We start from the raw sequence: 288358 nt of genomic DNA on the forward strand, positions 1-288358 counted from the left end.
TAATCATGTTTATCTGTATCTTGACTGGAAAATAATTTGGGCTTTGTAGCAGTGTGCAGCACTGATCCTATTAGGCCATCTATACTAAAGCTTCACCAGATTTAAAATTAAAAATAATTTTTAGCTGCATCTAGCCCGGAAAATAATTTTGGGGCTCCGAGATGCGCAAGACACATAAGTGCCTTCTTGCTGCACTACCTGCAGCATGACCCTCATATTGTCAGAATTCGAAGTAATCATGACTACTGGGTTGCCACACTCTTAGATCCCCCAAACTTTTCGATCAACCTTTTCATTTTAATAAAGACCAAAAAAATGGTCATTTTTGAAATTATAAGCATTAGCAGGTTGTTAGAAACTGAAATCAAACAGTTTTCAACTCAAAACTTTATTCTAGGTGATGTTACATTTTCACATAGGATCCCTTGTTCGAAAGGAGCTTCTGAACTCTCTCGTCCATTGAATTTGTCAGGTTTTGGATGGTTTCTGCTTCAATTGTTTTGCATGAGGACAGAATACCCTCCCAGAGCTGTTGCTTAGATGTGAACTGCCTCCCGCCATCATAGACACTCCTTTTAATGATGCTCCAAAGGTTCTGAATGGGGTAGAGGTCAGGGGAACATGGGGGTCACACCATAAGTTTGTCCCCTTTTATGCCCATATCAGCCAGAGATGCAGATGTTTTATGTGCAGCATGAGATGGTGCATTATCATGCAGAAAAATGATCTTGCTGTGAAATACACGGTTCTTCTTCTTGAACCATGGCAGGAAGTGCTGTTTGAGAAAATCCACATACATTATGGAGTTCATCTTTAGCGCCTTCAGGGATCCTAAAGGGGCCGACAATCTCTCTCCCCATGATTCCAGCCCAAAACATTACTCCACCTCCTCCTTGTTGGCGCTGTAGCCATGTTTGCGTGGGGTGTCCATCAACCAGCCATCCTCCACTCCATCCATCTGGACCATCGAGCGCTGCACGGCACTCATCCGTGAACAAAACTGTTTTGAAATAAGTCTTCATGTAATGTTTGGCCCACTGGAGCCGTTTCTGCTTGTGTGAAGTGGATAGAGGAGGTCGACAGGATGGCGTATGCACAGCTGCAAACCTCTGAAGGACCCTGCATCTTGTTGTTCGGGGGACGTTGGAGGCACAAGCAGCTTCAAAAACTTGTCTGCTGCTATGACAAGGCTTTTTTGCCGCTGCTCTTTCAACCTGACGTAATTGCCTGTAGGAAAGAGTCCTCAATTTGCCCTTATCAGCACGCATACGTGTGTACTGTGAATCAGTTACATACTTCTTGATTGCCAAGAAACTTCATCCTGATCATCGCACAATGTTGATTGTAGTCATGCCTTGACCTAAACACTCCACAATTTGTTGCTTCTCAGCAGCCGACACATCCTTTTTCTTTCCCATTTTGGCAGAAAATGTAGGCTGCTTAATAATGTGAGAGAGCCTTCTTAAGTAGTCTTGCCTTTCATTGGACACACCTGCCAAACTAATTAGCACAGGTGTCTGCAATTGCTTACAGTGATATAAAGAGCCCTGACACACATCACCATCAATGAGTTTAACTGACAAACAAACAAATTCTTCCCTTATCACTCCTAAACACTTTTTGCATAATAATTTGGAACGCAGTGTACATGTGCTTTTCCACAAAACACCAGCGGTTCACGTAGTGAATCTTACAGTTCTAACTTGCCAACCGTGGTCTGTATGGAGTTGTTCAATAAAGGGCCCAAAATTAAGATAACATAGATGGGAGAGGTCTCTATGAATAGAAATTCCTAAGTATTTGATACCCTGTGAGGGACAGGCAAAGGGAAAGTTGGACTGGATGGAATCCTATATGGATTTGGGGAGGGAGACATCGAGGGCCTCAGACTTCGCTGCATTGATTTTAAAATTTGACCATGTAACAAAGTGATCTATTTCAGCCATAACAGCATGGATGGATATATGTGATTGAGTGATATATACTAGGACATCATCAGCAAATAGAGAGCACTTGTACTCGGTGCCTCCCACCTCAATCCACCTAATATTGGGGTTATGGCGAATTGATGAGAGCAGGTGCTCCGTCACTAGGATGTATAAGAGTGGGGACAGAGGACATCCCTGCCTTGTCCCATTGGTGATTGTGAAAGGTGATGAAAATGTTCTGACGCACCCCCTGGGCCTTGGGACACCCGGAGCCGGACCCTTTTTGGTGGATGCTGGTGGTTGTAGTCTTCGTGGCGGCGACCCAGTTCCGTGGCTCAGGGCAGTCAAACCAGTGGCGGAGCTATTTATGTGGTTTTGATGTTTAAATGTACGACTACGCCACCCGTGGATTGCGGTCAGAGTGAACCGCCGCTACAGGGCAGACCGCTGAGGCTGGTGTTGTGGGTGCAGCAGAGCGTAGCATAACTCCCCACGGGAGGAGTATAGCCTCAGGGCAGTGTATGCGGAGGATGGGGGTGATGGTGCAGGGCAGCAGCAGTAACGACACGGAGTCAGTGATGCAGTTCAGGGCCTTTACTCACAGTTCTTATTATCTAGACCACGTCTGCAGGTAACGGCTGCCCACGTCGTACTGTGCTCACCAGGTGAGGGGCTCAGACAACTCCCAGATAACTTTGGAGCACTTCACAGGACCCCCTTTGTGTGTCCTTTGTCTGGCCTTTCTTACCAACACTTCTGTCCGGCTGCCTCGGGCCTCCTCTTGGTAAACTTGGCGCCAGTTTCCCTGACCCTATGTGGTGCCTTCCTAGCGGGTGTAGCGAGGGGCTGCGCCACATAAAATGTCAGAGCCTCCGGTTTCTAGCTGAGGGTCGTTTCCTGCCTCCACTAGTTCGGGGACCGGTCTCCCCCTTTGGCCTGACCCCTCCACGCAGGTGGATTCGGGCGTGCGGTGGCGACTCGCCCGTCCGCACCCCTGGGATCCCTTCATTCCTCGTTCCTGGAGCCTTCTCCGCTCCTCTTCCTTCCTTCTCCCTCTTCCAGGCCTGGGCCTCTGTTACTAGGCCCGCCTCCGGAGCAGAGCTCATGCAGAGCCCCTGCTCCCTGCCACTTCTGCTCAGACTTCTCTGCACTGAACTAAGATGGTGCCCACCTTTTATACTCCCTTCTCAATGCACCCAGGAACTGCTTCCTCCCTGCTCCTGCACTACCGGGTTCCCCTTCCTCAGTGTTCCCTCCCCCCACTCCAGCCAGGGACAGGTACTGTCGTGCCCATCTCAGGGGCATATTGGTCGCCCTGCCCCACGGCAATGTGGTGTAATGCATGCAGGTGTCGGGTCCTGATCCACACTCCATCCTTACCTGAGAGTGAGATATCACACCTCTGGGTGAGGTGCAATACGTCTGTAGCAACCGAGCCCTCAGGGTGCTACAGTTCCATTTATCTTCAGCCTAGGTGACGTATTGTGATACAGGGCCGTGATTTTGGCTATAAAAGGGTCCCCTAGACCCCTACCCCAAGCTTTTTAAGAGAATCATATATGGCGTGCCAGGAGACTCTATGGAATGCTTTCTCAGCATCCAACGAGAGTATCTAATTACAAATTTTTAACTGCATCTAGCCCAGGAAATGCTTTGTGCCTAGTAGCAGTGTCTGCTAGTCAGCGGATTATCCCGGCTGTTAAGCAAGCTACACCACCTGTAGTTTGGACACTTAATTTTTTCAAAGGAAATGCTTCGGGACCACGGGATACTCAGTGAAGAGCATCAGGAGGCACCCCAAGGCATAGGGGCTGGGACTGGCAGTAGGATGCCTTGCGGTGGACAGCCGAGCTCGATCCTTATAAAAGCTTTTTAACTGCAGCAGCTTTAGTGGACGCTACTGGAGCTGGAATTACGCGGCTGCTGGCATGAGACTTGCCCTCCAATAGATCCTTGTAAATGGATTTAAAGTGTATTCATTCAAATTAGAGAGACAATTTAAATTAAAAAGCTTAGAGCTGCCTCCACCACAGGGGGGCTCGCTCGACCCACCAGCGGACAGGCACCAGTATTGGGAGAGGGGGGCTAGCCGTCAGGGTTCACCGCGGCTCTGGCACAAACCCGGCGACACGGAGGTGGCACGGACAGGAGCGGACTGAACGTGTCGGCTTCTCACTTTTTGGATTTTAGAAGGGCATGACATGCCTATATCTGTGTCTCCCCCTCCTTTTACTCCTCCACCTCTTTTCTTTTCGCATGACTATATGTACTTGTCACTTTTCCATGTGTTAGTTGTGTCTTCTGAGCAGTTTGTCAGCTTTTGGACACCTTTGAAGGTGTTTTATATGTGTTTCTATGTGTTTTTGTTTGCCTGCCATTGGTTTTAACGGTGTTCGAAGGTGTTCGACGAACAGTTCGACGAACAGTTCGGTAAACACACGGGTGTTCGACGAACCGAACCGAACTCGAACACTACGGGGGTGGCTCAACACTACTCTTGAAGCTCATCAAGAGAATGCCAAGAGTGTGCAAAGCAGTCATCAAAGCAAGTGTGAGGTCTTATTTTGCAGGATGAGCTGTACTTATAAATGACACCATTCATTTACCACATAGTACTAGAAAACGGGAAAAAAATTCCAAGTGCAGTAAAAGTACGAAAAACAAAAGCCTGACATTGTTTTTCTGGGAACGGTTTTAATGGCGTACATTGTGTGGTAAAAACGACCTGGTAATAGGATCCTACTCCGCAGTGTGATTACAGCAAGACCAAACTTCTCCATTAGTTTTGGCAAAAGAAAAAAACTTTTTTTGATTGTGTCACCATTTTTCCTGAGACCCATAACATATTCATTTTTCAGGTTGATGGAGCTGTGTGGGGGCTTATTTTTTGAAGGGCAAGAGGACTTTATTGATAACATTTTGGGACTATTAGAAAATAGTTACTTATCTGGTGGGGACCACCTATGTGAATATTGTCCAGTTCTAATCGGACTCTATTTAACTTAACATTTTGAGACACATATGACATGGTCATCGCTTCTTACAGGATTTTCTGCAGTATTGTGGCGAACGAAAAAATGCAATTTTGGCTTTTTGAATTTTTCCCTGTCTTTACTGATCAGGTTTTTTTTTTTTAATTGTATTCCTCTGGAATAGATCATACCACAAATGTGTATATTTTTATTATCTTTATTTTTAGTGGGAGGTGAGTTGAACGTGTGGGGTTTTAATATATATATATATATATAGGTTCTTCAAAGTAGCCACCTTTTGCTTTGATGACTGCTTTGCACACTCTTGGCATTCTCTTGATGAGCTTCAAGAGGTAGTCACCGGAAATGGTTTTCACTTCACAGGTGTGCCCTGTCAGGTTTAATAAGTGGGATTTCTTGCCTTATAAATGGGGTTGGGACCATCAGTTGTGTTGTGCAGAAGTCTGGTGGATACACAGCTGATAATCCTACTGAATAGACTGTTAGAATTTGTATTATGGCAAGAAAAAATCAGCTAAGTAAAGAAAAACGAGTGGCCATCATTACTCTAAGAACTGAAGGTCAGTCAGTCCGAAAAATTGGGAAAACTTTGAAAGTGTCCCCAAGTCCAGTTGCAAAAACCATCAAGCGCTACAAAGAAACTGGCTCATATGAGGACCGCCCCAGGAAAAGGAAGACCAAGAGTCACCTCTGCTTCTGAGGATGAGTTATCCGAGTCACCAGCCTCAGAAATCGCAGGTTAACAGCAGCTCAGATTAGAGACCAGGTCAATGCCACAGCAGACACATCTCTACAACAACTGTTGAGAGGAGACTTTGTGCAGCAGGCCTTCATGGTAAAATAGCTGCTAGGAAACCACTGCTAAGGACAGGCAACAAGCAGAAGAGACTTGTTTGGGCTAAAGAACACAAGGAATGGACATTAGACCAGTGGAAATCTGTGCTTTGGTCTGATGAGTCCAAATTTGAGATCTTTGGTTCCAACCACCGTGTCTTTGTGCGACGCAGAAAAGGTGAACGGATGGACTCTACATGCCTGGTTCCCACCGTGAAGCATGGAGGAGGAGGTGTGATGGTGTGGGGGTGCTTTGCTGGTGACACTGTTCGGGATTTATTCAAAATTGAAGGCATACTGAACCAGCATGGCTACCACAGCATCTTGCAGCGGCATGCTATTCCATCCGGTTTGCGTTTAGTTGGACCATCATTTATTTTTCAACAGGACAATGACCCCAAACACACCTCCAGGCTGTGTAAGGGCTATTTGACCAAGAAAGAGAGTGATGGGGTGCTACGCCAGATGACCTTGCCTCAACAGTCACCAGACCTGAACCCAATCGAGATGGTTTGGGGTGAGCTGGACCGCAGAGTGAAGGCAAAAGGGCCAACAAGTGCTAAGCATCTCTGGGAACTCCTTCAAGATTGTTGGAAGACCATTTCCGGTAACTTCCTCTTGAAGCTCATCAAGAGAATGCCAAGAGTGTGCAAACCAGTCATCAAAGCAAAAGGTGGCTACTTTGAAGAACCTAGAATATAAGACACTAGATGGTGGCCCGATTCTAAAGCTTCGGGTATTCTAGAATATGTATGCGGCCGACCGGGCGTAATTAGCAGAGCGGTGTTTAAATTTGGCGCAATAATCGCTGATTGGTCGCAGCCGGCAACCGCGACCAATCAGCAAAGCGGTGTTTAAATTTGGCGGCAATATCGGTGATTGGTCGCGGGCGGCGGCCGGGACCAATCTGCGAACCGTGTTAGTGAGGACTGGAGAGCGTGTTTAAATTTGGCGCCAAAATCGCTGATTAGTCGCGACCGCGACCAGTCAGCAGAGCGGTGTTTAAATTTGGCGCCAATCTCGCTGATTGGTCGCGGTCGCCCGGTGGCCGCGACCAATCAGCAGAGCGGCGTTTAAATTTTCCTTCCATATCGCTGATTGGTCGCGGGCGTTGACCGTGACCAATCAGCATCATATTAGTGAGGACCGGGGAGCGGCGCTGCTTGTGCGGCTACTTCCGCTGCGAGAAGCCGGGAGATGAGCGACTGCTCGCAGCAGAAGCATCCCAACCGGCGGTGCCGCTCCCCGGTCCTCCGTTCAGCTAGCGGCCGGGAGATGAGCGCCTCGCGCCAGTCATCTCCCTGCTGCATCGCCGCTGACCTCCGTGCGGCAGATGAGCCGCTAACGGCCGCCATCTTTTTCTCAAATCTCGCGTCGCTGATTGGCAGCGGCCGGACCAATCAGCGACGCGGGATTTCCTGGACAGACAGACAGACAGAAGGGATAAGACGATTATATATATATAGATATAGATATTTTTAGTTGTTTCACATTTTTTTGTTACGTATATAAATCTACATGTGTTAATTCATAGTTTTGATGCCTTCAGTGTGAATGTACAATTTTCATAGTTATGAAAATACAGAAAAATCTTTAAATGAGAAGGTGTGTCCAAACTTTTGGTCTGTACTGTGTGTGTGTATATATATATATACACAAACACACAGTACAGACCAAAAGTTTGCACACACCTTCTCATTTAAAGATTTTTCTGTATTTTCATGACTATGAAAATTGGAAATTCACACTGAAGGCATCAAAACTATGAATTAACACATGTGGAATTATATACTTGACAAAAGTGTGAAACAGCTGAAAATATGTCTTATATTCTAGGTTCTTCAAAATAGCCACCTTTTGCTTTAATGACTGCTTTGCACACTCTTGGCATTCTCTTGATGAGCTTCAAGAGATAGTCTTCCAACAATCTTGAAGGAGTTCCCAGAGATGCTTAGCACTTGTTGGCCCTTTTGCCTTCACTCTGCGGTCCAGCTCACCCCAAACCATCTCGATTGGGTTCAGGTTTGGTGACTGTGGAGGCCAGGTCATCTGGCGTAGCACCCCATAGCCCTTACACAGCCTGGAGGTGTGTTTGGGGTCATTGTCCTGTTGAAAAATAAATGATGGTCCAAGTAAACACAAACAGGATGGAATAGCATGCCGCTGCAAGATGCTGTGGTAGCCATGCTGGCTTAGTATGCCTTCAATTTTGAAAAAATCCCCAACAGTGTCACCAGCAAAGCATGCCCACACCATCACACCTCCTCCTCCATGCTTCACATTGGGAACCAGGCATGTAGAGTCCATCCGTTCACCTTTTCTGCGTCGCACAAAGACACGGTGGTTGGAACCAAAGATCTCAAATTTGGACTCATCAGACCAAAGTACAGATTTCCACTGGTCTAATGTCCATTCCTTGTGTTCTTTAACCCAAACAAGTCTCTTCTGCTTGTTGCCTGTCCTTAGCAGTGGTTTCCTAGCAGCTATTACACCATGAAGGCCTGCTGCACAAAGTCTCCTCTTAACAGTTGTTGTAGAGATGTGTCTGCTGTGGCATTGACCTGGTCTCTAATCTGAGCTGCTGTTAACCAGCGATTTCTGAGGCTGGTGACTCGGATAAACTTATCCTCAGAAGCAGAGGTGACTCTTGGTCTTCCTTTCCTGGGGCGGTCCTCATGTTAGCCAGTTTCTTTGTAGCGCTTGATGGTTTTTGCAACTGCACTTGGGGACACTTTGAAAGTTTTCCCAATTTTTCGCACTGACTGACCTTCATTTCTTAAAGTAATGATGGCCACTCATTTTTCTTTACTTAGAATTTGTATTATGGTAAGAAAAAAGCAGCTAACAGTCTATTCAGTAGGACTATCAGCTGTGTATCCACCAGACTTCTGCACAACACAACTGATGGTCACAACCCCATTTATAAGGCAAGAAATCCCACTTATTAAACCTGACAGGGCACACCTGTGAAGTGAAAACCATTTCCGGTGACTACCTCTTGAAGCTCATCAAGAGAATGCCAAGAGTGTGCAAAGCAGTCATCAAAGCAAAAGGTGGCTACGTTGAAGATATATTGATGATATTTTCAGTTGTTTCACACTTTTTTGTTAAGTATATAATTCCACATGTGTTAATTCATAGTTTTGATGCCTTCAGTGTGAATGTACAATTTTCATAGTCATGAAAATACAGAAAAATCGTTAAATGAGAAGGTGTGTTCAAACTTTTGGTCTGTACTGCATATATATATATATATATATATATATATATATATATATATATATATATATATAAAAATATATTCCTGCTCAAATAACACATCCTAGATCGGAAAAACACACTACAGGCTGATCCAACTTTGATGTAATGTCCTTTAAACAATTCAAAATGAGGCTCAGTATTGTGTGTGGCCTCCACGTGCCTGTATGACCTCCCTACAAAGCCTGGGCATGCTCCTGATGAGATTGCGGATGGTCTCCTGTGGGATCTCCTCCCAGACCTTGACTAAAGCATCCGCCAACTCCTGGACAGTCTGTGGTGCAATGTGACGTTGGTGGATGGAGCGAGACATGATGTCCCAGATGTGCTCAATCGGATTCAGCTCTGGGGAACAGGCGGGCCAGTCCATAGCTTCAATGCCTTCATCGTGCAGGAACTGCTGACACACTCCAGCAAGAAATGCCACCCCACACCATTACTGACCCACTGCCAAATCTGTGAAGAGCACAGGGAGCCAGTGGCGACTTTGCCAATCCTGGTGTTCTGTGGCAAATGCCAAGCATCCTGCATGATGTTGGGCTGTGAGCACAACCCCCATCTGTGGATGTCGGGCCCTCATACCACCCTCATGGAGTCGGTTTCTAACCGTTTGTGCAGACACATGCACATTTGTGGCTGGCTGGAGGTCATTTTGCAGGGCTCTGGCAGTGCTCCTCCTGTTCCTCCTTACACAAAGGCGGAGGTAGCGGTCCTGCTGCTGGGTTGTTGCCCTCCTACGACCCCCTCCACATCGCCTGGTAGCGTCTCCAGCCTCTGGACACTACACTGACAGAGACAGCAAACCTTCTTGCCACAGCTCTCATTGATGTGCCATCCTGGATGAGCTGCACTACCTGAGCATCTTCTGTGGGTTGTAGAGTCCGTCTCATGCTACTACGAGTGTGAAAGCACAACCAACATTCAAAAGTGACAAAAACATCAGCCAGAAAGCACTGGTACTGAGATATGGTCTGTGGTCCCCACCTGCAGAACCACTCCTTTATTGAGGGTGTCTTGATAATTGCCAATAATTGCCATCTATTGTCTATTCCATTTGCATAACAGCATGTGAAATTGATTGTCAATCAGTGTCGCTTCCTAAGTGGACAGTTTGATTTCACAGAAGTTTGATTTACTTGGAGTTTTATTCTGTTGTCTAAGTGTTCCCTTTATTTTTTTGAGCAGTATATATCTATTTATTCTAAAAAAATTACTGCAGCGTTCATGCTATTTATTACGACTCAGTTAACTTTGTGACTAACTATACAGCATCAAAAATACCAAAAAGCTTAAATCTCCAATGGAAACCGATAGCATCAGTGAGAACACGGCCTAAGCGTAATCTATAGGGAGAGGAGGTCATTATTCACTCCAGTTTCCTGTGGCCCCTCTGGCGTAGAGGTTGCTGCACGGTAGACTGCATTATGTGTTAAAGAGGAAAAACACTTTTACTTAGCGGGATGGGGGTCAATAGTGGCACTCTGTCAGTTGAGGATTGCTCCCAATATCTGGTTGTGTTTCCTGAGAAGAGGCCAGAAGAGGCCAGAAGAGGACAGAAGAGGACTTACTGCACCTTAAGATCCCTAGGGGGAAAGGGATGGCCAAAGGCCAGAAAAGACAACAATTGACCCTACAGCAAAAAGGAAGAAGCAGAACCAGACCAACATCCGCCATTACATCAACTGTTATTTGAGAGGAAAGAGGAACATCATGGGGACCTCTCTGCCAATAACATCATACGGCAATACCGGCTGGTAAGTATAAATCCACCAAAGTAATAATAGCAGGAAAGTAGTAATACTGTAGGTATAGGGCAGTATTAATAGTGATAGGAAAGAGGAATAATACTGTAATAAGATAGCACAATGTTAATAACCATATCAAATAGTTAGATTTATAAAAACAAATTAAAATAACTCCAGTAGTACAATAATTAGTGTAATATTATATAACTTGTAATAACATTATTAGGTTTGATCTGGGGTCCTAGGACTGATCGCCTTTTCCTGGGGTCAAGAAGGAATTTTTCCACTGTGACACAAATTGGCTGAAGGTGTCCTGGGGTTTTTGCCTTCTTCTGGATCAACAGCTTAGGCATAGGGATTTTAGTAATACCATTATCAGAATCACAAGAATAATAAAAAAAAAATTGAATTTAAATTTCTTTAATTAGTTTTATAAGTTACAATTAATTGCACTAATGCAATAATAATAAATAGTAAAAATGGTGGTAATAATAATAATACAAAAAACTATTCCCAGTTACTAAGTTAGTGTAGTGTTAGTGTAGGGACCCATCTGAAGAGGTCGCCTTGATGTTGGCAGATGGGCTCGCACAATTTGCTCAAAATGTGCGCTAAGAACCTCATATTTCTATTTACAGGAGATCTAGCAATAATACCATTCAGGAGATAGATATCTGTGTACATACATTTTGTTATATACTTTTGTGCAGCACACCGTGCAGGTATACAGGTACAAGGCGATAGTGTTACAGTGATAATATAACTCAGTCTTAAGGATAAAATGCTGATAACTACAGATCCTGGAAACACATTCGAAACTAGACCTTGTAAGTAACTGGTTCCCAGCTAGTGGTGAATATGTATAGGGCAGTCCGGTACCAAGACCTGCTCTATAGGACACATTATCATCAGGCAGGTCGTGTCAGGGCTCTTCCAAGATCTTAGTAACAAAGAACTCAGATACATAATGTCTGGAAACACATCAACACCCATAAGCGAGAGTGTGCCACAACAGCAGCATAACTCCAAAATACATGTGAAACAGGAGACAAATGGAGCTTTTTAAATGCAAATAGAAAAATTCTTTATTAAATACATATTTGTATTTTAATGTACTTTACATGACTTTTTACAATCAAGTGTGGTTAGAGGAGAACAGACACTCTGATGAGTAACCAGCCAAGGGTAGTGAGGGTATAGATATATTAAAGTGCAAAATTGTATAAAAGTTCATAAACGCACAAGTCCACATATAGAGCAAACTGGCACAGGAAGAACCTTTTAAATATATGTAACCTGTAGAGAGGGGCAGACAATGCTGCTAAATGCCTCACGAATGGCCAGAGCCAAGCAGCAAAAACTAGTAACCCTCATAAGGTAGAGTGCCAAGGATGTCACTGAAATTGGACTTATGGTAAGTCACTTACCCAGAGGCTGGAGACCCCCCCCAATGGGATGGAAAATGTGCCGTTGCAGCTTCCCAATGCGCGTTTCGTGTTGACCGTGCGTTGCTTTTTCAAGGGAAGGTACTAGAATTGCCCCTCTAGGACCTTCAAGTAACCGTAACAACCGGTCACATCGAATGTCATGTGACCGGCTGCAGTCCAATGGCACTGCTTAGAAAGGCGCATGTGCGTCCGGCAGGCCATGACCCCCCGCCGCACTCCCAGCGGTCAAGCCCGCAATGTGCGCACACCGCAGACAGTCAGCCGAGCCAGCTGCCGCAGTGCGCGCGCGGGCATAGAGACACCGAGAGGTGGCAGGGGGACGCGACCCCAGGAGGCGCATGCGCTCCACAGCGCCACCAATGGTAAGCAAACAAGAAAATTATCCATGTAGTGTAGTTATACTGACAGTGCATAACCAACCTGAACCCCATAAATATTAAAGGTGGAACGAATAAACAAAAACAAATAAGAAGAACATCAATTTTTAATTTGTTCCACAAAAGGGGGAGGAGACAGGTGTCAATCTTGAACATTTATCCAAGAAGAATGGTTTATGTCCCGCCTCAGAAACGATCATCCCAGAGGTGATGTGCATTGTAGAATATGATACTAAGATGCTTGCAAAGGCCAATAATCGGAGACAAATAAGGATCCTAAATAAAATACATATTACAAAAATTAATATAAACCCTCATAAAGAACCAATATATAAAATGGGGCAGTAACACAGACAAAGCAAACACCAAATCCACAAATGACAAAAAATGAGAATTGAGAAAAAGAAAAAAAGGGGGATAAAATAAAACCCTAAAAGAAAATATGGGGTAGGAGGGGTTAAAGAAAGGGGAAACAGAACTGAAGCAGAAAAAAAGGGAAAAGCAGGGGAAATAACATAATAACAAAATTGGACAATTCTTTAATCCTTAAGAAAACAAAGAGGTCATCTAGAGGAAAGAGGCAAAACTAAGACTCATTGAGGCCCTTGGGGGCCATGGTGTCAAGCGTAACGATCCATCGTGCAAGAAGTTTTTTTTTTATTGCCACCTCTTATCCCAAGGTGTATCAAATCGATACCCCTAATCATGAGGGATCGAGGGTCGCAGTTGTGGAATTCTTTAAAATGACGGGGAATCGTTTTAAGTTTCGAGGCATCGGTCACATGCCTCGCCGCATTAATGTCCCTAACGTGTTCGCGGACCCTGACTGAGTTCTCTGGAGGTGAGTCCCACATAGATGAAGCATAATAGATCACATTGCTGCTACTACACAAGATCCAATGTAGGCTCTTAAATTGTCGGTCACCTCCAGCAGAGTCAAAGGTCTTGCAGCGAAGTACATTCGTGCAGGCCAGGCAGTGGCCACAGGGGTAGCACCCCAGTGTGGTTTTGAAGGATGACAAAAACATACTGTTAGGAGGAACATAATGGCTCCTGACTATAAGATCGCTTAAATTGCGAGACCTTCTGGGTGTCAGACGGCTGCTCACCCAAGTGGTGAGCCAGACATGGTTCCGCACTCAGGATAGGCCAGTGTTTCATTAAAATTGCCCGCATATTATTCCACTCGCTATTAAATGTGGAAATAAAACGAATTTTGTCTTTCCCCGTGTCCTTTCTTCTACGTTGGTATAATAATTGGGATCTTGGGGTTGTTTTAGCCCTGGCATATCCTCTCTTGATAAAATGACGGCTATAGCCACGTTGTATAAATCGGGTCTGGAGGTCCTTTGCCTGTGCCTCAAACAGTTGGTTGGAGTAACATATCGGCTTCACCCGGAGGAACTGTCCAACCTGGATGGACCTTATGGTGGCGGGATCATGGGCAGACGAAGCATGAATAAGAGCATTGACTGCTGTTGTTTTTCTAAAGAGGTCAGTCTGGACAGACGACAGAGAGTCGACTCCAAGGCTGACGTCCAAGAAATCAATTTTCGTTGAGTGGTATTTATATGTTAAACGAATGTTTAAATTGTTTTGATTTAGTCTGTTCATGAAAGTCCAAAGCTGCTGCGCCGTACCTTTCCACAAAAACAAAATATCGTCAATATACAGGTGCCAGCACAGCACATGGTCAGTGACCCACACCCCCTCGCCACCAAAGATGTGTCTCTCCCATGAACTCAAGAAGAGATTGGCATACGAGGGGGCGCAGGCCGCACCCATGGCCGTACCGCGCCTCTGCAGGTAAAACAGGTTTTAAAAGTAAAAAAAATTGTGGTAAGTATAAAGCGCAGCAGCTCAAGGATAAACCCGCACAAAGGGCCGTCCAGGTCGGAGGCACCCCGGAAAAGGCGGACAGCCTACAAAACCAACATCATGTTCAATGCAAGTATATAGTGTCTCCACATCAGCAGTGACAAAAAGAGTATTATCATCCACAAAGATGCCGTCAAACCTAGTAAGGACGTCCGTCGTGTCATTGATAAATGAGGGCAAGGTCTCAACCAGAAGCAGCAAGATCTGCGGCAGAAGTGTGGCTGAATAACAGTCCTGCTCCTGCCTCAGCCGCCGACAGAGGAGCCAACCCTGATCCTGGCAGCTTAATCCATTGTATGACACAGTAGGGGGCTTCCACAGCATTTAGGCACTTTAGACAGGAGAGATCATGGTGTCGATGAGTTTTTATGGCAGCCGAGATCTAACAATGGACCCCATGACGGACATCTTACTGCTCCTATTAGACCCCGGCTGTGAAAAGGTCTATGAGGACACCGGTCAGACTTATGTCGCCTGCTCTGCACATATTAGAAATACCTAGGGCTGATTAGTTTGCCATTTGTAAATCTGATCCAGCAGCGCTGGGCTACCACTGACGTGATCAGGGCTATTGAGCTCCTAGATTGGGCAGAGGAGTTCAGTCTTCAGAAGGAGCTGGCCGAGGAGAGCGGAGCAACTTGCATGGGGCTGCTGCACAAGAAGCAACTCACAAAGTGGAAATTTACCCGGAGACGCGGTGCCCGGGCTGTGATCTGTCGTGCAGGCTGCATAGTCGCTGCCTCCTAGGACCAGAACTTCACCCCTAACAGGCACAGCAGAGCTCGGGCAGCTGCAAGAGAACAGAGAGCAGCTGGTTAGTAACTGCTGCGTCTCCTGCAGCTCAGATAAGAGCCGTACAGAGCGGGGGTTCAGTAATTATGAATACGGGAAGTGTCTGCCCCTCACATGCCCTATATGGGGCCTCCAGAGGTAAAGTCTCCCCTGTAACCAGCGCTTCCTCCCACCTTCTCTGCTGGCATGCTCCATTGCTTAAAGGGGATGTCTGAAGAAAACAAGTTATCACTTACCCACAGGCTTGGTGATTACTTACTGATCGTGCGGTCTGACCGCTGCGAACCATCATCTGATCGGGAAGGAGTGGAAAGTCAGGGATCAACTGCAGCTCCATTCATTCTCTATGGGGCTCCGGAAAAGCCGAGCTCAGCGCTTGGACGCCACATAGGGAATGAATGGAGTGGATCCTGGAGTAATAACATGTCCTCCTCTCCTCAGCTTTCTGTCTGTGTAAGTGGCTCAGCCCTTGTCTCCCCTTCTGCACTGGCTTCTGTGCTGCTCCCTTTGGACTTTCTCCTATGAGGAAGAGGAAACCCCTCTGCCCTTCTGCTCTCAGAAATGCTCCGGAAATGCTCCGGACTTTTTCCTGAGCGTTTCTGCATCTCCCTGGCAGAAAAAACGCATGCGGATTTTACATGCGTTTTTCCTGCCAGGGACAAGCGCAAGTGAACCGTTTTTCACATGCATTTCCGCATGTGGGTTGTCAAGCGCTTTCCAAGCGATTTTAGCATCACTTGGAAAGTGCTTGAAAACTTGGTCACACTATATAAATCCATGCAACCGGCATGGATTTATATAGTGTGACCAAGTTAATAGTTGAAAACAAATATTATAAATGGTAAAAAAAAAAAAAAAACAACATTATACTTACCTTCTTATGGCCCCCAGTCTTTTCTCCACTGCGTCCGGTCTCTTGTACGTCTCGCGGTGGTGTGAAAGGACCTTCCATGACGTCATTTAGTCATGTGACAGGTCACGCAACCACCGACGTCAGCGGTCGCGTGACCCGTCACATGACTAAATGACATCATGTCAGGTCCTTTGAGACCATCGTGAGCCGTACAAGAGACCGGACGCAGCAGAGAAAAGACCGGGGGCCATCAGAAAGTAAGTATAATGTATTTTTTTATTTTAAAATTATTATTATTTTTTTTTTTCTACAGGCACCATGGTACCTGGGGCTGGAGGAGAGTCTCCTCTTCTCCAGACCCGGGTACCATCCGCACATTGAATCGCTTAATGTCCGCATGTGCACATGTAGTCATCGGATATTAAGCGATTCAATGCAAGTCAATGGTGCCGAAAACGCCGCGATTACGCAAAATAATAGGTAGTGCTGCGGATTTTTCTGCACTGATAATCCACAGCGGAAATCTCTGCAGCATGTGCGCAGCACATGCGGTTTATCATTGGGGAACATTGCAGACCTTCTACCAAGCGTTTTTTTAAGCGTTTCTGCAGCAGAATTGCCGCTGCGGAAATGCTTAAAAACAGCATAGTGGGCACACAGCCTACCACAGGATTGTGCAGCGTAAACCAAGGTAGTCCAAGGACCACAGGAGAGGGCAAGCCCTCTAGCACATAACAGTCAATAAATTTTGAGTGCAAGGCCCCTACCTGTAGATGTAGCACACGAACGACAAGAGTAAAATAGCCCTAGCTCAAGGGTGCAGAGTCAATGGCGATTATGGGTGTTGATCTAGAAAATTGATGAGGTTTGATGTCCTGATTGAACTTAGAATCGATCAAACTAATCCCCGCCCCACTGTCAAAAAAGTCAGAAATTACCACCATACTTTTGCCAAGATGGATCTTGAACGGTAAAAAAAATTATGACCTACCCAGAGAGGAAATAAGTACACCCCCGAGTTACCAATTCCCCCCGCAACTCGGGCACCTTAGTTTTCTGGTGGGTGTTTAGGAAAAGCACACACACACGCACACACACACACACACATACATACATACACACACACACACACACACACACACACTCACTCACCATCCCCGACTCCATTCCTCCTGCCTGCTCTGACTTCTCCATTGCAGCACTGCAGGCCGGGCGCGCACTGCGTGACGTCAGAGCTAGGAGACACGGCTGCACACAGGGCCGTGTCTCATAGCAGTGACGAGGCCGGGCCAGCACAGGGAAGTTAACTGCTGCAGTGCTGGCCCGGCCGATAAAGAAGTAGCGGCGGCAGCTGCTGGGGGAGTGGTCCAGGGCCCCCCCTCCCGCCACTGCTACCGGTATGTGCCGCGGCAGCCCGCACATATAATGAGGGCAATCCGGCATTAGACACCCCGCCCGGAGCCGCGGGCCCACTGCAGGCTCGGGGCCCCGGGCGGTAGCCCGGATTGCCCTCATTATAATCCGCCTATGCTCATGACACTCCACAAACAAATCTCTCCTAAAGGTTCTAGGCACAAACAACCTCCCATGGGGAGTGTTAGATGGGGCATCATCTTGAGCTTTCAGAATCCCATCTTTCAAAACGAAGTCCAATGCCGCCACCACAACTCCTTTCTGTAAAATGCTCTACTCCTCCTCGGCACCAACCGTAGGAGAAAAGCTGCGAGATAAAGCATCGGCTTTAACATTCTTAGTACCAGGGATATAAGTAACAGAAAAATGAAACCGAGAAAAAAAAAGTGCCCACCTAGCTTGACAGGCATTCAAGCGCTTGACAGCATCCAGATAGATCAAATTCTTATGATCTGTGAAAACCTGAATAGGAAATCTAGCACCTTCCAAAAAATTACGCCAATGTTCAAACGCGAGCTTAATAGCCAGCAACTCCTGATTTCCAACATCATAATTCAGTTCGGTTTCCGAAATTTTTTTCGAAAAAAATGCACAAGGATGTACTCCATCCCTGTTCTCCTGAGACAAAACTGCACCGACCCCCACCGATGAAGCATCGACCTCGACCAAAAAAGACTTGGTCTCATCAGGCTGCATAAGGATAGGGGCGGAACTGAACCTCTCCTTGAGATACACAAATGCTTCAATGGCCTCAGTAGTCCACTGGACCGTATTCGCACCTTTCCTGGTGAGTTCGGTCAGAGGCTTAACAATTACAGAAAAATTCTTAATGAATTTCCTGTAATAATTGGCGAAACCCAAAAATCTCTGTATAGATTTCAAACCAATAGGACTAGGCCATTCATGCACAGCCTGAACCTTCACCGGGTCCATCTCAAAGCCCTCGCTGGAGACAATGTAGCCCTAAAAACTCTTGGCATTCTCTTGATGAGCTTCAAGAGGTAGTCACCGGAAATGGTCTTCCAACAATCTTGAAGGAGTTCCCAGAGATGCTTAGCACTTGTTGGCCCTTTTGCCTTTACTCTGCGGTCCAGCTCACCCCAAACCGTCTCGATTGGGTTCAGGTCTGGTGACTGTGGAGGCCAGGTCATCAGGCGTAGCACCCCATCACTCTCCTTCTTGGTCAAATAGCCCTTACACAGCCTGGAGGTGTGTTTGGGGTCATTGTCCTGTTGAAAAATAAATGATGGTCCAACTAAATGCAAACCGGATGGAATAGCATGCCACTGTAAGATGCTGTAGTAGCCATGCTGGTTCAGTATGCCTTCAATTTTGAATAAATCCCCAACAGTGTCACCACCAAAGCACCCCCACACCATCACACCTCCTCCTCCATGTTTCATGGTGGGAACCAGACATGTAGAGTCCATCCGTTCACCTTTTCTGCGTCGCACAAAGACACGGTGGTTGGAAACGAAGAACTCAAATTTGGACTCATCAGACCAAAGCACAGATTTCCACTGGTCTAATGTCCATTCCTTGTGTTCTTTAGCCCAAACAAGTCTCTTCTGCTTGTTGCCCGTCCTTAGCAGTGGTTTCCTAGCAGCTATTTTACCATGAAGGCCTGCTGCACAAAGTCTCCTCGTAACAGTTGTAGAGATTTGTCTGCTGCTAGAACTATGTGTGGCATTGACCTGGTCTCTAATCTGAGCTGCTGTTAACCTGCGATTTCTGAGGCTGGTGACTCGGATAAACTTAACCTTAGAAGCAGAGGTGACTCTTAGTCTTCATTTCCTGGGGCGGTCCTCATGTGAGCCAGTTTCTTTTTAGCGCTTGATGGTTTTTGCAACTGCACTTGGGGACACTTTCAAAGTTTGCCCAATTTTTCACACTGACTGACCTTCATTTCTTAAAGTAATGATGGCCACTTGTTTTTCTTTACTTAGCTGCTTTTTTCTTGCCATAATACAAATTCAAACAGTTTATTCAGTAGGACTATCAGCTGTGTATTCACCTGACTTCTGCACAACACAACTGATGGTCGCAACCCCTTTTATAAGGCAAGAAATCCCACTTATTAAACCTGACAGGGCACACCTGTGAAGTGAAAACCATTTCCGGTGACTACCTCTTGAAGCTCATCAAGAGAATGACAAGAGTGTGCAAAGCATTCATCAAAGCAAAAGGTGGCTACTTTGAAGAACCTAGAATATAAGACATATTTTTAGTTGTTTCACACTTTTTTGTTAAGTATGTAATTCCACATGTGTTAATTCATAGTTTTGATGCCTTCAATGTGAATGTACAATCTTCATAGTCATGAAAATACAGAAAAATCTTTAAATGAGGTATGTCCACACTTTTGGTCTGTACTGTAATATATATATATATATATATATATATATATATATATATATATATATATATATTGTAATGCAGCGGCTTGCGGCATTACTGTAGTGGTCCAGGGAGTGTGTTTTGACTGACCATGTACCTCCCCCTCAGGTGACTGATCACATGACTGTGACTGACATCATCACAGGTCCTGTGTGCACAGAAGGATATATAAATCCTGCTGGTTTGAAACAGAGCAGAATGTGAGGCCTAGTGTGGCCTGAAGAGAGAGCCAGGCCTGGTGAAGCCTGGTGAAGCCTCATGTAGTCCTGGAGGGCGAAGGCTGGATCCCTGGGTGTGTGTGGGATGCCAGTAGCCTTGGACGGAGTGAGGCCTGGTGAGGCAAGAAGACTCGTCCTTGTGTATGGGACTCTACTAGCCTGAAGGCAAAGGCTGGATCCCTGGGTTTGAGGATACCAGGAGCCTTGGAAGGCAAGAAGCAGCTGACACCAGACAAAGGTAAAGCGGTGTGTTATATGGACATTTGTGGCGCCCTGCTACGCATTGGTGCCACAGATCCCAGAGGGGTGCATGGACAGATTTCTCCACAAGAGGTCCTTACAGCATACACACACCTCCATACTACCACCTCAGACCACCAGAGGGAACCCAGATAGGGATATAAATACGGAGGGTGGAGTTAGGCAGCTCAGAACAGAGTTCCTGCTCAGAGTCAGAGAGAGACAGTTCTCAGTCAGTTTCTAGCTCAGACTCAGTGAACTCAGAAAGCTCAGAATAGTGAGCCTAAGGCGTGCCGACGCCACAAGAGCGGTGAAGAAGCAGCCAGCCAGCTGCTAGTGTGTAGCCTAGTGAGGGCCCCGAGTAGGCTGAAGGCTAGTAGAGTGGGTAGCATTGGGGGCAGAGGAGCTTTACCAGCTCACCCCAGAAAACATATACCAGACACCGGGTCCGCGTCTACAGGGCCATATATTCCCCTGTAGAGACAACCGGAATCCCCTGGAAGACTTCAGGTCCCAGGATCACCCAAGAGCTGATACGTACCAGAGCCAGGAGACACGAAGGCCCCTCAAGTAGGGAGTGTGGACTCCAAGAGAAGGCCCTACAACAAGGTCAGCCGGTGCAGGACAGAGAACAAGTTAGGCCTAGCTCCAGGCAGGTCAGAAACTTACCAAGCAAAGGCAAGAAACAGATGGCCCTTCACCAGCTCACTGGGGAGAGTCCTGATATGCACCCCTCACCCTACAGTGCTCCGGATTGTGCCTTGAATACCACCAGTAAAAGGTACTGAAGTGACTATCGTGTGTGTCCCTGTTCTTACTCTGACCTGGCTGGGTCCCCTCTGTCCTGCAACCCTTGCTTCCACTCTGCCCTGAGGCCCTGCTCCACCTGTGGGGGAGCCATACCATCTTAGCTGCCAGAACACTGGCCTCAGAGGACTGCTGCAGCGCTGGTGGTCCTCACCAGAAACCACAGGTGGTGTCACGAACTTTCATTATCCCCTTTTTTAGAAGAGACCCCAGGGTACGGGCCCGGGAGCTGACTACCGCGACATCCCCTAACACCAGGCATCAAGGCCCGGGCGCCGAGTCGTCCCCATCCCCTGGGTGCTACATGCTCTTGAAACTGGCGTGACGAACAGGATTGCGTGCCCGCGGCAACGGAGGAAGTTGTGCCCGTTGCCACCGGGTACTGTGCACCTTTAACAATAAACTGTATATTGACTGTGGCGAAGATTGCCGCCATTGTTACGTCACCACGCAAGAAGAAGGGCGTAACCGCGGAAAACTTGGAGGCATACGTGGAGAAGCGCGCGAAGCCCGAGACACGCCCCACGCACTGACGCAGCGTCAGGTCCTGGCAGGAAGCCCCAGCGAGCGCTCTGACGGAGGACATAAAGTGACGCAAGGTCCTAGCGAAAGACCGTCACCTGTGGAGCTGCGGCCTACAGAAAAGAAGGTAGGCCACGGTTCGCTAGGGGGACGCCAGGATGTCGCAGCAGCAGCCAGACTCCGGGGCCCAGGCTGACAGCCCCGATAACCCACCCGCGGGCACCGCCGCGCAAGACGGAGCAGCCGCTACATCACCAGGGCCTGTAGCCCCTATCGTACCCATGACCCTACCGTACATACCTTGAGCGAAGTGGCTCCCCCAGTGTAGCGGCAAACCAGACACCCTGTCTGGATTCAAGCGGAAATATGCAGCACACTGGACATGTACTCTATAACGGGCAAACAAAGAGCCTCTGTTGTTTTGGGACAATTGACGGGTGCTGCGGAGAGGGAAGTAGAGACTTGGTCGACCGCATACCAGGAGTCAGTGTCCGCCATCTTTAAAAAGCTACAGACTGTCTTTGAGGACCGCACTGAGACAGACCTCCGGATGAGGTTCTACAACTGCTCTCAGAAACCGGAGGACAGTGTTCGGGACTATGCCTGCCGTTTACAAGGGGCCCTGCGAGCTCTGAAACAGGTTAGTCCAACCAGCATAACTGATGAAAGTAAAATGCTAAAAGAACAGTTTATCCGGGGGCTGAGGTCCCAAGAGGAGAGCAGGACTGTGCGTTGGTGGTCCTTGGATCATCCAGATGCTACCTTTGACACCCTTAAGAACATGGCTATAAAGGGACTGCAACCCCTGGAAACAGCAGATACTGCTATCCAACGTTACCAGGGTAGGGCCACTCCAACGCCCGTAGCATCCACCTTTTCCCTGCTGGCCACTGAAGCCAAAGTGCAAGCAGCACCCCCTAGTGAGCTGGACAGTCTGCGCTCAGAAGTGTGCCAGCTGACTAAAAACCTGGCCACTGTGATGAGTGCCCTGCAGCTACGGATGGAGCCTGAGACGGAGGGAAGGATCCTGCTAGCCGACTGCCCTGAGGATGTCCCCTGGATGAGAGGGAGGAGGAGGATGCCGCCGCCCCGGAGGAGGACAACGCCGCCCCGGAGGAGGACAATGCCACCCCGTGGAAGGACCAACAACCAGCGCCACCCTCAACGAGAGTTTGTCTGCCACCGCTGCCAGAAGGCAGGCCACACAGTGCGCAATTGTCCTTTAAACAAGCAAACCCTGGGTCCGAGGGCCAACACCCAGGAATAGACTCAGCAGGCCCCTCAGACTGGCACAGCAGGTTCGTGGGAGGAAGACCTTTCCTGTCCACAATCCTGGACAGCATTGCGATACCTGCCCTGCTGGACACTGGATCTCAGGTAACCATAATGCTTGATGCCCTTTACAAGAGATTCTGGTCCATGGACAATCTCCAACCTCCAGATCCAGATCTCTCCGTTTATGCCTCCAACGGCCTCCCTCTTAACCAAGTTGGGGTTAAGGATGTGGCGGAAAAGGTGGGGAGAGTGGAGCTGAAGGACCAGGGACTCATTGTAGTAGAGACTATCTCTGATGAGAATGGACTGTATATGGTACTAGGCACTAACATTGTTGGTAACTGTTTGGAGGAAGTGTTGTTTTTGCTCCAACAGCTCGCTAACGCTGCCAGACCCGGGCTTGAGGAGAGTGATCCAGAAAGAGATCCGAGCCCTGATGTACCAGCAGCAAGTAAAGCTATCCGGTGGTGAGATTGGTAAGGTGCGGGTAACAGACCCGATACCCATTGTGATTCCCCCAATGAGTGAAATGCTTATTTGGTGTAGAGCAGCATTAGGTCTCAAAGGAGAGAGCTACCAGGCGGTAGTAGAATCCCTTAGCTCAAAGCACAGACCTACACTCTTAACTGCCAGAGGGGTAGTGGATGTACGCAATGGGAGGGTGCCCATCCGTCTTCTCAACTATGGGGAAGACGAGGTCAGATTACCACGTTATGCCACTGTTGCCAAGTTACACGCTGTAAATAACAACTCCATTCACATGGTGGAGTCCTTAACCTCCCCAGACCAAGTGGAGGATAATGACCCGGCAACCCAGGTGGAGGATTGGTGTCAACAGATCCATGTTGGGACAGACACCACGCCTGTGTCATGGTACATAGTTTTCCCTGTCCTGCATTTCTGTATAAAATGTCATGATGTGATGTAAGTACCCATGGCCTTTCCCAGATCTTTGTTCCTCAACCATAATTTAACTTGGGCTTGTGTCAACACCGCTAGAGGACTCCCCATTGTTCTCTTAAGCAGGGGGAGAACTCACAGTACACATCTTTATAGACACATCGGAGCCATGCCATGGACTAAACCATCGACTAGGAGGGGGGAAACCTCTCCTCCCCAACCCTTGGGCTGTTCCCGGTAGCCCAAGACAATGGACTTATGCGTGACCAGTGTTGTGCTGGGAGATCTCTGGAGGAAGAAGAGTGGGGGCTCTTAGCTGCGGCAAGACCTCATGCCCATTGGTGATTGTGGACTTATTATGGACCTTAGGAATAACATGGATTTTTGATTTGGTATGCTGCCCGCCTTAATAAACCCCGTTGGATCGTTCTTAGTCCGGTGGTCTCTTCTTGCTCTGCCGCATACCCCGTCACAGCCTGCCCACGAGAAACAGGGGGTACACCGGGTGGTACAGGAATACGCACAGGTATTCTGCAAGCACCCACCCATCAAAGAAAGTTACAGGCCTATACCTCCAGCACACTACCAGAAAGCCAAGGAGATGTTGCATGACATGAAGAAGGCAGGGGTAGTAAGGGATAGTTGTAGTCCCTGCCCAGCTCCCCTAGTGCTAGTCAGGAAGAAGGACGGAAGCATGTAAATGTGTGTAGATTACAGACAAGTAAATCGCGTTACACATAAGGATGCATACCCTTTACCACGTATAGAGGAATCCCTGGCTGCCTTGTAGTCTGCAAATTATTTTTCCACCCTTGACCTCACTAGTGGGTACAGGCAAGTAGCTGTGTCTGAGGAGGATCGGAAGAAGACAGCCTTCACCACCCCGATGGGAATCTGCGAATTCAACAGTATGCCGTTTGGACTCTGCAATGCCCCCGGAACATTCCAGAGATTGATGGAGTGCTGCCTGGGACACCGCAACTTCGAGACAGTGTTACTATACCTGGATGACGTGATAGTGTACTCCAAGACGTATGAGGACCACTTGAAGCACCTGGCCTTAGGTATTTGAGTTGCTGTCCCGGTATGGGATGAAGCTGAAGCCCTCAAAATGCCACCTGCTCAAGAGAAAGGTACAGTACCTGGGGCACATTGTCAGTCCAGAAGGAGTAGCACCAGACCCGGAGAAGGTCACTGCCATCCAGAAATGGCCGGAGCCGAAGAACCTCAAGGAGGTGCGTCAGTTCCTGGGACTAGTAGGATACTACCGGAGGTTTGTGAAAGATTACATCAAGAAAGCAGCGCCTCTGCAAGACCTCCTGGTAGTACAGTCCCCCAAAGGCAGAAATCCCCCGTTCCACTGGGGTAAAGAGCAAGCTGAATTATTCAAAGAGATGAAGGAGATTCTGACTGGCGAAGAGATCCTAGCCTACCCTGACTACAGCCAACCGTTCCTGCTGTATACTGATGCCAGCAATGAAGGATTAGGAGCTGTCCTAAGTCAGAAGCAGAATGGGCAAGAGAAAGTGATCGCATACGCAAGTAGGAAGCTCCGTCCGACTGAGAGGAACCCAGAGAACTATAGCAGCTTCATGTTAGAGTTCCTGGCCCTGGTCTGGGCCATCACTGAACGGTTCAAGCACTACTTAGCCTCCAGCAAGTTCACTGCCTACACTGACAATAACCCCTTGACCCATCTTGAAACAGCCAAGCTAGGAGTCATGGAGCAACGGTGGATGGCTCGGCTGTCAAACTACCAATTCACAATAAAGTACCGGGCGGGCCGCAAGAATTCCAACGCCGATGCCCTGTCTAGGATGCCTCACCAGTCAGACACTGAAGAAGAAGTCGATGACCAGGAAGAGATTGAACTACCTGCCTTTCACCGGAATGGGATGATCCACGAGCAACGAGCCTCCATGTGGCAGCATGGAAGACGTTAAACCCTTTGCCTCACCACAGCTGGAAAGAGACCCAGGACAGCGACCCGGTTGTCAGCCGTATTAAGGAGCTGATAACCCAAGAAGGTTCCTCCCTGGAGTAGGATGCATCTCTTCAAGCAAAACAGCTCTGGATCGGGAGAAGCTGTGCCGGATGTATGTCAACCCAAAGACCCATGAGATGGTATGACAGATAGTGGTCCCCAAGACAGACATCTGTGACGCCCTCCCTGAGCGAAGGGTTTACTCGGTACCAGGCCAATGTATGTTGGTGGTGGGATGTCGTCGTGGCCGTGACCCGATCCGTGCCCAGGGCTGTCACATGAACAATGGGCTTATTTGAGTAGTAAAGTTTGACTACGACACCTGTGGTGTCTGGTGAAGGCCACCAGCACTGCAGCAGTCCTCTGAGGCCGGAGTTATGGCAGCGGTGTTGGTATAGCTCCCCACAGGTGGAGCTAGGCTTCAGGGCAGAGTTTGTGGAACAGTGTGGAGGGAATGGTGGGTGCGGTGCCGCTCAATAAAGACAGATGGAGGCAGTAGATGAAGTCATCCCGGTCTTTTACTCACGTTAATGAATGGGGCAGCTGCAAAGCTTCACTCTGCCTCTTGCGGCGCGCTGTGGCCACCAGGTAGGGGTTCGGCATTCTACGGGTAGATCAGGAGCACCTATCAAGACCCCGCTCCAGAATGTTCCTTTTTGGTAGTAAGTTCTCCCACTGAGTCCTTTCCTGACAGTATGTGATGTGAACGTGGTGTAAGGCTGGGTCCCACTGGATAAACGCAGGTGGTGAGTTACAGGTGGCGACTCCGCTCCGTCTGTATCCCCATGGGAAACCTCTCAGCCTCCAGACTTCTCCAACAGTGACATAAAGTACAAAGTCAGATATCGGGGGCCGGTCACCCCTTTTGCGGCAGGAGTCCCTCTGACTAGGCCAGAGTGAAGAATACAGGTGGCGGCTCTGCTCCGTCCGTATCCCTCTGGGATCCTTTTGCTTGTGGAGCCTCTCTCCTCTGCTCCCCTCCAAGGCCTTCTTAGTTCAGGACCCTGACCAGGGTAGAGTGCTCTAGTTACCTCCACCCTGCCCCTCGTCTCAAGGCCAGAGAGCGAGGGCCGTGACTCTTCAGCCAGCTACAGACACTTGCTGAGCCCCAACTGAAGAACTCACAATCAAAGACCTTGAACTTAAGATAGCTGGCTATTTTATATGCTCCTATTAAGTGCTTCAGTAAGTGTGTCCTCCACCCTCACCAACTACATGGTTCCCCCTCACTTTGGTTCTCCCTATCTCCACTATCCTGGCCCGGGGCAGCACCCTGGTGCTATATGGCCCCGTACAGAACTGGAGTGGTGTAGTGTTGAATGCGAAGGTGGGGTCCTGTGTGATGCTCCATCCTTACCTGTAGGAGGAGATACCACACCTCTTTATGAGGTGCAGTACCTCTGTGGCAACCGAACCCTCAGGGGCGCCACACATCCAGATGGTGTTGGAGGCCTACCGCGATCAGGCGGGACACTTTGGCTGGAAAAAGCTAGAGACCCTGCTGAATTGTCGATTCTACTGGGTGGGAATGCGCAGCTCCATTGAGAGGTGGTGCCGAAACTGTGGACCCTGTAGCCTCAGAACAAAAGACTACAGCAGTCAGAAGGCTCCCCTGCACCCCATCAAGACGACTCGGCCCTTAGAGATTGTGGCCCTGGACCATGTCAAGCTGGCACCCAGCAGGTCAGGGTACTCCTATGCCCTGACCATGGTGGATCACTACTCACGTTTCCTGGTGGTCGCCCCCGTCAAAGACCTGACGGCAGAGACAGCAGCAAAGACGTTCCAAGCGTATTTCTGCAGACCCCATGAATACCCTGAGCAGGTGCTGACGGACCAAGGCCCGGCCTTTGAGGCCGAGCTGTTCAAAGAGTTCTGCCATCTGTATGGGTGTAAAAAGATAAGAACTACACCGTACCACCCCCAAGCCTATGGTCTCTGTGAAAAGATGAACAACATCGTCATCGACCTGCTGAAGACCTTACCACTTGAGGAGAGAAATCAGTGGCCAGACCTACTACCTGACCTGGTAGATCTGTACAATCACATACCTGTAAGTTCCACCAATTGCACTCCAGCCTATCTCATGCGAGCAAGACCAGGAAAGTTGCCTATGAACCTGGAGCTTGGTGTTGTAGAACCAGAAGCAGATGTAACCACTGAGGACTGGGACACGTCCAGACAGGAGCAGTACAGAAGAGTGTCGAATACAGTCTCACTCGGGTGAGAGACAAGCAGGAAGCCCAATACAATAGAGGTGCACCAGCAGAACCCTTCACACCTGGAGAGGTAGTGTTAAAAAGAAAGAGAAGAAACCACAAACTTGATGACCAGTGGGAGAGAGAACCCTACACTGTGTTGAATTCAAGATTTGATTATAAAAAGACTTGTCTGATTAGCAAAGATGGGGGAAGAACAACTGCAATGATATCTAGAGACCACCTGAAGTTGTGTCCAGACCTGCTAAAGCCCCAAGAAGAAGTGCCGCTTATCATACCGGAGGAGCCTAAAGAAGCAGTAATACGCACTGAATTAGGAGATTTCCCGGCAGATTGGCCTCAACTAGAAGGAGCATTGATAATACCTGTGCTCCACTTCTTCCAACAGCCAGAAGGTCTGTGACGCCTCGCTTCCTGGCCCTACCCTGAGAGATGGGGGTACTCGGAACCGGGCCTCCTGGTGTACGGTGGATGCAGTCATGGCCTAGGCCCGGTCCGTGCCCAGGGTCGTCACAGTAAAAATAAGGGCCAGGAGGGACGGTGGTAATCGAGTGGATGTAATGACTACGCCACCTGTGGGGCCTGGTGATTCGCCACCAGCGCTGCGGCAGTCTTCTGAGGCGCGATGTCGTGGCAGCAGAAGATGGTACTACTCCCCACAGGCGGAGCAGGGCCTCAGGGCAGAGAAGACGGATCAGGGGGGTCGTAGTGGGTAGTGCGGTGTGGTGTGGCGCTGAAATGAGGAACCGGAGGCAATGGATGCAGTCTTCCAAACTTTACTCTCGTTGTTAGGTGTCAGCTGCAAGGCTTCTCCTTGCTCCTCACGGCACGCTGCGGCCACCAGGAAGGGGTTCAGCACACTCCGGGTAGTTCGGGTGCATCAATCAGGACCCCCTGCACCAGAGTGTTCCTAGACCTTCCCACTAGGTCCTCTCCTGTCCGTATGTGGTGCGTGTTACAAGGCTGGGTCTCCCTCTGGCTATACACAGAACAAGGGTATGTGTGGCGACTCCGCTCCGTCCGTTACCCGGCGGGATCCTCTAAGCCTCCGGGCTTTTCTGACTAGGACATGAAGTAGCAAAGCCAGATATCGGGGGCCGGTACCCCTTTTGCTGCAGGAGTCCCTCTGACTTGGCCAGAATAGTGAGGACAGGTGGCATATGCCGCTCCGTATGCATCCCCCTGGGATCCTTTTGCCTGTGGAGCTTGTCTCCTCTGCTCCCCTCCAGGCCTTCTTAGGTAGGGACCTTGACCGGGTAGAGACAGCCTTTAACTCTAGCCCGCTCCTCGCCTCAAGGCCAGAGAACGAGGACCATGTATCTTCAATCAGCTGCAGGTTCCACCGGAAAGCCACGTTCAGTGATGAAGACCACAATCAAAGGACCATGAACCTAAGATGGTCGATGATTAAATATGATTGAATGAGTTCAACCGGGCGCCACATTCCCCCCTGGTGAAACACAGCACGTCCGCGGGCTGAAAAGAGAGCAAAGCATTGGTATAGACTTTTTAAATTTTTGCTTAACAGTAAAACCATCTTCCCTTTATGGGAGGCTCAATTCTTCAACGTTGCAATAATATATATACAATATAAATATAGAAAAATATTAAGTGACAGTTCTGTAGAAAACATTGTAGAATAGAGTCAGTTCAGCAGCATGAGGGACCTGTCCCAAACCCTAAACGTAGGCCCTGGGGTGGCTGCAGGGCATGGAGATGCTGGGTTGGACCTCCAGGAGAGCCACTGCAGACAGGTTTTGCTTCCGAGGTCTGAGGTAGTAGTAGAGCGGTCTTGCATAAAACCAATAGGGAGCACCTAAAGAGATGCAGAGCTATTTACAAAGTGAGTCTGTCTACTGCTTAGTGTCCGCAGGGACAAATGCCTCTTTAAACCAGGAGGAAAAACAAAATAACAACTTAAAACAGTAACTTAGTCAACAGGGAAGTACATCCTCCGGGGCTGCTCAGAAACGGTATCCCCACTTAGGAAAAGGCTCATTCTTGCCACCTGAGCCTGACCGGTCCTCTGTGGGCAGGGGAGCGGGGGCATCCCCTTTGAACACCCTGTGGACGTCCAGGGCGTACTACCCACGCTCCCTGTGGTGGCGGGTGTAGGACACCAAGTCGCCCGGGTAGAGGTTCCGGTCAGGGTGGCCTTGCTCCAGTTGTGGCTCGACGTCCCGCCGATTCACGAAAATGTCCCGGTGGAACTGGGAGCTGCGAATGAAGCCCCATCCGGCCTCCTGGTGGAATCTGACTATCAGGCCTTCCTCCCGGGGGCTTGGACGGGTGGCCTCTGCCTGGCGGGCCTGTGACTTTGAGGCCTTGGTCCGCACCTCCAGGCGCTCACAGCGGACCTCTGTTTGGCGTCGCTCTTTATCAAATTGGAGGAGCTGCCTTCTGCACATCTCCTCCCTCCTCCGCGCTGCAGCCCGGGTCTCCTGGGGAAGCCCATCAGGTCCCCCCCCCTGGTTGTCCCAGGCCATCTTTTCTGCCGCCGGGCAGGTGACCAGGGGCGCGGGTAGCGGCGTCAGCAGGGGTTGCTGCTGGTCCTCGACCAGTACGGACCAGTCCGGGTTGGAGCTGGGAGTCTCCTCAGTAAGGGCAGGAGGTTGGCCGGGAGTCGGGAGACACAGCAGGCCTCCGGTGGTGGCGGTAACTTGGGCCTCCAGCTCCGGAGCTAGAAGCTGCTCCCACTGGATGGCGCCCGGGGACAAGGGTGCCGGCAGGATACTCAGGAGAGGTACAGTACGCCCTGCGCCTGGGACAGGGATTTCTTGCTTACCCGCTCCTGGGCTGCACGAGGCCTCCTGGGTTTCCTCTGTCTGGGCTACGGTTCCGCTGGACAGGCTTGCAGAGCTCTGGTGGCGGGCCCAAATCATGCGGAGCACCTCCTCTCGCCACTCTCCAGAGACCAATCGTTGCGCCTCTACGATCCTCCTGGTGAGGTCCTGCGCTTCCTCGCGGAGGAACTCGGCTTCCTCCGGGGTCAAGTGGATTCCTCCCATGCCACGGAAGGTAGCAGCTTGTGGGCCAGCGCTGGAGGTTTCGGGAGAAATCTCCTCGGCGGCGTCCATCACTGCTGCAGGGTGCGGCGAGTCTCGGATTGTTGCGGCCACACCTCGTTGTTGCCTTCGTCTCCTCCTCTTTTCGGGGCGGCTGGCTGACAGGCACTCCCAGGGACATCCCATCTGCTTTGATGGACATTACCTTGCGGAGTGTCTCCACTGTAGGGGGCGGTCTGCACTTCAGAGTCCCTCTGACTAGGCCAGAATAGTGAGGATAGATGGCGTATGCCGCTCCGTCTGCATCCCCCTGGGATCCTTTTGCCTGTGGAGCTTGTCTCCTCTGCTCCCCTCCAGGCCTTCTTATGTAGGGACCTTGACCGGGTAGAGACAGCCTTTAACTCTAGCCCACTTCTCGCCTCAAGGCCAGAGAACGAGGACCGTATATCTTCAATCAGCTGCAGGTTCCACCGGAAAGCCACGTTCAGTGATGAAGACCACAATCAAAGGACCATGAACCTAAGATGGCCGTTGATTAAATATGATTGAATGAGTGTAACCTAAAGTGCGTCCTCCACCCTCACCCACTACATGGTCCCCCCTATCTTTTGGTTCCCCCCATCTCCTCTCTCCCGGCTGGGGCAGCACTATGGTGCCTTAAAACCCCCCTCAGGACAGGAGTGGTGTAGTGTTGAATGGATGGCTGAGTCCTGAGAGGTGCTCCACCCTTACCTCAGAGAGGAGATACCACACCTCAGTCTGAGGTGCAGTACCCCTGTGGCGACTGAACCCTCAGGGGCACCACAGACCCTCCACAGCAAGTTGAACCTTTAAGTGCTGCAGAAGAGCCAGCTCCAGAAGAATCCCCGGGTGAAGGATCCCCGGCAGGAGAAGAGCAAGAAGGCCCAGCCAATGCTACACTTGCCAGGCCCAGAGAGAGGTTAAGGCAGATTTACTATTCCATCACATGTAGAGCAAACCGGGTAGCTGAAAATACAGATACCACACAGGCCACTGCACTACGCAGATAAACACGTAACACGAGAGGTCAACCCCCTATCAAATATACTGAATAGTTAAACTTCTGACAAGTGTAGATAGTTACCTCTGGGGTATTGTATAATATTGTATTATATTATATTGTGTGTCATATTGTGTCTTTTCCTATGTATGCATATTAACTTATATTTTTCCCTAATGGACAATTCAAGTGATATGGACACTTACCCCATTTACTTCCCATTACCCGTATGGGTACTTAAGAACTCTGTGGCTGAGGACTTTGTGCAGCCCAAAGACTTTTGCCTGTAAATATTTGCACTCCCTGGAGTGCCCCTTTGAGCAACCTCTCCGGAAGAGACTTGGACTTTCAAGGTTGCTTATTGCCCTGTATATATCTATTTATTACTTACCTATGTTTATATGCAATGTTTAAGAACTGAGCCTCCCATAAAGGGAAGAATTGTTATGGTTATTGTTATTGTTTATAAAATTTACTTCAGCCCGGGAGTGCTGAGCTTTGCTAGGGGAAAATGTGGCGCCCTGCTACGCATTGGTGCCACAGATCCCAGAGGGGTGCATGGACGGATTTCTCCACAAGAGGCCCTTACAGCATACACACACCTCCACCCTACCACCTCAGACCACCAGAGGGAGCCCGGATAGGGATATATATACGGAGGGTGGAGTTAGGCAGCTCAGAACAGAGTCCCTGCTCAGAGTCAGAGAGGGACAGTTCTCAGTCAGTTTCTAGTTCAGACTCAGTGAACTCAGAAAGCTCAGAATAGTGAGCCTAAGGTGTGCCGACGCCGTAAGAGCAGTGAAGAAGCAGCCAGCTAGCTGCTAGTGTGTAGCCTAGTGAGGGCCCCAAGTAGGCCAAAGGCTAGTGGAGTGAGTAGCATTGGGGGCAGAGGAGCTTTACCAGCTCACCCCAGAAAACATATACCGGACACCGGGTCCGCATCTACAGGGCCATATATTCCCCTGTAGAGACAACCCGGAATCCCCTGGAAGACTTCAGGTCCCAGGATCACCCAAGAGCTGATACGTACCAGAGCTAGGAGACACGAAGGCCCCGCATGCAGGGAGTGTGGACTCCAAGAGAAGGCCCTACAACAAAGTCAGCCGGTGCAGGACAGAGAACAAGTTAGGCCTAGCTCCAGGCAGGTCAGAAACTTACCAAGCAAAGGCAAGAGACAGGAGGCCCTACACCCGCTCACTGGGGAGAGTCCTGATATGCACCCCTCACCCTACAGTGCTCTGGATTGTGCCTTTAATACCACCAGTAAAAGGTACTGAAGTGACTATCGTGTGTGTCCCTGTTCTTACTCTGACCCGGCTGGGTCCCCTCTGTCCTGCAACCCCTGCTTCCACGCTGCCCTGAGGCCATGCTCCACCTGTGGGGAGCCATACCATCTTAGCTGCCAGAACACCTGCCTCAGAGGACTGCTGCAGCGCTGGTGGTCCTCACCAGAAACCACAGGTGGCGTCACGAACTTTCATTATCCCCTTTTTTAGAAGAGACCCCAGGGTACGGGCCCAGGAGCCGACTACCGCGACATCCCCTAACACCAGGCATCAAGGACCGGGCGCCGAGTCGTCCCCATCCCCTGGGTGCTACGTGCTCTTCAAACTGATATAGTTACTTTGCTGAAGGCTGTAACTTGAGCCAAGTGGGCATGTCTGCCACTGGAAAGGTCTCCTGGATGTTATGTGTATAACCATGCCGGTGAGCCACTGAGATGGACTATGTTATGTGCAGTTATGAAGTGTAATAAACTTCTGGATGTCGTGTTACTGGAAAACGTGGCATGTATGCTTTAATTGACCCGGTGAAGCGAGTGTCCCCCAGCGTGATGAATAGCGCTACTGTGACACCCCAGGGGTCTGGTTGCCACAGTGATAGAGATATTACGTCTGAGAGCAGGTGGGAGGTCTCTTGGTCAGGGATCCTATGCATGCCACACCTCCTGCCCAGTCCTGGGAGGGGAAGAACTTCCCCTATATAAACCTAGGGCTGAGGCAGGGTGAGTGAGTAGAGAAGAAGTAGAGACAGAGAAGAGAAGCAGATCTAGGAAAAGAACATCAGGAGCTCTGTGGGAGCAGTGCTATAAGGAGTCAGGGGCTGGCAGCTGCAGAGCTCGCCCTGACTTTGAAGCTATCACCGGACCCGGAGTCCGAGGCTGTGGGGACTAATCTTTACCCAGCAGCAGAAACCGCCCGGCAGGGGATTTCAGGTCCTCTGGCCAAGAAACCCGAAGGCACGGTCACACGCGTGGGACCAGCACCGCCGTCGTGGAGCGGACGCCACTAGAAGGCCCCGAGTCACCGGCCATACGGGTGAGCACCACACGGTACACTCAGGGACGTGGGCTACTTATACCCGCCTCTAGCAAGGTAGCAAGAAGAGTACAGTCAGTTTGGGAGGCCTACAACTCCGCCTGGCCAGGGGAGATCCCATCTGCTCAAGGACTGACCAGGCCCCGTTCGCTAGCCAGTACTCCGGGGGGGTCTATCTTTATCACCAGTAAAGACCCTGAACTACACCGCATCGTCTCTGAGTGATTCCTGCTCCCCCATCATCCACGTCGGCTGCCCTGAGGCCATACCCCTCCCGTTGGGGGTGATACTATCACGCTGCACAATCCTACCACCGGCCTCAGCGGTCTGCCCTGCAGCGGCAGCTCCTTCGCTGCATTCAACGGGTGGCGTAGTCGTCCAACACCTACCGCTAATACAACGCTACTTAGTCTGACTCCCTGGGTACGGACCGGGTCACCGCCACGAGACTACAACCCTCAACAGATCCGGCTCCGGGTAAGCTCCTGCATGCGCAACGCTGTGCGACACAGGCCCAGGGGTGCGTCAACTTTTGGCGTAGTCGGCAGGATCTCGTGCCCGCAACCACCGGGTACTGCGTGCCTGAAAATGACTGTTCAAACTTACCAGTGGTGAAGATTCCCGCCATCCGTGGAGGTTTCCCGCCATCCGGCGCCATCTTCTACCTTCTTCCCGCCATCCGCGAAGTTTTCCCGCCATCCGGCGCCATCTTCTGCCTTCTTCCCGCCATCCGTGGAGTTTTCCCGCCGTTGGACGCCATCTTGAAGACGCCGCGCGGGAAGAAGAGGGGCGTGGACTCCGAAAGCGCGCGAGAGCTGAAGCCCCGCCTCACGTCCGGACGTTGCGTAAGGTCCTGGAAGGAGCCCAGCAGACGCCGACGTCACAGGAGCGCGACGGAAGGTCCTCAACCCTGACGATCCACTGCGGAGCCGCGGCCTACGGAAGAGGATCATCGCAAGGTAGGCCACGGTCCACTAGGGGGGAGGAAGATGTCGGATACGGAGGAGAGCTTCACTGCCTCAACCCCCGCCAGCGCCACCGCTGCTGCAGTCATGCCTTTCACCATGCCCTATATCCCGGGAGCGGCCTGGCTACCCCAGTACTCAGGGGAGTCACATACCCTGCATGACTTTAGAGAAAAGCTGGATAGCCTCTTCCAGGTGTATCCCCTCACAGAAGAGCAAAAAGTGAGCATCCTGGTGGCCCAATTAACCGGGGCAGCCCAAAGGGAGGTAAAGTCCTGGCCACCTGGGGGGAGGACTGTTGCAGGGATACTAACCCGGCTGAGGGACACCTTTGATACCCGCACCTCAGCCGAGATCAAGCTTAGATTCTACGGGTGCAAGCAGCGAGCACACGAGAGTATAAGGGACTATGCCCTGAACCTGCAAGAGGCCCTGAGAGCCATTAAGCAGACCAACCCTGACGGCGTGGGAGACGAGGACAGGCTGTTGACTGAACAATTTATAGAGGGTTTATATTGCAATGCCCACCGAACCCAGTTGCGGGCAATGGCCTTACAGGACCCTCATCTGGGATTTGCACAGTTCAAGGACAGAGCCAATCGGGTGCTCCGAGAACCGGCACCAGGTGGCGTTGTGACCCACAGACGCCCCACTACCACTTATCACCAGGAGGCGGCACCCTTGTCGGCAGGGCCTGTGGGAGCTGATGCGCAGGCTTTGAACAATGACCCGGCTCCAGACCTGCACCATCAGGTCCAAGAGCTAGCTAAAAGCGTTGCCGCGCTAACCCGAACTGTGCAGTCTTTACAGGTTTCCACTCCAGGGAAGATCCAGCTGGCATCCGGACCGGAGGACATCCCGTGGCGTCGACCAAGGAGGACCCCACCGGCCAGAGGAAGACCCAGCGACCGATACAACGAGGACGGACAACCCATCTGCCGCCGCTGGAATCAACCCGGACATATGGCAAGGTACTGTCCTTTAAACTGGCACAACCTGGGGTAGAGGGCCAAACCCCAGGAAAAAGATCATCAGGCCCATCGAACTGGCGCGACAAATATGTGGGAGGACGTCCAGTCTTGCCTGTGGTACTGGATGGCATCCCCATGAGTGCCCTACTGGACACCGGGTCACAGGTTACCACTATCCCGTACGTGCTCTTCAAGCAGTACTGGAATGACTCGGATATCACCCGCTACCCTGACGACGACTTGAGTATCATCGCCAGCAATGGTCAGCCCGTGCCACAGATTGGATTTAAAGAGGTGACCATTAAAATCGGTAGAGTCGAATTGGCGGCACAGGGACTGATCATTGTAGACATTGACAAGCACGAGAGTCACCCAAAGATAACTCTAGGAACTAATGTAATTGAAAATTGTCTTGCAGAGGTGATTTTCCTTTTACAGCAGGTTGCCAAGAACGCCAGCTCCGGCCAGCAGCGAGTGCTCCAGAAAGAGATCCGTGCACTGATGCGACGGCAACAGATAGAACTCTACGGTGGTGAGATTGGTAGCGTAAGAATGTGTGACCCTTTCCCTATTGCCATGCCCCCAAAAAGTGAAATGATGATTTGGTGCCGGGCAGCTATTGGTCTGAGAGGTAGAGATTACCAGGCAATGGTAGAACCAGTTTACTCAGACAGTAGGCCCACCATTTTGACAGCACGGGGGGTGGTCAATGTACGCCATGGGAGGGTGCCCGTTCGCATAATAAATATCGGGAAGAGGGAAGTGTACCTGCCCCGGTATGCCACGCTAGCCAAATTGTATACCATCAATCAAAATTCCATACAGTCCGTAGAACCCTTGCCTCCATCTTCCCCGGAGGAAAGTAACGGCTCTAAGGAAACAATGGAGGACTGGTGTCAGCAACTACATTTGGGTACTGACTCCACTCCCTCACACCAGAGACAGGGAGTCTATCGGGTGGTTCGAGAGTACGAGAGAGTGTTTAGTAAACACCCGTTAGACTTCTGGCGAGTCAAGGGGGTAGAACACCACATCCCCACGGGAGACCATCTTCCCATAAAAGAGAGGTATCGACCCGTACCCCCTGCACACTACCAACACGCCAAGGGGATGCTTAGGGACATGAAGGAGGCTGGGGTGATCAGGGATAGCTGTAGCCCCTGGGCAGCTCCACTAGTCTTAGTCAAAAAGAAAGACAACACCATGAGGATGTGTGTAGATTACCGGAAAATCAACCGTATCACACACAAGGATGCGTACCCCTTACCAAGGATAGAGGAGTCTTTGGCTGCTTTAAGATCTGCTAACTTCTTCTCTACCTTGGATCTCACTAGCGGGTACTGGCAGGTTCCTGTAGCAGAGGCGGACCGGGAGAAGACCGCATTCACCACCCCGATGGGACTTAGCGAGTTTACCTGCATGCCGTTCGGACTCTGTAACGCACCAGGAACCTTTCAACGATTAATGGAGTGCTGTCTGGGCCACAGAAACTTCGAGACGGTCCTGTTGTACCTGGACGATGTCATCGTATATTCCAAGACTTATGAGGACCACCTGAAACACCTGGCGGAAGTGTTCGAAGCTCTGGCAAACTACGGCCTAAAGGTAAAACCCTCCAAGTGTCACCTCCTAAAACCAAAGGTGCAGTACCTGGGACACGTGGTGAGCGCCGACGGAGTGGCTCCCGACCCTGATAAGATCACCGCAATTAAGGAATGGCCAAGTCCCTCCAGTGTAAAGGAAGTGCGGCAGTTCCTCGGGTTGGTAGGCTATTACCGCAGATTCATCCCCGGTTTCACCAAAAAGGCAGCTCCTATGCAGGACCTCCTGATAGGCCAGTCCCGGAAGGCCAAGAACCAGAAGCCGCCCTTCAAATGGGAGAAGTTAGAAGAAGAGTCCTTCCGCCAGCTGAAGATGGCCCTCACGGGGGATGAAATCCTGGCGTACCCTGATTACAGCCAGCCCTTTATCCTCTACACCGACGCAAGTAACATCGGGCTAGGAGCCGTACTGTCCCAGATCCAGCAGGGGAAAGAACGAGTAATCGCTTACGCCAGTCGAAAACTGCGACCCACCGAAAGAAACCCTGAGAATTACAGCTCATTTAAGCTAGAGTTCCTGGCAGTGGTGTGGGCAGTCACCGAACGCTTTAAGCACTACCTCGCTTCTTCCCGGTTCACCGTGTACACGGATAACAACCCGTTGACACACCTGGACACGGCAAGACTCGGTGCCCTAGAGCAGAGATGGATGGCCCGTCTGTCCAACTACGAGTTCACAATCAAATACCGGGCAGGACGCTCCAATACCAACGCGGACGCCCTGTCCAGGATGTCAAACCTACTGGACGTAGGAGAAGATCTAGAGGGACTGGAAGAAGTCGAACTCCCTGCGTTCCACCGTCATGGGACTATCCAGTATTCCCATCGGGTAAGGAGTAACCAAGCCGCTACGTTTAACCCCTTGCCTCACTACAACTGGGAGGAAACGCAAGACAGTGACCCTGCCGTCCGACTGGTGAAGGAGATGCTGACTCGGCCAGAGGCTCGCCTTGACCCGGACGCTCCGGAGGAAGCCAAACAACTGTGGGCTGAGAAGAGTCGACTGTTCCTTTACAAGGGGAAGTTGTGCCGCAGAATGGTTAACTCCCGGACGCATGAACTAATCTGGCAAGTAGTGGTGCCACGAAGAGACGCAGCCATGGTAATGGAGGCATACCACGACGGGGCTGGACACTTCGGATGGAAGAAGCTGGAGTTCCTGCTGCGCGGGCGGTTCCACTGGGTAGGCATGAGGGGAACCATCGAGAGGTGGTGCAGAGACTGTGGCCCGTGCAACCTGAGAAGGAAGGACCGCGCCAGCCAGAAGACCCCCCTTCAGTCCATCGTCACCAAGCAGCCGTTGGAACTGGTAGCCTTGGATCATGTAAAACTGACCCCAAGCAGAAGTGGCTACGTCTGCGCGTTAACCATTGTGGATCATTACTCCCGGTTCTTGGTTGTCGTCCCCGTTAAGGACTTAACAGCTCAAACAGCAGCTAGAGCCTTCCAGCAGCACTTCTGCCGTCCACACGGGTACCCGGACCAAGTGCTGACGGACCAGGGACCTGCCTTTGAAGCGGAGGTCTTCCAGGAATTCTGTAATCTGTATGGCTGCCGGAAGATAAGGACGACACCCTATCATCCACAAACTAATGGACTTTGTGAGAAAATGAACCAGGTGGTAATGGATCTTCTGAAAACGTTGCCCCTGGAAGAACGCAGTCTGTGGCCTGAGAAGCTGCCCGACCTGGTGGACCTATACAACTACATCCCTGTAGGTTCCACCAACTGTACCCCGGCTTACCTAATGAGGGCAAGGCCTGGTAAGCTACCTGTTGACCTGGAGATGGGAGTCCTGACACCCGAGGACACTTCACCGGAAGCAGACTGGGACACAGAGAGGCAGCAGCAGTACCGGAAAGTACAGGAGAGCGTGGAGCGAAGTCTCTGTCAAGCTAGGGAAAGACAAGAGAAAACTTACAACCAGTATGCTCCCGCTGTTCCCCTGGTACCCGGAGAGCAGGTCTTGAAGAGGAAGAGACGGCTCCACAAGTTGGACGACCAGTGGGAGAAGGACCCGTACACCGTACTGCCCTCAAGCCACGACAACCCAAAGGTCTGTACCATCAGTAAAGACGGAGGGGAAACCACAGCCATTGTATCCCGGGATCACCTAAAGAAGTGTCCCGAGCAGCTACGGAACCCAGAAGGAGAGCAAGAAGACCCTCGACCCGTAGAGGAAAGGGAAGATATGGTTAGTACTGTGCTCGGAGACTTCCCTCGGTCCTGGACTCATGTCAATGGTGCAGTTGTGGTACCCGTCCTCACGTTCCTCCAACCAGCATCCCAAGTGCCTACGGAGCAACAGGTGGAGCTGGAAGAGCAGCCGGTCCAGGAGGCAGCAGACTCCACACAAGCAGAACAGGAGGATCAACCCTCTGCTCATAGTGAGCCTGCCGTACCCCTAGTGAGCCAAAGAGCCTGTAGACAGCTGCCCAGTTTACCCTTGACAGCTCCTACACCCTGTAGTTCAGGGCCAGATAGTCAGCTCCGTAGGTTCACTAGGGCCACTAGAGGCCAGTTACCCGCACGTTGGAGGATTTGAAGTGTTTAAATTGTTTTATTTGTGGTCACCTGTCTGTTACTTGTAAATAATTATGTGCTTCTAGTTATTTTTAGGAGTCCTTGGTGGATTTACTGGGAATCCTTGTACAATTAGTTGGAGCGTAACCCAGGATGGACTAAAACACTGTTAAGGACTCGGGGCAGGACAGACCCCTACCTGGTTACGTCTCCCTGTTTTGGTGAAATGGACACCTTTGTTTTCTTCAAAGACTGCACCCGGTTGCGGACATGCCGTGACCATCCTAATGTCTTTCTTTATTGTACTGTTTTTGTTTATACCTTGTTATGTTTTTCTAAAAATATGTTTAGTCCCGGAGTACTAAATTTCACTAGGGGGGAATGTGACACCCCAGGGGTCTGGTTGCCACAGTGATAGAGATATTACGTCTGAGAGCAGGTGGGAGGTCTCTTGGTCAGGGATCCTATGCATGCCACACCTCCTGCCCAGTCCTGGGAGGGGAAGAACTTCCCCTATATAAACCTAGGGCTGAGGCAGGGTGAGTGAGTAGAGAAGAAGTAGAGACAGAGAAGAGAAGCAGATCTAGGAAAAGAACATCAGGAGCTCTGTGGGAGCAGTGCTATAAGGAGTCAGGGGCTGGCAGCTGCAGAGCTCGCCCTGACTGGGAAGCTATCACCGGACCCGGAGTCCGAGGCTGTGGGGACTAATCTTTACCCAGCAGCAGAAACCGCCCGGCAGGGGATTTCAGGTCCTCTGGCCAAGAAACCCGAAGGCACGGTCACACGCGTGGGACCAGCACCGCCGTCGTGGAGCGGACGCCACTAGAAGGCCCCGAGTCACCGGCCATACGGGTGAGCACCACACGGTACACTCAGGGACGTGGGCTACTTATACCCGCCTCTAGCAAGGTAGCCAGAAGAGTACAGTCAGTTTGGGAGGCCTACAACTCCGCCTGGCCAGGGGAGATCCCATCTGCTCAAGGACTGACCAGGCCCCATTCGCTAGCCAGTACTCCGGGGGGGTCTATCTTTATCACCAGTAAAGACCCTGAACTACACCGCATCGTCTCTGAGTGATTCCTGCTCCCCCATCATCCACGTCGGCTGCCCTGAGGCCATACCCCTCCCGTTGGGGGTGATACTATCACGCTGCACAATCCTACCACCGGCCTCAGCGGTCTGCCCTGAAGCAGCAGCTCCTTCGCTGCATTCAACGGGTGGCGTAGTCGTCCAACACCTACCGCTAATACAACGCTACTTAGTCTGACTCCCTGGGTACGGACCGGGTCACCGCCACGAGACTACAACCCTCAACAGATCCGGCTCCGGGTAAGCTCCTGCATTCGCAACGCTGTGCGACACAGGCCCAGGGGTGCGTCACTACCTTACATGAGATTATATATATAATCTCATGTAAGGTAGCGCTATTCATCCCCCAGTAGCGTTGGACGGAGTGAGGCCTGGTGAGGCAAGAAGCCTCGTCCCTGTGTATGGGACTCTACTAGCCTGAAGGCGAAGGCTGGATCCCTTATATACATACAAATGTACCATACACATGAAAAAAATAATAAGACATACTCATCATATCGTTATATGCATACTCATACTCACTTAGCGCTTGTCAAAAAACACTCCTAAAGTGAGCTTTCACTCAATAAAAAAGACTAAAGTTTGTAGTGCATTTAATATTTAACTTTTGTCTTTTAGGTTACAGATGAAAAAATGCAGAAAAAAATGTTAAATAAGAAAACTTGCTGGTTGCTGTCCACTATGCTGATAGCGCATTGTCACAGCATGGGTTGCAAGTGACGCGCCCCCTGGGCCACGTTGTTAGGGATACCCGGAGCCGGATCAGATGGGGGTTGTAGTCTCCGAGTGGCTGTGACCCGGTCCGTGCCCAGGGTGTCAAACTCAGTGTGCGGCAGTCCTGGTAGTTGTTGTTTCTGTGTCGACTACGCCACCCGTTGATTTGCGGTCAAAAGGCCGCCGCTGCAGGATGGTCCGCTGAGGCTGGTGGTGTGTGTGCAGCTGTGGTAGCCTCAGGGGGTCAGACGTGGAGGATGGTGGTTGTGAAGGTGCAGCAAGGAGACTCAGAGGCATAAAATGCAGTTCCAGGGTTTTACTTACTGGTGTTGCTCGGGTCACTGTGTACAGCAATGACCACCCAAGCCGTGCTGCGTCCACCAGGTGCGGGACTCGGTCAACTCCCGGGCAATTCCGGAGCGTGGTCCTGAGCTCCTTTCTGACTCTCCCTTCCTCTGGCCGTTCCCACCAGGGATCCACTTTTGGCCGGCTCCCTCGGGTCTCTTGGTGGTCAAGCCTCCTCTGGGCTCCCTGACCCTATGCTTGGTATGCCTTTCTAGTGGATTTGGTGAGGGTCGTGGCAGATCCTGCCCACGACCTCCGGTTCCTGGCTAAGGTGTGCTGTAGCCTCCGCCAGCTTGGGATCCGGTACCCTTTTGCCGACCCTTCACCCTTTTGTCCTTATTCTGGGATCTTGGGGTCCCCTCTCGTCCTGCGCCTCTGGGTCTCTCTTCCTTCTCCTCTGCTCTGCTTCTCAGGCTCTCAGACAGACTGTCTGACTGACTCACAGGCTGACTGACTGACTGACGCTGATCTAAGATGGTGCCCACCTTATATACTCCCTCTATGTGTGAGCTCAGGTGACCAGCACCCAATGAGCTCCTAGCTTTACCCAGGCTGCTCCCCCTATCTGCCCCTACACTACTGGGATGTTCCACCCCCCTCCCACTCCAGCCAGGGACAGACGCTGTCGTACCTGCACATATACTGGTGGGAGTACCGTTGTTCTGTCCCCCGGAAATGGGATGTATGTAGTGCATGCAGCCTACTAGCTCAGTTCCACACTCCATCCTTACCCGGGAGTGGAATACCACACCTCTGGGTTGATGTGCAATACCCCTGTAGCAGCCGAATCCTCAGGGTGCTACATTCCCCCCTGGTAAATCACAGCACGTCCTCGGGCTGTAAAAGAATAAACATCCAAAAACATACAATTTTTTTTTTTTCAAAACATAAACATATAAAACATTATATATATCATAAAACTTTTCATATTAAACATTCTTGTTCCTCCGGCCACGGTGCAAATTGTGACCGGGTAAGTGCCACAGTCTCTTCTGGAAGAAAAACAGTTTCCTATAAAACCAGTAGGGGGCGCTTTAAGAAGCCCAACTATGTACAAAAAGGGGAAGGTATGGCCGCTCTCAGTCCTCGGCCAATGGGGATGAGGAATGGCTGTTCACAGTCCTCAGCCTGTTGGGGGATAGGGACACACGGGTACAGTTCACTGGTCCCAACGGGGACTATATTTTAAACTATTAACTGTTATTGTACCCTGATGGGTAACTATTTTACAGTTTCACGATACCGTACTCTAATGACGGCGTCCTCCTGTTCCTTCTCGCGGGCAAACTTCAGACCCGTCCGGGTCCTCTTGCTCCTCCTCACACCGCAGCTCCTCCTCCGTCAGCCGGTGTACATGAAGGGCGTACGGTCCTTTGGCACATTTGTGCCGGGAGAATGTGACCTCGTCCCCTACATATAGGTCACGTCCTCTGTGTCCCTCCGGCAGATGACTTTCAACGTCTCTGCAGGTAACAAAGACGTCGCCGGGGGTCTGATGATCCCTGATGAAACCCCAACCGTGCTGCAGTTGGAATTTAATCACAGTCCCGGTGGCACGGGGACAATGAGCTGCACGGGGGTTCCTCCGGGTCCGGCTCTTCTGTTCAGCGCTCTGTATTTGCAGCCGCTGCTCACGGACCCGCCTCTCTCTCCTTTCCCTGTCAAAGACCTCCAGCTGCTGCCGGCAGCACTCTGCACGCTCAGCTGCGGCCGCCCGTGTTTCTTGGGTGAACCCCATGAGGTCTCCTCCAGTGGGGTCCCACTCAAACTGCGCCTCCTCCAACGAGAGGGGGGTGATCTTGGCGGGCGCCGGAGCCGGGATCAGGGGCTCATCCAGGGGTCTTTCTTTCCGGAGTCGGGGATGGTGGTACTCCGGTGGCCACACAAGGGGCTGCCCATCCGGGCAAGTGTGCTGGGCAAACAAGTCTTCACCCAGGTGTGGCGCTGTGGATGTTGAGGGCGCGGAGGTGGTAGCGGCGCCCAGGTTTACCAGGCCTTGCGACCAGGCTTGGGGCACCCTGAAGGTGAAGGGCACCGTGAAGACGGCGGCGCCCGGGTGTTCCTGGCCTTGCGACCAGGCCGGTGGCTCGGCAGAGGTAGAGGGCGCTGTTGGTACTGCGGCGCCCGGGGGCACTCGGCCTTGCGACCAGGCCGGTGGCGTCTCCTGCTTGGCCGCGCTCTGGATTGAGGCGCGTGACGTAGCAGGGGGCGTGGCCGCGGCTCCGGCCGCTTGAGGCCTAGCTTGGAGCGATGACGCAGCGGATACGGGAACGGTGAGTGGGGCTTCGGGCTCTGCGACGGGGAGCTGGGGCAGGTTTGCGGCTTCTGGGCACGGGATGCTGTCGTCCCCATTACCTGCCTTCATCTCTTCGGCTCCCTCCGCGGCGTCGTCTCCGGCCGTTGTCCCTCCTTCGCCGTCCTCAGAGGTGGATTTGCTCCTCGCTGCGGGTGGCATGCTTCGCTGGCGGGCTCCAGCCTGCTGGGCCATCTCTCTGCTCCACTCCGCCAGTGTTTCCTGCTGCACCCGGGCCATCCTCCGTGCGAGGCCCTCCAGCGCGGTCTGTGCACGCTCCCGATCTCCGGGGAGCTGCGCCAGGATCTCCAGCAGGCCTTCCGGAGTGGCGACCTGCAACAGGCTCCTGACCACTGGGTCGGTGCTGCCTGACTCTCCCTCCATCTCCGGGTGTGTTCTCTCTGGACTCCCCTCCAGACTCCTCCAAGCTGCTCCCATCTTCTCTCTTTTGTTCTGTCTACGCCCATACCGAGGGCGGTCCTGGGGCAACTTTATGATTGCCAGTTCCAGGGGCAGTTCTCTCACGCTGATGGACATATCAATCATCACAGTCTCTGCTGGTGGGGGCGGTTTCCACTTTTGGCGCCATTTTCGGTCCTGGCCCACGATGGGAGGTGGCCTCTTGCCATCCTTTGGCACGCCCATAATGGCGTCCGCTCTGCCAAGGCGGGAAATCTTTTCTGATGGCGGGAATCGCTTCCCAGTGGCGGGAAACTCTGTGGATGGCGGGAAAAGACTGCAGATGACGGGCAAATGGCGGGAACTGATCCGAGATGGCGTCCGATGGCGGGGACCCTCTGGAATTGGCGGGAGACTTCTTTTTGAGGTAAATGCGAACTTTTCTTCAGTCACGCAGTACCCGGTGGTTGCGGGCACGTGATCCTGCCGACTACGCCAAAGTTGACGCGCCCCCTGGCCCATGTTGTTAGGGATACCCGGAGCCGGATCAGATGGGGGTTGTAGTCTCCGAGTGGCTGTGACCCGGTCCGTGCCCAGGGTGTCAAACTCAGTGTGCGGCAGTCCTGGTAGTTGTTGTTTCTGTGTCGACTACGCCACCCGTTGATTTGCGGTCAAAAGGCCGCCGCTGCAGGATGGTCCGCTGAGGCTGGTGGTGTGTGTGCAGCTGTGGTAGTATAACCCCCAACGGGAGGGGTATAGCCTCTGGGGGTCAGACGTGGAGGATGGTGGTTGTGAAGGTGCAGCAAGGAGACTCAGAGGCATAAAATGCAGTTCCAGGGTTTTACTTACTGGTGTTGCTCGGGTCACTGTGTACAGCAGTGACCACCCAAGCCATGCTGCGTCCACCAGGTGCGGGACTCGGTCAACTCCCGGGCAATTCCGGAGCGTGGTCCTGAGCTCCTTTCTGACTCTCCCTTTCTCTGGCCGTTCCCACCAGGGATCCACTTTTGGCCGGCTCCCTCGGGTCTCTTGGTGGTCAAGCCTCCTCTGGGCTCCCTGACCCTATGCTTGGTATGCCTTTCTAGTGGATTTGGTGAGGGTCGTGGCAGATCCTGCCCACGACCTCCGGTTCCTGGCTAAGGTGTGCTGTAGCCTCCGCCAGCTTGGGATCCGGTACCCTTTTGCCGACCCTTCACCCTTTTGTCCTTATTCTGGGATCTTGGGGTCCCCTCTCGTCCTGCGCCTCTGGGTCTCTCTTCCTTCTCCTCTGCTCTGCTTCTCAGGCTCTCAGACAGACTGTCTGACTGACTCACAGGCTGACTGACTGACTGACGCTGATCTAAGATGGTGCCCACCTTATATACTCCCTCTATGTGTGAGCTCAGGTGACCAGCACCCAATGAGCTCCTAGCTTTACCCAGGCTGCTCCCCCTATCTGCCCCTACACTACTGGGATGTTCCACCCCCCTCCCACTCCAGCCAGGGACAGACGCTGTCGTACCTGCACATATACTGGTGGGAGTACCGTTGTTCTGTCCCCCGGAAATGGGATGTATGTAGTGCATGCAGCCTACTAGCTCAGTTCCACACTCCATCCTTACCCGGGAGTGGAATACCACACCTCTGGGTTGAGGTGCAATACCCCTGTAGCAGCCGAATCCTCAGGGTGCTACACAAGCACCAGGACAAGACAAGTATGTCCCCCCCTAACTATGAACCATCAGCACTCCTTGAGTCCTTTCCAAAAGCCCAGTATTGCACATGTATTGCAATTAAAGGAAAATACTGATGTAATTATACTTTGCATTTTTATCTCTTAATTTTTTTCTACTTTTTGCTGAAATCAGATCTCAAATTTTAAAAATATAAAACTTTATACATTATTTTATTTGATTGCTTTTTATTTTCTTATTATATTTTTTATGTAACAATTTTATTACATTAGCCTTATTCCTAACCCTAACCATAATCCTAATCCTATCCTTAACCCTATTCCTAACTTGATCCCTAACCCCAGCATTAAGCCTAGCTCAAGCCCTAACCATAAGCCTAATCCTAAACCAGTCCCTTGCCTTACTTGTAACACAAGTTCGGGTGAGAAAAAATGTAAAACTATAAACGCAGCTCTAAGTAATAAATGAAGACAGTATTGAGCGGCAAAGCGAATGCCCAACCAACACTACTTATGCAGAGCACAGAAGAAGAGATGAGTTTGCCATGAGCGGCTGCTGCTCTCTACATAAGCAAAGATGGAAATTACAATGCTTATTATAATGAAATGAGCTTTATCATACAAGTTTCTGCCTATGCAGAGCACAACAGCCTATGGCAAACTCATCTCGAGTGCTTCACTCTACATAGGCAGAGACTGAGACAACAGAAACTCAGTAGCGAATGAATGAACATTGGTTATATGCACTGCACATGATTATAGCTGTCTCCAATAATTAGCTGCTCATTTCCTTTCATCTTGATCACTGCTTATACATAGCACTGAAGTCGAAATGAGTTTATCATAGACTTTTGCGCTCTGCATAGGCAGCAATCAAAACAAACATTATTGCACTTAGCTTTATCATTTCAGCCGCTGCTTATGTTGAGTACAGGAGTGGATTAGAAACTCATTTTGCTTGCTTTGTTCGCAGCCACTTGATGCAAATAAAGTAGAGCTCTCAACTCTTTCTCAATAAATACAATGGTCAGATATTTAGTTCATTGATTTTCATGTGGATAAATAATACAGCATATTGTTAAAATGGGCCCTAAAATCCTAAAATTATCTGTGAGATAATACTGAAGTGATGGAAAATAGAAAAAATAAAGTTTAAATCAACTAATTAAAAACAGTAGAACAGCAGAAACAGATTTAATTTTATTACAACCCTTGTATCAAACTGATACAGTCCAATACTTATACTGTAGCATACACCTTGGAATCTTATTGGTCAGTTACTGATCACATGACCAGTGCCATCCAGGTGCCCGTGCGCTCAGTTGACAGTTGAGGAAAGTGACAGTTGAGGAGTTGACTGGTGATAGTGAAGAAGCTGTCTAGGATTGTGAGCAAAACGTTAATATGGAGAAAGAGGAGGTTGAAGGGAGGAAGAGAGTGAGGAAAAGAAGACATTTGGACTCATCGGCTGATGAGGAGTCTTCAATCAAAAAACCCCAAATGAAGGGAAATAAGAGGAAGAAACCAGACTCAGGACGGAAGATGTTTCCCACCCCAGAAATGGAGCGAGTGGATGAAGACGTCATTGCCCAGAGTGAAGAACTGAAGAAGAGAAGACATTTGGACTCATCGGCTGATGAGAAGTCTTCAATCAAGAAGCCCAAAGTGAAGGGAAAAAAGAGGAAGAAACCAGACTCAGGACGGAAGATGTCTCCCACCCCAGAGATGGAGCGAGTGGATGAAGACGTCATTGCCCAGAGTAAAGGACCGAAGAACAGAAGAATCAGCCTGGACTGTTCAGAGGAAGGAAAGACACCATCAATCCAGGCTAATAGCCAGAAGAAAGAAGACGTGGGAGGCTCAGGTAAGTAGAGAAATGTAACTAATAATTATAAGGAACATTATTGTACATGTTTATACCTCCACATGTAATCCAGGGATAAAGTCAGCAAAATGATTCCAAATCTACCTTTATAATGAAAAATTATCAAAAACAGTTTTATATTAGAGCAGATGATTACAGGGGTTGTAGGCAGTTTACCAATACAAAGTGGTCAGAGTTATCTGTTCCCAAATCATGGTGAAATGTTCTTATCATTGTGTAATGTTCAGGTTCAGTGCTGATGAGATTTACCACAATACATGGAAACTGCTGACACCTTTTTAAAGGGAATCTGTCAGAAGTTTTTTTTACCCTATCTGAGAGCAGCATGAAATAGGGACAGAGACTACTCATTGGGCTACATGGTATAATTTTGATAAAATCACAGTTTTATCTGCTACCGATTTACCAGTTCTCTGAATGCTGAGCTCTGCATAACCCTGCTAACAACACTACGCGGAAGCTTTCTGCATGTGTACCCCATGCATAGGCAGAAAGCTCCCGATCAGTGGTGGGGGGCGGGTTATACATAACTCATGAATATGGATGACTACCTGGCAGCAGTCCTCTAGAGATAATCTCCTGCTGATAAAGCTGTGATTTTATCAAAGCTTCAGTAAGCAGCCCAATAAGTGACACATTTATCTCTATATATTATATATCTATACAGTATATCTCTATATACTGTATATTATAGCTTAGATTACTTGTCAAAACCTTGGAGACATAGTCCCTTTAAATGCCGCAGTGCCTGAAATAAAATAAAAACACATACCTCCTGGACAGTTATGCCAAATTACTTTTTATTTTTTCTGGACAGCTTATCAAACAATCATGGACGGACAATATTTTGACAGACACATTGGAAAACCATAATAAATCATTACGATTATAAGCGACACATGTCTACAGCCCATAATTCTGATAATAACATCAGCTGCTTTATCTGTACACTGTAGAATAATGACAATTACAGTCAAAATAATCTGTATAAGTTTCTTCAAAAAAATCATGGGCACCTTACTTTTTTTTACGAACAGGTCTAAAAAAGTGTCCTATTTTTTAAGGACTGTCCTGGAATTTCTGGACGGTTGGCAACTCTGCTCCTGCAATGGCGCTATTCCAACGTTGTTGGCGCTGAGGAAAATATGAAGTGTTTTTACTTTATTTGTTGCACTCTAGCATTTCAGAGGAGGTTGACCAGTAGAGGAAAACCCCTTAAGTGACTTTCTCTGCAGAAAACTGTCCCAAAAGTTGCCAAATTTGTGCAAATGTTAGAATATTGCAATCTCCTTCTCTACTCCCCTCTTATCTCCTCTTCCCACAATCGCATACAAGATTTCTCCCGTGCATCCCCCCTACTCTGGAACGCTCTACCCCAACATATCAGACTGTCGCCTACCGGGAAACCTTCAAAGGAACCTGAAGACCCTCCTCTACTGACAAGCCTACAACCTGCAGTAACCCTCGCTCCACCATACTGCTGCACGACCAGCTCTACCCTCACCTACTGTATCCTCACCCACCCCTTGTAGACTGTGAGCCCTCGCGGGCAGGGTCCTCTCTCCTCCTGGACCAGTCGCCGACTTGTATTATTCAAGATTATTGTACTTGTCTTTACTATGTATACACCATCTCACATGTAAAGTGCCATGGATTCAATGGCGCTATAATAATAAATAATAATAATAATCCTAGTGATAATTGTAGAGGATTGTCCATCTCTTACGAGGTTTATTTCATGAGCATTGCAGTTTCTCCTCAGCACCATACGCCGTACATTTAGAAATTCTTGTGTACCTGCTGTAGCGGATGTGCCATGCCTGCGTTATCCGCCATATTGAGGTCTTCTCCTATATGGTTCCTGTAATGCAGACCACATCATCCATATTGCTAGATTCTCATCAATTGTCCTTGATGCCATCTCCTGACAGCAGTGGTGGATCAGTGACTTAGAGCTGCAGTCCCCTGATGTATAATGCAGAGTCTCAGAGCCTCATTTATCAAACGGTTCATTACATTGTCTTTGTTGTCCATAGCAACCAACCAGAGCTCAGCTTTCATTTCTCAACCTGCTTTGGTAAAAGGAAAGCTGAACTCTGATTGGTTGTTATGGGCAAAATACTCACTCCTACTGTAAGGCTGTGTGCACACGTTGTGTTTTTGCTGCGTTTCTTTTCAGTGCAGATTTGTCACAAAATCTGAAGAGTTTCCTGATGCCAGCAAAATGAATGAGAATCCTGAAGTCTCATGCACACGTTGCTTTTTTGTGACGTAACCCCTTCACGTCGCAGATAATTTCCGTTTTTGTGCTTCCATTTTTCCTCCCTTTCTTCCCAGAGCCATAACTATTTTTCTGTCCACACTTGCGTATAAGGGCTTGTTTTTTGTGGTACTAGTTTTACTTCTGAATGAGACCATTCATTTTACCACTAGTGTACTCGAAAATGGGAAACAATTCCAAATGCAGTGAAATTGTGGAAAAAACGCAATTTGGACATTGCTTTTTGGGAATTGTTTTCATGGTGTACCTTTTGTAGTAAAAATTTCCTTGCAGTATTATTCTCCTCATCAATGCAATTACAGCGATACCCAACACATCCAATTTTTTTAGGGGTGAAAAAAAATAAAAATTATGGGTTGTCGTCATTTTCCGAGACCACTAACATTTTGATTTTTCAGTCGATGGAGCTGTCTGATGACTTTTTTTGCGATGTAAGAAGACATTGTTATTAATACCATTTTGTGATCAATGTCACTTTTTGATCGCTTGTTACAGCATTTTTTGTGGAATTGCAGAGACTAAAAAAATGAAACCACATATGTGTATTTTTTATTTTAATCTCTTTACTTTCAATGGGGGAAAGAGGTGATTTGAATTTTTATTTTATTTTTTTTTATTTGACCAACTAATAGCATATCAAACAAAGGGTGAATAAATATTATTTGCATATAAAACCCTTAAAATGTAACCTTAATTAAAGATAATTACAATTATCCATAGAAACAAATATTCCGAAGATCAAAGTGAAAAATAATAAATGTGCAAAACTAGTGATATAAAAATACAAAAGTATATGGATGATACACAATATACTGTATCAATGGGAACTAGTCTGCTCCTTTTGTCACCTATGATGACCCTTCCTGACTGCAAGGCTTGGCACCCTAAAATATAGTACGACAATGACGCCCCACTCACAAGTCGTCTATCCCTCAAAGTACCTATAAGTGTAATCAACAGTGAGCAATAGATAAGGGCACCTTGGCGTCAGAGGATTACAGCGGGGGACACTTAGGACAGGTGAGTACATGGATTTTATTATTTTATTCTTATTTTTACACAGGGACACTGCGGAAGCCGACTACTACTACCCTCATCATTGTCCCTGCCGGTGCTGATCACAGCGCCGGCAGGGAACCAGGATGAGGGCAGCTTTCAGAACCTGGCGCTTGGGAACAGCGCTAACTGTACCGCTGATTCACAGGCGCCGGTCCATGTAATCCTGATGCGGCACATGGGTGCCACACGTGTGACACACAAGGGACACGGATATATCCGGTGCCGGTAATATACGGACATGTGAAACCAGCCTAATAGTGAGCAATATATTAGGGCTAATATGATAATATAAACCTAGAAAACTATATCCATAAATTAGGCAACAGGAGTAAATTGTAAAATATGTATCTCTTTATTAAATCAATTAAAAACACAAAACATAAATGAATGTAATAAAAAATAATGAGGAGAGGAAAGAACGAGGTGAAAAGGAATAAAATGGTGTTATAGGAGGAGGGGGATGAGTATGCACTCCATGCTACATACAGGGAATACCAATTACAAAATGTCCATATATGATAAATTGCATAAAATAATATTATACATTATATGATTAAATTTAAAATGCATATACGAAATCTTAATGTCATAGCTTCATTGACCCCACTGAATAATATCAATATAATTTTATTTTTAATAAATATAGACCAAAAAAAAGGATATATTGCACAAACAAGTATTATATTAAGTCTAACGATTTAATGCTTAGATTATATATACCTATGTGCAAAAAAACTATTGTTCATCCAATGGATATAACCCAAGAAATATGCATAATGCATGTTATATATAAGTCTGCATGTCCAAACGTAATTCCACTGTTAATGCACAAAAATCTGCTATTTATAAAATGGATTTTATCCAAAAAATGCATTGTGCATGTTATATATATGCATGTGCATATCCATATATATTTAAATTATTTACGCAAAAATACAAATGTATGTATGTAAGGAACTATACATATCCAAACCACATGGTGAACAGTAAAAGTGATCACCATGTAATATCAAATGTCATAATGCAAAAAATAATCAAAGAGCAATAAGATCATAGTAAGTTTCATTTGTGCATATGAATAGGTACTGACCAGAGGCACATCATCACCCCCTCCACCTGCTCCAACGCACGTTTCGCTACCGCTTCATCAGGTAGTGAGGTGGAGGAGGAAGGGGCGATGTTTTATAGGGGGATTACGGCTGTGGTTACTTACAAATCAAGGGTGCCATGTTACCAGGCTCCATTACTGTCCCTCGCGTCCGGATAGCTGTCCTGTCTGCGACCGGATGTGCATCACCGAAGCGCGACCAAAGGTCGCAGTTCAATGACCAGACCCCAGTATCGGGCGCGAGAGCACACCGGAGCATGCGCAGTGTGGTGCACAGCAACCCTGCAGCCATAGTAGAAAAGGCCAAAAGTGTGGGTCAACATCAAAGCCGAAATATAATGAGAATAGCAAAATAGAACTGTATGAAATACAGAAAAAGATCTCTATATAATATAGTTAATGTGCGCACACACAATATTATGCCATATATAATGTGTATATGTCAAAGTGAATAAACACACTATAAACTCTCACCATGTATATGATACAGGTGAATAATTTGCTTAAATACTCTGTGCAGCACATGCTTAATATAACACACAGCGCCAGCGCAGCCAGGGTAAATCAGAGCAAAGATGGAGACAAAAAACCATAATAAAGTATGACTGTATGTATTAAAATGTTGATTCTTGTACGAACCCACAAAAATATGACATCTACAAATGAATATATCTAATTACCTTGTGTATGTATAGAGGTAAATGAATATACTAGCAGCTATTTATATGTGATAAATTAATATCCTTAATTCAATGTATAAGTGTATGTAAGTGATAGTTATATATGTGTATATACGAAAATTAAAAAAGCATAAAATATAATAAGAATATATATATGAAAAAGAGACGTGATCATGATAGAGAGGATAATACAAAAAATATATATCCAATGTTATACTTAGTGACGGAATTCATGTGAAACTGTGTGGCTGTTTGGGCGATGATGATGATACAAAGAGTCCTCCAGTCTGAAAGAGATAATAAAAATTAGTATCCACATATATCCCATAAAAATACCTCCACAAACTCATAAACTACCATTTATATATACAATAAAACTAATAATACATGTATATATTATATTATTCAATCAAATCCACTATGACTATATAAATTATATGATTCGATTGATAATAAGGACAAGACACTGAAGATGAGAATATACCAAAAAATCCAAGTGTATATGTAGCACCCTGAGGATTCGGCTGCTACAGGGGTATTGCACCTCAACCCAGAGGTGTGATATTCCACTCCCGGGTAAGGATGGAGTGTGGAACTGAGCTCAGTTAGCTGCATACACTACATACAACCCATTTCCGAGGGACAGACCGATGGTACTCCCACTAGGTATATGTGCAGGTACGACAGTGTCTGTCCCTGGCTGGAGTGGGAGGGGGGTGGAACATCCCAGTAGTGTAGGGGCAGATAGGGGGAGCAGTCTGGGTAAGGCTAGGAGCTCATTGGGTGCTGGTCACCTGAGCTCACACATAGAGGGAGTATATAAGGTGGGAACCATCTTAGATCAGGGTCAGTCAGTCAGTCAGTCAGTTCAGCCTGAGGAGAAGCCGAGCAGAGGAGCTCAGCCAGGAGGGCTGACAGGGAGCTGTGGCTCCTGCTGGGCCCAGCTCCAGGGCCAGGCTTGTAGTGGAGGAGGAAGAAGAAAGGCCCAGAGACGCAGAGCCAGAGGGAACCCTGAGATCCCAGAATTAAGCCAAAAGGGTGAAGGGTTGGCAGAAGAGGGCACCGGATCCCAAGCTGGCGGAGGCAAAAGTAACCCTTAGCCAGGAACCGGAGGTCGTGGTCAAGCTTTGCCACGACCCTCACCACATCCACCAGGAAGGTACACCAAGAGTAGGGTCAGGAAAGCCAGAGAAGGTTTTGCCACCAGGAGGCCCAAGGGAACCGGACAAAGGTGGATCCCTGGTGGGGACGGCCAGCAGAGAGAGAAAGAGAAGGGAGCTCAGGACCACGCTCCGGAACTGCCTGGGGGTTAGCCGAGTCCCACACCTGGTGAATGCAGCATGGCTCGGGTGGTCACTCAAGGCCAGAGTGACTGAAGGAACACCAGTGAGTAAAAACCCTGAAACTGCATCTCACGTCTCTGACTCTCCTTTCTGCACTATCACTACCCCCATCATCCGCACCAGCTGCCCTGAGGCCATACCCCTCCCGTTGGGGGTTATACCACCATCGCTGCACCCATACTACCGGCCTCAGCGGACTGTTCTGCAGCGGCGGCCTTGTGACCGCAAATCAACGGGTGGCGTAGTCGACACTTAACAACATCTACAAAGACTGCCACACACTTAGTTTGACACCCTGGGCACGGACCGGGTCACCGCCACGAGGACTACTACCCCTGTCAGATCCGGCTCCGGGTATCCCCTGAACATGGCCCAGGGGGCGCGTCATATACTTAAAGAAAACTCGAAAAACCCCACTGTTCGTTTAAACCTCTGAGGGTCATACTTCTTCGAGTGGTGATCCATTTACATTCAATCTGGGCCAGTTTTTTGGCTAGATTTTCCCTCCTATTCCCAGGATACAGATGGTCAATCCCTTTGACACGTAAGAGATGCCATTGATGAGGGTGGCAATCCCGAAAGTGTCTCGCCAAAGGTTTAAGTTTAGAAATAGCACCCACCTCATCTTGAGAAATTTTCTCGCTGCTCTAATATGTTTGATGTGTTACAAAGTACGTACCCTCAGCTCCTGAGTTAACATATCAATATACAAGAGTCCACAGGAACATGTGGCTTGGTAGATGACCATAGATGTTCTACAATTGATGAAATGCAGGATCTTGTAAATCTGCTCACCCATCGAATCCTGAAAGGTATCTGTTTTTTCAATATATCTGCCCACTTTGCAGTTGCCACACTTCCATGTGCCCCATTTGGGGCCCTTTGAGGCAAAGATATATGAAGACGTATCATGTACATGATGATTATGAACCAATATATCACGTAGTGTCTTATTACGTTTAGCCGTAATAAATGGACGATTTGATAGAAAAGGAATTATTGTCTGATCCTGTTGGAGAATTGGCCAAAATTTGGAGATGATATTGGTCATCTCCTTCCACCTTGAATGATAATTCTTGATTGATCGAACATGCCCATAAGATTCCTTTTTCCTTTTAGTAATGAGAAGAGATTGTCTATTGGTGTGTTTGGCCCGATAGTAGGCCTGTTGAATATTTTACATTTTGTTCCCACGATGTAATATCACATGCCTGCTCTTCAAAAGCTTTGTCTTGGTCACAAATACGATGTGCCCTAATAAATTGCCGGTCGGTATTGCCCGTATTACATGTGCCAGATGTGATTTGGCATGCAAGAAAGCATTGACACTAGTTTTCTTGCAATAAATATTTGTATGCAACTGTCCATGGTCATCAACACGAATATCCAAATCCAGAAAATCACTTTTCTTTAGCTCAATGTGATGGGTTAGTTTAATATTCCATGCATTTGTCATTGAGATGTTTTAAGAATTTTTCAAGTTCCTCACAGGAGCCCTGCCAACTAAACAACACATCGTCTATGAATCTCATCCAAGATATCACTGATGCCAATGACTTATGTTCAATGTTTTGGATGTATTCACGCTCCCAAAATCTCAAGAAGAGATTGACGTAAGACAGAGGCATATCTAGGTGGGGCGCAGTCGGTTCGATGTGTCTTCTTTGCCGGCGGCTGCGTTCTGCCACCCCCCGGACTGGGAGTCGGCAGTTCTCTGAGCAGAGACCGCGCTCAGAGTAGCTGCATTGTGCCGGCTCCCAGCGCTGAAGCTCTGACCTCAGGTCATGTGATCACGCTGCTGATGTCGCTCGCCGGTGGGCAGCTGCAGAGGCGGCCATTGGTGAAAACTGCTCTGTGCTTCAGAGCTGAAGACACCGAAGATGGAATGGAAGTGAAGATTCATTGTGGGGGGTGATTTATAGTATGGCTGACGGCTGATTTGCTGTGGGGGGTGATTTATGCTAAGGCTGGGGGGGTGATTTACTATAGGGGGTGATTTATGCTAAGGCTGGGGGGTGATTTACTATAGGGGGTGATTTATGGTATGGCTGGGGGGTGATTTATGGTATGGTTAGGGGGTGGTTTACTATTGGGGGTGATTTATACTATGGCTAGGGAGTGACATACTATGGGGGTTGATTTATGGTGTTGCTAGGCTGTGATTTACTATGGAGGTGACAAAGGGTATGCTGGAGGGTGATTTATGACATGGCTGGGGCAAGATTTACTATGGGGGGAGATTTATTGTATGGCTGGGGGAAAATTTATTGTATGGGTGGGGGGATTTACAATGGGGGGTGATTTATGGTATGGCTTGGGGGTGACTTACTATGGAGGGTGATTTATAGAATGACTAGGGGTGATGGGCGGCACGGTGGCGCAGTGGTTAGCACTGCAGCCTTGCAGTGCTGGGGTCCTGGGTTCCAATCCCACCAAGGACAACATCTGCAAGGAGTTTGTATGTTCTCCCCTTGTTTGCGTGGGTTTCCTCCGGGTTCTCTGGTTTCCTCCCACACTCCAAAGACATACCGATAGGGAATTTAGATTGTGAGCCCCGATGGGGACAGTGACAATAATGTACGGTATGTAAAACGCTGGGGAATATGTTAGTGCTATATAAAAATAAAAAGATTTTAAAAAAAGAAGATTATTTACTATGAGGGGGGGGGTGATTTACTATAGGGGGTGATTTTTGGTATGGTTAGGGTGTAATTTACTATTGGGGGTGATTTATTGTATGGCTGTAGGGTGATTTACTATGGGGGGTGATTTACCATGGGGGTAATTTACTATACAGGGTGATTTATGGTATGGCTGAGGGGTGATTTACTATAGGGGGTGATTTATGGTATGGATTGGGGGTGATTTACTTTGGGGATAATTTATGGTATGGCTTGTGGTGATTTACAATGGGGGGTGATTTACTATAGGGGGTAATATATGGTATGGCTAGGGGAAGATCTGTGGCATGGCTAGGGGTGATTTACTATGGGGATGATTTATGGTACGGCTGGGGGATGATTTACTATAGGCAGTGATTTATGGTATGGCTGAGAGTGATTTACTATGAGGGGTGATTTATGGTATGGCTGAGAGTGATTTACTATGAGGGGTGATTTATGGTATGGGTGAGGGGTGATTTACTATTATGGGGGTGATTTATGGTATGGCTGGGGGTGATTTACTATGGGGGGTGATTTATAGTATGGCTGGGGGGTGATTTACTATGGGGGTGATTTATGCTATTGCTGTGTGTGTAACTTACTATAGGAGTGATTTATGGTATGACTTGTGGTGATTTACAATGGGGGGGTGATATATGCTGTTGCTGGGGGGTTGATTTTGCTATAGGGGGTAATTTGTGGTATGGTTGGGGGAAGATCTGTGGTATGGCTAGGGGGTGATTTACTATGTGGATGATTTATGGTATGGCTGGGGGATGATTTACTTTAGGCAGTGATTTATGGTATAGCTGGGGGTGATTTACTATTAGGGGTGATTTATGGTATGGATAGGGGGTGATTTACTATGAGTGTGATTTATGGTATGGCAGGGGGGGTTATTTACTATGGGAGGTGATTTATGGTATGGCTGGGGGTTGATTTATGGTATGACTGGGGGGTGATTTACTATGAGGGGTGATTTATGGCATGGGTGGGGAATGATTTACAAAGAGGGGTGATTTACTATAGAGGGTGATTTATGGTATGACTAGGGGGTGATTTACTATGGGAGGTGATTTATAGTATGACTGGGGGGTGATTTACTATGGGGGGTGATTTATGGTATGGCTGGGGGGTGATTTACTATGGGGGTGATTTATGGTATGGCTGTTGGGTGATTTACTATGTGGGTGATTTATGCTATGGCTGTTGGGTGATTTACTATGGGGGGTGATTTATGGTATGGCTGGGGGGTGATTTATGCTATGGCTAAGGGTGATTTACTATGAGGGGTGATTTACTACAGAGGGTGATTTTTGGTATGGCTAGGGGTGACTTAATATGGGAGGTGATTTATGGTATGGCTGTGGGGTGATTTACTATGGGGGTGATTTACCATGGGGGAGTGATTTATGGTATGGCAGGGGGTGATTTACTATAGGGAGTAATTTATAGTATGGCTTGGGGGTGATTTATAATATGACTGGGGGTGATTTACTATAGAGGGTGATTTTTGGTATGGCTAGGGGTGACTTAATATGGGAGGTGATTTATAGTATGGCTGTGGGGTGATTTACTATGGGGGTGATTTACTATGGGGGGTGATTTATGGTATGGCAGGGGGTGATTTACTATAGGGGCTAATTTATAGTATGGCTTGCGGGTGATTTATAATATGACTGGGGGTGATTTACTATAGGGGGAGATTTATTGTATTTATGGGGGAGATTTATTGTTTGGCTGGGGGCAATATACTATGATGGGTGATTTATGGTATGGCTGGGGGGTGATTTACTATGGGGGTTTTTTTTATGGTATGGCTGAGTTGTGCTTTACTATAGGGAATGATTTATGCTATGGCTGGAGGTCATTTATGGTATGACTAGTGGTTGATTTACTAAGGGGATGATTTATGTTATGTCTTGGGGGTGACTTATTAGGGGGGGTGGTTTATGGAATGGCTAGGGGTGATTTAATATGGGAGGTAATTTATGCTATGGTTGGGGGGATGATTTACTATAGTGGTTGATTTATGGTATGGCTAGGAGGTGATTTATTATGGGGGGTGATTTATGGCATGGCTGGGGAGTAATTTACTATGGGGGGTGATTTATGGTATGGCTAGGGGGTGATTTACTATAGGGGGTGATTTATGGTATGGCTGGGGGGGGAGATTTATTATGGGGGGTGATTTGTGGTATGGCTAAGGGGTGATTTACTATAGGCGATGATTTATTGTATGGCTGGGGGATGATTTACTATGGGGCGTGATTTATGGTATGCTTGGAGGTAATTTACTATGGGGGTGATTTATGGCATGCTTGGAGGTAATTTACTATGGGGGTGATTTATAATATGGCTGGGGGTGATTTACTCTAGGGGATGATTTATGCTATGGCTGGGGGGGTGATTTACTATAGAAGTGATTTATGGTATTGGCTGGAGGGTGATTTACTATGGGGGGGATTTATGGTATGGCTGGGGGGTTATTTACAATAGAGGGTGATTTATGTATGGCTCGGGGGTGATTTACAATAGGGGTGAATTATGCTATGGCTGGGGGGTGGTTTACAATAGAGGGTGATTTATGGTATGACTAGGGGGTGATTTACTATGGGGGTGGTGATTTATGCTATGGAGGGGGAGGTGATTTAATATAGGAGGTGATTTATGTTATGGCTAGGGGGCGATTTACTATGGGTGGTGATTTATGGTATGGCTAGGCGGTGATTTACTATGGGTGATGATTTATGTTATGACTGAGGATTGATTTATGGTATGACTGAGGAGTGATTGATGGTATGGCTGGGGGGTGATTTATGGTATGACTGTGGGGTGATTTATGGTATGGCTGGGGGGTGATTTACTATGGGGGTAATTTACTATTTAAGGTCATTTATGGTATGACTGGGGGTTGATTTACTATGGTGGGTGATTTATGGTATGGCTGGAGGGTGATTTACTATGAGGGGTGATATATGGTATGGCTGGGGAGGTGATTTACTATAGAGGGTGATTTATGCTATGGCTGGGGGGTGATTTACTATAGGGGGGTTATTTATGGTATGACTGGGGCTGATTTATGGTGTGTCAGGGGAGCAGGGCCGGCTCCAGGTTTTTCTGGGCCCCGGGCGAAAGAGTCTCAGTGGGCCCCTTTAACACATACCATGATTCATGATGCAGAGATACGGCGGAGAAATATATATATATAGTACAATGCAAAGATTTCACTTCTTACATTACATGAGTGATATCTATTGTAAATTCCACAATAGCTCAGAAACCGGTGAATCGCTCCACACAGAATACTGTCCCCCATATAACGCTCCATACAGAATACTGGCCCCCATATAAGGCCCCATACGGAATACTGGCCCCCATATAAGGCCCCATACGGAATACTGGCCCCCATATAAGGCCCCATATGGAATACTGGCCCCCATATAAGGCCCCATACAGGATACTGGCCCCCATATAACGCTCCATACAGGATACCGGTCCCCATATAACGCTCCATACAGGATACTGATCCCCTTATAAAACTCCATACAGGATACTGGCCCCCATATAACGCTCCATACAGGATACCGGTCCCCTTATAACGCTCCATACAGGATACCGGTCCCCTTTTAACGCTCCATACAGGATACTGGTCCCCATATAATGCTGCATGCAGGCTGTTACCCCCCACATAATGCCCCATACAGGCTGTCCCCCCCTTATAATGCTCCATGCAGGCTGTTACCCCCCCCTTATAATGCACTATGCAGGCTGTTCCCCACCTTATAATGCCCCATACAGGCTGTCCCCCCCTCTTTATAATGCCCCATGCAGGATGTCACCCCCCCTCTTTATAATGCCTCATGCAGGATGTCACCCCCCCTCTTTATAATGCCTCATGCAGGATGTCACCCCCCCTCTTTATAATGCCTCATGCAGGATGCCCCCCCCCTTTCTTTATAATGCTCCATGGAGGATGCCACCCCCTCCCCCCCTTTCTCTTTATACTGCCCCATGCCTCCATACATTAAAAAAAAAAAAATCAAATACTCACCTCCCTTCTCCTCACCTGCTACCTGCTGCCCGCTGCCCGCTGCTCGGGTCCGAACTCCAGCGTTGTCAGCGTCTTCCCGCTCAGCACTCCCTGTGATGGCTCAGGGGAGGGCGCGGTGTAAAGACGTCACCGCGTCCTCTGACCTTAGACGTCACAGGGAGCCCAGAGCAGGAAGACAGCTGATCTGTGGAGGCACGGGGAGAGGTAAGTATCCAGCTGCCGGGGCCCTGAGCAAGCGGCGGAGAAGGGCGGGCGCTGACACCGCTCTCCTCCGCCCATAGCCCAGCGGGGTGCGCGACCGCCAGTGGGCCCCTCTGCCTGCTCAGGGCCCCGGCATATGCCCGGGTGCGCCGGGTGCTGACGCCGGCACTGCAGGGGAGGATTTACTATGGGGGTGATTTATGGAATGGCTGGGGGGTGATTTATGGTATTGCTGGCGGGTGTTTTACTATAGGGGCGTGATTTATGGTATGGCTGGGGGGTGATTTATGGTATAGCTTGGGGGTGATTTACTATGGTGGGTGATTTATGGTTTGGCTGAGGGGTGATTTATAATATGACTGGGGTGCTTTACTATAGGGGATTATTTATGATATGGCTAGGGTGTAATTTACTATTAGGGGGTGATTTATAGTATTGCTGGGCAGTGATTTATGGAATGGCTAGGGGTGATTTACTAAGGGGGTGATTTATGATATGGCTGGGGGGTGATTTACTATGGGGGTGATTTATGGTATGGCTGGGGGGTGATTTACTATAGTGGGTGATTTATAGTATGGCTTGGGGTGACAATATGGGGGGTGACTTATGGTATGACTGATGGGTGATTTATCGTGTGGTTGGGGGTGACTTACTATTGGGGTGATTTATGGAATGGCTATGGGTGATTTACTATGGGAGATGATTTATGCTATGGCTGGGGAGGTGATTTACTATAGGGGGTGATTGGTGCTATGGCTGGGGGGGTGATTAACTATAGGGGGGTGATTTATGGTATGACTAAGGGGTGATTTATGGTATGGCTGAGTGGTGATTTACTATGGGGGTGATTTATGGTTTGGCTGGGGGTGATTTACTATAGGAGATGATTTATGGTATGGCTGGGGGGTGATTTACTATGGGGGGTGATTTACTATGGGGGGTGAATTACTATGGGGGAGTGATTTATGGTATGGCTGGGGAGTGATTTACAATGGGGGTGATTTATGGTATGGCTGGGGGTGATTTATGGTATGGCTGGGGGGTGATTTACTATAGGGGGTGATTTATAGTATTCCTGGGGGGTGATTTACTATGGGGGTGATGTATAATATGACTGAGGGTGATTTACTATAGGGGATGATTTTTGGTATGGCTAGGACGTAATTTACTATTGGGGGGGAGATTTATTGTATGGCTTGGGGGTGACTTTCTATGGGGGTTGACTTATGCTATGGCTGGGGGGGGTGATTTACTATGGGGGGTGATTTATAGTATTCCTGGGGGGTGATTTACTATGGGGGTTATTTATAATATGACTGAGGGTGATTTACTATAGGGGATGGTTTTTGGTATGGCTAGGACATAATTTACTATTGGGGGGGTGATTTATTGTATGGCTGGGGGGTGATTTACTATGGAGGATGATTTATAGTATGGCTGGGGGGTGATATACTATGGGGTGATTTATGCTATTGCTGGGGGGTGGATTTACTATAGGGGGGTGTTTTATGGTATGGATGGGGTCATTTATGGTATGACTAGGAGGTGATTTACTATGGGCATGATTTATGGTATGGCTTGGGGGTGACTTTCTATGGGGGTTGACTTATGCTGTGGCTGGGGGGGTGATTTACTATGGGGGCTGATTTATGGTATGGCTGGGAGGTGATTTACTATGGGGGATGACTTATGTTATGGCTGGGGGGTGATTTACTATGGGAGGTGATTTATTGTATGGCTGGGGGGTGATTTACTATGGGGGGTGATTTATGCTATAGCTAGCGGGTGATATACTATTGGGGGTGATTTATGGTATGACAGGGGGTGATTTACTACAGGAGGGTTATTTATGCTTTGGCTAGTGGGTTATTTACTATGGGGGCTGATTTATGGTATGGCTAGGGGGTCATTTATGGTATGACTAGAGGGTGATTTACTGTGGGGGTGATTTATGGTATGACTGGGGGGTGAATTACTATAGAGGGTGATTTATGGTATGGCTCAGTATTAATTTATGGTATGGCTGGGGGGTGATTTACTATGGGAGTTTATTTATGGTATGGCTGGGGGTGATTTACTATTGGGGTGATTTATGATATGGCTGGGGGGTGATTTACTATAGGGGGTGATTTAAGGTATGGCTGGGGGGTAATTTATGGTATGGCTGGGGTGTGATTGATGGTATGTCTGGGGTGATTTACTATGGGGGTGATTTATACTATGGCTGGGGGGTGATTTACTATAGGGGGTTATTTATGGTATGGCTGGGGGTTGATTTACTATGGGGGTAATTTATGGTATGGCTGGGGGGTCATTTATGGTATGACTAGAGGGTGATTTACTATGGGGGTGATTTATGGTATGGCTGGGCGTTGAATTACTATAGAGGGTGATTTATGGTATGGCTAGGGGTGATTTACTATGGGGGTGATTTACTCTGGGGGTGATTTATGGTATGCCTAGGGGTGATTTACTATGAGGGTGATTTATGGTATGGCTGGGGCGTGATTTATGGTATGTCAGGGGGGATTTACTATGGGGTGATTTTTGGTATTGCTAGGGGGTGATTTACTATGGGGGTAATTTATGGTATGGCTGGGGGGTGATTTACTATGGGGGTGATTTATAATATGACTGGGGGTCATTTACTATGGGAGGTGATTTATATTATGGCTGGGGGTGATTTATAGTATTGCTGGGAGGTGATTTACTATGAGGGGTGATTTATGGTATGGCTGGGGGGTAATTTATAATATAGCTGGGATGTGATTTACTATGGGGGGTGATTTATGGTATGGCTGGGGGGTGATTTACTATGGGAGGTGATTTATAGTAGGGCTGGGGGGTGATTTACTATGGGGGGTGATTTATGGTATGGCTGAGTTGTGATTTATTATAGGGGATGATTTATGGTATGATTGGGGGGTGATATACTATGGGGGTGATTTATGCTATGGCTTGGGGGGTGATTTATGCTATGGCTAAGGCTGATTTACTATGGGGGTGATTTATAATATGACTGGGGGTGATTTACTATAGGGGATGATTTATTGTATAGCTAGGGAGTAATTTAGTATTGGGGGTGATTTATTGTATGGCTGGGGGGTGATTTACTATGGGGAGTGATTTATGGTGTGGCTGGGGGGTGATTTACTATAGGGGGTGATTTATGATATGGCTGGGGGGTGATTTACTAGGGGGGTGATTTATGGTTTTGGCTGGCGAGTGATTTACTATGGGGGGTGATTTATGCTATGGCTGGGGGGTGATTTACTATGGAGGGTGATTTACTCTAGGGGGTGATTCATGATATGGCTGGGGTGATTTACTATAGGGGGAGATTTATTATATTTAAGAGGGAGATTTATTGTTTGGTTGGGGGCGATATACTATGATGGGTGATTTATGGCATGGCTGGGGGGTGATTTATGATATGGCTGGGGGAAGATTTACTATGGGGGGAGATTTATTGTATGGCTGGGGGAAGATTTAGTGTGGGGGATGATTTATTGTATGGGTGGGGGGGATTTACAATGGGGGTGATTTATGGAATGACTAGGGGTGACTTACTATGGGGGGGTGATTTATGCTATGGCTGGGGAGGTGATTTACTATAGGAGGTGATTTCTAGTATGGCTAGGGGGTGATTTACTATGGGAGGTGATTGATGGTATGACTGAGGGGTGATTTATGGTATGGCTGGGGGATGATTTACTATGAGGGGTGATTTATGGTATGGCTGGGGGATGATTTACTATGAGGGGTGATTTATGGTATGGCTGGGGAATGATTTACTATGAAGGGTGATTTACTATAGGGGGTGATTTATGCTATGACTAAGGGGTGATTAACTATGGGGATGATTTATTGTATGGCGGGGGGATGATTTACTATGGGGGTGTTTTATGCTATGGCTGCGGGGTGATTTACTATGGGGGTTATTTATCGTATGGCTGGGGGTGATTTATGGTATGGCTAGGGGTGATTTCCTATGAGCGGTGATTTATTGTATGGCGGGGGGATGATTTACTATGGGGGTGATTTATGTCATGGCTGCGGGGTGATTTAATATGGGGGTTATTTATGGTATGGCTGGGGGTGATTTATGGTATGGCTAGGGGTGATTTCCTATGAGGGGTTATTTATTGTATGGCTGGGGGATAATTTACTATGAGGAGTGATTTACTATAGAGGGTGATTTATTTTATGGCTAGTGAGTGACTTACTATGGGGGGGTGATTAATGGAATGGCTAGCGGTGATTTACTATGGGGGGTGATTTATGGTCTGGCTGGGGGGTGATTTACTATGGGGGTGATTTATGGTATGGCTGGGGGTTGATTTACTATGGGAGGTGATTTATGGTATGGCTGGGGGATGATTTACTATGGGGAGTAATTTACTATGAGGTAGTGATTTATGGTATGGCTGGGGGGTGATTTACTATGGGGGTGATTTATGGTATGGCTGGAGGGTGATTTACTATAGGGGTGATTTATAGTATGGCTGGGGGGTGATTTACTATGGGGGTGATTTATGCTATGGCTGCGGGGTGATTTACTATGGGGGTTATTTATGGTATGGCTAGGGGTGATTTCCTATGAGGGGTAATTTATTGTATGGCTGGGGGATGATTTACTATGAGGGGTGGTTTACTATAGAGGGTGATTTATTTTATGGCTAGTGAGTGACTTACTATGGGGGGTGATTTATGGTCTGGCTGGGGGGTGATTTACTATAGGAGGTGATTTATGGTATGGCTGGGGAGTGATTTATGGTATGGCTGGGGAGTGATTTATGGTATGGCTGGGGGGTGATTTACTATGGAGGTAATTTACTATAGAAGTTGATTCATGTTATGGCTGGGGAGTGATTTATGTTATGGCTTGGGAGTGATTTATTGTATGGCTGGGGGGTGATTTACTATAAGGGGTGATGTACTATGAGGGGTGATTTACTATAGAGGGTGATTTATGGTATGGCTGGGTGCTAATTTATGGTAAGGCTGGGGGGTGATTTACTACAGGGGATGATTTATGGAATCGCTGAGGGGTGATTTACTATGGGGGGTCATTTATAATATGGCTGGGTGTGATTTACTCTGGGAGGTGATTTATGGTATGGCTGGGGGCAGATTTATGATATGGCTGCGGGGTGATTTAGCATAGGAGATGATTTATGGAATGGCTGAGGGGTGATTTACTATGGGGGGTCATTTATAATATGGCTGGGGGTGATTTACTCTGGGAGGTGATTTTTGGTATGGCTGGGGGCAGATTTATGATATGGCTGGGGGGTGATTTAGCATAGGAGATGATTTATGGAATGGCTGAGGGGTGATTTACTATGGGGGGTGATTTATAATATGGCTGGGGGTGATTTACTATAGGGGGTAATTTATGGTATGGCTGGGGGAGATCTATGGTATGGCTAGGGGATGATTTACTATGGGGGTTGATTTATAGTATGGCTGGGGGTGATTTACTATGGGATTGATTTATGGTATGGCTGGGGCGAAATTTACTATGGGGAGTGATTTATAATATGGCTGGGGGTGATTTACTATAGAGGATGATTTATGGTATGGCTGGGGCGAAATTTACTATGGGGAGTGATTTATAATATGGCTGGGGGTGATTTACTATAGAGGATGATTTATGGTATGGCTAGGGCGTAATTTACTATGGGGGGTGCTTTATAGTATGGCTGGGGGGTGATTTACTATGGGGGTTGATTTATAGTATGGCTGAGGGGTGATTTACTATGGGAGTGATTTATGGTATGGCTGGGGGGTAATTTACTATGGGGGGTGATTTATAATATGGCTGGGGGTGATTTACTATAGAGGATGATTTATGGTATGGCTAGGGCGTAATTTACTATGGGGGGTGATTTATGGTATGGCTGGGGGGTGATTTACTATGAGGCGTGATTCATGGTATGGCTGGAGGGTCATTTATGGTATGACTAGAAGGTGATTTACTATGGGGGATTTAAGGTATGGCTGGGGGTTGATTTACAATCGGGGGTGATTTATGGTATGGCTTGGGGATGACTTACTATGGGTGGTTATTTATGGAATGGTTAGGGGTGATTTACTATGGGGGGTGATTTATGCTATGGCTGGGGAGGTGATTTACTATGGGTGGTGATAGATGGTATGACTGAGGGGTGATTTATGGTATGGCTGTGGGATGATTTACTATAAAGGGTGATTTACTATAGGGGGTGATTTATGCTATGATTAAGGGTTGATTAACTATGGTGGTGATTTATTGCTTGGAGGGGGGGTTGATTTACTATGGGGGTGATTTATGGTATGGTTGGGGGTGATTTATGGTATGGCTGGGGAGTGATCTATGTTATGGCTGGGGAGTGATTTATGGTATGGCTGGGGGGTGATTTACTATAAGGGGTGATGTACTATGAGGGGTGATTTACTATAGAGGGTGATTTATGGTAGGGCTGGGGAGTGATTTACTCTGGGAGGTGATTTACAGTATGGCTGTGGGGTGATTTACTATGAGGGGTGATTTATGGTCTGGCTGGGGGGTGATTTAGTATAGGAGGTGATTTATGGTATGGCTGGGGGTGATTTACTATGGGGGTAATTTACTATAGAAGGTGATTCATGGTATGGCTGGGGAGTGATTTATGGTATGGCTGGGGGTGATTTACTATAAGGGGTGATGTACTATGAGGGGTGATTTACTATAGAGGGTGATTTATGGTGTGGCTGGGGGGTGATTTACTCTGGGAAGTGATTTATGGTTTGGCTGGGGGCTGATTTATGGTATGGCTGGGGGGTGATTTACTTATAGGGGATGATTTATGGAATGGCTGAGCGGTGATTTACTATGGGGGGTGATTTATAATATGGCTGGGGGCGATTTACTATAGGGGTGATTCATGGTATGGCTAGGGGGTTATTTATGCTCTGGCTGGGGGGTGATTTACTATAGGGGGGCGATTTATGTTATGGCTGGGGGGAGATCTATGGTATGGCTAGGGGGTGATTTACTATGGGGGGTGATTTATAGTATGGCTGGGGGGTTATTTACTATGGGAGTGATTTATGGTATGGCTGGGGGGTAATTTACTAGAGGGGGTGATTTATAATATGGCTGGGGGTGATTTACTACAGAGGATGATTTGTGGTATGGCTAGGGTGTAATTTACTATGGGGGGTGATTTATAGTATGGCTGGGGGGTGATTTACTATGGGAGCGATTTATGGTATGGCTGGGGGGTGATTTACTATGAGGGGTAATTTATGGTATGTCTAGAGGGTGATTTACTATGGGGGTGATTTATGGTATGGCTGGGGGGTGAATTACTATAGAGGGTGATTTATGGTATGGCTAGGGGTGATTTACTATGGGGGTGATTTATGGTATGTCTAGAGGGTGATTTACTATGGGGGTGATTTATGGTATGGCTGGGGGGTGAATTACTATAGAGGGTGATTTATGGTATGGCTAGGGGTGATTTACTATGGGGGTCATTTATGGTATGTCTAGAGGGTGATTTACTATGGGGGTGATTTATGGTATGGCTGGGGGGTGAATTACTATAGAGGTTGATTTATGGTATGGCTAGGGGTGATTTACTATGGGGGTGATTTATGGTATGTCTAGGGGTGATTTACTATGGGGGTGATTTATGGTATGGCTGGGGCGTGATTTATGGTATGTCAGGGGGGATTTACTATGGGGTGATTTTTGGTATTGCTAGGGGGTGATTTACTATGGGGGTAATTTATGGTATGGCTGGGGGGTGATTTACTATGGGGGGTGATTTATAATATGACTGGGGGTCATTTACTATGGGAGGTGATTTATATTATGGCTGGGGGTGATTTATAGTATGGCTGGGAGGTGATTTACTATGAGGGGTGATTTATGGTATGGCTGGGGGGTGATTTATAGTATAGCTGGGATGTGATTTACTATGAGGGGTGATTTATGGTATGGCTGGGGGGTGATTTACTATGGGAGGTGATTTATAGTAGGGCTGGGGGGTGATTTACTATGGGGGGTGATTTATGGTATAGCTGAGTTGTGATTTACTATAAGGGATGATTTATGGTATGATTGGGGGGTGATATACTATGGGGGGTGATTTATGCTATGGCTTGGGGGGTGATTTATGCTATGGCTGGGGCTGATTTACTATGGGGGTGATTTATAATATGACTGGGGGTGATTTACTATAGGGGATGATTTATTGTATGGCTAGGGAGTAATTTAGTATTGGGGGTGATTTATTGCATGGCTGGGGGGTGATTTACTATAGGGAGTGATTTATGGTATGGCTGGGGGGTGATTTACTATAGGGGGTGATTTATGATATGGCTGGGGGTGATTTACTAGGGGGGTGATTTATGGTTTTGGCTGGCGAGTGATTTACTATGGGGGGTGATTTATGCTATGGCTGGGGGGTGATTTACTATGGAGGGTGATTTATTTTAGTGGGTGATTCATGATATGGCTGGGGTGATTTACTATAGGGGGAGATTTATTATATTTAAGGGGGAGATTTATTGTTTGGTTGGGGGCGATATACTATGATGGGTGATTTATGGCATGGCTGGGGGGTGATTTATGATATGGCTGGGGGAAGAATTACTATGGGGGGGAGATTTATTGTATGGCTGGGGGAAGATTTAGTGTGGGGAATGATTTATTGTATGGGTGGGGGGATTTACAATGGGGGGTGATTTATGGAATGACTAGGGGTGACTTACTATGGGGGGGTGATTTATGCAATGGCTGGGGAGGTGATTTACTATAGGAGGTGATTTATATTATGGCTAGGGGGTGACTTACTATGGGAGGTGATTGATGGTATGACTGAGGGGTGATTTATGGTATAGCTGGGGGATGCTTTACTATGAAGGGTGATTTACTATAGGGGGTGATTTATGCTATAACTAAGGGCTGATTAACTATGGGGATGATTTAATGTATGGCGGGGGAATGATTTACTATGGGGGTGTTTTATGCTATGGCTGCGGGGTGATTTACTATGGGGGTTATTTATCGTATGGCTGGGGGTGATTTATGGTATGGCTAGGGGTGATTTCCTATCAGGGGTGATTTATTGTGTGGCGGGGGGATGATTTACTATGGGGGTGATTTATGGCATGGCTGCGGGGTGATTTAATATGGGGGTTATTTATGGTATGGTTTGGGGTGATTTATGGTATGGCTGGGGGATAATTTACTATGAGGGGTGATTTACTATAGAGGGTGATTTATGGCTAGTGAGTGACTTACTATGGGTGGGTGATTAAGGGAATGGCTAGCGGTGATTTACTATGGGGGGTGATTTATGGTCTGGCTAGGGGGTTGATTTACTATGGGAGGTGATTTATGGTATGGCTGGGGGATGATTAACTATGGGGAGTAATTTACTATGGGGGAGTGATTTATGGTATGGCTGGGGGGTGATTTACTATGGGGGGTGATTTATGGTATGGCTGGGGGGTGATTTACTATGGGGGGTGATTTATGGTATGGCTGGGGGGTGATTTACTATGGGAGGTGATTTATAGTAGGGCTGGGGGGTGATTTAGTATGGGGGGTGATTTATGGTATGGCTGAGTTGTGATTTACTATAGGGGATGATTTATGGTATGATTGGGGGGTGATATACTATGGGGGGTGATTTATGCTATGGCTGGGGCTGATTTACTATGGGGGTGATTTATAATATGACTGGGGGTGATTTACTATAGGGGATGATTTATTGTATGGCTAGGGAGTAAGTTAGTATTGGGGGTGATTTATTGTATGGCTGGGGGGTGATTTACTATGGGGAGTGATTTATGGTATGGCTGGGGGGTGATTTACTATAGAGGGTGATTTATGATATGGCTGGGGGGTGATTTACTAGGGGGGTGATTTATGGTTTTGGCTGGCGAGTGATTTACTATGGGGGGTGATTTATGCTATGGCTGGGGGGTGATTTACTATGGAGGGTGATTTACTATAGGGGGTGATTCATGATATGGCTGGGGTGATTTACTATAGGGGGAGATTTATTATATTTAAGGGGTAGATTTATTGTTTGGTTGGGGGCGATATACTATGATGGGTGATTTATGGCATGGCTAGGGGATGATTTATGATATGGCTGGGGGAAGATTTACTATGGGGGGGAGATTTATTGTATGGCTGGGGGAAGATTTAGTGTGGGGGATGATTTATTGTATGGGTGGGGGGGATTTACAATGGGGGGTGATTTATGCAATGACTAGGGGTGACTTACTATGGGGGGGTGATTTATGCTATGGCTGGGGAGGTGATTTACTATAGGAGGTGATTTCTAGTATGGCTAGGGGGTGATTTACTATGGGAGGTGATTGATGGTATGACTGAGGGGTGATTTATGGTATGGCTGGGGGATGATTTACTATGAGTGGTGATTTATGGTATGGCTGGGGGATGATTTACTATGAGGGGTGATTTATGGTATGGCTGGGGGATGATTTACTATGAAGGGTGATTTACTATAGGGGGTGATTTATGCTATAACTAAGGGCTGATTAACTATGGGGATGATTTAATGTATGGCAGGGGAATGATTTACTATGGGGGTGTTTTATGCTATGGCTGCGAGGTGATTTACTATGGGGGTTATTTATGGTATGGCTACGGGTGATTTCCTATGAAGGGTGATTTATGGTAAGGCGGGGGGATGATTTACTATGGGGGTGATTTATGGTATGGCTGGGGGTGATTTCCTATGAGGGGTGATTTATTGTATGGCTGGGCGATGATTTACTATGAGGGGTGATTTACTATAGAGGGTGATTTATTTCATGGCTAGTGAGTGACTTACTATGGGGGGTGATTTATGGTCTGGCTGGGGAGTGATTTATGGTATGGCTGGGGGCTGATTTATGGTAAGGCTGGGGGGTGATTTACTATAGGGGATGATTTATGGAATCGCTGAGGGTTGATTTACTATGGGGGGTTATTTATAATATGGCTGAGGGGTGATTTACTCTGGGAGGTGATTTATGGTATGGCTGGGGGGTGATTTAGTATAGGAGATGATTTATGGAATGGCTGAGGGGTGATTTACTATGGGGGGTGATTTATAGTATGGCTGAGGGGTGATTTACTATGGGAGTGATTTATGGTATGGCTGGGGGGTAATTTACTATGGGGGTGATTTATAATATGGCTGGGGGTGATTTACTACAGAGGATGATTTATGGTATGGCTAGGGCGTAATTTACTATGGGGGGTGATTTATGGTATGGCTGGGGGGTGATTTACTATGAGGCGTGATTCATGGTATGGCTGGAGGGTCATTTATGGTATGACTAGATGGTGATTTACTATGGGGGGGATTTAAGGTATGGCTGGGGGTTGATTTACAATGGGGGGTGATTTATGGTATGGCTTGGGGATGACTTACTATGGGTGGTTATTTATGGAATGGTTAGGGGTGATTTACTATGGGGGGGTGATTTATGCTATGGCTGGGGAGGTGATTTACTATGGGTGGTGATAGATGGTATGACTGAGGGGTGATTTATGGTATGGCTGGGGGATGATTTACTATGAGGGGTGATTTATGGGATGGCTGGGGGATGATTTACTATGAAGGGTGATTTACTATAGGGGGTGATTTATGCTATGATTAAGGGTTGATTAACTATGGTGATGATTCATTGTATGGTGGGGGGGTGATTTACTATGGGGGTGATTTATGGTATGGTTGGGGGTGATTTATGGTATGGCTGGGGAGTGATTTATGTTATGGCTGGGGAGTGATTTAAGGTATGGCTGGGGGGTGATTTACTATAAGGGGTGATGTACTATGAGGGGTGATTTACTATAGAGGGTGATTTATGGTATGGCTGGGGGCTAATTTATGGTAAGGCTGGGGGGTGATTTACTATAGGGGATGATTTATGGAATCGCTGAGGGTTGATTTACTATGGGGGGTTATTTATAATATGGCTGGGGGTGATTTACTCTGGGAGGTGATTTTTGGTATGGCTGGGGGCAGATTTATGATATGGCTGGGGGGTGATTTAGTATAGGAGATGATTTATGGAATGGCTGAGGGGTGATTTACTATGGGGGGTGATTTATAATATAGCTGGGGGTGATTTACTATAGGGGGGTAATTTATGGTATGGCTGGGGGAGATCTATGGTATGGCTAGGGGGTGATTTACTATGGGGGTTGATTTATAGTATGGCTGGGGGGTGATTTACTATCGGAGTGATTTATGGTATGGCTGGGGCGAAATTTACTATGGGGAGTGATTTATAATATGGCTGGGGGTGATTTACTATAGAGGATGATTTATGGTATGGCTAGGGCGTAATTTACTATGGAGGGTGCTTTATAGTATGGCTGGGGGGTGATTTACTATGAGGGTTGATTTATAGTATGGCTGAGAGGTGATTTACTATGGGAGTGATTTATGGTAGGGCTGGGGGGTAATTTACTATGGGGGGTGATTTATAATATGGCTGGGGGTGATTTACTATAGAGGATGATTTATGGTATGGCTAGGGCGTAATTTACTATGGGGGGTGATTTATGGTATGGCTGGGGGGTGATTTACTATGAGGCGTGATTCATGGCATGGCTGGAGGGTCATTTATGGTATGACTAGATGGTGATTTACTATGGGGGGGATTTAAGGTATGGCTGGGGGTTGATTTACAATGGGGGGTGATTTATGGTATGGCTTGGGGATGACTTACTATGGGTGGTTATTTATGGAATGGTTAGGGGTGATTTACTCTGGGGGGGTGATTTATGCTATGGTTGGGGAGGTGATTTACTATGGGTGGTGATAGATGGTATGACTGAGGGGTGATTTATGGTATGGCTGGGGGATGATTTACTATGAGGGGTGATTTATGGTATGGCTGGGGGATGATTTACTATAGGGGGTGATTTATGCTATGATTAAGGGTTGATTAACTATGGTGGTGATTTATTGTATGGTGGGGGTGATTTACTATGGGGGTGATTTATGGTATGGTTGGGGTGATTTATGGTTTGGCTGGGGAGTGATTTATGTTATGGCTGGGGAGTGATTTATGGTATGGCTGGGGGGTGATTTACTATAAGGGGTGATGTACTATGAGGGGTGATTTACTACAGAGGGTGATTTATGGTATGGCTGGGGAGTGATTTACTCTGGGAGGTGATTTATAATATGACTGGGGGTGATTTACTATAGAGTATGATTTATGGTATGGCTAGGGCTTAATTTAGTATTGGGGGTGATTTATTGTATGGCTGAGGGGTGATTTACTATGAGGGGTGATTTATGGTCTGGCTGGGGGGTGATTTACTATTGGGGGTGATTTATAATATAACTGGGGGTGATTTACTATAGAGTATGATTTATGGTATGGCTAGGGCTTAATTTAGTATTGGGGGTGATTTATTGTATGGCTGAGGGGTGATTTACTATGGGGACTGATTTTTGGTATTGATAGGGGGGATTTACTCTAGGCAGTGATTTATGATATGCCTGGAGGTGACTTACTATGGGGGTTGATTTATGGTATGGGTGAAGGGTGATTTATGGTATGGCTGGGGGGTGATTTACTATGAGGGGTGATTTATGGTATGGCTGGGGGATGATTTACTATGAGGGGTGATTTATGGTATGGCTGAGGGGTGATTTATGGTATGGCTGGGGGGTGATTTACTATGGGGGGTGATTTATGGTATGGCTGGGGGATGATTTACTATGAGGGGTGATTTATGGTATGGCTGGGGGGTGATTTACTATGGGGGGTGATTTATGGTATGGCTTGGGGGTGATTTACAATGGGGAGTGATTTATGGTATGACTGGGGATGATTTATGGTATGGTTGGGGGGTGATATACTATATGGGGGTGATTTATGGTATGGCTGGGGGGTGATTTATGGTATGGCTGGGGGTGATTTATGGTATGGCTGGGGGTTGATTTACTATGGGCGGTGATTTATGGTATGGCTTGGGGATGACTTACTATGGGTGGTTATTTATGGAATGGTTAGGGGTGATTTACTCTGGGGGGGTGATTTATGCTATGGCTGGGGAGGTGATTTACTATGGGTGGTGATAGATGGTATGACTGAGGGGTGATTTATGGTATGGCTGGGGGATGATTTACTATGAGGGGTGATTTATGGTATGGCTGGGGGATGATTTACTATAGGGGGTGATTTATGCTATGATTAAGGGTTGATTAACTATGGTGGTGATTTATTGTATGGTGGGGGTGATTTACTATGGGGGTGATTTATGGTATGGTTGGGGTGATTTATGGTTTGGCTGGGGAGTGATTTATGTTATGGCTGGGGAGTGATTTATGGTATGGCTGGGGGGTGATTTACTATAAGGGGTGATGTACTATGAGGGGTGATTTACTATAGAGGGTGATTTATGGTATGGCTGGGAAGTGATTTACTCTGGGAGGTGATTTACAGTATGGCTGGGGGGTGATTTACTATGAGGGGTGATTTATGGTCTGGCTGGGGGGTGATTTACTATGGGGGGTGATTTATAATATGACTGGGGTGATTTACTATAGAGTATGATTTATGGTATGGCTAGGGCTTAATTTAGTATTGGGGGTGATTTATTGTATGGCTGAGGGGTGATTTACTATGGGGACTGATTTTTGGTATTGATAGGGGGGATTTACTCTAGGCAGTGATTTATGATATGTCTGGAGGTGACTTACTATGGGGGTTGATTTATGGTATGGGTGAAGGGTGATTTATGGTATGGCTGGGGGGTGATTTACTATGAGGGGTGATTTATGGTATGGCTGGGGGATGATTTACTATGAGGGGTGATTTATGGTATGACTGAGGGGTGATTTATGGTATGGCTGGGGGGTGATTTACTATGGGGGGTGATTTATGGTATGGCTGGGGGATGATTTACTATGAGGGGTGATTTATGGTATGGCTGGGGGGTGATTTACTATGGGGGGTGATTTATGGTATGGCTTGGGGGTGATTTACAATGAGGAGTGATTTATGGTATGACTGGGGATGATTTATGGTATGGTTGGGGGGTGATATACTATATGGGGGTGATTTATGGTATGGCTGGGGGTGATTTACTATGGGGGGTGATTTATGGTATGGCTTGGGGGTGATTTACAATGGGGAGTGATTTATGGTATGGCTGGGGGGTGATTTACTATGGGGGGTGATTTATGGTATGGCTGGGGGATGATTTACTATGAGGGGTGATTTATGGTATGGCTGGGGGGTGATTTACTATGGGGGGTGATTTATGGTATGGCTTGGGGGTGATTTACAATGGGGAGTGATTTATGGTATGACTGGGGATGATTTATGGTATGGTTGGGGGGTGATATACTATATGGGGGTGATTTATGGTATGGCTGGGGGTGATTTATGGTATGGTTGGGGGTTGATTTACTATGGGCGGTGATTTATGGTAGGGCTGGGGGGTGATTTATGGTATGTCTGGGGGGTGATTTACTATAGGGGATGATTTATGGTATGGCTAGGGCATAATTTTGTATTGGGAAGATTTATTGTATGGATGGGGTTTGATATAATATGGGGAGGTGATTTATGGTATGTCTTTGGGGTGATTTACTATGGGAGATGATTTATGGTATGGCTGGGGGTGATTTACCATGAGGGGTGATTTATGGTATGGCTGGGGGGTGATTTACTGGGGGGGGGTGATTTATGGTATGGCTTGGGGGTGATTTACAATGGGGAGTGATTTATGGTATGACTGGGGATGATTTATGGTATGGTTGGGGGGTGATATACTATATGGGGGTGATTTATGGTATGGCTGGGGGGTGATTTATGGTATGGCTGGGGGTGATTTATGGTATGGCTGGGGGTTGATTTACTATGGGCGGTGATTTATGGTATGGCTTGGGGATGACTTACTATGGGTGGTTATTTATGGAATGGTTAGGGGTGATTTACTCTGGGGGGGTGATTTATGCTATGGCTGGGGAGGTGATTTACTATGGGTGGTGATAGATGGTATGACTGAGGGGTGATTTATGGTATGGCTGGGGGATGATTTACTATGAGGGGTGATTTATGGTATGGCTGGGGGATGATTTACTATGAAGGGTGATTTACTATAGGGGGTGATTTATGCTATGATTAAGGGTTGATTAACTATGGTGGTGATTTATTGTATGGTGGGGGTGATTTACTATGGGGGTGATTTATGGTATGGTTGGGGTGATTTATGGTTTGGCTGGGGAGTGATTTATGTTATGGCTGGGGAGTGATTTATGGTATGGCTGGGGGATGATTTACTATGAGGGGTGATTTATGGTATGGCTGGGGGGTGATTTACTATGGGGGGTGATTTATGGTATGGCTTGGGGGTGATTTACAATGAGGAGTGATTTATGGTATGACTGGGGATGATTTATGGTATGGTTGGGTGGTGATATACTATATGGGGATGATTTATGGTATGGCTGGGGGTGATTTATGGTATGGCTGGGGGTTGATTTACTATGGGCGGTGATTTATGGTAGGGCTGGGGGGTGATTTATGGTATGTCTGGGGGGTGATTTACTATAGGGGATGATTTATGGTATGGCTAGGGCATAATTTTGTATTGGGAAGATTTATTGTATGGATGGGGTTTGATATAATATGGGGAGGTGATTTATGGTATGTCTTTGGGGTGATTTACTATGGGAGATGATTTATGGTATGGCTGGGGGTGATTTACCATGGGGGTAATTTACTATACAGGGTGATTTATGTTATGACTAGGGGTTGATTTACTATGGAGGTGATTAATGGTATGGCTGTGGGGTGATTTACTATAGGGGGTGATTTATGATATGGCTGGGTGTGTGATTTACTAGGAGGGTGATTTATGGTATGGCTGGGGGGTGATTTACTTTGGGGGTGATTTATAGTATGACTGGGGGGTGATTTACTACAGGGGTTGATTTATGATATGGCTGGGGGGTGATTTACTATAGGGGGAGATTTATTGTATTTATGGGGGGAGATTTATTGTTTGGCAGGGGGCGATATACCATGATGGGTGATTTATGATATGGCTGGGGGAAGATTTACTATGGGGGTAGATTTATAGTATGACTGGGGGGAGATTTATTATATGGCTGGGGAAGATTTACTATGTGGGGAGATTTATTGTATGGCTGGGGGGAGATTTATTGTATGGCTGGGGAAGATTTAGTGTGGGGTAAGATTTATTGTGTGGGTGGGGGGGATTTAGTGTGGGGGGAGGGTGGGGAAGATTTTGTGTGTGGGTGATTGGTGCGGACACAGAATGGGGAGAATGGGTGCGTACGCAATATGGGGAGCGAAAGAGGTGAATGTATACGGACACATCATGGGGAGCGAGGGTGATGTGTGCAGACACAGTATGGGGAATTGGGGGTGTGTGTGAGGGTAAATATATGAGGTGACAGTATGGTTAGCAGTGGGATGTGAGAGAAGACAGTATGAGGAGGAGGGGGAAATAATGGGTGGAGAAAAGTGAGAGTGGACACAGAATAGAGACTGAGTAGTGTTGGGGGTATAGTATGGGGGGACAGTGTAAGGGCACAGCCAGGAAGGGACAGAAAGTCAAGGAGGGGGAGTGTGATGAGGGGGCACAGTATAGACACTGGGTCCTATAGGGGGGACACCGTGTGAGAGGGCAGTGTGAAGCGGAGGCCCAGTATGGTAAGGGGAGGGCAATGTGGAGGACATGTAGCATAAGAGGGGCACTGTGGGGGTGATATTTTGTGCAGGGAATATAGTGAGGGGCAATTATTTATTCAGGGGTTCAGCGTAGGGCAGATATTTTTATTCAGGAGCATCTGCTATCTTTAAGGGCATTGTGTGGGGATGTGCTGCAGAAGACCGGAGAAGATGAAAGTCTACAGAGACCAGCTGTGGATGAGAAAACTCATCATGGCGTTTGGTCAAGATGAAGAAGAAAGAACGATTCCAGAGACAACGTCATCTATCAGGTACCTGGATGTAAATGTTTTTTGTGATACTGACTAATTCTCATATTTTTATTTGTTAGAAGCATTAAAGGGGTTATTTAAGTTTGTGATGAGTCTGCAGTCATTCTATGTTACTGCAGACTTCTGACTTCTCACAGTGCGCACTGCACATTATCAGGATTCTCTCGTGCCGGCGATTTGTATACTTGCGGTCAGATGCCGACTAAACATGCGTGGCCTCACTCAATGACAACGAATTGAGCGATGCCGGACACGTCTAATCGGAATGTGGCCAGACATGTACAAATCACATACTTGTTCAAGGCAGAATCCTAAAAGTGTGCAGTGCATGTGCTGTGAGAATTCAGAAGCATGCAGTCACATAGAGTGACTGCAGACTTTAATCTCAAACCTGGACAAGCCCTTTAATTATACAATGAAGACTTGTAGCCAATCCTAACTGTGTGTAATATACTCGCTGTCAGGATTCAGCTCTGCTTGCAGCTGCCAGCAGCCATCACATGGATACCTCACTCATATGCGATTTTCATACTTACAGTCATGTGACAACTCGCTTCTCTTTCTGGTTCTCTCAGTTTTTCACTGAACATTGAGAGAATTAGGCAGAACAGCTCATCAGCACGTGACTAAGTGTGCAAATCGCATATGTGCTTGGGGGGAGGGGGGCGCCAAACTGAACTGTTACCCCGGGTGCCAGAAAGCCTAGATACACCTCTGTGGAAGATGAGGCCCAAGCGCCCATTGCCACTTCTCTCTTCTGTAGGTAATAGTGACCTTTGAATACAAAATAATTATGTAACAAAACATATTCCAAAAGAATCATGAGAAAATCCACAAGAGATTCATCCAAACGCAGTCTGATAGCAAAAACCTAGTAGAGGATAATCCATATTCATGTGAAATTCAAGTATATAATGATTCTACATCACGTGATGAGAAACATATCCAAATCAATATGAATATTATCCAATCTCTGTTAAACTTCTGTACTGTCTTTGATGAAAGATGGAAGTTCCATAGCAATAGGTTTTAGATAGTAATCCAAGAATCTAGAAATTGGTTCAGATAGACTCCCATTGCCGGAGACAATGGGGCGTCCCGGAGGGTCTTGAAGACTCTTATGGACCTTGGAGAGCAAGTGTAGGGTGGGAACAGAAGGTTCGTCCACCCGTAATATGATAACAGCGGGATTGAATAAATATCATAACATATCAATGATACTAGTCATCTCCTATTGTCCTCTAGGATGACCCTTCCTGACCACAGGGGTTGGCACCTTAGAATTTGTACAACAATCAGGCCTGGCGCCAGCACCCTGTGTACCCGGGCAAGTTCCGAGCCCTGAGCAGGCGGGGGGGGGCCCACTCGACTTCGGGGCACCCTGCTGCACTATGGGACCCGTGAGCGGAGGAGAGTGCTTACTCAGGGCCCCGGCAGCCGGCACAATACTTACCCCTTTCCGTGCCTCCGCAGCAGCTCCAGTCTCTTCCGCGTACTCTGACTGTGATGTCTCAGGACAGAGGGCGTGGACACACAGTGACATCTTTCCACCGTGCCTTCTCCTGAACCGTCACAGCGGGAAGATGCCGGCAACGCTGGAGTCCAGAGCTGAGCAGTGGCAGCAGGTGAGAAATGAGGTGTGTACTTGGGGCATTATAAGGGGGGGTGACATAATGCATGGGGCATTATAAGTGGGGGGTGACTTAATGCATGGGGCATTATATGGGGGGAACAGCATGCATGCGGCATTATAAGGGGGAACAGCCTGCGTGGGGCATTATGTGGGGGGGACAGCCTGCATGAGGCATTATATAGGGGGAACAACCTGCATGGAGCTTTATGTGGGGGCACAGCCAGCATGGAGCGTTATATGAGGGCCAGTATTCTGTATGGAGCATTATATGTGGACCAGTATCCTGTATGGAGCATTATAAGGGGGCCAGTATCCGTATGGAATGTTATATTGGGGCCAGTATTCTGTATGGAGCATTTTATGGGGGCCAATATTGTATGGAGCGATACACCGGTTTCTGAGCTATTGTGGAATTTACTATAGATATCGCTCATGTAATGTAAGTGAATTATTTGGCCTTGTACTATATATACAGTATATATTTCTCTGCGGTATCTGTGCATCATGAATCGTGGCATGTGTTAAAGGGGCCCACTGAGACTCTTTCGCCCAGGGCCGACAAAAACTTGGAGCCCGCCCTGACGACAATGAAGCCTCCACTCACAAGTCGTCTATCCCTAAAAGTTCCTGAACACCAATAGAGAGGGATAGCACAGGGCTAGTATGATAGTAACAGGATTATAAATATATATATATATATATATATATATATATATATATATATATATATATAATCATCCACTGTAACCACATAGAAACAATGTCTGCAGGGTATGAAAACAATATATAATATAAGACTAAGAGACAATCTCGAGTCCAAAATATGCAGAAAGGTCAGCAAGGCAGCAATATAATATTGAATATGCTTCAATGTCGATATACAGTGGGTACGGAAAGTATTCAGACCCCTTTATATTTTTCACTCTTTGTTTCATTGCAGCTATTTGGTAAATTCTAAAAAGTTCATTTTTTTATCATTAAAGTACACTCTGCACCCCATCTTGACTGAAAAAAAACAGAAATGTAGAAATTTTTGCAAATGTATTAAGAAAGAAAAACTGAAATATCACGTGGTCATGAGTATTCAGACCCTTTGCTCAGACACTCATATTTAAGTCACATGCTGTCCATTTCCTTGTGATCCTCCTTGAGATGGTTCTACTCCTTCATTGGAGTCCAGCTGTGTTTAATTAAACTGTTAGGACTTGATTTGGAAAGGCACACACCTGTCTATATAAGACCTCACAGCTCACAGTGCATGTCAGACCAAATGAGAATCATGAGCTCAAAGCAACTGCCCAAGGAAGTCAGAGACAGGATTGTGGCAAGACACAGATCTGGCCAAGGTTACAAAAGAATTTCTGCATTACTCAAGGTTCTTAAGAGCACAGTGGCCTCCATAATCCTTAAATGGAATACGTTTGGGACCACCAGAAGTCTTCCTAGACCTGGCCGTCCAGCCAAACTGAGCAATCGTGGGAGAAGAGTCTTGGTGAGAGAGGTAAGGAAGAACTCCAAGAACACTGGGGCTGAGCTCCAGAGATGTAATAGGGAGATGGGAGAAAGTTCCAAAAAGTCAACTATCACTGCAGCCCTCCACCAGTTGGCCCTTTATGGCACAGTGGTCCGACGGAAGCCTCTCCTCAGTGCAAGACATATGAAAGCTCGCATAGAGTTTGCTCAAAATCACATGAGGGGCTCCCTGACTATGAGAAATAAGATTCTCTGGTCTGATGAGATGAAGATAGAACTTTTTGGTGATAATTCTGAGCAGTATGTGTGGAGAAAAACAGGCACTGCTCATCACCTGCCCAATACAATCCCAACAGTGAAACATGGTGGTGGCAGCATCATGCTATGGGGTGTTTTTCAGCTGCAGGGACAGGACGACTGGTTGCAATTGAAGGAAACATGAATGCAGTCAAGTACAGAGATATCCTCTTCCAGAGTGCTCTGGACCTCAGACTTGGCCGAAGTCCAACAAGATAATGACCCTAAGCACACAGCTAAAATAACAAAGGAGTGGCTTCAGAACAACTCTGTGACCATTCTTGACTGGCCCAGCCAGAGCCCTGACCTAAACCCAATTGAGCATCTCTGGAGAGACCTGAAAATGGCTGTCCACCAATGTTCATCATCCAACCTGACAGAACTGGAGAGGATCTGCAAGGAAGAATGGCAGAGGATCCCTAAATCCAGGTGTGAAAAACTTGTTGCATCATTCCCAAGAAGACTCATGGCTGTACTAGCTCAAAAGGGTGCTTTTACTTAATACTGAGCAAAGGGTCTGAATACTTATGACCATGTGATATTTCAGTTTTTCTTTTTAATAAATTTGCAAAAATTTCTACATTTCTGTTTTTTTCAGACATGATGGGGTGCAGAGTGTACTTTAATAAGTAAAAAAAATGAACTTTTTAGAATTTACCAAATGGCTGCAATGAAACAAAGAGTGAAAAATTTAAAGAGGTCTGAATACTTTCTGTACCCACTGTATATACAAGATATTACATCTCACAAATATGCCCATTGATTCATATGTAAATTCTTAGCCCTTGACCTCAAACGAGAAGTTATCCTGAACTCAGATAGAAGTCACAGACATCTGTTGTCTTCTGCTATGCGCTGCGCACATACGGTGCATAGCAGTGACGTTCAAAGGCCGCCGGCCAATCAAAGCCGCACGCGTCAGCGTTCGGCCACTGATAGGCCGGCGGACATTGAACGTCACTGCTACGCGCCGGGCGCTGATGTCAGTGCGCAGCGCATTGCAGTGATCTGAAGAGGCCTCTGGCCGGCGGGCTGCAGCCAGCGAGCAGCCTCTGATCGGTCGGCGGCCCTGTAGAAGACCACACCGACATGAAGCTGCAGAGGACGTGGGGAGCACAGGAAGGTATTTTTATTTTAATGAATGGGCAGGGTAGTGAGTGAATTGGGGGGGGGGGTGATTCTATGTAGGGGCACATGATGGGGAGAGAGATGCTATATAGGGGCACATGATGGGGAGGGAGATGCTATATAGGGGCACATGATGGGGAGGGAGATGCTATATAGGGGCACATGATGGGGAGGGAGATGCTATATAGGGGCACATGATGGGGAGGGAGATGCTATATAGGGCACATGATGGGGAGGGAGATGCTATATAGGGGCACATGATGGGGAGGGAGATGCTATATAGGGCACATGATGAGGAGGGAGATGCTATATAGGGGCACATGATGGGGAGAGAGATGCTATATAGGGGCACATGATGGGGAGGGAGATGCTATATAGGGCACATGATGGGGAGGGAGATGCTATATAGGGGCACATGATGGGGAGGGAGATGCTATATAGGGGCACATGATGGGGAGGGAGATGCTATATAGGGGCACATGATGGGGAGGGAGATGCTATATAGGGCACATGATGGGGAGGGAGATGCTATATAGGGGCACATGATGGGAAGGGAGGTGCTATATAGGGGCACATGATGGGGAGGGAGATGCTATATAGGGGCACATGATGGGGTGGGAGATGCTATATAGGGGCACATGAGGGAGATGATGCTATATAGGGGCACATGAGGGAGATGATGCTATATAGGGGCACATGAAGGAGATGATGCTATATAGGGGCACATGAGGGAGAGGATGCTATATAGGGGCACATGATGGAGATGATGCTATATAGAGGCACATGAGGGAGAGGATGCTACATAGGGGCACATGAGGGAGTGGATGCTATATAGGGGCACATGAACGTCACTGCTACGCGCCGGGCGCTGATGTCAGTGCGCAGCGCATTGCAGTGATCTGAAGAGGCCTCTGGCCGGCGGGCTGCAGCCAGCGAGCAGCCTCTGATCGGTCGGCGGCCCTGTAGAAGACCACACCGACATGAAGCTGCAGAGGACGTGGGGAGCACAGGAAGGTATTTTTATTTTAATGAATGGGCAGGGTAGTGAGTGAATTGGGGGGGGGGTGATTCTATGTAGGGGCACATGATGGGGAGAGAGATGCTATATAGGGGCACATGATGGGGAGGGAGATGCTATATAGGGGCACATGATGGGGAGGGAGATGCTATATAGGGGCACATGATGGGGAGGGAGATGCTATATAGGGGCACATGATGGGGAGGGAGATGCTATATAGGGCACATGATGAGGAGGGAGATGCTATATAGGGGCACATGATGGGGAGAGAGATGCTATATAGGGGCACATGATGGGGAGGGAGATGCTATATAGGGCACATGATGGGGAGGGAGATGCTATATAGGGGCACATGATGGGGAGGGAGATGCTATATAGGGGCACATGATGGGGAGGGAGATGCTATATAGGGGCACATGATGGGGAGGGAGATGCTATATAGGGCACATGATGGGGAGGGAGATGCTATATAGGGGCACATGATGGGAAGGGAGGTGCTATATAGGGGCACATGATGGGGAGGGAGATGCTATATAGGGGCACATGATGGGGTGGGAGATGCTATATAGGGGCACATGAGGGAGATGATGCTATATAGGGGCACATGAGGGAGATGATGCTATATAGGGGCACATGAAGGAGATGATGCTATATAGGGGCACATGAGGGAGAGGATGCTATATAGGGGCACATGATGGAGATGATGCTATATAGAGGCACATGAGGGAGAGGATGCTACATAGGGGCACATGAGGGAGTGGATGCTATATAGGGGCACATGAAGGAGATGATGCTATATAAGGGCACATGAGGGAGATGACGCTACATAGGGGCACATGAAGGAGATGATGCTATATAGGGGCACATGAGGGAGATGATGCTATATAGGGGCACATGAGGGAGATGATGCTACATAGGGGCACATGAGGGAGTGGATGCTATATAGGGGCACATGAGGGAGACGATGATATATAGGGGCACATGATGGGGAGGGAGGTACTATATAGGGGCACATGATGGGGAGGGAGGTACTATATAGGGGCACATGAGGGAGATGATGCTATATAACGGCACATGAGGGAGATGATGCTACATAGGGGCACATGATGGGGAGGGAGATGATGCTACATAGGGGCACATGAGGGAGACGATGCTATATAGGGGCACATGTTGGGATGGGAGGTGCTATATAGGGGCACATGAGGGAGATGATGCTATATAAGTGCACATGAGGGAGATGATGCTACATAGGGGCACATGAAGGAGATGATGCTATATAGGGGCACATGATGGGGAGGGAGGTGCTATATAGGGGCACATGAGGGAGATGATGCTATATAGGGGCACATGAGGGAGAGGATGCTATATAGGGGCACATGAGGGAGATGATGCTATATAGGGGCACATGAGGGAGAGGATGCTATATGGGGCACATGAGGGAGAGGATGTTATATAGGGGCACATGAGGGAGATGATGCTATATAGGGGCACATGAGGGAGATGATGCTATATAGCGGCACATGAGGGAGATGATGCTATATAGGGGCACATGAGGGAGAGGATGCTATATGGGGCACATGAGGGAGAGGATGCTATATAGGGGCACATGAGGGAGATGATGCTATATAGGGGCACATGAGGGAGTGGATGCTATATAGGGGCAAATGACGGAGATGATGCTATATAGGGGCACATGAGGGAGATGATGCTATATAGGGGCACATGAGGGAGATGATGCTACATAGGGGCACATGCGGGAGTGGATGCTATATAGGGGCACATGAGGGAGACGATGCTATATAGGGGCATATGATGGGGAGGGAGGTGCTATATAGGGGCACATGAGGGAGATGAAGCTATATAAGGGCACATGATTGAGATGATGCTACATAGGGGCACATGAAGGAGAGGATGCTATATAGAGGCACATGAGGGAGATGATGCTATATAGGGGCACATGAGGGAGATGATGCTATAAAGGGGCACATGAGGGAGTGGATGCTATATAGGGGCACATGAGGGAGACGATACTATATGGGGCACATGAGGGAGAGGATGCTATATAGAGACACATGAGGGAGATGATGCTATATAGGGGCACATGAGGGAGATGACGCTACATAGGGGCACATGAGGGAGATGATGCTATATAGGGGCACATGAGGGAGAGGATGCTATATAGGGGCACATGAGGGAGAGGATGCTATATAGGGGCACATGTTGGGATGGGAGGTGCTATATAGGGGCACATGAGGGAGATGATGCTACATAGGGGCACATGAAGGAGAGGATGCTATATAGGGGCACATGAGGGAGAGGATGCTATATAGGGGCACATGAGGGAAATGATGCTATATAGGGGCACATGAGGGAGAGGATGTTATATTGGGGCACATGAGGGAGAGGAGGCTATATGGGGCACATGAGGGAGAGGATGCTATATAGGGGCACATGAGGGAGATGATGCTATATAGGGGCACATGAGGGAGATGACGCTACATAGGGGCACATGAGGGAGAGGATACTATATAGGGGCACATGAGGGAGAGTATGCTATATAGGGGCACATGAGGGAGAGGATGGTATATAGGGGCACATGAGGGAGTTGATGCTATATAGGGGCACATGAGGGAGAGGATGCTATATAGGGGCACATGAGGGAGAGGATGCTATATGGGGCACATGAGGGAGAGGATGCTATATAGAGGCACATGAGGGAGATGATGCTATATAGGGGCACATGAGGGAGATGACGCTACATAGGGGCACATGAGGGAGAGGATACTATATAGGGGCAAATGAGGGAGATGATGCTATATAGGGGCACATGAGGGAGATGACGCTACATAGGGGCACATGAGGGAGAGGATACTATATAGGGGCACATGAGGGAGATGATGCTATATAGGGGCACATGAGGGAGAGGATGCTATATAGGGGCACATGAGGGAGAGGATGGTATATAGGGGCACATGAGGGAGTTGATGCTATATAGGGGCACATGAGGGAGAGGATGCTATATAGGGGCACATGAGGGAGAGGATGCTATATGGGGCACATGAGGGAGAGGATGCTATATAGAGGCACATGAGGGAGAGGATGCTATATAGGGGCACATTTTGGGATGGGAGGTGCTATATAGGGGCACATGAGGGAGATGATGCTATATAAGGGCTCATGAGGGAGATGATGCTACATAGGGGCACATGAAGGAGAGGAAGCTATATAGGGGCACATGAGGGAGAGGATGCTATATAGGGGCACATGAGGGAGAGGATGCTATATAGGGGCACATGAGGGAGAGGATGCTATATAGGGGCACATGTTGGGATGGGAGGTGCTATATAGGGGCACATGAGGGAGATGATGCTATATAAGGGCTCATGAGGGAGATGATGCTACATAGGGGCACATGAAGGAGAGGATGCTATATAGGGGCACATGAGGGAGAGGATGCTATATAGGGGCACATGAGGGAAATGATGCTATATAGGGGCACATGAGGGAGAGGATGCTATATAGGGGCACATGAGGGAGAGGAGGCTATATGGGGCACATGAGGGAGAGGATGCTATATAGGGGCACATGAGGGAGATGATGCTATATAGGGGCACATGAGGGAGATGACGCTACATAGGGGCACATGAGGGAGAGGATACTATATAGGGGCACATGAGGGAGATGATGCTATATAGGGGCACATGAGGGAGAGAATGCTATATAGGGGTACATGAGGGAGAGGATGGTATATAGGGGCACATGAGGGAGTTGATGCTATATAGGGGCACATGAGGGAGAGGATGCTATATAGGGGCACATGAGGGAGAGGATGCTATATGGGGCACATGAGGGAGAGGATACTATATAGGGGCACATGAGGGAGATGATGCTATATAGGGGCACATGAGGGAGATGATGCTATATAGAGGCACATGAGGGAGATGATGCTATATAGGGGCACATGAGAGAGAGGATGCTATATGGGGCACATGAGGGAGATGATGCTATATAGGGGCACATGAGGGAGATGATGCTATATAGGGGCACATGAGAGAGAGGATGCTATATGGGGCACATGAGGGAGATGATGCTATATAGAGGCACATGAGGGAGATGATGCTATATAGGAGCACATGAGGGAGATGACGCTACATAGGGGCACATGAGGGAGAGGATACTATATAGGGGCACATGAGGGAGATGATGCTATATAGGGGCACATGAGGGAGATGACGCTACATAGGGGCACATGAGGGAGAGGATACTATATAGGGGCACATGAGGGAGATGATGCTATATAGGGGCACATGAGGGAGAGGATGCTATATAGGGGCACATGAGGGAGAGGATGGTATATAGGGGCACATGAGGGAGTTGATGCTATATAGGGGCACATGAGGGAGAGGATGCTATATAGGGGCACATGAGGGAGAGGATGCTATATGGGGCACATGAGGGAGAGGATGCTATATAGGGGCACATGAGGGAGATGATGCTATATAGGGGCACATGAGGGAGATGACGCTACATAGGGGCACATGAGGGAGAGGATACTATATAGGGGCACATGAGGGAGAGGATGCTATATAGGGGCAAATGAGGGAGAGGATGCTATATAGGGGCACATGAGGGAGATGATGCTATATAGGGGCACATGAGGGAGATGATGCTATATAGGGGCACATGAGGGAGATGATGCTATATAGGGGCACATGAGGGAGAAGATGCTATATATGGGCACATGAGGGAGAGGATACTATATAGGGGCACATGAGGGAGATGATGCTATATAGGGGCACATGAGGGAGAGAATGCTATATAGGGGCACATGAGGGAGAGAATGCTATATAGGGGCACATGAGGGAGAGGATGCTATATAGGGGCACATGAGGGAGTTGATGCTATATAGGGGCACATGAGGGAGAGGATGCTATATAGGGGCACATGAGGGAGAGGATGCTATATGGGGCACATGAGGGAGAGGATGCTATATAGAGGCACATGAGGGCGATGATGCTATATAGGGGCACATGAGGGAGATGACGCTACATAGGGGCACATGAGGGAGAGGATACTATATAGGGGCACATGAGGGAGATGATGCTATATAGGGGCAAATGAGGGAGAGGATGCTATATAGGGGCACATGAGGGAGATGATGCTATATAGGGGCACATGAGGGAGATGATGCTATATAGGGGCACATGAGGGAGATGATGCTATATAGGGGCACATGAGGGAGAAGATGCTATATATGGGCACATGAGGGAGAGGATGCTACATAGGGGCACATGAGGGAGAGGATGCTATATAGGGGCACATGAGGGAGAGGTTGCTACATAGGGGCACATGAGGGAGAGGATACTATATAGGGGCACATGAGGGAGATGATGCTATATAGGGGCACATGAGGGAGAGGATGCTATATAGGGGCACATGATTGGGAGGGACAGGATGCTACGTAGGAGTCCATGATGAGGGGGGAGAAGATGGTAATATGTGGTCTGATCATAGTGTGACGGTATTTGTCCCCTTCTATGTGGTATTATTGGTCTTGGTATAGGAGTTTACGTTGTGTTTGGAGGATTCACTTGTTCTCTCTCATATCAATAAGTATAAGATCCTTTATTTTCAATAGAGATTAATTACATTGACATTTAACCCCTCCCTGTCCTGTGTCTATTACACAATAGCAAATATGCACTTAGAGAGGTTCTCCAGTGGAAACACATAATCGCTTATCCTAAGGCCACATTCACACGTTCAGTATTTTTTCAGGATTTTACATCAATATTTGTCAGCCAAAACCATGAGTGGGTGATAAATACAGACGTGGTGACGTGATTCTATTATACTTTTCCTCTGATTGTTCCTATCCTGGTTTTGGCTTACAAATAAGTGATGAAAAAATTCTGTGAACGTGACCTAAAAGTTATTGATTGGTGGGGGTCTGACTGCTGGGACCTGCACCTATCTGCAGAATGTAAAGTTTTTCTCCCCATTAGACTGGAGCTCATGGGCAACTCGACCACCGATCCATTCATTCCCTCAGTGGCTGCGAGCTCTGCTCTTGTTTTTTTCTGGAAGCCCCAAAGAGAATAAATGGAGCTGCGGTCAGATATCCCACATGCAGCTCCATTTTAAAATGGACATAAAAGTGTCCTGTCAGGGATAAAAGTTCCCCATTCTTCTGATCGGTGCGGTTTCCAATGGTCGGATTCCACCGATCAATAAGATATCTCCTACCTAACCTGTGAATTGGTGATAACTTGTTTTCATCAAAGAACCCCTGTAATATAAACTACCAGAATTGTACATCCCAGTTATAATGGTGCACAGTAGATGTGCAGGAGCTGCCTGTGTTTTACAGGCGACGCTCCACTATAACAGGGGTAACGGATAACAGGTATTTGCATATAGCTGTAGGGTGGGTCCTTAGAGTCAATTTTCCCTGTGGGCCCCAGACACCCCAGTCCGACCGTGCGCATGTTTCACCCCCACCCTATCAAATGCCCTCGCACTGGTCGACTGCAGGTGTCTTGTTCTAGTGATCATGAGGGTCCCAGAAAAGGTGATAAGTAGAGAATGGATAATTTATTCAAGTGAAGTTGAATTTTACAAAAATCAGTATTCTTTTCCATATTTTTGTAGCTTGTAGGAATTCAGCAAAATGGTGGCCACCATCTTGTTGAACTGTACAGGGGCGACAAAAGGTTAAAAAACGAATGTCTCTGCTACTCATTCTCTCCCGTACGGTCCTCAACACCTCTACTTACCATCAACGTGCACTGACGCCTCTTCACACTAGGTTGGGAGTAGACCCTGGATGTCCCTGTGTCTGAAAGTCCTGGTCTAGAGCGCTCATCGTAAGATCGTGGCGCATGTCTTAACATCATGACTTGCTTCGTGACTCTAGACCAGAACTTCCAGCTGCGAGTAGGCCCGGGAAATTCCTTCGCACATGCAAGGACATCCCAGGCCTAGTCACGGCCAGAAGTCCTGTCTTAGTGTGAAGATGACCGGATTCCATCAGTGCACTCTGGTGGTAAGGAGCAGCGACAAGGACCTTGCGGGGGACAGAGAGCAGGAAAGGTGAGAAGTGAGGTGAGTATTAGTTTTTTGGGTTCTTTTTTTCTACATCTTACCTTTACTATGCTTTGGGAGTCTTTCCACACCCCAGTACTCCAGAGCTTAATAAAGGAAATTGAATTTGAGGAGTATAAATTCACTGTAAATCGAATGTCCTGGTAAAATCTATGCGATTTGTCGCTAGTGATAAGTGTCATTATGGAAAAACCCTTTAAATGTTCATATTGTTCAACCTAATCACAACCAAGTGTATAATGGAAATGGAATTATTTTATGACTTCTCCTCTTTAACAGACAAAACTATGTCAGATTGATTACATGAATACTAAGTTTCTTACTAATAAAATCCATTAAGACAATTTATAAAATGAAGTACAAGCTTTACTTAGAACAGAAGATTTCCTCAGTCTAAATAATGTCCTGTAAATGTTAGATTTATTGTAATATTTCCTATTTTTCTCCCCTGATAGGATGCAGCGGTGTTCGGCCATCCAGCTCCAGCACAATCTCTCATTCCATCAAAGAGAGATTATTATTCCACCATGTGCTCGGCATCGGAAGCTTTGGAAAGGTCCTGATGGCGGAAGATACTTTAACCCGCCAAGAATTTGCTATTAAGATCATCAGCAAAAGAGCCCTGCTAGCCGGAGGTGATAGGCTGGATGTCATGGTGGAGAGGCGAGCTCTTCAGCTGGCATCTGGAAGCCCCTTCCTCGTCCACGCGGACTTTGGATTCCAGACCAAGGTAGAATTGTGACTACTTAGTGGCCACTTCTCTTATGTTGATGACCTATTTGCCTAAATAGGAGCTATCCTGCTGTACCAGGAGCGACCACTAAACCTTGTTTGCTCTGTACACTGTTTACATCCGGCTTTTGGCAGAGATGGTAGCAGCTGATCGGACCCCCACAAAACTGATATTAATGACCTATTCTAAGGATAGGTACATCATAAGAGTGGAAAACCCCTTTAACAAATGTCACTGCATGCACTACAAGCTTCACTGCTCAATGGACAATACCTCTGCCAGGGACAAACTCTACAGAGGTGATGTACGGGGTATTAATGTTCAGAGCAAAATGGTTCTGTATAATCTTGAATGTGGCTAAGCTGAAATACCAGGCGCAGCTCATTGGCAGAAATACTTTTTTTCTGGAAGAAAAGCAAGTCTTTTTCCTAACCTGAACAACCCCTTTATCCCCATAAAGAAGGAGCAGAGGCTGTAAGAGAGCAGCAATTTTCATTTTTTTTTTCATCTCTGCAGTCTTAGGCTGCGTTCCCACTATGCGTTTTTCAAGCATTTTTGCCGCAGAATTTCCACAGCGAAAACGCTTAAACGCTTGGTTATACGTGCCCCATGGTCCCCAATAATAATCCGCATGTGCTGTGCATGTCCATTAATTTTGCGGACACGCAGCGTAATTGCCGCCATTGACTTGCATTGAATCGCTTAATATCCGTGTCAGCACATTTGCACACACGGATATTAAGCGCCCTTCAGGACCCAGCAGCAGAAGGTGGAGGTCGCTGCTGGGTCCTGAAGGGCGAAGGATATAACTATACTGCAGAGATGAGAGGATTAAGAAGGTGTCTGCAATGCCAAGCGCAGTGACCTTCTACAGCTGGATCCAGAGCGACTGTCTGTCACACCTGACACATCCGTGACACTATGTCTATAATTAAATGAAAAATAATTATTACCAAACATTGGTTGAAACAAGAATTTCTAAATTTATTAATATATTCTATATCATTGTTTAGAATTTTATGGGTCGCACCAGTTAAACCACCTTTTTATTGAGTGACTACATATCTTTGCAATATACTTTAACTTTCTTGGATGGAAACCCCCTTAAAGTACTGAATTGTGTATTTGCCTTTACTGTATAATAAATGAGAATGTTCCATGTTACAGATGAATGTTTTTCTTGGTATGGAATTCATGAGCTGCGGGGACTTTTACCAACTTCTACACAGGAAGGGGCCGCTTGACATCACCAGTGCCAGGTAATGTGTTAAAGGAGTTGTCCGGTCTCAGAAGAAAAGTCAGCAATCACTCTACATGATGGCAGACTGCCAAATCGTGTAAGTGTGCAATGCCCATACATAGAGTGACTGCAGACTTTTCTTCTGAGACCAGATAACCTCTTAAAAAAACCCTCTAAGTTACGTTGTATATAAAAGGGCAGTTAGATACTGTAGGTCACAGTGTTACTTCCACTCCTGACATGTCAGGTCCTGACTCCTGAGATTTTCTCTACTTCTGAATGTGGAAATACTTTATAACAGTCAAGAGCTCAGATTCATTCTCATTGTTGTGTAAAGTATCTGAAATGAAAATGCTTAGAATAATGAAAGAAAATTGTCCAATGACAGAATAATATAGAATGATGCTCCTATTGACTAATATCAATTCCTAAGTTTACTATTTATGGGATCTGATACTTATTAATTTTCTCCTTGTCAGATTTTATGCCGCCGAACTAGTGTGTGGGATCCAGTTCCTCCATTCTAAGGGCGTCATCCACAGGTAATGTAGTCAGTGTGAGGGTATGTGCACACGATGCAGAAATGAAGCAGAAAATTTCTGCATCATTTCTGCATCTCCCTGGCAGAAAAAACGCATGCAGATTGTGCATGCGTTTTTCCTGCAGAATACATGCGGATCCACATGCAGATTCACATGCGTTTCCGCATGCAGATTGACAAGCGCTTTCCAGGCGATTTTAGCATCACCTGGAAAGTGCTTGACAACTAGGTCACACTATATAAATCCATGCAAACAGCATGGATTTATATAGTGTGACCCGAGAGAGTGTATATACTTACCTCCGATGGCCCGCGCTGTCCTGCTTTACAAAGTTCCCGGCTGCCGGCAACTTTGAATTGAAAGACCTGCCGACATCAGCGTCACGTGACCCGTCACATGACTCTGACGTCCGCGCAGGTCCTACAACTCACTGCAAGTGCCGGGAACCAAGCGGGAGCGCTGTGCAGACCGACAGAAGGTAAGAATACATTTATTTTTTATTTTATTCTTTTTTTACAGCTTTTTTAATGGTACCTGGGTGTGGATGAGACTCTCCTCTCCTCCACACTCGGGTACCATCCGCATATTAGAACGCGCCAATAGCGCAAGTACAGATGCTGTCTTGCGGAATTGGCGCGTTCTAATGTAAGTCAATGGCGGCGAAATCGCCGCGTTTCCGCAAAATTAATTGACATGCTGCGGATTTTTGACCGCAGCGTTCACGCTGCGGAAAAATCCGCATCATGGGCACAGCACATGCGGATTTCCATTGGGGAACATTGCTTCCCTTCTACCATGCGTTTTTCATGCGTTTCTGCGGCGTTTACGCAACTGCAAAAACGCCGCGGAAACGCATGAAATACGCATCGTGTGAACTCAGCCTGAGGCTGGGTCACACCAGCGTATATTCTCTCCAAATCGGGCATGCTGCGATCGGTCCGAGGAGAAAATCGGACATGTACACGGGCCCATAGAATAATATTGGTCAAAGTGCTATCCGATGTTTTGTCAGATCACACTCTTTCCAAAAATACGGTCATGTGTACAAGCCCTTAAAGCTTGGCTGCACTCAGCTCCTCAACCCTGGTGATCCGCAGACTGATGTCCTGTAACTGGGGTCTAGTAGTCCTATCTGGTATCACTGTCAGGAAGCTGCAGCTGAGCGGCCGTCACATATAATACAGTGATCCCTACAGTGATACAGTTAGGGCATACTGTAAAGGAGTTCTCAAATGAGGAAAGTGCTGCAGTAAGAGAAAATATGTTTATTCACGAATGTCATCATATGACCACCGATATAAGGACACTTACTTTATACTCAGGTTACTTTTATTTTTTCTTTCAGAGACCTAAAGCCCGAGAACATCCTGGTGGCTGATACGGGCCACATTAAGATCACGGATTACGGTCTCGCACTTGAAAACATGCATGGAGACCGAACAGCCACCGGTTTCGCTGGGACCATGGGTTACATGGCTCCTGAGGTGAGAATAGAATGTTTTTATTTTTTGTGTTTAGAAGGTCTTTGGATACTTTCACATTGATGAGCTTTATTTAGGCTAGTTCATCAATATAAAATCATTGGGGGACCGATCACACTGATTAGCTGTTCTTATCTCTGACTACAACCTGATGTAATCAGAGCAGAACATCGCACCTCTGTACTGTATATTGGTCAGGACCGAGATCTGTAGATCAGTCCGTGTTCATTTCAGTAGGGGCTAATATGTAATACCAGCAGCTGCCACTAACCAGTAAACGGAGCTGTGACCTCTGTTTATTCGTTATTTTCAACCACCGGCGGAGGAGATAACAGCTAATCAGTGGGACTGCCGGGTGTTCCACCAATCTTATATTGATGACCTGTTCTGATCAACAATATAAAAGTAACCCCTTCATGACATATGGCATACATGTTGGTCATATGTCATGTCCCTGCCTTTGATGCGGGTTCGCACGCCGAGCCCGCATCTTTTCCGGCTGATGATGGCTGATTTAATTGGAGATTGTGATTTTAACTATACATAGCAGTGCATCAGCAATCAGACAGTCGCAGCTTTAATTCCCCTAAAGGGACTAATAAATACAGTAAAAAGTAAAAAATGTTTTTACAAATATGAGGAAACTAAAAAACACAGAAAAGTTCAAATCACCCACCCATTTGCCCCATTAAAAATAAAAAAAACATTAAAAAAGTAAAAATACACATATCTGGTATTGCTGTGTTGGTAAAAGTCCGATCACTCTGCAACATTTTAATAAAATGCAATAAGAGGTGATCAAAACATTGTATCTACCTCAAAATGGTATCAATAAAAATTTAATCACGTTTAGTATCTGCGTAATTGTACTGACCTCGATAATCATTTTGCCAGATCAGATTTATAGTGAACATGCTAAATAAAATAAAATGTAAAAAAAAATATTGAAATTGAACTTTTTTTGCAATTTTAATACATTTGATTTTTTTTTTACCACTTTCAAGTGCATCACATGATAAAATCAATGGTGTCCTTCAAAAGTACAACTCGTCCCGCAATAAACAAGCCCTCATATGGTTATGTAGATAAAAAATAAAGCTATTGTAAGAAGGGGGCGAAAAAATGAAAAATCACCCAGGGTGAAGAGGTAAAAGTCTGAGCCAGTAATACACTGAGCTGAGTGTTGTGTGTGCCATCACAATCATACATATTACATTCATTCTGATTTTTAATAACCTTTATTAATTTAATTTATGGCGCATAATTATGAGAGATACTTTTTGTCTCTTGATTAAGTAATAAGACTTCCTGTCATTTACTGTAGAATCACGTAATAATATGAGTGACATATAAGTACGGTGACATACAAGAGGTAGCACTACTAATAATGCTTCTCTATGGCAGATCCTGGACATGGAGGAGTATAACGCCGGAGTAGACTGGTATTCGTTTGGAGTCATCTTAAACGAAATGCTGACCAGTGAGTGTAATTACCATCCAACACTCTTTGATGAATCTTCCTCCGGCGCCAAGGACATCATTGAACAGCTCCTCCAGGAAGATCCTGTCCAGCGATTAGGAGTCAATAGTAACATCCGAGAACACCCCTTCTTCCAGCGAATCGATTGGGTCTCAGTGGAAGCCCTTAGGATGGCCCCACCATACATCCCTGTAGTAAGTGAATGTACAGAATTGTTACATGGATCTGAATAAGATACTCTCCCACAAGCTTCCACGCTTTGGGCTCTGTGATACATTATGTTTAAGGTCAGGGTTGGAAAATGATTTAGACAGCGCTAATCTTTACATTACTATTATAGACGACTGGGCTGGTTGGACTATTTAATTTATTAGTGTGCATATCTAGTCTATAGTATTGTACTTCTTTCAGACTCTTGCAGGTTATATGCAAATAAATAACTAGTCATATGTTCTGTCAGGTGCAAGCCATTTAATCTGGCAAAGCATTGCAAAGGGATCTGCAGCTGTAGCTAAAGAAGAAGATTCTTGGCTAAAAATAAATTTAAATGAGCTCTCCATAAGGACCAGTTCACAAAATTTTGATAACTTTTCGGGCAAACCTGGAAGTGCATCTAAAGAAGATTAGTTTACATTTTTCAATAATAATTCTCCTTTTTATAGTCTCCACTGGTGATTTTGACTAGAAGAAAAAATAAAACAAAAAATATGAACACATTTTTTAAAAACAAATGACTGATGGAGCTAGACCAATTTGGAAAGAGTCTGTTAACAGGTCAAAGTGTTCAGAGTTGAAGTAATAAGTACAGATTGTACTTATTTAGAAACTTCTCGTACTACCTGCACATAATTCTGCATCCTATGCATGATGAGACAGAAGTATGATTGGTCATAGAGATGATTAGTGGCACTGCAGCTCTTTGAAGTGACTCGACTGGAGCTGCAATACTCATGGTGCTGGTGTTGTCTCTAAGATATTTTATTTACATTTGAAAACATTCATTTAATATTGAGCCATTTTTTTCAATACTTCAAGTCAAGACTGTTTTGATTAGTCACCAAGTTCACCATTACTTTTTTCTGTATCTTTTCTATAGCCAACTAAGCCTAAACCCAGATTCCGTGCTTTTAAGCTTGACAAGATCCAAGCGGCAGAGGCTGCATTATCTATAACACCAAAGGACCAGGCCATGTTCAGAGGGTTTTCATTTGTCAACTAGAAAACCCTCAACAAGACACCAGCTCAATAATCTCAGAGCAAGCTGTGTACCTGAGCTTCCAGAAGACCATGGAGAGAAGACCAGAAGATAGGACGTCCAACATCATCAGGAACCTCCACATAGATATATCTATAAATGATAAGTGTAGGTAAATATAAGAAAGGATAAGTATAGGTAAATATAAGTAAGAAAATATAAGTAAGGATAAGTGTAGGTGCAAGAGGATAAGTATAGGAAAAAAATAATAAGTCTAAGTAAGATAGAATAACTATAGGTAAGTATTGGTAAGAAAGTATAAGTATAGGTAAATATAGGTAAGAAAGAATAAATATAGGCATCTATAAGTAAGAAAGTATAAGTATTGGTAAGAAGAAAGGATAAGTGTAGACAAAAAAGGATTTAAAATAGGCAAGAAGGTATATTTATAGGTTAAAAAGGATAAGCATATGTAAGTATAGGTAAAGAAGAATAAGTTTAGATAAAAAAGGATAAATATAGGCAAAAAACGAAGCATAGGTAAGTTTAGGAAATAAAAGGATTAGTATAGATAAAAAAGTGTAGGTAAGATAAGTATAGGTAAAAAAGGATAAGAATAAGTAATGAAGAAGTATATTTAAAATTTAATAAAAAAAAGATAAGTATAGGTAAAAGAGGAGAATTATAAGTGGGAAAGGATTAGAATAGGTAAAAAAGGATAAGTGCTGATAAAAAAGGATAAATATATTTAGCATTCAATAAAAAATAAAAAAGGATAAGCATAGTTAAGTAAAGTATATGTAAGAAAGGATAAGCATAGGTATGTAATAAGTATAGGTAAACCCCAATTCCCAAAAATCGACCAGTGTAGTGTGCCCTTGGTTAGACATAAGCATTAAAGGTTAGACATAAGCATTAAATAGCCTAGATATAAAGATAAGATAGACATATATGTGTTAGATTCATATAAAATATTCCATGTAAAGGTGTGACAGGGTCCCATCCAGAGCTGACACTGCAGTGAACCAGGGACTAGCCGATCGCCACTGCTTGGGGTCAGGAAGGAATTTTTCCCCACACATGGGGTTGTTTTGCCTTCCTCTGGTTCATATACTTTTTATGCAGTAAATCCTTTAAATGGCACTGGATAAAAAATGTAACTAAATTTGATAATTGATGAGAATAAAAATAAATTAATAAACTCTATTCATTGTGTCTGTGTCTTCTTTATATTCTATTCATTCCGCTGTGACTAATTTAATTTTTGACTGCTGTAGTGAATATGCACATGGCAAGGAATTTAGAGTTAATTCAACTTTTTTTTTGTGGGGAGTTGGGTCACATGATCTCGCTGCCGATTCTTTCCCATCATGACAGTGATGTTATGGCCATCTGTCATATGGCTTTCCCAAACTAATGTCACTGCCCCAATATGCACCACATCATCAACCACATGTTGTACATGAGTTACGTGCATGCTGCTAGGTTTAGATTGGGGTGAGACAGGTCTCATGAATTCTTGGAATCCTGGGATAACAGTTACTCAGAGCGTCCATACATTGCAGCTTTCTCAGGCATAAGATGTATTCACTTGCTGGCACAGACACACTTGACAGAGTCCTCATGATCAGGTGAACAGTAGAATTTAATATAGAAGCACAGCCAGTACAAATCAAGTCCTTCTTCAACATTAAACAGCTTCTTCACAAAGGCACAGAAATCAACAGCATTCTTTATAGTACAGTGAGATGGAGGAGGGGGGAGGGTTTGGTGAGGGAGATGATCCCTGTGACACAATTCCTTCCAGTCTTTATCTTCTTGCCCGATGATAGACTTCCTCAACTAGCAGTACAATGTGATTCTGACCTTTTCCCAGCTTCACTCTGTACTGGAATCTTGATCCATTATGGTTCACTTGCCTGAACTTCTGTGAGAGACAGATCACACACCACTCATCCCTTTGGTTGCTGCCAGAATAGTAAACAAGTTCCCCACAATCGCCCTGGGGATCTGCTAACCACTCCCTGTTTCCTGTGACTGTGTTAACCCCTCTAGTTGCTGGATGCTTCTGAAGCAAACCACTTCCTGTCCCTGTGATTGTGTTAACTCTTCTAGTTGCTGGATGCTTTTGAAGCAAAAGCACTACTTCACACATGGGATAGGGCTAACATCATCAGCTACTGCTCTGTAACCCCAGTATAGTCTCCTCCACTAAATTCCCTGCATATCACAGTTCATGTTGAGAACGGTCATATTCCTTAGTCACTGTACTTACCCCACAGTCGCTCCAAACTGTGCACCATTTCAGTAGCCTCCAGCCCATCACATATGGAAAGGTGGACCTGGTGCAAGGGGATGTAATGGGAATCTATAATATAACTCTGCAAGTGTCCCTCTGTCTGAAACCTCTATAGACTGCGCATGCGTGATGTGCAGTCTGGCTCCAGACAGAAGAACGCATAGAGCCGTTACAGGTAAGAGGAGTGTATGGCACTGGAGATCACGGTATGAGTGGACACTGAACGAATACCGCGATCTCCGGCGCCATACTTACATATTTACCTGACCGGGAAGAGTGTTGCCGCGGTGCCTCTCTTCTCGCCGGACACCGTGGCAAGAGTGAAGGAGTCGGCGCATGCGCATAGCGCTATCCGGCGCCATTTTACTGAAGACACATTTGCAGTGTGTCTTCAGCAAAATGGCGCTGGACAGCGTGGTATGGGCATGCACATACTCCGGCGCTCACTCCTCCCCTGGCCTCCAGCAGAACATGACACTGCAACACTGGAGAACAGGGAAGAAAGGTGAGTATAAGTGTTTTTTTTGTATGTGTGCAGCGTGAAAGGGATGAGGGGTGCCATACATACCCGGATTGGGGTGTGAGGGGGCCACACATACCAGGATTGGGGGATGAGGGGTACGATACATACCAGGATTGGGGAATGAGGGGACCATGCATACCAGGATTGGGGGTTGAGGGGTACCATGCATACCAGGATTGGGGGATGAGGGGTACCATGCATACCAGGATTGGGGGGTGAGGGGTACCATGCATACCAGGATTGGGGGGTGAGGGGTGCCATGTATAACAGCATTGGGGATGAGGAGTACCATACATACCAGGATAGGAATGTGGGGTACCATGCATACCAGGATGATGGATGGGGTGCCATGCATGCCAGGATGAGGGGTACCATGCATACCAGGATGAGGGGTACCATGCATACCAGGATGAGGGGTACCATGCATACCAGTATTGGGGGTGAGGGGATGATGCATACCAGGATTGAGGGGTGAGTGGACCATGTATACCAAGATTGGGGGATGAAGGGTACCATGTATACTAGGATTGGGGGATGAGAGGGGCCATGCATACCAGGATTGGGGGTGAGGGGTGCCATACATACCAGTATTGGGGGGTGAAGGGTGCCATGCATACCAGCATTGGGGATGAGGAGTACCATACATACCAGGATAGGAATGCGGGGTACCATGCATACCAGGATGATGGATGGGGTGCCATGCATACCAGGATGAGGGGTACCATGCATACCAGAATAGGGATGAGAGGTACCATGCATACCAGAATCGGAATATGTGGTGCCATGCATACCAGGATTGGGGGATGAGGAGTGCCATGCATACCAGGATAGGGATGAGGGGGCCATACATGCCAGGATTGGTGATGTGGGAGCCATGCATACCAGGATGAGTGGTTGGGTGCCATGCATATCAGGATTGGAGGATGAGGAGGCCATACATACCAGCATTGGAGGATGAGGGGTGCCATACATACCAGAATTGGGATGTGGGGTACCATGCATACCAGGATGAGGGATGGGGAGCCATGCATACCAGGATGAGGGATGGGGTGCCATGCATACCAGGATGAGGGATGGGGTGCCATGCATACCAGGATGAGGGATGGGGTGCCATGCATACCAGAATAGGGATGAGGGGTACCATACATACCAGGATAGGAATGCAGGGTACCATGCATACCAGGATTGAGGGATGAGGAGGTCATACATACAAGAATTGGGATGAGGGGTGCCATGTATACTAGGATGAGGGGTACCATGCATACCAGAATAGGGATGAGGGGTACCATGCATACCAGGATTGAGGAATGAGGAGGCCATACATACCAGAATTGGGATGAGGGGTGCCACGTATACCAGGTTGAGGGGTACCATACATACCAGAATAGGGATGCGGGGTACCATGCATACCAGGATGAGGGATGGGGTGCCATGCATACCAGGATGAGGGGTACCATACATACCATGATAGGGATGAGTAGTGCCATACATACCAGGATTTTGGATGAGGGGTACCATGCATACCAGTATTCGAGATGAGGAAGCCATGCATACCAGGATGAGGTATTGGGTACCATACATATCAGGATTGGGGATGAGGGGTGCCATGCATAACAGGATTGGGGATGAAGGGTGCCATGCATACCAGGATTGGGGATGAAGGGTGCCATGCATACCTGGATTGGGGATGAAGGGTGCCATGCATACCAGGATTGGGGGTGAGGGGTGCCATGCATACCAGGATTGGGGATGAGGGTGCCATGCATACCAAAATTAGTGGTGAGGGGTGTCATGCATACAAGGATAGGAATAAGGCGTGCCATGCATACCAGGATAGGGATGAGGGCAGCACATAACAGGATGGAGGAACAGGATTGGGGAGCACAAATACCAGGATGGGGGCAGCACATACCAGCATGGGAGACCATATATTAATAAAAAAATGCTCACGACCCGGGCGTAGAACGGGCTCAATAGGTAGTAGAATATATTAGTGCAGCAAGAAAGGTATTCTGTGGTTATAGATGGAAAAAGGAGGTATAGTGGTGGGATAAAGATGATGGGAATGGAATACCACAATGTAAAGTTATAATTATGGTAAACTGAACTGGCAACATGACTTCAAACCTGAAAGCCAATGAGAGGCATGTGCCCAGGATAATGGTACCAGAAAAAACATCAAATCAAGAGAAAATGCATTGAAATAACTTTCAACACAAAAACATTTCAGGCTAAGAATTTCTTAACTCATAGAAAACCCCTTTAAGCATTAAACAGTCTAATAAAAGGGTATTTCCAACATAAATAGTTATTGCCTATCCACAGGATATGTCATCACTGTCTGATAGATGCACTCCAATTTACTATGAATAGAAAGATGATCGTGCATATTCGTGGTCTTCTTAATTGATTTACATGGGAGTTACGGAAAAAAATATAAAAGCAGGAGAGGGAACACCCATTCTGAAAAAAAGGTGTGGAGTACAAATGTGAAAACGGCATTTGTCAGACATTTATGGCATATTCTATGGACACAACTGTCTAAGATGGGAATACACCTTAAGAGTGGATCTGTTAGTCATGTCTTTTAAAGCTGATGAGACTGGTGTGCTTACCATGTAAATCAATATCAAAATGGCTGTCTAATTCTGAAATTTAAAACAGCATTTTATGAGTCCAGCTAGACCTAGACTCATAAAAACTCATTTTCAAATTAGGCAGGAAAGCTTTCATATAGCATCATACAGCCTGTCTTAAAAGGATATTCAAAGTCTAAGATAATGTATTCAGAATGTATCACGAAATTTGGTGACAGGTCCACTTTAACTTCTTTTATTTACTCCTTTTCCAAGTATATTTATGTAAAATTTTATGCCAACACTTCACGTAGCCTTCCTCTTGACACTGAAGTAGTTAAACCTCTCTGAACTGTTGTTAGGCCAAGCTAAGGGGTTCGCTTCAGTGGTTCAGTCAGTAGAGTAGAGGGGGAACTTAGTGCCCTGATCAAGCCTTGAGTGTTATAGAGCTTGTTCCTGGCATAATTCCTTGTGGGCTGCAGTACCTGTAACCAGCCACAAGATGCCACTGTCCTGGGTGCAGATGTCAGGTTGAGTCAGCTAGCAGTGTTACAGGCAGTGATGGGGTTAATGCTGTCTGATGGCAGCCCACAGAGGGTGGGCACATTAGGAAAATCCCTGCTTAGTTCCAAGAAGCAGGAAGTGATGGGCCAGAAAGAGTTAGGACAGTGAACTGTACGGGCAGCCTAACTATATGGTGGCTGCTAGGGTAGACGGGAGCTCCATACCCTCAGACAGTGGGATCACCAGTGCAAAGGTCTCCCTGCGCAACAGTCCTGTTAGCCGGCCGGAGAAACTCAACAGAGATATTGAGGACCCGGGGCACTTCTAGTCTGCAGGTAGCAGAGGAAGATAAATAGGACTCCAGGCTAAGACGTGGGGGAGATATCAGATCCAGAACACTGTTGGTATTGCAGAAGAGTCTCTTGGGCTAGAGATAGAGTCACAGAGACGCTTCACTCAAAGAGAGAACCAGGGCTGAAGATGTTGCTGTAACGGGTCTGGGAGGTGGAACCTCTGAGCTACTATACAAAGGGGCAGTCCTTGTAAGGAAGCAGGTGGCTCCCAGGGAAGGCGGGCAGGTAGTCACGGCAAGTGACAGGGACAGTCTCTGGGTAGAAGGGCAGGAGGATACGGCAAGTGACAGGGACAGTCTCTGGGTTGAAGAGCAGGAGGACACGGCAAGTGACGGGGACAGTCTCTTGACAGACGGGTGGTCACGGCCTGTGACGGCAGAGCCTCCAGGTAGGCTAGCAGGCAAGTAGCAGATGTGTGCTCCCAGGTGAGCAGGCGAGAGTCTCTGGACAAGCAGGAGGTCACGGCAAGTGACGGCAGAGCCTCCAGGTAGGCTAGCAGGCAGGTGGCAGATGTGCGCTCCCAGGTGAGCGGGCAAGAGTCTCTGGACAGGCAGGTGGTCACTGCACGTGACGGCGGAGCCTCCAGGTAGGCTAGCAGGCAGGTAGCAGGTAAGCGCTCCCAGGTGAGTGGGGAAGAGTCTCTAGACAGGCAGGTGGTCACGGCACGTGACGGCGGAGCCTCCAGGTAGGTTAGCAGGCAGGTAGCAGGTGAGCGCTCCCAGGTGAGCGGGCAAGAGTCTCTGGACAGGCAGGTGATCACAGCACGTGACGGCGGAGCCTCCAGGTAGGCTAGCAGGCAGGTAACAGGTGAGCGTTCCCAGGTGAGCAGGCAGACAGATCCATAGACAGACTGGCAGGGCTGGTAGGCAGACTGTCGGACCGCAGGTAGATAAGAAACAGGCAGGAATCTGGCAGGTGACTGGCAGGTAAAGGGACCTGAGGGCTGAAGCAGAGTTGAAAGGCATTGCAACAACATTGCTCGGGCACCTCCATCTTGGAAGAGGTGCCTTATATATGGAGAGGTCCTCCGGCCATCGGCCGGGGACTCCTTAGGGCGGCGCGCGCGGCCCCTTTAAGAGAGGGGGAGCGCGCGCGCGCCCTAAGCACAGTGACCGGGGAGGAGCGCGCGCTGCCAGCAGAGCAGGAGGAAGATGCCGGGCACGGAGCGGAGAGGTGAGGGGAATAGCGTCCCTGCCTAGAAGGAGGCAGGGACGCCGACGCTACAGTTGCCAGTGCCTGTGAGGGAGATAATAACCTGTCGGGCCTTATCCATTATATCTGCCTGTAAATATTGTACATATTCCTCTTCCCCAAGTAAAGTCACAGTTATGGTTATGAACATCGTATCCTCTGAATTTATTGCTGCCCTGGTCCCAGAAGAGAAATGCCTGGAGACAGCCATGATTGGATGGCTTGAAGTAAGTGGAGAGCACCACATACACAGCAACACTTCAGAGGGAGGACACGTATTGTCTGTAGGGTGCCAGAGCGAGCAGGGTCTACAGCTCGCCCACGACTACCTCGCTGAGGCACCCTACATTTGGCGAAGTCGGCAGGATGTGAGCTCCTCGCATGAAGAAAACGGGGAAGAGCCGATGAAGAACACTGAGGAGAAAGTGTTGGAAGACATGCGGCCCAAGATGGCGGCCCGAAGCATGGATTCCAAGATGGTGACAGTGGCGGTAAAGTCTAGGAGAAGAACCCCCTATCGTGGGAGTGGACGTCACCGGAGAGCATGAAAAGTTGTCCAGCCCCTACGAGTTCTGGCCCAAAGAAGGATGGGCCCAGCAGTGAAGATGCGTCCCAGAATGGGACGTCCAGTGAAGAAGAGGGCGCGGCACAAAACGAAGTCCGGCCCAGTGAGTACCAGCGCGCCCAGAGAAGGGGCACGGCTGAAGGCGCAGCTGCTGACAGTTAGGTGTGACGCGATGGTCGCATCAGAAGGCCAGCCCAGAAAGAGGAGGAGTTGGACGCGCAGGACGCGCGTCATCAGCGAGCGACCAGCACCATTTTCGTCCCAGCGCATGTTATGATCTGCTACAAGCACTAAGGAAAGACAGGAGATCTGTCCCTACAATAGAACTAAACTGGATCCCTACGATGTAACGGGGAACCTGATCCTGCGATCAGACCCGCTAAAGTCCTCGGCTAGTCTGTACGAAGACCTATAGATGCAAGAGAGGGATCCCTACAAGAACTAGGGACTGGGATAAAGTTGGACACCTCCTAGCAGAAATTGTAGCAGTAAAAGACAAACACACAACATAGAACATAGAGGTCAGAAGACCTAGCAAAACTTACAGAGAAAGGTAACAGAGTACCAAGCTAGCTCAAGAGTAGAAAATACAATGAAGTCCAGCAAGGCCAGGAGGGCGGAGCCGGAGTAAATAGGCAAAAATGGTCATGTGACCAGCAAACTAGAAAAAACCTAACAGGAGAGTTCTAACAGCGCATGAGAGGTAAGGAGCTGGGGAAGATATCAGTTGTGATGACACACCGTGTTTACAAGCCAAGAGCCCAGCCTATATTGAGAATGAGCATTGGCGGTGATGATGAAGAGATGGAAGGCATGAGCGGTGAGAGTCAATATGGGGACCCGTATGCAGTGGACGAGTACTGGCGGGGACTTAGAGTCTTTTGTCTGCCCTGGGGACCTGATCACCGCGATCAAGTAGTTCCAGACATATTACCATTCCCAGTTATTGTGGCTCAGCCTAAATGGAGGCACTCAGCGTACACCGCTCCAGGGACTGGAGCGTCCATGACCTCTCTAGAATACCAAGAAGAGGTGTGTCCCACTGCAGAAGTTATGCAAGCCTCAGCTCCATCCTGTTCAGTAAGGCCGGACGCAAGCCAGCAACTATTGCATGCTGCTCAGTTGCCAACCCAAAAAAGCTGCGGTGAATTCCTCAGTAGCATAGAGCGGTGGTATGCTGAGGGGAGGAAGATGGTAGAGGAGCTTCAGGAAGGACTTTGGGCCTTGACTTCACTCTGGGAGTCTGATGCAGATGTGCAGGTAGTTCCAGTGATAACTTTAGCTGGAAGTGGCTTGGTTCTGCCTGAGAGGAGTCTGGAAGAAAATGGAGAAATTCTGTGAGACACCTGAGCAGTGACCAAGGTGCCCTCTGGGCAGTTGCAGTTACTCGATTCATCCAGCAGGCTATTTTGAGGGGTCGAGTTTCGAGGAACCCCTAGTTAAAGGTTGAAGACCAGTCGAGTCTCAGGAAACGAAGTTTAAGGCGCCTCGCCTTTGTTATTCTAGGAAGGACTGTTGATACCTTCCTGGCCAGAAGGCCTGTGTGTTTTCTCTTTCTGAAAAGGAATCAGAGGGACTGTTTGAGATACCCTCGAGGCCAGGTGGGCCTGTAGTAGCAGCAGACAGTTGAAGGTTGGTTTGCGCCTTTTTCTGCTGGAATTTGCAACGCTGAGGCACACCTTGATGATGGCTATCTTCTAAACCTAAGAGACTTGCGGCCTAGCGGGAAGAACCGGTGACCCCCGCTAGGGCCAAGAAGAGAGAGACTCACGGGGTGTTCCCTGTGACCGTGTGCCTCAGAATGCAGCCTTCAAAGGAGATTGAAGGCTATTAGTGGGTGACTTGTCTTAAAAAATATGGACATGAACATTGCGTTTCCAGGGTCCTTACCAAGAAGGACCAGTATTGTTGAGCAAGAGTCAAGTGTTATAACAATGGACTGTCCTGAATTTCAGTTCCGGGGCCCTTAACCGAGAAGGGCCGGTCTCCTTCCCAAGAAGAAGACTTCAGGACCAGTCTTGTAGTAAAATGTTTTAGTAATATAGTAATGTGATATGATGCCATAAATGCTGATCTGTATTGATTGTTTAGTGTGGTCGGGGACGACCAACATTAAAGTGTGGGGGAATGTAATAGTGGGGAAGGATGTAGCCTTCCTCTTGACAATGAAGTAGTTAAACCTCTCTGAACTGTTGTTAGGCCAAGCTAAGGGGTTAGCTTCAGTGGTTCAGTCAGTAGAGTACAGGGGGGACTTAGTGCCCTGATCAAGCCTTGAGTGTTATAGAGCTTGTTCCTGGCATAATTCCTTGTGGGCTGCAGTACCTGTAACCAGCCACAAGACGCCACGGTGATATTGAGGACCCGGGGCACTTCTAGTCTGCAGGTAGCAGAGGAAGATAAATAGGACTCCAGGCTAAGACGTGGGGGAGATATCAGATCCGGAACACTGTTGGTATTGCAGAAGAGTCTCTTGGGCTAGAAATAGAGTCACAGAGATGCTTCACTCAAAGAGGGAACCAGGGCTGAAGATGTTGCCAGTGCCTGTGAGGGAGATAATAACCTGTCGGGCCTTATCCATTATATCTGCCTGTAAATATTGTACATATTCCTCTTCCCCAAGTAAAGTCACAGTTATGGTTATGAACATCGTGTCCTCTGAATTTATTGCTGCCCTGGTCCCAGAAGAGAAATGCCTGGAGACAGCTGCGATCGGATGGCTTGAAGTAAGTGGAGAGCACCACATACACAGCCACACTTCAGAGGGAGGACACGTATTGCCTGTAGGGTGCCAGAGCGAGCAGGGGCTACAGCTCGCCCACGACTACCTCGCTGAGGCACCTTACACATAAATTATTTATTCTGATGGTGAGTGGTATCTGGAGGTTTGGTCCATGGTGGGTAATAGATACAGTATACATCACAGGAGGGGCTTCTGCTACTGCTGTGGGTGGGACCGGAGGGCAGAGTACGCCGATACCATCCACAAAGTAGGATGTAATCATTTATTTTATGCACCGCAGCATTAAGTAGTGCCGGCAGTCAGCACAGAGCGCTGTGATCCCCGGCCCAAGCACTGCAGTCCCCAGGAACCTGCCCGGGGGCGGGAGAAAAGGAAATCTTGGGCCGTAAATGGCCTGCGAGCTGATGGTTCCCCACCACTGCCCTAATACATCATTTGGAGAGGGGTTGCCTTATTTTTAAAATCCCAGTAATGTATGATGTAAATGAAATATAGTGTTAAATAGTGTATATAACCAGGTCTTCATTGTACTCTGGAGTTTGTTTTTGCCATGATTCTACATTTTCTGAACCCTGGAAATATACAATTGCTGCAAAACATAGTAAAGTAGCCCAAAAGATAAAAAAAGCCAGCTAACCCATCATTTCTACAACTGTTGTAGGGCATACTGGTTTTACACTTTCTGTTTTTAGTCAGAGTAAAGGCAGCCATACACCTTAGATAGATGTCAGTGAAAGGGAATCTGTCACCAGGTCTTTGCTTCCCCATCTAAGAGCATTATAATACAGGGACAGAGACGCTGATTCTAGTGATGTATCACTTACTGCGCTGCTTATTGCAGTGGATAAAATCACAGTTTTATCTGCTGCAGATCTATCAGGTCTCTGAATGCTGAGCTGTGTATTACCCCGCCCACACCACTGATTGCCAGCTTTCTGTGTACACTGTGCATAGGCAGAAAGCAGCAGCCAATCAGTGGAGTGGCCGGGGTTATACAGAGCTCATGAATGTTGAGGACTACGTGGCAGCAGGTTTACTAGTCTTCTAGTGATAATCTGCTGAGAACTCCATAATTTTATAAAAACTACAGCAAACAGCCCATTCCATCACTGGAATTAGGGTCTCTGGTCCTACATTATGCTGCTGTCAGATTACATGATAAAAGTCTGGTGACAGATTCCCTTTAAACACTTCTTTGATTGACAGTTATCATCACTCACTAGTCCCCCATATGCATGCACTCCTGGAGCGGACAAGCGTGCACTTGTACAGCTGAACATGAGAATAAGCCGCTGCCAAGGTCTTCAGGATTATTTTGTCTCCTGTGAAAAGGAAAAATTCTGCATGCTGAAATCCAGCGCACCCGATCCGTATTTCCTACAGTATCTGTCATCGATGGAAATTATATAGCCTGCAGGTATGGGCTCATTAATATTATTTTCCCAATTGTAGAGGAAATTAATACAAATGTCATCTAAGTTTCTTCTTAATATTTAAAGAACTCATGTCTCATTTTTTTGATTGATGAGTCATTTTGTTGCATTAGTCATTTAGATCGTTCTCAGTTAGCAGCTCATGAGGAACCCCTGCCCCCTTTACAAGCCCCTCATCAGCCGCTGAGATAAACATACTTTTGATTACTGGTGAACAGACAGATTAGAAAACTAGTTAAATGGCCTGTGCATTACTTTATTTATACTTTAAAACTGGGTATACTGGATTTAAAATATATATATATATATATATATATATATATATATATATATATATATATATATATATATATATATATATATATATATATATATATATATATATATATATAATGAAAAAATAGATATTCAACTACCTGACCCCTGCCATTTCTCCACCCTGCTGACTGCGTATCTTGCTGTAGAGCCACTGCAGACAGTCAGCAGCCACTGACTGAATGTCAATGTTGCAGCCAATCTGAACCAGGAAGAAACAGGGGATCTGTATGGGTAGGTCTGTGAAGGAGCGGTCTTGTAGTTGAGTATCTATTTATTTTCTTCATATTTTCAGACCACAATAGGCTTATTTTTAAAAAATAAAACTATATAGAAGACAACCTGTAGCATAGTGAGATAATCCAAGTGGTTCCAACTTTTTGTGACTTGCTTGTTGTGGTTGTGTGGCACCCCAGGGGTCTGGTTGCCACAGTGGTAGAAATACCATGTCTGAGAGCGAGCATGGGTTTTCCTGGTCAGGAGCAATACTGCATGCCACACCTCCTGCACCAGTCCAGGGAGGGGAGGAACCTGCCCTTTATAAACTGGATCTGGGGTGGTGTTAGGGAGTCTAGTTCCAGAGGAAGGGACAGAGCAGCAGCAAGGAGCTCTGTAGGAGCCAGGAGCTGAAGGCCAGGGATTGGAGCTGATAGAGCTCATCCTGGCAGAAGACGCAGAGAACCGAACACCGGAGTCCGAGGCTGTGGGGATATCTACATCCAGCAGCAGAAACCACCTGGCAGGGGATTTCAGGTCCTCTGGCCATAGAAAGCCCGGAGGCTCAGTTACACGCAAGGGACCGACACCGCCATCGAGGAGCAGAAGGAACCAAAGGCCCCAAGTCACCAGTCATACGGGTGAGCACCACACGGTACACTCAGGGACGTGGGCTACTACACGACTACAGCAGGGTAGCCAGGAAGAGTGCAGTCAGACGGGAAGGCCTATACCTCCACCTGGCCAGGGGGACTCTTGTTCGCTCACAGACTGACCAGGCCTCTAATGTTAGCCAGTACTCCCGGCAGGGCCTTCTTCATCACCAACAGTAAAGACCCTGAACTGCACTGCACGGACTCCGAGTCATTTTTGCTGCGCCCACGCACCACAACACTCACCGTCTATAGACGCTGCCCTGAGGCTATACTCCTCCCGTGGGGAGTTATACTACCCTCTGCTGCGCACACAACATCGGTCTCAGCGGTCTGCCCCGCAGCGGTGGTTCTCAGTGACCGCAATCCACGGGTGGCGTAGTCAGACAATTAAACATTACCCTGAGCCACGGGACCGGGCCGCCACCACGGAGACTACAACCCCCAGTATTACACAGAGACCCAGCTCCAGGTGTTCCCCTACACACACGGCCCAGGGGGTGAGTCATTTGCGGTATACTAGAGGTCGTAATGCGATCTTTGGCTATGAAACCTGGGTTATGGTCAAAGTCACCAAGTAGCACCAGCCTTAGTAATGCCTAAGGATCTGAAACTTTCCTGGTGATATCCTCTATTGCATTCAGGTTCTTTTATTTTTTTATATAGAATTATATTTATAGATTACTTCTAGCTTCTATGAAAGTAATTAGAACTGCCATATACTACCAGGTGTTACGGATCCGGGTGGTGGAACCTCTGTGTTAGCGGTGCAAGGAGGGACCAGAGGGGCGTAACTGTGTATCAACTCGGACTGACTGGGGTCGTACGGCGGCTCAATCGACTCTGTGACCAGAGAAGGACCGAGCAGAGGGACCAGGTGCTACTCTGGGCCAGACCTTGTATGAGAGCAGGTGACTCCCACGGGTCAGAAGGTAGGGACTGACCGGTACAGCGGATGAACACGGCAGGCGGGCTTGACTGGTGATCCGGGTAGACAAGCTGGTGGCACAAGAGGTTGCAGGCAGGTGCTTCCAGGTAAGCGGGCTGGCAGGCACAGCAGGTAACAGGCAGGTGCTTCCAGGTAAGCAGGCTGGCAGGCACGGCAGGTAACAGGTAGGTGCTTCCAGGTAAGCAGGTGGGCAGAGCCCATAGACAGACTGGCGGACTGGACTGTAGACAGACTGTCGGGCAGAAGGGGGGTCAGGCTGGCGGACAGGACTGGTAGTCAGACTAGCAGCGGGACCTGAGGGCTGAAGCAGAGGTAAGTAGACAGAGCTACAACCTTGCATGGGCACCTCCATATTGGAGGAAGTGCCATTTATAGGGGAAGTCCTCCGGCCATTGTTCGGGGACTTTTCAGGACGGCGCACGAGGCCCCTTTAAGAGAGAGGGAGCGGGCGCGTGCGCCCTAAGCACAGAGCGGGGAAAGCTGCATGCACCAGCAGCAGCTGCAGGGAGGCCGGAAGACGCCGGAGCAGGACCATGGCGGTAAGAGTGACGGCGTCTCTGCCGGGCAGGAGGCAGAGACGCCGATGCTACACCAGGTATGACTCTGAATGAATGAACTGTAGGCAAAAACCTGGTGAACAACTAAATTGGAGCATGTCACTTGTGATGAAAGCCCAGACCAACTACATTATATTAGATACTAATCCTAATTTTCTGCCTATTTCTGAATTGCACGTGCATAAACTGTAATACATTCATATGTGAACAAGTCTCATTTAGTGATGAGCGAGCATGCTCGCTACTGATCGGTACTCGCCCGAGCATCTCACTGCTAGAGATGCTCGGCGCTCGCCGAGTATTTCCTGACTTGCTCAGCGGGAGCTCGGGCCCCCTCTCTGCATGTTTGGCGCTCCTTAGAGAGACAATGAACATGCAGCAATTGTCTGCGACACACTGTAATGCCACAGCCTTGTTGGTTGTGGCATTACAATGATTGGTTGGCCGCACAGAGTCATCGGGTCTATATCAGACCTTGTGCCGCCATGCTCGTCACAGTCACTGCATCATGCAGTGTAGGGAGAGGTGAGCTAAGGAGAGATTTGCTTGTTTCTTAGTTAGTGTAGTTATACCACCATATATTATACACATATCCATCTCTACTAACAGTCCTTCTGAGGACTAATCCAGCTGCATAGATATCAGTGCTAGGCAGGCAGGCAGTGTATGTGGCAGATTACAGTGCATATAGAAAGAGGGTCCATTCCAGTTCTGTCTGCTGCTGGTGCTTTTACAGATATTTCTAGAAATAGCTCCAGGTATCAGGGGCCAGGATTATTTTTTTTGGGATCTTAATCCTCATTATTGCTTAAAAAGCAATCCAGAGAATACCATTTTTCTGCTCCATTTCCTTGTTGGCACTGCAGAATACAGCCAGATCCTTTCCATAGTACAGTGCTAAAAATCCATCTACTTAAAACTGTGGATTGTCCATAACACGGATCACATATAAGTGCGCTGAAAATTCTGCCATTTCTGGCCTCCATTGAAATTTTCCTGCAGTGTGTCAGTGAAGTTTTTGACACGAGGTTGCTGTTAAAAATAGTTACCTACAGGTCAGCTATTTAAAACTGTGGTTTTCCGTCACACATATCACATATCGCTGTGGTTGATATCCAGCCATTTGTAGTGAACGTGGAAAATATTGTCCTCCATTTAAAATGGGCAAGTAGCTTGGCAAGGGATGGGGAAGTGGACGTGATGTTGATGATGGTGCATGCAGAGGACGAGGCTGAGGCCGTTGGCTAGCTGAAATTGTGCCACAACAAACATCCACATCTTCTCGCTCGACCTTCCTGTCCCAATTAATAGGGGACCGCAGAACACCACTATTGAACACAGAGCAGTGTGAAAAGGTTATTGGTTGGATAGCAGATAATGCTTCACTTTGCCACCACCACAACCACGCTGTCTTCCAGACAGTCAAGTCTCAGTATACGTGAGTCTGGACCGCATATTCCTCACCCTGCTCCTCCTTTCTCACACCATGCAGAGCGCCCGGAGACAACTGATCCCACACTTGGACACTCCGAAGAGCTGTTCACTTTTCAATTTATAGATTCGGGCCTCTCACCCGGTCCACTTGAAGCGGGGCAAGAGGAGATTGCATGTAGCAATGCCCAAATATTTGAGCAGCCACGGTGGGAAACTGTCACAAGAGGTGGACGATGATGAGACACAATTGTCAGAAATTTAGGAGGAGGACCAGGGTGCGGAAGTGAAAGACGAGGTGGCGGATGATATCATAACTGACCCAACCTGACAGGGGGACATACAGAGTGAGGACAGCAGCACACAGGGGGAGAGAGGCATAGCACCCCAACAGGCAGGAAGAAGCAGTGTGGTGGCAGCAGACAGAAGGCGGGCAACCGTTCCCTGTAACATCAACTCAACGGAAGTTGCCAGTACAATTGTTAGGTCTTCCCGAGTCTGGTTGTTTTTCAATGACACTGCTGATAAACCCAAAAAGGTCATTTGCACCACCTGCCAGGCCAGCATCAGCAGGGGTAGCAAAGCTACCAGCCTGACCACCACCAGCATGATCAGGCATATGGCAACAAAGCACCCTAAGTGGGCTGAACCTCAGGGTCCAGGAACAGTGTCTGTGGGTGGCACCACTGCTTCTGACTCGCCCCCTGGGCCGAGAGGCACCCGGAGCCGCGCTTCTGGGGGGTTGTAGTATCCGTGGCGGTGACCCGGTCCCGTGGCTCATGGTGGTTAGGCCAATGACGGTATTTTGTGGGGTTTTAGGTTAATTGTCCGACTACACACCCGTGGATTGTGGTCAGGGTGTACCGCCGCTGCGAGGCAGTCCACTGAGGCTGGTGTGGTGTGCGCAGCAAAAGATGGGATAACTCCCCACGGGAAGAGTATAGCCTCAGGGCAGGGAATGTGGATGATGAGGGTGATGGTGCACGGGAGTCCCAGTACTAGTAGTGCTCTATGAGGTGGGAAAGCAGGAATGACTCCGAGTCTTTGCAGTGCAGTTCAGGGTCTTTACTGATGATATTAAGGCAGACCCTCCCGGGAGTACTTGCTAGCATAAGGGGCCTGGTCAGTCTGCGAGCAAGCAGGAATTCCCCTGGCCAGGTGGAGTTGTAGGCCTCCCCGTCTATCTGCACTCTTCCTGGCTACCTTGCTGTAAGCGAGTGGAAGTAGCCCACGTCCCTGAGTATACAGTGTGGTGCTCACCCGTATGGCTGGTGACTTGGGGCCTTCTGGTAGCCTCCGCTCCTCGATGGCGGTGCTGGTCCCTTCTTTGTGGCTGAGCTTCCGGGCTTCTATGGCCAGAGGACCTGGAATCCCCTGCCGGCTGGTTTCTGCTGCTGGGTGAATATACGTCCCCACAGCCTCTGACTCCGATGTCCGGTACTTGGATTCTTCTGCCAGGGCGAGCCCTGCTCAGCTCCAGCCCCTGGTCTTCAGCCCCTGGCTCCTACAGAGCTCCTGCTGTAACTCTCCCTCTCCAGGCTCTGACTCCCTAATCCCGCCCCAGACCCAGTTTATAAGGGCAGATTCCTCCCCTCCCAGGTCTGGGCAGGAGATGTTGCATGCTTAAGGGCCCCTGACCAGAGAAACCTCCCACTTGCTCTCAGACGTAATATTTCTATTACTGTGGCAACCAGACCCCTGGGGTGCCACATTCCCCCCTAGCAAATTTTAGTACTCCGGGACTAAACACATTTTCAAGAAAACACAAATACAAGGGTATAAACAATAATACAACAACATATTTACAAGAAGCTTTAGTCTTTAGAGGTCACGGCGTGTCCGTAACCGGGTGTCCATGTCACCCAACAAGGTGAAGTCTTGGAACAGAGTAGGGGGACCTGTCCAAAGCAAACCCCAAACGTTGGCCCTGGGCGTGGCTGCAAGGCTGAGGCTAGCTACTTTGGGCCACATGGAGGGCACGACAGACAGGTTTTCTCTTCCGCGGCCATCTTCGTAAGAGGCACCAAGGTGCAACTATCTACAATGTAGTTCCGGTTATTCAACGTCCATAACCTGTCAGTCCAAATAAACCTGAAGGGTAACTAGAGAAACATAATTAGTAACCAGGTAACAAAATCATAAACTATTTTCAACATTTGCAATTTACAGATGACATTTTAGATTCTCCAGCGAGCGGGCATTTGTCCTCTAGTACTCCTGGTGGACCTACGTAACCCACTATCTGGCTCTGCACTACAGGGTGTAGGAGGTGTTGCGAGTAGGTCTGGCAGCTTTCTGCGTACTCTTTGGCTTACTCGGTGCACGGCAGGCTCACTACTAGCAAAGGGTTGATTCTCCTGGGCTGCTGGTATGAATTCTTCTGCCTCCTGGGCCGGCTGCTCTTCTGACACTCCCTGTTCCTCTGTAGGCCCTTGAGGGGCTGGCTGGAGAAAGGCGAGGACGGGTACCACGACTGCGTTGTTGATCTGAGTCCAGGACCGGGGAAAGTCTCCGAGTACGGTACTGATAATTTCTTCCCTTTCCTCTGCGGGCTGAGGGTTTTCTTGATCTTCTTCAGGGCTTTGTAGCTGCTCGGGACACTTCTTCAGGTGGTCTCTGGAGACAATGGCTGTGGTTTCTCCTCCATCCTTACTGATGACACAGACTTTTGGGTTCTCATGGCTTGAGGGCAGTACGGTGTACAGGTCCTTCTCCCACTGGTCGTCCAATTTGTGGAGCCGCCTCTTTCTCTTCAAGACCTGCTCTCCAGGTACCAGGGGAACAGCGGGAGCATACTGGTTATAAGCCTTCTCTTGCCTTTCTCTTGCTTGAGACCGACTCCGCTCGACGCTCTCCTGTACTTTCCGATACTGCTGCTGCCGTTTTGTATCCCAGTCTGCCTCTGGCGAGGTGGCCTCAGGTGTCAGGACTCCCATATCCAGGTCAATAGGCAGCTTACCAGGTCTTGCTCTCATTAGGTAAGCCGGGGTACAGTTGGTAGAACCTACGGGGATGTGATTATATAAGTCCACCAGATCAGGCAGTTTTTCAGGACAGAGACTGCGTTCTTCCAGGGGCAACATTTTTAGCAAGTCTATCACCACCTGGTTCATTTTCTCACATAGTCCGTTGGTCTGAGGGTGATAGGGCGTTGTTCTTATCTTCCTGCAGCCATACAGATTGCAGAACTCCTGGAAGACCTCCGCTTCGAAGGCTGGTCCTTGGTCCGTCAGCACTTGCTCCGGATACCCGTGTGGACGGCAGAAGTGCAGCTGGAAGGCTCTGGCTGCTGTTTGAGCCGTTAAGTCCTTGACAGGGACCACCACTAGGAACCGGGAGTAGTGATCTACGATGGTGAGGGCGTAGACGTACCCAGATTTGCTTGGAGCCAGTTTCACATGGTCCAGAGCTACCAGTTCCAGTGGCTGCCTGGTGATGATGGGCTGCAGGGGAGTCTTCTGGCTGGCACGGTCCTTCCTTCTTAGGTTGCACGGGCCACAGTCTCTACACCACCTCTCGATGGCTCCTCTCATGCCTACCCAGTAGAACCGTTCACGCAACAGGAACTCCAGCTTCTTCCATCCGAAGTGCCCTGCTCCGTCGTGGTATGCCTCCAGAACCATAGCCGCGTCTAGTCTTGGGACCACTACCTGCCAGGCCAGCTCATGTGTTCTAGAGTTGACCATTCTCCGACACAGCTTCTCCTTGTAGAGAAACAGTCTACTTTTCTCCTTCCACAGTTGCTTGGTCTCCTCCGGAGCGTCTGGATCAAGACGGGCGTCAGCCTGTGTCAGCATTTCCTTCACCAGACGGACTGCGGGATCACTGTCTTGTGTCTCCGCCCAGCTGTAGTGGGGTAAGGGATTGAACGTAGCAGAGCGCCTGTCCCTTACACGGTGGGAATACAGGATAATCCCATGACGGTGGAACGCAGGGAGATCGACTTCTTCCAGATCTTTCCCTACGTCCGGTAAGTTTGGCATTCTGGAGAGGGCATCTGCGTTGGCATTTGAGCGTCCCGCCCGGTATTTGATGGTGAATTCATAGTTGCACAGGCGGGCCATTCATCTCTGCTCAAGGGCACCAAGTCTTGCAGTGTCCAGGTGTGTCAACGGGTTGTTATCCGTGTACACGGTGAACTTGGAAGAGGCAAGGTAATGCTTGAAACGTTCGGTCACTGCCCACACCACTGCCAGGAACTCTAGCTTGAATGAGCTATAATTCTCAGGGTTTCTCTCCGTGGGCCGTAGTTTTCGGCTGGCGTAAGCGATTACCCTTTCTTTCCCATGCTGGATCTGGGACAGTACGGCTCCTAGCCCGATGTTGCTCACGTCCGTGTGGAGGATAAAGGGATGGCTGTAGTCAGGGTACGCCAGGATTTTATCCCCCGTGAGGGCCATCTTCAGCTGGCGGAAGGACTCATCTTCCAGCTTTTCCCACCTGAAGGGCGGCTTCTGGTTTTTGGCCTTCCTGGATTGACCTATCAGGAGGTCCTGCATAGGGGCTGCCATTTTGGTGAAACCGGGAATGAATCTTCGGTAGTAGCCTACCAACCCGAGGAACTGCCGCACTTCCTTTATGCTGGAGGGTCTTGGCCAGTCTTTAATCACGGTGTTCTTATCGGGGTCAGGAGCCACTCCGTCAGCACTCACCACGTGTCCCAGGTTCTGCACCTTTGGTTTCAGGAGGTGACACTTGGAGGGTTTCACCTTTAGGCCGTAGCTTGCCAGGGCGTCAAACACTTCTGCCAGGTGTTTCAGATGGTCCTCGTAGGTTTTGGAATAAACGATGACATCGTCCAGGTATAACAGGACCGTCTCGAAATTCTGGTGTCCCAGACAGCATTCCATCAACAGCTGGAAGGTTCCTGGTGCGTTGCAGAGCCCGAACGGCATACAGTTGAATTCGCTGAGACCCATCGGGGTGGTGAATGCAGTCTTCTCCTTGTCTGCCTCTGCTACAGGAACCTGCCAGTACCTGCTTGTAAGATCCAAAGTGGAGAAGAAGTTAGCAGATTTTTAATGCAGCTAAAGATTCTTCTATTCTAGGTAACGGGTACGCATCTTTGTGTGTGATACGGTTGACCTTTCTGTAGTCTACACACATTCTCATTGTGTTATCCTTCTTTTTCACTAGAAATAGTGGAGCTGCCCAGGGGCTACAGTTGACCCTGATTACCCCAGCCTCCTTCATGTCCCGCAACATCCCCTTTGCATGCTGATAGTGTGCAGGGGGTACAGGTCGGTATCTTTCTTTTATGGGCGGATGGTCTACTGTGGGGATGTGATGGTCTACCCCCTTTACTCGCCCGAAGTCTAGTGGGTGTTTACTAAAGACTCTCTCATACTCCTGAACCACCCGGTAGACTCCCTGCTTTTGGTGTGAGGGAGTGGAGTCAGTACCCAAATGCAGTTGCTGACACCAGTCCTCCATTTGTTTCTTAGAGCCGTTACCTTCCTCTGGTTGAGATGGAACCAAGGGTTCTACGGCCTTTACAGAATTTTGTTTTATGGTGAACAATTTGGCTAGCGTGGCATACCGGGGCAGGTATACTTCCCTCTCCCCGATATTTATGATGCGGACAGGTACCCTCCCATGGCGTACATCGACCACCCCGCGTGCTGTCAAAATGGTGGGCCTACTGTCTCAGTAGACGGGTTCTACCATTGCTTGGTAGTTTCTACCTCTTAGACCAATAGCTGCGCGGCACCAGATCATCATCTCGCTTTTTGGGGGCATGGCAATAGGGAATGGGTCACACATTCTCACGCTACCTATCTCACCACCAGATAGTTTCACTTGTTGCCGCTTCATCAGTGCCCGGATTTCTTTTTGGAGGACACGCTGCTGGCTGGAACTGGCGTTCTTTGCAACCTGCTGTAAAATGAGAATCACCTCTGCAAGACAATTTTCAATCACGTTAGTTCCCAAGGTTATTCTAGGGTGACTCTCATGACGGTCAATGTCCACAATAATCAGTCCTTGTGCCGCTAGTTCGACTTTACCGATCTTAATGGTCACCTCTTTGAACCCCACCTGCGGCACGGGCTGACCATTGCTGGCAATTATACTCAGGTCGTCATCTGGGTAGCGGGTTATGTCCGAGTCATTCCAGTACCGCTTAAAGAGCACGTACGGGATGGTAGTCACCTGTGACCCGGTGTCCAGTAGGGCACTCATAGGAATGCCATCCAGTACCACAGGCATGACCGGACGCCCCCCCTACGTATTTATCACGCCAGCTCGATGAGCCTGATGATCTTATGCCTTTGGGTTGGCCCTCTACCCCAGGTTGTGCCCGTTTAAATGACAGTACCTTGCCATAAGTCCGGGTTGATTGCAGCGGCGGCAGATGGGTTGTCCGTTCTCGTTGTATCTGTCACTGGGTCTTCCTCTGGACGTTGGGATCCTCCTCTGTCGGTGCCATGGGACGTCCTCCGGTCCGGATGCCAGCTGGATCTTTCCTGGAGGAGAGACCTGTAAAGACTGCACAGTTCTGGTTAGCGCGGCTACGCTTTTGTCAGTTCTTGGACCTGGTGGTGCAAGTCTGTAGCCGGGTTGTTATCCAAAGCCTGCGCATCAGCTCCCACAGGCCCTGCAGACAAGGGCGCCGCCTCCTGGTGATAGGTAATAGCAGGGCGCCGGTGGGTTACAGTGCTACTCGGTGCCGGTTCTCGGAGCACCCGGATGGCGCTGTCTTTGAACTTTGCAAATTCTAAACCAGGGTTTTGCAAGGCCATTGCACGTAACTGGGTTCGGTGGGTGTTGGACAGCAGACCCTCAATAAATTGCTCAGTCAACAGTTCATCTGCATTCCGCACACTGTCAGGGTCTGCCTGTTTAATGGCTCCCAGGGCCTCTTGCAAATTCAGAGCATAGTCTCTTATACTGTCTTGGGCCCACTGCTTGCACCCATAAAATTTCATTTTGATCACTGCTGAGGTGCGGGTGTCAAAGGTGTCCCTCAGCCGGGTTAAGATCTCTTTTATAGTCTCCTTGTCCCCGACTGACCAGGACTTCACTTCACGTTGGGCTGCCCCGGTTAGCTGGCCTATCTATATGCTCACTTTTTGTCCCTCTGTCAGGGGGTATACTTCAAACAGGCTGTACAGTCTCTCTTTAAAGTCGCTTAGGGTATGCGACTCCCCTGAGTACTGGGGCAGCCAGGCCGCTCTGGGGATATAGGGCATTGTAAATGGCATTACTGCGGCAGCGGCCGCGCAGGTGGTAGAGGGTCCCTCCGTGTCCGTCATCTTCCTCCCCCCTAGTTAAGTGTGGCCTACCTTCCATTGCTTCTTCTCCGTAGGCTGCGGCTCCGCAGACGATCGTCAGGGTGGAGGACCTTGCGTCGCGCTCTGATGACGTCAGCGTCGCTCTCTCTCCCTTCGAGGACCTTGCGCAGCGTCGGTGCGTAGGGCGGAGCTTCAGATCTCGCGCGCTTTCGGCGTCCACGCCCCTCTTCTTCCCGCGCGGCGTCCTGAAGATGGCGTCTGATGGCGGGAAACCGACTGAAGATGGCGGGGAACGGCTGAAGATGGCGGGATACGGCTCCGGATGGCAGGTACCTTCACCAGAACAGGTAGGACAGTCTTTTGAAGGCGCGCAGTACCCGGTGGTTGTGGGCACGAAATCCTGCCGACTGCGCCAAAGCTGACTCGCCCCCTGGGCCGACGGGCACCCGGAACCGGGCTTCTGGGGGGTTGTAGTATCCGTGGCGGTGACCCGGTCCCAGGTCAGGCCAATGACGGTATTTTGTAGGGTTTTAGGTTAATTGTCCAACTACGCCACCCGTGGATTGCGGTCAGGGTGTACCGCCGGTGCGAGGCAGTCCGCTGAGGCTGGTGTGGTGTGCGCAGTAAAAGATGGGATAACTCCCCACGGGAAGAGTATAGCCTCAGGGCAGGGAATGTGGATGATGAGGGTGATGGTGCACGGGAGTCCCAGTACTAGTAGTGCTGTATGCGGTGGGAAAGCAGAAACGACTCAGAGTCTTTGCAGTGCAGTTCAGGGTCTTTACTGATGATATTAAAGCAGACCCTCCCGGGAGTACTGGCTAGCATAAGGGGCCTGGTCAGTCTGCGAGCAAGCAGGAATTCCCCTGGCCAGGTGGAGTTGTAGGCCTCCCCGTCTATCTGCACTCTTCCTGGCTACCTTGCTGTAAGCGAGTGGAAGTAGCCCACGTCCCTGAGTATACCGTGTGGTGCTCACCCGTATGGCTGGTGACTTGGGGCCTTCTGGTAGCCTCCGCTCCTCGATGGCGGTGCTGGTCCCTTCTTTGTGGTTGAGCTTCCGGGCTTCTATGGCCAGAGGACCTGGAATCCCCTGCCGGCTGGTTTCTGCTGCTGGGTGAATATACGTCCCCACAGCCTCGGACTCCGGTGTCCGGTACTTGGATTCTTCTGCCAGGGCGAGCTCTGCTCAGCTCCAGCCCCTGGTATCCCGCCCCAGACCCAGTTTATAAGGGCAGATTCCTCCCCACCCAGATCTGGGCAGGAGATGTTGCATGCTTAAGGGCTCCTGACCAGAGAAACCTCCCACTTGCTCTCAGACGTAATATTTCTATTACTGTGGCAACCAGAACCCCGGGGTGCCACACTTCTTCTGCTGTTGTGCATGCAAGTCAATCCTCTGTCCATGGCACATGCGAAGATGCTTCCTAGCCTTCACCTGTTGTTGCACACTCTCAACTAGCACCATCAGCAAGCATGTCCATGTCCTTGTCCCAGCTCAGAATTCAGTTGTCCCTACCATAGTCCTTGGAACGCAAGTGTAAATACGCAGCCAATGCCCCACAGGCCACACTACTAAATTCACACATTTCGTGACTGCTTGCGCTCGAAATGTTGCCTTTTAGGCTTGTGAAGACGGAAGTTTTCCGCAACCTGATGGCGGCGGCCGTCCTTTGGTACTCGGTCCCCAGCCGCCACTATTTCTCACAGTGTGCCATCCCCACATTACATGAGCATGTGTCCCTCAACATTAGCCGTGCCCACAAAAAAGCAGTTACTGGGAAAGTCCACCTAACCACGGACACGTGAACAAGTGCTTGTGGGTAGGGACGGTACATCTCACTGACAGCACACTGGGTTAACATAGTGGAAGCCGGGACCCAGTCAGACTTTGGGACGGAACACGTCCTCCCGACGCTGAGGATTGCGGGCCCTGGGTCAATCAGGGTTGCCCCCACATTCTACAGCTCTTGCACCTTCTCCTCCTCTTCAGCATCCATCTCTGAAATTACCACATCAGTCGCAAAATGGAAGCACTGCAGCATTGCTTGGGCCAAGCGGCAGCAGGATGTGCTGAAGCTAATATGCTTAGGTGACAAACCACCCAACACTGAAGAGTTGTGGACAGCTCTGAAAGAGCAGGCAGATCTGTGGATGACACCGCTGAACCTACAGCCAGGCAATGTCGTGTGTGACAATGGCTGGAACCTGGTGGCAGCTCTGAGGCGAGGCGAGCTCACACACGTACCATGCCTGGCTCAAGTGCTTAACCTCGTGGTTCAGCGGTTTCTCAAAACCTACCCGGAACTGCCGGATCTGCTTGTCAAAGTACGCCGCCTGTGTGCCCATTTTAGAAAGTCATCTACAGCTTCCGCTGCCCTTGCCGTGTTTCAGCAGCGTTTGCAGTTTCCAGCTCACCGACTGATGTGTGATGTCCCCACGCATTGGAACTCTACATTGCAGATGTTGGAAAGGATTTGCGAGCACAAGAGGGCAGTTGTTGACTACCAGCATCAACAAGGCCATCGGTATTCAGTTCAGACTCCACACATAAGACCTGTCAAAAATATGTACCATCCTCCAAAACTTTGAGGACTCCACCAAGATGGTGAGCGGTGATGATACCATAATTAGCATCACCATCTTGCTTCTCTGTCTTCTGAAACTCTCTGCTCACAATCAAAGAGGATGCATTGCAGGTGGAGCATGATGAGATGGAGCAAGGAACCATACAGGGTGATTACACACAGCCCAGCCTCACCTCATCCCAATGTGTACTGGGTGAAAATGAGAAAGATTAGGAGGAGGAGCTAATTTCATGCTCTATAGATGGTACTACCTGCACAACTGTCATACCGTCTGTTTAGCGTGGATGGCCTGAGGACATGGAGGAGGAGGAGAGCATGGTCAGTCGTCCTCTTGGTGAGGACACAGAAGTCTTGCCTGTTAGCAATCTGGCATGCATGGCTGAGTTTATGTTACACTGCCTTTCCCATGACCCTCGCGTTTTCCAAATTTTGGATGACAGTCATTACTGGTTAATGACACTTCTAGACCCATGCTACAATGAGGACTTTCTATCTCTAATTCCCAAGGCGGGCAGGTCTACTAAAATGGGGCAGTACCAGAAGGCCCTTGTTGCGGAATTATTAAAAAAATTCCCATCTGAAAACGCTGGCGGTAGAGGTCACAGTTCATTGGCAACCAAGGAGTACAGACGAGAGAGACACAACTCCAATCCAGCAGAGGCAGGGGAACACTGTCAAAGTTCTGGGACAGTTTTTTCAGACCCTCCCATCTTACAGGCCTTGAGGCGAGGGGTACTCTCACAAGGAGTGCAAAGTTTGGGAAGATGATGAGGGAATACCTTGCTGACCATACCAACGTCCTCCGTGATTCCTTTGTGCCTTATAATTATTGGGTATCCAAGCTGGACACGTTGCATGAACTGGCTCTCTACGCCTTGGAGGTCCTGGCCTGCCCTGTCGCTAGCATTTTGTCAGAGCTGGTTTTTAGTGCCGCTGGTGGAATTATAACTGATAAACACATCCGCCTGTCAACTGAAAATGCTGACAGGCTGATTCTTATAAAAATGAACAAGAGCTGGATTGGGCCAGACTTCTCAACACGACCGAATGATAGCTAGCAGTGTAACATAAACTCAAATCCAGTGTCTTTTTTTGGGAGGTCTATTCCCATGCACCTCTTCACACCTATACATGGGTATACGCTTCCTGATATTGTCTATTTGCTCTTGTTCTCTGCCTTCTCCTCATCCTCTATCACCATAACATTCACCACCATATCTACCATATCACCTCCTCTACGTGTCTTGCAAGTTCCTCCAAATTTGTGGCAACTTTTGCATTCACTGCTTAGGAAAACACTATGGGAAACACACGTCCTAATAATAGGAACATTGTTTTTAGGAGGCTCTTTGACCTCTACGTCTCTTGCAAAGGGCATTGGAGTGCCTCCAAATTTTTAGCAGCTTTTGCATTCACTGCATAGGAAAACACTATGGGAGACCCACTTCCTAATAAACATTGTTTTTAGGAGGCTCTTTGACCTCTACGTCTCCTCCAAGGGGCATTGGAGTGCCTCCAAATTTTTGCCAGCTTTTGCATTCACTGCATAGGCAAACACTATGAGAGACCCACTTCCTAACAATGGGAAGATTGTTTTTAGGAGGCTCTCTGGCCTCTACGTCTCTAGCAAGGGGCATTGGAGTTCCTCCAAATTTTTGGCAGCCCCTTCAATAACTGTATAGGAGACCCACTCGTTAATAATGGGAACAACAAAGCATAGCCGGCTGATGGCTCTCTAATAATAGCGAGGGCCGACTGCTGGCCCTATAAAAATAGGCTTTGGGACTTTCAGAGTCCAAAAATGAAACAGGATGTGTCTGATCATGTCTCACACACCACATGGCCAATGTTAAAATGACATTTCCCGGTGAATGCATATGTCTTGGTTGAAAGCAATGCAAAAGTGCAAAAACGCATCAAAAACGCTACATGTGAACATAGCTCAAGGTGTGGAGGAGCATTTTGTTTTTGGTTATTCATTTTGCCTTATATACAAGTCATTTTCCTGGAAAGGATGTTCCTTAACATATTTCCCAGGAAAATCCATTTTGGTTTAGTTTTTGTATGTTTTATTGTGAGTCCGTAAAAGTGGCGTAATAGCTCTGACAACATTGTTGACAGCAGTGACATGGGAGTCAGAAATGCTTCCAGGTGTCTTCCCCATGCTGTTCCCATGTCATTTGAGCACTGTTCCCATCAATTTGTGCAAGTTTTAGGCCCTCTGCAGACTGCTGGGGGTAGTCACCGGAGAAATGCTTGAGTTTATATTGGGCTCATTGCTCTGGTCGAGCACCCGAGCATTCCAATTTGCTGGACCCGAGCATCGAGCACCCGAGCATTTTAGTGCTCACTCATCACTAGTATCATTCCAGAAAAATCTCTGTCATAAGTGCCTCAGTTATAATACAAATAAAGGGACATGGGTCATTGCAGGTTTTGCTTCATACGTAGTGATTTTTGTGCCTTTTTTTCCTGCTGCTTTTTAGCGACGTCTTCTACAGGTGTCCACACCAAAATACTCAATAACAATTTTGTCTTATTGCATTTTTTTGCTGCATTTTCCTCTTTATTTGAATCAGCATTTTCAATGCATTTTTGGTACAGAAAAACTGCACAACTGCAAAACTCAACTGTGTTTTTTTCAAGATCCCCATAGATGACTGTAGAGAAAAAATGCACCAAAATATGCACATTTCAGCTGAGGTTATAGATGTACAGTGGGCAGTTTTCATGAAATTGTATTCACTTTGCTTGGACCATTAAGGATATTTTTTTTTTTTGTGGGAACATGACCTAACGGGATTGTTCCCTGGTAAACCACACAGGCATCTTAGACATGGCTTGTTTATTCCAGTAGGGTTTCCCACCTGCAGTAAGACACAACCATGATAGGTATCACTATGAGCGTCTTCTATGGATTAGTATAAATTACAGTGGCGTGTAAAAATTTGGGCACCCTTGGTCAAAATTACTGTTATTGTGAACAGTTAAGCAAGTTGAAGATGAAATGATCTCTAAAAGGGCTAAAGTTAAAGATGACACATTGCATTTGTATTTTAGGAAAAAATATATATTTTCATCTTTTACATTTTAAAAATTACAAAAAGGAAAATGGGTCAATGCAAAAGTTTGGGCACCCTGCATGGTTAGTTCCTAGTAGCACCTCCTTTTGAAATTATCACAGCGTGTAAATGCTTTTTGTAGCCAGACAAGAGTCTTTCAATTCTTGTTGGAGGGCACTGGCATATGGCCCATAGTGGCAGACTACGCTGCTGCTATGGGGGCCGTGAGACAGGGGGCCCAGGAGTCAGGAGAAGGTATCCACCTCTGAAAAAGTTGTGTTGTTCTGCACAAAGGATGCCTCACTGTCTGCTCTGTTAGAGAAGGAGAGGAGGTTCTAGCCTCCAGCAGAGCAGAGAGGCTGCTTACAGCATGGCCACTGCTCTCTCTGCCCACCCCTCTGTATATTATAGCGCCGCTCTCCCCCTCCAGCCCTGTAATCAGGGGCGTACATAGGAATCATGGGGCCCTGTAGCAGAAGTTCTAACTGGGCACCCCCCCTCCCCCAAAAAATATAAATAATTGTGGGGGTCACAGAAGAGTAGATCTCACAACTTTCCATCCTTTACATAGTAATTTTCCTCCTGCTGAAGTACTAGATTCCTCTTTTCTTGCCCCATAAAGTGTGATCCCAACAAAAGTGCACCCCAAACACAGTATGATGTCCCCATGGTGAATTCCTTCACACGCGCAGTATAATGACCCTACTGTACCCCACCTCAACTCACACAGCAAAGTTTGCTGACCCCAACACAGTATGATTTCCCAACTGTGACCCCCTAGAGCTAGAGATAATGGTACATAATAAGGGAGGGTGTTATACATAATAAAAGAGGAAACTATATAACTAAGGACGAAGCTATACATAATAAGTGAGTACACTATATACTAAGGGAGTATGCTATACATAATAAGTGAGTACACTATATACTAAGGGAGTATGCTATACATAATTTGGCTACAATCCTGCATCTGTGTGCAGTGTCGGTGTGCTGCCCGCTTTTACAGACTCATTGAGCATGTCCTATTCTAATCCTCAAATTCGGATCTGAACAGAACTTTATCTGACCCTCACAGATCTCATTCTCACATCCGTGAATTTTCAAGGATGTGTGAATGGATTTATAAAACTGTACGAGTCCGTGGACCATCCGATGAAAAAATCTGGCAGCACACGAACATTTCACACAAATAAGAGAATGCAGCCTAAGGGATTTTACAGACAACATTATCACTCAAAGTCAAACAGTGCAGATACAGAATAATATTTACATCCAGGCACTTACCGCTGACGTCTCATATGATCAGAGTCTGTTTCTGCTGCTTCTTCTCCATCTGGTCAGACCTTCATGTCGACATCTCCCAGCCACGACTCATCTTGTCACGATGATCTCCAGCCTAGAAAATAACAAGGTCACATAAATTGTATAAATACATGCACCCCTGAATACAGATATGCACCACCCACCCATTAATATACTATTAGCCACTTAGTAATCAAAATATAACGTGATAAGCAGCACTATGCTCGCCATTAACTTAAATCTCCGGCGCCCAATTATATCAATTATTCAGTCTCTGTGACTCAATTAACTGAAAGGTTACGTTCACACGGAAAATATATAAGGCTTTACAGTACCAGTAAAGTGAAACCCCCATCATTGCTCTCTCCTAGCACCTCCATCATTGCTCTCTCCAGGATCCCCATCATTGCTCTGTCCCAGCACCCCCATCATTGCTCGGTCCCAGAACCTTCATCATTGCTCTCTTCCAGCACCCCTATCATTGCTCTCTCCCAGCACCCCCATCATTGCTCTCTCCCAGCACCCCCATCATTGCTCTGTCCCAGCACCCCCATCATTGCTCTCTCCCAGCACCCCCATCATTGCTCTCTCCCAGCACCCCTATCATTGCTCTGTCCCAACACCTTCATCATTGCTCTGTCCCAGCACCTCCATCATTGCTCTTCCTCCTGCTGAAGTCCTAGATTTCTCTTTTCTTGCCCCATAAAGTGTGATGCCAAAAAAAGTGCACCCCAAACACAGTATGATACCCCCATGGTGAATTCCTTCACACGCGCAGTATAATGACCCTACTGTACCCCACCTCAACTCACAGAGCAAAGTTTGCTGACCCCAACACAGTATGATTTCCCAACTGTGACCCCCTAGAGCTAGAGATAATGGTACATAATAAGGGAGGGTGTTATACATAATAAAAGAGGAAACTATATAACTAAGGACGAAGCTATACATAATAAGTGAGTACACTATATACTAAGGGAGTATGCTATACATAATAAGTGAGTACACTATATACTAAGGGCGTATGCTATACATAATTTGGCTACATTCCTGCATCTGTGTGCAGTGTCGGTGTGCTGCCCGCTTTTACAGACTCATTGAGCATGTCCTATTCTAATCCTCAAATTCGGATCTGAACAGAACATTATCTGACCCTCACAGATCTCATTCTCAGATCAGTGATTTTCATGGATGTGTGAATGGATTTATAAAACTGTACGAGTCCGTGGACCATCCGATGAAAAAATCTGGCAGCACACGAACATTTCACACAAATGTGAGAATGCAGCCTAAGGGATTTTACAGATAACATTATCACTCAAAGTCAAACAGTGCAGATACAGAATAATATTTACATCCAGGCACTTACCGCTGACGTCTCATATGATCAGAGTCTGTTTCTGCTGCTTCTTCTCCATCTGGTCAGACCTTCATGTCGACATCTCCCAGCCACGACTCATCTTGTCACGATGATCTCCAGCCTAGAAAATAACAAGGTCACATATATTGTATACATACATGCTCCCCTGAATACAGATATGTACCACCCACCCATTAATATACTATTAGCCACTTAGTAATCAAAATATAACGTGATAAGCAGCACTATGCTCGCCATTAACTATAATCTCCGCCGCCCAATTATATCAATTATTCAGTCTCTGTGACTCAATTAACTGAAAGGTTACGTTCACACGGAAAATATATAAGGCTTTACAGTACCAGTAAAGTGAAACCCCCATCATTGCTCTCTCCCAGCACCCCCATCATTGCTCTGTCCCAGCACCCCCATCATTGCTCTGTCCCAGCACCCCCATCATTGCTCTCTTCCAGCACCCCCATCATTGCTCTCTTCCAGCACCCCCATCATTGCTCTCTCCCAGCACCCCCATCATTGCTCTCTCCCAGCACCCCCATCATTGCTCTCTCCCAGCACCCCCATCATTGCTCTCTCCCAGCACCCCATCATTGCTCTCTCCCAGCACCCCATTATTGTTCTGCCCCAGCACCTTCATCATTGCTCTCTCCCAGCTCCCCCATTATTGCTCTCTCCCAGCACCCCCATCATTGCACTCTCCCAACACCTCCATCATTGCTCTGTCCCAGCACCTCCATCATTGCTCTGTCCCAGCACACCCATCATTGCTCTGTCCCAGCACACCCATCATTGCTCTGTCCCAGCACCCCCGTCATTGCTCTCTCCCAGCACTTCAATCATTGCTCTCCCAGCACCCCATCATTGCTCTCCCAGCACCCCATCATTGCTTTCTCCCAGCACCCCATCATTGCTCTGTCCCAGCACCTCCATCATTGCTCTCTCCCAGCACACCAATCATTGCTCTGTCCCAGCACTCCCTTCATTGCTCTGTCCCAGCACCTCCATCATTGCTCTCTCCCAGCACCCCCGTCATTGCTCTCTCCCAGCACCCCCGTCATTGCTCTCTCCCAACACTTCAATCATTGCTCTCCCAGCACCCCATCATTGCTCTCCCAGCACCCCTGTCATTGCTTTCTAACAGTACCCCGTCATTGCTCTGTCCCAGCACCCCTATCATTGCTCTCTCCCAGCACCAACGTCATTGCTCTCTCCCAGCACCCCGTCACTGCTGTCTCACAGCAACCCCCGTCATTGCTCTCTCCAAGCACCATCATTGCTCTCTCCCAGCGCCCCCACCATGGCTCTCTCCCAGCACCCCATCATTGCTATCTCCCAGCATCCCAATCATTGCTCTCTCCCAGCAACCAGTCATTGCTCTCCTCGTCCCCACTATACCAATAATTGCTCTCTCCAGCCCCAACATCACCATCATTGCTCTCTACAGCCCCATCACTGCTCTCCCCATTGCCTCTATTCCCATCATTGCTCTCCTCAGCCCCCAGCCCCATCATTGCTTTCCCCATTCCTCCCTATCCCATCATTGCTCTCCCCAGCCCCGCCATCCCATGATTGCTTTCCCCAGCCCCATCATTGCTCTCCCCAGCCCCACCATCCCCATCATTGCTCTCCCCAGCTGCATCATTGCTCTCCGAAGCCCAATCAGCCCCATCATTGCTCCCCCATCCCCATCAGCTCCATCATTGCTCTCTCCAGCCCTATTATTGCTCTCCCCAGCCCCATCAGTCACATCATTGCTCTCCCCATCTCCATCATTGCTCTCCCCAGCCACATCATTCCTCTCGCTAACACCTACAGCCCCATTATTGCTCTCCCCAGCCCAATCAGCCCCATTATTGCTCTTCCTAGCCCCACCATCCCATCATTCCTTTCCCCAGCCCCATTATTGCTCTCTTCAACCCCACCGTCCCATCATTGCTCTCCCCAGACCAATCAGCCCAATTATTGCTCTTCACAGCCCCAGCAGCCCCATCATTCCACCCCCAGCCCCATCAGCCCCATTATTGCTCTCCCCAGCCCCACCATCCCATCATTCTTCTCCCCAGCCCCAATATTGCACTCCCCAGCCCCACCACGCCATCATCACTCTCCCCGCCCTATCATTGCTCTCCCAAGCCCCATCAGCCCCATAATTGCTCTCCCCAGCCCCACCAGCCCCATCATTGCTCTACCCAGCCCCATGATTGCTCTCCCCAGTCCCATCAGCCCCATTATTGCTCTCCCCAGCCCCATCAGTCTCATCATTGCTCTCCCCAGTCCCATCATCGCTCTCCCCAGCCCCATCATTGCTCTCTCTAGCTCCCAAAAGCCCCATTATTGCTCTTCCCAGCCCCATCAGCACAATCTTTCCTATCCCCAGCCCCGTTATTGCTCTCCCCAACCCCATCAGCCTCATTATTGCTCTTCCCAGCCCCACCATCCCATCATTCCTTTCCCCAGCCCCATTATTGCTCTCTTCAACCCCACCGTCCCATCATTGCTCTCTCCAGACCAATCAACCCCATTATTGCTCTTCACAGCCCCAGCAGCCCCATCATTCCACTCCCCAGCCCCATCAGCCACATTATTGCTCTCCCCAGCCCCACCATTCCATCATTCCTCTCCCCAGCCCCAATATTGCTCTCTCCAGTCCCACCATCCCATCATTCCTCTCCCCAGCCCCATTATTGTTCTCCAAAGCCCCACCATGCCACCATTGCTCTCCCCAGCCCTATCATTGCTCTCCCAAGCCCCATCATTGCTCTCCCCAGCCCCATCAGCCCCATTATTGCTCTCCTCAGCCCCATCAGTCTCATCATTGCTCTCCCCAGCTCCATCATTGCTCTCCCCAGCTCCATCATTGCTCTCCCCAGCTCCATCATTGCTCTCCCAGCCCCATCATTGCTCTCCCTAGCCCCTATAGCCCCATTATTGCTCTTCGCAGCCCCACCATCCCATCATTCCTTTCGCCAGCCCCATTATTGCTCTCCTCAACCCCACCATCCCATCATTGCTCTCCCCAGACCAATCAGCCCCATTATTCCTCTCCCCAGCCCCACCATCCCATAATTGCTCTCCACTACCTCCCTTCCCCAACGTTTCAGTAAAACAAAACGAAAAACAACAACTTACCTCAGCTCGGTCCCCTGCAGCATCCTCATGGTTGCGGCAGTATTCTGCCTAACCCAGGAGCGCCATGCATGATGACGTCATCAAGCTGCGCACGCCTGGGTCAGGGAGAAAGCAGAGGATGGATCCCTCCAGCTCTGCTGCTATTCTTCTCCTGTCAGCAGCGGAGCTGCAGAAATCGCTCCCTTCGTGCCGTGTGCAGGGAGAAGCTGGACTACTATGGGGCCCCGAAGACTCATGGGCCCCATAGCAGTTGCGTGGTCTGCTGCCATTGGCGGTACGCCACTGCCTGTAATTATAGTAAGACAGGAGCCAGCTCTGCAGTCGTGCCCCAGAGGAGTGGAGGCTGCACCACAGAGAAGATGGTGCATTCAGCAGGTTCTTCTCTCTGAAGACTGTACAGTGGGTACAGAAAGTATTCAGACCCTTTAACATTTTCACTCTTTGCAGCCATTTGGTAAATTCTAAAAGTTCATTTTTTTCTCATTAAAGTACACTCTGCATCCCATCTTGACTGAAAAAAAACAGAAATGTAGAAATGTTTGCAAATTTGTTAAAAAAGAAAAACTGAAATATTACATGGTCATAAGTATTCACACCCTTTGCTCAGACACTCATATTTAAGTCACATTTCCTTGTTATCCTCCTTGAGATGGTTCTACTCCTTCATTGGAGTCCAGCTTTGTTTAATTAAACTGATAGGACTTGATTTAGAAAGGCACACACCTGTCAATATAAGACCTCACAGCTCACAGTGCATGTCAGACCAAATGAGAATCATGAGCTCAAAGGAACTGCCCAAGTAGCTCAGAGACAGAATTGTGGCAAGGCACAGATCTGGCCAAGGTTATAAAAGAATTTCTGCATTACTCAAGGCTCCTAAGAGCACAGTGGCCTCCATAATCCTTAAATGGAAGAAGTTTGGGACCACCAGAAGTCTTCCTAGACCTATTCGTCCAGCCAAATTGAGCACTCGTGGGAGAAAAGCCTTGGTGAGAGAGGTAAAGAAGAACCCCAAGATCACTGTGGCTGATCTGCAGTAGGAAGATGGGAGAAAGCTTCACAAAGTCAACTATCAGTGCAGCCCTCCACCAGTCGGCCCTTTATGGCAGAGTGGCTCAACGGAAGCCTCTCCTCAGTGCAACACATATGAAAGCCCTCATAGAGTTTGCTCCAAAACACATGAAGGACTCCCAGACTATGAGAAATTAGAATATCTTGTCTGATGAGACGAAGTTAGAACTTTTTGTTGATAATTCTAAGTAGTATATGTGGAGAAAGCCAGGCACTGCTCATCACCTGCCCAATAAAATCCCAACAGTGAAACATGGTGGTGGCAGCATCATGGTATGGGGTGTTTTTCAGCTGCAGGGACAGGACAACTGGTTGCAATTGAAGGAAACATGAATGCGGCCAAGTACAGACATATCCTGGATGAAAACCTCTTCCAGAGTGCTCTGGACTTCAGACTTGATCGAAGGTTCACCTTCCAACAAGACACTGACCCTAAACACACAGCTAAAATAACAAAGGAGTGGCTTCAGAACAACTCTCAATTCTTGACTGGCCCAGCTAGAGCCCTGACCTGAACCCAATTGAGCATCTCTGGAGAGACCTGAAAATGGCTGTCCACCAACATTCACCATCCAACCTGACGGATCTGGAGAGGATCTGCAAAGAAGAATGGCAGAGCATCCCCAAATCCAGGTGTGAAAAACTTGTTCCATCATTCCCAAGAAGACTCATGGCTGTACTAGCTCAAAAGGGTGCTTCTACTCAATACTCTAACATCCGTGGTGGCGTGCTTGCATAGTGCACCACCTCCCACTATGCAAGATCGCAATGTTACCCTTCAGTCCAGTCTGCAAACCTTGCTCCTGTTCATGCTGTGTGCATGCCTCTGGTCTGATTGCTTAGGGCGGCGGCCCAGTTACTTCCTGATTCTTATACCTGCTGTGGGCACACTCCTAATGCGTCCCCAGCCTATTGCTGTGAGTCACTGGATATTTAAACTCACTTCACCCTGAAGGAGGTGCCTGAGTAACACTATCATTCAGTGTGCTCCTTCGCCTCTGAGTTGCCAGGTCTTGTTCTGTTTCTTGTCTGTTTCGCCACTCTGGGGGCCGTTTACCCAGACCTGTTATCTGTGACTTCTAGTCTCTTTCCGCCATCCTGGGGGCAGTATGCCCAGGCCCGTTATCTGTATCTGTGACTTCTAGTCTGTTTCCGCCACCCTGGGGGCTGAGTTCCCAGGCTCGTTCCTTTACCTTGTTCCTGGTTCAGTCTCTGTCTGAACAGTGTCCTAGCTCGTTACCTGTTTGTCTCTATGTCCGTACCTTCCCTTTTCCTGCAGTGTCTGAACCTGCCCCTAACTCCAACTCATTGTCTCTGTACTTCTGTTTGTGAGTTTAGAGTCCACTCGCTACTTCATTGTAAGTACCTTGTGTGTATCTGGTTCTGCTTGTCCCTTCCAGTCTGTTCCATGTGAACAGAGCCCTGTCCTCTCTGCCTGCACCTTCCGCCCTGTTCTGCTCTGCCTTGTCCACCGCACCCGAGGTTTCGCCCTGGTCCGCTTGCTCACCGCTCCAGCGGTTCCTCTCTGCTCTGCCTTGTCCACCACACCAGCGGTTTCGCTCTGCTTGCTTTCCGCTGCAGCGGTTCCCCTCTACTCTGCCTTGTTCACCGCTCCGGCGGTTCCTCTCTGCTCTGCCTTGTCCACCGCTCCGGCGGTTTTGCTCTGCTCTGCCTTGTCTACCGCACCTGCGGTTTCTCCCTGCTCTGCTTGCTCACTGCTCCAGCAGTTCCTCTCTGCTCTGCCTTCTCCTCCGCTCCGGTGGTTCCGCTCTGCTCTGCCTTGTCCACCGCACTTGCAGTTTCGCTCTGCTTGCTCACCGCTCCGGCGGATCCTCTCTGCTCTGTCTTGTCCACCGCTCCGGCGGTTCCTCTCTGCTCTGCCTTGTCCACCGCTCCAGCGGTTTCGCTCTGCTCTGCCTTGTCCACCGCACTTGCGGTTTCGCTCTGCTCCACTTGCTCACCGCACCAGCAGTTTCGCTTTGCTCTGCCTTGCCCACCGCTCCGGCGGTTGCTCTCTGCTCTGCCTTGTCCACCCCTCCTGTGGTTTCGCTCTGCTCTACCTTGTCCACTGCATCTGCGGTTTCGCTCTGCTCTACTTGCTCACCGCACCAGCAGTTTCGCTTTGCTCTGCCTTGTCCTCCGTTCCGGCGGTTTCGCTTTACTCTGCTTGTCTACCGCATCTGCGGTTCTGTTCCTGAATTCCAGTCTGTACTGGACCCTATCCAGCCTGCGCTCCAACCTGCTAGTACCTCCCTGTCTGCACGCCAGCTGTGCCTACCAGTACCTCCCTGTCTGCACTCCAGGCATGCTTGCCAGTACCCCCCTGTATGCATACCAGCCGTGCTTACCAGTATCCACCTGTCTGCATACCAGTCGTGCCTGTCAATACCCACCTGTCTGTATGCCAGCCTAACCTGCCTGTTCCTGCATTCACCGGTGTGGGTCAACAGCGGTGTCCGGGGTCTGATCTGGAGTAGCACGTGGTCCCTCTGCTCGGTTCCTCCCTGGTGCACGGAGTCGACTGAGCCGCCGTGCGACCTTGGTCGGATCGGGTTGATACTTAGTTACGCCCCTCCAGGCACTCCCCGGTTCATGGTACAGTGGGATCACTAAATACACACACGCCAGTCAGTCCGGGCGTGTGCATAACAAATACTGAGCAAAAGGTCTGAATACTTATGACCATGTGATATTTCAGTTTTTCTTTTTTAATAAATTTGCAAAAATTTCTACATTTCTGTTTTTTTTCAATCAAGATGGGGTGCAGAGTGTACTTTAATGAGAAAAAAAGGAACTTTTTAGAATTTACCAAATGGCAGCAATGAAACAAAGAGTGAAAAATTTAAAGGGGTCTGAATACTTTCCGTACCCACTGTACATCCATGTGCAATCATCTGCAGGGAGGGTAAGTCCATGTGTAATGTGTGGGTATATACGGTATTTATATGTATGTATGTGTAATATGTTTGTATAGAGGTGTGTTATATGTCATCTCTATGTATTTGTGTACATACTAGATGGTGGCCCGATTCTAACGCATCAGGTATTCTAGAATATGTATGCGGCCGACCGGGCGCGACTAATCAGCGAAGCAATATTTAAATGGGTTGTGCACTACTTTAAATTAACCCCCCAATGTATCCCCCCGGGGCCCCTAATGAATTTTGTAATTATGTCATGTTGTCAATACTGCTTGTGACAACATCACTGACCACGCACAGCCAGCACGTAATTCCCCCGGCTGCAGCCGGCTCTTGCTTCCGCTTACATCACGACTATTTGCTGCTGCAGCCAGGGGTCTCCTGTTCCGCGTACCACGGTGAATGACTGACTGTGGGTGGGGTTATCCCCCATCGTGTCACACCCAGCATCCACTGCGCGCTCTGTCAATGAATGTGCGTGCTTGATCTCCCGACGGTGGCCTGTGTGTTTCAAATCCGGTGCCAATTCGTGGCCAGGCTGCCGCAACCAATCAGCAGAGGGGTGTTTAAATTTGGCGCCAATATCGACAATCGGCGAACAGTGTAAGTGAGGACCGGTAACCTCCATGCAGCTACCGTCAGTAGATCAGCGGCTAAGGCCGCTGATATCCCGACGGCAAGAGTGAAAGGAGGACCGGGAAGCGGCGCCGCCTAGGCCGCCGGTCGGGGTACTTCCGCTGAGAGCAGCTAGCGCCGATCATCTCCCGGCTGCATCGCCGCTGACCTCCATGCGGCAGGACGGCCGCCATCTTGTTCTGAAATCCCGTGTCGCTGATTGGCCGCGGCCGGACCAATCAGCGACGCGGGATTTCCTGGACGGACAGAAAGACAGGATAAGCCGATTATATAGTAGATGTGTATGTGATGTCCATGTATTTATCTGTGGTACATCCATGTATTCTCCTGTGTTCATATGTAGCATTTCAGCTCCATTAAAACTTTGAGAAAGACCTGGTGTGGTGGGGCTGAAGTGCCACATATAAACATACAAGTGAATAAATACATTTTATGATGTCTGTGGTGCAGCACGCCCTAAAGTGAACCTGACATGATACATGCTGCTCCATCCACAGGCTCCGGCTGCTCCATCTGGCAGGATGATCTCAGCCAGCAATGTTTTACTCTGAAACGTGGCGGAGTTTCAGATAAAAACATACTTTAAAAGCCACAATGGAACTAGCCGCACGGTAGACTAGTTGGACAGACGTGACCCGATGGCTTTTCCCACCCGCTGCCAGTGACTGACCGGTCTCTCAATCATGCATGCAGTAATACTGGCAACTTGTCAGTCACTGGCAGCCGGTGGGGAGAAGCCGCAGAGTTATGTCTGTCCGATTCATCTGTGGCGCCCTGCTGCGCATTGGTGCCACGGATCCCAGAGGGGTGCATGGACGGATTTCTCCACAAGAGGCCCTCACAGCATTCATACACCTCCACCCTACCACCTCAGACCACCAGAGGGAGCCCGGATAGGGACGTATATTTACAGAGGGTGGAGTTAGGCAGTCAGTCTGCTGCAGCCAGTGAAGTGCTAAGGTCAGTTCAGACTCAGGTAGCTCCAGTTAGTGAGCATAAGGCTTGCCGACGCCATGACAGCGGTGAAGCGCAGCAAGCCTGCTGCTAGTCTGTAGCCTAGTGAGGGCCCCGAGTAGGCCGAAGGCTAATGGAGTGAGTAACATAGGGGGCAGAGGAGCTTTACAAGCTCACCCCAGAAAACATATACCGGAAACTGGGTCCGTGTCTACAGGGTCCAATATCCCCTGTAGAGACAACCGGAACCTCTGGAAGACTTCAAGTCCCAGGTTCACCAGAAGCTAATACGTACCAGAGCCAGGAGTCACAGAGGCCCCGCTACCAGAGAGTGTGATCTCCAACCAAAGGCCCTACCACAAGATCAGTCAGTGCAAGACAAAAAACAAGTTAGGCCTATCTTCAGGCAGGTCAGAAACTTACCAAGGAAAAGGCAAAGTATAGGAGGCCCTACACCCGCTCACTGGGGAGAGTCCTGATATGCACCCTTCACCCTACAGTGCTCCGGAACGTGCCTGAAATAACACCAGTAAAGGTACTGTAGTGAACTGTGTGTTTGCCTATCCTTCTTCCGACCCGGCTGGGTCCCTTCTGTCCTGAACCCCTGCACTTATGCTGCCCTGAGGCCCTGGTCCACCTGTGGGGAGCTACAACATCTAAGCTGCCAGAATACCGGCCTCAGAGGACTGCTGCAGCGCTGGTGGTCCTCACCAGACACCACAGGTGGCATCACAAACTTTCATTATCCCCTTTCTTTTAAAAGAGACCCCAGGGTACGGGCCCGGGAGCCGACTACCGCGACATCCCCCAAGACCAGGCATCAAGGCCCAGGCGCCGAGTAATCCCCATCCCCTGGTCATTACATCTCTCTTTCCTGGCGTCACGAACAGGATATCGTGCCCGCGACAATGACAGAGTGTTGTGCCCATTGCCACCGGGTACTGTGTGCCTTTAATAACGAACTGTATATTGAACTGTGGCGAAGATCGCCGCCATTGTTATGTCACTGCGCAAGAAGAAGGGCGTTACCGCAGGAAAACTAAGAAGCGTACCTGCAGTAGCGCGCAAAGTCTCAGACCCGCCCCACGCAGGTCCTGGCAGGAAGCCCCAGCGAGCGCTCTGACGGAGGACGCAAAGCAACGCAGGGTCCTAGCTAGAAGACCGTCACATGCGGCGCTGCGGCCTACAGAAAAAAAGGTAGGCCACGATTCGCTAGGGGGGCGCCACAATGTCGGAGGAGCAGCCCGACGCCGGGGCCCAGGTTAACAGCCCCGATAATCCACACGCGCTCAATGCCGCGCAGGCCGAAACAGCCGCTCCATCAGCAGGGCCTGTAGCCCCTGTCATGCCCATGGCCCTACCGTACGTCCCTGGAGCGAAGTGGCTCCCCCAGTACAGCGGCAAACCAGATACCCTGTCTGGATTCAAGCGGAAAATATGCGGTATACTGGACATGTACTCTATGACGGGCAAACAAAGAGCCGCTGTAGTTTTGGGACAATTGACTGGTGCTGCGGAGAGGGAAGTAGAAACTTGGTCGGCCGCAGACCAGGAGTCAGTGCCCGTAATCTTTAAAAAGTTACAGACTGTATTTGAGGATCGCACTGAGACAGACCTCCGGATGAGGTTCTACCACTGCTCTCAGCAACCGGAGGACAGTGTTCGGGACTATGCCTGGCGCTTACAAGGGGCGCTGCAAGCTCTGAAACAGATTAGTCCAACCAGCATAACTGATGAAAATAAAATGCTAAAAGAACAGTTTGTCCGAGGGCTGAGGTCCCAAGAGGAGAGCAGGACTGTGCCTTGGTGGTCCTTAGATCATCCAGATGCCACCTTTGACACCCTTAAGGACATTGGAAAAGTAATAAGGTAACACCAGCTCACCTGAACAATGACGTCCTGAAGCAAGGTGCAATGAACCATTCAAAGTAGTTCCACAGTATAAGGAGAAAGGATTACCAGCTTCATGAATAGTTCAAAAATAGGTTTCTTTATTGTGAAAAAAGCTCTGTAAAAACAGATTCCATAGTCACATAGTGTAGCCAGAGCAACACGTTTCGAACGCTAAAGATGCATATGTGTTTTCTTCTTTGTCATGTGATTGTTTTTACTATGCATATACTCTGCAAATTGGTTTTATATTTTTTGTATGCAAATTTATGTATCATGTGACTTCCATTTTGTATGCGATTGGTGAACAATGGTTTATATACCATGGGTATGCCATTTGCAAGCCGGTCTTGACAAAGAACGCATCTTTAGCGTTCGAAACACGTTGCCCTGGCTATACTATGTGACTATGGAATCTGTTTTTAAAGAGCTTTTTTCACAATAAAGAAACCTATTTTTCAACTATTCATGAAGCTGGTAATCCTTTCTCCTTATGCTGTGGAACTACTGCGAATGGTTCATTGCACATTGCTTTAGGACGTCATTGCTCAGGTGAGCTGGTGTTACCTTATTACTACTCCATTGTTGAACTTTATCACCGTGCACTCCAGATAACTAATTCTAAGTTGGAAGAAATTATGCTTATTTAAGCTTATTTTTTTGGACATTTAAAAAAAAACTGAGTTTTTTTTTTTTCCTTCACTAAGACGTCTTGTAATAGTCCAAATATGACTGATATAAATGAAAATAGAGTTCGCAAAGCAGTGGAGGTATTTTCATTGGACACAAATTCCAGCAGTAGTTTACCAACAAAATTATCTGATGAATTTCATGACATAGAAAAATTAATTATGAGTGAAACAAAAATATGGTGGGATCACAAAACCCTCGAAAATTATGTTTCTAAAAACATGATACCTAGAGGACTTCGTTTAAAAAAAGTACCAACTACAGTTTATTCCCCTGCTTTTGTCAACAAGTGGAATCAAGCACTTTCAGACTGTTCTATAGTGCTGATCAAACTGATTATTGCGGAGGAAGAACTAAAATTGTCAAAATTAAATACTGATATTAAATCCCTAAAAAATTCACTCAAAGAGCGTTTTGATAAAACTATTTTTGAAAACAAAATGCAAAACATATATGTCAATGTCTCAAAGTTAGAAGAAGTTATTACTTTGAGAAAAAAAATCTAAATTCATCAGAGATAATAATGACTACCAGCTGGATCAGGTGTATGAATGGGGAAGGTGGGAAAAAGTCCACACACCCAGATCAATACTAAAACGTACACCTTCCTATAATTGTAAAAAACTCCACAGAAATCACATGTCAGTTTTAGTTCATTCGATCCAGATATATCGGATGGTAACACTAATGACTCAGATTCCAGTCACTTAACTAAGGATTTTTCCTATTACCAGAATATAAAAAAACGCAGAAGAAACGCAAACGAGGTGGACGGAAACATTCCAAGCACCTCAAGAATGACTTCTCGCTACAGAAAGTAACATGTGATTCATCCCCTACAAAGAATTTCCTGAATTTATCCAAACACCAGCTCACAAGTGAACAAATACAAGTTCTATCCTATGGACTGAATTTTGCACCTGATAGAAAATTTGATCTCTTTGGGACCTTGAAAGATGTCAATAAATTTGTAAGAAACCTGACGGTAAAAAGACATTTTTTGATGAGACTGAATCTGCACCTAACAATATAGATCATGACAAAATAACCAATGAATTTCGGACTCTTAATTTTCAGGAACAATCAGCATTACTACACCTTCAAGATTTGGAAAAAGAAAATTGCTCTCCACAACCTAGCACCAATTCAGCAGAGTTTTTTTCAGGGCGGAATCCTTTTTTTTATCCTATACAATCAAGAACGGGAGCAATGGATAAATTTCAGTAAACTATTCAACGTGAACTAAAAAATCTCCATATGCAGGTGGAAAATAACAGCTCAAAAAGTAATTTGAACAAAAAACAAATGAAGGCATTACAGGAACTAAAACGGATGGAGGATATCATTATTAAGATGTCAGATAAAGGCGGACTAGTAGTAGTTATGGATGCAGACATGTATCACAACCAAATGTTGGAGCTTTTCTCTGATACAACTACTTACACAAAGGTTCCATCAAATCCCTCCACAGATTACAAAATAATAACCCATGCTATAATAAACGAAGGCTTTGTTTTAGGGGTTATTACAGCTAAACAAAAAGACTTTCTCAATGTTGAGCATCGCATATGTGGCACCCCAGGGGTCTGGTTACCACAGTAATAGAAATATTATGTCTGAGAGCAAGTTGAGGTTTCTCTGGCCAGGAGCCCTAAGCATGCAACACGGCCCGCCCAGACCTGGGAGGGGAGGAATCTGCCCTTATAAACTGGGTCTGGGGCGGGATTAGGAGAGAAAGAGTTCAGTTCCAGACACAGGGAAAGTTACAACAGGAGCTCTGTAGGAGCAGGAGCGAGTGCCAGAGGCTGGAAGCTAGAAAGCTCGCCTTGGCTGAAGACACTAACCCGGACACGGAGTCCGAGGCTGTGGGGACATCCAGGTCCAGCAGCAGAATCCAACAGGCAGGGGATTCCATGTCCTCTGGCCTTAGAAACCAGAAGGCACGGTCACAAGCAAGGGACCAGCACCGCCATCGTGAAGCAAAGGCTAACGGAAGGCCCCAAGTCACCGGCCATACGGGTGAGCACCACACGGTATACTCAGGGACGTGGGCTACTTCTACCCGCATAGAGCAAGGTAGCCAGGAAAGAGTGCAGATAGTCGGGGAGGCCTACAACTGCACCTGGCCAGGGGAGATCCTGCTTGCTCACAGACAGACCAGGCCCCTACTGCTAACCAGTACTCCCGGGAGGGTCTGCGTTATACCATCAGTAAAGACCCTGAACTGCACCACACGTCTCTGTGATTCCTTGCCGCACCAGCACCATTACTACCGGGACGCTCACACCATCACTCCCATCATCCACATTAGCTGCCCTGAGGCAATACTCCTCCCGTGGGGAGTTATCCCATACTCGGCTGCGCAAACAACATCAGCCTCAGCGGTCGGCAGCGCAGCGGCGGTCCCACTGACCGCAATCCACGGGTGGCGTAGTCGGACATTGTTATTACTTAAGACCGCCACTGGTTTGACCGCCCTGGGCACGGACCGGGTCACCGCGACGGAGAACTACAACCCCCAGCGATCCGGCTCCGGGTATCCCCCTGCACAGCACAGGCCCAGGGGGCGCGTCAACTTTGGCGTAGTCGGCAGGATTTCGTGCCCGCAACCACCGGGTACTGCGTGCCTGAAAAAGACTTTTGAACTTACCTGTGGTGAAGTTTCCCGCCGTCCGGAGTAGTTTCCTGCCATCCAGAGCCGATTCCCGCCATCAGACGCCATCTTGGACCATTTCCCACCATCTTCTGCCTTCTTCCCGCCATCCGCGGCTGCTTCCCGCCTTCGGATGCCATATTCGGGACGCCGCACGGGGAGAAGAGGGGCGTGGATGCCGAAAGCGCGCGAGATCCGAAGCTCCGCCCCACGCTCCGCCCCACACTCCGACGCTGCGCAAGGTCCTGGAAGGGAGGAAGAGCGACGCTGACGTCATCGGAGCGCGACGCCAGGTCCTCAACCCCGACGATCGACTGTGGAGCCGCGGCCTACGGAAGAAGAGCATCGCAAGGTAGGCCACGGTCCACTAGGGGGGAAGGAGGATGTCGGACACCGAGGGGAGCTCCACTGCCACAGCCACTGCCAGCGCAACCGCTGCAGCAGTCATGCCATTCACCATGCCCTATATCCCGGGGGCAACCTGGCTACCCCAGTACTCAGGAGAGTCACATACCCTGAGTGACTTTAGGGAAAGACTTGATAGCCTCTTCCAGGTATACCCCCTCACAGAAGAGCAAAAAGTGAGCATTCTGGTGGCCCAGTTAATCGGGGCAGCCCAAAGGGCGGTAAAGTCCTGGTCACCTGGGAAGAAGAGGACTGTCAGAGAGATACTAGCCCGGCTGAAAGACACGTTTGACACCCGCACCTCAGCCGAGATAAAACTAAGATTTTATGGGTGCAAATAACGGGCACATGAAAGTATAAGAGACTATGCTCTAAACCTACAAGAGGCCCTGAGAGCCATTAAGCAGGCAGACCCTGACAGCGTGGGAAATAAAGACAAGCTGTTGACCGAACAATTTATAGAGGGTCTACTGTGCAATGCCCACCGAACCCAGTTGCGGGCAATGGCCTTACAGGACCCTGACCTGGACTTTGCACAGTTCAAGGACAGAGCCATCTGGGTGCTCCGAGAACCGGCACCAGGTGGCGCTGTGACCCACAGGCGCCCTGCTATCACTTATCACCAGGAGACGGCGCCCTTGTCTGCAGGGCCTGTGGGAGCTGATGCGCAGGCTTTAAACAGTGACCCGGCTACAGACCTGCACCATCAGGTCCAAGAGCTGACTAAGAGCGTTGCCGCGCTAACCAGAACTGTGCAGTCTTTACAGGTCTGTTCTCCAGGAAAGATCCAGCTGGCATCCGGACAGGAGGACGTCCCGTGGCGCCGACTGAGGAGGACCCCACCGGCCAGAGGAAGACCCAGCGACAGGTACAATGAGGACGGACGACCCATCTGCCGCCGCTGCAATCAACCCAGACATATGGCAAGGTACTGTCATTTAAACGGGCACAACCTGGGGTAGAGGGCCAACCCCCAGGCATAAGATCATCAGGCCCATCGAACTGGCATGACAAATACCTAGGGGGACGTCCGGTCTTGCCTGTGGTACTGGATGGCATTCCTATGAGTGCCCTACTAGACACTGGGTCACAGGTGACCACCATCCCGTACGTGCTCTTTAAGCAGTACTGGAATGACTCGGACATAACCGCTACCCAGATGACGACCTGAGCATTATCGCCAGCAATGGTCAGCCCGTGCCACAGATAGGATTTAGGGAAATGACCATCAAGGTCGGTAAAATTGAACTGCCGGCACAAGGACTGATCATTGTGGACATTGACCGGCGCGAGAGTCACCCAAAAATCACCCTAGGTACTAACGTAATTGAAAACTGTCTTGCAGAGGTGATTCTTATTTTGCAGCAGGTTGCCAAGAACGCCAGTTCCAGCCAGCAGCGTGTGCTCCAAAAAGAGATCCGGGCACTGATGAAGCGGCAACAAGTGGAACTATCTGGTGGTGAGATAGGTAGCGTGAGAATGTGTGACCCGTTCCCTATTGCCATGCCCCCAAAAAGTGAGATGATGATTTGGTGCCGGGCAGCTATTGGTCTAAGAGGTAGAGACTACCAAGCAATGGTAGAACCCGTCTACTGAGACAGTAGGCCCACCATTTTGACAGCACGGGGGGTGGTCGATGTACGCCATGGGAGGGTGCCCGTCCGCATCATCAATATCGGGGAGAGAGAAGTATACCTGCCCCGGTATGCCATGCTAGCCAAATTGTTCACCATAAACCAGAATTCTGTACAGGCCGTGGAACCCTTGCCTCCATCTCAACCAGAGGAAGGTAACGGCTCTAAGAAACCAATGGAGGACTGGTGTCAGCAACTGCATTTGGGTACTGACTCCACTCCCTCACACCAAAAACAGGGAGTCTATCGGGTGGTTCAAGAGTACGAGAGAGTGTTTAGTAAACACCCGCTAGACTTCGGGCGAGTAGAAGGGGGTAGAACATCACATCCCCACGGGAGACCATCCTCCCATAAAGGAGAGATACCGACCCGTACCACCTGCACACTATCAACACGCCAAGGGGATGCTAAAAGACATGAAGGAGGCTGGGGTAATTAGGGACAGCTGTAGCCCCTGGGCAGCTCCACTAGTCTTAGTGAAAAAGAAAGACAACACCATGAGAATGTGTGTAGACTACAGGAAGGTCAACCGTATCACACACAAAGATGCGTACCCGTTACCAAGGATAGAAGAGTCCTTAGCTGCATTAAAATCTGCTAACTTCTTCTCTACTTTGGATCTCACTAGCGGGTACTGGCAGGTTCCTGTAGCAGAGGCGGACCGGGAGAAGACCGCATTCACCACCCCGATGGGACTCAGCGAATTTAACTGTATGCCGTTCGGGTTCTGCAACGCACCAGGAACCTTCCAACCGTTGATGGAATGCAGTCTGGGACACCGGAACTTCGAGACGGTCCTATTATACCTGGACAATGTCATCGTCTATTCCAAAACCTATGAGGACCATCTGGAACACCTGGCAGAAGTGTTTGAAGCCCTGGCAAACTATGGCCTAAAAGTAAAACCCTCAAAGTGTCACCTACTGAAGCCAAAGGTACAGTACCTGGGACACGTGGTGAGTGCTGACGGAGTAGCCCCCGACCCTGACAAGATCACCGTGATTAAGGACTGGCCAATACCATCCAGCATAAAGGAAGTGCGGCAGTTCCTCGGGTTGGTAGGCTACTACCGAAGATTCATTCCCGGTTTTACCAAGAAGGCAGCTCCTATGCAAGACCTCCTGATAGGCCAGTCCAGGAAGGCCAAAAACCAGAAGCCACCCTTCAAATGGGAAAAGCTGGAAGAGGAGTCGTTCGGCCAGCTGAAGATGGCCCTCACGGGGGGATGAAATCCTGGCGTACCCAGATTACAGCCAGCCCTTTATCCTCTACACGGACGCAAGCAACATCGGGCTAGGAGCCGTACTGTCCCAGATCCAGTAGGGGAGAGAACGGGTAATTGCTTACGCCAGCCGAAAACTGCGACTCACGGAAAGAAACCCGGAGAATTACAGCTCGTTCAAGCTAGAGTTCCTGGCAGTGGTGTGGGCAGTAACCGAACGTTTTAAGCATTACCTTGCCTCTTCCAGGTTCACCGTGTACACGGACAACAACCCGTTGACACACCTGGACACTGCAAGACTGGGTGCCCTGGAGCAGAGATGGATGGCCCGCCTGTCCAATTTTGAGTTCACGATCAAATACCGGGCAGGACGCTCCAATACCAACGCGGACGCCCTGTCCAGGATGCCAAACCTACCGGACGAAGGTGAGGATCCAGAAGAATTGGAAGAGATCGAACTCCCTGCATTTCACCGTCATGGGATTACCCAGTATTCCCACCGTGTAAGGGGCCAGCGATCCGCTACGTTCAACCCCTTACCCCACTACAACTGGGCGGAGACGCAAGACAGTGACCCCGCAGTCCGTCTGGTGAAGGAAATGCTGACCCAGGCTGACGCCCGCCTAGACCCGGATGCTCCGGAAGAGACCAAGCAACTGTGGACGGAGAAGAGCAGACTGTTCCTCTACAAGGAGAAGTTGTGCTGCAGAATGGTCAATTCCCGGACACATGAGCTGATCTGGCAGGTGGTGGTACCGAGACGGGACGCAGCTATGGTGCTGGAGGCCTACCACAATGGGGCAGGGCACTTCGGATGGAAGAAGCTGGAGTTCCTGCTGCGTGAACGGTTCTACTGGATAGGCATGAGAGGAGCCATTGAGAGATGGTGTAGAGACTGTGGCCCGTGCAATCTAAGAAGAAGGGACCGTGCCAGCCAGAGGACTCCCCTGCAGCCCATCATCACCAGGCAGCCGCTGGAACTGGTCGCTCTGGACCATGTTAAACTGGCTCCAAGCAGAAGCGGGTATGTCTACTCCCTAACCATCGTGGATCGCTACTCCCGATTCTTAGTGGTGGTCCCCGTCAAAGACTTAACAGCACAAACAGCAGCTAGAGCCTTCCAGCTGCACTTCTGCCGCCCACACGGGTACCCGGACCAAGTGCTGACGGACCAAGGACCAGCCTTCGAAGCGGAGGTCTCCCAGGAGTTCTGCAACCTGTATGGCTGCAAGAAGATAAGAACAACGCCCTATCACCCCCAAACCAATGGACTCTGCGAGAAGATTAACCAGGTGGTGATACATCTGCTAAAAACATTGCCCCTGGAAGAACGCAGTCTGTGGCCTGAGAAACTGCCCGATCTGGTGGACCTGTATAACCACATCCCGGTAGGTTCCTCCAACTGTACCCCGGCTTACCTAATGCGAGCAAGACCTGGTAAGCTGCCTGTTGACCTGGATATGGGAGTCCTGATACCCGAGGACACCTCACCAGAGACAGACTGGGATACAGAACGGCAGCAGCAGTACCGGAAAGTACAAGAGAGCATCGAGCGAAGTCTCTGTCAATCAAGAGAAAGGCAGGAGAGGACTTATAACCAACATGCTCCCGCTGTTCCCCTGGTACCTGGAGAGCAGGTCTTGAAAAGAAAAAGGCGGCTCCATAAGTAGGACGACCAGTGGGAAAAGGACCCGTACACCGTACTGCCCTCAAGCCACAATAATCCAAAGGTATACGTCATCAGCAAGGATGGAGGAGAGACCACAGCCACTGTCTCCAGAGACCACCTGAAAAAGTGCCCCGAGAAGTTGCAAAGCACGGATGAAGATCAGGAAGACCCTCAACCCGTAGAGGAAAAGGAGGAAATGATCACCACTGTACTCGGAAACTTTCCCCGGTCCCGGACACAAGTAAACAACGCTATCGTGGTGCCCGTCCTCCCCTTTCTCCAGCCAGCCCATCAAGTGCCTACAGAAGACCAGGTAGAGCTGGAAGAGCAGCCGGCCCAGGAGGCAGAAGAATCCATACCAGCAGCCCAGGAGAATCAACCCTCTGCTAGTAGTGAGCCTGCCGTGCCCCTAGTGAGCCAAAGATTGCGCAGACAGCTGCCCAGCTTACCCATAACACCTCCTACACCCTGTAGTGCAGGACCAGTTAGTGAGCTCCGTAGGTCCACTTGAGTCACTAGAGGTCAGATGCCCGCTCGCTGGAAAATCTAAACTAATGCACTGTGAATTTATCTGTTAACTGTTTATGGTTTTTGTTGTTGCCTGTTACTAATTATGTTTCTCAGTTACCCTGCAGATTTATTTGGACTAACAGGTTATGGACACTGGATAACCGGAACAGTTTTGTAGATAGTTGCACCTTGGTGCCTCTTGCGAAGACGGCCGTGGAAAAGAAAACCTGTCTGGCGTGGCCTACTTGTGGCCCAAAGTAGCTAGCTCCAGCATTGCAGCCACGCCCAAGGCCAACGCAAGGGGTTTGCTTTGGACAGGTCCCCTACTTCGCTTAAAACTTCACCTTGGGTGATATGGACACCCGGTTGCGGACACGCCGTGACCTTTAAAGAACTAAAGCTTCTTGTAAATATGTTATTGTATTATTGTTTATACCCTGTTATTATGTTTTAAAAATGTGTTTAGTCCCGGAGTACTAAAATTTACTAGGGGGGAATGTGGTACCCCAGGGGTCTGGTTACCACAGTAATAGAGATATTATGTCTGATAGAAAGTGGGAGGTTTCTCTGGTCAGGAGCCCTAAGCATGCAACACGGCCCGCCCAGACCTGGGAGGGGAGGAATCTGCCCTTATAAACTGGGTCTGGGGCAGGATTAGGAGAGAAAGAGTTCAGTTCCAGACACAGGGAAAGTTACAACAGGAGCTCTGTAGGAGCAGGAGCTTGTGCCAGAGGCTGGAAGCTAGAAAGCTCGCCTTGGCTGAAGACACTAACCCGGACACGAAGTCCGAGGCTGTGGGGACATCCAGGTCCAGCAGCAGAATCCAACCGGCAGGGGATTCCATGTCCCCTGGCCTTAGAAACCCGAAGGCACGGTCACAAGCAAGGGACCAGCACCGCCATCGTGAAGCGAAGGCTAACGGAAGGCCCCAAGTCACCGGCCATACGGGTGAGCACCACACGGTATACTCAGGGACGTGGGCTACTTCTACCCGCATAGAGCAAGGTAGCCAGGAAAGAGTGCAGATAGTCAGGGAGGCCTACAACTCCACCTGGCCAGGGAAGATCCTGCTTGCTCACAGACTGACCAGGCCCCTACTGCTAACCAGTACTCCCGGGAGGGTCTGCTTTATACCATCAGTAAAGACCCTGAACTGCACCACACGTCTCTGTGATTCCTTGCCGCACCAGCACCATTACTACCGGGACGCTCACACCATCACTCCCATCATCCACATTAGCTGCCCTGAGGCAATACTTCTCCCGTGGGGAGTTATCCCATACTCGGCTGCGCAAACAACCTCAGCGGTCGGCAGCGCAGCGGCGTTCCCCACTGACCGCAATCCACGGGTGGCGTAGTCGGACATTGTTATTACTTAAGACCGCCACTGGTTTGACCGCCCTGGGCACGGACCGGGTCACCGCCACGGAGAACTACAACCCCCAGCGATCCGGCTCCGGGTATCCCCCTGCACAGCACAGGCCCAGGGGGCGCGTCACATGCTACCACTTTTATATGGTCTACCCAAGACACATAAGGGCATCAATCCCCCCCCCCAGTGAGGCCAATCATTTCTAATATTAATTCTGTTACAGAGCATCTTGGTAATTGGATAGATACATTATTTCAACCGCTAGTGCAGAGATCTGCAGGTTTTCTTGATTCAAGAGACGTTCTGGACCAATTAAGAAATATCACATGGCAGGAGGGATATACATGGTTGGGGTGTCATGCAGTGTCTTTGTACACAAATATACCATATGATGTCGCTCTGCAAGCATTGGATTTCCATCTTAATAGGTATAGTAATTATACCTTGGATTTAATTAATTATCTTTTGTCTTGTACACAATACCTTATGACTAACAATTTTATTATGTACAATCAGGAATTTTATCTCCAATGTAGAGGAGTATCCATGGGATCTAGCTATTCCACATCTTTGGCAATATGGCAATGTCACATTGGGAATATGTTGCATTGTACAACTTCGCCAATCCATGGGCTCATGATGTTTTCTGGTATGGCAGATACATCGATGATTTGATCTGTATTTGGAGTGGGGATGTGTCTGCCATACCATAATTCATCAAGTATTTAAATAACAATGAATTCAATCTTTCTTTCACTTACACCTTTGATTCTAAGAATATATCATTTCTTGATCTAAAATTGGAGATTCTTGACGGTTCCATCACTACTTCCACATTTTCCAAACCCATATCTGGGAATACCATTCTACACGCCAAAAGCGGACATCCGCGCCATACTATAAAAGCTATACCTGTGGGGGAACTGACAAGAATTAAACGTAACTGTAACAATGCAAATAAATTGGAGGAAGAATTCATCAGGTGTAAAAATAAATTGAAATCTAGGGGTTATCCGGATTGGTCTTTAACCCCTTTACCCCCGAGGGTGGTTTGCACGCTAATGACCAGGCCAATTTTTACAATTCTGACCACTGTCACTTTATGAGGTAATTACTCTGGAACGCTTCAACGGATCCCCCTGATTCTGAGATTGTTTTTTCATGACATATTGTACTTCATGATTGTGGAAAAATTTCTTCGCTATCACTTGCGCTTATTTATGAAAAAAATGAAAATTTGGTGAAAATTTAGAAAATTTAGCAATTTTCAAAATTTGAATTTTTATGCCCTTAAATCAGAGAGATATGTCACACAAAATAGTTAATAAATAACATTTCCCACATGTCTACTTTACATCAGCACAATTTTGGAACCAAAATTTTTTTTTGTTAGGGAGCTATAAGGGTTAAAAGTTGATCAGCGATTTCTCATTTTTCCAACAAAATTTACAAAACCATTTTTTTAGGGACCACATCACATTTGAAGTCACTTTGAGAGGTCTTTATGACAGAAAATACCCAAAAGTGACACCATTCTAAAAACTGCACCCCTTAAGGTGCTCAAAACCACATTCAAGAACTTTATTAACCCTTCAGGTGCTTCACAGGAATTTTTGGAATGTGGAAGAAAAAAATGAAGATTTAACTTTTTTCACAAAAATGTTACTTTAGACCCAATGTTTTTTATTTTCGCAGGGGTAACAAGAAAAAAATGGACCCGAAAATTTGTTGTGCAATTTCCTCTGGGCACGCAGATACCCCACATGTGGGGAAAAAACACTGTTTGGGCGCACGGCAGGGCTCGGAAGGGAAGGAGCGCCATTTGACTTTTTGATTGTAAAATTTGCTTGAATAATTAGCGGACGCCATGTTGCGTTTGGAGAGCCCCTGATGTGCCTAAACAGTGGAAACCCACAAGTGGCCCCATTTTGGAAACTAGACCCCCCAAGGCACCTATCTAGATGCATAGTGAGCACTTGTAACCCCTAGGTGCTTCACAAATTGATTCGTAAAAATGAAAAAGTATTTTTTTTTCCACTTTTTCATTTTTACGAATCAATTTGTGAAACACCTGAGGGTTCCAAGTGCTCACTATGCATCTAGATAAGTGCCTTGGGTGGTCTAGTTTCCAAAATGGAGTCACTTGTGGGGGAGCTCCAATGTTTAGGCACACAGGGGCTCTCCAAACGCGACATGGTGTCCGCTAACAATTTGAGCCGATTTTCCATTCAATTTGTTAGCGGACACCATGTCGCGTTTGGAGAGCCCCTGATGTGCCTAAACAGTGGAGCTCCCCCAAAAGTGACCCCATTTTGGAAACTATATCCCTCAAGGATTTTATTAAGGGGTATAGTGAACATTTTGAACCCAGAGGTACGACACAGAATTTGATAACATTAAGTCATCATATTGAATAAGTTGTCATTACTCTTGAGCGCAAGTGCTCGCTACTTGAGTTTGCATCGGGTACTCAGGTATGCACCATGTATCACGGGTGCTCAAGTGAAATGCTCGAGTCCCCGCCCACATGTTTCACGGTTATTAGACACCCCAAAAAAAACATGCGGGGATCGCTCGTGCATGGCAGGCAATCCCCGCGAGGTTTTTTTGGCCGCGAAGCATATGGGGCGGAGACTCGAGCACCCGCGATACTCAGTGCATACCCGAGCACCCGATGCAAACTCAAGTAGCGAGCACTTGCGTTCAACAATAGTTGCCATATCGTCATCTTTTTTTTTTTTTTTTTTACTTTTGAAAAAAAAAAACAACCCCAACCCTAACATTAGCACAACCCCAACACCAGCCCTAGCGTTTATTTTTTACGACGTTCCTCGTGCGGTATTAGTGATGAGATTAATTTATTCTTCGGGTCGGTGCGATTACAGCGATACTAGAATCATATCGGGTTTTTATGACTAACAGCTGTCACACACTAAAAAGGCACATATTTTGTAAAATCTAGTTTTTGCATTGCCATATTTTGGCCTACAGAGTCATGTGATGGCTTGTTTTTTGCGGGACAAGATGACGTTTTCAGTGGTACCATTTTTATTTATATTCGTCTTTTTGATCGCGTGTTATTCCATTTTTTGGTTGGCGGTATGATAAAGCATTATTTTTTGCTTCGTTTTTTTTTTTTTTACCGTGTTCACTGAAGGCGTTAACTAGTGGAACAGTTTTATAGGTCAGGTCGTTATGGACGGGCGATACCAAATATGTGTACTTTTATTGTTTTTTTGCTTTTTTTTCATAATAATATTTATTGATGGGTACAATATATTTTTATTTTTAGTGGATTATTTATTTTATTTTTTTTTTTTTTTTTCACTTTCTGGGAGGTTTTTTACTTTTTTACTTTGTCCCACTATGGGACTTTCACTTTTTTTTCTATGATCGCCTGCATGGCACAGGAATGGAGCACCATCCCTGTGCCATGCAGGCTGTCAGCGCTGGACAGGGAGAAGATAGTTTGGAGATGCACTGAACATGTCCAAAAAATCTCCCTGCTGTCTGGTGACCCGGATGTTGTCATGACGACATCGGGTCGTCATGGCAACATCCTGGAAGCCACGGCAGACAGAGCTGGAGGCGAGTATCGGCGATCACCTCCCCTTGCCACAGCAATGCTGCGATCGACTTCGATCGCAGTATTGCGGGGGTTAATGTGCCGGAAGCGGTGTGGGACTGCTCCCTGCACATAGTACTGGGTGTCAGCTGTGACAATCAGCTGACACCCGGCGGCGATCGCGCCCGCACAGCCTGTGTGCGCGCGCGATCGCGATGACGTACTACTGTTCCATTATAGCGAGTAACTTTTCTATGCATATGTGATTTCTTCTTTGTCATGTGATTGTTTTCACTATGCATATACTCTGCAAATTGGTTTTATATTTTTGTATGCAAATTTATGTATCATGTGACTTCCATTTTGTATGCGATTGGTGAACAATGGTTTATATACCATGGGTATGCTATTTGCAAGCCGGTCTTGACAAAGAACACATCTTTAGCGTTCGAAACGCATTGCCCTGGCTACACTATGTGACTATGGAATCTGTTTTTAAAGAGCTTTTTTCACAATAAAGAAACCTATTTTTGAACTATTCATGAAGCGGGTAATCCTTTCTCCTTATGCTGTGGACCCTTAAGGACATGGCTATCAAGGGACTGAAACCCCTGGAAACAACAGATACTGCTATCCAACGTTACCAGGGTGGGGCCACTCCAACGCCTGCAGCACCCACCCTTTCCCCGCTGGCTGCTGAAGCTAAAGTGCAGGCAGCGCCCCCTAGTGAGCTGGACAGTCTGCGCTCAGAAGTGCGCCAGCTGACTAAAAACTTGGCCACTGTGATGAGTGCCCTGCAGCTACGGACGGAGCCAGAGACTGAAGAAAGGATCCTGCTAGCCGACAGCCCTGAGGATGTCCCATGGATGAGCAGGAGGAGGAGGAGGACAACGCCGCCTTGGAGGAGGACAATGCCGCCCCGGAGGAGGACAACGCCACCCCGTGGAAGGATCAACGACCAACGACACCCTCAAAGTTCATCTGCCAACGCTGCCAGAAGGCAGGCCACACAGTGCGTAACTGTCCTTTAAACGGGCAAACCCTGGGGCCGAGGGCCAACACCCAGGAGTAGACTCAGCAGGCCCCTCAGACTGGCACCACAGGTTCGTGGGAGGAAGACCTTCCCTGTCCATTATACTGGACGGCATTGCGATACCTGCCCTGCTGGACACTGGATCTCGGGTAACAATCATGCCTGATGTCCTCTACAAAAGATTCTGATCCATGGACGATCTCCACCCCCCAAATCCAGATCTTTCCGTACAGTCATGGCCAAAAGTATTGAGAATGAGATAAATAGTAATTTTTCCAAAGTTTACCGCTTCATTTTTTGTAATGGCAATTTGCATATACTCCTGAATGTCAAAGAGTGATCAGCTTAACAGCAATTACTGTACTTGCAAAGTCAATATTTGACCAGAAAATGAACTTTAACCCCCAAAACACAATTCAACATCATTGCAGTCCTGCCTTAAAAGGAGTAGCTAACATCGTTTTAGTGATTGATCCATTAACACAGGTGTGGGTGTTGATGAGGACAGGGCTGGCGATCAATCAGTCATGATTAAGTAAGAATGACATCACTGGACACTTTAAAAGGAGGCTGGTTCTTGGTATCATTGTTTCTCTTCAGTTAACCATGGTTATCTCTAAAGAAACACGTGCAGCCATCATTGCACTGCACAAAAATGGCCTAACAGGGAAGAGTATCGCAGCTACAAAGATTGCACCTCAGTCAACAATCTATCGCATCATCAAGAACTTCAAGGAGAGAGCTTCCATTGTTGTCAAAAAGGCTCCAGCGCGCCCAAGAAAGACCAGCAAGCGCCAGGACCGTATCTTAAAACTGTTTCAGCTGCGGGATCGGACTACCAGCAGTGCCGAGCTTGCTCAGGAACGGCAGCAGGCTGGTGTGAGTGCTTCTGCACGCACTGTGAGGCGGAGACTCTTTGAGCAAGGGCTGGTTTCAAGGAGGGCAGCAAAGAAGCCACTTCTCTCCAGAAAAAACATCAGGGACCGACTGATATTCTGCAAAAGGTACAGGGAGTGGACTGCTGAGGACTGGGGTAAAGTCATTTTCTCTGATGAATCCCCTTTTCGATTGTTTGGGACATCTGGAAAACAGCTTATTCGGAGAAGAAGAGGTGAGTGCTACCACCAGTCTTGTCTCATGCCAACTGTAAAGCATCCTGAAACCATTCATGTGTGGGGTTGCTTCTCAGCCAAGGGAATCGGCTCACTCACAGTCTTGCCTAAAAACACAGCCATGAATAAAGAATGGTACCAGAATGTCCTCCAAGAGCAACTTCTCCCAACCGTCCAAGAGCATTTTGGCGCCTAACAATGCCTTTTCCAGCAAGATGGAGCATCTTGCCATAAAGCAAAGGTGATAACTAAATGGCTCATGGAACAAAACATAGAGATTTGGGGTCCATGGCCTGGAAACTCCCCAGATCTTAATCCCATTGAGAACTTGTGGCCAATCATCAAGAGACGGGTGGACAAACAAAAACCAACAAATTCTGGCAAAATGCAAGCATTGATTATGCAAGAATGGACTGCTATCAGTCAGGATTTGGTCCAAAAGTTGATTGAGAGCATGCCAGGGAGAATTACAGAGGTGTTGAAGAAGAAGGGGCAACACTGCAAATATTGACTTGCTGCATTAACTCATTCTAAGTGTCAATATAACCTATTGGTACTCATAATATGTGTAACGGGTCTGGGAGGCGGAACCTCTGGGCTACTATACAAGGGGGCGGTCCTTGTAAGGGAGCGGGTGGCGACCAGGCAGGCAGTCACAGCAGGTGACCGGGACAGTCTCTAGAAGAACGGGTAGGAGGTCACGGCAAGTGACCGGGGCAGTCTCTGGATGAACGGGCAGATGGTCACGGCAAGTGACCGGGGCAGTCTCTGGGTGAACGGGCAGATGGTCACGGCAAGTGACCGGGGCAGTCTCTGGGTGAACGGGCAGATGGTCACGGCAAGTGACCGGGGCAGTCTCTGGGTGAACGGGCAGATGGTCACGGCAAGTGACCGGGGCAGTCTCTGGGTGAACGGGCAGATGGTCACGGCAAGTGACCGGGGCAGTCTCTGGGTGAACGGGCAGATGGTCACGGCAAGTGACCGGGGCAGTCTCTGGGTGAACGGGCAGATGGTCACGGCAAGTGACCGGGGCAGTCTCTGGGTGAACGGGCAGATGGTCACGGCAAGTGACCGGGGCAGTCTCTGGGTGAACGGGCAGATGGTCACGGCAAGTGACCGGGGCAGTCTCTGGGTGAACGGGCAGATGGTCACGGCAAGTGACCGGGGCAGTCTCTGGGTGAACGGGCAGATGGTCGCGGCAAGTGACCGGGGCAGTCTCTGGGTAAAGAGTTGGTACGACCTGTGGCGGCTGATGGTAGACGTGAGCTCCCAGGTGAGCAGGCGAGAGTCTCTGGATAAACGGGTGGTCACAGCATGTGACGGCGGAGCCTCCAGGAAGACCAACAGACCGGCGGCAGATGAGCGCTCCCAGGTGAGCGGGCAGAAGTCTCTGGACAGGCGGGTGGTCACAGCACGTGACGGCAGAGCCTCCAGGTAGGCTAGCAGGCAGGTAGCAGATGTGCGCTCCCAGGTGAGCGGGCAAGCTGGTCCATAGACAGACTGACAAGAGTTGGAAGGCAGACCGTCGGACCTCAGGCAATCAGGCAGGTAGTTGATGTGCGCTCCCAGGTGAGCGGGCAAGCTGGTCCTTAGACAGACTGACAGGAGTAGTAAGGCAGACCGTCGGACCTCAGGCTAGCAGGCAGGTAGCAGAGTATCAGGCAGGAATAAGACAGCAGGCTGGCAGGAATCTGGCAGGTATCTGGCAGGTAACTGGCAACGGGACCTGAGGGCTGAAGCAGAGTAGTGAACAGTGCAACAACATTGCTCGGGCACCTCCATTTTGGAGGAGGTGCCTTATATATGGTGAAGTCCTCCAGCCATTGGCCGGGGACTCCTTAGGACGGCGCGCGCGGCCCCTTTAAGAGGGAGGGAGCGCGCGCGCGCGCGCCCTAAGCACAGTGGCCGGGAAGGAGCGCGCGCTGCCAGCAGAGCGGGAGGAGGACGCCGGGCTAGGAGCAGAGAGGTGAGGGGAACAGCGTCCCTGCCTAGCAGAGGGCAGGGACGCCGACGCTACAGTACCCCCCCTTTAGGCCCCCCCTTTTTTAGGCCAGACAGAAATTTAGCAAGGATGAGAGGGGCATGGATGTTCTTCCGGGGCTCCCACGTTCTCTCTTCAGGACCAAACCCCTTCCAATCTACTAGAAAAATGTCTTCCCTCTTACCCTTTTGGTGGCCAGAATGTTCTCTACCTCAAATTCGTTTTCAGCGGAAATCGGAGCAGGAGGCGTGCCTGTAGACTTGGAAAAAGAGTTAAGTACCACAGGTTTGAGGAGAGATACATGGAAGGAGTTAGGGATCCACAAGTTGGCCGGGAGTTTCAATTTATAGGCCACCGGGTTGATCTGACTGATGACCTCCAGAGGACCGATGAACCGAGGCCCTAACTTATAGGAAGGAATCTTGAGCCGGACATACTTGGATGAGAGCCAGACCTTATCCCCTGGACGGAATTGAGGAGGATCCAGACGTTTTTTGTCAGCATGTCTTTTCATACGCTCGGATGACAGAAGGAGTGCGGACCGGGTACTCTCCCATGTGGAGGAAAATTTGTTAACAAGAGATTCCGCAGCCGGATTGTCCACCGAGGTGGAGACGGGAAACGGGATCCGAGGATGCTGACCGAAGACTACAAAAAACGGGGATTTGGAGGAAGATTCGCTCTCGTGATTGTTGTACGAGAATTCGGCCCATGGCAGGAGATCCACCCAGTCAGAATGGTGGGCATTAACGAAGTGCCGGAGGTAACTGGTCAGGATCTGATTGATCCGCTCCACTTGACCATTAGACTGTGGGTGGTAAGCGGAGGAGAAGTCCAGGGTGACGTCTAGCAATTTACAAGTGGCTCTCCAGAAACGAGAAGTGAACTGTACCCCACGATCCGACACGATGTGACGGGGCAGGCCATGAAGACGGAAGATGTGGCGGATAAAGTCTTTAGCCAGCTCGGGTGCAGACGGGAGGCCTGGCAGGGGAATGAAGTGAGCCATCTTGGAAAAGCGGTCAGTGACCACCCAAATGACCGTACAACGGGCAGAGACGGGAAGATCAGTTATGAAGTCCATCGCTATATGCTGCCAGGGGGCAGCAGGTACTGGCAGAGGAAGAAGGCGACCGGCTGGCAGGTGTCTCGGAACTTTGTTGCGGGCACAGGACACACAGGCAGAAACAAAGTCTATTACATCCTTGCGCAGGTTAGGCCACCAGTAGTGCCGGGAAATAAGCTGGAGGGTCTTTTTCTGACCGGCGTGGCCAGCTAGTTTAGACGAATGACCCCAGTGTAGGATCCTCTCCCGATCAGGTACCGATACGAACGTCTTACCGGGAGGGAGACGATTTAGACTCACAGGAGCCACCTGCATTACTCTGGCGGGATCGATGATATGTTTAGGTTCTTCCTCGAGATCAGATACCAGAAAGGATCGGGACAAGGCGTCTGCTTTGATGTTCTTGTCAGCCGGGCGGAAATGTAGAACAAAATCAAAGCGAGCAAAAAACAAGGACCACCGGGCTTGGCGTGGATTAAGTCTCTGGGCATGCTGGAGATAAGCCAAGTTCTTGTGGTCAGTGTAAATTATTACCGGATGAAGAGCCCCCTCGAGTAGGTAACGCCACTCCTCCAATGCCAGCTTGATGGCCAATAACTCTCGGTCTCCTATGGAATAATTGCGCTCTGAGGAGGAGAAGAGTTTAGAGAAGAAGCCGCAAGTTACCATCCTCCCGGAAGAAGATTTTTGAGTAAGTACAGCTCCGGCTCCAGAGGAGGAGGCGTCAACCTCCAGAAAGAACTGCTTGTTGCCGTCCGGACGATGCAGCACCGGGGCGGAAGAGAAGGCCTGTTTTAAGGAAAGAAAGGCCTCCTCTGCTTCGGGCGGCCACTCTTTGGGATTAGTACCCTTACGGGTGAGCGCGGAAATTGGGGCAGTCCGGGAAGAGAAGTGCGGTATGAAGAGGCGGTAGTAGTTGGCGAAGCCCAGGAACCGCTGAATGGCCTTCAACCCCTCCGGTCGGGGCCATTTCTCGATGGCAGACAGTTTCTCTGGATCCATTCGTAGGCCGGTCTGAGAAATAATGTAGCCCAAAAACGGAAGCGAGGTCTGCTCGAAGAGGCACTTCTCATATTTAGCGAAGAGGTGGTTCTGCCTGAGCCTGAGCAGGACCTGACGAACGTCCCTCCGGTGAGTCTGGAGATCCGGAGAGAAGACCAAGATGTCGTCCAGGTACACCACAACGCAGGAGTAGAGAAGGTCCCGGAAGATGTCATTGACCAACTCTTGAAAGACGGCAGGAGCGTTACAGAGACCAAAGGGCATTACCAGATATTCATAGTGGCCGTCCCGGGTGTTGAATGCAGTCTTCCATTCATCCCCTTGACGGATACGGACCAGGTTGTACGCCCCACGGAGGTCCAGTTTGGTGAAGACTCTAGCCCCCCTCAGGCGATCAAATAATTCTGGAATGAGCGGAAGGGGGTACTTATTCTTCACCGTGATCTGGTTAAGGCCTCTATAGTCTATACAGGGACGGAGAGAGCCGTCCTTCTTTTTTACGAAGAAGAAGCCTGCTCCCGCCGGGGAGGTAGATTTCCGGATGAATCCCCTGGCCAAATTCTCCTCAATATATTCGGACATCGACAGGGTCTCAGCAGCGGACAATGGGTAAATACGCCCACGGGGAGGAGTAGTACCGGGTAACAGGTCGATAGGACAGTCGTATGGTCTATGAGGGGGTAATGTCTCTGCCTCCTTTTTATTAAAGACATCAGCAAATGACCAATAGGGAATCGGAAGTCCAGGTAGATTAGTTGGGGTAGGAGAAGGACGGACGGGATGAACAGGAACCAAACAAGTCTTATGACAGTCCTGTCCCCAGCGAAGGACTTCTCCGGTCTGCCAGTCAAGCACGGGTGCATGTCTCTGGAGCCAAGGTAGACCTAGTAAGAGGGCGTGAGAGAGTCCAGGCAGAACATGAAAAGAGATGCTCTCAGAATGCAGCATTCCCACCTGCAGAGTTACGGATTCGGTGATGAGTTGGATGGGACGTGGTAAGAGGCCCCCATCCACAGCAGCGACAGATATTGGTACAGCCAGAGGTTTGGTGGGAATGCGGTATTTTTCTACCAGGGACTGTGAGATAAGATTCCAGGCCGCTCCAGAGTCAAGTTGGGCTAGTTCGAAATAACGATTCTCCCCGCAGATAATAGAGACTGACAGTAGCAGAGATGGAGAGGATTTATTCTTGTCTAGGTTGACCTCTCTGAGCGAACCTAGACACAGGCGTTTCCCGACCTCTCCGGGCAGGTACGGATCCGGTGCTCCTTACTGCCACAGTAGAAGCAGCTCCCTTCGGCACGGCGTAAGTCCTGACGGGTTTTGACCATCTTGGTCTGGTCGACCTGCATAGGCTCAGGAGAGTGTACCTGGGGAGAGACGGATTTCTGAAAAGTAGGAGCTAGACGTGGAAACCTCCTCTCACGGGTGACCTCTTTGGCACGCTCCTGGAACCGTAGGTCAATCCGGGTGGCAAGAGTTATTAGGTCATCGAGAGTGGTAGGAATGTCCCGACCGGCAAGTTCATCTTTAATACGGCCGGACAGACCCTCCCAGAAGACGGATACCAGAGCGTCGTTATCCCAGGCCAGCTCCGAGGCAAGGGTACGGAACCGTATGGCATATTGGCCCACGGTGAGACTTCCCTGACGGAGGCGCAGCAGAGATGATGCGGATGAGGTCTTCCGTCCGGGTTCGTCGAAGACTTTCCGGAAAGCCATGAGAAAGGCAGGCAAGTCGGACACCAGGGGGTCTCCTCTCTCCCATAGAGGATTTAGCCAGGCCAGGGCCTCCCCGGTGAGATGGGACATGATGAAGGCAATTTTGGCCCGGTCGGAGTTAAACTGGTGGGACAGGAGTTAAAAGTGCAGGGTGCACTGATTTATGAAGCCCCGAGCCTGGGCGGAGTCGCCTCCGAAGCGAGGAGGTGCAGAAAGCCGGGGTCCGGGGTAGGATACCATGGTATTGGTGGACAGCGGAGCTGCCGGGTTGCGAGTCATGGCACTGGCGGTGGTTGCTGGTGGAGCAGTCAGAGTGTCCAGACGAGAATTGACATTCCGCAGGTGACCCAGGATGGACTCCTGTTGGGACCTCTGACGGGACAGTTCATGACAGAGGTCCGAGAGCGAGGGAGCTTGGGTGCCACCGGGTTCCATGGCCCGAGCAAACTGTAACGGGTCTGGGAGGCGGAACCTCTGGGCTACTATACAAGGGGGCGGTCCTTGTAAGGGAGCGGGTGGCGACCAGGCAGGCAGTCACAGCAGGTGACCGGGACAGTCTCTAGAAGAACGGGCAGATGGTCACGGCAAGTGACCGGGGCAGTCTCTGGGTGAACGGGCAGATGGTCACGGCAAGTGACCGGGGCAGTCTCTGGGTGAACGGGCAGATGGTCACGGCAAGTGACCGGGGCAGTCTCTGGGTGAACGGGCAGATGGTCACGGCAAGTGACCGGGGCAGTCTCTGGGTGAACGGGCAGATGGTCACGGCAAGTGACCGGGGCAGTCTCTGGGTGAACGGGCAGATGGTCACGGCAAGTGACCGGGGCAGTCTCTGGGTGAACGGGCAGATGGTCACGGCAAGTGACCGGGGCAGTCTCTGGGTGAACGGGCAGATGGTCACGGCAAGTGACCGGGGCAGTCTCTGGGTGAACGGGCAGATGGTCACGGCAAGTGACCGGGGCAGTCTCTGGGTGAACGGGCAGATGGTCACGGCAAGTGACCGGGGCAGTCTCTGGGTGAACGGGCAGATGGTCACGGCAAGTGACCGGGGCAGTCTCTGGGTGAACGGGCAGATGGTCACGGCAAGTGACCGGGGCAGTCTCTGGGTGAACGGGCAGATGGTCACGGCAAGTGACCGGGGCAGTCTCTGGGTGAACGGGCAGATGGTCACGGCAAGTGACCGGGGCAGTCTCTGGGTGAACGGGCAGATGGTCACGGCAAGTGACCGGGGCAGTCTCTGGGTGAACGGGCAGATGGTCACGGCAAGTGACCGGGGCAGTCTCTGGGTGAACGGGCAGATGGTCACGGCAAGTGACCGGGGCAGTCTCTGGGTGAACGGGCAGATGGTCACGGCAAGTGACCGGGGCAGTCTCTGGGTGAACGGGCAGATGGTCACGGCAAGTGACCGGGGCAGTCTCTGGGTGAACGGGCAGATGGTCACGGCAAGTGACCGGGGCAGTCTCTGGGTGAACGGGCAGATGGTCACGGCAAGTGACCGGGGCAGTCTCTGGGTGAACGGGCAGATGGTCACGGCAAGTGACCGGGGCAGTCTCTGGGTGAACGGGCAGATGGTCACGGCAAGTGACCGGGGCAGTCTCTGGGTGAACGGGCAGATGGTCACGGCAAGTGACCGGGGCAGTCTCTGGGTGAACGGGCAGATGGTCACGGCAAGTGACCGGGGCAGTCTCTGGGTGAACGGGCAGATGGTCACGGCAAGTGACCGGGGCAGTCTCTGGGTGAACGGGCAGATGGTCACGGCAAGTGACCGGGGCAGTCTCTGGGTGAACGGGCAGATGGTCACAGCAAGTGACCGGGGCAGTCTCTGGGTGAACGGGCAGATGGTCACGGCAAGTGACCGGGGCAGTCTCTGGGTGAACGGGCAGATGGTCACGGCAAGTGACCGGGGCAGTCTCTGGGTGAACGGGCAGATGGTCACGGCAAGTGACCGGGGCAGTCTCTGGGTGAACGGGCAGATGGTCACGGCAAGTGACCGGGGCAGTCTCTGGGTGAACGGGCAGATGGTCACGGCAAGTGACCGGGGCAGTCTCTGGGTAAAGAGTTGGTACGACCTGTGGCGGCTGATGGTAGACGTGAGCTCCCAGGTGAGCAGGCGAGAGTCTCTGGATAAACGGGTGGTCACAGCATGTGACGGCGGAGCCTCCAGGAAGACCAACAGACAGGCGGCAGATGAGCGCTCCCAGGTGAGCGGGCAGAAGTCTCTGGACAGGCGGGTGGTCACAGCACGTGACGGCAGAGCCTCCAGGTAGGCTAGCAGACAGGCAGCAGATGAGCGCTCCCAGGTGAGCGGGCAGGAGTCACTGGACAGGCAGGTGGTCACAGCACGTGACGGCAGAGCCTCCAGGTAGGCTATCAGGCAGGTAGCAGATGTGCGCTCCCAGGTGAGCGGGCAAGCTGGTCCATAGACAGACTGACAAGAGTTGGAAGGCAGACCGTCGGACCTCAGGCAATCAGGCAGGTAGTTGATGTGCGCTCCCAGGTGAGCGGGCAAGCTGGTCCTTAGACAGACTGACAGGAGTAGTAAGGCAGACCGTCGGACCTCAGGCTAGCAGGCAGGTAGCAGAGTATCAGGCAGGAATAAGACAGCAGGCTGGCAGGAATCTGGCAGGTATCTGGCAGGTAACTGGCAACGGGACCTGAGGGCTGAAGCAGAGTAGTGAACAGTGCAACAACATTGCTCGGGCACCTCCATTTTGGAGGAGGTGCCTTATATATGGTGAAGTCCTCCGGCCATTGGCCGGGGACTCCTTAGGACGGCGCGCGCGGCCCCTTTAAGAGGGAGGGAGCGCGCGCGTGCGCGCCCTAAGCACAGTGGCCGGGAAGGAGCGCGCGCTGCCAGCAGAGCGGGAGGAGGACGCCGGGCTCGGAGCAGAGAGGTGAGGGGAACAGCGTCCCTGCCTAGCAGAGGGCAGGGACGCCGACGCTACAATATGATTGCAATTATATTTCTGTATGTGATATAAACAACAGACAAACACTAATAAAAACCAGAGGCCAGCAGATCATGTAAAAATATAATTTTGGTGTCATTCTCAAAACTTTTGGCCATGACTGTATATGCCTCTAACGGCCTCCCCCTTAACCTGATAGGGGTTAAAGATGTGGCGGTAAAGGTGGGGAGAGTGGAGCTGAAGGAGCAGGGACTCATTGTAGTAGAGACTATCTCTGATGAAACTGGACTGTATATGGTACTAGGCACTAACATTGTTGGTAACTATTTGGAGGAAGTGTTGTTTTTTCTCCAACAGCTAGCTGACGCGGCCAGACCGGGGTAGAGGAGAGCGCTCCAGAAAGAGATCCGAGCCCTGATGTACCAGCAGCAAGTAAAGCTATCCGGTGGTGAGATTGGTAATGTGCGGGTAACAGACCCGATACCTATTGTGATTCCCTCAATGAGTGAAATGCTTATTTGGTGTAGAGCAGCAATAGGTCTTAAAGGGCAGAACTACCATCCGGTAGTAGAACCCCTTAGCTCAGAACACAGACCTACACTCTTAACTGCCAGAAGGGTAGTGGATGTATGCAATGGGAGGGTGCCCGTCCGTCTTTTAAACTATGGGGAAGACGAGGTCAGATTACCACGCTAAGCCACTGTTGCTAAACTACATACTGTAGATAACAACTCCATTCACACGGCGGAGTCCTTAACCTCACCAGATCAAGTGAAGGATAATTACCCGGCAACCCAGGTGGAGGATTGGTGTCAACAGATCCATATTGGGACAGACACCACGCCTGCCCACCAGAAACAGGGGGTACACCTGGTGGTACAGGAATACGTGCATGTATTCAGCAAGCACCCACTTGACTTTGGGAGGATTAAAGGGGTACAACACCATATCCCCACAGGCAACCATCCACCCATCAAAGAACGTTACAGACCTATACCACCAGCACACAACCAGAAGGCAAAGGAGATGTTGCACGACATGAAGAAGGCAGGGGTAGTAAGGGATAGTTGTAGTCCCTGGGCAGCTCCCCTAGTGCTAGTCAGGAAAAAGGATGGAAGCATGAGAATGTGTGTAGATTACAGACAAGTAAATCGCATTACACATAAAGATGCATACCCTTTACCATGTATTGAGGAATCCCTGGCTGCCTTAAAGTCTGCAAATTACTTCTCCACCCTTGACCTCACTAGTGGGTACTGGCAAGTAGCTGTTGCTGAGGAGGATCGGGAGAAGACGGCCTTCACCACCCCGATGGGACTCTGCGAGTTCAACAGTATGCCGTTTTGACTCTGCAACGCCCCCGGAACGTTCCAGAGATTGATGGAGTGCTGCCTGGGACACCGCAACTTCGAGACTGTACTACTATACCTGGATGACGTGATAGTGTACTCCAAGACGTACGAGGACCACTTGAAGCACCTGGCGGAAGTATTTGAGTCGCTGTCCCGGTATGGGATGAAGCTGAAGCCCTCAAAATTCCACTTGCTAAAGAGAAAGGTACAGTACCTGGGGCACATTGTCAGTCCAGAAGGAGTAGCACCAGACCCGGAGAAGGTCACTGCCATCCAGAAAAGGCCGGAGCCGAAGAACCTCAAGGAGGTGCGTCAGTTCCTGGGACTAGTAGGATACTACCGGAGGTTTGTGAAAGACTACACCAAGAAAGCAGCGCCTCTGCAAGACCTCCTGGTAGGACAGTCCCCCAAAGGCAGAAATCCCCCATTCCATTGGGGTAAGGAGCAAGCTGAATTGTTTAAGGAGATGAAGGAGATCCTGACCGGCGAAGAGATCCTAGCCTACCCTGACTACAGCCAACCGTTCCTGCTGTATACTGATGCCAGCAACGAAGGATTAGGAGCTGTACTGAGTCAGAAGCAGAATGGCCAAGAGAAGGTGATCGCCTATGCAAGCAGGAAGCTCCGCACAACCGAGAGTAACCCAGGGAACTATAGCAGCTTCAAGTTGGAGTTCCTGGCCCTGGTCTGGGACATCACTGAACGGTTCAAGCACTAGTTAGCCTCCAGTAAGTTCACTGCCTACACTGACAATAACCTCTTGACCCATCTTGAAACAGCCAAGCTAGGAGCCATGGAGCAACGGTGGATGGCTCGGCTGTCAAACTACCAATTCACAATTAAGTACCGGGCGGGCCGCAAGAACTCCGACGCCGATGCCCTGTCTAGGATGCCTCACCAGTCAGACACTGAAGAAGAAGTGGATGACCTGGAAGAGATTGAGCTACCCGCCTTTCACCGGAATGGGATGGTCCACGAGCAACAAGCCTCCAGGAGGCCGCGTGGTAAGACGTTAAACCCTTTGCCTCACCACAGCTGGAAAGAGACCCAGGACAGTGACCCCGTTGTCAGCCGTATTAAGGAACTGATAACACAAGAAGGTTCCTCCCTGGAGAAGGATGCATCTCTTCAAGCAAAGCAGCTCTGGAACGAAAGAAGCCGGCTGTTTATCTATTGTACAGCAGCGCTAGTCATCATACTGGGGTTACTCGCTTCGCTGCGTCAATCAATGCACACGTGCAATGTCTTTACGTATTTTCTCACAATGCTGCAGTTTATTACTTCATAAGCCACAGTTCGCCGGGTCCAACTCCGTGGCATGCCGACACACATTAACACAATGTTCATGAGCCAAGTGGCACACAGGCCCACTTGCACCAGGTTACAGCTTACGGCAAGGTAAAAATAGCAATGTTCATATCACAATGTCCATATAGCACAGGGTATTACCTTTACCGGGTTTAGCTGCTGCAGTCCATTACGCTTGCCACCACTGTGGCTTTGTGGCTTCCCAGTTAGGGGTCTCTTGCGGTCTTCCCCTCGTAGGCTACTGGTATGTCTTCCACACTTGACATCCAGCCTGCGCCTTTCAGGGTTCCTCAACAAGCCGGCTCTTCTCCAAAGGCGACAGGCATCCACGCACAGGATCCGGGCTCGGCCATTCAGGCTGCCAGGCTTCACGCTCGGCCTCACTAGGCCTCTCAGAAACGGTGTCCCACACACACGGAGCACAGGCCTCACACCGAACACACCTGTCTCAAATCACCAGGGTTTATATATCCTGTGCACAGACACCCACATACTGACAGGACCTTGCTTATGTCACAGTCATGTGATCAGTCAGCTGTGTGTATAGGTCCTGTGTGCTGTCCCAGTCATGTGTACAGAGCTTTACTGTGCATACAGGACCTGTGTGATGTCACAGTCATGTGACCAGTCAGTTAAAGAGGAAGGTACATGGTCAGGTAAAACACATCCTGGACCTTTTACAGTAATGCTAGCAAGCTGCTGCATTACACTATCGAGAGAAGCTGTGCCGGAGGTACGTCAATCCCAAGACCCATGAGATGGTGTGGCAGATCGTAGTGCCCAAGACAGACATCCAAATGGTGTTGGAGGCCTACCATGATCAGGCGGGGCACTTTGGCAGGAACAAGCTAGAGACCCTGCTGAAGTGTCGATTCTACTGGGTGGGAATGCGCAGCTTCATTAAGAGGTGGTGCCGAAACTGTGGACCCTGTAGCCTCAGAAGAAAAGACTACAGTAGCCAGGAGACACCCCTGCAACCCATCAAGATGACTCAACCCTTGGAAATCGTGGCCCTGCACCATGTCAAGCTGTCACCCAGCAGGTCAGGATACTCCTATGCCCTGACCATGCTGGATCACTACTCCCGGTTCCTGGAGGTCGCCCTCATCAAAAATCTGACGGCAGAGACAGCAGCAAAGACATTCCAAGCGTACTTCTGCAGACCCCATGGATACCCTGAGCAGGTGCTGACGGACCAAGGCCCAGCCTTTGAGGCCGAGCTGTTTAAAGAGTTCTGCCATCTGTACGGGTGTAAAAAGATAAGAACTACACCGTACCACCCCCAAACCAACAGTCTCTGTGAAAAGATGAACAACATTGTCATCGACCTGCTGAAGACCTTACCACTTGAGGAGAGAAATCAGTGGCCAGACCTACAACCTGACCTGGTAGATCTGTACAATCACATACCTGTGAGTTCCACCAATTGTACTCAAGCATATCTCATGCGAGCAAGACCCGGAAAGTTGCCCATGGACCTGGAGCTTGGTGTGGTAGAACCAGAAGCAGATATGTCCACTGAGGACTGGGACATGACCAGACCGGAGCAGTACAGAAGAGTACAAGCCTGTGTCAAAGACAGTCTCACTCGGGTGAGGGACAAGTAGGAAGCCCAATACAACAGGGGTGCACCAGCCGAACCCTTCACACCAGGAGAAGTGGTGTTAAAAAGAAAGCGGAGAAACCACAAACTTGATGACCAGTGGGAGAGAGAACCCTACACTGTGTTGAATTCAAGGTTTGATAACAAAAAGACCTGTCTAATCAGCAAAGATGGAGGAAGAACGACTGCAACGGTATCTAGAGACCATCTGAAGTTGTGTCCAGACCTGCTAAAGCCCCAAGAGGAAGTGCCTCCCATCATACCGGAGGAGCCTAAAGAAGCAGTAATACACACTGAATTAGGAGATTTCCCGGCAGATTGGCCTCAACTAGGATGAGCAGTGATAATCCCTGTAATCCACTTCTTCCAACAGCCAGAAGACCCTCCACAGCAAGTAGAACCTGTAAGTGCTACAGAAGAGCCTGCTCAAGAAGGATCCCCGGTTGGAGCAGAGCAAGAAGGCCCAGCCAACAGTATACTTGCCAGTCCCAGAGAGAGGTTAAGGCAGTTTTACAATCTAGTCTCACATAGAGCTGGTAGGGCAACTGACAATGCAGACACTGATACCATGCAGAACCCCACACTACGCAGATCAACACGTAGCACGAGAGGTCAACCCCCTGTCAGGTACAGAGAATAAAGTAGAAACTCTGACAGTATAGATAGTTGCCCCTGGGGTATTGTATAGTATTGTGTATTATACTGTGCATGTATTTATTGATTCATGTGGTTATTAACTTGTATTTTTTTCCCTTGAAAATGTACAATTTAAGTGAAATGGACACTTTCCCTTTTATTTGCTTCCCATTACCCGTAAGGGTACATAAGAACTCTGTGGCTGAGGACTATGTGCAGCCCAAAGACTCTGCCTTGTAATTAGTTGCGCTCCCTGGAGTGCTCCTTTAAGTAACCTCACAGGAAGAGACTTGGACTTTCGAGGTTGCTTATTGCATTGTGCATATGTACATATTTATTCGTGTTTTATATGCAACGTTTAAGAAACCGAGCCTCCCATAAAGGGAAGATTTGTTATTGTTACTTTTATTGTTTATAACATGTGCTTCAGCCCGGGAGTGCTGAGTTTTGTTAGGGGGGAATGTGGCGCCCTGCTGCGCATTGGTGCCACAGATCCCAGAGGGGTGCATGGACGGATTTCTCCACAAGAGGCCCTCACAGCATACATACACCTCCACCCTACCACTCAGACCACCAGAGGGAGCCCAGAGAGGGACATATATATACAGAGGGTGGAGTTAGGCAGTCAGTCTGCTGCAGACAGTGAAGTGCTAAGGTCAGTTCAGACTCAGGTAGCTCCAGTTAGTGAGCATAAGGCGTGCCGACGCCATAAGAGCGGTGAAGCGCAGCAAGCCTGCTGCTAGTCTGTAGCCTAGTGAGGGCCCCGAGTAGGCCGAAGGCTAGTGGAGTGAGTAACATAGGGGGCAGAGGAGCTTTACAAGCTCACCCCAGAAAACATATACCGGACACCGGGTCCGCGTCTACAGGGTCCAATATCCCCTGTAGAGATAACCGGAATCCCTGGAAGACTTCAAGTCCCAGGTTCACCAGAAGCTAATACGTAACAGAGCCAGGAGTCACAGAGGCCCCGCTACCAGGGAGAGTGATCTCCAACCAAAGGCCCTACCACAAGATCAGCCGGTGCAAGACAGAAACCAAGTTAGGCCTAGCTTCAGGCAGGTCAGAAACTTACCAAGGAAAAGGCAAAGAACAGGAGGCCCTACACCCGCTCACTGGGGAGAGTCCTGATATGCACCCTTCACCCTACAGTGCATCGGAACGTGCCTGAAATAACACTAGCAAAGGTACTGAAGTGAACTGTGTGTTTGCCTATCCTTCTTCCGACCCGGCTGGGTCCCCTCTGTCCTGCACCCCTGCACTTACGCTGCTGTGGCTCCCTGCTGCGCAATGGAGCCACAGATCACTGAGGGGTGCATGGACGGATTTCTCAACATGAGGCCCTTACAACATACACACAGCTCCACCCTACCACCTCAGACCACCAGAGGGAGCCCGGATAGGGACATATATAGGGCACTGGAGGGTGGAGTTAGGCTGTCTGAGAGGAGCTCCTGCAGAAGTTAGACTGTAGTGAAGCTCAGTTAGGTCTAGTTCAGTTCCTGCTCACAGTCAGAGCAGAACAGTTCTCAGTCAGTTTCTAGTCAGACTCAAGTAACTCAGGTTAGTGAGCCTAAGGTGTGCCGATGCCATAAGAGCGGTGAAGAAAGCGCCAGCTAGCTGCTAGTGTGTATAGCTTAGTGAGGGCCTCGAGCGAGGCCGAAGGCTAGAGGAGTGAGTAGCATTGGGGGCAGAGTAGCTGTACAAGCTCACCCCATAAAACATATACCGGACACCGCGTCTACAGGGCCCTATATTCCCCTGTAGAGACAACCGGAGACCCCTGGAAAACTTCAGGTCCCAGGATCACCCAAGAGCTGATACGTACCAGAGCCAGGAGTCACGGAGGCCCCGCAAGCTGGGAGTGTGTACTCCAAGAGAAGGGCCTACCACAAGGTCAGTCGGTGCAGGACAGAGACAAAGTTAGGCCTAGCTCCAGGCAAGTCGGAAACTTACTACACAAAGGCAAGAAACAGGAGGCCCTATACCCGCTCACTGGGGAGAATCCTCAGATGGACCCTTCGCCCTACAGTGCTCCGGAATGTGCCTGAACTTCCACCAGTAAAATGTACTGAAGCGAACTGAGTGTGTTTGCCTATCCTTCTTCAGACCCGGCAGGGTCCCCTCTGTCCTGCATCCCTACATTTTCGCTGCCCTGAGGCCCAGCTCCACCTGTGGGAAGCTACACCATCCAAGCTGCCCTAATATTGGCCTCAGCGGACTGCAGCAGCGCTGGTGATCCTGACCAGACACCACAGGTGGCGTCACGAACATTCTATAAACTTCCTTTACCCGGTGGCATCACGAACATTCTATAAACTTCCTTTACCCCCCTTTTAGGAGTTTCACCAGGGTACGGGCACGGGAGCCAACTACCGCGACATCCCCCAAGGCCAGGCAACAAAGCCCAGGCGCCGAGTCATCCCCATCCCCTGGGCTTGACAACTCTAACTGGCGTCACGAACAGGATTGCGTACCCGCGACAATGGAGGAAGTTGTGCCCGTTGCCACCGGGTACTGTGCGCCTTTAACAATAAACTGTATATTGACTGTGGCGAAGATTGCCGCCATTGTTACGTCACAGCGCGAGAAGAAGGGCGTAACCGCGGGAAACTTGGAGGCGTACCTTAAAAATCCCGCGAAGTCTCAGACACGCCCCACGTACTGACGCAGCGTCAGGTCCTGGCAGGAAGCCCCAGCGAGCGCTCCGACGGAGGACGTAAAGCAATGCAAGGTCCTAGCGAAAGACCGTCACCTGCGGAGCTGCGGTCTACAGAAAAGAAGGTAGGCCACGGTTTGCTAGGGGGGCGCCAGGATGTCACAGCAGCAGCCCGACGCCGGGACCCAGGTTGACAGCCCCGATAACCCACCCGCGGACGCAGTCGCGCAGGACCGAACAGCCGCTCCATCACCAGGACCTGTAGCCCCTGTCGTACCCATGACTCTACCGTACATACTTGGAGCGAAGTGGCTCCCCCAGTACAGCGGCAAACCAGACACCCTGTCTGGATTCAAGCGGAAAATATGCAGCATACTGGACATGTACTCTATGACGGGCAAACATAGAGCCGCTGTTGTTTTGGGACAATTGACTGGTGCTGCGGATCGGGAGGTAGAAACTTGGTCGGCCGCAGACCAGGAGTCAGAGTCCACAATCTTCAAAAAGTTACAGACTGTCTTTGAGGACCGCTCTGAGATGGACCTCCGGATAAGGTTCTATCACTGTGCTGAGAAACCGGAGGACAGTGTTCGGGAGTATGCCTGCCGTTTACAAGGGGCCCTGCGAGCTCTGAAACAGGTTAGTCCAACCAGCATAACTGATGAAAATAAAATGCTAAAAGAACAGTTTGTCCGAGGGCTGAGGTCCCAAGAGGAGAGCATGACTGTGCGTTGGTGGTCCTTGGATCATCCAGATGCTACCTTTGACACCCTTAAGGACATGGCTATAAAGGGAAACAGCAGATACTGCTATCCAATCTTACCAGGGTGGGGCCACTCCAATGCCCGCAGCATCCACCTTTTCCCCGCTGGCCGCTGAAGCCAAAGAGCAAGCAGCGCCCCCTAGTGAGCTGGACAGTCTACCTTCAGAAGTGCGCCAGCTGACTAAAAACCTGGTCACTGTGATGAGTGCCCTGCAGCTAAGGACGGAGCCAGAGAGGGAGGGAAGGATCCTGCTAGCAGACTGCCCTGAGGATGTCCCCTGGATGAGAGGGAGGAGGAGGACGCCGCCGCCCCGGAGGAGGATGCCACCGCCCCAGAGGAGGACAACGCCGCCTCGGAGGATTACAACGCCGCCCCGTGGAAGGACCAACAACCAACGCCACCCTCAACGAGAGTTTGTCTGCCACCGCTGCCAGAAGGCAGGCCACACAGTGTGCCATTGTCCTTTAAACGAGCAAACCCTGGGTCCAAGGGCCAACACCCAGGAATAGACTCAGCAGGCCCCTCAGACTGGCACGGCAGGTTCGTGGGAGGAAGACCTTTCGTGTCCATAATCCTGGACAGCATTGCGATACCTGCCCTGCTGAACACTGGATCTCAGGTAACCATAATGCCTGATGCCCTTTACAAGAGATTCTGATCCATGGACAATCTCCAACCCCCAGATCCAGATCTCTCCGTTTATACCTCCAACGGCCTCCCTCTTAACCTAGTCGGGGTTAAGGATGTAGCGGTAAAGATGGGGAGAGTGGAGCTGGAGGACCAGGGACTCATTGTAGTAGAGACTATCTCTAATGAGAATGGACTGTACATGGTACTAGGCACTAACATTGTTGGTAACTGTTTGGAGGAAGTGTTGTTTTTGCTCCAACAGCTCTCTAACGCCGCCAGACCAGGGCAGAGGAGAGCGCTCCAGAAAGAGATCCGAGCCCTGATGTACCAGCGGCAAGTAAAGCTAACCGGTGGTGAGATTGGTAATGTGCGGGTAACAGACCCGATACCCATTGTGATTCCCCCAATGAGTGAAATGCTTATTTGGTGTAGAGGAGCGATAGGTCTCAAAGGACAGAGCTACCAGGCGGTAGTAGAACCCCTTAGCTCAGAGCACAGACCTACACTCTTAACTGCCAGAGGGGTAGTGGATGTACGCAATGGGAGGGTGCCCATCCTCTTCTCAACTATGGGGAAGACGAGGTCAGATTACCACGTTATGCCACTGTTGCCAAGTTACACGCTGTAAATAACAACTCCATTCACACGGCGGAGTCCTTAGCCTCACCAGACCAAGTGGAGGATAATGACCCAGCAACCCAGGTGGAGGATTGGTGTCAACAGATCCATATTGGGACAGACACCACGCCTGCCCACCAAAAACGGGGGGGTATACCGGGTGGTACAGGAATACGCACAGGTATTCAGCAAGCACCCACTTGACTTTGGGAGGATTAAAGGGGTACTACACCATATCCCCACAAGCAATCATCCACCCATCAAGGAACGTTGCAGGCCTATACCACCAGCACACTACCAGAAAGCCAAGGAGATGTTGCACGACATGAAGAAGGCAGGGGTAGTAAGGGATAGTTGTAGTCCCTGGGCAGCTCCCCTAGTACTAGTCAGGAAAAAGGATGGAAGCATGAGAATGTGTGTAGATTACAGACAAGTAAATCGCATTACATATAAAGATGCATACCCTTTACCACGTATTGAACCTTTTACCACGTATAGAGGAATCCCTGGCTGCCTTAAAGTCTGCAAATAACTTCTCCACCCTTGACCTCACTAGTGGTACTGTCAAGTAGCAGTGGCTGAGGAGGATCAGGAGAAGACGGCCTTCACCACACCAATGGGACTCTGCAAGTTCAACAGTATGCCGTTTGGACTCTGCAATGCCCCCGGACCTGGATAATAATAATAATAATTTTTATTTATATAGCGCCAACATATTCCGCAGCACTTTACAATTAAGCGGGGACATGTACAAACAATAAATTCAATACAGGTGAGACACTTTAACAGTAACATCAGGGGTGAGGTCCCTGCTCGCAAGCTTACATTCTACAAGGAAATGGGGGGACACAATAGGTGGAGAGTGCTTGTTATATCAGGTCAGGCAATTATAATAAGTCGGGATTGTCATATAAAGCTGTATGATCTGGTCATCAGCCTGTATGTTTAAGTGCAGTACTCAATTACCGGGTGCAGTTATGTGCATGGAGGGTATAAAGAAGGATGAACAGTGGGGAGTGATAGTGTACTCCAAAATGTATGAGGACCACTTGAAGCACCTGGCGGAAGTATTTGAGTCTCTGTCCCGGTATGGGATGAAGCTGAAGCCCTCAAAATGCCACCTGCTCAAGAGAAAGGTACAGTACCTGGGGCACATTGTCAGTCCAGAAGTAGTAGCACCAGACCCGGAGAAGGTCACTGCCATCCAGAAAAGGCCGGAGCCGAAGAACCTCAAGGAGGTACATCAGTTCCTGAGACTAGTAGGATACTACCGGAGGTTTGTGAAAGATTACACTAAGAAAGCAGCGCCTCTGCAAGACCTCCTGGTAGGACAGTCCCCCAAAGGCAGAAATCCCCCATTCCATTGGGGTAAAGAGCAGGCTGAATCATTCAAAGAGATGAAGGAGTTCCTGACTGGAGAAGAGATCCTAGCCTACCCTGACTACAGCCAACCGTTCCTGCTGTATACTGATGCCAGCAATGAAGGATTAGGAGCTGTCCTAAGTCAAAAGCAGAATGGCCAAGAGAAAGTGATCGCATACGCAAGTAGAAAGCTCTGCCCGACAGAGAGGAACCCAGAGAACTATAGCAGCTTCAAGTTAGAGTTCCTGGCTCTGGTCTGGGCCATCACTGAAAGATTCAAGCACTACCTAGCCTTTAGCAAGTTCACTGCCTACACTGACAATAACCCCTTGACTCATCTGGAAACAGCCAAGCTAGGAGCCATGGAGCAACGATGGATGGCTCGGCTGTCAAACTACCAATTCACAATAAAGTAACAGGCTTGCCACAAGAATGCCAACGCCGATGCCCTGTCCAGGATGCCTGACCAGTAAGACACAGAAGAAGAAGTGGATGACCTGGAAGAGATTGAGCTACCTGCCTTTCACCGGAATGGGATGATCCACGAGCAACAAGCCTCCAGGAGGCAGCGTGGAAAGACGTTAAACCCTTTGCCTCACCACAGCTGGAAAGAGACCCAGGACAGTGACCCGGTTGTCAGCCGTATCAAAGAACTCATAACCCAAGAAGGTTCCTCCCTGGAGAAGGATGCGTCTCTCCAAGCAAAACAGCTGTGGAACAAGAGAAGCCGGCTGTTTATCTACCATGAGAAGCTGTGTCGGAGGTACGTCAATCCAAAAACCCATGAGATGGTATGGCAGATAGTGGTCCCCAAGACAGACATCCAAATGGTGTTGGAGGCCTACCATGATCAGGCGGGGCACTTTGGCAGGAACAAGCTAAAGACCCTGCTGAAGTGTCGATTCTACTGGGTAGGAATGCGCATCTCTATTGAGCGGTGGTTCCGAAACTGTGGACCCTGTAGCCTCAGAAGAAAAGACTACAGCAGCCAGAAGGCACCCCTGCAACCCATCAAGACGACTTGACCCCTGGAGATCGTGGTCCTGGACCATGTCAAGCTGTCACCCAGCAGGTCAGGGTACTCCTATGCCCTGACCATGGTGGATCACTACTCCAGGTTCCTGGTGGTCGCCCCCGTCAAAGACATGACGGCAGAAAGAGCAGCAAAAACGTTCCAAGCATATTTCTGCAGACCCCATGGATACCCTGAGCAGGTCCTGATGGACCAAGGCCCAGCCTTTGAGGCTGAGCTGTTCAAAGAGTTCTGCCATCTCTACGGGTGTAAAAAGATAAGAACTACACCGTACCACCCACAAACCAACAGTCTCTGTGAAAAGATGAACAACATTGTCATCGACCTGCTGAAGACCTTACCACTTGAGGAGAGAAATCAGTGGCCAGACCTACTACCTGACCTGGTAGATCTGTACAACCACATACCTGTGAGTTCCACCAATTGCACTCCAGCATATCTCATGCGAGCAAGACCAGGAAAGTTGCCCATGGACCTGGAGCTTGGTGTTGTAGAACCAGAAGCAGATGTGACCACTGAAGACTGGGACAGAACCAGACAGGAGCAGTACAGAAGAGTACAAGCCTGTGTCGAAGACAGTCTCACTCGGGTGAGAGATAAGCAGGAAGCCCACTACAATAAAAGTGCACCAGTAGAACCCTTCACACCAAGAAACCAAAAACATGATGACCAGTGGGAGAGAGAACCCTACACTGTGTTGAATTCAAGATTTGATAATAAAAAGACTTGTCTGATTAGCAAAGACGGGGGAAGAACGATTGCAACGGTATCTAGAGACCACCTGCAGTTGTGTCCAGACCTGCTAAAGCCCCAAAAAGAAGTGCCTCTCATCATCCTGGAGGAACCTGAAGAAGCAGTAATCCATACTGACTTAGGAGACTTCCCGGCAGATTGGCCTAAAATAGGAGGAGCAGTCATAATCATAATCCCGGTACTCCACTTCTTCCAACAGCCAGAAGACCCTCCACAGGAAGTTGAACCTGTAAGTGCTGCAGAAGAGCCTAGTGCTGCAGAAGAGCCAGCTCAAGAAGAATCCCCGCATGAAGGATCCCCGGCAGGAGAAGAGCAAGAAGGCCCAGCCAATGGTGAACTTGCCAGGCCCAAAGGGAGGTTAAGGTAGTTTCTCAATACCATCACTAGTAGAACAAACCGGGTAGCTGACAATACTGATACCACACAGTCCACCGCACTACGCAGGTCCATACATAGCACAAAAGGTCAACCTCCTGTCAAGTACACTGAGTAAAGTAGAAACTCTGACTAATGTAGATAGTTGCCCCTGGGGTATTATATAGCATTGTATTGTACAATATTGTATTATCTTGTATATTGCCATGTGTTTATTGATTTATGTGCTGACTAACTTATATTTTGCCCCCTAATGGACAATTCAAATGATATGGACACTTACCCCATTTACTTCCCATTACCCGTATGGGTACCTAAGAACTCTGTGGCTGAGGACTATGTGCAGCCCAAAGACTTTTCTTGTGAATATTTGCGCTCCCTGGAGTGCCCCTTTGAGCAACCTCTCCGGAAGAGACTTGGACTTCTAGGTTGCTTATTGCAATGTATATATATATATATATATATATATATATATATATTTATCCATGTTTTGTTATGCAACATTTAAGAAAATGTGCCTCCCGTAAGGGAAGATTGTTATGCTATTGTTGTTTATTGTTTCATAAAATGTGCTTCAGCCCGGGAGTGCTGAGTTTTGCTAGGGGGAAATGTGGCGCCCTGCTGCGCAATGGAGCCACAGATCCCTGAGCGGTGCATGGACGGATTTCTCCACAAGAGGCCCTTACAGCATACACACACCTCCACCCTATCACCTCAGACCACCAGAGGGAGCCCGGATAGGGACATATATAGGGCACTGGAGGGTGGAGTTAGGCAGTCATAGAGTAGCTCCCGCAGAAGTTAGACTGCAGTGAAGCTCAGTGAGTACTAGTTAAGTTCCTGCTCACAGTCAGAGCAGAACAGTTCTCAGTCAGTTTCTAGTCAGACTCAAGTAGCTCAGGTTAGTGAGCCTAAGGTGTGCCAAGGCCATAAGAGCGGTGAAGAAGAAGCCAGCTAGCTGCTAGTGTGTATAGCCTAGTAAGGGCCTCGAGCGAGGCCGAAAGCTAGAGGAGTGAGTAGCATTGGGGGCAGAGGAGCTGTACAAGCTCACTCCAGAAAACATATACTGGACACCGCGTCCGCGTCTACAGGGCCCTATATTCCCCTGTAGATACAACCGGAGACCCCTGGAAGACTTCAGGTCCCAGGATCACCCAAGAGCTGATACGTACCAGAATCAGGAGTCACGGAGGCCCCGCAAGCTGGGAGTGTGTACTCCAAGAGAAGGCCCTACCACAAGGTCAGCCGGTGCAGGACAGAGACAAAGTTAGGCCTAGCTCCAGGCAGGTCAGAAACTTACTACACAAAGGCAAGAAACAGGAGGCCCTATACCCGCTCACTGGGGAGAATCCTGATATGCACTCTTTGCCCTACAGTGCTCCGTAATGTGCCTGAACTTCCACCAGTAAAATGTACTGAAGCGAACTGAGTGTTTGCCTATCCTTCTTCAGACCCGACTGGATCCCCTCTGATCCTGCATCTCTACATTTACGCTGCCCTGAGGCTCAGCTCCACCTGTGGGGAGCTACACCATCCAAGCTGCCCTAACATCGGCCTCAGCGGACTGCCACAGCGCTGGTGATCCTCACCAGACACCACAGGTGGCGTCAAGAACATTCTATAAATTTCCTTTACCCCCCCCCCTTTTAGGAGTTTCCCCAGGGTACGGACACGGGAGCCGACTACCGCGACATCCCCCAAGGCCAGGCAACAAGGCCCGGGCACCGAGTCATCCCCATCCCCTGGGCTCGACACTGCTCTGAGGCCTTGCTCCACCTGTGGGGAGCTACAACATCTAAGCTGCCAGAACACCGACCTCAGAGGACTGCTGCAGCGCTGGTGGTCCTCACCAGACACCACAGGTGGCGTCATGAACTTTCATTATCCCCTTTCTTTTAAAAGAGACCCCAGTATATGGGCCCGGGAGCCGACTACCGCGACATCCCCCAAGACCAGGCATCAAGGCCCGGGTGCCGAGTAATCCCCATCCCCTGGGCATTACACATCCACTGTGCGGCTCAGTCCCCAACAGCTTTCAAAATACGTTCTTCTCGTAAACACCGCAGGGTTCCAGAGTCAGACATACCTGGCTCAGATCATACAGCCCGTGCCTGATACCTGCTGCCCGTGGATGATGGGAGTCAGCTGTCAGGTTGCATTTGAAGGTGTAATGCAAAATAATGAAAGCACTGTACCCCAGCAATAAGACATGTCCATTAAAGAGATTATCTGGTAAAGGGTTTTCATGAGGGCTTAGGGTATGTGCCCATGATCTGGAGTAGCAGCGGTTTGGACGCAGCTCACCTACACTGTGTCCAAACTGCTGCGTTGTACAGTAAAAGGACAGTGGATGGATTTATAGAAATCCCATGCCCACTGTATTTCTATTTGCTGCTGCGTAAACTCACCAGTGGTGCAGCTTTACGAGCCGCAGCATTTTAATTTCACATGTGGATTTACCTGCTGGTTCGGACACAGTGAAAATACGCTGTGTCCAAAGCGCTGCTGTAGCCGGATCGTGGGCACATACCCTTTGATTTTGTAAAAATAAAAACAACAAAATTAGTCTTAGGCTGTGTGCACACGATGTGTTTTTAATGCGTTTCCGCAGCGTTTATGCTGCGCTCAAAAATCCGCAGCATGTCCATTAATTTTGCGGAAACGCGGCATTTTCGCCGCCATAGACTTGCATTAGAACGCGCCAATACCGCAAGACTGCTTTTGTACTTGCGTTATTGGCGTGTTCTAATGTGCGGATGGTACCCGAGTGTGGAGAAGATGAGACTCTCCTCCACACCCAGGTACCATTAAAAAGCTGTAAAAACAAGAATAAAATAAAAAATAAGATATATTCACCTTCCGACGGCCCCCGGTCTCCTTCCCTCTGCTTACGTGCAAGACTGAAGGACGTCACAGTCGGTGACGTCACAGTCATGTGACCGCAGGCCCTTCAGCGCAGTGTCTCGCGATATCCCGGCAGCCAGGAACAAGCCCGGCAGCACACGCCGGGCCATCGGAGGGTAAGTATAGCTTTATTTTTTTATTTTTAAACATTCTTTTACGGTCACACTATATAAATCCATGCCGGTTGCATGGATTTATATAGTGTATAGTGTGACCTAGTTGTCAAGCACTTTCCAGGTGATGCTAAAATCGCCTGGAAAGCGCTTGTCAATCCTCATGCGGAAACGCATGTGGAAACGCATGTGAATCCGCATGTATTCCGCAGGAAAAACGCATGTACAATCTGCATGCGTTTTTTCTGCCAGGGAGATGCAGAAATGATGCAGAAATTTTCTGCTTCATTTCTGCATCGTGGGCACATAGCCTTACTCACCTGCAGTCACCCTCCTTGATTCAGTGCAGACTGATCTGTGATAAGTCACAATAATGTCACCGTTCTACCAGACACAGGAGCACTGCAGCTTGTGATAGGCCGCAACGGTCAGGTAACTTGAACTGCATGCATCTTATGCTCACACTAGGGATCCAGTCTCTCTGCCCTTGTCCATATGTATGTCACTTGACAAATGGTAAGGTTTTTAATATTAGAGTTAGGACTGTCCCATAAGGGTTGCTGTGAAGTGGCGGGATGGCTTTCACATTATTTTGATCAAAATTATGTTAACTAAATACCCTTTATTATTTATCATTATTTTTTCACTGTGCGATTTATACATTTACTTTCAGTTATTTGGGTATTTTTCTTGTCTTTGGTTTCTCTCCGTTTAATGGCCTTGTGTGAACATGCATTTACATTTTGCATGCACATCTACTTACGTTTCAGTTCAGACCTTCAGGTTTTTTCTATGCATCCCAAGCTGTAGCAGTCGTGTGTCTGGTAAAACAGTGTCATAATTAATGATGTTGCAGACCATAGGGCTGTCTGCACTGAGTCCAGGAGGGGGACAGTAGCTGAGTATGATTTATTTTGTTATTTTTACAGAATCTGGCCTCCAGGCAATGAGCACTTTTGCCTGGACAACCCCTTTAATAAATGTATAGATACTCATCTTCCTAACTCCTGGCAGCTTTAATGTCACATTCCCTGATGCTTTTGTTTACAATTGCTGCAGAAATCTCACCCCAGATGCCCCATGTGACATCTCCAGCCAATCACTGGCTTCATGGTCTTGAGCCTTAAACCACTGACATGCTGCAAAAGACACTTAGGGCGTCCAGGTTGTGTGATCTGCAGCCCATGTAAATAGAATCATCAGTGACATGGCACTGGAGATCTGCAAACGATCAGTATAGGGCAGCAGGAGAAGCTGAACACCATATGTACAACGTATTTGGCTTCCCATCATGGAAGGAGCGCATAACATATGTCTCATCTACTTCCTGACCCACAACGATCTGTATGATCAGAAGTGGAGGCTTAAAGTGATGTGTACTTTTCTATACACTTCCAGAACATTGTTATCATATAGGTCTAAGGTGGACTCTGAGAATTAATATCACTGGTGGGCCCTATATACCCCAGTCCGACAGTGAATAAAATGGTGCAACAGGGATCTGTCTGATCCTTTCTCTACCATTCAGCTTGTATGTCTGAGTCCCAGCACAGCAGGCACAATTACATCACAAGATGGAGCCTGCTGCACAGAGCCTCAGTTCACGCGAATGGAGCAGCACAACAGTGGAACGTGGCTAGGTGAGTGATATTTATTTTATCAGTCAGTACTTATAGGGCCATCATACTCTGTGGTGATGGGGACCATTGTGGGAGCGTTCATGTGTGTTTGGGGAAATTGTACTGGTAGGGCCATTATACTATATGAGGTGATATGGCGGTCTCATTATGTGGGGGTATATACTGTGGGGACATCATACTGTTTTGGAGTTCATGTGTGTTTGGGAGAATTCATTGTTGGGTGGGGGTATCATTCAGTGTGCTGGATGCATTCTTAGAGACATTATACTGTATGGAGCCTCAAAAGGTGTATTGTAGTGAGTGAAAACAGTAAGGGGCTTAAGAAGGAGCAAAATGGGAAGTGAGAGTTGCGTCTGGCCATAACTGTCATGATAACCTGAATAATCGCAGATTCAATCTTTTTCTTTTCATTAGGGATCCCTTTCAGCTCAGTCTCCTCTTTACTCTATTTCACTTCATGGGGCAAGACGGAAATAATGCTCCCTTGGATTGTTGGTCTACAGACTGCTGAATCAGAGCAGGACAATTTTGGGAGCAGCTGTACAGTTCAACAGATGAGACCTTCTGGTAAATGACATTATACAGATTGTCAAGTCTGGACCTGAGAACCTCTGAAGGAGGGTCCTGCACAGCTTCTTTCTTTTCAAAGCAAAACAGATGGGACCAACCATGACTGGTCCTTCTATTACTAAGTGCACCATAACTGCCCCGTCGTCTCCCTGCATGGTATGTATGCCTTGTCGATTGTTCAGTGGCTTCATAAAAGTTACCTGCTTCAATGGTACAATATTTCACTTCCACTTCTAATATTGCAGGCTATGTTCATATCCACTGGCCAGAGAGGCAAAAACAAGAATCCGGACATGCATAGGTGATAATCTTGTTGTTGGTGGAGGGATAACCCTTTTAAATGATGTTTAGAAACAAACTAGGAGTGTCTAATTAACTGAGCACATTTTTTATTTTAAATTTAATTAATTTGGTTAAAAGAATGGTCATGTGAAAAGATATTTTATTATTACCCTTGTGGTTTTAGTTTGGAAATTTGAAAGAAGTGTGAAAATAATGCCCTCAAAAAATAAAAAAAAATGTTTAGGCCTTGTAGTTATGCCTTAAAGCTTTGATTTGTTGGTGGTGGGCGGGTGAGGGTAGAACGTTTGTTATCAAACTGGTTCATGATTAGAGGATGGGGGACATTGTTACAGAAAGGAATTAGGATGGGAGATATTATTATCATTATAGAAAGAGACCCAGTATGGGTGACATTATTACAGGAAGAGGCCAGGATGATGAACATTATTACAGTGAGACCCGAAGTTCAATGCATTGAAAACCATGGGAAGTGTGGAGGCTCCACTTCCTGCAGCAGCGACCCAACCTTCTCGGACCCCGATCCACCACAGTTTCCCTCCCCCCGGTAAGCTATCATAAAAGCAGACTATAAGATGAACCACCATTTTATTAAAAATATTTTTTTCCTATTTTCCTTCTCAAAATTTGGGGTGCGTCTTATAACCTGCAAAATACAGTATATACTAAAAATAGCTCTAATGTTCATGAAAATGAATGCAAGTTTGTTGCTGATGTAAGGAGGCTAATGGTCGCGTAGTCGATGGGAGGTATGTATCACAGAGATGGCTGGTCTCTGTAATGTAACCCAGAGTGCTTTCTCTAGTGCACGCATGCACTAAGAGGACTAATTGGTGCACCTGGGAGACGGGTTACGGGTTGTTAGGAGAGAATGGGCGGCTCTAGCAACCCACATACCTCACCTCTGGGTGTGGTTAACAGCCTATAAAATGGAGGCTGTTTGGCACATGGGCTGTGTTTGGAGGGAGAAGGTCTCCTGTTTGTTGTCTCCAGACTGAGCTGAGTGCTGGACCAGAGAACCAGCCTGTGTGACCATAGGTCTGGTTTACCAGAGACTTTGCTAAAGGACTGTCTTACTTTTGCTTTTGCCTGGACTAAAGGCTGTTTGTTTGCATTTTTCTTTTCACAGTTCATGAAGCCAATAAACCGCTACGGACATTTAAAGAAACATGCCTCCTTTTTGCCTGTCATCGCACCTGAGTGAGTACAATCCCTACACTGTGTGTCAGTGTTAAAACCTTTATGTAAGACTTAGGCTATGTTCCATTTTTGCTGCGTTTTTTTTTCTGCAGGCAAAACCTGCTCTCTTGGCAGTAAAGAAGGTGCTTACAAAAAGCAGGCTTTGCTGGATTTTTTTTGCTGTATTTTTTAGGATCCCAAAGTTCAGCTTTGCTTCCACCACTGAAGCATGAACACAGAGTACCAATGCAAGACATATGTGAAAACATAAAACCACTTTTGGAAAAAAGTGCAATTTGATCAAATTATTTATTTGAAAAAGATCTTTATGTCTGAAAAGATAGTGACTATTCTAGCTGTTATGCTCACGCCCGGACTGTTTGGCGTGAACGTGGTTAGTGGTCCCACTGGGCCGCGAACCGAGGAGCTCCTGGAGGGGCATGACTAGGGGCCTCGCCAGATCTGACCACAGATGCACGGCGGATTAATTGACTCTGTGGTCTGAGGAGGAATGAGGGAGGTGGCCCAGGTGCTACTCCAGGTCAGACCCTGATCACACAGCTGTTGACCCACACTGGGAAATGCAGGAACAGGCAGGTTAGGCTGGTATACAGACAGGCAGCTACTGGCAGGTAGGTAAACAGATTGGATAGTGACCAGTACAGACTGGGATACAGGAACGGAGGCGCAGGTGCCGAGGACAAGCAGAGCAGAGCGGAGCTGCAGGTGCCGAGGACAAGCAGAGCCGCAGGTGCCGAGGACAATTGGAGCAGAGCTCTGTTCACATGGAACAGACTGGCAAACACAGTGTGGCGCCCAGCTGCGCTTGGAGCCACAGATCCTAGAGGGGTGCATTAATGGATTCCTCCACAAGAGGCTCCCATAAACATTCACACATCTCCACCTTCCACCTCAGACCAGCATAGGGAGCCCGCTAGGGATATAAATAGGGAAGGTGGAGCTAGACAGAGAGAGTCTGAAGTGCACAGTGAGTGAAGAGCTGTGTGTGAGAAGCCTCCAGCGGTCCTGAAGCCCAGTCCAGACTCAATGAGCTCAGGTTAGAGCCCAAGGCATGCCGACGCCGTAAGAGCGGTGAAGCGCGGCAAGCTGCCGTGAGTGTGAGTAGCCTAATGAGGGCCCGAGCATGGCCGAAGGCGAGTGGAAAGTGAGTAGCAGTGGGGGCAGAGGAGCTTAACCAGCTCACCCCGAAGCATATACCGGACACCTGATCCGAGCTTACCGGGATCTCTATGACCCAGTAGGACATAACCGGAATCCCTGGAGAACTACAGGTCCCAGGATCACCAGAGAGCTGATACGTAACAGAGACAGGAGACCCATAGGCCCCGTAAGCTGGGAGCGTGCACTCCAAGAGAAGGCCCTACCACAAAGTCAGCCGGTGCAGGACGGAGACAAAGTTAGGCCTAGCTTCAGGCAGGTCAGGAACTTATTACGCAGAGGCAAGAATCAGGAGGCCCTATACCCGCTCCCTGGGGAGAATCCTGAAATGCACCTTTCACCCTGCAGTGCTCCGGGATGTGCCTGAATTTCCATCAGTAAAAGGTACAGAAGAGAACTGTGTGTAGTTGCCTGTCTTTCAGTAGTCCCTGCTGGGTCTCTTCCGTCCTGCATTCCCCCTCTCCATATGCTGCCCTGAGGCCCAGATCCACCTGTGGGGAGCTATACCATCAAGCTGCCTTATCACCGGCCTCAGCGGACCGCCGCAGCACTGGTGATCCTCACCAGATACCACAGGTGGCGTCACAAACTCATATAATTATCCATCAACCCCCTTTTGAAGAGAGGCTCAGGGTACGGGCCCGGGAGCCGACCACCGCGACATCCCCCAAGGTCAGGCCTCAACAAGGCCTGGGCGCCGAGTCCTCCCCATCCCCTGGGCGTGACATTCTCTTCCCTGGCGTCACGAACAGGATCTCGTGCCCGCTGCAACGACGGAGTGATATGCCCGTTGCCACCGGGTACTGTGCACCTTTAATAAAAACTGTGTGTTAAACTGTGGTGAAGATGGCCGCCATTGTTGTGCAGTAGTGCGCGAAGAAGAAGGGCGTAACCGCGGGAAACTGAGGGGCGTACCCGCAAAAGCGCGCAAAGCCCCGGACACGCCCTATGCCTTGACGTCGAACCAGGAAGCGCCAGGTCCTGGAAGGAGCTGCGGTGAACGCTCTGACGTAGGACGCAAGCGACGCAAGACCGTCACCTGCGGAGCTGTGGCCTACTGAAAGAAAAGAAGGTAGGCCACGGTTCGCTAGGGGGGAGCCAGAATGTCTGAGGGACAGCACGACGCCAGAATACCGGTTAACGGCCCTGATGTTCAACCCGCGCCCGATGCCGAGCAGGCCAAGGTGGCCGCGTTACCAGCGGGCCCTGTTACTCCTGTCATCCCCATAACTCTACCATACATTCCTGGAGCAAAGTGGCTCCCCCAGTACAGCGGCAAACCAGATACCCTGTCTGGATTCAAACGGAAGATATGTGGTATCCTGGACATGTACTCTATGACAGGCAAGCAGAGGGCCACTGTAGTATTAGGACAATTAACTGGTGCTGCGGAGTGGGAAGTGGAAACATGGTCGGCCACAGACCAAGAGTCAGTGTCTGCAATCTTTAAAAAGCTACAGACTGTTTTTGAGGATCATACTGAGACGGACCTCCGGATGAGGTTCTACAACTGTTCTCAACAGCCGGAGGACAATGTTCGGGACTATGCCTGGCGTCTACAAGGGGACCTGCGGGCTCTGAAACAGGTTAGTCCAACCAGCATCTAAAATGAAAAAAAATGCTGAAGGAACTGTTTGTCCGGGGACTGAGGTCTCCAGAGGAGAGCAGGACTGTACGTTGGTGGTCCTTGGATCATCCAGATGCCACCTTTGACAATCTTAAGAACATGGCTATAATAGGACTGCAGCCCCTGGAAACAAAAAATGCCATCCAATGTTACCAGGGTGGGGCTACCCCAGTGCCTGCTACACCCACCTTTTCCCCAGTGGCTGCTGAAGCCAAGGTTCTAGCAACGTCCCCTGGAGAGCGGGACAGCTTGCGCTCTGAAGTGCGTCAGTTGAGCAAAACCCTGACCACTGTGCTGAGTGCCCTGCAGCTGCGGACGGAACACGAGGAAGAAGGGAAAATCCTGTTAGCCGATAGCCCTGAGGATGTCCCCTGGATGCGAAGGAGGAGGAGGACAACACCACCCTCTACGAGGATCAGTGAACAGCGCCGTCCACAGAAAGACTCTGCCTGTTACCGCTGCCGCAAGACAGGACACACCGCCTAGAATTGTCCTTTAAACGAGAAAACCCTGGGTCCGAGGGCCAACACCCAGGAGTAACTCAGCCAGGCCCATCAGACTGGTACAACAGGTTCTTCGGAGGAAGACCTTTCCTGTCCATTGTGCTGGACGGCATCCCGACACACGCTCTGCTGGACACAGGATCTCAGGTAACCATAATGCCTGACGTCCTCCACAAGAGGTTCTGGTCCATGGACGACCTACGTCCGCCAGCTCCAAATCTTTCTGTTTATGCCTCAAATGAACTCCCACTTAACCTAATCGGGGTTAAGAATGTGACAGTAAAAGTGGGGAGAGTGGAGCTGAAGGACCAGGGACTAATTGTAGTAGAGACTAATCCTGATGATACCAATCCGTATATGGTACTTGGCACTAACATTGTTGGTAACTGTTTGGGAGAAGTTGTGTTCTTGCTCCAACAGACAGCTGACACTGCCAGACCAGGACAGAGAAGGGCGCTGCAGAAGGAGATCCGAGTCCTGATGTACCAACTGCAAGTAAGGTTAACAGATAGTGAAATCGGTAATGTGCGGGTGACAGACCCCATACCCATTGTGATCCCCCCAATGAGTGAAATGCTTATCTGGTGTAGAGCCACCATAGGTCTTAGAGGACAGAGCTACCAGGCGGTAGTAGAACCCCTTTGCTCCGAGCACAGACCCACGCTCTTAACCGCCAGAGGAGTGGTGGATGTACGCAATGGGAGGGTGCCTGTTCGTCTTCTTAATTATGGGGATGATGAGGTTCGATTACCACGTTATGCCACTGTTGCCAAATTACATGCTGTAAATAACAACTCCATTCATAAGGCCGAGTCCTTAGCCTCACCAGACGAAGTGGAGGATAATGACCCTGCAACCCAGGTGGAGGATTGGTGTCAACAGCTCCATGTTGGGACAGACACCACTCCTGCCTATCAGAAACAGGGTGTACACCAGGTGGTTCAAGAATACGTGCAGGTGTTCAGTAAACACCCACTTGACTTTGGGAGGATTAAGGGGATTCAACACCATATCCCCACAGGTGACCATCCACCCATCAAAGAACGGTACAGGCCCATACCACCAGCTCACTACCAGAAGGCAAAGGAGATGCTGCACGACATGAGAAAGGTGGGGGTAGTAAGGGATAGTTGTAGTCCCTGGGCATCTCCCCTAGTGCTAGTCAGGAAGAAGGATGGGAGCATGAGAATGTGTGTAGATTACTGACAAGTAAATCGCATTACACATAAAGATGCATACCCTTTACCAAGCATAGAGGAGTCCCTAGCTGCCTTAAAGTCTGCAAATGACTTTTCCACCCTTGACCTCACTAGTGGGTACTGGCAAGTAGCTATGGCTGAGGAGGATAGGGAGAAGACGGCCTTTACAACCCCGATGGGACTCTGCGAGTTCAACAGTATGCCGTTTGGACTCTGCAATGCCCCCGGGATGTTCCAGAGATTGATGGAGTGCTGCCTGGGACACCGCAACTTCGAGACAGTGTTACTTTACCTGGATGATGTGATAGTGTATTCCAAGACGTACGAGGACAACTTGAAGCACCTGGCGGAGGTATTTGAGTCACTGTCCCGGTACGGGATGAAGCTGAAGCCTTCAAAGTGCCACCTGCTCAAGAGAAAGGTACAGTACCTGGCGCACATTGTCAGTCCAGAAGGGGTAGCACCAGATCCGTAGAAGGTTACTGCCATCCAGAAGTGGCCGGAGCTGAAGAACCTCAAGGAGGTGCGTCAGTTCCTGGGACTAGGAGGATACTACCGAAGGTTCGTAAAAGACTATACCAAGAAAGCAGCTCCTCTGCAAGACCTCCTGGTAGGGCAGTCCCCAACGGCAGAAACCCCCCATTCCACTGGGGTAAGGAGCAAGCCGAGTCATTTCAGGAGATGAAGGAGATCCTGACAGGCGATGAGATCCTGGCCTACCCTGACTACAGCCAACCGTTCCTGCTGTATACAGATGCCAGCAACGAAGGGCTGGGCGCTCTCCTAAGTCAGAAGCAGAATGGCCAAGAGAAGGTAATCGCATATGCAAGCAAGAAGCTCCGCCCGACCAAGAGGAACCCAGAGAACTATAGCAGCTTTAAGTTGGAGTTCCTGGCCTTGGTCTGGGCCATCACTGAGAGGTTTAAGCACTAGCTAGCTTCCAGCAAGTACACTCCCTACACCGATAATAACCCCTTGACCCATCTGGAAACAGCCAAGCTAGGAGCACCGGAACAACGATGGATGGCTCAGCTGTCAAACTATCAATTCACAATTAAATATCGGGCGGGCCGCAAGAACGCCAACGCCGATGCTCTGTCCAGGATGCCTCACCAGTCAGACACGGAAGAAGAAGTGGATGACCTGGAAGAGATTGAGCTACCTGCCTTTCACCAGAATGGGATGATCCACGAGCAACGAGCCTCGAAGAGGCAGCGTGGAAAGACTTTAAACCCCCTGCCTCACCACAGCTGGAAAGAGACCCAGGACAGTGACCCGGTTGTCAGCTGTATCAAGGAGCTGATAACCCAAGAAGGTTCCTCCCTGGAAAAGGAAGCGTCTCTCCAAGCAAAGCAGCAGTGGAACGAGAGAAGCCGGCTGTTTATCTGCCGTGAGAAGCTGTGCCGGAGGTACGTCAATCCAAAAACCCATGAGATGGTATGGCAGATAGTGGTCCCCAAGATGGACATCCAAATGGTGTTGGAGGCCTACCACGATCAGGCGGTGCACTTTGACTGTAACAAGCTAGAGACCCTGCTGAAGTGTCAATTCTACTGGGTAGGAATGCTCAGCTCTATTGAGCGGTGGTGCCGAGACTGTGGACCCTGTAGCCTTAGAAAAAAAGACTACAGTAGCCAGAAGGCACCCCTGCAACCCATCAAGATGACTCGGCCTCTGGAGATTGTGGCCTTGGACCATGTCAAGTTATCACCCAGCAGGTCAGGATGCTCCTACGCCCTGACCACGGTGGACCACTACTCTAGGTTCCTGGTGGTCGCTCCCGTCAAGGACCTGATGGCAGAGACAGCAGCAAAAACCTTCCAGGCGTGCTTCTGTAGACCCCATGGATACCCTGACCAGGTGCTGATGGACCAAGGCCCGGCCTTTGAGGCTGAATTGTTTAAAGAGTTCTGCCATTTGTACGGGTGTAAGAAAATAAGAACAACATCGTACCACCCCCAAACCAACAGTCTCTGCGAAAAGATGAATAACATCATCATCGACCTGCTGAAGACCATACCACTTGAGGAGAGAAATCAGTGGCCAGACCTACTACCTGACCTAGTAGACCTGTACAACCACATACCAGTAAGTTCCACCAACCTTCACTCCGGCATATCTCATGCGGGCGAGACCAGGAAAGCTGCCCATGGACCAGGAGCTTGGTGTAGTAGAACCAGGAGCGGATGTGACTACTGAGGACTGGGACATGACCAGACAGGAGCAGTACAGGAGGGACAAGCCTGTGTCGAGGACAGTCTCTCTCGGGTGAGGAATAAGCAGGAGGCCCACTACAACAAAAGTGCGCCCGCAGAACCCTTCACACCTAGTGAAATAGTATTGAAAAGGAAGAGAAGAAACCACAAACTTGATGACCAGTGGGAGAAGGAACCCTACACTGTGTTGAAGTCGAGATTTGATAATAAGAAGACCTGCTTAATCAGTAGAGATGGAGGAAGAACGTCCGCGACGGTATCCAGGGACCATCTAAAGTTGTTTCCAGATCTTCTGAAGCCCCAAGAAGAAGTGCCTCTCACCGTACCGGAGGAGCCTAAAGAAGCAGTGATACACACTGACTTAGGAGATTTCCTGGCAGATTGGCCCGAACTAGGAGGAGCAGTAATCATCCCTGTACTCACTTTCTACCCACAGCAAGAAGAACCTGTAAGCGCTTCAGAAAAGCCTGCTCTAGCAGAGTCCCCAGAAGAAGGATCCCCGGTTGGAGCAGAGCAGGAAAGCCCAGCCCATGGTATGCTTGCTAGTCCAGTAGGGAGGTCAATGCAGTCTTCTAGCCTCCACACTTGGTCCTGACACATTGGGAGGTAGTGCACCTACTAGTGCTTCATGCATCCCAGTCTTACGCAGATCAACACGTACCACGCGAGGTCAACCCCCTGTCAGATATACTGAGTAAGATAGCTAAACTCTGACAAGTGTAGATAGTTACCCCTGGGGTATTGAACTGTATTTCTGTGTGTTTTCATGCATATGTATATTACTTTGTGTTTTGCCTCATTGATGAACAGTTTAGGTGATATGGACACTATGCCTAATGACTTCCTTTGTTATTTATCTAAGAACTCTGAGGTTGAGGACTATGTGCAGCCCAAAAACTGCTTCATGTACATAATTGCACTCCCTGGGGTGCCCATGTTGGTGACCTCAGAAGGAAAACCTGTCTGGAGTGGCGGTACCGGAGGTCCAACTCAGGATCTCCATGCCCTGCAGCCACCCCAGGGCCTATGTTGAGGGTTTGGGACAGGTCCCTCAAGCTACCAAGTACTCTGCCCTGTGAGATGGACATCCTGGCTGGGAACCTCACCACAAGAGACTTGAATTCTGGGGTTGCTTACCAAATTGAATGTGTATATAATGTCTTTTATGCAACGTTTAAGAAAAGTGCCTCCCATAAAGGGAAGATTGTTATTGTTCATGTTTATTCAAAATGTACTTCAGGCCGGGAGTGCTGAGCTTTGCTAGGGGGGAATGTGGCGCCCATCTGTGCTTGGAGCCACAGATCCTAGAGGGGTGCATTAACGGATTCCTCCACAAGAGGCTCCCATAAACATTAACACATCTCCACCTTCCACCTCAGACCAGCAGAGGGAGCCCGTTAGGGATATAAATAGGGAAGGTGGAGCTAGGCAGAGAGAGTCTGGAGTGCACAGTGAGTGAAAAGCTTTGTGTGAGGAGAAGCATGCAGGTTGCTGTGTGAGGCAAGTTAGGCCTCCAGCGGTCCTGAAGCCCAGTCCAGACTCAGGTTAGAGCACAAGGCGTGCCGACGCCGTAAGAGCGGTGAAGCGCGGCAAGCTGCCGTGAGTATGAGTAGCCTAATGAGGGCCCGAGCATGGCCGAAGGCGAGTGGAAAGTGAGTAGCAGTGGGGGCAGAGGAGCTTAACCAGCTCACCCCGAAGCATATACCGGACACCGGGTCCGAGCTTACCGGGATCTCTATGACCCAGTAGGACATAACTGGAGTCCCTGGAGAACTACAGGTCCCAGGATCACCAGAGAGCTGATACGTAACAGAGCCAGGAGACCCATAGGCCCCGTAAGCTGGGAGCGTGCACTCCAAGAGAACGCCCTACCACAAAGTCAGCCGGTGCAGGACGGAGACAAAGTTAGGCCTAGCTTCAGGCAGGTCAGGAACTTATTATGCAGAGGCAAGAATCAGGAGGCCCTATACCCGCTCCCTGGGGAGAATCCTGAAATGCACCCTTCACCCTGCAGTGCTCCGGGATGTGCCTGAATTTCCATCAGTAAAAGGTACAGAAGAGAACTGTGTGTGGCTGCCTGTATTTCAGTAGTCCCTGCTGGGTCTCTTCCGTCCTGCATTCCCCCTCTCCATATGCTGCCCTGAGGCCCAGCTCCACCTGTGGGGAGCTATACCAACAAGCTGTCCTATCACCGGCCTCAGCGGACTGCTGCAGCGCTGGTGATCCTCACCAGATACCACAGGTGGCGTCACGAACTCATATAATTATCCATCAACCCCCTTTTAAAGAGAGGCCCAAGGTACGGGCCCGGGAGCCGACCACCGCGACATCCCCCAAGGTCAGGCCTCAACAAGGCCTGGGCGCAGATTCCTCCCCATCCCCTGGGCGCGACATTCTCTTAGAACACAGGAGGTCGGGTAACAGGACAAGCAGAACCAGATACACACAAGGTACTTGCTATGAAGTAGTGAGTGGACACAAAACTCAAACACAGAAGTACAGAGATGAGTAGGAGTTAGGTGCTGGTTCAGACACTGCAGGAAAAGGGACATAGAGACAAACAGGTAACTGGCTAGGACACAGTTCAGACAGGAACTGACACAGGAACGAGCCTGGGCATTCAGCCCCCAGTGTGGCGGTAATAGACTAGAAGTCACAGATACAGGTAACAGGCCTGGTTACTCAGCCCCCTGGGTGGCGGAAACAGATAAGATACAGGACAGGACCTGGCAATTTAGTTGCACAGAACACACTGAAAGAAAGTGTTGCTCAGGCACCTCACACTGGGTGGAGGAGGTTTAATTATCCAGTGACTCGCAGCAATAGGCTGGGGACGCATTAGGACTGCGCACACTGTAACTTTAAGAATCAGGAAGTGCCAGCGCCGCCGCCCTAAGCCAGCAGACAAGAGACATGCACACAGCAGGTAGACGAGCATAGTGTGCAGCCTGGACTGGTAGGTAAGTTGGCGGTCTTGCATGGTGGGTGATGGTAAGCCATGCCAGCACGCTGCCAGGGATGTTAAACTAGCTATTGTGAACAAAAAAGCTCATATGAGTTCGTGAAAAAATACACAATTACAAATGTAACAGCCGGAGGGAGGTGAATTGGTTGGAAATATTTTCCTTTAGACATTGGCAAAGCATTGAGATTGTAGGACACTGTTTACTTTCACCCTTTGGTAAGCCCTTGAGTTGCTCAGGTATTGTTCAATTTCACACCTTGGTGAGCCAATGATTCCTTTCACATATCACTAATTTAATTAAGCTGTACTAATCCTAACTGCAATGCTCATGTTAGGACACCAAGACATCATGATTTAAACTTGGGAAAATCACAAAAATAAATGTATTTCACATAATGCTGTACCCGCTTTTTTCACTAAAAACGCTGCAAAACCTGATACTTGCTTTTTTTTGCTGCATTTTTGCACTTACTAATTGCTTTCTTTAGGTGAAAAAATGCTGCAAAAATTCAGAAAAAAGTGACATGCTGCCTTTTTTTTGAAAAACGCAGCAGTTTTCCAATGCAGTCAGGAAAAAAAATCTTATGTGTGTGCATAAGATTTCAGAAATCTCGTAGCTTTCTGCTGGTACTGTAAAATGCAACATATAATGTTACATACATTTTCATTAAAAAACACAGCAAAATCGCAACGTGTGAACATAGTTTTAATTGGCACTGGTAGAAACATTGGGTTAGATCAGGTGTGAGCAATTAATTTTTCCTGGGGCCACATGAGACACCGTGACTTGTGGAGGGCCGAGCCAATATGCTGAAATTAATTCATACTTAATTCTGAATGAATTCAGAAGACATCCCCCTATACAGTATGAGCATGCACACAGCCCCCCTACTAGGGCCGCTGATCTCCCGACGGCAAGTGTGAAGGGAGGACCGCGGAGCGAGACCGCCGGTCGGGGTACTTCTGCTGCGAGCAGCCAGGAGATGACTGGCTAGCACCGGTCATCTCGAGGCTGCGTCGCCACTGATCTCCTGATGGTGGCCTGCGTGTTTCAAATCCGGCGCCAATTCGCGGCCAGGTTGCGCCAGTCGCTAGGCTAGGGCCGCTGATCTCCCAACGGCAAGTGTGAAGGGAGGACTGGGGAACTTCTGCTGTCATGATCTGCAACATGAACTAAGGAAAGATGGGGAAGGCTGTCCCTACAATAAGACTAAGCTGAATCCCTACGATGTAGCGGGCTGCCTGTTCCTAGCAAACAGACCCGCCTTAGTCCTCCGCTAGTCTGAACGGAGACCTATAGCATTAAGGAAGGGTTCCCTAAAAGAACTAAGGACTGGGACAAAAATGGGACACCTCCTAAACAGAGAAGTAGTTGCAGAACACAAAAATACAAACTGACAAAAAGGTACTAAAGGTCCCAGAAGGACCAAGTGAGCTGCCAGATAGGCACAGAAGCACCTGGCTAGAGAAGCAGTCAAAAACTGAAGTCCAGCACAGCCAAAAGGGCGGAGCTGGAATATAAAGGCAAATGGTCACATGACCGCAAAACACAGGAAGGAAAAGAAAACAAACAGGAGGGTTCTAACAGTATCCCCTCTTTATGAGGATCCTCCAGATCCTCCAGGCCCAGGCCTATCCGGAAACCTCCCGTGGAAAGCTTTGACAAGTCTAGGGGCAGAGACATCATCCGCCCTTACCCAGGAGTTATCCTCGGGACCGAACCCCTTCCATGCGACGAGATACTGCAATCTCCCTCTATGCCATCTCGAATTCAGGATACGAGAAATTTTATATTCGCCGTCTTCCACCACAGGAGGAACTGTGACAGTGGCATCCCTATCAGATACACTACCGTTCAAAAGTTTGGGGTCACCCAGACAATTTTGTGTTTTCCATGAAAACTCATACTTTTATCAAATGAGTTGCAAAATAATTAGAAAATATAGTCCAGACATTGACAAGGTTAGAAATAATGATTTTTATGAGAAAGAATAATTTTCTCCTTCAAACTTTGCTTTCGTCAATGAATGCTCCCTTTGCAGCAATTACAGCATTGCAGACCTTTGGCATTCTGTTAATTTGCTGAGGTAATCTTGAGAAATTTTACCCCATGCTTCCTGAAGCCCCTCCCACAAGTTCGATTGGCTTGATGGGCACTTTTTGCGTACCATATGGTCAAGCTGCTCCCACAAAAGCTCAATGGGGTTGAGATCTGGTGACTGTGCTGGCCACTCCATTACATATAGAATACCAGCTGCCTGCTTCTTCCCTAAATAGTTCATGCATAATTTGGAGGTGTGCTTTGGGTCATTGTCCTGTTGTAGGATGAAATTAGCTCCAATCAAGCGCTGTCCACAGGGTATGGCATGGCGTTGCCAAATGGAGTGATAGCCTTCCTTATTCAAAATCCCATTTACCTTGTATAAATCTCCCACTTTACCAGCACCAAAGCCACCCCAGACCATCACATTACCTCCACCCTGCTTGACAGATGGCGTCAGGCACTCTTCCAGCATCTTTTCAGTTGTTCTGCGTCTCACAAATGTTCTTCTGTGTGATCTAAACACCTCAAACTTTGATTTGTCTGTCCATAAAACTTATTTTGCAATCTTCCTCTGTCCAATGTCTGTGTCCTTTTGCCCATATTAATCTTTTCCTTTTATTAGCCAGTCTCAGATATGGCTTTTTCTTTGCGACTTTGCCCTGAAGGCCAGCATCCCGGAGTCGCCTCTTCACTGTAGACGATGACACTGGCATTTTGCGTGTACTATTTAATGAACCTGCCAGTTGAGGAGCTGTGAGGCGTCGATTTCTCAAACTAGAGACTCTAATGTACTTGTCTTGTTGCTCAGTTGTGCAGCGGGGCCCCCCACTTCTTTTCTACTCTGGTTAGAGCCTGTTTGTGCTCTCCTCTGAAGGGAGTAGTACACATCGTTGTAGGAAATCTTCAGTTTCTTGGCAATTTCTCGCATGGAATAGCCTTCATTTCTAAGAACAAGAATAGACTCTCGAGTTTCACATGAAAGTTCTCTTTTTCTGGCCATTTTGAGAGTTTCATAGAACAAACAAATGTAATGCTCCAGATTCTCAACTAGCTCAAAGGAAGGTCAATTTTATAGCTTCTCAAATCAGCCAAACCGTTTTCAGCTGGGCTAACATACTTGTGCAAGGGTTTTCTAGGGTTTTCTAAACATCCATTAGCCTTCTTACACAGTTAGCAAACACAATGTACCATTAACACACTGGAGTGGTGGTTGTTGGAAATGGGCCTCTATACACCTATGTAGATATTGCAATAAAAACAAGACGTTTGCAGCTAGAATAGTCATTTACCACATTAACAATGTATAGAGTGTATTTCTGATTCATTTAATGTTAGCTTCATTGAAAAAAAATGTTCTTTTCTTTCAAAAATAATGAAATTTCTAATTGACCCCAAACTTTTGAACGGTAGTGTACATCAACCTTTTTCAACAAGGAAACATGAAACACAGGATTAATCTTCCAGGAAGTAGGGACATCCAACCTAACAGCAGACGGGTTAACCACCTGAAGCACCTTAAATGGCCCCACAAACTTAGGACCCAATTTTTTAGAGGGAATCCTCAACCGCAGGTTCTTTGAGGACAACCAAACCATGTCACCCACAGTAAACAAAACCTCCTTACGTTTCTGTCAAAATACTTTTTGGACTTCTTGTTAGCCTCTTGAAGGTTGCAACGTACATTAGTCCAAACTCTCTCCAAATCACCAGAAAAATTCTCCTCCTCCGGCACCGCCGACCCCAATTTGGAGAACAAACCAAAAGATGGATGTCTCCCAGTACAACAAAAAAAGGAGAACACCCAGCAGAGGAGGATGTATGGTTGTTAAGAGCAAATTCTGCGAGAGGCAGAAACTCAGACCACACCTCTTGATTGTCTGCCACAAAACAACGCAAAAACTCTTCAATATCCTGGTTCTTTCTTTCAGTCTGTCCATTAGACTCAGGATGATACCCAGACGAAAATGACAAATGGACTCCCAACCTGTCACAAAAAGCACACCAAAAGCGAGCCACAAACTGAGGTCCTCTACCAGAAACAATATCCGTGGGAACGCCATGGAGCTTGACAATCTCCTTAGCGAGTGTCTTGGCGCAGGGCAACTTAATGAATGGAACCAAATGACACATCTTACTAAAACGGTCCACGACCACCCAGATGACAGTGAAACCCTCGGACACAGGAAGAACAGTAATAAAATCCATTGTGAGATGCATCCAAGGCACACTAGGAAACTCCAGAGGGCAATGCAACCCCGCAGCAGGGGTATGTGAAGCCTTTGACCTAGCACACACAGTACATTGACGCACCCACTTGATGACTTCCTTCTGCCATCCAGGCCACCAAAAACTGTGACTTATAAGTCTCTTAGTCTCAGAAATTCCTGGATGACCTGCCAACCGAGACTCATGACCAGGGGTGGATTAAGAGTAGCAAGGGCCCTGGGCAGTTTAGAAGTCGCGGGCCCCCCCCCACACACACACACCTGATTTATCACGTGACATGTCACATGATCCCCTGTGATAGATCATGTGATAGTTCACGGGAAATTAATTTGGCACAATATTAATTGTGCTGCCCATCTGAGAGCAGCACAATATAGATGCCCTGTTTCCAGCTGCTTGTTGTCATTTTGAGAAAATCACCGTTTTATCTGCTGCAGATCTAGCAGCTCTCTGATTGCTGCGCTCTGTATAGCCCCACCCACACCACTGATTGGCAAATATGGATTGATGGATACAAGGCGCATTCTTAAATAACCATATTTAAATGTGAGGGGAGTCATTTCGTATGTAGATGGACAAAGAATGCTGAGCGTTTGAAACATGTTGCTATGTTGCATAAGTTTTTCACTTGAACCTTGTGGATTAATGGACTTTTAAAGATGAAATAATAAAGATGGATTTTATGGAGCTGGAGTTCCTTTTCTTTTTCCTGTGATTTACACACGTGAGGCCACACGATCTCCGGGCTTCAGCACGCCGAGAGCCGCTGTGGGTGAGCTGGGGTTTTTTTTTCTATAGCATTCTTAAATAGGCTGTGCCAAGATCCCAACTTTTTGCCTATTCTGTACGGGTGTGACAACCGGGACCTCCAATGATCAGAAGAACAGATGTCTCACATCCCCTTTCTTAATGGAGTGGTGCCATTGTCTACGGGACTGATGGAGATAGCTGAGCTGTGAATTCGGCCATCTTCGGCAGCCCATTAGCCTTTGAGTGGAGCAGCAGTGCACACGCTCATCTGCCAATCCATGGGCGTAATATGGCTCGTGCACCTGATTTCCTGTGATTGGGAGTCCCAGAGATGGGTCCCCCAGCAATTAGCAAGCAATCTGTTCTGTGGATAAGTGATAAGTTGTAATCTGAGAGCAAACTCTTTCAATGTTAAAATATTGGATAGCTCTTATGGGCGTCTATAAAAAAACAAACAAAAATAAAAAAAACAGTGTTATATCTACAGTAGGGGTCTCAAACACGCGGCCCGAGGGCCGCATGCAGCCCCTGAGGCTGCTTAATGCGGCCCCCAGGCACCGGAGCCCCCGTAATGATTGCGGCCTGGTCCTGAGGACCGCTTAAGTCAGTGATTCTTTTCAGTTGAATGTTCTACAAGTTAGGGACCAGCATGGGCACTTACTACAAGATGAGCACCAGGATGGGCATATTACTACAAGATGAGGACCAAGATGGGCACATTACTACAAGATGAGGACTAGGATGGGGGACATTACTACAAAACGAGGATCAGGATGGGCACATTGCTACAAGATGAGCACCAGGATGGGCACATTACTACAAGATGGGGACCAGGATGGGCACATTACTACAAGATGAGGACCAGGATGGGCACATTACTACAAGATGAGGACCAGGATGGGCACATTACTACAAGATGAGCACCAGGATGGGCACATTGCTACAAGATGAGCACCAGGATGGGCACATTGCTACAAGATGGGGACCAAGATGGGGGACATTACTACAAAATGAGGATCAGGATGGGCACATTGCTACAAGATGAGGACTAGGATGGGCACATTGCTACAAGATGAGGACTAGGATGGGCACATTACTACAAGATGAGGACCAGGATGGGCACATTACTACAAGATGAGGACCAGGATGGGCACATTACTACAAGATGAGGACCAGGATGGGCACATTACTACAAGATGAGGACCAGGATGGGCACATTGCTACAAGAGGAGGACCAGGATGGGCACATTACTACAAGAGGAGGACCAGGATGCGCACATTACTACAAGACTAGGACCAGGATGGGCCATTACTACAAGTTAGGGACAAGGATGGGCACATTACTACAAGATGAGGACCAAGACTGGGAACATTACTACAAAACTAGGACCAGGATGGGCCATTCCTACAAGTTAGGGACGAGGATGGGTACATTACTACAAGATGAGGACCAAGACTGGGGACATTACTATAAGAAATTGGTTAGAATTACTATATGGTGCTAATTGTGAGAAAAAAAATCACTGTATGTGGCCAATTAGGGTTCACAAAAAGTAAATACAAATTGTAAAAACTGTAAACTTGTAAAAACTATAAAACTGTACCATAGCCCATAAAATGAATGCCATTTAAAAGAATAAAATAAAAAAAAACAACAATGGTCAAAAAATAATCAAAAGGTGTATAGAAAAAACAATATGGTATCATTAAAAATGTCATATCATCCTGCAAAGAATGCGGCCCTTCAAATTCACATTTTTTCTATGTGTGGCCCATATAGTTAGCCGAGTTTGAGACCCCTGATCTACAGGGTGGGCTACTTATATGGATACACCTAAATTAAATGGGAACGGTTGGTGATATCAACCTGAAACAACGGATACTGGAAGCCTGTGCTAGCATTTCTTCTGCGATGTTGCTATCAGTGTGTCAAGAGTGGGAGAAGAGGGCTGCATGGACAATCCAACATAATGGGCAGCACTTTGAACACATTTTATAAGTGGTCATAAACTTGTAGAAAACTCATGAAAGAATAAAGTTACCTTAAAACCAAGCACACCATTGTTTTTCTTATGAAATTCTCAATAAGTTTGATGTGTCACATGACCCTCTTCCCATTGAAAAAAATAAAGTTGGATCCAAAATGGCCGACTTCAAAATGGCCGCCATGGTCACCACCCATCTGGAAAAGTTTTCCCCCTCCCATATACTAATGTGCCACAAACAGGAAGATGATATCACCAACCATTCCCATTTAATTTAGGTGTATCCATATAATTGACCCACCCTGTAAATTAATTATTATTATTATTATTATTATTATTATTAGAGCAGCTGCTGCATTTTGTATAACTCATTCAGTATCTGAACATCCGCAACAAGACCACAGAGAAACAAATCAAGAAGAAACGTCACACTCACCGGAGTGTGGATCAGGTTCAGGAGATACTTCTTTCCCTCGTAAGTGTAAAGCAGAGACGCAGTCTGGGCCTTCACCGTAATCCCGGCTCCCTCTCCACCTGCAGCTTGGCCAGAACTTGCTTATTGGAGGCGGCTTTTGGAATACACCCTGAGGGAAGGAGTGAGACACCAGAGTCCACACTGTTAGCTCGTGGTGGCAGTGTCCCCCTCCATAATAGTCTGTCAATGGTAGCTTGTTTCTGTGTTTTATATATGTATTTTAGGTGTGTAAACCCTCTTCATGTGTACAGCAGCCTGGAATGAACGCTGCTTAAAAAATAAACAATAGAGTAAGGCCTCATTCAGACCACCGTGATTTCTCTTGTAGGTAAAAAAAAAAAAATGACCGATTTTCATCAGCTTTGTTTTGCATCCGAGAAGTTCTAAACTTTGATTTGGATCAAAATCCGACAGGTCAACGTGTTTCGGTGAAAAATACGCGGCCCGCAGAAATATGTGAACAGCCCTAGACTATAATAGATATGAGCTCTGTGAAAAACAAGGATAGAGCTCGTACGAGATCCAACATTTCATTCTATAAATCTACATAAATAATTAAGTAATGTGCCAAATTGCTTTTTTTTTGTTTATGTTCTGCGTGTACGGAGGGAAAGTTCCCAGTGCTAGTGTCTATGGTGCTCCATTAGGCTAGGGCTACCTTGTGACTATGTGTGGCGCTACTGATTGAGCAATAGCTCCAGTTCATAGCAACACACTAATTTTAAAAGGAAATCTGTTAAACCTCAGATGTGGGCATGCAGGCCTTTGAAATGTAAATCTAAACCAATGGACACTTTTATATCTTCTATCTGTTGCTGCACTTCTAAGTAATTAGCATTTTGGTTCACATGCAAATAAGGAGTTAAGTCTCTGTCTCCGGAGATTATCTCCCACATCAAGCATCTAGTCTCTTTAGGCTACGTTCCCATTGCTTTTGGTGAGTTTTCAATGTTGCAGATTTTCTACAGCATTCCTGCACCTATTAAGTAAAATAGGTTACTTGTTGTCTTTTTTTGCTTTAAATCTGTAACATCAAAAACTCACGAAAGCTCATGGTGGGAACTTAGCCTCGGGTGTCAATGATAGCTCACAGTTTTTTGGAACGTCAGGCACCAGGCAAGGAAAATTAGACAGTGAGCTATCAATCAACATAAAGAGGCTGGTGCTGGGCAGGGAAGCAACCTTGGAAGGCTGAGGCTCGGTAAGTGCTCCGTTACACCCAGAGCACTCAAATGCAGCAACAGATAAAAGATATAGAGGTGTCTATGGATTTAGCTCCTGCATGGTCATGAATGGGAATAGGAGGGAGGGGTATATTAATTAATCATTAGCGCTACAAAAATTTGCACTTCAAGCATCAGTAAAACAGAGGCCAAAAACGATTCCTTAGAGGCATCTGGTAACTATTAGTGATGATTGAGAGTGTTCTATCAACCCCTTCGGCGAGCACGCTCGGGTACTCGCTGAATATTTTGGCATGCTCGACATTTCTTTTAAGGTCGCCGTGCCTGCAAGTGCCACGGCTGTTAGACAGCGTGCTCGCCGAAGAGGTTAATAGAACACGCTCGATCATCACTAGTCAATATACATTAGTATACCATAAAAAACAACAACATATTACATAGTGAATAACACAGACAGTGAAAGTAAAAAAATAGTTTTCCAGCACACGATGTAGAAAAATTAGAAAAAGCCTTTATTTAATCCATCGTTAAAAAATACAATTCCAACAGAGATAAAAGCATGTGTAGGCTTACGCGTTTCGTATCATATTTGACCCTTAGTCATAGCATAAAGTACTGAATAAATGTTGCACTTTTCAAGGAAAACAGTCAAGGGAAGCTGCCAAGGGTAACACCCACCAAAATCAGCTGTGATATTAGCTCACTAATTCAAGGCTAGCAGTGATCTAAACACTAGTATAACCCTATACTACATCCATCCTCTACAAACATATTACAATGTGAACTGTCACTTAGTAATGCACTAATTATTTGATCACTTTTTACCCAAGTTTTTTATATATATGAATTCATTGAATAAACAATTGATGCACTATTTAAATATATATGTAACAATAAGAGCTTCTAAAGATATCATTACCTATTTTCTAAAAATTATTTTTCTAACATTTGATTTCAAGGGCATACTTTTCCCCCCCAAAAAATAAAATAATAATATTTCTATTTTAAAACCATATGAGAATGGCTGGAAATTATTACACAACGTAATTAGCATGTTTTGTTTTGTATACTATTGATTATAGAGTCCCCTAGATTGATCACAAAAAATAAAAAAAATAAAAAATGTATTTAATAAATGCCTCAATTTGTTCCAACTTTTTTAATATAGATACATCAATTCATGTCTTAGATTTAGTCCTGCTGGGTATCTGGTATTTAGTTTTAGAATCCATCGAGCTTCAGTCATCTGGAGTAATTTAACCCTATCTCCACCTCGCCGTGGAGCAGAAACAAATTCCAAAGCACTTACTCGCAGGCTACTTAAATCCCCCTTGTGTTCATACAAAAAATGTTTGGAAGCCCCCGAAAGACTGCGGGTAGTGACATTGTTAATGTCATAAATGTGCTCCGACAGTCTTTTTCTTACACAGCGGCTTGTAGATCCCACATATTGTTTTCCACATATCGTGCAAAAAATGATATAAACCCAGTGGTCAGTAGCACAGTTCATGAAAGTCTTAAGATTAAATACTTGACCCTCATTACTTATGACAGACTTGTTATTATTTATCATGAATTTGCATAAACCACATGACTTCTGCCCGCATCTTAATGAGCCCTTAGTGGACTCATTTAAAAAATGGTTGTAAATTTGTTCCAAAAAAATCCCTGACAATAGGAAATGTAATCTCCCCGAGTGACCTCAGAGAAAATACAGGCAAAATAGGTCGTACATGGTTGTCCACTAAGGGCTCATTAAGATGCAGCAGAAGTCATGTGGTTTATGCAAATTCATGATAAATAATAACAAGTCTGTCATAAGTAATGAGGGTCAAGTATTTAATCTTAAGACTTTCATGAACTGTGCTACTGACCACTGGGTTTATATCATTTTTTGCACGATATGTGGAAAACAATATGTGGGATCTACAAGCCGCAGTGTAAGAAAAAGACTGTCGGAGCACATTTATGACATTAACAATGTCACTACCCGCAGTCTTTCGGGGGCTTCCAAACAGTTTTTGTATGAACACAAGGGGGATTTAAGTAGCCTGCGAGTAAGTGCTTTGGAATTTGTTTTTGCTCCCCGGCGAGGTGGAGATAGGGTTAAATTACTGCAGATGACTGAAGCTCAATGGATTCTAAAACTAAATACCAGATACCCAGCAGGACTAAATCTAAGGCTGCGTGCCCATGTGGCACCCCAGGGGTCTGGTTGCCACAGTAATAGAAATATTAAGTCTGAGAGCAAGTGGGAGGTTTCTCTGGTCAGGAGCCCTAAGCATGCAACACGGCCCGCCCAGACTTGGGAGGGGAGGAATCTGCCCTTATAAACTGGGTCTGGGGCGGGATTAGGTGAGTCAGAGCCTGCAGAACAAGCAGAGCAGTCAGAGCCTGGAGAGTGAAGTCCCAGACAGAGACGCAGTCAGGTCTGGAGGACAGCAGACACAGGGAAAGCAAGAACTAGGAGCTCTGTAGGAGCAGGAGCGAGTGCCAGAGGCTGGAAGCTAGATAGCTCGCCTTGGCTGAAGACACTAAACCCGGACTCGGAGTCCGAGGCTGTGGGGACATCCAGGTCCAGCAGCAGAATCCAACCGGCAGGGGATTCCATGTCCTCTGGCCATAGAAGCCCGGAGGCACGGTCACAAGCAAGGGACCAGCACCGCCATCGTGAAGCGGAGGCTAACAGAAGGCCCCAAGTCACCGGCCATACGGGTGAGCACCACACGGTATACTCAGGGACGTGGGCTACTTTTACCCGCACACAGCAAGGTAGCCAGGAAAGAGTGCAGATAGACGGGGAGGCCTACAACTCCACCTGGCCAGGGGGAGATCCTACTAGCTCTCAGACTGACCAGGCCTCTACTGCTAGCCAGTACTCCCGGGAGGGTCTGCCTTATACCATCAGTAAAGACCCTGAACTGCACCACACGTCTCTGTGTTTCATCGCCGCACCAGCACCATTAGTACTGGGACGCTCACACCATCACTCCCATCATCCACACTAGCTACCCTGAGGCAATACTTCTCCCGTGGGGAGTTATCACATACTTGGCTGCGCGTACAACATCAGCCTCAGCGGTCTGCAGCGCAGCGGCGGTCCCCACTGACCGCAATCCACGGGTGGCGTAGTCGGACATTTGTTATTACACTAAGACTGCCACTGGTTTGACCGCCCTGGGCACGGACCGGGTCACAGCCATGGAAGACTACAACCCTCAGCGATCCGGCTCCGGGTATCCCCTGCACAGCACAGGCCCAGGGGGCGCGTCACCCACATTGCGGATTACAAGCGTTTTTGCTGCGGATTTTCCGCAGCGGAAACGCTTGTAAAATGCATGGTAAGCCGCACCCCATGGTCCCCAATGAGAATCCGCAAGTTCTATGCCCATGCTGCGGATTTTTCCGCAGCGTTTATGCTGCGTTCAAAAATCCACAGCATGTTCATTAATTTTGCGTTTCCGCATGCGGAATTGCCTTGAGCAATACATAAAAAACGCAAGGCAATTCCGCATGTGGAAAACGCGCAATAAACGCGTGCGGAATTCCGCATGCGTTTTTCCGGGAGAGGACATGCGGAAATGAAGCAGAAATTTTCTGCTTCATTTCCGCAACGTGGGCACATAGCCTTAGACATGAATTGATGTATCTATATTAAAAAAGTTGGGACAAATTGAGGCATTTATTAAATAAATGTTTTATTTTTTTTTTATTTTTGTGATCAATCTAGGGGACTCTATAATCAATAGTATACAAAACAAAACATGCTAATTACGTTTTGTAATAATTTCCAGCCATTCTCATATGGTTTTAAAATAGAGATATTATTATTTATTTTTTTGGGGGAAAAGTATGCCCTTGAAATCAAATGTTAGAACAATAATTTTTAGAAAATAGGTAATGATATCTTTAGAAGCTCTTATTGTTACATATATATTTAAATAGTGCATCAATTGTTTATTCAATGAATTCATATATATAAAAAACTTGGGTAAAATGTGATCAAATAATTAGTGCATTACTAAGTGACAGTTCACATTGTAATATGTTTGTAGAGGATGGATGTAGTATAGGGTTATACTAGTGTTTAGATCACTGCTAGCCTTGAATTAGTGAGCTAATATCACCGCTGATTTTGGTGGGTGTTACCCTTGGCAGCTTCCCTTGACTGTTTTCCTTGAAAAGTGCAACATTCATTCAGTACTTTATGCTATGACTAAGGGTCAAATATGATCCGAAACGCGTAAGCCTACACATGCTTTTATCTCTGTTGGAATTGTATTTTTTAACGATGGATTAAATAAAGGCTTTTTCTAATTTTTCTACATCGTGTGCTGGAAAACTATTTTTTACTTTCACTGAGGATTTTTCTCCCAGATGGGGATGGACTAATTCCGAGCACCGAGATCATGGAAAGGAGGACTGGCAGGCTGGGCCAGGTGAGCTGAAGATCTTTTTCTTACTTGCTGAATAACACAGACACTACTCAATACAGCAGGGTTGAGAGGTATTTTGTGGGACAAAATTACAGCATTTTTGAAAGACACCATTCACTTTACTGTGCAAGATATAGAAAACAAGGGCAATGAATTCTAAATAAAGTGAAATGGTGCAGAAGAAAAAAACAAAAACATTTTACTGCTTTCAAAAAATTCTAAACTTTGCAAACAAATTGTTTGGCTTGTGTTTCAATTTTCTAAGACCCGTTTTTAATACTTACCATTTTGGGGAACAACATTTTGATTGCTCCATCAAATGAATAGTCGTTATTTACCGGTAATGGGATTTTTCAGAGACCATGACAGCACCACGAGAGAGGGGATCCACCCACCAAGGAGAGGAAACCTGCAGGCTTAAAAGGGCGCCACCTCTCTCCCGCCTCAGTTTGGATTACAGAGCATTGAGAGGACCGCCAGGTTAATGAACACAGCAAACCATCACAAAATTGCCATACCACACGACACCTATTGAGTGTGAGATTATAATTAATAAAAGGGGAGTGCTCCCACAAACGTGAAGGGAGGGAATGTAAGGGTGGTGTCATGGTCTCCGAAAAATACCATTACCGGTAAGTAACTTACGATTTTATCGGTCGACCATGACAGCACCACGAGAGAATTACAGAGATGAAGTAATCTATTGAAGGACCACAGCCTGGAACACTCTTCTCCTAAAGGTGAGGTCAGCCGATATACCCATATCTAACCTATATAGTGTCTATGGAATGTAGAGGGACAGGACCAGGTAGCAGCCCTACATATGTCTTCTGTCGAGACACCTGTCTTCTCAGCCCAGGAGGTCGCCACAGCCCGGGTGGAATGAGCCTTCAGCCCTTCTGGCACTTCCTCGCCGCTAGATGTATATGCTAGAGAAATGGCCTCCCTATTCCATCTAGCTATGGTGGACTTCGTGACTTAAGACCGTTTCCTAGCCCCTTGGTAGGATATAAACAACGAGTTATCTTTTCTAAAGCTTTTGGTAACTGAAAGGTACCTAACCACACATCTCCTCATTTCTAACGTATGTAACTCCACCTCTTTCTGGTTACTAGGATTTGGACAAAAGGAGGGTAGGAGGACTTCATGAAGGCTGTGGAAACGAGTGGCTACCTTAGGGAGAGAGATTGATTTTTAGACCAGATCCTGTCTATCATCCAGAATTTGAGTAAACGGCGAGGCCATAGACAGGGCCTGGATGTCACTAATGCTCCTGGCCGAGGTTAAAGCTATTAACAAAGTGGTCTTAAGGGAGAGGGATTTAAGGGTTGCTGACTCTATTGGCTCAAAAGGCGAGCTAGTCAAGGCCTTTAGAACCAAATTTAAATCCCAGGGAACCAAGCTGCTTTTAATAGATCTAGATCTAAAAGCTGCCTTAATGAACCGACAAACCCAGTAGTTACCCGCTAGATCACAGCTATATAGGGCACCCAAGGCAGAAACCTGAACTTTAAGGGTGCTGGTGGATAACCCTAGTTCATGACCTTTTTGTCAAAACTCCAAGATGTTTCCTATTGGCGCCCCCCATCAACCCCAGAACCAGAGAAAGACAAAAACTTTCTCCAAGTTCTGGCATAAATTTGGGTTGCAGAAAAAAGAGAGGGGTCGCTCACTGGTCTATTCAGGTGCTCTGAAGAAAAAAGTAATCTCAATTGCAAAAAGAACTTCGGCACTCCATACATGAATATATAAGAAATATTGTATCTAATGTCACTTTGAAAAATGAAGGTTTTTTGCGCATAATTTGGCCAATTTATGTGTGCCCATCAACCACGACAAGATCACCTTCGTATGATGGGAAACTATGCTATGCTACCACTGGATATGCCACTCTTGGGCTGTAAGCCTGTATGGACAATATGTCTCTGCTTGGGCTTTTAACCTACAATGTATGGGCTGGTAGAGCTAGTTAAAACCACCTGTGACATGTATGGAGTGCCGAAGTTCTTTTTGCAATTGAGATTACTTTTTTCTTCAGAGCACCCGAATAGACCAGTGAGCGACCCCTCTCTTTTTTCTATTAATCATTTTTGAGATCCCGCTCCTGGAACATTGCAGCAGGTACGTGTTCACACTATTAGAAGTTTGACAGCCTTTTTTCTTACCATGTGTCCCTCCCATTCAGTCACAGGTGGTTTTAACTAGTTCTACCAGCCCATACATTGTAGGTTAAAAGCCCAAGCAGAGACATATTGTTCATACAGGCTCACAGCCCAAGAGTGGCATATCCAGTGGTAGCGTAGCGTAGTTTCCCATCATACGAAGGTGACCTTGTCGTGGTTGATGGGCACACATAAATTGGCCAAATTATGCGAAAAAAAACTTCATTTTTCAAAGTGACATTAGTCTAGATACAATATTTCTTATATATTCATGTATGGAGTGCCGAAGTTCTTTTTGCAATTATAAATTTGGGTTGCAACAGGTTTTCTGCTGTGCATCAGGATGGTTTCTAGACCTTGGGAAAAACCTTTCTGATTTAGCAGTGTCCTTTCAAGTTCCACACCGTCAAGTGGAGGCCAGTTGCTTGAGGATGGAATATCGGACCCTGGAGAAAGAGATACGGAATCTCTGGAAGAACCCAAGGATCGGAGATGGACATGCTCCTCAGGCATGAGAACCAGGGCCTCCTGGGCCAAAAGGGTGCGATCAGCAGAACCCTGGCATTGTCCTCCCTGATCTTTCTTATGACCATGAGAAGAAGAGCCAACCAGGGTGGGGGAGGCATACGCCAGGCTGAAATCCCAACGTATCAGGAGAGTGTCCACAGCTAGGAGATTTAGGGAACACAAGATCTTTGTCTTCCGATTTAGTTTTGTGGCAAACAGATCTACCTGACAGGAGGCTATTTGGGTAAAAATTCCTTGATTTAGTTCCCATTCCCCTTGCATCAGAGGATAGCAGCTTAGGAAATCTGCTCTGGTGTTTTCTTTTTCCCTTATATGGAGGGCCATCAGGGAAAGGAGGTGACTTTCTGTAATCTGGAAGAGATGATCTGTCCCTCTCATCAGCTATCTTGACCATGTACCCCCCTGGTGGTTCACATATGCTACCGCAACTAGGTTATTCAAGAGGATCTTTACATTCTGGCCCTGAAGGAAAGGTAAGAAATTATTCACCGCATTGTCTACCGCCAGAAGTTATTTTGCATTGGAGGAGAGACCCTTTTCGATATCTGACCAGGTCCCCTGGGCTACCATGTCTCCCAGATGTGTTCCCCACCCTCTGGGACTCGCATCTGCGGTAATTGTTCTAGTGACCATAAGAACACAGGGAACCCCTCGAGATGGCAGGATGAGCCTAACCTACCACTATAAAGATTTTACTGACCGGGGTGATAAGGACATCTTCCCTTCCAAGTGCCCCTTAAGAGAAACTTCATTATGTAGCAGATCCCACTGTAGAACCCTGGAATGGTATTGTGCTCACAGAACCCCTGGGAAGTACGATGTCAGGGTGCCCAACAGGTACAATGCACCTCAAAGGGACCTGACAGAATTTGCTATGGCTTTCTTCACCTGGCCCCTCATTTATTGTATTTTAGCTTCCGGTAGGTAGCAGTCTTGAGATTCATAATCCCCAAAAAGTGCTGAACTGTCGAGTAATCTGGATCGTGTGCTCGCGATTCAGGACGAAATCCGTGACACAGTGACGGCAGGGTGAGATATTGCGTGATCGCCCCGGTGTCGTCTGAGGAATCCCTGATGCTGCGCATTAAAAAGAATATTGCACAGTGACAAGATCCTGCTGAGCAACTGAGAGTTGGAATTGACAACCGACACATGCGCAGAGTAGCAAGGACTAGCCCAGCCCCTGAAACAGGCATCACTGATGACGCTTCATTCAGGGTGCGGAAAGAGGCAGCAGCAGTGACCGCAGCCTCTACTCCCTGATCGCGTCCGTCTTCATATCCCAGGATGCACTGGGGATTTTCAAACTAAATGTTATCAAACAGGAAGTTAGTAAAAAAAACAAATATATACACACACACATACAAACACACCCCAGTTAGATAAATTCAGATTAACTTTTAATTAAAGTATATTAGAAAAGCAATTAGATTATTAAATTAAATAGAGATTTAGAATTAAATCAGTTTTGGTTTCAGACAACCCCTTTAAATTGTTAATTGAAATAAAAACAGTTCCCCGTTGTATTAATAAGGCAGTGATTCCAACTGTATTACCACTGGGAGACCCCCAACTCACACTCCTATTTCCCGAGTGCCTTCCATGCCATGCTTGGTTATGGAGGCTTTGGATTACCATCCATACTGTTCAGCACAGATCATGCTTCTTACAGTGGTGGCCAAAAGTATTGGCACCCCTGCAATTCTGTCAGATAATACTCAGTTTCTTCCTGAAAATGATTGCAATCACAAATTCTTTGGCATTATTATCTTCATTTCATTTGCTTGCAAGGAAAAAACACAAAAGAGAATGAAGCAAAAATCAAATCATTGATCATTTCACACAAAACTCCAAAAATGGGCCAGACAAAAGTATTGGCACCCTCAGCCTAATACTTGGTTGCACAACCTTTAGCCAAAATAACTGCGAACAACCGCTTCCGGTAACCATCAATGAGTTTCTTACAATGCTCTGCTGGAATTGTAGACCATTCTTCTTTGGCAAACTGCTCCAGGTCCCTGATATTTGAAGGGTGCCTTCTCCAAACTGCCATTTTGAGATCTCTCCACAGGTGTTCTATGGGATTCAGGTCTGGACTCATTGCTGGCCACCTTAGAAGTCTCCAGTGCTTTCTCTCAAACCATTTTATACTGCTTTTGGAAGTGTGTTTTGGGTCATTGTCCTGCTGGAAGACCCATGACCTCTGAGGGAGACCCAGCTTTCTCACACTGGGCCCTACATTATGCTGCAAAATTTGTTGGTAGTCTTCAGACTTCATTATGCCATGCACACGGTCAAGCAGTCCAGTGCCAGAGGCAGCAAAGCAACCCCAAAACATCAGGGAACCTCCGCCATGTTTGACTGTAGGGACCGTGTTCTTTTCTTTGAATGCCTCTTTTTTTTCCTGTACACTCTATGTTGATGGTTTTTGCCAAAAAGCTCTACTTTTGTCTCATCTGACCAGAGAACATTCTTCCAAAACGTTTTAGGCTTTCTCAGGTAAGTTTTGGCAAACTCCAGCCTGGCTTTTTTATGTCTCGGGGTAAGAAGTGGGGTCTTCCTGGGTATCCTACCATACAGTCCCTTTTCATTCAGACGCCGACAGATAGTACGGGTTGACACTGTTGTACCCTCAGACTGCAGGGCAGCTTGAACTTGTTTGGATGTTAGTCGAGGTTCTTTATCCACCATCCGCACAATCTTGCGTTGAAATCTCTCGTCAATTTTTCTTTTCCGTCCACATCTAGGGAGGTTAGCCACAGTGCCATGGGCTTTAAACTTCTTGATGACACTGCGCACGGAGGACACAGGAACATTCAGGTCTTTGGAGATGGACTTGTAGCCTTGAGATTGCTCATGCTTCCTCACAATTTGGTTTCTCAAGTCCTCAGACAGTTCTTTGGTCTTCTTTCTTTTCTCCATGCTCAATGTGGTACACACAAGGACACAGGACAGAAGTTGAGTCAACTTTAATTCATGTTAACTGGCTGCAAGTGTGATTTAGTTATTGACAACACCTGTTAGGTGCCACAGGTAAGTTACAGGTGCTGTTAATTACACGAATTAGAGAAGCATCACATGATTTTTCAAACAGTGCCAATACTTTTGTCCACACCCTTTTTTAGGTTTGGTGTGGAATTGTATCCAATTTGGTTTTAGGACAATTCTTTTTGTGTTTTTTCATTGAAGACAAATTCAATGAAGATAATAATACCAAAGAATTTGTGATTGCAATCATTTTCAGGAAGAAACTGAATATTATCTGACAGAATTGCAGGGGTGCCAATACTTTTGGCCACCACTGTACACTGTGTTCCAAATTATTATGCAAATAATATTTTCTCAGATTTTCCCAAATTACCTATATGAATTGCAGTCATTGTAATTTTCCACTCAAATAACTATTAGAGTACAATTGAAAGGCTTTTTTTACAAACTGCCTATGATAACAGTATATTTTTAAAAAAATAAAAAACTCAAACTGCATGTTCCAAATTTTTATGCACAGCAGAGTTTTCAACTTTTTCATTTTAATAAAGAACAAAAAAATTGTAATTTTTGAAATTATAACCATTAGCAGGTTATTACAAACTGAAATCAAACAGTTTTCAACTCAAAACTTTATTCTAGGTGATGTTACATTTGCACATAGGACCGTTTGTTCGAAAGGAGCTTCTGAACTCTCTCATCCATTGAATTTGTCAGGTTTTGGATGGTTTCTGCTTTAATATTTTTGCATGAGGACAGAATACCCTCCCAGAGCTGTTGCTTAGATGTGAACTGCCTCCCGCCATCATAGACACTACTTTTGATGATGCTCCAGAGGTTCTCAATGGAGTTGAGGTCAGGGGAGCATGAGTGCCACACCATAAGTTTGTCCCATTTTATGCCCATAGCAGCCAGAGATGCAGATGTGTTATGCGCAGCGTGAGATGGGGCATTATCATGCATGAAATGCTCTCGATGGTCCAGATGGATGGAGTGGAGGATGGCTGGTTGATGGACACCCCATGCAAACATGGCTACGGCGCTAACAAGGAGGAGGTGGAGTAATGTTTTGGGCTGGAATCATGGGGAGAGAGATTGTCGGTCCTTTTAGGATCCCTGAAGGGGTAAAGATGAACTCCATAATGTATGTTGAGTTTCTCAAACAGCACTTTCTTCCATGGTTCAAGAAGAACTGTGCATTCCGCAGCAAGATCATTTTCATGCATGATAATGCCCTGTCTCATGCTGCACATAACACATCTGCATGTCTGGCTGCTATGGGCATAAAATGGGACAAACTTATGGTGTGGCACCCATGCTCCCCTGACCTCAACTCCATTGAGAACCTCTGGAGCATCATCAAAAGGAGTGTCTATGATGGCGGGAGGCAGTTCACATCTAAGCAACAGCTCTGGGAGGGTATTCTGTCCTCATGCAAAACAATTGAAGCAGAAACCATCCAAAACCTGACAAATTCAATAGACGAGAGAGTGCATTAGCTCCTTTCGAACAAGCGGTCCTATGTGCAAATGTAACATCACCTAGAATAAAGTTTTGAGTTGAAAACTGTTTGATTTCAGTTTGTAATAACCTGCTAATGCTTATAATTTCAAAAATGACAATTTTTTTGTTCTTTATTAAAATGAAAAGGTTGAAAACTCTGCTGTGCATAATAATTTGGAACATACAGTACAGACCAAAAGTTTGGACACACCTTCTCATTTAAAGATTTTTCTGTATTTTTATGACTATGAAAATTGTACATTCAGGAGGCAGCGATCATGCTATTATAGAATTTTGGATAACTAGAGGAGGAAGACATGTGAAGACTCAAACTTCAAGGTTAGATTTTAGAAAGGCAGATTTTAAGAGACTCAGAAAGAGAATAGGAGGGATCCAATGGCTGGATGTCCTTAAGGACAAAAATGTCCAGGAAGGATGGGAAATTTTTAAAAATGAGATTCTCAAAGCACAATCGTTAACAATCCCGAAAAGTAGGAAGAATGGGAAGAATTTAAGGAAACCAGGATGGATGAACACAGAACTTAAACACATGCTAAAAAGAAAGAAAGAAATGTTTATTAAATGGAAAGAGGGAGGCATATCTAAAGAAGATTATAATGCAGTCTGCAGATCCTGCAGGGCACGTATCAGGTTAGCTAAAGCTGACAATGAATTAAGGCTTGCAAGAGATGTCAAAAGCAATAAAAAAGGATTTTGGGGGTATGTCAAAAGTAAAAGAAAAGTCAAAGATGCTATAGGATTTTTGCAGGATGAAAATGGAGAAATGGTAAGAGAGGATGTTGAGAAGGCCGAACTTTTTAATTCCTATTTTGCATCTGTTTTCTCTCAGAAAGAAAATGTAACATCAACTGATCTTCACTGTCCTTTTAAAGGAATAGAGGAATCCAAGTTATCTGTAAACAGAAAGATTGTGAGGGAATATTTAGCTAACATAAATGAGTTCAAGTCTCCAGGTCCAGATGAATTACACCCCAGAGTACTGAAGGAGATCGTAGAAGAAATTTTAGAACCACTCTCCATAATCTTTGAAAATTCTTGGAGAACAGGAGAAGTCCCAGAAGACTGGAGAAGAGCAAATGTTGTTCCTATCTTCAAAAAGGGGAAGAAGGTGGACCCAGGGAACTATAGGCCGGTGAGTCTGACTTCTATACCAGGAAAGATCTTTGAACAAATTATTAAACAACATGTATGTAAGTACATGGATAAGAATGAAGTGATTAACCAGAGTCAGCATGGGTTTGTAACTAACAAGTCATGTCAGACTAACTTAATTTCCTTCTATGACAGAATCACTGACTGGGTGGATCAGGGAAATGCTGTAGATATAGTATATCTTGACTTCAGCAAAGCATTTGACAAAGTATCTCACACCATCCTTATTGAAAAAATGACCAAGTATGCAATGGACCAGGCAACTGTTAGGTGGATTCATAACTGGCTTAGTGATCGGACTCAAAGGGTGGTTGTAAATGGCTTCACATCCAGCTGGATGAATGTCTCAAGTGGGGTACCACAGGGCTCCGTCCTGGGACCTGTATTGTTCAACATCTTTATCAATGATTTAGATGAAGGAATTGAGGGTAAACTGATTAAATTTGCTGATGACACAAAGCTAGGAGGGATAGCTAATACTAGAGAAGAGAGAGAGAGGATTCAAAAAGACCTAAATAAACTGGAGCAGTGGGCAGCAACCAACAGAATGGTTTTTAACAGGGAAAAATGCAAAGTACTACATCTGGGCAATAAAAATGAAAAAAGCATATACAGAATGGGAGGAATAGAGCTAAGCAACAGTACATGTGAAAAAGACTTAGGTATACTAATAGATCATAGACTGAACATGAGTCAACAGTGTGATGCAGCAGCAAAAAAGGCAAATACAATTCTGGGATGTATTAACAGAAGCATACAGTCTAGATCACGTGAAGTCATTATCGGTCTTTACTCCTCTTTGGTCAGACCTCATCTGGAATACTGTGTACAGTTTTGGGCACCACATTTTAAAAAAGACATAGACAAACTGGAGCAAGTTCAGAGAAGAGCGACCAGAATGGTGACTGGTCTGCAAACCATGTCCTATGAGAAACGGTTGCAGGATTTGGGAATGTTTAGCTTGCAAAAAAGAAGACTGAGGGGAGACTTAATAGCTGTCTACAAATATGTCAAGGGCTGTCACATTGTAGAAGGATCATCTTTATTCTCATTTGCACAAGGAAAGACTAGAAGCAATGGGATGAAACTAAATGGGAGGAGACACAGATTAGATATTAGAAAAAACTTTTTGACAGTTAGGGTGATTAATGAGTGGAACAGGCTGCCACGAGAGGTGGTGAGTTCCCCTTCAATGGACGTCTTCAAACAGAGGCTGGACAGACATCTGTCTGAGATGATCTAGTGAATCCTGCTTTGAGCAGGGGGTTGGACCAGATGACCCAGGAGGTCCCTTCCAACTCTACCAGTCTATGAAGGCATCAAAACTATGAATTAACACATGTGGAATTATGTACTTAACAAAAAAGCGTGAAACAACTGAAAATATGTCTTATATTCTAGGTTCCTCAAAGTAGCCACCTTTTGCTTTGATGACTGCTTTGCACACTCTTGGCATTCTCTTGATGAGCTTCAAGAGGTAGTCACCGGAAATGGTTTTCACTTCACAGGTGTGTCCTGTCAGGTTTAATAAGTGGGATTTTTTGCCTTATAAATGGGGTTGGGACCATCAGTTGTGTTGTGCAGAAGTCAGGTGGATACACAGCTGATAGTCTTACTGAATAGACTGTTATAATTTGCATTATGGCAAGAAAAAAGCAGCTAAGTAAAGAAAAACGAGTGTCCATCATTACTTTAAGAAATGAAGGTCAGTCAGTCCGAAAAATTGGGCAAACTTTGAATGTGTCCCCAAGTGCAGTTGCAAAAACCATCAAGCGCTACAAAGAAACTGGCTCACATGAGGATCGCCCCAGGAAAGGAAGACCAAGAGTCACCTCTGCTTCTGAGAATAAGTTTATCCGAGTCACCAGCCTCAGAAATCGTAGGTTAACAGCAGCTCAGATTAGAGGCCAGATCAATGACACACAGAGTTCTAGCAGCAGACACATCTCTACAACAACTGTTAAGAGGAGACTTTGTGCAGCAGGCCTTCATGGTAAAATAGCTGCTAGGAAACCACTGCTAAGGACAGGCAACAAGCAGAAGAGACTTGTTTGGGCTAAAGAACACAAGGAATGGACATTAGACCAGTGGAAATCTGTGCTTTGGTCTGATGAGTCCAAATTTGAGATCTTTGGTTCCAACCACCTTGTCTTTGTGCGACGCAGAAAAGGTGAATGGATGGACTCTACATGCCTGGTTCCCACCGTGAAGCATGGAGGAGGAGGTGTGATGGTGTGGGGGTGCTTTGCTGGTGACACTGTTGGGGATTTATTCAAAATTGAAGGCATACTGAACCAGCATGGCTACCACAGCATCTTGCAGCGGCATGCTATTCCATCCGGTTTGCGTTTAGTTGGACCATCATTTATTTTTCAACAGGACAATGACCCCAAGCACACCTCCAGGCTGTGTAAGGGCTATTTTACCAAGAAGGAGAGTGATGGGGTGCTACGCCAGATGACCTGACCTCCACAGTCACCAAATCTGAACCCAATCGAGATGGTTTGGGGTGAGCTGGACCGCAGAGTGAAGGCAAAAGGGCCAAAAAGTGCTAAGCATCTCTGGGAAATCCTTCAAGATTGTTGGAAGACCATTTCCGATGACTACCTCTTGAAGCTCATCAAGAGAATGCCAAGAGTGTGCAAAGCAGTCATCAAAGCAAAAGGTGGCTACTTTGAAGAACCTAGAATATAAGACATATTTTGAGTTGTTTCACAATTTTTTGTTAAGTATATAATTCCACATGTGTTAATTCATAGTTTTGATGCATTCAGTGTGAATGTACAATTTTCAAAGTCATGAAAATACAGAAAAATCTTTAAATGAGAAGGTGTGTCCAAACTTTTGGTCTGTACTGTACATTTTGATTTTTTTATTTTTTTAAAAATATACTGTTATCATAGGCAGTTTGTACAAAAACCTTTCAATTGTACTCTAATAGTTATTTGACTGGAAAATTACAATGACTGCAATTCATATAGGTAATTTGGGAAAATCTGAGAAAATATTATTTGCATAATAATTTGGAACACAGTGTATGTCTTCACCCATCCCCCAGAACACAGCCCTGCATTACAGCGTCCTTCAGGCTTTGTCCAATTATTTTCTCCAAATTAGTTTGCCGATCAGTGGCAAGAGGCTGTTGAGCTACTCAATCTCCTTGTTCCTTTGGAAAATTGGCACACTCTTGCATATAACAGTAGAGAGCGGCCAAATCTTACGGAGACACTGGTAGATCGCAACGCAACATGAAGAAAGCAGATGTTCATCAGTGAACTTGGAGCATAACAGCCCCCTTCAGCTGCTCGTAAAACTCGGCCCTTTAATCTGGGCCCATTAACTCCCTACACTATGTGTGCTGGAGCCTGCTTCTTCGGGTCCTACATCACCATCACTTCGGGGACATATAGATCCCATCCACGACCTGTCCGGCAGCAATCTTACAGTGTGCTGCACTGAGTTAGACCAGAATTGAACCAGAAGATAACTGAAGGTAACTGCACAGCCATAGTAAAAAATGTTTCTCTTGGTTTTCACTCTCACCACTATATTCCTACACGTTCTACTAACCCTTCTCATCCATACACCTAGTAATGAAGTGGTCATCTCTCCCTCCATCTCACCTCCTCAGATTTGTTCCTCAACATACAATCCTCTGTCTCCAAACACAGACAGCCACCTCACGCTCTCCTGCTCCCACTAATATCACTTTCTCTGCTCCTCCTCACTGCTGGCGATATCTCTCCAAATCATGGCCCTCCTCACCACATCCCCACAGTCACTTCTACCTCTCATCCTCAATCTATCAAATTTCCGCAACCTTTGTAACCCTATACCCATTGCCCATCCCCCGCTTCACCAATTCCACTAACAGGAGCTCTATGGAACGCTGGCTCTGTCTGCAACAAACTTTCCTACATCCATGACCTTTCCATTACTAACAAACTTTCCTTCCTTGGCATCAATGGTATCTGACTCACCCCCTCTGACATGGCCTCTCCAGCTGCACTTTCATACGTTGGATTCCACCTTTCCCACACCCCTCGCCCCATCGGCAAGCATGGCAAAGGAGTTGGTTTTCTCCTGTCAGATAACTCTACTCTGCTGCCCGACTAATCCACCTGTCCCCCCGCTATTCCCTGGCCTCTCCCCTCTGTCAATCCCTTCACTGGCTCCCCATTATCCAGAGACTCCAGTTGAAAATGCTAACCTTGGAATACAAAGCCATCCACAACCTGTCTCCTCCATATAACTGTGACCTAGTGTCCCTGTACTTACCTGCACGCAACCTCCGATCCTCATAAGATCTTCTCTACTTACCTCTTATCTTTTTTTCCCACAATTGCACGCAAGATTTCACCCGTGCATCCCCCCTACTCTAGAACTCTCTACCCCAACATATCAGACTGTCGCCTACCGTGGAAACCTTCAAAAGGAAGCTGAAGACCCACCTCTGCCGACAAGCCTATAACCTGCAGTAACCACCGCTCCACCATACTGCTGCACGACCAGCTCTACCCTCATCTACTGTATCCTCACCCATTCATTGTAGACTGTAAGCCCTCACGGGCAGGGTCCTCGCTCCTTCTGTACCAGTCAGTTGATTCGTTTTTGTTTAAGATTATTGTACTTGTTTTTTGCTATGTATATCCCTTTTCACATGTAAAGCTCTATGTAATAAATGGCACCATAATAAATAACTTAATAGGGGGGAGGTTAATTTGCTGTTTAGACTTCAGGACTCCGAAGAAAGTCCAGCAATTCCCTGTATCACCTCCTACATAGGATTCAGCTATGGAATTGGTTCAACACCAGTGCAGAGCTTGCTCAAGAATGGCAGCAGGCAGGCGTCAGTGCTGTTAGGGGCATATGGAAGAATGAATGTCCGGAGAAGAAAAGCTGAGCGCTACTTTGAGTCCTGTGTTATGCCAACAGTAAAGCACCCCGAGACAAGTCATGTGTGGAGTTATCCATCATCAAAAGGGAGTGGGTTCACTCACAATTTTGCCTAATAACACAGCAGGAGCATTTTGGTGATTAACAATGCATTTACCAGCATGACGGAGAATATGTCACAAGACAAAAGTGACAACTAAGTGTCTGGGTAACATTGACATTTTGGGCTCATGGCCAGTAAACTCTCCAGATCTCAATTTGATTGTGGTCAATCCTCAAAAAGCAGGTGGACAAACAGAAATGTATGAAGTCAGCTCCAAGCACTGATTAGACAAAAATTGTCCGTCGTCAGTCAGGATTTGGCCCAGCAGCCGATATCCAGCTGCCAGGGTGAAGGGAACAAGTCTTGAAAAATAAGGGTCAACACTGTGAATATTGAATATTTCCATAAACTTGATGTATTTGTCAATAAAAGTGTAAAACTTATAAAATGCTGATAATTGTACTACAGTAACCACAGAAACATCTGACTAAAAGATCTAAAAACACTGAAGTGAACATCAAAATTTGTATCAGTCACAAGACTTTTGGCCACGACTGTACATAAAGTGACACAAAACAAGATACAAGACATAGGTAAAAGAAAATTCTCCATCTTCTCCATTACGTCAATCCGTGAAAAATGGGACTGCACTCAGATGTCATCTGAGTGCAGTCCGAACTTATCCAAGGACTCATTAACTCGCATGGCCGAGCGCGATCCGTATATTAGATGAAACTCAAGCATAGTGATTTTTGTCCTCGGACAGACTGTCTATGGGGCCGTGCACATGTCTGATTTTTCTCCTTGGACAAACACTGGTCAGAGTGCGATTCAATGTTTTGTCAGATCGCACTCCGACCGAAGACATGGTTGTATGCACCTGCCTTAACATTTCAACGCTAACAATAGTGATCTCAGCAAGGACTGCTGGGAGATTTCAGCTCAGAAGCCTGCAGATCTCCGAACGCAGCTCTAGACTATAACACTGGCTGTAACTCAGGATTAGTAATCGATACCTTTTTCGAAAGTTACACAATAAACTATAATAAATTACTCTCATGTAAGCACACATTCTAAAGGAGAACTCCAACACTAAGATATTAACTTAAGGACGAATTCACACATCCGTGGTGGGACGAGACCACCCGGCCCGACCCTCCGGACCTGATCCATGCCTCATCTATTCCTAGGAGATAATCACAGATCAGCACTGGTGACCCCGCGGTTGTCAGATCTGAGCTCGGTCCGTGGAGCACAGATGTGTGAATTCAGCCTTACATAAGTTTTCCCAGAGTAGAAAGCCAGAGCTGTTGGATTACAGCGCCACCCCTGGGCACAGGCTGTGTGTGGCATTACAGCTCAGCACCTGTCACGTCACTAGACCGGAGCTGTAGTACCAGACACAACCTGTGACCAGGACAGGCGCTCTGTGGTCCTTTCCCTCCTGGACAAACACTGTGCAGAAAAATACAGAATCCGGGAACCTCCAAACATGGCAGAAATCGCTAAGTTCTAACAGTGCATCATGGGCAGAGCTCCAGCCATACTGTCAGTGACTGGAAACCTGGTTTATAGTCCAACTGCTGACAGGTGAGAGGCTGCGGCTCCCTGTAATCCCCGGCTCTGACCCGTCACCGACCATTGCTGCTATACAGCAGTCTATGTGCAGCTCTCTATAGTGCAGAGGACTAACCACATCCACAGGAAGCCAGGCTGCCCCCCCCCAGGAGCTCAGTGTGGGGTGCGCAGTCATCCGCCATGTCTCCCCAGTAATCAGCAGCCTCACCACCCACCACGTAAACGCTAGAATGTATTAACTCCTTCCAGGTCTGACGTCATTTCCGGGGGGCGTGTCCTGGCTGCATTATGGGCGTGTTCTAGTTTAGCACCAGACTCCATAGTCTCAGGCAGAGAGACACAGCTGCCGGTGAAGCTGCAGGAGGAGGTCAGTGTTGTGGGCTCTGGAGGGATGCTGCGGGTTTGTGGGGGCTCTGGGGGGGGGGATGCACGCTTGGGGCTCTGTGGGGGCTAGTGGTGGCTATGTGGGGACGGGCTCTGGAGGGATGCTGGGGGCATGCTGCGGGCTCTGGGGGGATGCTGGGGGCTCTGTGGGGACATGCTGCGGGCTTTGTGGGGACATGCTGCGGGCTTTGTGTGGCTGGTGAGGGCATGCTGCGGGTTTCTGTGGGGAGATGCATGCGTGGGGGGGCCATGCTGCTGGCTCTGGGTGCTCTGGTGGCATGCTGCGGCTCTGTAAAGGCTCTGGGTGGATGCTGCAGGTTTGTGGGGGCATGCTGCAGGTTTGTGGCTCTGTGGGGATGCTGGGGGCATGCTGTGGGTTTCTGCGGGCTCTGTGGAGACATTCTGCGGGCTCTGTGGGGGGGTGATACACGCGTGGGGGGGGCATGCTGCGGGCTCTGGGTGCTCTGTGGTGGCATGCTGCGGGCTCTGTGGGGGCATGCTGCGGGCTTGTGGCTCTGTGGGGGGCATTCTACGTGCTCTGTGGGGCTGGTGGGGGCATGCTGCGGGTTTGTGGGGGGATGCTGCGGGCTCTGGGGGGATGCTGTGGGCTCTGTTGAGGCTCTGGGGGCATGCTGTGGGGGCATGCTGCGGGCTCTGTGGAGGCTGTGGGGGCTCTGGAGGCTGTGGGGGCATGCTGTGGGGGCTCTAGGGGGATGCTGCGGGCTCTGTGGGGGCATGCTGTGGGCTCTGGGGGGATGCTGGGGGCATGCTGCGGGTTTGTGGGGGCATGCTGCGGGTTTGTGGGGGGATGCTGGGGGCTCTGTGGGGACATGCTGCGGGCTGGTGAGGGCATTCTGTGGGTTTCTGTGGGGAGATTATGCACGCGTGGGGGGCCATGCTGATGGCTCTGGGTGCTCTGTGGTGGCATGCTACGGCTCTGTGGCAGCTCTGGGGGCATGCTGCAGGCGCTGTAGAGGCTCTGGGGGGATGCTGTGGGGGCATGCTGCGGGCTCTGTGGGGGATGCTGTGGGCTCTGTTGAGGCTCTGGGGGCATGCTGTGGGGGCATGCTGCGGGCTCTGTGGGGGCTCTGGAGGCTGTGGGGGCATGCTGTGGGGGCTCTAGGGGGATGCTGGGGGCTCTGGAGGGACACTGGGGGCATGCTGCGGGTTTGTGGGGGCATGCTGTGGGTTTGTGGGGGGATGCTGGAGGCTCTGTGGGGACATGCTGCGGGCTCTGTGGGGCTGGTGAGGGCATGCTGTGGGTTTCTGTGGGGAGATTATGCACGCGTGGGGGGCCATGCTGATGGCTCTGGGTGCTCTGTGGTGGCATTCTACGGCTCTGTGGCAGCTCTGGGGGGATGCTGTGGGTTTGTGGGGGCATGCTGTGGGCTTGTGGCTCTGTGAGGGGCATGCTGCGTGCTCTGTGGGTGCTTCACAGAAGTTTATAACATAAAGACGTGAAAAAAAAATCTCAAAATTTTCTTTTAGCCCCCAATTTTTTATTTTCACAAGGTTAACAGGAAAAAATGGACCCCAGAAGTTGATGTGCAATTTCTCCTGAGCACGCCAATACCCTATATGTGGCAGAAAACTACTGTTTGGGCGCACGGCAGGGTTCGGAAGGGAAGGAGCGCCATTTGACTTTTGAATTCAAAATTTGCTGGAATAATTAGCGGACGCCATGTTGCGTTTGGGGAGCTCCTGATGTGCCTAAACAGCGGAAACCCCCACAAGTGACCACATTTTGGAAAATAGACCCCTCAATGAACTTATCTATATGTGTGATGAGCACTTTGAACCCTCAGGTGCTTCACAGAAGTTTATAAGATAGAGACGTGAAAAAAAAAAATCACAAAAATGTATTTTTAGCCCCCAATTTTTTATTTTCACAAGGGTAACTGTAGAAAATGGCCTCTCATTTTGTTGTGGAATTTCTCCTGAGTACGCCAATACCCTGCATGTAATTGGCAACTACTTTTGAGGCACAGTGCAAAGGTCAGAAAGGATAGAGCACCATATTATAGTATAGATTTTATTGTTATGGTCTGAGGGTGCCATGACCCACTAGAAGATCCCCTGAGGTGCCGTAACAGCAGATTTCCCCATAAATGACCCCATTTTACAAACTACACATCTCAATGAACTCATCTAGGGGTGCAGTGATCATACTGACACCAAGGGTGTGTCACAGAATTTTATTCCATTGGGCAGTGAGGAAAAAATAATTAGATTTTTACCGCAAAAATTTTGTTTTAGCCCAAGATTTTACATTTTCACTCTGGGATAATGGATAAAAATGGCACCAAAATTTGTCCCATAATTTCTGGTGAATGTGGTAATACCTCATATGTGTCTGTACAGTAATGCTTGGCCATACCGCGACACTCGGGAGGGACGGAGCGCTGTTTGCCTGCTGGAGCGCAGATTTTCCTAGAATAGTTTGCGGACTCCTTATACCGAAACCCCTAAATGCTAGAAGAGCAGAATCCCCCCTCAAGTGACCTCATTTTGGAAATAATACCCCTGCCAATCATGTGGACACTAAATGTGGTTTAGACACACTGCGGTGCTCAGAAGGGAGGGGGGATGTGGGTTTGGGAGCACAGAATTTGCTGAATTTCTTTTGGGGGGCGAGGAGCCATTTAGCTTCTCCAGAGCCTTTGTGCTACCTGTAACAAGGAAGGCCCCTATATTTCCATTAACACATGACAAACCTGAGAGGGGGCTTTTATGTGAAGCTTTTATTGGGAACATTTTACATAACATTTGGATCACATTTATCTGGCACTCTACGCTGAGCACTTACTTTGGGGTTTCCATCTAAATCTCCGAATGACGTGATTCAGATGAAACCCCTGAGGGATCAATTCACTATAATGAGGCAGCAGAGTTACTCTGGACTCCGTCTGGCCTCTGTTCAGCATTATGCTTCTTTTCAGAGGTGCACAAAACTGTGGCTGACCGCGCTTTTATTTACGACTAAAAAGATGGACACCGCCAAATCATAGGTCAGACGGCGTCCACAGTGCCTCCATCTGTCTCATTACAGGGAATCTTCTGCCGGGGTTTCCGTCTGAATTACTTATTTCAGAGATTTACACGGAAACCCCAGTGTAAGTGCTCAGCGCAGAGCACAGGATAAATGTAAGCCGAGCCTTACTGCGATCTTTGGGAGGCAGAATAAACAAATCTGCAGCAGGTGAAGAATTGGTTTTATTTATCTTTTAAGTCGCTCCTTGTGGAGTATAAAAGTGATTAGGCGACTTTATTCTTGGGGTCGGTGCGATTACAGAGATACCAGATTTATATCGGGTTTTTATGATTGACAGCTGTCAATCACAAAAAGACGCTTTTTTTGCAAAAGCTAATGTTTGCATCGCCATATTTAGAGAGCTATAATTTTTCCATATTTCAGCTGACAGAGTCATGTGACAGCTTGTCTTTTGCAGGACGAGTTGACGTTTTTATTGGTATCATTTTCTGGCAAATTACATTTTTTGATCGCTTTGTATTCTGATTTTTGGGAGGAAGAATGAACAAAAAACAACAATTTAGGATTTTTTTGTTGTTGTTACTTGTGTGGTAAAATTGATAAGGCAGCTTTATTCTTCGGGTCAGTGCGTTTACAGCGATAGCACACACTTATGTAATTTTTTTATGTTTTTGTGCTTTTACATAAAGTGGCTGCGTGCCCACGATGCGTTTTTCAAGCGTTTTTGCTGCGGAATTTGAGCAGCGTAAACGCTTGTAAAACGCTTGGTAATCCGTCCCCCATGGTCCCCAATGACAATCTGCACTTTCAATGCCCATGCTGCGGAATTTTCCGCAGCATTTTTGATTATTTGTGCGTTTACGCATGCGGAATTGCCTTCTCAATGCATTAAAAAACGCAAGGCAATTCCGCATGTCAACGCTTCAAAAACGCACGTCAAATTCCGCATGCATTTTTCCGGGCAAGGACATGCAGAAATGAAGCGGAGGGGTTGAGCTAGATGGTGGAAAGATGAGGAATTCAGTTTTATCCATATTAAGTTTTAGGAATCTAGGAGAGAAGAAAGATGAAATAGCGGACAGACATTGTGAGATTCTGGTTAGTAAGAAGGTGATATCAGGTTCGGAGAGGTAGATCTCTCTGTCATCGGTATAGAGGTGATACTGAAAGCCGTGAGACTCTATGAGCTGTCCAAGGCCAAAGTTGTAGATGGAGACGACCAGTGGTCCCAGAACTGAGCCTTGGGGGACACCGACAGATAAAGGGCGAGATGAGGAGGTGGTGCGTGAGTGGGAGACTTTGATGTCCTGTCTGTCTATGAGGAGATCCAAGATAGGGCCAAGTCTCTGATGCCGAGAGATGAGAGTCTGTAATGGTATCCATCACAACCACATTGCCGCCTTTCTCGGACGGCTTTACAGTTATGGTTTGATCCTTTTCAAGTCTGCATAGTGAATCCATTTCACCCCTTGAAAGGTTATGTTGTTCCCTATGCTTAGTTTTTGTCAGTTGCATGATGTCCTCCGTAACCAAATTAAGAAAGACATCTATGGAACTTAAGTCTCATTTCAAATTCTGATGAATAGAGGCAGGTCTATTATTATTTCAAATTCATCAAAATCAGTGGTGTGGATAAAACTTAAACGTTTACTCAGTACACATATTTCATCAGTAGTGAGGGGCATTGATGATAGATTGATGACCTGTGTTGTTAAACGGGATTCGGCTGATTGGATCGGCTCCTGAGCAGGTAGTTCAGCTCTAAAAAACTCCCTCTCTGCGGGGTTCTCCTGTTATTTCCTCTCCCCCGAAATCCCCCCCTTCCTTTTAATTTCCCCTTTTGGGTTTTGGATTTTGTATCAGTATGTGAGACCTCTGTTTCAGAGGAGGATAAGTCTATCTAAGGAATATAATTCTGTCTTGTAATCGGCACCGAATATGCCTTGTATTCCCTGAATTCTTCAAGGTAATAAAGAACTTGTGTTTACACTCTTTTAGGTGGTATTGGTACCTTTCTACCTTGTTCTGTAACTATGTTTCTTTTTTTGCGATGTCCAGTTCTGATGAGAATTTCTTAGTTACCTCTATTTGCTACTTAAGAGCTTCCTTTTTAGGGTGCCAACCACCATGTGAGGTAGGGGACAATATAGAATAGGGAGAGAGTAGGGAATAATAGACACTTTTCTTCCCAGTTTTTTCCAAATAGTGCAGGTTGGTGATATCACCCTACTATGCTAGCACATGTAGGGTATCCATGCATGTGTATCTGTATCATTTCTTGACCCTAATGGGAAGCTAAGGGCCTAATCTCATTCTTGATCTAGACCCCCCGACGTAACTAATAAATAAATACTAGTAAAATATATTTGCCCAATCATTTTCTTGTTCTATACCCCATAGGAGTAATTAATATATATAACTGTGATGTACCTCTGAGACCATCTGCCTCTTTAGAGTACCACTGTGTGTTTATAAAAATATCAGGGTATATCCCATTTGTTTAGAGTGATCCGTGACCATGTGTCTTCTTGGGGGTTTGAAGGAGCAATAAAAAATATGTGTCCCTTCACGTGGATTTCCATTTTCCAGCTGCAAACCATATAGCATGGCATGCGTCTGAAGTACACCTGTTTATGCCGCATCGCAACATGTCTGAGGAGCAGAATATACAGTCGGTACGGAAAGTATTCAGAACCCTTTAAATATTTCACCTTGTTTCATTGCAGCCATTTGGTAAATTTTAAAAAGTTCATTTTTTTTCTCATTAAAGTACACTCTGCACCCCATCTTGACTGAAAAAAGCAGAAATGTAGAAATTTTTGCAAATTTATTAAAAAAAACAAAAACTGAAATATCACATGGTCATAAGTATTCAGACCCTTTGCTCAGACACTCATATTTAAGTCACATGGTGTCCATTTCCTTGTGATCCTCCTTGAGAGGGTTCTACTCCTTGTGCGGTAGCGCTATTGATCATGTTGAGGGGCACTCACTTCACCGGGTTAATTAAAGCACACATGCAACGTTTTACAGTAATCTAAAGTCCAGCAGTTTATTACACATCATAAACTGCTTATAACATAGTCCATCTCAGCGGCTCGCAGGAATGTTACACACGTAATATCCTAGAGCTTTTTCAGTGGCAGCTATGCCGGCTTGGCTTCAGAAACAGTCCTCAGCAAGGTAACAACATCAAGGTCCATATCAAGCACCGTCTTTTATCTTTGCCAGGTCTAGCTCCTTCCATTAGCTCTGTTCTGCCAAAGCTGTGGTTTAAGGCTCACCAGATGTGGCCTACAGGCCTTGTGCCTTCCAGGTCTATTGGTGTCTCAGGAACAGAGATCAGGTCTCTTGACTCACTGCGTTTCAAAACCCCCCCGAATATATATCCCTCTGTGTGCACAGGACCTGTGATGATGTCACAGTCATGTGATCAGTCACCTGAAGGGGAGGTACGTGGTCAACCAGAACACACCCCCTCTGACATTTTGGCAATGAAGCAAGCCTCTGCATTACATATCCTCCCCCTCTTGTTCAAGCCCATGTTATTGAACGCATGATGTACACAATCGCATTATAACCCACGGTTCACGCAGAGTCCACGTACTTGATGTTTGCGGTGCTCAGCCCCTGGAACATTAGTCATCAACATTAGCCCATTCCTTAGGGACCTACCATCTGTCATTGTCACTAACTTCGTCAAGTCACATTTCCGAGTCGTAACCTTGTCAGACCTCCCTCGCTCCTAGCGGTCCATACAGCAGTGCGACTCACTTGCCCTTGTATCAGGTCAGGTCCGACTCCATACTGTATCGTACTCTATTGGGTCGTTTGTATGGGCCTCTCAGACCTGAGTTACTGGAGGACTCACAACCTCTAAACACACACCCACTATCCTCAGAACATCTTGAAAGGTCTCTAACTTCTGCTGTAGCCGTTCTATTATTTGGAGGGCCCTTTCTCTGTCTGGTCTCACAATATATAGACGGCTGCCATCTTCTGCTGCTCAGGCGACGCTGTCTTTCCATTCACAGTCTGGCGAGATTCAACTGTTCTACCTCTCGCAGGTAGGTCACTCGGTAGTCCATCAGCATTCGTATATATGCAAGATTTTCTTCCGTTCCTACAGCGGAGAATGACACCATGCTGTCTTCATCCGGTATCCAGTCCTGATGATCACGTGGACTGCTTACTTTCATCACACCAGACTTCTATACCATCATTTGCATGGCTTGGCCATTTCTCCCAATGAGCTTTCTTACCAGAGCATGAGGCACCCAGATGACTTATTCCCGCAGACTTTGAGCTTTTCTCATAAGCTCCCGTTGTCTAATGGCTTGTTCCGTCTTCAACCGGACAATCCGCTTCATGCAAACACATCGCCAGTGCATGTCACTTAGGACAGCCACCCTCATCACTGTGACTTCAGTTGTGCACAGGACCACCAGCTGTTTAGCTTCTGAGGTCGAGTACACCTTACAGGCTCCCATGGCCTTCTTAAACTCTTCATGCACTGACTCTCTGGTGCATTCTTCTCTCAAATCTTCGGGTACATCTATGAGGCACTTGTACCGAGAAGTTTCTGTCTCACCAGTGGTCTCCAAACGATCATCTGGCTAAGGTTTCAGGGACAACAGACTTTCAGATTCTTCACCCTGTATGCTTCCCCTAAGCTGACTCACAGCTGTGAACTCAAGAATTCTCCTCTTGACATTTTCCATCCCATGCTGATCTTCTTTTAACACTTCCTCAGCTCTCCTCAGTTCCACCTTCTCATAGTATAAAGGATTAAGCGCAACTAGTTTGCACTTTTCCTTCTCCAAGGCGGCCTCGTTCACTGATTGGTACTTTGCCAGGCGACCTTTGAGCTTGAAAACTTCTTCCTCTAGCTCAGCTACTCGCCTCTCAGCAGCCCATCTCTGAAGTTCTTCCTGCTTCAACTGCTCCTTTATCAGCAGAATTCTCTCAGCCCTCTCTGTCTCCAATGCGCCCACTCGGCACTCGACAGCCAGTCTCTAAAGCTTCTCTTGCTTCAAATGGGCTTGTAGCATCTCCTTGAGCTCCTTGATCTCGGCTCTTACATCCACCGAATCATCCAAGCTCGCATTATTGAGGAGGTATTTGCTTCATACCTCCCTTCTTCAGTGGCAAACTCCTGACCCTTGTCTGTGGCTTCTCCGATAGACTTCTCCATCTTTTTCCACTCAGCTTCCATCCTGCCGATACTATCCTGAAGGCATGTCTCTGCCCTCTGCAGATCATCACAGAACGTCTTCAGCTCCTTCACCTGAGCTTCCAGTCCTAGGATCTTTCTACAGAGATCATCATTCTCATCATGGGTGTCCTGCGGAGTGGTCTCAGTCATTTGTAGCATGTGCTCTGCATCAGCCTTATCATCCTCTAGTTTTTTCTTAACCTTGAGAAGATCCTCATAGTCCCTCTTGGTTTATTGCAGGTCCCTATTGTGTTCATCATACTCCTTCTTGGATTCACGCAGCTCCTGGTTGAACTGTTCGCGCAGTTGTTCTAGGTCTTGATCGCGTCCAGAAACTTCGTCCTTCAGCGCCCCTTTTAAGCCAGATAGCTCCCTATCCCGCTGGTGTAGACCCTCGTACAGCCTTTGCTTTTCCTGCAACAGCTGCTTCACCTGCTCTTGAATCTCTGCACTTCCTTTCTTGTGACCTCTGCTTCCTCCGCATACCCAGAGCCTTTCTTCACTTGGTTCAGCTCTGACTGCACCAGGGAGAAACGATTTTTCATTTCATTCAGCTCATCTTCAGACTCCTCTTTCTCAAGCTTCAACTGCAAAACCTCCTCCTTGGTTTTTCTGAGGTCCTCTTTATTTTTCTGGGACATTTCCTTCCATTGGTTGATTTCCTCTCTGCTTTCCTCCTGTTCTCACTGCAAATTCCTCACAATCTGGTTTATTTTCTGCCGCTCAGACTCCAGGCTCAGCTGGTCCTGGGACACATTCTCCATGTTTTTCCTTGTTTGCTGCACGTCACTGTGATACTGCTGCCTGACAGGCTCCAGCTCTTGATCATGATTGGCCACCTCCTCTTTCAGCGCCCCCTTCAGGGCTGTCAGTTCCTGAACCTTCTGTCTCAGTAGATCATCCTGCTTGTACTGAATCTGCAGAACTGCATCCAACTCTTCCTGCTGGTCTTCTTTATTGTCTGATACTGTACCAGAGGTTGTTACTGGCAGCATCACCACCTCTTCCATCCTGATCTCCTCTGCTTCTAAAGGAGAATCCACACTCGGAATAAAGGCACACAGCATTGCATTTTCTTTATTTACCCTTTCAGCAAAGACTACAGGAGCAACTTTTTTGTGGCCCTTGCACCTTCGACGACGAGAGTGGGACTTTCTCACCTCATTTAACTCCTCCTCACTGAACTGTTTCTACTTTCATAGTGTCACTGTCAGCTGTGGGGTCTGTGTCACTCCCCATGGTGTCAACCCCTTCTACTGGAGCTACCCAGTTATCAACGGTTGAATTGTCATTTTTAGGCGGTACCAACACACGACCAGTAACCAATTCTGATTTTGTATGCCCCACCCCCTTTTGAGACAACCACACCTGTAGGGGGTACTTTAAAAAAAAAAAACGCCATAGTCTTAGGACCCAGTTCACACCATATCTTAGTACCTCCCTGGGCACTCTGGGATAGTGCCGGCGCCACAGGAGAACTCAAGGAATGGTCCGCTGCCGCCATTCTGTAGTGTGCCAACAGCTCCTGCCATTCCAGCACCATGTCCTGTTGTCGTTTCCCAAATACCTGCTGCGATTTTAACACCCACTTTAATCGCTCAATAGCTTCAGTCTCATTTTCTGCTCCATTCACAGCCATCTTTATCAGCTCCTGCATTTCTTTAGGAAACTCTATTTGGTTGAAGAGCATTTGCAGCTGGTCATCTAACCCTTTCTCCATTCCGTCTGGGGATACTGCTCTATTTATAGCCATCGCAGTACGCTGTTCACACCAAACACTTCACACCGCTCTCCCCGGAAAAATTTTCGTGGCCCCACCAAGCCACGGCAAACCAGGTTTGAGTGCGACGACAATTTTCATAACCCCGCCGAGTTACAGCCAGATGCTTTAATCTTCGTGGCCCCGCCGAGCCACAGCTAGATGCTTGCATCCACGTTCGTCGTCCTGTGCCATTGACCGTAATCTCTAACCAATTCTTTGGTAGCGCTATTGATCATGTTGAGGGACACTCACTTCACCGGGTCAATTAAAGCACACATTCAATATTTTCTAGTAATCTAAAGTCCAGCAGTTTATTACACATCATAAACTGCTTATAACATAGTCCATCTCAGTGGCTCGCAGGAATGTTACACACGAAATATCCTAGAGCCTTTTCAGTGGAAGCTATGCCTGCTTGGCTTCTGAAACAGTCCTAAGCAAAGTAACATCAATGTCTATATCAAGCACCGTCTTTTACCTTTGCCAGGTCTAGCTGCTTCCATTAGCTCTGTTCTGCTAAAGCTGTGGTTTAAGGCTCACCAGATGTGGACTCCAGGCTTCGTGCATTCCAGGTCTAATGGTGACCCGGGCACAGAGATCAGGTCTCTTGACTCACTGCATTTCAAAAACCCCCCGAATAAATATCCCTCAGTGCGCACAGGACCTGTGATGATGTCACAGTCATGTGATCAGTCACCTGAAGGGGATGTACGTAGTGAGCCAGAACACACCCCCTCAGACATTTTGACAATGCAGTAAGTCGCTGCTTTACATCCTTCATTGAAGTCCAGCTGTGTTTAATTTAACTGATAGAACTTAATTTGGAAAGGCACACACCTCTCTATATAAGACCTCACAGCGCATGTGTAACATCCCTGGCGGCATGCTAACATGGCTTACCATCTCCCACCATGCAAGACCACCAACTTACCTACCAGTCCAGGCTGCACACTATGCTCCTCTACCTGCTGTGTGCATGTCTCTTGTCTGATGGCTTATGGCGGCTGTGCTGGCACTTCCTGATTCTTAACCCTCAACTGGTGAGGTAGGGTTTTTGTCACGCAACTGGTGATGTGGGGTTTCCCATAACTCAGTGTTTAGAAATCTCTTATTTTTACAGAAAATTCAAAGATCACGTTTGTTTTAATCGTTTTCTTATTGGCGATTGATTACACATGAGTATAACAAGTTTTTGACACCCACAAATGGATGGAAGCTAATGAGACACGTATCCTCATACCAGCATTTTTCAATGAATGGCAGCCGAACAAAAATTCCCTGGGTTGTGGCAAACCCCACCTCACCAGTTGAGGGTTAAAGTTACAGTGTGCACAGTCCTAATGCATCCCCAGCCTATTGCTGTGAGTCACTGGATATTTAAACCTCCTCCACCCAGTGGGAGGTGCCAGAGCAACACTTTCTTTCAGTGTGTTCTGTGCAACTGAGTAGCCAGGTCCTGTCCTGCCCTGCATCTGTGACTTCTAGTTTTTTCCACCACTCTGGGGGCTGTATTCCCAGGCTTGTTCCTGTATCTCTTTCCAGTATCAGTTCCTGTCTGAACTGTGTCCTAGCCCACTATCTGTTTGTCTCTATGTCCGATCCTTCCCTTTTCCCGCAGTGTCTGAACCAGTACCTAACTCCTACTCATTGTCTCTGTACTTCTGTTTGTGAGTTTTGTGTCCACTCGCTACTTCATTGCAAGTACCTTGTGTGTATCTGGTTCTGCTTGTCCCATTTCCCTGCCTTTGTGTCTACCGCCTGTGTTCTAGCTATCTTCCCATGTTTCCTAGTCTGTTCCATGTGAACAGGGCCCTGTCCTGTCTGCCAGCACCTGCGGCTCTGCTCCGCTCTGCTCTGCTTGTCCTCCGCACCTGCTTCTGTGCTCTGCTCTGCTCCGTTTGTGCTCTGCACCTGCGTCTCTGCTCCGCTTGTCCTCCGCACCTGCGGCTCTGCTCTGCTTGTCCTTGGCACCTGCGGCACTGCTCTGCTCTGCTCCGCTTGTCCTCCGCTCTCGCGGCTCTTCTCCTGTATCCCAATCTGTACTGGTCCCTAACCAGCCTGATTACCTATCTGTCAGTACCCGCCTGTCTTTATACCAGCCGTGCCTGCCAGTACCCGCCTGTCTGCATACCAGCCAAACCTGCCCGTTCCTGCATTCCCTGGTGTGGGCCAACAGCTGTGTGACCGAGGTCTGACCTGGAGTAGCACCTGGGCCACCTCCCTCATCCCTCCTCAGACCACGGAGTCGATTAAGCCGCCGTGTATCCATGGTCGGATCTGGCAAGGCACATAGTCACGCCCCTCCAGGCACTTCTCGGTTCGTGGCCCAGTGGGACCACTAACCACGCTCACGCCAAACAGTCCAGGCGTGAGCGTAACAGCATGTCAGACCAAATGAGAATCATGAGCTCAAAGGAACTGCCCAAGGAGCTCAGAGACAGAATTGTGACAAGGCACAGATCTGGTCAAAGTTAAAAAAGAATTTCTGCATTACTCAAGGTTCCTAAGAGCACAGTGGCCTCCATAATCCTTAAATGGAAGAAGTTTGGGACCACCAAAAGTCTTCCTAGACCTGGGCGTCGAGCTAAATTGAGCAATCGTGCGAGAAGAGCCTTGGTGAGAGAGGTAAAGAAGAACTCCAAGGTCACTGTGTCTGAGCTCCAGAGATGCAGTAGTGAGGTGGGAGAAAGTTCAAAGTCAATTATCACTGCAGCCCTCAACCAGTCGGGCCTTTGTGACAGAGTGGCCCGATGGAAGCCTCTGATCGGTGCAAGATATATGAAAGCCCGCATAGAGTTTGCTCAGAAACACATGAAGGACTCCCAGAATGAGAAATAAGATTCTCTGGTCTGATGAGACAAAGATAGAACTTTTTGGTGATAATTCTAAACGATACGTATGGAGAAAACCAGGCACTGCTCATCACCTGCCCAATACAATCCCAACAGAGAAACATGGTGGTGGCAGCATCATGCTATGGGGGTGTTTTTCAGCTGCAGGGACAGAACGACTGGTTGCAATTGAAGGAAACATGAATGCAGCCAAGTACAGAGATATCCTGGATGAAAACCTCTTCCAGAGTGCTCTGGACCTCAGACTTGGCTGAAGGTTCACCATCCAACAAGACAATGACCCTAAGCACACAGCTAAAATAACAAAGAAGTGGCATCAGAACAACTCTGTGACCATTATTGACTGGCCCAGCCAGAGCCCTGACCTAAACCCAATTGGGCATCTCTGGAGAGACCTTAAAATGGCTGTCCACCAACGTTCACCATCAAACCTGACGGAACTGGAGAGGATCTGCAAGGAAGAATGGCAGAGGATCCCTCAATCCAGGTGTGAAAGACTTGTTGCATCATTCCCAAGAAGACTCATGGCTGTACTAGCTCGAAAGGGTGCTTCTACTCAATACTGAGCAAAGGGTCTGAATACTTATGACCTTGTGATATTTCAGTTTTTCTTTTTTAATACATTTGCAAAAATTTCTACATTTCTATTTTTTTCAGTCAAGATGAGGTGCAGAGTGTACTATAATGAGAAAAAAAATTAACTTTTTAGAATTTACCAAATGGCTGCAATGAAACAAAGAGTGAAAAATGTAAAGGGGCCTGATTACTTTCTGTACTCACTGTAGGAGGTTACAACCCTTCTACCTTGTATCTTCGAGTCTGGGAGGCAAGGACGAGGATTGTGAGCCCTGGACACTGTTACCATGGGGCGGCGCCTTAGGCGTCGCTTCCGTAACCAGTGAGTTCCAGCGGCCATGTCCTGCGTTTCACAGATTGGAAGTGAGATCTTCGGACTGGAAATGCGTCACGCACTGTAGAAGAAGCCACGACAGCGCAGTGTTGGTTTAAAATGGAGACAGTGAGGTGAGTGCCTCTACTGCAACATTGAGCATTTTATCCCACAAACGTGTCTGTAATGATATTAGCGTCTACATGGTAGGAATAAGTACCTCCCCTGATGAATCAATGTGTTTGAAGAAACGCGTCGGGAGAATGGAGGAAATGAATGAACTAGGGAACCGGCATGGTATATCCTCAACTTTGGTGAGATTATTCCCTTTTTTTTCCTACGGTTGGTGAATTATCACATGTGTGCACACAGTTACACCAATACCGCATTATTGTGCATACAGGGTGACAGTGGTATGTTGAGATCATAGCCCTATGTCGCTGAATGTATGTAGCTGCACCTATAAGAGTGTTATCCCCTTTGCCCAAAGTGGACAAGTTTATAGAGGATGTCTGACTGATATATGCTAATTATTATCATCCTACATAAATACCTGAGAAAAGGCATAATATGCTCCACAGTTGAAGAAAGGGACCGGGGTTCCACTAGTAACCACTTGAATGCTCACCTAGTTTGAATGAGCATTGCCATTTCTGAACTAAGGTACATAGAAAAACTGTTCAATAGTACACACGTGGTCAAAATTATTGGTTCCCCTCGTTTAATGAAAGAAAAACCCACAATGGTCACAGAAATAACTTGAATCTGACAAAAGTAATAATAAATTAAAAAATATTAAAATGAACAAATGAAAGTCAGTCATTGCTTTTCAACCCTGCTTCCACAGAATTTAAAAAAATATTAAGCTCATGAAGTAGGCCTGGACAGAAATGATGGTACTCTTAACTTAATATTTTGTTGAACAAACTTTTAAGGCAATCACTGATATCAAACGATTCCTGTAACTGTCAATGAGACTTCTGCACCTCTCGACAGGTATTTTGACCCACTCCTCATGAGCAAACTGCTCCAGTAGTCTCGTGTTTGAAGGTTGCCTTTTCCAGACGGCATGTTTCAGCTCTTTCTAAAGATGCTCAATAGGATTTAGGTCAGAGCTCATAGAAGGCCACTTCAGAATAGTCCAATGTTTTCCTCTTAGCCATTCTTGGGTGTTTTTAGCTGTGTGTTTTGGGTCATTATCCTGTTGCAAGAATCATGACCTGCGACTGAGACCAAGCTTTCTGACACTGGGCAACACATTTCTCTCTAGAATGCCTTGATAGACTTGAGATTTCATTGTACCCTGCACAGATTCAAGACATCCTGTGCCAGATGCAGCAAAGCAGCCCCAAACATAACAGAGCCTCCTCCATGTTTAACAGTAGGGACAGTGTTCTTCTATTGATATGCTTCAAGGGGTTGTCCACTACTATGGAAAATAGCCCAATGTATTTTTATGATGAACAGAAGCTTCTTTGTAATTACCTTCCTCTGCTGTTTCTGCCTGTGAGCAATGCTATCACTGGCCACTCACAGGCAGCACGTGACCCCCGCTGAGGTCATGTCAAGTGAGGCGTGACTCAACGCTGGGATCCCCGCGGTGGCTGCTGGGTTGTGGGCAGGGTTACCCCCGCGTCACACTCTGCATCCACCACTTGCTTTCCCAATGAATGGGGAGAGGGAGAGCACGCGGTGGATGCCGGGTGTGATGCGCAGGGTAACCCTGCCCACAACCCAGCAGCCACCATGGAACGCAGAAGAGGGACCCTCGGCTGCAGCCTGAACTTGTCAGCGCCGACTGCAGCTGGGGGTGACGTGATTCCTGTGAGCGGCCAGTGATAGCGCCGCTCACAGGCAGAAACAGCAGAGTAAGGTATTTACAAAGAAGCTTCTATTCATCATAATAATACATTGGACTATTTTCAATAGTAGTGGACATTCCCTTTAATTTTTCTGTCTGTGAACACAGACATCTGTCCATGGGACATTCTCCCAGTAGCTTTGTTGCTTGTCAACATGTAGTTTGGCAAATTCCAGTCTGGCTTTTTTATGACTTTTTTTCAACAATGATGTTCTCCTTGGTCGTCTCCCATGAAGTCCACTTTGGATCAAACAACGACGAATGGTGCGATCTGACACTGATGTTCCTTAAGCTTGAAGTTCACCTTTAATCTCTTTAGAAGTTATCCTAGGCTCTTTTGTTACCATTCGTATTATCCGTCTCTTTCATTTATCATCAATTTTCCTCCTGTGGCTACGTCTAGGGAGGTTGGCTACAGTCCCATGGATCTTAAATTTCTGAATAATATTTGCAACTGTAGTCACAGGCATATCAAGCTGCTTGGAGATGGTCTCATAATCTTTACCTTTAACATGCTTGTCTATTATTTTCTTTCTAATCTCCTGAGACAACTCTTTCCTTTGCTTCCTCTGGTCCATGTTGAGTGTGCTACACACCATGTCACCAAACAGCACAGTGAGTATATGTAACCCTATATACAGGCCCACTGGCTGATCATAAGATTGTAGACACCTGTGATGCTAATTAGTGGACACAACTTCATTTAACATGTCCCTTTTGTCACATTATTTTCAGGGGTACTATCATTTCTGTACAGGCCTATTTCATGAGTTTATTTATTTTTTTAATTCTGTGGAAGCAGAGTTGAAAAGCAATGACTGACTTTCATTTGTTCATTTTCATAGATTTTTAATTTATTATTACTTTTGTCAGATTCAAGTTATTTCTGTGACCATTGTGGGTTTTTCTTTCTTTAGACGAGGGGTACCAACAATTTTGACCACGTGTGTATATAAGGATATGAGCATTTATTGTACAGTTTGTGGCCACCCCTAGCTGGTCAGTAAATTGTTATTTGTACCTGCTGTGTGTTTGGCTGCATGTCCAGTGACAATTGGTTTTGGAATACTGGCACTATTCTAAGCACCTACTGGTCACTGAGGTGACCTACCTCATCTCTGTTGATATTTGTTATTGGCGTTTTGGGGTGATTTTTATTGAGGTTTTTTAATCAATTCTAATGAAAAGATATTTTTAATTAGTCCAATTACTGCTTTTCTTGACTTAAATCTGTTTGGGCATCTACCCCTTGCTTTTTTGACTATATTTTATGCATCATAGGTACAGTAATTACATTAGTAGACACATAATTACCGCCCTTGTATTTCAGTTTGCTTCATATTGTGGCAGCCGTGGATCATAAAAATGAGAACTGACATATACAACTACCTGAGTGCTAGAAAATAAAGACACAAGGAGACAGAGCATTAATTTTAAACATTTTATTAAATAAAATGTTTACCCCTACCTAAAGCCAATGATCCAGAAGAAGGCAAAAAACCTGGACACGTTCAGCCAATGTGTGTCACAGGGAAAAAATTCCTTCTTGACCCCGAGAAAAGGCGATCAGTACAAGAACCCTGGACCAAGGCCATACTACAACTAACTAACTGATATATAGAGCAATGACTCGTTTCCGGAGAGCAGATCTTCTTTGTCCTGGTAACACGCCTCACCTCTCCTTATCAGATCGGACTCTGACCTCATAGCTTGTCTACATTGATCTCCTCTGTAAAAATACAGAACACTACCCCCCACAAACACTACACCCCACAAACGCTACCCCCCACAAACACTACACCCCACAAACACTACACCCCACAAACACTAGTCCTTCGGATACAGACATAGGGCAGTTATATCATATCAGGTCCCTTATACAATTAGGTTAGACAGCAGACACCTATGTAATATGATGTCATGATGCACTGATTCCAGAATTAGATCTATATAATCAGTACATAATGACCTCATAAGACAACAAATATTATCTACAGACATATTAAATGATTAACACTAAATAATCCCGTGGCTCTTGTTAGATTCTTCAGTCTTCCTTCCAGGATCCAGATATTCTTCCTGGTAAGAAAAAAATAATACAAGACGGATCAGGCAAAGACCCATAGAAAATCAGTCATATATATATTGTACTTTATGCCCCCTTTTCTTTGCATTTTTAAATTTTGATGTAGATACTTAAAAATGGTGCAATAAATGTAATTTATAAAAAATTGTGGAAAATATATATAGATATATATATATCTATATATATATACACATATATACAGTGTATATATATATATATATATATATCTATATATATATATATATATATATCTATATATCTATGTAAAATAGAGTAAAATAAATTAATATGTGTCCCCCAATGTATGTACACCAACCTCTCTCCCATGTGGGAGACTAAGGGTAGATTTTTTTTGTCTCAAAAATCTGAAATTAAAATGACCGAACCACCACCAGCAATCTGTGCTAGCCACAGATACCACTGGAACTGTCACTGACCAAAGTAGCCTATACAGTGTCTCCATCCAAGGTCCCATCTTGTTGCTGACCTCTGTGATAGCCCCAGGGATGTCCCCATGTTTGCTGCATAGAACTCTCAGTGTCCAACATTCCACTGTGTGACCTCACAAAGAACCTTCATCACCCAAGTCTAGAGATTCTGCCAGCAAAGACTGGAGAAAGCTAGAACCTTACAGCCACAATCTGTAGACTTGGAGGATTGATGTCCATGTTGGCGCTAAGTTCACTAACAAATCCCTGTAAAGTTTCTCATTTACCTGTATCCTCAATCCAGGAACTTCCAATCTCCTCGTCTCATCTCCTGAAATGAGAATCTGTGTCCTCGATCCTGGATCCTCTGCTCTCCTTGTCTTCATCTCTTGAAATGAGCATTTGCCCCCTGAACACCCGTTTATATTGACCCACAGTCATTGTGACATCATGCTGTGAGGTAACAATGGCCTCCTGGATTTGATGATGTCACATATGACCATGAGTGATATCTCCACAGGTATTAATTAATATTAATAACAAGTAGTAATAATATGGCAGATCACATTGGTTAGCATCAAGGCTGGAGGAGCAGGACGAATAAGGAAAAGTTCCCAAAAGTAAACTGTATTTACTGTGACTGAAAAAAATAAATAACTTTATATTACTTCAAATGTAGTTAAATGCTAGGCTCTATGACAACACTACACTGTTACCATAGGAACAAAGACCTATAGCCCATAGCAACCAGTCCAATTCCAGCTTTAGTGTATTTAAGGCCTGAAATCAAGAACATTGAGTGTTTTGTTTGCTGGTGATACATCTAGCAATGGACAAATGACAGGTAAGAGCAGGAATCATTATCTATAAGAGAAACCATTCCCATTGTTACACATTTTCACACATTTTGTAGGTGCAGGAACTATGGACATTCCAGTTTTTGTGAAACAACAACTCCCAGCATTCACAGGATAAATATGAACAAAAGTTCAAGAATTTCTTTTTATTTCTTTTATGACATTCGCCGTGCGGTATAAGCAGGGTCGGCTCCAGATTTTCGTGGGCACTGGGCAAAAGAGTCTCAGTGGGCCCCTTTTACACATACCACGATTCATGACGCACAGATGCCACAGAAAAAAAAATATATATATAATACAATGCAGAAGATTTCACTTCTTACATTACATGACCGATATCTATTGTAAATTCTACAGAATACTGGCCCCCATAAAATGCTCCATACAGGATACTGGCCCCCATATAACGCTCCAAAAAGGATACTGGCCCCCTAATAACGCTCCATATAGGATACTGGCCCCATATAACGCTCCATACAGAATACTGGCCCCCATATAACGCTCCATGCAGGCTGTGCCCCAACATAATGCTCCATGCAGGCTGTTTCCCCCACATAATGCCTCATGCAGGCTGTTCCCCCCATATAATGCCCCATGCAGGATGTCACCCCCTCTTACAATGCCCCATGCAGGATGTCACCCCCTGTTACAATGCCCCATGCATTATGTCACCCCCTTATAATGCCCCATGCATTATGTCACCCCCCCCTTATAATGCCCCATGCATTATGTCACCTCCCTTATAATGCCCCATGCAGGAAATCACCCCCGCTAATAATGCCCCATACATTATGTCAACCCCCACTTATAATGCCCCATGCAGGATGTCATCCCCTCCATATAATGCCCAATGAAGGATGTCACTCCCCCCCTATATAATGCCCCATGCAGGATGCCACTTGCCCCCATATAATGCCCCATACAGGATGCCACTTCCCCCTTGTTTAATGCCCCATGCAGGATGTCACCTCTCTCCCCCTTCCCTAATAATGCCCCATGCAGGATGTCACACCCCTCCTCCCTTATAATGCCCCATGCAGGATGTCACTTCCCCCTCCTTATAATGCCCCATGCAGGATGTCACACCACCCCTTATAATGCCCCATGCAGGATGTCGCCCCCCCTTATAATGCCCCATATAACGCTCCATTTAGGCTATGCCCCCACATAATGTTCCATGCAGGCTGTTCCCCCCACATAATGCCTTATGCAGGCTGTTCCCCCCATATAATGCCCCATGCAGGATGTCACCCCCCCTTATAATGCTCCACTCTGCGCTGTGACGGCTCAGGAGAGAGCGCGGTGGAAAGACATCACTGCACCCTCTGACCTGAGACGTCACAGTGCTGCAGCTGCGGAAGACATCGGACCTGCTGCGGAAGCTCAGGGAGAGGTAAGTATTGTGCCGCCGGCTGACGGGGCCCTGAGCAAGCGGGGGGAGCGGGAGCTGACACCGCCCTCCTCCGCTCACAGGTCCCATAGCGCAGCGGGTGAGTGAGCCTGCTCAGGGCCCCGGCACTTGCCCGCATGCTCCGGGTGCTGACGCCGGCCCTGGGTATAAGTGATACAATGACTTTATTCTGTAGGTCAGTACGATTACAGCGATACCAGATTAATATAAGATTTTTAATGTTTTCCTGCTTTTGCACACAAAACATTTTTTTGGGGTGCATAATATTTTATTGAACCCTTTTTATTCAGCAGTATGTATAACATACCACCATACACTCGTCCTAATTTTTCAGCATCGGACCAATTTTTTATACGCTAGTATGACTCCAGCCTTAAGTTTCCAAACTGATAGCTCTATAACAGAACACTTTATTGAGCTCTGTCCAGTTTGCCTTATATACTTACTGCAGACATCAGCCGATAGACCTGTATGAGAATGTTCGGAGAGGTCTGGGCATGTACGTTGGAATATTTCCAATATATAATGCATTAATATTATAAGTGAATAGGCTTTGCATGTATAACTTAAAATCTAAATGTGTCAGGAAAATTCGGAGTTCGTGTTTGGAATCAGTGCATTCAATTTAGTGTAAATCACAATAAATCAAATGTTTTTCTCTCTGTAGCAAAATCATTGTTGGCATGTACTTACTTTTCTAATGTGGCCACTAACCATTAATACAGTAACCTTAGTAATCCAGATAATAGATTATCTGCTTGAAGATGGGGTGTAGAAACTCCAGAAGGAGATTAACTTGCCATATCATCTCTTTACAAATACCTACAACTTAGGCACACATATTAGACCCAGTCAACTATGACAAGGATGCTAATACACAATCACTTTATCCCAGATATGATCCTACCTGTGAACCACACACATGGTTTAATTTCTACTAAATATTAACAACTTCTCTGACCTTGCATAGATGAAAACCCTCTGACAGTTAAAGGTTTATTCTCATCTCCAAGATCCTACCTCAATATGTATTAGTTATAATAATAATATTAGCGAATTCCTCCAATTCTAAATGTAGTATAGTTCTTCTGATTCACTATGTTGCTTACCCAATGTACAGATCATGGCAACATCTTAGGTATCCATGTGTCACGCAAGATGTGGGAAAGACATAGTGACTCACCCCCTGGGCCGCGTGGGGAACCCGGAACTGGGCCTTTGGTGGGATGCTGGGGGTTGTAGTCACCGTGGCGATGACCCGGTCCCGTGGCTCAGGGTGGTCAAACCAGTGGCAGTCTATTGATATGGTTTTCATTATTTTCAAATGTCCGACTACGCCACCCGTGGATTGCGGTCAGGATGAACCGCCGCTGCAGGGCAGACCGCTGGGGCTGATGTTTGTGAGCAGCACAGGGATGGTATAGCTCCCCACGGGAAGAGTGTAGCCCCAGGGAAGTGTAGGTGAATGATGGGGGTGATGGTGCGCGGGAATAATAACTCAGAGTCTCTGTAATGCAGTCCAGGATCTTTACTCACAGTTCGTTACTCCACGTTTCTCCGGCCGGCTGTAACTTCCCGCGTCGCACCATGTTCACCAGGTGAGGGGGCTCGGCCAACTCTCAGATAATTTTGGAGCGCTTCGCAGTACCCCCTTCTCGTGTCCTTCCTCTGGCCTGTCATACCCCACCAGTGACCACGCTTCTGTCCGGCTGCCTCGGGCCTTCTCTGGGTAAACTTCGGCGCCAGTTTCCCTGACCCTATGTGGTGCCTTCCTAGCGGGTGTAGCGAGGGGCTGCACCATATAAAATGTCACAGCCTCCGGTTTTTAGTTGAGGTTAGTTCCCCGCCTCCGCTAGTTTCGGGGACCGGTCTCCCCCTTGGCCTGACCCCACTACTCAGGTAGATGCGGGCGTATGGTGGCTATCAGCCGGTCCACACCTCTGGGGTCCCTTCTCTCCTTTGTGTTCCTGGAACATCCTCCGCTCTTCTTCATTCTTCTCCCAAACTCTCTCTCTCTCTTCAGTGCTGACTGGGCCTCACAGGCTAGACCCGCGTCTGGAGCAGAGCTCCACAGAGACCTGCTCTGTCACATCTTCCCTCTGACTGAACCGACTTCTCTTTGAGCTAAGCTGGTGCCCACCTTTTATACCTCCCTCTAGGTGCACCCAGGAACTGCTTCCTCCCTGCTCCTGCACTACCGGGTTCCCCCTTTACTAGGTGTTCCCTCCCCCCACCTCCAGCCAGGGACAGGGACTCTCGTGCTCTACTTGGAGCATATCGGTCGCCCTGGCCCCCGGACATGTGGTGTAATGCATGCAGGTGTCGGGGTCCAGGTCCACACTCCATCCTTACCTGAGAGATGCAATACCTCTGTAGCAACCGAACCCCCAGGGTGCTACAATAGTGCATCACAAAGGGAAGAGGGAAAGGAAGCCCAAACTGTAGCGAAAGGGGGAAAGTGGAGACCTCTTAGGTTGATCTAGCATCACCCTGTCTTCCCTTGTATTGGCTCTTCACCAGTCGCTGCACATGTGCATTGTCCTGTCTTTCCCTGGCATATGGCTAAGGCTAGGGAAGGGAGGAAATGAGCACTAGTTGATCTCAATTAAACACTATAGACAACAGTGGTAGACAAACAGGGGGAAATTGCTTAGCTTTAGACGAACTCCAGACAAATGCGCACCCGTTCTCAAGCTCCAGAGTGCATGAAGTACTGCTCATGCTAAGCCTTCACAAGTAGTAATGAATACATAGCCGGTATTTATACACCCAGGCAGGGTGTTAAATAGCCAGAGGAAGGTAGCCGCTGGGTCCTAGAGACAGCGTCTAAGAAAATGTCTGTAAAGGCAAACGTAGAGATATCCTGCAACCAACTGCAGGGTGACTGTCTGTCACTTCTGACACACCCGTGACACCATGGTTACAAAAACTAAAAACTTACTAATTGTCACTTTATGATAAGCCATAACCATGGATATCTAAGCTGCTGCAATGCCCTGCCATGGGGTAGGTGACATAGCAAATCAGAAGAACTATACTACATTTCTAATTGGAGGTATTTGCTAATATTATTATTATACCTACTATATATTGGGAGAGGATCTTGGAGATAGGAATACCGATTTAAATCTAAGTGGGAAGCAGATATTGGTCCAATTTCTGAAGAACCGTAGAGGGAGTTGTTGGAGCTCATTCCCAGGTTGTCCCCATGTAAATTACAGAGGCTTTCACAGATCTTTTTTATTCAAAGGGTTTATAGAACACCCAGCCTCCTCCATAAAATTGGGGTTCACTCAAGTGCAGAATGAGAATGAGTGAAGAATGAGGTGTGGAGTGGAGAATGCACAATTGATGCATATGTTCTGGGAATACACTCAGGCCCATTTTGGAAAGATGCTCTGTCCCTAAAACAAAAGCATATTTGGAATCCGATTTTAGGCGCATCTCAGGATATGTGTGTCGGGGGGTATCTAAGGGATTGGGTTGACTTGGAATCTCCGATTGCTATAGGTATATCACATATTTTATATCAGGCACAAAAACATTGGTTAGATGTCCAACCACCTGCAATTGGGGAATAAAATGGACAGTATGTGGTTGTAAATAGGAGTCTATAGAAAGAGAAATGCAATTAAGAAATTTGAAAACATTCGGCAACCATTGTTGGATGTTCTAGGATTACCCACCCGAGTCTTGTTGAGAGACAGAATGCTTCAGTTACTTGTCCTTTTTAGTTTTATTTGATTGCTCTAGATTCTGTGTACTAAAATTAAATCAAGTAATCTTGAGTAGAGATGAGTGTACCTGAACTTAAAAGTTCGGCATTCATACCGGACAGTTAGTCCAATGCTAAACGCCGAACATGGACTTTCTCTAGAAGTCTGTTGCAATGTTCGGAGTTGCGGGGGAAGTCCGCTGTAGAGAGAGTTTTTTTCTTACTCAGACCCAAAGTTCGGGTCTCCATTGTTTTTCATTGGAGTTTGGGTCCTGGTTCAAGTTTGGGTACAGTTCTGGTAACCGAACCGAAGTTTGGAATACAGTTTGGGTCGGGTACCAAGATCCAAATTTCAACAGGTCCGCTCATCCCTTATCCTGAGCTATGGATGTTTACAGCCTGATTCTTTGTGACCCATTCACTTTAGCAGGATTTTATGTATCTAAAAATAAATATTATTTATTTTATGTGTAAAAGGGTTCATCATGGTTATTTCTCTCTCTGGTGTGTTGTGAGGCTGGATGTGAGGTTATAATAAAAAAAAGAATAAGTAAAAATTAAAATGTTGTAACTTATAAGATATTCATTGGGGTTCATCATGGTTATTTCTCTCTCTGGTGTGTTGTGAGGCTGGATGTGAGGTTATAATAAAAAAAAGAAGAAGTAAAAATTAAAATGTTGTAACTTATAAGATATTCATTGTAATTCTTTATAGTAATTTCACTAATGAATATTCTGTAATCCAACTACATACAAGTATGTTAAGAATACTTAACTGCCCTTTTGTTTTTGATACAAAATTATCTAATTAAAAAACAAAACATTACCGATTGATTGCATTCCAGTTTCTTTGCTTCTTGTGGGCATTACTGTTGAGGCTGCACTTGAAAAGCATGTTATTCAATGCACTCTTTTTATTGTTGTCAAAAACATATAAAAAGCAGAAAGTTAAAAAATATTGATTTGGCAAGAAAAACTAAACGGTGATTTTTATTTAGACTTGTGAAACAATTGTTATAAAAATTTCATTTTTACAACTTATTTATGAAAGCTAACAATACCAATCTTGTTGCCAAGTGTAACTTTCTTTTTTTCCAACAAATGAAAGCCCAAGTTCTGATTTAAAGAAGATGTTTCACCATTTTTTAGATGCTAAACTGGCTATATCATGATAAAGTGGCTGAAAATCGGAATAAAACATATTTTTTTATTCCTCATCTCCCTTTCACAGCTGTTAGCTTGTAAAGTTTATATACTAATTAACGCTACAACTAAGAAACGGGAGTATCATAGATTCTTCTCTGAGGGCGTTTCTCTTTTTCCCCTGTATCATGCTGCCCAGTCATAAGCAAGCAGCGTTGTACAGGGAAAAGTTAAGATGTCCCAGAGAAGGTTAGACCAAGCTTTCTGTATTAGATCTGGTAAAATTGATGAGTCTAACCAGGTCACATGGATCTCACCGTCATCACCGCCTGTGATTACGAGTGCAAGGGGAGTAAAGCATAGCAGTATGTCATTACATTCACCATTCTGCATCATCGAATACTGCAAAGTGGTGTATGTAATGACTTACAGCTCTTGTCCTCCTCCGGGCACTTGTAATCACAGTAGGTATTGGCAGAGAATTTTGTGTGACCTGGGAAAGAGAGCAGAGTAGTGTTGAGTGAGCGTGCTCAGTTAACCCTTTCACTGAGGACGCTCGAGTGCTGCCCGAGTATATTCTGCATGCTGAACAACTGTGTTCGATCCGCCGCTGCATGAGTCACGGCCACTAGACAGTTGCGACACATGCAGGGATTGCATAACAAATAGACAATCCCTGCATGTGTCGCAGCTGCCTAACAGCCGTGAAACATGCGGCCGCGGAGTCTCGAACAACGTCGTGCATGGCAGGCAATACCCGCAAGGTTTTTCTGGCTGTCTAACAGCTGCAAAACATATGGGGTGGAGACTCGAGCACACGCGATACTCAGTTTATACCCGAGCACCCGATGCAAACTCAAGTAGCGAGCACTTACACTCAACACTAGTCGCCATATCGTTGTTTGTTTTTTTTTACTTTTGAAAAAAATCCCAACCCCAACACAACCTTAACTTTAACCCTAATACAACTCCAACCCTAGCACAAACCCAACCTAACCCTACTCCAACCATAACCCTAGACCAACCCTAACATTAGCCCACCATAACCGTAGCCCAACCCTAACCCTAGCCTAACCCTAACCCTAGCCCAACCCTAACCATAGCCCAACCATAACCTTAACCCTAGCCCAACCCTAACCGTAGCGCAACCCTAACCCTAGCCCCACCCTAATCCCAGTCCAAACCCTAACCCTAGCTCAACCCTAACCCTAACCCTGTCACAACCCTAAAGTTTTTATTTTACACCGTTCCTCGTGCGGTATAATTGATTAGACAACTTTATTCTTCGGTGCCATTACAGCGATACCATATTCATATAGTTTTTTTATGATTGACAGCTGTCACATACTAAAAGACGCCATATTTTGAGAGATATAATTTTTCCATATTTTGGTCGACAGAGTCATGTGATGGCTTGTTTTTTGAGGGACCAGTTGACGTTTTTAGTGATACCAGTTTCGGGCACGTGACATTTTCTTATCGCTTTCTATTCCAATTTTTGGAAGGCAGAATAAATAAAAAACAACAATTCCGGAATTGTTTTTTTTTGGGTTTTTTTATGCCGTTCCGCGTGTGGTAAAATTGATAAGGTAGCTTTATTCTTTGGGTCAGTATGTTTACAGCGATCCTACATTTATATTTTTTTTTATGTTTTGGCGCTTTTACACAATAAAAACAATTTTATAGAAAAAAAAAATTCTGTCTCTATAACTTTTTTATTTTTCGGCTGATGGAGCTGTATGGCGGCTTGTTTTTTGCGGGACAAGATGTTATTTTCAGCGGTACCATTTTTATTTGCTTTCAATCTTTATGATCGCGTTTTATTACATTTTTTGTTTGGCGATATGATGATAAAGCACCATTTTTTGCTTTGTGTATTTTTTTTTTACCGTGTTCACTAAAGGGGTTAACTAGCGCGACAGTTTTATAGGTCAGGTCGTTACGGACGCAGTGATACCACATATGTGTACTTTTATTTATTTATTTTTTTCATAAGAATGTTTATTTATGGGTACAGTATATTTTTATTTTTGTGGATTATTTTTTTCATTTTTTTTTAAATATTTTTACAGTTTATTATTTTTTTCCACTTTCTGACACTTTTGGAATTTTTACTTTTTTTACTTTTTGTTGAGTCACCCCTGTAGTGTTCAGGTTCGGGTCGGTTCATCCAACACCGGGATGTTCGTGGAACTGTTCGTCGAACACCGTCGAACACCGTTAAAACCAATGGCAGGCAAACAAAAACACATAGAAAACACCTTCAAAGGTGTCCAAAAGCTGACAAACTGCTCAGAAGACACTCTCTTTAAAAAAGCCGGCCGGCAATTCAGCATCGGTACACGACAATTTAGAACAGAAAGAATAGAGCATCACACATAGATTAGATAGATAGAAACATGTCAGTCACATATATAAGAAGTACGGTGATAGTGTTGATTACTGTACTTGTCATTTAGTGTTAAAATAAAGGATTTATTAAAAAAAAATTGGCGTGGGGTTCCCCGTAATTTTAGTCTCTGGCAGAGGTTAAGCAGATGGCTGGGGCAGATGTTTGAAGCCTGGGAAGGGGGTAATACCCACAGAGCTTCCCAGGCTACTAATATCAGCCCCCAACTGAATACCTAGCCTTTACTAGCTATTAAAATGGGGGACCCCTAAAAAAATGATGTGGGGTTCCCCCTATTTTAATAGCTAGCAAAGGCTAGGCAGACAGCCGGGGGCTGATATTAGTAGCCCAGGAAGGGTGCCATGAATATTGGCCCCCTCCCAGGCTAGAAACACCAGCCGTCAGGCGCCCCAGAAATGGCGCATCCATAGGATGCGCCAATTCTGGCACTTAGCCCCGCTCTTCCCACTGCCCTGTAGCGGTGGCAGTGGGGTAATAGGGCTAGGGTTGATGTCAGCTTATAATGCCAGCTGACATTAAGCCCAGGTTAGTAATGGAGAGGCGTCTATAAGACACCCCATTACTAACCCCATAGTCGAAGTTAAAAAGAACACAAACACCCAGAATAAAGTCCTTTAATTGAAATAAAGACACATTCCTTTAATGTTCTAAATTAAACCATACTTACCGTCATTCCCATTCCAGCTGAAGCCAATGTCTTCTGCAATAAAAGTAAAATAATAAACCAACCTCATCCTTACTTTTCCATGGTTCCCAGGACGGCTTCAGCTCTGCTACATTGACATGACAGGCTGGATCGCAGCAGAAAGCTGCCATCCAGCTTGCCGTGCCGCAGACACTGAGAAGCGCAGGCATGCTTGCGCTCCTCAGTGTCTCGCTGTGACGGCATCCAGATGAGCCGAGTTCATGTCCAATGAACTCAGCTCACCTCATGCACGTCAGTGACAACGTGGGAGAATTCTCCTGGCTCAGTATTGGCTTACCTCCCCTTGCCACCGGAATGCTGTGATTGATTTCGATCACAGCATTTCGGGGCTTAATGTTTGTGTAGCGGTGTGGAACCACTCCTTGCACATAGCACTGGGTGTCAGCTGTGACAATCAGCTGACACCCGGTGCCAATCTCCCCGGCACCGCTTGTGTGTGGGCGCGATCACAGTATGAAGTAATAGTATGACTCACCCCCTGAGCCGTGGGGTGCTCAGAACCGGACCTTCTAGTGTACGGTGCTGATGGGGGTAGTAGTGGCAACCCGGTCCCGTGGCAGTCTAATAGTATAGTTATGAATGTCCAACTACTCCACCCGTGGATTGCGGTCAGAGTGAACCGCCACTGCAGGGCAGACCGATGAGGCTGGTGTTGTGGGTGCAGCAGAGAATAGTATAACTCCCCACGGGAGGAGTGTAGCCTCAGGGCAGTGAGCGTAGATGGTGGGGGTTGTGGTGCAGGGCGTCCCAGTACCATTAGTGCTGGCGCGGTAAGAAACACAGAGACAACGTGTTGCAGTCCAGGGTCTTTTACTCACAGTTGATATCCAAGTCACTTCCGCCGGTAATGACTGCCCAAGCCGTACTGCGTCCACAAGGTGAGGGGCTCGGTCAACCCTCAGGCAATTCAGGAGTATGGCACAGGACTCCCTTCTGTCCTTTCTCTGGCTCATGCCCCACCAGTGACCAAACTTCTGTCCAGCTGCCGCGGATCTATGCGGGCAAACGTGGGCCCCGTTTCCCGCTATCCTATATGGTGCCTTCCTAGCAGGTTTGGCGGGGGGTCGCACCAATAAATGATCACGACCTCCGGTCTTTGGCTGAGGGATAATTTACCTCCACCAACTTGGGAATCCGGTACCCTTATTCTGCCTGACCCTTCACCCGTTATCTCGTGGGTTCTTAGGGTCCCTTCTGCCTTCTTGTTTCGGAGCCTTTCTACTTCTGACTCTTCTCCTTCTTTCCTGTTCCTTCTTCGCTCCTCCACTCTGGCCCTGGTCTCTTCTCTAGGCCTGCCTTTTGAGCAGAGCTCCTACAGAGCCTCTGCAACCTGTCACCTCTCCACTGTACTACTCTCAGAACTAAGATGGTGCCCACCTTTTATACCTCCTCTTCTGTGTGTGAGCTAAGGTGACCATCACCCAATGAGCTCCTATCTATGCTCAGAACCCAACCCCTATCTGCTCCTACACCACTGGGTTTTCCTCCCCCCTCCCCACTCCAGCCAGGGACATAGTCAGATGTGCCTGCATATATATATCAATGGGAGCACTGTAGAGCTGTCCCCCGGAAATGGGGTGTGTGTGGTGTATGCAGCTAACTGAGCCCTGGTCCACACTCCATTCTTACCTGGGAGTGGAATATCACACCTCTGGTTGAGGTGCAATACCCCTGTAGCGGCCGAACCCTCGAGGCGCTACAAGTACGTCCTTGGACCAATAAGCCCATGGCACAAGGAAGAACTATTACCACATACGTCAGAAAGGGGTTAAAATCTGAAATGTTGGCCTACTGAAATGTATGTTCAGTAAATGCACTCAATACTTGGTTGGGGCTCCTTTGGAATCAATTACTGCATCAATGTGGTGTGGCATGGAGGCGATCAGCCTCTGGCACTGCTGAGGTGTTATGGAAGCCCAGGTTGATTTGATAGCAGCCTTCAGCTCATCTGCATTGTCGGTCTGGTGTCTCTCATCTTCCTCTTGACAATACCCCATAGATTTTCTATGAGGTTAAGGTCAGGCGAGTTTGCTGGCCAATCAAGCACAGTGAAACTGTTGTTTTTAAACCAGGTACTGGTACTTTTGTCAGTGTGGACAGGTGCCAAGTCCTGCTGGAGAATGAAATTTCCATCTCCAAAAAGCTTGTCGGCAGAGGGAAGCATGAAGTGCTCTAAAATTTCCTGGTAGACGGCTGCGCTGACTTTGGTCTTGATAAAACACAGTGGACCTACATCAGCAGATGACATGGCTCCCCAAACCATCACTGATTGTGGAAGCTTCACACTAGTCCTCAAGCAGCTTGGATTGTGGCCTCTCCACTCTTCCTCCAGACTCTGGGACCTTGATTTCCAGATGAAAATGGGAACTCTGGGACCTTGTGGAGTGTGCCAATGACTGTCTTCTGGACATCTGTCAAGTCAAAAAAAAATGCAATAGTTGTTCCAGCGTCTGGTAAAATAATTCTTTATTTTTTGTCCATTAAAAACTTGCAAAAAATTACAAAGGTTGCATAGACAGGGTAGGGGAGCAAGACGCGTTTCGAACGCTCACTTGTGTCCTTTATCACTGCATAGCTACACAATGAAAAGGATTTTCTAAAATACTAAAAATGTGCCAATGAAAACAGTTGGAACAAATCACATGACATAATTACCACATTAAGCAGCAGGTGCATGAAAACAGTCTATAGCGATACATGGTTTCTCTCTTCAGATTAAAACCCTTTGGGCTTCTTGAATCCAGATTAAATATCCAATACGCTTCTTTTGTCAATAATTTTCGCTTTATATCTCCACCTCTTGCATGCGGAAAAAGTTTTTCAATACCTAAAACTTGCAAAGAAGACATGTCACGATTGTGCTCAATAATAAAATGCTTTGCGATAGCAGAGACATTTCTACTGGTGTTATTTGAATTAAGTATGTCATTATAATGTTCATTAAACCTAGTTTTTAATTTACGTGTAGTACAACCTATATACAATTTATCGCATATAGTACAATTCATTTTGTATACCACGTTTTCTGAATCACAATTAATATACTGTTTGATTTTATATTCATTTGAATGATCAGAATCATGACAAACAGAACTGCACAGTGTGTATGAACACATGCGACATTTCACTGATCCACATTTAAACTGCCCTTTTTGCTGTAACCAAGTGCTTTTTTTATGTGTGGATCAGAAAAAAATGTTGGAGATAGTGAGTCACCTAATGAAGATGCCTTTTCTGCCACAACATTACAGCCTTTTATCAAAATGCATGCGAATATTTCATCTTCAAAAAGTATTGATAAATGTTTAGTAAACTATTTTTTTATTTCTGAAAATTGTGCACTATATTGCAGCGAGATGACAGGTTTACTTTTCAAAAAATCATTTTTTACTTTTGTTTTAGGACGCAATAGATCAGTCCGTTTTTTGTCAGAAATTATTTTTTTACCCCTGTCCAATACCCATTGGGGATAACCCCGTTGTTTTAATCTTTTTGAGGTTATTATTACTTCATTTTCAGCAACTATGGGATGAGAGCGATTTCTGACAATTCTTGTGAACTCACCTACTGGTATGGCTTTAGCTACATGCTGTGGTTGACTACTAGAAAAATGCATGATGGAATTACCTGCAGATGGTTTGCGATGAATAGCAGTGGATACAATTTCACCTGGAATGCCCGTAAGAATCAAATCTAAGAACACCAAAACTTTAGTACTATAAGAAACCGTAAAACGCAAATTAAATGAATTGTCATTCAAAAATGTAAGAAATCCTGGAATGGCAGATTCATCTCCTTGCCAGATGAATGTCATATCATCAATAAATCTACCATACCAGGACAAATTAGGTATATAAGGATTACTGTCTGAATACAAAAAACAATGTTCCCAATATGACATCGTCAGATTTGCCAAAGAAGGTGAGAAACGAGCACCCATTGAGACACCTTGGATCTGTAAATAAAAAATTCTGTCAAAAACAAAATAATTCGGTGTCTTTGATATATCCAGGCACGCGCTGTACCTGGAGTTGTATGTTCTCACATTTTATAATTAATTTCATGAGATTGAAAGAGCAAATATTCAAAATACTGTTCCAGTCATTCATGAAATCCACATTGTAAGCTTTAGTTGGTATCTTTTTAAGTCTCTGACCCCTCGGTATCATATCTTTATTTATAGTTGTTTTAGACACTGAAACTTCTAGGATGCAGATTTTAAAGCTTTTATCTGATGAAAAGACATATTCCCGCTTAAAATTTAATCCAACAAAAAATTTAGTGAGCAAATCTTAATCTTAATTAATCTTAATGAACATCTTAATAGCGGAGGGTGTAAAATTGGGCATATTAACAAAAAAAATCAGTGAATATTTAATATCATTGAATCCTGTAACACCTACAATGCATGCTCTGCCAAAGATACGTAAAGACATCCTTCCACCCCTAATGCGATCAATAATCAATGGAATTGGATCATGTAGTGAACGTCTCGGTGAGTGATTAGATTCGATCTTACAACCTTTGGTACAGCGCGTGCCTGGATATATCAAACACACCAAGGATATTTTAGATCAGTTGTCAAACAAAAGATAGTCATCAGATTACACCTGGATAGGCTGTGATGTTAATTCTTTATATACTTCTATACCATGTTATGTAGCTATGGAAGCATTGAGATTCCATTTGGAAAAGTACAGTCCGTATCCTGATGTAATGCAAGAATATATATTAGATGTGACTAGTGTTGAGCGAGCACTAATATGCTCGGGTACTCGAAGCTCGGGCCGAGCTCACCGTGATACTCGAGTGCTCGACCCGAGCAACGAGCCCAATGTTAGTCTATGGGAGACCCGAGCATTTTTGCGGCGGCACCCCCGGCAGTCTGTAGAAAGCCTAAAAAGTGCCCAAAACGATAGTGACAGTGTTTAAAAGACATGGGGGCAGCATGGGGATCGCCCCAGGAAGCATTTCTGACCCCCAAGTCACTGCTGTAAACAACGTGGTCAGAGGTATTAAGCCACTTTTACGGGCTCACAATAAAACGTTCAAAAACTAAACTGAAACGGTTTTCCTGTGAAATATGTTAAGGAACATTCTTTCCAGGGTAAAGACTTGTGTATAAGGTAAAATAAATAACCAAATACAAAAATACTCCTCCACACCTTGGGGTATGTTCACAAGTAGCATTTTTGATGCGTTGTTTGCACTTTTGTGTTGCTTTCAACCGTGACAAATGCATTCACCGGGAAATGTCATTTTAACATTTTACAACCTTATCTGGCCATGTGCTGTGTGACACATGCATACAGTGCTGAAAAGACATGGGAACAGCATGGGGAAGACCCCTGGAAGCATCTCTGACTCCCAGGTCACTGCCTAAAAGTGTGCCCATCAGAAGTGATCCTTGCCGCATCAGAAGATGCAGACTTGCAACTATCCCCGTGCAAGTCCTTGTCCCAGGGCAGTGTTCAATTGTACCTCCCCCATTCCTTGCAATGCAAGCGCAAATATGCAGCCAACCACCCACCCACCCGCAGGCTGCAATACCATACTGCTAGCTTTCACTTGAAATGGGGCCTTTCAATTTGGTGGAGGCTGAAGCTGGCCACTACCTCATGGCTGTTTCGGCAGCGAGGTATCCATACTCAGTTCCCGGCGGCCGGGTGTCCACGCTCGGTCCCCAGCCGCAAGGGGGCGACCGGGTGTCCATACTCGGTCCCCAGCCGCCCCGCGGCCGGGTGTCCACACACGGTCCCCAGCCGCCTGGGGGCAGCCAGGTGTCTATAGACGGTCCCCAGCCGCCCCTATTTCTCCTGTCACCTTCCCCCACACTTTTCTTAGCCTGGTCTGCTTTAGGGCAGCATTGGACGAGCCCACCAGAGAACCAGACTCCTCCGGTGGGCCCTGGCTTCTCCATCAGGGGAGTGGGGAGTGCCAAGGTGAGGAGCATGATGATGATGATAGAAGTTAGCATCTGCTTTGTTTTCTTTTAATGCAAGCGTAAGAGTGCAGCCTGCCACCCACCCACCTCCAGGTTGCAATGCCATACTGCTTGCTTGCACTTGAAATGGGGCCTTTTAGTTTGGAGGAGGCCGAAGCTGGCCACTACCTCATGGCTGCTTCGGCGGCCTGGTATCCATACTCGGTCCCCAGCCGCCCGGCGGTCGGGTGTCCATGCTCGGTCCCCAGCCCCCCCGCGGCCGGGTGTCCACACACGGTCCCCAGCCACCTGGGGGCAGCTGGGTGTCTATAAATGGTCCCCAGCCGCCCCTATTTCTCCTGTCACCTTTCCACACACTTTTCTTAGCCTGGCCTGCTTTAGGGCAGCATTGGACGAGCCCACCAGAGAACCAGACTCCTCCGGTGGGCCCTGGCTTCTCCATCAGGGGAGTTGAGAGTGCCAAGGTGAGGAGCATGATGATGATGATAGAAGTTAGCATCTGCTTTGTTTTCTTGGAATGCAAGCGCATGTATGTAGTAGCGGCTAAGTCTTAGGTGGTCAGCGTTTCGGCGCATGTCCTACCTTCTCTGAGGATTGCTGGATGTTTTCCTGCTACTATCCCAGTTCTATGACTCCTGTTAAAGCAAAGCTTCAGGTGATAAATGATGGAAGAGGTGGTGGCAAAGGAGAAAGAGCAGGAGGAACAGGGACCATTCACATCAATATCAGGCCAGTCAACCACACATCTTGTAGGATATGATTCTGTAACAAAAGGAGCAGTTCGGCTACACAGTTATAGGGCATGGGCAAAGAGGAGAACGGCTCAGTATATATTGCAAGAAAATATTTATTTATTAATATAAAAAGATAGATAAAGACTTAGACAATGAGGTAACCAGATGGTAAAGTGCTTCCAGGTCAGATACACTTGTAATAGTATGATCATAATAAACCCATGGATTAGCATGATTGCACATTTGCCCATAATAATAATAAAAATTGTAAATATTAGATTTAAATAGGTGAACTGGAGTCAGGAACACAGGATCAACCTATACTGTATAATCCCACTAACTGTTAAATAGACAGGGGTGGGGGAAGAGCCAGTGTTATATCATGGGAAACTCTGTGCCCAAAACTAAATGCTGAAAAAGTATTAATCCAATGGGATAATTACCTGGCAAGGAAGCACAGCCTAAGTGGGGGGGTGAAAAAGGTGAAGGCCCAGTGCGCGTTTCGCGCCATCCTAGGCTGCTTTCTCAAGGGCAGTTATAGGGCATACAGTGAGTGCAATGCCTAGCAAAAATTTCTAGGCACTCCAATGCCCCTTGGAAGTGACATGGAGGTCAGAGGGCCTTAACTAAACCATTTTTTTCATTTATAGCAACTGTGCACTGTTGGCCTAAGCAGTGAATGGAAGGCTTTCCAAAAATTATGAGTAACTGCAATGCCCCTTGAAACAGACATGGATTACAGCGTACCAAAAACCTTCTACCCATTATTGGGGAGTGGGTCTCCCTTAGTTTTCGCCTTTGCATTGAAAAGCAAAAGCTGACTAAAATTAGGAGGAAATGCAATGCCCGTTGGAAGAGTCATGGAGGTTAGAGGTAATTAAAAACAAGATTTCAATGCCCCTTGGAAGAGCTGTGGAGTTCAGAGTGGTTTAAAAAGACTCTTTTAATGCTGCTTTGAAGAGACGTGGAGGTCACAGTAGCTTAACAAGACGGTTTTAATGCCCCTTGGAAAAGTGGTGGAGGTCACAGTAGCTTAACAAGACGGTTTGAATGCCCCTTGGAAAAGTGGTGGAGGTCGCAGTAGCTAAACAAGATGGTTTTAATGCAACTTACAAGAGCCATACAGTACAGCATCTTAAAAACATTATTCCCATTATTGGGGAGTGAGTCTCCCATAGTCTTTGCTTATGCCTTCCAAGCAAAAGCTGCCAAAAATTAGGACGGAGGAACTTGCAATGCCCTTTACAAGAGCCATGCAGTACAGCATATTACAAACATTATTCCCATTATTGGAGAGTGGGTCTTCCATAGTATTTGCTTATGCCTTCCAAGCAAAATCTGCCAAAAATTAGAACGGAGGAACTTGTAATGCCCCTTGCAAGAGCCATGCAGTACAGCATATTACAAACATTATTCCCATTATTGGGGAGTGGGTCTCCCATAGTATTTCCTTATGCCTTCCAAGCAAAATCTGCTAAAAATTAGGATGGAGGAACATGCAATGCCCCTTACAAGAGCCATGCAGTACAGCATATTACAAACATTATTCCCATTATTGGGGAGTGTGTCTCCCATAGTCTTTGCTTATGCCTTCCAAGCAAAAGCTGCCAAAAATTAGGATGGAGGAACTTGCAATGCCCCTTACAAGAGCCATGCAGTACAGCATATTACAAACATTATTCCCATTATTGGGGAGTGGGTCTCCCATAGTCTCCATAGTCTTTGCTTATGCCTTCCAAGCAAAATTTGCCAAAAATTAGGACGGAGGAACTTGCAATGCCCCTTACAAGAGCCATGCAGTACAGCATATTACAAATATTATTCCCATTATTGGGGAGTGGGTCTCGCATAGTCTTTGCTTATGCCTTCCAAGCAAAATCTGCCAAAAATTAGGACGGAGCAATTTGCAATGCCCCTTACAAGAGCCATGCAGTACAGGATATTACAAACATTATTCCCATTATTGGGGAGTGGGTCTCTCATAGTCTTTGCTTATGCCTTCCAAGCAAAAGCTGCCAAAAATTAGGACGGAGGAACTTGCAATGCCCCTTACAAGAGCCATGCAGTACAGGATATTACAAACATTATTCCCATTATTGGGGAGTGGGTCTCCCATAGTCTTTGCTTATGCCTTCCAAGCAAATTCTGCCAAAAATTAGGACGGAGGAACTTGCAATGCCCCTTACAAGAGCCATGCAGTACAGCATATTACAAACATTATTCCCATTATTGGGGAGTGGGTCTCCCACAGTCTTTGTTTATGCCTTCCAGGCAAAATCTACCAAAAGTTAGGATGGAGGAACTTTCAATGCCCCTTACAAGAGCCATGCAGTACAGCATAATATAATCATTATTCCCATTATTGGGGAGTGGGTCTCCCATAGTATTTGCTTATGCCTTCCAAGCAAAAGCTGCCAAAATTAGGAGGAAATGCAATGCCCATTCGAAGAGTCGTGGAGGTTAGAGTTAATTAAAAACAACATTTTAATGCCCCTTGGAAGATCTGTGGAGTTCAGAGTGGTTTAACAAGACGCTTTTAATGCCCCTCGGAAGAGAGGTGGAGGTTGCAGTAGCTTAACAAGACGGTTTTAATGCCCCTTGAAAAAGTCGTGGAGGTCGCAGTAGCTTAACAAGACGGTTCTAATGCCCCTCGGAAGAGACGTGGAGGTCGCAGTAGCTTAAAAAGACTGTTTTAATGCCCCTTGGAAAAGTGGTGGAGCGCACAGTAGCTTAACAAGACGGTTTTAATGCCCCTTACAAGAGCCATGCAGTACAGCATCTTAAAAACATTATTCCCATTATTGGGGAGTGTGTCTCCCATAGTCTTTCCTCATGCCTTCCAAGCAGAAGCTACCAAAAATTAGGACGGAGAAACTTGCAATGCCCCTTACAAGAGCCATGCAGTACAGCATATTACAAACATTATTCCCATTATTGGGGAGTGGGTCTCCGATAGTATTTGTTTATGCCTTCCAAGCAAAAGCTGCCAAAAATTAGGATGGAGGAACTTTCAATAATGGCAACACAGACCACGGTCACCCTGGTGGTATGTTGGTGGTGGAGGCTGAGGATAAGGAGAAGAACATAAAACAGCCGAAATGAAGAAGAGTATACCCATGTGTGGGTGTGAAGTGGTGCATGTGAATACACCTCCCGAAAAAACACAGTGGATTTGACTTTATGTTACTCTGCTGTCATTTGGTGGTGATGAGAAGTCTGGCCCAATCCAACCCTTGTTCATTTTGATAAGGGTCAGCTTGTCAGCATTGTCAGTTGACAGGCGAGTGCGCTTATCAGTTATAATTCCCCCAGCGGCACTAAAAACACGCTCCGATAACACGCTAGCGGCAGGGCAGGCCAGGACCTCCAAGGCGTACAGAGCGAGTTCATTCCAAGTGTCCAGCTTGGATACCCAATAATTAAAAGGCACAGAGGAATCAAGGAGGATGCTGGTACGGTCGGCAAGGTACTCCCTCACCATCTTTTGAAACTTTCCACTCCTTGTGAGAGTACCCCGCTCCTCAGGGCCTGTAAGCTGGGCGGGTCTCAGAAAACTGCCCCAGAACGTTGACAGTGTTCCCCTGCCTCTGCTGGATTGGAGTTGCCTCTCTCTCGCTTGTACGCCTTGGTTGGTCAACGTACTGTGACCTCTGCCGCTAGCGTGTTCAGATGAGAATTTTTTTAACAGTTCTGCAGCAAGGGCCTTCTGGTACTGTCCCATTTTTGTAGACCTCTCCACCTCAGGAATAAGAGGGTGAAAGTTCTCCTTGTAGCGGGGGTCTAAAAGTGTCACCAACCAGTAATGACTGTCACCCAACATTTTGACAACGCGAGGGTCATGGTTAAGGCAGCGTAACATAAAGACAGCCATGCGTGCCAGACAGGTAACGGGCAAGACTTCCGTGTCCTCACCAAGATGACGACTGACCATGCTCTCCTCCTCCTCCTCCTCCTCCCCCCTGTCCTCAGGCCACCCATGCTGAACCGACGGTATGACAGTTGTACAGGTACTACCGTCTACAGCGCATGATACAAGCTCCTGTTCTTCCTCCTCCTCCTCCTCTCCCTCATTGTCCCCCAATGCACGTTGGGATGAGATGAGGCTGGGCTGTGTGTAATCGACCGCTACGGCTTCTTGATCCATCTCATCATACTCTGGCTGCAATGCCTCCTCTTTAATTCTCTGCAGAGAGCGTTGCAAAAGACAGATAAGTGGAATGCTGACACTAATGATGGCGTCATCACCATTCACCATCTGGGTGGACTCCTCAAAGTTTGTCAAGATGGTAGAGATGTCAGACATCCAGGTCCACTCCTTAGGTCTTATGTGTGGAGTCTGACCTGAATATCGACGGCCTTGTTGCAGCTGGTACTCCACAACTGCTCTCTTCTGCTCACAAATAGTTTGCAACATGTGGAGGGTAGAGTTCCAACGTGTGGGGACATCACACACCAGTGTAGCACCCCGAGGGCTCGGCTGCTACAGGGGTATTGCACCTCAAACCCAGTGGTGTAGGAGCTGATAGGGGTGGGTTTCTGGGCATAGGTAGGAGCCCATTGGTTGCTAGTCACCTGGGCTCACACATAGAGGGAGGTATATAAGGTGGGCACCATCTTAGAACAGTGTTCAGTTCAGTCCGGGGAGTGAGTTGAGAGAAGGAGTTCAGCCAGAGAGGGCTTACAGGGAGCTGTGGCTCAGTCTGGGCCCAGCTCCACGAGGCAGGCCTGGAGAGGAGGCCAGAGCCAGAGTAGAGGAACAGAAACAGCAAGGAACTGGAACAGAACGGAAACAAGGAACAGCACATTAAGAGAGGCCCAGAGACACGAGAGAAGAAGGAACCCCATAGGCCCAGGAAATTGCGGGTGACGGGTTGGCAGAGCAGGGTACTGGAACCCAAATTGGTGGAGGCAACAAATTCCTCAGCCAAAGACCGGAGGTTGTGACCACATCTTGGTGCGACCCCTCACTACATCCACCAGGAAAGCATACCACATAGGGTCAGGGAAACCGGAGATAGGTTTCGCCAAGAGAAGGCCCGAGGAAGCTGGACAAAGGTGGGTCACTGGTGGGGACGGCTAGAGAAGAGAAGAGACGGGAGCCCTGTGCCACGCTCTGGAATTGCCTTGTAGTTGGTCGAGCCCCTTGCCTGGTGGACGCAGCACGGCTTGGACAGTCACCGCCGGTACCGAGGTGACTAGGACCAGTAAAGAACTGTGAGTAAAGCATTGGAAACTGCAACCACACGTCTCTGTGTTTCATCGCCGCACCAGCACCATTAGTACGGGGACGCTCACACCATCACTCCCATCATCCACACTAGCTGCCCTGAGGCAATACTTCTCCCGTGGGGAGTTATCCCATTCTTGGCTGCGCATACAACATCAGCCTCAGCGGTCTGCAGCGCAGCGGCGGTCCCCACTGACCGCAATCCACGGGTTGCGTAGTCGGACATTTGTTATTACACTAAGACTGCCACTGGTTTGACCACCCTGAGCCACAGACCGGGTGGCCGCCACACGGAGACTACAACCTCCAGCATCCCACAAGAGGCCCAGTTCCGTGTGCCCCACGCGGCCCAGGGGGCGAGTCAACTTTGGCGTAGTCGGCAGGATTCAAACCAACCCGCTACCACCGGGAATTGCGCGCCTTCAGAGACTGAGATACTTACAGTGGTGAAGTTTTCCCGCCATCCAGAGTCGTTTCCCGCCATCGGACGCCATCTTGGGTCGTTTCCCGCCATCTTCATCTCTTTTTCCCGCCCTGGCAGAGCGGACGCCATTATGTGCGCACCACAAGACAGCAGGAAGCCGCCTCCCATCGTGGGCCAGGTCCCAGAGTGGCGCCAAAGAAGGGGCCCGCCCCCAGCAACTATGAGTGCGGCAGTGGAGATGTCCATCAATGTGGGGGGGCCGCCCCTGAAGGTGATTGTCAGCAGATGCCCCCAAGACCAACCCCCATGGGGGCAGATATGAATGAAAACTGTGGGGCCGGGTGCGACCTGGATCAGTCTGGACATACCGCACCAGGAGATGGAGGGAGCAGAGAACCCCACCAGCACCCTGGCCCGCAGCCTGCTGCAAGCTGAGCCACCCTGCAGCTTAGTGGAGTTGCTGGCGCAGCTGTCCAGAGACCCGGAGTGCGCACGAGCTGCACTGGAAGACCTAAATCAGAGGATGGTCAGGGCACAGCGAGATGTGTTTGCCGGGTGGAAGGAGGAGTTGGCCCGGCAGCACGTAACCGGCCAGCAGGAGACACCGCAAGGACCCAGCAGTGTGCCTGCCTCTGAGGGCGGTGAGGATGGACCGGCGGCTGCAGACGACGCCGCGGAGGAGGCAACGGAGACCGAGGCAGGTAACGGGGACGCCACCACTCCACGCTCTGAGACCACCAGCCTTCCCCCACCCTCCGTTGCGGGACCCAAAGCCCCGGGGACCGTACCTGATACCACGCCTCCACTGCCGCCAGCTAGGCCTCAGGCTGCAAGCGACGCTGTCACGCCCCGCCCCGCGCTGTGCCCTATGAACCCGGGCGCCGTAAAGCAGGAGACGTCACAGGCCGGGACGCAAGGCCTAGTACACCCGGGCGCCTCTGCCCCACCAGCGCCCCCTACCGTGACTGTGCCATCACCGGGCGCGATCAGCAGATGACCACCGGCCTGGTCGCAAGGCCGAGTGCCCCCGGGCGCTGCTCCCCGAAGGGGGTCCCGTGCCATACCACCCCTGGGCGCGGATCTCTTCGCCCAGCATACGGGCCCAGATGGAATGCCGCTGGTGTGGCCGCCTGAACTGACCAGCGGTCAGCCCTGGAGAACCCAGCCCCGCGAGAGCCTCTGATACTGGCTCTGGAGCCCGTAGAGAACACCCCGCTCCCGCTAAAAGACGCCCAATTTGAGTGGGACCTCACTGGCGAACATCTAATGGGGTTCCCCCAAGAAACCGGGGCGGACGCAGCCCGTCGCCTGGATTGCTGCCGTCAACAGCTGGCCACCTTTGAAAGGGAGCGGCGGCAGAGGCGCATCAGGGAGGAGCGACTCCAAGCCCGGAGCGCGGAACAGAAGAGGAGGGCCCGTCAGGACTCCCAAGCCATCCGCGGTCCCCGAGCCACCGGGACCGTAGTAAAATTCCAGCTGGAGCATGGCTGGGGTTTCGTCAGAGACCCGGAGGCTGACACCGACGTCTTCGTCACTAGAAGGGACGTTGAAAGCCACCTGCCAGAGGGACCTCACGGCCGTGACCTGTACCCTGGTGACGTGGTCACCTACACCCGGCACAAGGGCGCAAAGGGACTGTACGCCCTCCATGTCCACCGTCTAATGGAGGAGGAGCTGCAGTGCCACCCAGACATGGACTACCCTGAGGGCCCGGACGGGTCTGAAGATTATGAGGAAGGTGCGCAAGGAGGACATCGCCACTGAAAGGTGACAGTGCACAACTGTAAATAGTTACCCGTCGGGGTACAAGAACTGTTGCTGAGTGGAGTGTGGTCCCCGTTGGGACTAGTGTGGAACTGTTAAAGGGACTGTTACCTGCCAAAGTTACCCCCCAGGCTGAGGACTGTGAGCAGCCATTCCCCTATCCCCTACCAGGCTGAGAACTGCGAGCAGCCATTCCCCTATCCCCACTGGCCGAGGACTGAGAGCGGCCATCCCTGTAAATAGTTGCGCTTCCTAAAGCGACCCCTACTGGTTTTATACAAAAACTGCAATGTCTACCTCAAGATTAACTGGACTGTTGCAACTTTACATGGTCGCAAGTTGCACAGCGGCCAGAACTCAAGAATATGTTTTGAAAATGTTTTACTTGAAAATGCCTTAATGTGAAAAGTCTATGTGCTGCTAAAATCGAAATGCTAAAGTTTTATATGGTGTTTTTGCAAAAAGAGTTCCGGTGGCATTAGCAAAATGTTTTATAATGTTTATACCAGTAACGTTAAAAAGAAAAGAGTACCTCCAATAAAGGGATGAGTTTTTTTTTGGTTAATGTCTTATATGCAAGTGCACATTAAAAATTTGCATGTTTTAAATTGTTTTTATTCTTTTCCAGCCCGAGGACGTGCTGTGATTTACCAGGGGGGAATGTAGCACCCCGAGGGCTCGGCTGCTACAGGGGTATTGCACCTCAAACCAGAGGTGTGATATTCCACTCCCGGGTAAGGATGGAGTGTGGACTAGGGCTCGTTTAGCTGCATGCACCACACACACCCCATTTCCAAGGGACAGTTCAATGGTGCTCCCACAGAAGTGCAGGCACGACAGCATCTGTCCCTGGCTGGAGTGGGGAGGGGGAGGAAAACCCAGTGGTGTAGGAGCAGATAGGGGTGGGTCTCTGGGCATAGGTAGGAGCCCATTGGTTTCTAGTCACCTGGGCTCACACATAGAGGGAGGTATATAAGGTGGGCACCATCTTAGAACAGTGTTCAGTTCAGTCCGGGGAGTGAGTTGAGAGAAGGAGTTCAGCCAGAGAGGGCTTACAGGGATCTGTGGCTCAGTCTGGGCCCAGCTCCACGAGGCAGGCCTGGAGAGGAGGCCAGAGCCAGAGGAGAAGAACAGAAACAGCAAGGAACTGGAACAGAAAGGAAACAAGGAACAGCACATTAAGAGAGGACCAGAGACACGAGAAAAGAAGGAACCCCATAGGCCCAGGAGATTGCGGGTGACGGGTTGGCATAGCAGGGTACCGGAACCCAAATTGGTGGAGGCAACAAATTCCTCAGCCAAAGACCGGAGGTTGTGACCACATCTTGGTGCGACCCCTCACTACATCCACCAGGAAAGCATACCACATAGGGTCAGGGAAACCGGAGATAGGTTTCACCAAGAGAAGGCCCGAGGAAGCTGGACAAAGGTGGGTCACTGGTGGGGACGGCCAGAGAAGGGAAGAGAAGGGAGCCCTGTGCCACGCTCTGGAATTGCCTGGGAGTTGGTCGAGCCCCTTGCCTGGTGGACGCAGCACGGCTTGGGCAGTCACCGCCGGTACCGAGGTGACTAGGACCAGTAAAGAACTGTGAGTAAAGCGCTGGAAACTGCACCCACAAGTCTCTGTGTTTCATCGCCGCACCAGCACCATTAGCACTGGGACGCTCACACCATCACTCCCATCATCCACATTAGCTGCCCTGAGGCAATACTTCTCCCGTGGGGAGTTATCCCATTCTTGGCTGCGCATACAACATCAGCCTCAGCGGTCTGCAGCGCAGCGGCGGTCCCCACTGACCGCAATCCACGGGTTGCGTAGTCGGACATTTGTTATTACACTAAGACTGCCACTGGTTTGACCACCATGAGCCACGGACCGGGTCGCCGCCACACGGAGACTACAACCCCCAGCATCCCACAAGAGGCCCTTTTCCGTGTGCCCCACGCGGCCCAGGGGGCGAGTCACCAGTCGGTGTGACGGAAGCTGCAAACGCTGCTGCAACACAGCAAGGGCGGCGGAAGCTGTAGCCGACTTGCGAAAATGAGCTGACAGGCGGCGTACTTTGATGAGCAGATCTGGCAACTTGGGGTACGATTTAAGAAACCGCTGAACCACGAGGTTAAGCACATGAGCCAGGCATGGTACGTGTGTGATCTCGCCTCGCCTCAGAACCGCCACCAGGTTACGGCCATTGTCACACACCACCATGCCTGGATGTAGGTTCAGCGGTCTCAGCCACAGATCTGCCTGCTCTTTCACAGCTGTCCACAACTCACAAGCAGTGTGAGGTTTCTCACCTAAGCTTGGGAGTTTCAGTACAGCCTGTTGCCGCTTGGCAGAGGCAGTACTGCAGTGCTTCCAGTTTATAACTGATGTGGTGATATCTGAGATGGAGGCTGAACATGAGGAGGAGGATGATGCGCAGGAGCTGTACACTGTGGGGGCAACTCTGACTGACATAGGGCCCGCAATCCTCGGTGTGGGGAGGATGTGTTCCGTCCCAAGGTCCGACTGGGTCCTGGCTTCCACTATGTTTACCCAGTGTGCCGTTAGGGAGATGTACCGTCCCTGGCCACAAGCACTTGTCCACGTGTCCGTTGTCAGGTGGACTCTCCCAGTAACTGCGTTGTTGAGGGCACGGCAGATGATTTGGGACACGTGCTTGTATAGTGCGGGGATGGCACACCGGGCAAAATAGTGTCGGCTGGGGACCGAGTACCGAGGGACGGCCACCGCCATAAGGTTGCGGAAGGATTCCATCTCCACCAGCCTAAAAGGCAGCATTTCCAATGCAAGCAGTCGTGAAATGTGTGAATTTAGGACTGTGGCCTGTGGGGCGTTAGCTGCGAATTTCCGCTTTCATTCAAAGGTCTGGGATATGGACAATTGAACGCTGCGGTGGGACGTGGACGTTGATGCTGTTTCTTGAGAAACTGCCATAGCAAGTGAAGACTGAGAGGAGGGGGCATCTTTGCATGCAGTATGGACAGGGGATTGACTTGCACACACAACAGGGTGCTCTATTGCATGCACAGCAGTGGAAGAAGCAGTGGTGACACCCGCTAACACTGGTCGTGGACCCTGGGTTTCGGCCCACAAAGTCGGGTGCTTTGCTGCCATGTGCCTGATCATGCTTGTGGTGGTCAGGCTGGTAGTTTTGTCACCCCTGCTGATGCTGGCATGGCAGGTGGTACAAATGTCCTTTTTGGGGTTATCAGCAGAGCCTTTAAAAAAATTCCAGACTCTGGAAGACCTACCGGTTGTACTGCCAACGTCCCTCGTGTTACGGGGAAAGGTTGCCCGCCTTCTGTCTGCGGCCACCACACTGCTTCTTCCTGCATGTTGGGGTACTCTGCCTCCCTCCCCCTGTGTGCTGCTGGCCTCACTCTGCATGTCCTCCTGCCACGTTGGGTCAGTTACTAGATCATCCACCACCTCCTCCTCTTCCACTTGCGCACCACGATCCTCCTCCTCACTTCCTGGCAATTGTGTCTCGTCATCGTCCACCTCTTGTGACAAATTGCCAGCGTCGACTTCCTGTGGCCGTGGCTGTTCAAATATTTGGGCATTGCTACATCGCATCTCCTCTTCCACCACTTCAAGCGGAGCAGGCGAGGGCCACAAATCTGGAATTGCACCAGTGAACAGCTCTTCAGAGTGTCCAAGTGTGGGATCAGTTGCTGTCTGACGACACTCGGCATGGTGGGAGGAAGGAGCATCAGGGTGAGGAGGAGTATGCGGTCGAGACTCACGGCTACTAAGAGTCGACCGTGTGGAAGACAGGCCGGAGGTGGTGGTGCCCAGGTAACTGGAAGTATTATCTGCTATCCAATTAATAACCTGTTCACACTGATCAGTTCGCAATACTGGTGTTGTTCTGTTCTTCCCTAGTAATTCGGTCAAGAAGTGGGAGCGAGAAGATGTGGCTGTTGGTTGTGGCACATTTTCACCTTGGCCACCGCCCCGTCCTCTGCACGCACCATCACCAGAACGTCCACTTCCACGTCCCTTGCCACGCGCCTTGCTCATTGTAAAGTAAGTTAAATAGCTTACACTCGCACTATCAATGGAAAAAGGGTAATAAAAAGTAGATTAGAACCGTGGAAGAGGAAAACCACAGTTCTATTTCTCTGGCCTACACCCGACTCTTTTAAACAATCTGATCAATCAGGGAGAAAATATTACTGTTTTTCTTTACGGAAAAAATACCAAAAGCTGAATAATAGAAATTTCTTTCCGTGGAACAGCAAAACCACAGTTATAATTTACTGGTGTATGCATACCAAACTTTTTTAAAAATACATATTTGCAGCTGAACAGTGAGCGACACACTCAAACTGTTTTTTTTTAGATACAAATGGCCCAAAAGTGGATAATACAGAGGTTTGAACTGTGGAACTGCAAAACCACACTTGTATTTCTCGGGCCTACACCAGACTATTTTCAACAGATATATTTGTGTCTGAACAATCAGGAGACACTATTATTAATTTTTTACGGCCAAAAATTGCGAAAAGCAGAATAATACAGAGATTTGACCCGTGGAACTGCAAAACCACACTTGTATTTCTCGGGCCTACACCAGACTATTTTCAACAGATATATTTGTGTCTGAACAATCAGGAGACACTATTTATTTTTTACGGCAAAAATGCCAAAAGCAGGATAATAGAGATTTTTTACCGTGGAACAGCAAAACCATAGTTATAATTTACTGGTGTATACCAGACTTTTTTAAATATATATATATATTTGCGACTGAACAGTGAGCGACACACTCAAACTGTTTTTTTTAGATACAAATGGCCCAAAAGTGGATTATACAGAGGTTTGAACCGTGGAACTGCAAAACCACACTTGTATTTCTCGGGTCTACCCCAGACTATTTTCAACAGATATATTTGTGCCTGAACAATCAGGAGACACTATTATTTATTTTTTACGGCCAAAAAATGCGAAAAACAGGATAATACAGAGATTTGACCCGTGGAACTGCAAAACCACACTTGTTTTTTTCGGGCTTACACCAGACTATTTTCAACAGATATATTTGTGTCTGAACAATCAGAAGACACTATTTATTCTTTACGGCAAAAAATGCCAAGAGCAGGATAATAGAGATTTTTTACCGTGGAACAGCAAAAGCACACTTCTGTCTCTCTGGCCTACACCAGACTACTTTCAACAGATATATTTGTGTCTGAAAAATCAGGGAGACACTATTATTTTTTTTTACGGCAAAAAATGCCAAGAGCAGGATATTAGAGATTTTTTACCGTGGAACAGCAAAACCACAGTTATAATTTACTGGTGTATACCAGACTTTTCTAAATATATATATTTGCAGCTGAACAGTGAGCGACACAATCAAACTGTTTTTTTTAGATACAAATGGCCCATGGAACTGCAAAACCACACTTCTATTTCTCTGGCCTACACCAGACTATTTTCAACAGATATATTTGTGTCTGAAAAATCAGAGACACACTTTTTTTTTTGGGGTGGGGGGAGGGACACCAAAAGGTTAATAAGACGGGTATTTGTACAGTGTGAAGGAGGAAAAAAAAAAGAGGATTTAGATGAAAAAAAAAGGATTTTTTCTGGCCCCCGAGACCTGGAGCTAAGTCCAGCAATTTCAGCAACAGGAGCACACAGGACTGTAATGCAGCGTTTGCTGGTATAACCACTGCGTCTCCTATACAGCCTGCCTGCCTGATATCAGGGATGGATATTAGTCCTGAGAAGGACTGTTTGTTTGATCTGGCAGCCTTTACAGACCCTACACTAACTATTTCACAGGATATATCTCTCCCTAAATCAGCAGCGCTGTCCCTACACTGTCTGATCCGGAGCGACTGTGTCCAAAATGGCGGCGCCCAGTTTTAAATACTTGAAGTGATGCTGTGCGGCCAGCCAATCACTGTAATGCCCACAAACAACATGGCTGCGGCATTACAGTGACTGGCTGGCAATCCCTGCATGTTCATTGGCTCTGTAAAGAGCGCCAAACATGCAGGGCGGAGATCCGAGCTCCCGCCCGAGTAACCCGGAAATGCTCGGTGCTCGCCGAACATTCCGAGTAGCGTGATGCTCGGGCGAGTACCGAGCAGTGTTGAGCATGCTCGCTCAACATTACATATAAGTTCGCTCCAAATTCAGTCATTTGTAGTGAGTGTGGAAGATCCTGTCCTCCATTTAAAATGGGCAAGGCAAGTGGCAAGGGACGGGGAACTGGATGTGATGGTGATGGTTCATGCAGAGGCCGAGGACAAGGCCATGGGCAAGCTGAAATTGTGCCACAACAAACACCCACATCTTCTCGCCTGACCTTCCTGTCCCAATTCCTAGGGGACTACAGCACACCACTATTGAACCCAGAGCAGTGTCAAAAGATTGTTGCTTGGATAGCGGATAAGGCTTCCAGTCACTTAGTCACCACCACCACCCTGTCTTCCACACGGTCAAGTCTCAGTAGCCGTGAGTCTGGACCGCATATTCCTCACCCTGATCCTCCTTCCTCCCACCATGCCGAGTGCACGGAGACAACTGATTCCACACTTGGTCACTCTGAACAGCTGTTCACTTTTCCATTTATAGATTCAGGTCCACTTGAAGCGGGGCAAGAGGAGATCACATGTAGTAATGCCCAAATATTTGAGCAGCCACGGTTACACGAAGGCGACGGTGGGATAGTGTCACAAGAGGTCGACGATGATGAGACACAATTGCCAGAAAGTCAGGAGGAGGACCAGGGTGTGGAAGTGGAAGACGAGGTGGTGGATGATATAGTAACTGACCAAACCTGGCAGGAGGACATGCAGAGCGAGGACAGCAGCACACAGGGGGAGGTAGGCAGAGCACCCCAACAGGCGGGAAGAAGCAGTGTTGTGGCCGCAGACAGAAGACAGGCAACCGTTCCCCGTAACACCAGCATGAAGGAAGTTGCCAGTACAACTGTTACATCTTCCCGAGTCTGGTTGTTTTTTAAAGACTCTGCCGATAACCCCAAAAAGGCCATTTGCACCACCTGCCAGGCCGGCATCAGCAGGGGGGGGGCAAAACGACCAGCCTGACCACCACCAGCATGATCAGGCACATGACAGCAAAGCACCCGACTTTGTGGGCCAAACCCCAGGGACCAGGAACAGTGACTGCAGGTGGCACCATTGCTTCTTCCGCTGTTGTGCATGCAAGCCAATCCCCTGTCCATGGTGCATGCGAAGATGCCTCCTGCCCTGAACCTGTCATTGCGCACTCTCAAGTAGCAGCATCAGGAAGCACATCCATGTCCTTGTCACAGCGCAGCATTCAATTGTCCATACCCCAGTCCTTGGAACGCAAGCGCAAATATGCAGCCAACCCCCCATAGGCCACACTACTAAATTCTCACATTTCACGACTGCTTGCGCTCGAAATGTTGCCTTTTAGGCTCGTGGAGACGGAAGCATTCCGCAACCTGATGGCGCCGGCCGTCCCTCGGTACTTGGTCCCCAGCCGCCACTATTTCTCCTGGTGTGCCGTCCCCGCATTACACAAGCACGTCTCCCAAAACATTAGCTGTGCCCTCAACAACTCAGTTACCGGGAAAGTCCACCTAACCACAGAGACGTGGACAAGTGCTTGTGGGCAGGGATGGTACATCTTGCTGACAACACACTGGGTTAACATAGTGGAAGCCGGGACCCAGTCTGACCTTGGGACGGAACACGTCTTCCCGATGCCAAGGATTGCGGGCCCTAGGTCAATCAGGGTTGCCCCCACGGTCTACAGCTCCTGCACCTCAGCCTCCTCAGCCTCTTCCTCCTCTTCAGTCTCCATCTCCGAAACGACCACATCAGTCAGAAGCTGGAAGTACTGCAGCACTGCCTCGGCCAATCGGCAACAGGCTGTGCTGAAGCTAATATGCTTAAGTGACAAACCGCACAATGCTGAAGAGTTGTGGACAGCTCTGAAAGAGCAGGCCTATCTGTGGCTCACACTGCTGAACCTACAGCCAGGCATGGTCGTGTGTGACAATGGCCGGAACCTGGTGGTGACTCTGAGGCGAGGCGAGCTCACACACGTACCATGCCTGGCCCATGTGCTTAACCTCATGGTTCAGCGGTTTCTCAAATCCTACCCGGAGCTGCCAGATCTGCTTGTTAAAGTGCGCCGCCTGTGTGCCCATTTTAGAAAGTTAGCTACAGCTTCCGCCGTGTTTCAGCAGCGTTTGCAGCTTCCGGCTCACAGACTGGTGTGTGATGTCCCCACACGTTGGAACTCTACACTGCAGATGTTGGGAAGGATTTGTGAGCAGAAGAGGGCATTTTTTGACTACCAGCATCAACAAGGCCGTCGGTATTCAGTTCAGACTCCACACATAAGACCTCAGGAGTGGACATGGATGTCAGACATATGTATCATCCTCCAAAACTTTGAGGACTCCACCAAGATGGTGAGCGGTGATGATGCCATATTTAGCATCAACATCCCGCTTCTCTGTCTTCTGAAACTCTCTCTGCTCACAATCAAAGAGGATGCATTGCAGGCGGAGCACGATGAGATGGAGCAAGGAACCATACAGGGTGATTACACACAGCCAAGCCTCATCTCATCCCAAAGTGGATTGGGTGACAATGAGGAAGAGTAGGAGGGGGAAGGACAGGAGCTAGTTTCATACACTATAGACGGTACTACCTGCACAGCTGTCATACCGTCTGTTCAGTGTGGATGGCCGGAGGACAGAGAGGAGTAGGAGGAGGAGGAGGAGAGCATGGTCAGTCATCCTCTTGGTGAGGACACAAAAGTCTTGTCTGTTAGTAGTCTGGCACGCATGGCTGAGTTTATGTTACGCTGCCTTTCTCATGACCATCGCGTTCTCAAAATTTTGGGTGACAGTCATTACTGGTTGGTGACACTTCTAGACCCACGCTACAAGGAGAACTTTATATCTCTTATTCCTGAGGCGGACAGGTCTACAAAAATGGGGCTGCACCAGAAGGACCTTGTTGCGGAACTAGTAAAATAAATTCCCATCTGAAAATGCTGGCGGCAGAGGGCACACTTCGTTGGACAACCAAGGAGTACAGGCGAGAGAGACACAACTTCAATCCAGCAGAGGCAAGGGAACACTGTCAAAGTTCTGGGAGAGTTTTCTCAGCCCCTAGCATCGCAGAGGCCCTGAGGCGTGGGGTACTCTCACAAGAAGTGCAAAGTTTGGGAAGATGCTGAGGGAGTACATTGCCGACCGCACCAACGTCCTCCGTGATTCCTCTGTGCCTTATAATTATTGGGTATCCAAGCTGGATACGTGGAATGAACTGGCTATCTATGCCTTGGAGGTCCTGGCCTGCCCTGCCGCCAGTGTTTTTTCAGAGTGGGTTTTTAGTGCCGCTGGTGGAATTATAACTGATAAGCGCATCCGCCTGTCAAATGAAAATGCTGACAGGCTGACACTTATAAAAATGAACAAGGACTGGATTGGGCCAGACTTCTCAACACCACCGAATTATAGCAGCGTAACATAAACTCAAATCCAGTGTCTTTTCTTGGGAGGCGTATTCACATGCACCTTTTCACACCCACACATGGGTATACGCTTCCTGATTTTGACTATTTCCTCTTGTCCTTCTCCTCATCCTCCACCACCACATCACCAGGGTGACCGTGGTCCGTGATGCAACACCCACATAATTTTTTTAAAGGGTGTTTATGATGCCCGTAAAAAATAATTGTATACCGTATGTTCATGCATACCCCCCAGGGATAAATGTTTGTCAGCCCATACACTTGTGCATGGGCATTACAAGTATAGGAGGCCTGCTCCTTTCTAATGGGAAAATTTTTTTATTAGGCCCTTCTCCACGTCTCTTCGAAGGGGTATTGAAGTGCCTCCAAATTTTTGGCAGCCCTTGCATTCACTGCATAGGCCAACACTATGGGAGACTCTCTCCTTTCTAATGGGAATTTGTCGTTACTGTAGCCTTGCTCTATGTCTCTTTAAATTGTTAGTGGGGTTTTTCCTAAATTTGGTCAGCCGTTGGACTCACTGCATACCCTATAACTGTATAGCAGACTCCCTCCTTTCTAATGGGAACATGTCGTACTTGTTACTGTGGCCCTGCTCTGTGTGTCTTTAAATTCTTAGTGGGGTTTTTCCTAAAATTGGTCAGCCGTTGGACTCACTGCATACCCTATAACTGTATAGCAGACCCTCTCCTTTCTAATGGGAACATGTCGTACTTGTTACTGTGGCCCTGCTCTGTGTGTCTTTAAATTCTTAGTGGGGTTTTCCCTAAAATTGGTCAGACTTTGGACTCACTGCATACCCTATAACTGTATAGCAGACTCTCTCCTTTCTTCTTTGAATTTGTCGTTACTGTGGCCCTGATCTATGTGTCTTTAAATTCTTAGTGGAGTTTTTCCTAAAATTGTTCAGCCGTTGGACTCACTGCATACCCTATAACTGTATAGCAGACTCCCTCCTTTCTAATGGGAACATGTCATACTTGTTACTGTGGTCCGGTTCTATGTGTCTTTAAATTCTTAGTGGGTTTTTCCTAAAATTGGTCAGCCGTTGGACTCACTGCATACCCTATAACTGTATAGCAGACTCCCTCCTTTCTAATGGGAACATGTCATACCTTGTTTCTGTGGCCCTGCTCTACGTGTCTTTAAATTCTTAGTGAGGTTTTTCCTATAATTGGTCAGCCTTTGGACTCACTGCATACCCTGTTACTGTATAGCAGACTCTCTCCTTTCTAATGGGAATTTGTCATTACTGTGGCCCTGCTCTATGTGTCTTTAAAATCTTAGTGGGGCTTTTCCTCAAATTGCTCAGCCCCTGGACTCACTGCATACCCTATAACTGTATAGCAGACCCTCTCCTTTCTAATGGGAACATGTCGTACTTGTTACTGTGGCCCTGCTCTGTGTGTCTTTAAATTCTTAGTGGGGTTTTCCCTAAAATTGGTCAGACTTTGGACTCACTGCATACCCTATAACTGTATAGCAGACTCTCTCCTTTCTTATGGGAATTTGTCGTTACTGTGGCCCTGATCTATGTGTCTTTAAATTCTTAGTGGGGATTTTCCTAAAATTTGTCAGCCGTTGGACTCACTGCATACCCTATAACTGTATAGCAGACCCTCTCCTTTCTAATGGGAACATGTCATACTTGTTACTGTGGTCCGGTTCTATGTGTCTTTAAATTCTTAGTGGGTTTTTCCTAAAATTGGTCAGCCGTTGGACTCACTGCATACCCTATAACTGTATAGCAGACCCTCTCCTTTTTAATGGGAAAATGTCATACTTGTTACTGTGGCCATGCTCTATGTGTCTTTAAATTCTTAGTGGGATTTTTCCTAAAATTGGTCAGCCATTGGACTCACTACATACCATATAACTGTATAGCAGACTCTCTCCTTTCTTATGGGAATTTGTCGTTACTGTGGCCCTGATCTATGTGTCTTTAAATTCTTAGTGGGGATTTTCCTAAAATTTGTCAGCCGTTGGACTCACTGCATACCCTATAACTGTATAGCAGACCCTCTCCTTTCTAATGGGAACATGTCATACTTGTTACTGTGGTCCGGTTCTATGTGTCTTTAAATTCTTAGTGGGTTTTTCCTAAAATTGGTCAGCCGTTGGACTCACTGCATACCCTATAACTGTATAGCAGACCCTCTCCTTTTTAATGGGAAAATGTCATACTTGTTACTGTGGCCATGCTCTATGTGTCTTTAAATTCTTAGTGGGATTTTTCCTAAAATTGGTCAGCCATTGGACTCACTACATACCATATAACTGTATAGCAGACTCTCTCCTTTCTAATGGGAATTTGTCGTTACTGTGGCCCTGCTCTATGTGTCTTTAAATTCTTAGTGGGGTTTTTCCCAAATTTTGGCAGCCCTTTCAGTCAGAGCATGGGCATTACCACTATTGGAGACCCGATCCGTTATAATGGGAACATTTTTGTTACTGAGACGCTCCTCTATGTCTCTTCAAAGGGGTATTGGGTTGCGTCCAAATTTTTGGCAGCCCTTGCAGTTACTGGATTTGCAATAACAGTATAGGAGACCCACTTGTTAATAATGGGAACAACAAAGCATAGCCGGCTAATGGCTCTCTAACAATAGCGAGGCCGACTGCTGGCCTTTTAAGAATAGTAAGGCCCGTCTGATGACCCTATAAAAATAGGCTTTATGACTTTCAGCGTCCCTCCATCATAAATAAAACAGGATGTGTCTGATTATGTGTCACACACCACATTGCCAGATAAGGTTGTAAAATGTTAAAATGACATTTCCCGGTGAATGCATTTGTCTTAAAAAATAACGCAAAAAAAAGCAAAACAATAGGATCTTTCTTTAGTATAAAAAACAGTGTCACCAATTTAACCTCAATGTAATCACATTGTTCAGCTCTTGCACCTCCTCCTCCATCTCCGAAATGACCACATCAGTCACAAGCTGACAGCACTGCAGCACTGCCTTGGCCAAGTGGCAACAGGCTGTGCTGAAGATAACATGCTTAATTGACAAACCGCCCAGCGCTGCAGAGTTGTTGAAAGCTGCAACACAGCTAGCAGCCTGATCTGTGGCTCTCACCGCTGAACATACAGCCAGGCATAGTCGTGTGTGATAATGGGCGAAACCTGGTGACACCCAGAGTAGATACGGTTTCCCTCTATGCCAGTCCTTTCACCGAGCTAAATACAACTCTCAGCAAAAAAAGCTGTGGACTTGCTCCGTACCATCCCTGGCCACATTCACCTGTCCACATGTTTGTGGGTAGGCGGTCCTTCCCAGTAAGTGCACTGGGGAGGGCACGGGTAATGTTGTGGGACCCGTGCATGTGGAAGGCGGAGACGATACCGGGAGAAATAGTGGTGGCTGGGAACCAAGTATGAACACCCGGCTGCCGCTGGCATGAGGTTATGAAAAGCTTCCGCCTCCACCAGCCTAAAAAGCCACATTTCAAGTGAAAGCAGCTATAGAGGACTTCCTGGGAGAAATGACAGCTGGGTAGATATGGTTTCCCAAGTCCTTTCACCAAGCTAAATAATATGGCTGTGGTGAAATACTACTATGCAAAAAAAGCTCTGGACTGGCTCTGTACCGTCCCTGGCCACATTCACCTGTCCACGTGTTTGTGGTTAGGCCGTACTTCCCAGTAAGTGCGCTGGGGAGGGCACGGGTAATGTTGTGGGACCTGTGCTTGTGGAAGGCGGAGACGACACTGGGAGAAACAGTGGCAGCTGGGGACTGAGTATGGACACTCGGCCGCCGGCATGAGGTTGTGAAGAGCTTCTGCGTCCACGAGCCTAAAAGGCCATATTCCAAGTGCAAGCAGCTGCCCAGAAATATGGCACTTTTGTGCTGCAGCATGTGGGTGGGTGGGTGGCTGTTTGCATACTTACGCTTGCATTCCAAGTAACTGAACACTAAGCAGATGGTGGCCTCTATCATCATCATGGCCTCACCTCGGCACTATGAACTCTCCTGAAGGAGAAGCCAGGGCCCACTGGAGTAGTCTCCAGTTCTCTGGTGGGCCCGTCCAAACCTGCCGAGAAGCAGCCCTGGCTAAGAAAAGTGTGGGGGAAGGTTCCCTGACACTCTATGGCTGCTTTTTTAATGTGGATCGGACATGCTTATGCATGTTATTTCTTAAACCGCATTGCAGATCAGGCCATTGTCCAACTCTGTATTCATGAAATTAAATGCACAAAGAAAGATGTTTGTGTGTCAAAGCACCACCGACAAGTGCGAGTTGATGTTGGACGTGCTGCCATTGCTTCTGCAACAAGCTGCATTAGAGGACTTCCTGGGAGAAATTACACCCAGGGTAGATACGGTTTCCCTCTATGCAAGTCCTTTCACCGAGCTAAATACAACTCTCAGCAAAAAAAGCTGTGGACTTGCTCCGTACCGTCCCTGGCCACATTCACCTGTCCACGTGTTTGTAGGTAGGCGGTCCATCCCAGGAAGTGCACTGGGGAGGGCACGGGTAATGTTATGGGACCCATACTTGTGGAAGGCGGAGACTATAATGGGAGAAATAGTGGCGGCTGGGACCAACTATGGACACCGGGCCGCCGCCAGCATGAGGTTATGAAAACCTTCCGCCTCCACCAGCCTAAAAGGCCACATTTCAAGTGAAAGCAGCTTTAGAGGACTTCTTGGGAGAAATGACAGCTGGGTAGATATGGTTTCCCAAGTCCTTTCACCAAGCTAAAGAATGCGGCTGTGGTAAAATACAACTCAGCAAAAAAAAGCTGTGGACTGGATCCATACCGTCCCTGGCCACATTCACCTGTCCACGTGTTTGTGGTTAGGCGGTCCTTCCCAGGAAGTGCACAGGGGAGGGCGCGGGTAATGTTGTGGGACCCGTGCTTGTGGAAGGCGGAGACGACACCGGGAGAAACAGTGGCGGCTGGGGACCGAGTATGGACACCCGGCCGCTGCTGGCATGGGGTTATGAAAAGCTTCCGCCTCCACCAGCCTAAAAAGCCACATTTCAAGTGAAAGCAGCTATAGAGGACTTCCTGGGAGAAATGACAGCTGGGTAGATATGGTTTCCCAAGTCCTTTCACCAAGCTAAAGAATGCGGCTGTGGTGAAATACAACTCAGCAAAAAAAAGCTGTGGACTGGATCCATACCGTCCCTGGCCACATTCACCTGTCCACGTGTTTGTGGTTAGGCGGTCCTTCCGAGGAAGTGCACTGGGGAGGGCGCGGGTAATGTTGTGGGACCCGTGCTTGTGGAAGGCGGAGACGACACCGGGAGAAACAGTGGCGGCTGGGGACCGAGTATGGAGACCCGGCCGCTGCTGGCATGAGGTTATGAAAAGCTTCTGCCTCCACGAGCCTAAAAGGCCACATTTCAAGTGCAAGCAGCTATTAAAAATTTGGCAGTATAGTATTGCAGCCTGTGGGTGGGTGGGTGGCTGGCTACATACTTGCGCTTGCATTCCAAGGAATGGGGTAGAGACAACTGAACCCTGCACAGGGACAAGGACGTGGACGGTGATTGTTGCAAGTCTGCAACGACATATGCATGGCGGGAGGCATCTTCACATGCAACGAGGATCACTTATGAAGGGCACACTTTTAGGTAGTGACCTGGGAGTCAGAAATGCTTCCAGAGGTCTTCCCCATGCTGTTCCCATGTCTTTTCAGCACTGTATGTGACTCACCCCCTGGGCCGTGGGGCACTCGGGACCGGGCTTCAGAGCAATGCTGGGAGTAGTAGTGGCGACCCGGTCCCGTGGCTCAGGGTGGTCAGACCAGTGGCAGTCTTTTATATGTTTTAGGTAATATCCGACTACGCCACCCGTGGATTGCGGTCAGGGAGGACCGCCGCTGCAAGGCAGACCGCTGAGGCTGGTGTTGGGGATGCAGCGGGGAATAGTACAACTCCCCACGGGAGGAGTGTAGCCTCAGGGCAGGTAATAGGATGCTGGGGGTGATGGTGCAGGCGCAGCAGTAACCACACAGAGTCCAATAATGCAGTCCAGGGTCTTTTACTGATCTTATCACAGACCCACCAGGAGTACAGGGTAGGAATGGACCTGGGTGTCTGAGGGCATTCGGGCGAGCTCCGCTGGTCAGGGTGAGTGGATAGGCCTACCGTTCTCTCTCTCTGCCCTTGCTGACTATCTCCCCCTTTAGTGGTATGATAGCCCACGTCCCTGAGTTTGCCGTGTACTATGCCTGTATGGCTTGCGACTCGGGCCTTAGGTACCTGCAGCTTCTCCGTGTTGTACCGGTCCCTCTGTGTGGTGGAGCATCCTGGCTTCTTGGCCAAGGGACCTGAAATCCCTTGCGGGTTGGTTATCTGCTGCAGGGCTTGCAACCCTGACAGCCTCGGACCCCAGTGTCCGGTTGTGTAGTCTCTCTCTGCCAGGACCGGCTCTCGTCGCCTCTGTCCCTGGCTTTCTGTTCCTCCTTTGCCTCCTGGACTCCTCAGCTGCGGCTGACCTGTCCCTCTCTTCTAGGAACCCTTCTGGATGCTTCAGAAGTGGATCCTGGTCTCTCTAACCCTGCCCTCAGTACCAGTTTTTATAGGGGCAGCCTGCTCCCCGTACTGGCCTGGGACAGGAGGTGCTGCATGCAAATGGTCCATGACCAGAGAACCTCCCTCCTGCTCTCAGACACTGCCTTACAAGTTTGTGGCATCCAGGCCAGGGGTGACACATTCCCCCCTAGGAAAGCTTAGTACTCCGGGACTAAACAAGAAACACGATACAAGGTATAAATTATAACATAAACATAACAGAGAAGAAAACAACAAACAACACCACATATTGAGTTCTTTAGGTCACAGTATGGCCTGTGACCGGGTGTCCATTTCACCCAATAAGGCAAAGTCTCAACCGGTACGGGGACCTGTCCAAAGCAAACCCCAAACGTTGGCCCTGGGCGTGGCTGCAAGGTGAAGCAAACTACTTTGGACCACTCGGGACCACACCAGACAGGTTTTTCTTCCGTGGCCGTCTTCGCAAATGGCACAAAGTGCAACTATTTACAACGTAGTTCCGGTTATCCAAAGTTCATAACCTGTCAGTCCATATATCTAGAAAAACTGGAGAAAACACTATTAGTTACTGGTAACAAACATATTAAATATATACATTGTACATTTAGATCTTGTACCTATATCCTCCAGCGAGCTGGTGTTTGACCCCTATAGTGCTCCTGGTTGACCTCCTTAACCCACTGTCTGGTGGTGGACCAACCTGGCTTTCCCCACTATCATTGAGGATACAGCTACTAGCTGGGTGTACAGGCAGGGCAGGCAGCTGTCTGCGGGTCCTTTGGCTTACCGCAGGCATGGCAGGCTCACTGTCAGCAGAGGGTTGACTCTCCTGGGCTGCTGGCGTGGGTTCTTCTGCCTCTGCGGCCGCTTGCTCTTCTTGTTCTTCCTGTCCTCCTGTAGGCTCCTGCTGGATAGGCTGAAGGAAGTGTAGGACGGGTACCACTATTGAGCCATTTATCTGAGTCCAGGTCCGGGGGAACTCTCCGAGTACTGTGCTGATCATCTCTTCCTTGTCCTCTGCGGGTTCAAGGTCATCTTGATCTTCACTTTGACTCTGTAGTTGCTCGGGGCACCGTTTTAGGTGGTCTCTGGAGACGGTGCTAGTGGTTTCTCCTCCATCCTTGGTAATCACACATACCTTCGGGTTGTCGTGGTCGGACTGGAGTACTGTGTACGGGTCTCTCTCCCACTGGTCGTCCAGCTTGTGAAGCCTTCTCTTCCACTTCAGGACCTGCTCACCAGGTTCCAGGGAACCAGCAGGGGTGTGTTGGTTGAAGAGCCTCTCTTGCTTTTCTCTCGCTTGAGCCAGACTCCTCTCCACACTCTCCTGTACCTTCTTGTACTGTAGACGCCGTTCTGTATCCCAGTCCGCGTCTGGGGAGGTGTCCTCAGGTGTAAGGACTCCCATTTCCAGGTTGATCGGCAGCTTACCTGGTCTTGCTCGCATCAGGTAAGCTGGGGTGCAATTTGTAGCATTCACCGGGATATGGTTGTACAAGTCAATCAGGTCTGGCAGCTTCTCCGGCCACAGGCTGCGTTCTTCCAGGGGTAACGTCTTGAGGAGATCAATGACGATATTGTTCATCTTCTCACACAGCGCGTTGGTTTGCGGGTGGTAAGGCGTTGTCCGAATCTTCCTACAGCCGTAGAGGTTGCAGAACTCCTGGAATACTTCAGCCTCAAACGCTGGACATTGATCTGTCAAGACCGGTTCTGGATACCCATGTGGACGGCAGAAGTGTTGCTGGAAGGCTCTGGCCGCTGTTTGGGCTGTCAGGTCTTTAACAGGAACCACTACCAGGAACCGTGAGTAATGGTCCACAATTGTCAGGGCATAGACGTAGCCCGACCGGCTTGGAGCCAATTTCACATGGTCCAGAGCTACCAGCTCAAGAGGCTGCCTGGTGGCGATGGACCTCAAGGGTGTCTGCTGGCTGGTACGGTCCTTCCTTCTGAGGTGACATGGGCCGCAGTCCCTGCTCCACTTCTCGAGGCCCTTCTCATGCCGACACAGTAGAACCGCTCTCTCAGTAGGAACTCCAGTTTCTTCCACACGAAGTGTCCCGCTCTGTCATGGTAGGCCTCCAAGACCATTGCTGCATCTCGCCTTGGGACCACTATCTGCCAGGTCAGCTCATGCGTCCGGTGGTTGACAAGCCTTCTGCACAGCTTACCCTCATAGAGGAATAGCCTGCTTTTCTCCTTCCATATCTGCTTGGCTTCGTCTGGAGCGTCCGGGCCAGGGCTAGCGTCTTCCTGGGTTAACATGTCTTTCACCAGGCATATTGCAGGGTCGCTATCTTGCGTTTCAGCCCAGCCATGGTGGGGTAAGGGGTTGAACATGACGGTGGTTAAGTCTTTGTCTCTTACCCGGTGAGAATGCTGAGTGGCCCCATACCGGTGGAACGCAGGGAGCTCTATTTCCTCCAGCTCTTCCGAGTCGTCTTCTCCTTCAGGTAGGTGGGGCATTCTTGATAGGGCGTCTGCGTTGGCATTGGTTCTGCCTGCCTGGTATTTGATTGTGAAGTCATAATTGGATAGTCAGGCCATCCACTGCTGTTCTAAGGCACCTAGTCTTGCATTGTCTAGATGTGTCAACGGGTTGTTGTCCGTGTACACGGTGAACTTTGCGGAGGCCAGGTAATACTTAAACTGTTTTGTGACGGCCCACACCACTGCCAAGAATTCTAGCTTGAAGGAGATGTAGTTCTCCGGGTTTCTTTCAGTGGGCCTCTGCTTCCAGCTGGCATATGCGATCACCCTTTCTCTGCCCTGTTGGTTCTGTGACAGTACGGCTCCCAGTCCCACATTACTGGCATCTGTGTGGAGGATAAAAGGCTGGCCATAATCGGGGTAGGCTAGTATCTCATCCCCCGTGAGGGCCATCTTCAACTGGCGGAAGGACTCCTCTTCCGGCTTGTCCCACTTGAAGGGTGGCTTGTGACTTCTGGATTTAGATTGCCCTATCAGGAGGTCCTGCATAGGGGCTGCCATCTTAGTGAACCCGGAGATGAACCTTCGGTAGTAGCCTACCAACCCGAGGAATTGCCTCACTTCCTTGATGTTAGAGGAGCTTGGCCAGCTCTTGATGGCTGTAACTTTGTCGGGGTCGGGGGCTACTCCCTCTGCACTCACGACGTGTCCTAGGTACTGGACCTTCAGTTTTAACAGGTGGCATTTTGAAGGCTTCACTTTCAGGCCGCAGCCTGCCAGGGCTTCGAACACCTCGGCCAGGTGCTTTAGATGGTCCTCGTAAGTCTTCGAATAGACGATCACGTCGTCCAGGAAAAGGAGGACCGTCTCGAAGTTTCGGTGCCCTAGACAGCATTCCATCAGCCTCTGTAAGGTCCCTGATGCGTTGCAGAGCCCGAAGGGCATACAGTTGAACTCACTCAGTCCCATCGGGGTGGTGAAGGCGGTCTTCTCCTTGTCAGCCTCTGCCACAGGAACCTGCCAGTACCCGCTAGTAAGGTCCAAAGTAGAGAAGAAATTAGCTGATTTTAGAGCTGCTAAAGACTCCTCTATCCTAGGTAATGGGTACGCATCATTATGGGTGATACGATTGATTTGTCTATAGTCCACGCACATTCTCATGGTACCGTCTTTCTTTTTGACCAGAACTAAGGGAGCTGCCCAGGAGCTACAGCTATCTCTAATGACCCCAGCTTCTTTCATTTCTCTCAGCATACCCTTGGCGTTCTGATAATGTGCAGGGGGTACAGGCCTGTGTCTCTCTTTTATTGGTGGGTGGCTCCCCGCGGGGATATGGTGTTCTATCCCTTTTACTCTGCCGAAGCCTAGCGGGTGCTTACTAAAAATTCTCTCGTACTCCTGAACCACCCGGTAGACTGCTTGTTTTTGGTGCAGGGGAGTGGAGTCAGCACCCACATGGAGTTTCAGGCACCAGTCCTCCTTTTGTTTCTGGGAGCCATTACCCTCCGCCTGTGGAGATGGGGGCAACGGTTCCACGGCCCTGATAGCTTTGTGCTCAACAGCAAACAGTTTGGCAAGTGTAGCGTACCTGGGTACGTGTACCTCCCTCTCCCCAATGTTGAGAATGCAAACGGGCACCCTCCCATGACGAACATCAACCACCCCCCGGGTTGTCAAAATGGTGGGCCTGCTGTCTGAGTACACGGGTTCTACCATGGCTTGGTAGTTTTTGCCTCTCAACCCGATTGCAGTCCGACACCAGATCATCATTTCACTTTTGGGAGGCATGGAAATGGGGAATGGGTCACTCATTCTTACGCTACCGATCTCACCACCAGACAGTTCTACCTGCTGCCGTCTCATCAGGGCTCTTATCTCTTTCTGGAGGACCCTCTGTTGGCTGGAGCTCGCATTCATCGCCACCTGCTGTAAAATCCCAATTACTTCTGAAAGACAGTTTTCAATTACATTAGTACCCACAGTTATTTTAGGGTGACTTTCACGACGGTCAATGTCCAGAATGATCACTCCCTGTACCGGCAGTTCCACCTTACCAATCTTGATGGTCATCTCTCTGAACCCCACCTGCGGCACGGGTTGGCCATTGCTGTCAATGATGCTTAAGTCATCGTCTGGGTAGCTGGTTATGTCAGCGTCACTCCAGTTCCGCTTGAAAAGTACGTAGGGGATGGTAGTCACTTGAGACCCGGTGTCCAGCAGTGCACTCATGGGGATACCGTCCAGCACTACGGGTAAGACTGGGCGTCCCCCCACGTACTTATCACGCCAATTAGACGGGCCTGATGACCTAATGCCTGGGGGTTGGCCCTCTGCCCCAGGTCGGACCCATTTAAAGTACAGTACCTTGCTATGTTTCCTGGCTGACTGCAACGGTGGCAAATCGGCTGTCCATCCTCAGTGTAGTGGTCGGCGTGCCTCCCTCTGAATGGCGGGATCCTCCTCTGTCGACGCCGCGGGACATCCTCCGGACTGGAAGCCAGCTCGATTGGTCTTGACGGTTCCACCTGCAACGACTGTACGGTCCTGGTTAATGCAGCCACACTCTTTGTTAGCTCCTGGACCTGATGGTGCAGGTCTGCAGGCTGGGATGGATTTAGGGCCTGTGCATCAGCCCCCACAAGGTCTGCGGGGTAGGGCGCTGCCCCCTGGTGGTAAGTGATGGCAGGGCGCCGGGAAGCTACAGCTCCACCTGGTGCGGGTTCTCTGAGCACCCAGATGGCCCTATCCTTGAACTGCGCAAAAGCCAAATCGGGGTTCTGTAGGGCCATGAGGCGCAGCTGGGTTCTGTGGGCGCTGGAAAGCAGACCTTCTATGAACTGGTCAGTCAACAGTTTATCAGAGTCCTGCACGCTACCAGGGTCAGCTTGTTTGATAGCTCTCAGGGCTTCTTGCAGGTTCAAGGCATAGTCTCTGATACTATCCTGGGCCCGCTGCTTACAGCCATAGAACCGCATTTTGATTTCTGCTGAGGTACGGGTATCAAAGGTACTCCGCAGCCGGGTCAGAATGTCCTTTACTGTCGTTTT

General features: G+C 48.0%; 1 long non-coding RNA gene across 3 annotated transcripts; it reads right to left on the reverse strand.

Moving 5' to 3' along the window:
- Positions 1-54255: 54255 nt before the first annotated feature.
- LOC141160918 (uncharacterized) lies at positions 54256-203669 on the reverse strand. Of its 3 annotated transcripts, XR_012250572.1 has the most exons (5): positions 131450-131687; positions 130063-130174; positions 99669-99747; positions 98414-98588; positions 54256-54297 (listed from the first exon to the last, which is right to left on the reverse strand). It is a non-coding gene; the product is annotated as an uncharacterized lncRNA (long non-coding RNA). The 3 variants fall into 3 exon arrangements; XR_012250570.1 differs by lacking the exon at positions 54256-54297 and having other exon boundaries at positions 98268-98588; positions 131450-131690; XR_012250571.1 differs by lacking the exons at positions 54256-54297; positions 130063-130174; positions 131450-131687 and adding an exon at positions 203527-203669 and having other exon boundaries at positions 98268-98588.
- Positions 203670-288358: the final 84689 nt, after the last annotated feature.

Source organism: Phyllobates terribilis, unplaced genomic scaffold, assembly GCF_046119375.1.
Source record: "Phyllobates terribilis strain yellow unplaced genomic scaffold, ASM4611937v1 Scaffold_9__5_contigs__length_417890890, whole genome shotgun sequence".
Lineage (NCBI taxonomy): Eukaryota > Metazoa > Chordata > Amphibia > Anura > Dendrobatidae > Phyllobates > Phyllobates terribilis.